General features: G+C 39.0%; 1 protein-coding gene across 1 annotated transcript; it reads right to left on the reverse strand.

The window, feature by feature from the left end:
- Positions 1-55,031: 55,031 nt before the first annotated feature.
- NUDT19 (nudix hydrolase 19) lies at positions 55,032-190,157 on the reverse strand. Its single transcript, XM_044081880.1, has 3 exons — positions 189,331-190,157; positions 138,429-138,636; positions 55,032-55,672 (listed from the first exon to the last, which is right to left on the reverse strand). Exons 1-3 carry the CDS (start codon positions 190,060-190,062, stop codon positions 55,434-55,436), a joined length of 1,179 nt encoding a protein of 392 aa, XP_043937815.1. The 5' UTR covers positions 190,063-190,157; the 3' UTR covers positions 55,032-55,433.
- Positions 190,158-288,358: the final 98,201 nt, after the last annotated feature.

Raw genomic sequence — 288,358 nt, forward strand, 5'->3', positions numbered from 1 at the left:
ACTGTAGCAGGTCCTGCCATTTTTTTCTTTCAGTCCATATCTTTAAATAAGTGAAAGCAACAAAAGACACAGTTTTAATGCTTCACATTGTAAGTGGCATGGCCATGTACTAAAGTCAACTTGAACCAACACTTTCATAACTTATTTTTTCTTAAATGGATCCAATATTTTTATATATACTGTACAGTTTATGTGCAGATTATACAAAATTCTTCCTCTCTTGCCTTAACACAGAAACAATGTGATGGTTGCTACGCACTGGACACATGCTACTGGTGAGGTAATGGACAAGGTTACCAACATATTAAACGGTACTGCTTCAAATAATGAATGTAAACTACAGCCAAAGCAAGTTGTAACAAGCATACAGCAAAAGAGTAGGAAAGTACAGTTGTGTAAAATCTTACCAGAACAGTAGATGTCTTTCTTTTCACTGTTGCAGTATGGATCACTTCTGGGATCTCCTGGCAAGGATAGTCCAGTGTTTGGCCAGTATACCAAAGCATTTATTACCTAATAGCACTGTACATCAGAAGTATGCTTGCCACGCACGTGTAGGAGCATAAAGGTGACATATGTACACTCCCAACCCAGAACTGACTTGCCCCAGTAGAACCAGAACCCCCAGTGGAAAAGAGAACCTGTACATCCAGAAAAAAGAAGGAAGAGAAAGAGAAGAAAGAAAATACCACCCATGGAAAAAGAAGAGGAAAAGGGGGGATGTGAATACTGCAACAGTGAAAAGAAGGACATCCACTATTATGGTAAGATTTTACACAACTGTACTATGTCATTCCATATCACTGTTACAGTATTAATCACCTCTAGAAGAGTACAAAAGGTACTGCGAAGGTATGGAGGTAAAAGACAAGGAAAAGCCCTCCACAATCCTGCCCTGGCTCTGGAAATGATATCCAATTTGTAATTTTTAGTGAGTGTGTGAACAGAAGACCAAGTAGCAGTTCCAAGGATAGAGCTAGTGTCCAAACCCTTGAAGAAAGCCCCCGAGGAAGCCGCTGCCCTAGTAGAATGAGCGTGAACAGAAGCAGACAATTGTTTGCCATGAAAAGTACAACAAAAGTAAATAACCTTGGGAATCCAGGAGGAGATGGTTTGCTTAGAAACTGCCAAACCCAATGTCTTGGCAAGAAAAGAAAGAAAAAGTTGATTAGATTTATGAAACGCTTTAGTTTTCTCTAAATAATATCTGAGCTGTCTATGAAAATTGAAGGTATGAAGAACCTTCTCACTAGCAGACTGCAGTGAAGGGAAAAAAGAAGGAAGCCAGATAGAATGATTAAAGCACAACTCATCAACCACCTTGGGCATAAAAGAATGATTTGTATAGAGAGACACCCTGACTCTATGAAAATTCAAAAAAGGATGAATAGCCATCAAGGCCTGGGGTTCTGATACTCATCTAGTGGAGGTTAAAGCAACCAATAAAACAGTCTTCCAGGTGCAATGTTGCAATGAAGAAAAAGCAGCAGGCTGAAAAGGAACCCGATTCAGTTTTTCAAGAACAAAATTAAGATCCTAAGGAGGAGGAATAGGCTTTTTTGGGGGTCTGATATGAAGGACACCTTTCAGAATTTGCTTTACCTCAAATCTAGAGGCCAGAGGAGGATTCAGTGGCAGACAAGTGGAAATTGCTAACAAGTGAGCTTTCACTGAAGAATATGCCAAGCCAGCATTTAGCAGTTCACACAGGCAGAAAAGGACAAAGGGTACCCCCCACTGGAAAGGGATCCTGGTAATGTTTAAGATGCCAGACAGAAAATCTCTTCCACTTGGACATATATAATTTTCGGGTATTGGGTTTCCTGGTGTCCTCTCCTGTAGGATCCTAAGCATGCCCTCAGAAAATTTATGTCAGAAAGGAATCAAAACCTTATCACCCAAAGTGTCAATTAAAGAGTGGACAAGTGAGGATGAAGGAGAGATCCTTTTTTTCCTGTGTGAGGAGGTCCATGCAGCGAGGTAAACTGCGATGATCACCCCTGGCCAGATGGAAAAAGAGGAGGAACCAGTGCTGCCTGGGCCCTTTCTTAGATGACATGTAACCCACTATAAAATGGAAGAAAAAGGAATCCCAAAGGGGTACTTATCTGAAAGCATAGGCTTGGTATAACCAGCACAGTGAAGAGCATTCAGACTGATGTTTGATAATGGCATTCAGACTGGTGCCAAGTAAGTTCTGGGTTGGGAGCATACATATTCACCTTTATGCCCTGCACAGGGAGCATACATCTGACATATGATACTCCTATGTAATAAAGGTTTTGGTATACTGGTCGGATGTTGGGCTATCCTTGGCAGGAGATTGCAGAAGTGATGAATACTGCAACAGTGATCTGGAAGTACATTAGCAGTTACACACTATTTAATGAATTCAGAAATTCTGGACCCTCAGTTTTAATAAGGGCAGTTTGCCTGCCCCTTGAAAGATTAGCATATCAAACCTGGTGAATGACCTACCAGCATTGTGACCCTCCATTTAGCAGTTCAACAACAAACGCTTAAAAATGCAGTCTGTTTAACAAGTGCTTTAAATGCCTAACTGCTGTTAAAGACATTAATAGCTCTTCTGTATTTCACAATGTGTTTCTCAACATTTGATTCAAGTATTTAACATCAAAGTACATTTTTGATGCTATACAGCATGGTAAAGCAGAGACAGACACAACTGCAAGGGCTATTATTTATGATTTTACATTTTAAACTAACTGCATTTTTTATCTTTAAATGAAGATCTAAAATGATGTATTTCAGTGCTGAGAGAAAAGTAATCGGTTTGTTGGTACTTCTTTTAAGGATCTTAGAGAACCACAGCTGTTATAAAAAATGACAATCCAACATTTCAGAACTTAAAAGCAGTATGCTGAGTCACCATTTAACTGATATTCTTCTTTAATTCAATATCTACTGAGTAGTGGCAGTGCATTAATAATTTAAAGATGTTGTATCCAAACTTGAGGCCTATATGGGCCTTTAATGAGTTTGCTTAATTAAAGACCCCAGTGCAAAACTGATATTCTTAATCCAGGAATTCAATAAGTAAATCTTTATAAATATCTCTGAGAAACATGTGATGTGTAAGGGCCAAGAAATCCATGCTTTCCTGCTCTTTGATGGAAAAAAAAACTAACAGAAGGTAACCTGGTAGTGAAATTAGTACTTTAGTTATGGACATTATTTTTAATAAATTCAATATCTAAGACAGCAGCCATAGTACTGTCATTTAGACATGTGTGCATTGTGCGTAAATCCCCCCTTAATAATTTATACTCAATAGAATAGAGACATGGATGTTAAAGTCTCTTGCTATATGACAAATATCTGAGCCATGCTAACTGCATGATAAAAATGCTCAAGATCCTGCAAATGTATGATTACAGATGCACAGAAGGAACCACAGTATTCAGTTATTGGACAAATACTATTAGTGAATAAGTTCATCAGGAAAATTTAACCCTGCTAGTAAAGCAGAGTAGGATGTTTGATAGAATTATATAAAGTAAAACTGGATTTGCCTCATAGAAGTGGCACATTTTTCAAATAATACAGCATTTAAATTGATGTATTTGTGTTGCATAGAATACTATCTAGCTGGAAGTTGTGGCTCTGCTTTTTCAGTTAATGCTTGTTAGAATTTAGTGCTCGTTAGAATTCCTGCATAGCCAGTGATAAGTGGGGGTAGTTTCACTTCATTGATATTCGGTTTCTGCCTTATAAGAGTGGTACATTTTGGATTATTTTCTGCTTAAACTATGAGCTTTGGCCAGCTAAGACCTACCTGCAATCAACTGGATGTATAAGTGAATTTAAGTAAATCTTTATCTGCACTTTTTTCAAATAATACAGCATATAAATTGATTTTTTGTGTTGCATTGAATACTATCTAGCTGGAAGTTGTGGCTCTGTTTTTTTCAGTTAGTTCCCCATCCACCCTCCCTGCTTTTGTTTTGGTGTTAATCTTGGTGGCTTTGAAACTGCCTGCCCCTCTTGTAAATTTGTATTTGGATACTCCTCCTGGGCCCATCTCATTTGCTCACTCAAAAAAAAAAAAAAAATGTTTGCACTTTATTCATCTGCTTTTATTGTATTTGTGTTTCTTCCTACTTTATTACTTTATTTTGCTTTTGCATCATCTGAAAAGTACTCAATTGTATTTATTACTGCTTGGTGTAACTATCATTCTAAGCCTTTTGGTTTAAGCAAGAGGGGAAAACATACTAGATCTGGTCATCACCAACATGGGGTCTCTATGTTCCACACCAGAGGTATACCCCTCATTGGTAAGATCAGACCATAAACAAATCTCACTGGACATCCATATTCCATCCCCACCCCTAGCCAAGGAAACCACAGTGAAGAACTTCTCAAAAGCAAACTTCACACTTCTCAAAACTGAGGTGGAATCCTTCAAAGCCCCCAGGCCAGTGGACAATACAGCCCAAAATGCAGAATCCTTTACAAAAACATTCTATGGACACCTACAGGAATGCATGGAGCATGCTATCCCAAATAAAACCAAGACTCACTCCTCCAAAGGCAGGAGACCTGTCTGGTGGACCCCGGCCATAAATAAGCTATACAACAGAAGGAGAAAGCTACTACATGACAGAGCAAAATCCCAAAAAGGGAAGGCGTCACTGATCAGTATTAGCAAGAAACTACGATCCCTCATAAATTCTTCTGAGGCCAGTTTTGAAAGAAACATTGCACAAGACACTAAAGATAATCACAAGGCCTTCTTTAGTTATGTCAGAAACCTGGGAGGCAACTCACAGATATGCTCTGAGTTAGTGCAAAATGACAAAAAATTCACTGAACCCACAGACATTGCCAACATCCTGGAAGAAAGGTTCAGTGCAAACTTCTCCCCCCCTTCCCCCCCAAAAGAGCAAATGTCTATCGCAACAGAGTGTAGCCTTCCTGAGATCACAGATGCACAGGTGAGAGCTGCCCTCTCCAAAGCTAAAAACACAGCACCAATGGGACCAGACGGTGTCCCGGGCTGCGTCTTACACGAGCTCCAATAAGAACTAAACCCTCATATAAAGTCACTGTTCAATCTCAGCCTTATTCCAGGATATGTTCCCAAGGAATGGCATACAGCAACAGTGGGATCACTCCACAAAGGTGGTGCCACAACAAACCCCGGAAACTATCGCCCTATGAGCCTGACTAGCCTGGTCTACAAAGCTATGGAATGTATCATGATGGAAATCATAAACAAAGACATTGGGAACCTCCAGACACTGAATCCTACCCAGTTCGGCTTCGTTAAGGGAAGATCTTGCCTCTTGAACCTGGTCGACTTCTTTGAAACAGTTACCAAAGCCATAGATGAAGGGAAGGTAGTCCACACAGCCTACCTGGACCTTGCAAAGGCCTTTGACACAATACCCCACTCGGGCATCATAAATAAGCTCACCAGCTTAAATATCAACCCCTATGTCACAAGATGGGTTGCAAATTGGCTCAGGGATAGAACCCACATGGTCAGAATAGCAGGTGCCATGTCAGACTCTAAACCAGTTACAAGTGGTGTCCCACAAGGCTCAGTCCTGGGACCTCTCTTGTTCAGTATATATTTTTCCGAGGTACAGGCTAACACGGGTGGACTATGGCTGACCAAGTTCGCAGATGACTGCAAACTGGGTGCTATAATCGACTCTCCGACTGACACAAGCATCCTCCAAAAGGGTCTCACAGAGATGGATAACTGGTGCCAGAGCCATGGCCTAAAGCTAAATGCCAAAAAGTGCATAGTCATCCCCTTTGGAAAAAACAAAGTGCCCACAAATTACCACATAGGTGGTAATCCATTAAGTACGGAAGAAGTAATAAGGACTTGGGGACCAAGTAGATAGCAATCTCTCCTTTGAAAATCACGTTGCCAAAGTGGTTAGAAAGACCTTCTATATAGCCTTCTATAAAGACCTTATCATGAAAGGGTTCACATCTAGATCAAGATAGGTCATTGTGCCCCTCTACTCATCACTTATCAGGCCCATAATTGAGTACAATGCCCCATTTGGGATGTACCTTACCTGACACCTTCAGCAACTGGAAAGACCCCAAAAGTATCTCACCAAGAGGATCAAGGGGCTCAAGCAGATGCCCTATGCAGTTCGGCTAAAGAAACTCCAGCTCTACTCAGTTGCGTACCGCCTACTCAGAGGCGATCTGTGTCTGAAATATAAAGCCATGTCCAACCCAGAATTAATGGACATGCTTCACCTCAAGAAATCTAAATCCCTTAGAGCTACATGCTCCAGGGACCTGAACCTCAAAACAGAAAAAAATAGGACATGCTGGAGGGACAGATTCATAACCCAGAGGCTCCCCTCACTCTGGAACAAAATCCCAATCCATGTCAGGCAGAGCCCCTCACTGACCCTTTTCAAGAGAAATCTTGACGAATGGATGGGAGATTGTAAGTTTACCCCTGGGATCTCTTCTGTGTCGCTGCTTGACAGAGGTACAGTAAACAAACCTTAAAAGGGCTACCTTCTGTGACCTACTATACAGAGGCACAGTCAACTAATCTAAAAGGGTGGCGAAAGCCAAACATACTCTGGCTAGGCTTATAAATGCCCTAGGGCAGATAGCCTAGTATCAACCTATGAACCTATAAGCATTTGGGCTTCAGGCCAGTTGTTTTACATTAAGAAGGTTTGTGGTCTGCACTGTTGTGGCAGGACAGGTAGCTTATATCCTTCTAAGTTGGGAACTGCTGATTGAAGGTTCAGTGTATGTTATTCTAAAAGTGTATTAGTTCTGGTTTAAGTACTGGGCTAAAGACCAGTCATTTTACATTAAGAAGGTTTGTGGTCTGCATTCTTGTGGGAGGAAAGGCTAGACTCTGCCCTTCTGAGCTGGGAATTTCTGGTTGGAGGCTTATAGTGCCTGCATATTTGAACTTTCTTACTGAAATTGGTGTGCCTTGTTTGCTGTCGCATAAACTAGATTCAGGCCTGCTGAATCTAGCTTTATTTGTATAACTTGAGGACTAACCAGGCCTTCTTTTTGGAGAAGGTTCCCCTGCACCCCAGCGGTAGGGGTGTACAGTTAGAACTTGTTTGATTGAAGACTACAAGAACAGGGCTCAGTTTTGAGATTTTATTACTGGTTAATTGGGTAATTTATTTAAAAGCCTTTTCCGATTGCTTGTAGTCATTTAAAGCTGTTTTAAGTGTATTTTTTTACTGTTTGTAGTCATTTAAAGCTGTTTTAAGTGTATTTTTTTACTGTTTCTGCCTTATCTTTTAAAAAAAATCCTTGTTTCCCACCTTTCTAAGCTAGTATAGTCCAGTTTTCAGGAAATTGCTAAATTCAGGGCTGTGTTACAATTTTCTGAGTTGCCCATACATTACTTGGATAGAAGGAGGTTTCTCTGTTCACCTGTGAGAGAGGGAGCTTTGAGCAGCCATCTGTCCCTGGAAGAGTGGTTCCAGCCCAGAAGTTAGTAATTTATAGGCCATTTTGGACTAATTTCTATCTCTTTCATTTCCCTGCTGTAAAAACTGCATTTGCACAGTTTTACATGTCCGGGCAGCGACGGTTAGCTAAGGCTAAATTATTCCTGGCTCCACCAAGTCTCCTCTTGTTTTTCCCTTGAAAGTAGTCTAACTCTCAACCTAAGTACTTAAAAAGCATCCTACAGTCCAGCACTTGCTCAGACCTAATAGCAAGCACTGATATACCCTGACACTTGATTGCCCAGCAGGGCAAGGCTCATTATTCACCCCTCACAAACCAAGCGACTAAGCAGCTCACTCTACTATTCAGGCATGACCAAAGGGAAATTTCAGGTATACTCTCCAGTCCAGCTGGTGAACCTGGGTATCCTGAGGCAATGTTACAACTGCCTCATGTACACAGACAACCCTCTCCTCCTACCACAAAACATTAACATATGCGAGAGATGCAATTATATAGCTAAATTGAAGGCTAAGATCTCTCCACCCAAGACTGGAACAGGCAGTCATGGGAAGGTTAACACTTGCACCACACCTCCAGCCTCACATAGACATACTAAACCAGCACTGGCAAAAAATACACATAAATACACAAAATCATACTTGGGGGCTCTAAATAAAAACCTGCAAAAGCATCACAGACCTCCAAAGCAGACACCCAAAAAACCTGCACCTCCCATCACAACCCAGACAACATAAAACACAAAATCAGTGTGCTGCACAATCAAAGCCCTTAAGGTGAAATGACATACCTAACACACTAGTAATAGGTGACTCTATAGTCAGGCACACTGACGTCCCACTCACTAGGCTGGACAAGGAGAAGGTTACTGTTAGCTGCCTGTCGGGAGCCAGAATCTGCCACATAAAACAAGCACTCGGGTCACTCCAGAACAAGTACAAATATGACTCTGTCATTGTTCATGTTGGTGTGAATGACCTGAGACGTACCTCCCTGGACTACATGAAAAGAGACATGGAAGAGCTCTCTGATCATGTAGCCCTTGCAGGTATGACCCTGACCCTGAGTAGCATCCTGCCCTCACCAAGAATGATACTGCAGTATAAAGAAAAAATATCAATTTCAACAATTGGCTAAGCTTCTGGTGTCATTCAAAGGGAATCCAGTGTCTGTCAGCCTGGGCTGACATGCTCGACAAGCCTCATTGCTTCACAAGAGACGGCTTGCATCTGTCACCCCTAGGCTTTTGAATACTGGCCAAGGCTCTTGCTGCCCCCATAGTGCCTTTTTTAGGCAAGGCTCAAAAGTCAAACCCACCTCCATAAACAGCACAAATAAAAAAATGAGGGTTATGCTACTCAACGCCAGGAGTTTAAATCTCAAAATGCACACGCTCGAAGCACTCCTCAGTATGGAGAACGTCGACATCTGTGCAGTAACTGTATCCTGGTTCAAGGCTCCACAGAGCACCCCAGCACTACCGGGCTACAATTCATACCACACATTTAGGCCACAGAACATGGACCGAAACACAAAAGGAGGGGGTGTATCCATATTCATCAAGGATACCTACACCTCCAGGTTAGTGGCACAGCATGATACCTCTGAGATCATCCATGTGCAACTAACATCAGGCAAATCTGCAATGCAAATTGTGGCCTGCTACAGATCACCCTCCATGACCCAGGACCACCACTCCGCCTTTCTGGAGACACTGGAAAACATGAAGGTCCTACTGAACACCCTGATATTGGGCAATTTTAATTACCCTACCGTTAACTGAGAAAACTACTCAAGTACAAACTCCCAGGTCCAGCGCTTCCTGGAATTTATCAACTCAAATGCTCTGTTTCAGCTGGTAAACTCCCCTACCAGAGGTGAAAACATATTAGACCTGGTTATCACCAACATGAGCGACAGGTGTTCCGCACCGGAGGTCAACCCGTCACTGGTTAGATCAGACCATAAACTAATCACTCTGGATGTCCACATCACACTACCACCCCCAACCAAGGAAACCACAGTGAAAAACTTTTCTATAGCAAACTTCACCTTACTTAAGACAGAGGTGGTAAGTTTTATAGCCTCCATGTTAAAGGATAACAATGTCCAAGATGCAGGAATCTTTACAAATGCACTCTATGAGCACTTACAAGGATGCATGGATCGTGCCATCCCTAGCAAAACCAAGACTCACTCCCCTAAGAGAAGGAAACCAGTCTGGTGGACCCCTGCCATAAACAGGCTATACAATAGAAGGAGGAAACTAGTTCAGAATAAAAGCAAATCCCAAGAAGGAAAGACATCCCTGATCAGTACCAGTAAGAAACTAAGGTCCCTCATAAAATCATCCAAGGCTAACTTTGAAAGAAAAATAGCCAAGGATTCAAAAGATAACCACAAAGCCTTCTTTAGCTATGTCAAGAATCTAAGTGGCAACTCACAGATATGCTCTGAGCTAGTGCAAAATAGCACAAAATATACTGAACCTACTGATATTGCCAACATCCTGGCAGATAGATTCAGTGCAAACTTCACCCCCTCTCACTCCCAAAAGGGTCCACAACAATACCAGAAAAGTGTAGTGTCCTGGAAATCACAGATGCACAGGTGAAAACAGCCCTTTCAAAAGCCAAAAGCACAGTGTCAATGGGGCCAGATGGTACCCAGGCTGCGTCTTGCATGAACTACAGAACGAACTAACCCCCCCCCACCTAAACACACTGTTCAACCTCAGCCTCTCCACAGGCTACATGCCCATAGAATGGCGCACAGCAACAGTTATTCCGCTCCACAAAGGAGGGGCCACAACTGACCTGGTAACTATCACCCCATAAGCCTGACTAGCCTGGTCTGCAAGGCTATGGAGCGCATCATCATGGAACTCATTAACAAAGACATTGGGAACCTCCAAACACTTGACCCGACCCAGTTCAGCTTTGTTAAGGGCAGATCATGCCTACTAAACCTGGTTGACTTCTTCGAGACAATCACCAAGGCCATAGATGAGGGGACCATGGTTCACACAGCCTACATTGACCTCGGTCCTGGGACCCCTACTGTTCGGCATATACTTCTCAGAAGTACAGGCAAACACAGGAGGGCTATAGCTAACCAAGTTCATCGATGACTGCAAACTGGGAGCCATAACTGACTCTCCGGCTGACACTGACATTCTCCAAAAGGGCCTTACTGAGACGGACACCTGGTGTCAAAGTCATGGTCTCAAGCTAAATGCCAAAAAATGCATAGTCATCCCATTTTGGAAAAATAAAAACACCCATGAATTACCACATATGTGGCAGCCCCCTTAATACAGAAGAGGTAATAAGAGATCTGGGGACCCAGGTAGATAGTAATCTCTCCTTTGACAATCATATTGCCAACGTTGTTAGGAAATCCTTCTATGTAGCCCATCTAATTACTAAAGGGTTCACATCTAGAAATAAAGAGGTTATAGTGCCCCTCTACTCATCACTCATCAGATCCATCATAGAGTACAATGCCCCATTTGGGATGTACCTCACAAGACACTTCCAACAGCTGGAAAGATCACAAAAGTACCTTACCAAGAGGATTACTGGCCTCAAACATATGTACTATGCAGCCTGACTGGAAAAACTCCGTGTGTACTCAGTGGCATATCGCTTACTCAGAGGTGATCTCTACCTGACTTGTAAAGCCATGTCCAACTCAGAATTGATGGACATACTCCACCTAAAGAAATCCAAGTCACTGCGAGCCACTCACTTTAGTGGGCTAAACCTCGCCACAACAATAAATAGAACATGCTAGAAGGATAGATTCCTGTCACAGAAACTCCCCGTGCTTTGGAACAAAATTCCTAACTACATTAGGCAGAGCCCCTCACTAGCACTCTTCAAGAGAAACCTTGACGAGTGGATGGGTAACAGAAAATACACCCCTGGGATCACTTCATTGGCTCTTCTTGACAGAGGCTCAGTTAATTAATCAATGGGGCGGAGAAAGCTGACACACTCTGGCTAGGCTTATAAATGCCCTTGGGCAGATAGCCTAGTACTTACCTATGAACCTATGTATGTGATTTGGTCTCACAGTAACAGAATGCATTGGTAAAACTGCTGCCTCTCATACTGACAGTGTGATATTTTTTTAGGAATAGCATAAAAATACAGAGTCTGCAAATGCAGGAAGAAATAACAAGAATGTGCTCACGCGACATATTGTAAAACAAAAAGTATTGTTTTTTCTTCATAGTAACAGAGGTCTGTAATCATAATAACAGTGTGATATATTTTTAAAATAGCAGTGATGCATTGGCTTAACAGAATATGCTTGTGTGGAACAAAAATATATTATACTGCTGAATGTTTTTTAACAAATTACATTAACAATAGAGGCTTGTTGAAATATCCTAAACAGTTGAATGTACACAGATATTCAAACTAAAAGGAAATGACTAACAGCAGAAAAAGGTCCAGCTATCCTATCAATGAAAGAACATTTGGCATGCTGAGAACTAGCTTTCTCTGGATGAGCATGGCTAACATAGCAGAAGAAGTTAGAGTATCCTATCAATGAAAGAACATTTTGGCTTGCTGAAGGAGTTGGTTTTCTCTGGAATGAGATAATGTTGAAGACAAAGAAGGCTTTAATAGTGGAAAAGAATGTTTTCACCAAGGACAAAGATTTGAAACTATAAAAAAACTTTTGTGATGGGCATTTTGTAGTCTGAGTCCTCTACAGAAGCGCAGTGTGTCTGACAGTATTCTATCTGTGCTATAAAGAAAATGTTATAATCTCACAGCAGTGCTTGGTCTGCTGATTTCAGTAAATCTGTCATTACTGTGAATATACAGCTGTACAGTTTGTCAGTGTGATCTGCATGCTACTGTTAATTCAAGTTTAACAATGTTCCTAATACAGCATTTCCTAGTGGTAAGTTTGATATGTCAAACCTCAAATAAGAATCCACTGGAATGCCTAAGTCCTCAGTAAGGTTTGTAGGTTGGCACATGTGATTGTCCAAAGCATACAAGTATGAATTATTTCTAACCCCAAAGTGTACAACCATTTACTTATGTTAAATTTCACATTGTTGGATAATAACCAGTTAGTCAAACTATCCAGCCATTTCTGAAGGGAATGGCAATCTGCTGATTTGGTAACTATACCAAGAATTTTAATATTGTCATAGAATTTACTAGGCTAAATTTTCCAAAAATTGGGCAATCAGACATTAAACGGCCAAAAAGCAGGGAATGCAATATAAAATCCTGTGGAATAACCATACCTATAATTCTAACAGTTGTTTCTAATTCTAACCAGACACTTTCATCTTATTAACCAATTTGTCATCCATCTAGCCACTTAAAATTCATAGTAGTCTTTCTCATAATATAAATAAAGACATCATAGGGGACTGAGTGAAAAGCACTGGTGAAGTTTAAATATATGAAGTCAATGGCAAGAACATGGTCAACAGAAATAATTTCATTAAAGTTTATTAAGTTACACAAGATCTCCATGATAGAAATCTAAGCTGACATATATCAGAACTAAAATCAAACCTATGTTGAAAAGAAATACACATGCCCCACTCAAAACATTTCCCCAAAAATACAGATAAGGCTAACTGGTCTACAGTTGTTGACAGACAACCTAGACTGGCATTTCTGAATGCAAATTATTCTTGCTCCCTTCCATATGGCATGCACATATATTTCTGCTAACGATATATATATATTTTTTAAAACAGCTTTATTGAAAACATTAATGTAATGAACAGATATTTTGAAAAAAAAAATGAATAAGTTGAATTTTTAAAGTACAGTGTTTAAAAAAAGAAAATATTAATAAAATAACTATAATAGCACAAAAATCTATACACAATGATGTTTACTATATATCAAACAACAAGATCAATTAAGTTAATTTTTGCAGAACAAAATAGAAATAAAGAATAAAAGATAAAAAAAGAAAGGTTACTGCATCAATCATTTATCCAGTTCTTTAAGTAATAATTCATGTATACTTTCCCATTTGTAATATAATTTTGTATTCCTTGTAGATTTAGATTTGATAGTTACCATTTCTAACTTAGTTATTTCCAAGAGAAGACCTTTAAACTTGTTAAATGAGGGTACTGATGAAGAATTCCAGTTTCTTGTGATTGTTTTCCTGGCAATGGACAGTATAGACCAGAGCCAAGAATATTTGTTTTTATTTATACTGTCTGGAATAGGTGTATTGGACAATACAAGTGATTTTATAAACATAAAGTTATCTGTAAAGATTGCCTGTAAAAAGGTGTTAACTTCTTCCCAAAATTTCTTTAATAGTACACAGTCATAAAATATATGATTCCAATCAGCGTTTGTTACTGAGTTACATCTCCAGCAAACAATATCTTGTTTAGTTATCTTACTCATTTTCTGAGGTGTGATGAAAGATTTATGTAAAAATCTCCATGCAAAATTTCATTTAATGGAGGAAGTGGTTTTGCTGGCTGACTGAAGGGAATTAACTTTGTCTATTTCTGAAGGAGTAAAACTATTGGTTACAGAAAATGAATTCCAATACTTATCTGAATATACATCCAGATCTTAATTGCTCTATAGGTATATGATATAATATTCTTAACTGGTAATGTATTATGAGTATATAAAATCAAGTATTGGATAAGTTTGGGTATTGAAGTCTTAGCATTTGAGGGGATTAAAATTAGCTTATCTAGAATATAGTTTCTAAACTCTTGCACATCTGACCAAAGTAAAGTGTTAAGGTTATATTCATCTATATGAGCATTAATAGATTTTAACTCATTTTTATTTAGCATTTGATGACAAAATATTAATTGTTTTTGTTTAAATAGCAACATTTTAGAATGATCCGCAGAGAGAACTATCCCTTGCGTATAGGCAATGGGAAAGATAAGGAACAACCAATTCTCAATTATTCTAAACCTAAATATATAGTTTTTAAAGGTTTTTAGAATTAAAGTTACATAAGTAGATTGAAACATTTGAATGGAATAATTGGTAAAGTATTCTCTCAAATTCCATATAAACAAATTATTTATTAAATGTGATAGATTATTATCTTTATTTTTGGTATTATGGGATAAATTTAAGATAATTTCTTTTCATTTTGCAAAATACTCTCCATCTATAAGATAAACAATTGTTTTAATAACTGATAAAATTGAATAAAGTTCTAGATTTGGTAAAGATATACCTCCATTTCCCAGCAATACATATGATAGGACAAAGCAATTCTAGGTTTTATTGGATGCCACAAAAAGTTTTTAATCAGTGTGTTAAATCTTTTAATATAAGAGCCTGTAGGGGGAATAGAAACAGACTGTATTATGTATAAGATCTTTGGAAGCAAGATCATCTTTATAATTGAAAGTTTTTCGTACACTGTAAATAGAATCTTGTTCCACTTATTTATTAGAGTCTCAGTGGTTGTTATACTTTTACTATAGTTTAGGTGTAACATGTCTTTAATATTAGTTGCTATAATTATACCTAAATATGTTATTTGTTGAGATTGAGGTATATATTTTTATATTGATCTTGTATATTATAACCTTTGGAACCAATTAGAGAATTTGTGTTTTAGATTTATTAAAGTTAAGACCAGAACTTTTTTGAAATATATCCATATTTTTAAACAATTCTTGTAAGGTAAGATTAGGACCAAGAGTGATTAATACATCATCAGCAAATATTTGAATTTTTGATGTTTCATTAAGATTTAACCTATAACCTTGTATATTATTGTTATCTCTTATTAAGTTAGTTCAAGGTTCCATAATTAATGTGAATAAAAGGAGGTAAAGGGCAACCCTGTCTGGTTCCCTTTACAATGGGTATGCTTTGAAATATATTTGTAGCTATTTTTACGTAGGCTTGACTTTTATTATATAGTTGAGTTATAAGATTAATAAAGCTCTTAGAAAAGTGTAAGTCTTTCAGTAAGATAAAAAGATAGTCCCAATTAACTGAGTCGAAGGCACAGTTACTATCTAAATAACAAATTATTCTTTAAATTTTTTACTGATTCAATTAAAGTTATTGTTCTTTTGATATTATCAAAAGAAGTTCTATTAATTATAAAACCTGTTTGATCCATGACTACCAGAGATGGTAAAATATTTTTGAGTCTATCAGCATAAATAGACATGAACATTGTGTAGTCTGTATTTAATAATGAAATGGGCCTATATAAAGCACATTTTACAGGGTTTTTATCAGACTTTAGTACAGGAGAAATAAATGTGTACTTCCAAGAGGGAGGTTTCATGTAATTATTTTGGGCTATATTAAATACTGTATGTAGCAGAGTTAATGCTTTGGCAGGCAAAACCTTGTAAATTTCAGAAATAATACCATTGTTACCAGGGGCTTTATTTTGCTTAAATTTAGTGATTTGATCTTTTACTTCTTTAAAATATATTTGTTTGTCTATTAATTTTATTTGTGTTTCTGATAGTTTGTTCTTTATATTATTATTTATAAAAATACTGAATATATGTTCTACTGTTAATTATATCATTGGGTTGGTTTAATTTAAAAATTCTCTAAATTCACTTAATATATTTGGTAGATCAGATACCATTTTTTTCTTGGAGAATAGCTTTCCTTAATATGATTAAGTTTATTTAATATTTTAGTCTTGTTAGCTAGTATATTCATAGATCTAGGATTTATAGAAAAAGTTAGAAGTTTATATTTTTTCAAATTTATCATGACTTTATGGTTTAAAATTTTCATATATTTATTGTTTAAAATATTTATTTAATTCATTCTATTTTTCTTAACCAGTTTTTTGAAGCATCACGTCTTAAAGTATCTAACTTTGTTTGTATATCTTGGAGATCTTTAGCCCACAAAATTATTTTCTTTTTATTCCAATCAATAATTTTACCATATATGTAAGCTTTTAGAGCATCCAAGATGTATATTTCAAAAGTTCCCTGTGTACTATTAAGTTCAATAAAATGTTGTACGTCTGTTGTTTAATTATGTAGGCTGGTATCCTTTTAATTTGAACATTAAATGTGGAGTTTAATATAAAATCAAATGTTATGGAATTATGGTCTGAAAGGGGACATGAAATCGCTTTTGAGTTTAATAAGAAATCGGTTATTAGAAATGAATACCCTCTCTATTCTTGAATATGAATTATGTTTGAGTAAAATCTATAGAACAGTGACTTAGCATCTGTAAAGTTATCAATATCTTTCATCATGTATGCATCTGAAAATTCATTCAATAATTTAGCTATAGCTGGAATTTTCCTCTTACCATTGGTACTAGAATCTTTTATGTCAGAAATACAATTAAAATCCCCAGCAAGAATACTACCCTTAGAAAACTGAACTATATTTTCTATATGTTGTTTCACTGTTGTAGGTCCAATGCCAGGAATCCAATACATATTATTAAAGTCAAATGTTTCTTATTAAATTCTATTACAACTGAAGATAACATCCCATTGTTGTCTTTGTAAGTGTCAATTATTTTAGGCATAGGTGTTGTATTTTTCCATAATATGGCCACCCCTCTTTTTTTGTGTGTATGTTCTGAGCTAATCCAAATTTTATAATATTTGGATTCCAATTTTGTGATATCCTCAGTTAATAAATGATTTTCTTGGAGAAATATTAATTGAGAATTATGTAATTTAAGATATTTATTCAAAGCTCTTCTCTTACTAGGATTATTTACTCCATTGATGTTTAATGATATATACACTTTAATGATGTCATAAAACATTAACGTTCTGAATATCTGTTGTTGAATAACTCTCCTTTTTTCCATATTTTATAAGTCAATACAAACTGGCTGTTAGGAATACAATTATAATTTACACATGAAACATAAAACGTTTATCCAATGAAATATGTTTTTATCAAATTCAATTTTGTAATGCTTGGTGAACATCATAATAACTATTAACAGAGACTTATAACATTTACTAATAACATAGACTCTTTGAAAAAAAAAAACCCTAGAGTTAAAAACTCATAATTTGAGTGATATCTGACACCCAAACTGACCATCAAGCTAGTAACAACACTCATCTCCTCTCCATCTAAATATATATGTTGCTACATAATTTAACAATATAAGGTAGTATATGTGAAAAAAAAACATTTATGCATTAAAATACATCCATTACTATTGTATGTACTTATTCAAGAAACAAATTCAGATTTGTCAAATATAACTGTTTCCTTTTAACTTTTTCCAGGTTGGATTCAAAATATCATAAAGATCAATCATATATTAGATAAAAAATGCAAATGTCATAACTAATTCATATACAATGAATTATTGTAATGATCAATAAGTAGACTAATTGCCTGTATCTTTATTTATTGTGCCAATAGCTAATGAAACTATTTCCATTTCCATGTATCCAAAAACATAAGCACAGAAGATATTACATTATAGTTTCCTACTGTAATATGAAATTCCACTAGAATCCTCAGTATTTTCTAGGAAGGAATGCATTCCCTTTCTTTCCTTTAAGACCTTTACTAATCTGAAGCAGTTTCTATGTTTGTCAGAATATATCAACACATTAGTTAATATGGCACAAATCTGTATCTGAGTCTATAATGAATGTGATAAACTAGATTCATGCAGGAAATACTATGTTTCAATCATTATTTATTTATCTTCTATCTGCACTAGTGTTAATTTTCATTTCTGGTTTTTATGCTTTATGGAAGAATATTAAATTCTGCTTAGGTCTCATGTAAAGATTTATATATTTTTAAATACGTTAATGATGCTGTTATATATGCTGTACATTTGTTATATCAATCAAAAGAAGCTTAACTTAAATATAAAAAGACTATAAATACAAATGCAAAAAGATAATGGTATAAACGTATCAAAAGTGCTCTATTTATAAACACTCACAAATGCTTTAAAATAACAGTTATATTATATAGGTTACTTAGCTGCAGTTCTTTCATTTGACCTGTAGATGGCATTAGAGACCATCTATTCAAGCTATTATCCAGCTCTGCAACGTCTCCACGGAAACAACACTTTTTTCTTGCTTTCAGTTGAGGCAGCCGCAGTATGATCAGATGCCAGAGATGCTCAGCAATTCAGATGCACGAGATTAAGGAGGAAAAACATTTGCAACTTTTCTCTTAGAAAACTGTTAATTATCTTATGGCAGGACCAAGAAACACAAAAACCAGACAAAATAAAAAGGCAATGGGAGGGATAAAGCTACTATAAAATACTGCAAAACCAACAAACTCTACTTCCCAAACCCAACAAACCACTAGACCACCACGGACATATCAAGCGACACCAAGCCCACCATTACAATAATGTTGTTATATATGCTATATACTTGTCATATCAATCAACAGAAGATTTATTTAAATTTAAGAAAATTATGAAAACAAGTGTATGAAATGTAAAGGCTTAATGTGTCAAAAGTGGTTTCTTTTTTTTTTCTTTTATATCAGTCTCCAGAGCTGTGGACGAGGGTAAGGTGGTCTACACAGCCTATCTGGACCTCGCCAAGGCCTTCGACACCATTCCCCACTCTGGAATCATAGATAAACTTACTAAGCTTGGCATAAATCCCTACGCCACTTGATGGGTTGCCAACTGGCTTACTGACAGCACCCAGATTGTAAAAGTAGCCAACTCCAAATCCAGCTCCAGACAAGTGACAAGTGGAGTTCCTCAGGGTTCAGTCCTGGGACTGCTCTTGTTTGGTATCTATTTCTCTGAAGTACAGGTCAACACTAAGGGACTGTGGCTAACAAAGTTCGCAGATGACTGCAAACTGGAAGCCATTACTGAATCCCCAAATGATGTGGATATTCTACAAAAGGGCCTTACAGAAACAGATGCTTGGTGCCAGAGACATGGGTTCAAGCTTAATGCCAAGAAAAGTATAGTTATCCCCTTTGGGAAAAAACACGTACCCATGAATTACCACATAGGTGGCCAGTACACTAAACACCTAAAAGGTGTTGAGAGAGTTAGGGACACAGGTGGACAGTGGTCTCACCTTCGATAACCACATCGCCACAACAGTCAGGAAATCCTTCTGTGTGCCACACCTCATCACTAATGGCTTTTCATCCAGAAAAAAAGGAGGTCATTGTCCCACTGTACTCATTCCTCATTAGACCCATTATAGACTACAACACCCCATTTGGTATGTACCTCACAAGACATCTGCAACAACTGGAAAGGCCACAGAAGTAACTTTACTAAAATAATTACAGGCCTAAAGCAGATGCCCTATGCTGACCATCTAAAAAAACTCCAGCTATACTCTGTGGCATATCGTCAACTCAGAGGCGATCTCTGCTTAACATACAATGTCATGTCAAACCCTGAACTGTTGGACATGCTCCATTTAAAAAAATCCCAATCCCTCAGAGCCACACGATCCAGGGATCTAAACCTTGTCATCACAATGAACAAAACATGTTGGAGGGATAGGTTTCTGGCCCAGAGACTCCCCATACTCTGGAATAGACTGCCCATACATGTCAGAGTGCCTCCTGTGGGGGGATAGCAGAATGGTTAAGGTGTTTACCTTGCAGACACAATGTGCAGGGTTTGATTCTCACATGGGGTAATTGGCTAGGCTTAAAATGGCCCACAAGGGCAATTAGCCTAATACTAATCTAATCTAGGAATCTATGAACCCTCTTCAAAAGGAACCTTGATGACTGGATGGGAGATAAGAAATTCACCTCAGTGATTATGTCAGTCAGGGGTCCAGCGAAGTAAATATTGTGGAAAGAAATAACCAGGGAATTGTTATGGCTAAGCTTATATAGGCCCTAGGGCCGATAGCCTAGTACCAACTTATGAACCTATAAATACTCGCAAATGTTTAAATATAGCAGTCACATTATACGGGTTACTTAGCTGCAGTTTTTCATTTGACAGGTAGATGGCATTAGAGACCGTCCATTCTAATTATTATGCAGCTTTGAGAAGCTTCTCAGCACAAGATTCAGTCTGTAAATGTCTCCATGGAAACGAGACATTTTTCTTGCTTTCAATTGTGGCAGCCACAGTGCCAGTACATACCAGGACTATTCAGCAGTTCAGATGCATGAGATTGAGGAGGGAAAACATTTACAGCTTTTCTCTAAGTAAGCTGTTGATTACATCATGGTAAGAGCAGGAAACATAAAAATGAACAAGAAAAAAGGCAAAAGGGAGGGAGAGAGGCATTATAAAACATAGAAGAACCAACAAACGCTATCTTCCAAACCCAGCAAACCACTAGACCATCACAAACATATCAATCCATACAAAATCCTCCCCTCCTCCACAGCCAACAGCAAAAAAGGGGAAAGAAAAAAAAAAAGAAAGGAAAATAAATCAAAGCCTCTCCATGGCACCACAACCAGGAAAAGACACCACAACTATCCAACAGAAGGCGCCCGCCCATCAATACACCTACATATTAACATTTCTAAAGATATACATCTAATTAATTAGTCAAAACTTATCAGGATGCAGAAAGGGACAAAACAAAATCTTTCCATATGTCTATTACCACAAATAGCAAGATATTCCAGTAGCAAAGCAAAAGAAGGGAAACACAATCATTAATGCAACATTATGGCAACAATATCAATGAAAAGTCTCTTCACAGAGAGACAGGGAAATAAAATGGCAAACAAAAACAAAGAAAATAGTTTCTACTGTAGTAAAGACTCTCATTTACTCATCTGTAAGTCTCCATATCTATCATAGTTCCCAAAATACCATAAAATTCAGTCCCCAAACATGCGGAGCACTTATTATAACAAATAACTTTATATTAAAAGATAATAAATAAATAAATAAATAGTTTTGCTTGCTATAATATTTGAGGTACTTAATAATAAACTATAAAATACCATTAAAACAACTATGCAATGTAAAACAAAATTTAAACAACAAAGACTCACCTGTTGAACCATTTCCACTTCCCCAACTTCTGGTTTAGTTGTAAGACTTGGGTAAATGAAAGCCATTGTAAAATAGCTGAGTCATTTATTTTTGAGCTTCTTTTTATGTTCAGAAATCTTCCAGGAACTGTTATCAGCATTTCTTTTAAGGCTGACATTTGCCCACTCCATATCCTCTATTTTATCAAGCTGTTTTCTTGTTTTGACAAAGGTAATGGCAGAGTCTATGTCATCAAATATTTTTGGACCATCTTGGAGAAATATTTTTAATCTGGCAGGAAACAATATGTGTGTTTTTACTTGGGGTTTTTTAAGCTCTATTAGCATTGGTAAAAAAAGCTTTATTTTGTCAGTTACCGAAGATAAGTAATCATTATCAAATTGAAAATTTGAAATTAAAATTGAAGGCATTGAACAGAAAGAAAATCAAAGATTAAAATTTAAGTTTTATTAAGATATTTACTTATGGATTTTATTAAACTATTATAAATTACCATATAATATAGTGTGATTTATTTATTTATTTTAACTATATATTTATAATTATATCAATTTTTATATAATAAGATAATATTTATTTTAAAGTATTATTCCTCACATAATCTGGCTAATGATTTATAGCACAATTATATATTTACATTTTTTAGCGAATATTTTATGGGTTGGTAAGTATTAGATTCTATTTCCACATTTTAATCTACTAGGCATGCACGAATTCAGAGAGCCTTTTGGCAGGCTTTTTTGAATTTTACAGGAAGTTATAAAAGGAAGTGACATTTTGATTTTAAATGTATTGTCTGATGAAGTTTAATATTGATTAAATGAAAGCGCTCACATTTATTATTTGTTCGTTGAATGTTAAAATTGAAGTTCGTTTTATTTGTATAATAAATTTACATCGTACCCAGTTGGTGGCTTTTCGCTTTGGTTTTATATCCAGTTTCGTTTTTTTGGAGAATGTCATCTACTAATGAGAGCAAAAGTGCCGTACATCTGGAGGATGTTCCTAATAGGACCGAAGGGTTGATTGGTAATCTAACAGCTTTAATTCTCAAACTCTCTCAGCGAGTGGATGGTTTATATGAGAGACTCAATAGTGTAAATATTGATAGCGTCAATGATGCTGTGCATATCCGAACAACTATTGAAGCCTGTAATTTTAATTTAACTCCTGCATGCCTAGGAAAGGAGAATCAATCCAATCAGGAAAACAATCTTAAGACTGGTGTAGAAAACCAGAGACAAAATATTGAACTGCAAGCACATGGTAATAACAGAATTTACCAGCCATCTCATGCTACAGGACATTTTTTCAGAAATAAAGAAAGCATGAGAAATGAAATTCCAGTTTTGAATGAATGGTTGGAATCATCGTTCGCTTTTTCTGGCAGGCTGAGTAAAGGTACTTCACTTGACTCAAAATTAAATGACTATGACTATAAACTGCTTAAATGTAAAGAATTGCAATTGGAGAATGCTTATTTAAAGGAATGTATCAAACATAATATCATTCCTAAGGGGTTGCAGTTTTGGCGCTTCCCCACAGGTTTAGTTTACAATTCTCCATTTCATGCAGAATTGTTGCAATTGTTTGATAAGAGCAGAAAAGAATTGCTTAATTTAATAATAAAATACAACCAAATGGATATCGATCGACTCATGGTAGATTTGGACAGACTTGATAAAGACATTAGGACTGATGTTTCTTATGATAATATACAATATGAGATGCTCAGGATATATAATACAATTGAGCAACATATAGCAAAATTGAAAATTGGCAAAATGAATAAATTAGAAAGAGATCTTAATCAGTATGCGAATGGTATGGCTTATCCGAAGCCACCAGGAGCACAAAGAAAAAGTAAATCATATGCCTATAACAACAAATTTAATAATAACATCAGAACTGATGAGCCTAGGGTTTTGGAGCAACATAGAGACTTTGGTCATGAAATAGACTTGACATATGAAGAAGAATTTCCGAGTTGAGAAGGTCCGAAAGACTAAAAAATAAAAACCCTTATTTTAACCAATCAGTGGCGTTTCAAGGGGCCAAACCCAAAGACAAACAGTGGAGAACTTAAATCGATGGTCGGATCCACAAGAACATAATGCTTGGCATGAATTGCACATGCCCAGCAGTAATATAATAATGAGGGACGATAACCAATATAATTGTTTATTGAGTTTAGATGAACATAATGTTTTGCATAATATTTCTGCAAGTAATATTAATGGAGGAATGTGTGAAGATTTTAAGCATATTATAGTCAATGAAGGTGGTGATTTTAAAGTCTTTAATTTTTCCAAGATAGAAGTTAATCAAGATGTAGCCAATTTACTAGCTAAAGGCTACACTTTTGTGCCATCAAAGCCTTTTGATTTTACTTCTGTAATGATAGATATAAAATTATTTTTAAGGAAAATTAATTTTACTTTGATATATCACGATAAAATTTATAATGAGTCTAGTAAATTTAAAATTAGTAGTACTTATAATCCACCTTTACATCCGAAACTTTTATTATATGAGAAAATGTGTGAATATCAATTAAAATGTTTAGATAAATTTGGGAAATAATCTGACATTTTATCAAATTTAAACCCTGAAGAACAAAATATTTTAATAAGACTAAAAAATTAAAATATTAGGATCATAAAGCCAGATAAAGGTGGAGGAGCTGTTATTATGAGTAATGAATTGTATAATAATTAAATTCAATTTTGGAAACTGACACTTATGAACAGATATCTATAAATGGATTAAATGCAGCGTATAAAAAATATACGCTCAGATATATGATTTGTTTTTAGATAGACATATAGATATAAATTTATTTAATTATCTTAATATTATAACCCCCAGAATTCCTGTATTTTTTGGAAATCCAAAAATTCATAAAAATGTAAGAGATCCACCCATGTGACCATTAGTAGATGGAAGAGATTCTATTACGTCAGCTTGTGCTAAATATGTCGATTATGATTTAAAAAATATTATAAAAATAGAAAAATATATATGTAAAGACTCATGGACATTTTTAGAATATATGAATCAGGTCAAATTTAACAAAAGTGATATATTAGTAACTATAGACGTATGTGATTTATACACAGTTATATCACAAACAATAGGACTAGAATGGGCTAATGAATTATTGGTGGAATATGGTGTTAATCAAGAATTAATTAATCTTATAATAGATCTTTTGGAAATTGTATTAAATAATATTTTTTTAATAATCAAAAGTAAAGCACCAAAACCAGGAACTGTGACACGAACAGTTTAATACAAGTAACGCTGAACATTCACAACACGTTTTCGTCCTTTAATGTATTTAAGGTGAGTTCACCAGGGTGCTGTTATCTGATGAAGTCAAGGACGAAAACGTGTTGTGAATTTTCAGCGTTACTTGTATTAAACTGTTCGTGTCACAGTTCCTGGTTTTGGTGCTTTACTTTTGATTATCAGTGAACGTTGGGGCACCTGCCTTCTTTTTGCGGTTAATAATTTTTTAATGTTTGATAAAAAATATTTTTTACAGAAGAAAGGTATTGCAATGGGTTCTCCGTGTGGAGGCACATACGCAAACCTTGTCATGGTATTCTGGTAGAAAAAATATATCTTAAAAAGTCAATATTTTTCATTTATTAAATCTTATCACTGTTTCCAAGATGATATATGTCTTATTTGGGATGGTAATTTAGAAATGTTAAATTAATTTTTAATATATATTAATCAAACTACAGAGTTTTTTTAAATTTACATGGAATATTAATGAACATAGTATCAACTACTTAGATGTACATCTTATGAAAGATTTATTGAATGAAACATACATTGCAGCAATTCACAGAAAAGAATCATATTCAAACAGCTTTCTTCACTATACTAGTTCCCATCCCGAACATTAGAAAAAATCTGTAATAAAAGGACAACTAGTGAGAGCTGCTCAAATGATTACTAATTTTCATCAATTTGAAATAGAATGTGATTTTTTGAGAAAGATGTTTATTAATAAATGTTATCCACAAGCATTGATCGATTCATTAATATCAGAAGTAACTAATAAAAGGCTAAATGGTCATTTTAAACCCATTTTATATAAACAAGAATTAGTAGAGAATGTTAGTAGTAATATATTTAATGACCATATTATAAATAGTGGACATGAGGCTGAAAAAGAAAATTTTGAAAAGGCTCTAATTATTACTTATTCCCAAGAGCATTATTTATTAAGAGAAATATTTACTAATAATTGGTCAATACTTATGGATGACCCACAATGTAAAAAACATTTGGGTGATGTTCCAAAAATAAATTATAGAAAAGGTAGAAGTTTCAAAGATATATTAAAAATGAATCTAATATAATGACGAAAAATAGAAATTTAATAAAAGGAATGAAGAAATGTGGAGCCTGCAATTGGTGTTTCAAAACTGAAGAAGGATGTACTTTTTATTTGAGGAATAAAAAACATTATTTGAAAAATAAATATAATTGTAAATCTAAAGCAGTAGTATATTTAGCAATGTGTAATTCTTGTCCTATTTTTTATATAGGGAAAACAGAGAGAATGCTATCACAAAGAATCTATGAACATGAATATTCCATAAAGAAAAATAAAACAAACAATGCCTTAGCGAAACATATTGGTGAATTTATTGATCATCAATTTCATTTTATAGTTATAGATCATGTAGAAATAGATGACAAACATCCTTGGGGGCTATTTTTAGAAGAAAAAGAATTAGAATGGCAAATTAAAGTACAGGCTGATACATGGCCTGGAATTAATGAACGTAGTTCAATAACCCCAATTTTAAAATTGAAGGCAGTGAATAGAAAGAAAATCAAAGATTAAAATGTAAGTTTGTTCGTTGAATATTAAAACTGAAGTTCATTTTATTTGTATAATAAATTTACATCATACCCAGTTGGTGGCTTTTCGCTTTGGTTTTATATCCAGTTTGTTTCATTTTTTGGAGTATAATCATTAATGCAACATTATGGCAACAATATCAATGAAAAGTCTCTCTTCACAGAGAGACAGGGAAATAAAATGGCAAACAAAAACAAAGAAAATAGTTTTTACTGTAATAAAGACTCTCATTTACTCATCTGTAAGTCTCCGTATCTATCATAGTTCCCAAAATACCATACAATTCAGTGCCCAAACATGCGAAGCACTTATTATAACAAATTACTTAATATTAGAAGATAATAAATAAATGAATAAATAAATAGTTTTGCTTGCTATAATATTTGAGGTACTTAATAATAAACTATAAAATACCATTAAAACAACTATGCACCGTAAAAAGAAATTTAAACAAAGACTCACCTGTTGAACCATTTCCACTTCCACAACTTCTGGTTTAGTTGCAAGACGTGGGTAAATGAAAGCCATTGTAAAATAGCTTAGTCACTTATTTTTGAGCTTCTTTTTATGTTCAGAAATCTTCCAGGAATCCTTATCAGCATTTCTTTTAAGGCTGGCATTTGCCCACTCCATATCCTCTATTTTATCAAGCTGTGTTCTTGCTTTGACAAAGGTAATGGCAGAGTCTGTGTCATCAAATATTTTTGGACCATCTTGGAGAAATATTTTTAATCTGGCAGGAAACAATAGGTGTGCCTTTACTTGGGCTTTTTTTAGCTCTTTTAGCATTGGTAAAAAAAGCTTTCTTTTGTCAATAACCGAAGATGAGTAATCATTATCAAATTTTCCTTATATTTAATAGGAGATTTAGCCCATGCAGTCTTTAACATTATCTCCTTGTCATTGGATGACAAAAACTTCACTATAACAGATTTAGTAGAATTGGATTTACCTTTTTCTACAGTTGCCAAGGACCAGTGTGCTCTTTCTATCCCATGTGAAAAGCTTCAGGGAGCTGTAGTACATCAGGAAGCCAAGAAGTTAAGAAGTTTTCCATATTACCTTCTTCAACATTATCAGGCAACCCAAAAAGTCTAATATTATTTCTTCTTGATCTATTCTCTAGATCATCAATTTTTGTTTGTAGAGTATTTTGTTTTAAGAGAAAGTCTATATTATGCTCATCTTCTTGAATTATAGTGTCCATATCATTTAGTGAAGTCTCTATACCATTTATCATTTAGTGAAGCCTATATACCAGTAATCTGCCTTTTTTGTTGCTTTGTTGAGAGGGTGGCCTAATGGTTAAGTTGTTTGCCTTGCAAACACAAGGTGCAGGGTTTGAGTCTCACAATGGACAACTGGCTAGGCTTAAAATGGCTCACAAGGGCAGTTAGTTTAGTACTAATCTATGAACCTATTAAGGTCTTCGTTTAACATTGCCATTTGTTGGGAACATTTTTCTTTGAAGTTATCCAGTTTTACATCCATTCTATCAATTTTTACTATCAGTTCTTCTATATTAGATAATATTAGATAATAGTGACTGAAGTTCCTTCTTAATAGTTGTTTCTTGAAGTGTAGATTTGGAGTAGCTCATTATGTAGCCTGAAGTCCACACATTGTCTCTAGTACTTTTTGACAGGAAAAAATAAAAAAGTTGCCAAAATTTTTATATACCATCCTAAATGATGATTAGTAGATTCCAAATATGTAAAACAAAAACAAAGACAAAATTAGGATAGATAAATTTAAAAAATCCTGTCATAAATGTTCTGAAAAGACAGAGCAGAGAGAAAGTGCTATTACTCAGTGCTCATCTTGGCCACACCCCAGAAAGTCTGCCAATGATCTTTGATACAAATGGCTACTGCAAAGTATCAAATTTTCAACAATGTCCTTAAAAAAATCCATTTAAACCATCAGGCCTGGCTGCTGAATTTGATTTAATATTTAACAATGCCTTTTTTTATGTCATCAGCCTATTTTGTGCGGCAAGTTACATGCAAATAATTCATAATCTATTTACAAAGAATTTTATACACACACACACACACACACACACACACACATATATATATCCACACACATTAACACAATTTTATTCACTCCACAAAGGAATGTCTTCTTGAAGTGTAGAGCAGCACCCTGATCCATGATTTGCTACCTATATGCATATTAGAAGCTAAATAAAAGCACTTCAATTTTCATTTAAAAAAGTGCCTGCAGACAGGATAATGATTACCAAATAATTTGTATCTTAGCATAAAGAAAGATTTCTTGGGGAAAACAAATATTTTTATCCAAAAGGAAGTCAACAAGTTACTCTTCTATCATAATGCACCAACATTCAGAAATGTGAATAACAACTTTTTGTCATCACTCTGTACTCCTTGGTTCACGAAAAGCCTTGAAATAAGCACATGGAATATAAAAAATACTTATGAACTGCAACGCATGGGGCTGGATTCCTAAAGTTTGCAGATTTTGGCACATGACACCGATATCAGACCTAAACCTGTGGATAATGCTGTAATATGTAAAAGTACCACAATAAGCTCAGAATAGCTCAGTGCACAAGGGAGTATTGCAGTATCAGTGGTACACTAAAACTTGCAAGTAATCCGTAAGTAATGAAAAATCCCTGACAAATCATGTTATATATTAACAAAGTTACAGAAAGATTATCACAATTCAAGCATCCTGATAGTTATACAGACAGATGTATAACAGAATCTGTCCAGTAAGGTTAAAGACAACAATGGAATATTCTGACTCCATTATGATACAAAAAAAGGAAAAATGGCAACTATCCCAATGTAAGCTGGATTGCATACATTATACATATTTTCAGAAATTTGTCCAGAAATGTTACAGACAAGTAATTCATTCACTAACAAAGTACACTTGCTTTAAAGATACATGTCGTTTGTAATATATGTCATCAGCAATCTTTGCAGTAAGCTCAGAGACAACTACAGATATCTCCGTAAGGCATATACTGATACAATATGCTTGCTTGCACTGATGGATTCCAATGGAATCTATAAAATTTGTAATAAAAAAATGAATATGGGTGAAGGGCAATCACAACAGCATCACCACAGTGAATATTTCCTAACAATGGGTTCAGGATGTGTGTGGGGAACACAAGTAACACACACTTTTAAGGAAAGTAGAAGACAGAAAAAAAAGATGTGATGTATGAATAAAGAAGAGGGACACATGAGGAATGTTGGAATATGAAAATCTGAAGGAAAGTAAGAGGAACAAGGACATTTATTTATTTATTTATTTTTTTGGTGGGAATAGGCCTCATTTTTTAAGGATAGAAGGAAAGGTAAAGATAGGGAAGAAGGAGAAGAAAGACGTCACAGCAGGTATACCCATAGAACAAATATCACAACATAAGACAGATTGGAAAAAAAAACAGTAAGGACAGCTAAGTTACAAAAATGGCACACTGCACAACATGGACAATAAAAAGTTGTCAAACTAGGTGGGGATGCATATCAGCCATGGTGAAATGCAGAAAACCATATCTACCTATGCACTATTACATTACGACATATTGCAAACTGTGTGACAGTCATACCTGGATGTGTATGACCAATGGTAACTGTGTGTTGGAGGCTAATAAATTAGGATCACATCACAAACAGGATAAAACACATATCCAAATAGTCTGTCAGTAGTGCAGGTATAAGCCAAGCAACAATACAGATGAGCAAATGCAGGACAAACAATGCTAGATAACTCCAGCAGAGGACAGAACTGAACCTATAACCAACCAACCAAGCACAATACCAAACAAAAGTACTGCAGAAAAGCAACAAAATGCTACATACATGTAATGGAATTCATACATGTTACACATATATGCCTTGTCAAAGGCAACACACACAGGTGTAAATGTAAATGTATATGTATGATTGCCAGTGGCCTAAATGGAATGTGTATGAAATAAATATAGCAGGTTGTGCACATGGATGTCAACAAAGTACATTATTCCTACAACATAAACTGGTCTAACTTGTCCACTCCCTATTAGTACTACAGTATAAGCCTGCCATAATGGATGGTCAGTTTCCCACAATTTCTCCAGCCAGCCTGATTGACATGGACATCCTGAGGCAATGTAGTAATTACCTCATATATATTAACAACCACTTTCTCGTAAAACAAACAAATACTGCATGTGAGAGATGTAATTATACTATGAATTTGGAAACAATCTTCTCATGTAGCATAAAACAGGACATCAAACAGGTTGTCAGTTCACACATTTTACCTCTCACACAAGATAAGGACTCAACACATAAATCCACATACATGGCGGCACAGTGGTGCAGCGGTTAACGTTGTCGCCTCACAGCAAGAGGTTCTCCGGTTCGATTCTCGGCTGGGGTGCCTACTGTGTGGAGTTTGCATGTTCTCCCTGTGTTCGCGTGGGTTTCCTCTGGGTACTCCGGTTTCCTCCCACATTCCAAAGACATGCATCTGGAGCATTTCTCCCCGGGCCTCCGCTGAAAACAGGCTCAGTGGAACCTAGTTGGACATTCCCGGTCAACAAATGTTAAATAAATAAATAAATAAAATAATAAACATGGAGTTACTCACTAAAAGCCTATGAGAAAGTCAGAGACCTCCCAAATGAGAACTACCTGCAAACACCACATGTACAGAAACCGCTACACATAGCAACATACATACCAGTGTTTCAGCCAATAAGCCCTAAAGGCAAAACACCTCAAAACCAAACATCTTGGTCATAGGTGATTTGATAGTGAGACACACAGAGGTCCCCCTCACCAGGCCAGACAAGAAGAAGGTCGTGATCAGCTGCCTGTCAGGTGCCAGGATCCATCATTCATGAATACACTCAAGTCACTCAACAACAAACACTGTTATGACTCTGCCATAAGTCCATGTTAGGGTGAATGACTTGAAATGTCCCTCTCTGGACTATATGAAGAGAGACATGACTAAACTCTCGGATTATCTGTCCCAAGCAAGTAGCCCTAAGAAGCATTCCAACTTCACCTAGGATGATGCCACAATATAAACAAAAAAATTATATACTTCAACAATTGGCTAAGCTTCTGGTGTTAATCCAGGAGGATCCAGTATCTACCAGCCTGGGAGGACATGATCGATAGCCCACACTTCTTTGCTAGAAGTGGTCTGCATCTGGCTCCTCTAGGCTTTTGGATACTGCCAAAGGCTCTTGCCTCCCCTATAGTGCCTTTTTTAAGCAATGTCAAAAGACAAAATTTCTGATGTAATAAAATCCACTTGTGATAAACACAAAGTTATGCTGCTTAATGCTAGGATCCTAAACAGGAAATTGCACTCCCTGGAAATGCTCCTCACCCTGAAAGATGCTGACTTCTGCGCAGTCATTGAAATATGGTTCAAGGCTAAGGAAAATACTCCAGCCATGCAAGACTACAACACTTTCTACACATTCAGATGTCAAAACGAGAACAAATGTGAAAGAACCAAAAATGGAGGAGTATCCATTTTCATTAAAGCTAAATACACCTTGAGACTGGTTAAGCAGTATGACTCTCTTGAGTTACTCCAGGTCCAACTAACTATAAGCAAAATACCCTATGGCATCATTGTTAGCTATAGGTCCCCCTACATGAGCCAAGAAAAACATAACACCTACCTGGACCTACTGGAGTCACTTACCATACAGCCAAACACATTGGCCATGGGAGATTTAAACTATCCTTCCATTGATTGGGCAACATACATGAACACAAACATGATCATCCAGAGGTTCCTGGACTTTGTCAATATAAATGCCCTGGAACAGATAGCACCCCCACAAGGTGTTCAAATATCCTAGACTTAGTACACACCAACATGGAGGGGGGTCACTGCCCCCACCCCCCCCATGTGTTGCCCTCCCTGGTAATGTCAGACCTTAAATCAGTCGCATTCGAAGTAACTATCGGACCTGACATCCCCACAGGAGCAATAAAACAAAATTTTTTTTCCAAAGCTAACTACAGCCTACTAAGCAAAAGTATAAAAAGTTTCAAAGCCCTGCAAACATAGTCAACAATGACTCCTATGCAGAGGTATACACAAACACCCTGTATAAACACCTGAACAACTGTATAGACTTGGCTGTACCTGAACAGACCAAAACCAGGTCCTCACAAAAAAAGCAAGCTACCCAGGTGGACATCAAGTATAAATAGGTTATATAACAAGAGGAAGAAACTGATGTCTAGAAGCAAGAGGGAACTGACTCAGCAGAGAAAAACATTTCCTCCACAGCTTGAACAAGCAAATCAGATATCTTGTAAAGTCCTCTAAAGCTAATTAAGATGCCAAAATAGCATCCCTAGCTAAAGATAATCATAAGATATTTTAGCTACATCAGAAATCTAAAAGGGAATGCCCAGTTATGTGCCAAACTAGTAATGGATGGTACCACTCATACTGTACCAGAGGAAATTATCAACCTGATAGTTGACATATTTGGCACCAATTTCTCCCACCTGGCCTCACCAGTTATTCCCCAAAGCATTCCTGACACGAGTCCACTACCTAGCATCTCTAGAGAACAGGTTATATCTACTGTGTCCAAGGCTAAAAAACAAGGCCTCAATAGGAACAGATAACATCCCAGGCTGCTTACCCTGGCAATATAAAACAAGACCTTGTGGAACCACTTGGCATTCTTTTTAACCATAGCCTGAGAACTGGCTATGTTCCACCAGAGAGGAGAACAGCAGCAGTAATCCCCTTGCACAAAGGGGCCATCAACTGACCCTAGAAACTATAGACCTATAGGCCTGACCAGCCTCATCTGCAAGGCCATGGAAAGAATCTTCATTGACCTCATCAACAAGGACATAGATGACCTTCAAACTTTTGACCCAACCCAGTTTGGCTTCATCAAGGGTAGATCATGCCTGTTAAACCTGGTAGACTTCTTTGAGAATGTCACCAAATACCTGAATGAAGGTAAGGCAGTGCATATCGTCTATCTTGACCTAGCCAAGGCTTTTGACACAATTCCCCACTCAGCTATCACTGAAAAACCTCTCCCAGCTGGGGATAAACCCTTATGTCACTAGATGTGTAGCCATCTGGCTCACTGACAGAACACACACTGTCAAAGTTGGGGACTCCACCTCTACGAGTAGACCAGTCACCGATGGTATACCACAAGAATCTGTACTGGGTCCATTACTGTTTGGAATCTATTTTTCTGAAATCCAGGCTAAAGTAGATGGCCTATGGCTTACCATGTTCACCAATGATTGTAAATTGGGTGCAATCATTGAGTCCCCCAACAATGTAAACATATTACAGAAGGGGCTAACACAGACTAACGACTGGTGCCAAAGCCACAGACTAAAACTAAACACAAAAAAGGACATCATTATCCCCTTTGGCAAAGACAAATTCCATGCTAATTACAGTACTGACAGCACCCCCATAAGTTCAAACTCAGTGGGGTGTGACTTAGGACACAGATTGATAGTAATCTCAACTTCAATCACCATGTTTCCACAGTGGTAAGGAAAGCCTTTTACACTGCACATCTCATAAGTAAGGGCATCATGTCTAGGTCAAAGGATGTTATAACTCCACTGTACTCAACCCTCATTAGATCAATAATAGAGTAAAATGCCCACTTTTGCATGTACCACACCAGATACCTGCAGCAGCTGGAAAGACCCCAGAGGTTTTTTACAAGGAATATCCAGGACCTCCAAACCATGTCTTATACGGATAGAATTAAGGCCCTGTCACTGTACTCTGTATCTTAAAGGCTACTGAGAGGTGACTTGTGTCTAGCTTACAGGGAAGTCTCCAACCCTGCCCTAATGGAAATGCTGCACATCCGCAAACCAAATGGGACTAGAGTCACTTGCTCCAGGGATCTTACCCGCACCTGTGACATCAACAGAACATCCCGGAGAAACAGATATATTTCACAGAGATTGCTGCTCCTTTGGATTTGGCTCCCAATTCACATTAGGCAGAGCTCCTCACTCACCATCTTCAATTGCAACCTGGATAATTGGATGGGAGACTGCAGATTTATCCAAGGGGTTGCACCCATGTCCCTCATGGACAGGGGTAGTCGGTGCTGACCTCAGACTCGCTCAGCAAATAACACCCATCTAACTAAGGTCATTTAGAGTAACTCAGGTATAATGTGTCTAGGCTTGTAAGGGCTCTAGGGCCATTAGCCTAGTAACCTAACATGCATAGGTAAGAAAGTTAAGAATTTCAAGTATATACACATATATTTTCATGCAAATTTTGAATAAACAAATGCAGATCTATGTCACCCATCCTGCTCAATACTAAGCAGAGGACACTCTTGTGAGCATCATTACAGCACATCAGCAGTAAGCCAATGAATGCTCACATGTCAAAGGTATGATTGTATGTCAGTATGGCTTCGACTATGTGCAGATGCATGTACAGTCAGTTAATGTGTTCAACTATTTGCAGAAGGTGTGAACTTATGTGAATAAGTAACTCGTGGAAATTTAAGATACAGCAAACACAGTGTAATGTACTGTTAAAGAATAAATTATCTATACCACTGTGTATAGATTAATGCTTCATTGCTGTTTGATGCAGACAGAAAAGGAAAACTGCACATACACATGATATACCTGTATACAATATCACAAGCCATCAATGTTGTCAACCCATAGCACACAACACCACATCATGACAACTGTCATCCAAAATAAAGGGGGAATGACATGTCTTTCTGTTGCACATATATGGCAATATACAATTCCAAGCCATACCACAGTCTTAGTGCTGGACTACAGACAAAATATGTTGTTTGTTATCTGCCCTCAGTAAAACACATGATCTGATGTTGCCATTTTTATTCATTCTTCAACTGTTGGTTTCAGATCTGACCCTCAGATCTGACTTGGCCACCTCTTCCAGATCATAGAATACTGAAACTCTCAAGCTCCTCCCTTTACCTATATTGCCTTGGTCACCCTACATACCTCAGATCTCATTTGCTGCCATAGCCTTCAGATGTAGGTCACGAAACTCTTGACTGAGATTTGCTATTTTGTGTTAAACTTTTTTTCCTATAATCTCTATAGTACTTCATATCGTCTATTTTTTTTTCTTTCTTTAACCTATTATATTTATATATTTTACTCTTAGAATAGCTTTAATTACCATCGTTGGTATCCTGTATCTCTTTTAGTACTTTTCAGTACTCCCTTTCTAAGGCTTACCATTGTTGGTAATATTTTCCCTTTAACTTTCTAATACTTAAAAAAAAAAGTTTGTTGCTTCCATAGTCTTTCTTCTATCTTCTTTACAATGTCTGATAAACCTGCAGGATTTAAATGTGTGGCCTGTGGCCACAAAATTCCTAATTCCGACACACATTCAAAATGCGTATATTGTTTAGGACCTTCACATCTTGACTCCAACTGCAACATTTGTAAAGGATTTAATTTCTGCGTCTTAATTGAGTGCAAAAATAAGTTAATTCGTAGGGGCTTGCTGCCCTCTAAACCTGAATCTACTTCCTCTGGGGCTCAAACCACAAAAAAGTTAGAGAAAAAGTGAGATTCTCATTCAAAAGAATCTCATAAGATATCTCCGGATCTGGCAATGGCTGTGGCTTTGGTTTCTTAGAGCCTCCTATCAAACAAGCTAAAAAGTCAAATCCATCTGTTTTGGATCCATGACCTAGATCTGACAAATCTCCCTGGATCCATTCACTTCAGTTGTTGTCGGAGCCAAGTACCTCTCAGTTTCCTTGACACCACTCAAGATCCTCATCCGCAGCATCATCTGTTCAGTCTTCCAGGAGTCCAAAATCCAAGCTACAAACCAATTTGCTCTTCCTGTCCTAACTTACAGTTTTGGAGTAAATGACTGGCCCCAAAACATGTTGGATAGATTGGATAGGAAAACAAGAAGGATGCTTCATGCTCACCGAATGATTTATAAAAATCAGTGTATACCAAGATTATATATTCCCCGTTCCGAAGGAGGGATGGGCCTCCTTGAAATTGATTATATGTATAGATCTGCAATTGTGGGGACTCCACTCATATCTGCTGACCTCACAAGACCCAAAAGTAGTGAAAGTTTTGAAACATGAGGAGACTAAATCTTAAGATGACTTCTCTGCTTAATTTAGCAGAAGCATATTGGTGGCAAGCAGGAATGGAACTCAAACCAGAAGCAGATAAAAATTAGGCAGCAAATGAATGTGCCAAAATCCAAAAGAACGAATATAAGGTGAAGGACCAGATGAGAAGACAAGAAATGTGGGAAAAGCATAAATATAGTTGCAAGTATAGAAAACTTCTGGAAAACCTTATGTTGATCAGGAATGAATGTAGGAATGGTTAAGGAGAGGTGAATTCAAACCAAGAGATGAAAGGGTAATATTGGCAGCGCAAGATTGTGGGCTACATACACATTGGTTTACAAAATCCATTGAATATGTGGGAGAAACAGGCAAATGTAGGTTTTATAAAACCAAATTGGAAACAGTTGTACACCTTGTTGCTAGTTGCGACATACTAATGTCAGAACTATATACTGAAAGGCATAATAATGTGGCAAGATTTTTGCACTGGGGATTGTGCACACATTATGGTATTGAAGTGGCTGAAAAACACTGGAAACATGAGCCACAAAGCATCATAGAAAATTATGAAGTTTATATAACATGGGATCACCCATTATCAACAATTCAAAAGATAAATGCTAGAAAACCGGATATAGTGGTCCAAGAAAAAAAGACAAGAGTAGCATTGATTATTGAAATTGCCACACCCAAGGAGTATAGTGTCTTATGTACGGACAGACACAAAGTCATAAAATATCAGGATCTGCATGCAAAAATGAGAGCAGTGTGAAAGAAAGATACCCAGACAGTTCCAAGGAGCAACGGGTCTTATAAAAAAGAATCTACAATCATATTTAGATACAGTGGATATAAAAAGTGTACATAACCCTGTTAAAATGCCAGGTTTTTGTGATATAAAAAAATAAGATCACAATAAATAATTTCAAAACTTTTCCCACCTTTAATGTGACCTATAACCTGCACAATTCAATTGAAAAACAAACAAATCTGTTAGGGGAAAATATATAAAAAATAAAAAACATACAATAAGATGGTTCTGTAAGTGTGTACATCCTTAAACTAATACTTTGTTGGAAGCACCTTTTGCTTTAATTACAGCATTCAGTCTTCTTGGGTATACACCTGCCATGAATTAAAGAGACTGATTAACCCCAAATAAAATTCAGCTGTCCTAGTAGGATTTTTCCGACATTTACTCAGTTGCCTGTTACAGCAAAAGCTATGGTTCGCAGAGAGCTTACAAAGCATCAAAGGGATCTCATTGTTGAAAGGTATCAGTCAGGAGAAGTGTACAAATAAATTTCTACAGCATTGGATATACCATGGAACACAGTGAAGACACAGTGATCAAAAAGTGGAGAAAATATGGGACAACAGTGACGTTGCAAAGAACTGGACATCTCTCCAAAATTGATGAAAAGACAAGATGAAAACTGGCCAGGGAGGCTGCCAAGAGACCTACAGCAACACTGAAGGAGCAGCAGGAATTTCTGGCAAGTACTGGTTGTGTACTACATGTGACTACAATTTCCTGTATTCTCCATATGTCTGGCCTATGGGGTACAGTTGCAAGACGGAAGCCTTTTCTTACACAGAAAAACATCAAGGCCCAGCTAAAATTTGCAAAACAATACATCAAGTCTCCCAAAAGCATGTGGGAAAATGTGTTATGGTCTGATGAGACCAAGGTTGAACCTTTTGGCCACAATTACAAAAGGTACGTTTGGCACAAAAACAACACTTTGCATCACCAAAAGAACACCATCCCCATGATGAAGCATGGTGGTGGATAGTATCATGCTTTGAGGCTGCTTTTCTTCAGCTGGAACTGGGGCTTTAGTCAAGGTGGAGGGAATTGGACAGGTTTGGAAAGCATGACTATGCTTCAGCCACCTCCGCCCTCAGGTCACTGAATTATTTGGCACATCTTACAAGATTCCAGGGGATTTGATTAAGGAACTTTCCAAATTCCTCTCTGGGACCATATCCTCTGAGGTAAAGAGTACTATTTCCACACAGTCTGGCTACCCTTCATTGTATTTCAAATTTGTCCATGAAGCTTATCTCCCACATGGCTGAAGGTACCTCACAGGTGGTGCGTTCAGGAATTTCCATCAGGAGACATGCCTGGATGCGCTTATGTGACTTTGTGGAACCCTTCAAATCTTCTTTTGTCAATGGTGCCTTTGACAGAACCTCCTTATTTGGCCCCAAAGTAAATGAAACATTCTTTAGGTGTGAGCAGGGAGGGAAAATGCTGTCTGCTGTGGCCATATGTTTTTCTACCCCTCAGAAGACCTTTTCTAGGAACCAATGAGGCAGATGGAAAATGTAGTTCAGAAAATCCCAGAGTCCCTTCCAAGAGCCATGTGGAAACAGTTCCCTCAGGGACAGAGAGAGATAAACTCAAATGGAAGATTCTGCCTCCACAGCAGAGGTGGTCCACATAACCAAGGATATATGGATACTTTGTCTGACAGATCCTGACAGCACTCCTGAAAGAGACCCAGCTGTCCATCTATGGAGGCAGTCGGGGATCATTTATTCCTGCACCAGAGAGCCTGGCTAGAAATTACAAAAGATACATGGGTGCAAAGTATAATATCCAGAGGTTATATAATACCATATTCCCATCCCCCCTAGTATCAGACAAAATGCCTGATGTTCCACCCAGTCTGAAGGAAGTAGCAGCACTAGAAATGAACAAGCTGCTAGAAATAGAGTATCATTCAAGAGGTCCCCCAGACCAGAAAGAGTCCGGAACTTACTCAAGATCCTTTTAGTGCCAAAAAAGACAGGGGACTGGAGACCTATCTTGGATCTCAGCAAACTAAATCAATCAGTTCAATATACAAAGTTCCAGGTGGCCATGGTTCAGTCCATTCTGCCCTCTCTGCACAAGGATGAATGGATGTGCATGATAGATCTTCAGGATGTATATTATCACATACAAATAAACAGACTGTCTGTGAGATATCTATGCTTCTGGCTGGGGGCCAGTCATTACCAATTCAGAACATTGTCCTTTGGTCTTACCACAGTTCCCAGGGTGTTTGATAAGTGTTTGGCAGTAGTTGCAGCTAACTTGAGACTGCATGGATTCAGAGTGTTTCCATATATGGATGACTGGCTCCAAAGCACTCTGACCAGGCATCAACTAACACAAGTTTGAGACTTCTTACTCCAGTTGTGCTCTCATCTGGGGATTTCAGTCACTTACAACAAATCTCATCTCGAACCAACTCATTTGGAATTCATTGTTGAGCTGTTCAATACCATCACTCAAACAGCTTCTCTCCCTCTGTCTTGGATTCATACAATCCATTTCCAGTTCAAAAAGATCATTCAAACCTCTTCTCTTTTAGCTCGTCTGATACTTCAAGCAATGGGATCCATGTCAGTGGCAATCACTCTTGTACCGCTGGGAAGGTACCATATGAGGATCTTTCAATGGACACTGTCAACTCAATGGTCTATTCTCCATCAACCATTATCCAGTCAAGTCAAAATAATGCAAGCTTGCAGAAATTACCTTCTGTGGTAGACCGATTCCAATCAAATATAAGAAGGCTGTTCCTTTGTTCTCCCTCATCCCAAGGCCACAATGGCCACTGATGCCTCTCAGATTAGGTGGGGGGCACTTCTTGGGAAGGATGGTGCAAGGCACATGGTTCCCTGAAGAGGCCAACATGCATATCAATGTCCTGGAGATGACAGCTGTCCTCCTAGCAATGCAGGCCTTCCAAGACACTCTTCCAACCAGGACTGTTGCAATTTGGGTGGACAATATGACGGCAGTCTGGTATATCAACAAACAAGGGGGAACTAGATCTTTATCTCTTTGTTGAGATGCTATTAGAGTATGGCAATGGGCTATCTCATGCAATTGCTTTCTGATCGTAAAGTATATCCCAGGGAAGTCCAGCATGATTGCAGATAAGTTAAGCAGGTTCATTTTAATGTCTCATGAGTGGTCCCCAATATCAAAGTGGTAGAGATGATTTTCCATAGATGGGGCCAACTATTTTGTGACCTATTTGCTTCTCCCCTCAACAACAAATGCAGCAGGTTCTTTGCCCTGATCCCCCCAATGGGGGAGTCCCCAAGGGATGCGCTTCTTTATGTTTGGTCCTTTGGTCTCCCTTACACCTACTCCCCATTATTCCTAATACCCAAATTTCTACACAAAGCATCTAGCTCAAAGAGCACAGTTGTCCTCATTGCCTCTTATTGGCCTTGTCAGATCTGGTTTCATTTCCTTTGGCTTCATCTTCTACATCCTCCCTTGATTCTGCATCCAACTCCAGACCTACTATCTCACCTGACAGACGTGACTCATCTGGACATTTTAGGCCTCAAGATGACTGGATGGTTTCTCCACCTCTGTTGGTTGCTTGACAGTCCAGGCTCTTCTCCCCTGCACATCACATTCTATTATCATCCCACAAAGTTTCTACTAGAAAGTTTACAAAATAAATGGAAAAGATATGTTTTTTGGGCACATAAAAATAATTTAGACCCTTTGCAGCACCGATTTCTAAGGTGCTCAAATTTTTTGCTAAAAGTTTTAATGAAGGGGCTAGCTCTTCAACTGTCAGAGTATAATTAGCAGCCATTTCTAACTTTCATATAGGAGTAAATCATTTGACCTTAGCTTCTTCTAAACTTTGCAAAACATTTCTGAGGAACATATTTGCTTAGACCTCCCTAAAAGGGTTATACTTCTCCTTGGGATTTAAATGGTATTCTTCAGGTCTTACTTAACTCAGCCCCACCCCTTTGAGCCATCAGCTAAGCCTGAACTAAGATTTTTAACCTGGAGGACTATTTTCTCAGTTGCTATTACTACTGCTAGAAGAATGTCTGAACTTCAGGCTATTTCTTCTAAACCTCCTTATATTATTTTTCACAATGTTACACTATCTTTACATACCAGTTCTTCCTTTATTCCTAAGGTGGTGTCAGAATCTTATATCAGTCAGGCTATCAACCTTCCAGTTTTCTTTCCAAATTTCTCAAACAAAAGAAAATATATGTTACATCTATTGGACGTTCACTGATAGTTATGTTTTTACCTTCACATAACCAAAGATTTGAGGAAATCTAAACTGTTTCATTTTCTGAATCAAAATTGGACAAACCAGTTTTTAAAGTGACTTTAGGCAAATTGTTGACGGATTGGATTACTTTTGTTTATACAAAAATGGGTTTGCCTTTACCAAAACCACCAAAAGTCCATTCCACCAGATCTATGGCAACTTCTTCAGCCTTTTTGTCTAGAACATACTTGGATGATACTTGTGCAGCTGTAACTTAGGCTAATCCTCATACCTTTATTGCTCATTACAAATTGGATCTCGTCTCTAGGAGAAGAGCTGCCTTTGGTTCAGCTGTGCTCAGGAATATCCTTCCTTAGAGTCCTCCCAGGATTTAGGTAGCTGGGGACTCTGTCCCAACAGTTGGGCAATGAATGAAAATGACATCAACAGATAAAAAAAGTTATGTACCCACCATAATATTCCATTTGTATTCTTCATTTTCATTCTTCTTCTACCCCCCCCCCCCAACAAACCCCTACCTTTGCTTTATTCCTGGAAAGACTAACGGGTACTGGAAGAACTGCTGTTCTTTTGTTTGAGTCCCAGATACTGATATTATCTACTTCTCTACTACTCTATATGTCTATGGGCAGAAAACAAGATCTGAGGTATGTAGGATTACTAGGGAATTATGGGTAAAAGGAGGAGCACAAGAGTATTCAGTGTTCTATGATCTGGAAGAAGTGGACGAGTCAGCTCTGAGGGTCGGATCTGAAATTAACAGTTCAGGAAGAATGAAAATGGACACAGAAACAGAAGTAAATGTCACATGACAGTAACACATACTCATGATAGCTACATGGTTTTCATCTTGTGCATATACAGTCCAATCAATTATATGGCAATCAGCATGTTGGCAGCATAACACCAATGGAGCACACAGACAATAATTACTGACGGGAGGAACCAGGCTGATGGGGCTGAGACTCATGAATGACTTCACTAGCTATCTCCCTGAATGAATCATACATAGCCCTTGCCATATCCTGGAATAATGTCCCCATCATGTCCCTCATCTGTGTTTGGAACACATCAGTCACAACCTTCTGGATCTCCTTCAGATAATAGTCTCTGATCCTGTCCTGGCATCATCTCCTCTGGGGTGCAGGCTTGACTGCATGGGCAGGGGACAGAGCTTCTTCGTCATCACCACCATCATCTGAAGACTCTGGCAGTGGCCTGGCATGCACTCATCATCGTCTGATAGGAGAACATCCACGGTTCCCATGCTCTGTCAAGATTAATTGCAAAACACAACAGAAATGAAAAGCATATGTCTATCATGCAGAAAATTCCCATGAAGACCATAGCAGAACTTTACATGAAAATGATGAAAATTTACACAGGGACTGACACACATCTGTTATGAGCAGAGGTACCGTATAAATGTCTGCCATTTAATGTTCTGTTCGTAAACAAGACAACATTATTCTTTTGTTAAAATTTGTATAGCCTTAGAGACACCCACCCAGATCATTAACATTGTAGAGCTGTATGAATGTTCAGATCTAGAGATTTTGTACCATCTGCATGTAATGATTCATATGAACAGTCACCAAGTGTCACTGTTAAAATAAGGAGAAAGTGATATGACAGCATTATGAAAAATAGGCAAGCCATATGACAAACATCTGAGCCAGGTATCATAATAATGGGCTTAACACACATCAATATAATGAATCCAACAGTAACAAATATTTTACTTAAACTAAAAATAAATCACTACCACGGCCAAGTGCAACAACTGGAACCAAAACTAAATAAAAAAGCACTTAAAAGCACTGATGAAACAAAACTTTTTATTGCAATATTTTTTAGCAAGTCAAGTGGATATCCTATGTCAATAAATAACTTAGTAATAAATTGAACCTCTTCTTAAACTTATTATCGTCACTAATCATTTGTGATGCTCTAATTAATTGTCCTCTCAGAATATCCTGTTTCATATAATCTGGATGATTACTTAACCAATGCAAATAATTGATGGAGAATGTATCTTTCCTTCCTCTTTTTTATTAAAAATTCTCTAATATATTCAATACCGCACAAGTGGATTTCAGTTTTGGAGGACATGCTGTTAAATAAAGAAATTGATATGAATTTATATCATTTCTTTTATACTAAGTGTCCACAAGTAGGTATCCTGTTTGGGATACCTAAAATTCATAAGAATTCAAACCACCCCCCCTTTAGGCCTATAGTGTCGGCCTCAGGTAGTATTACAGAAGGAATGTCTGTCTATTTAGACACTATTTTGAATCCGCTTGTGCAATGTTTGCCATCATACTGTCGTGACTCTTGGGACTTTTTGGATCATGTTTGCAAGTTTCAGTTAGAATGTTTAGATATTAATGAATATTTTACTATGATTACAGTTGATGCATCATTATTTAAATCCAAACCTATTGAAATAGGTATTGAATACATTAGAGAATTTTTAAGAAAATTTGGAAGCATGTCTTTTGATCAAATTCATGTTGTTTGTACATTACTTGATTTAGTTTTATGTAACATTTTTTTTATGTTTGAAGATAAATATTATAAACAAAAGAGGGGTGTAGCAATGGGGGTGAGTGTTTCCCCCGCATTTGCTAACCTTGTACTGGGATGGTGGGAACGTGAAATACTACCAACAATGCTTGAATATGAGAATGTCCTATTTTATAATAGGTTTGCTGATTACTTATGTTTTATTGTTAAGTTTTTGGAATGCTTAAATAAGACATCTGATTTTTTTAAATTTACTCTAGGCAATTCAGGACATGAAATTTGTTTTCTTGACATTCTGTTAAAGTGGGAGTCTTCAGTAAAGTGTTTTAGTAGTAATATATTTAGGAAAGATACATTCTCCAACAATTATTTGCATTGGTTAAGTAATCATCCAGATTATATGAAATTGAATATTCCGAGAGGACAATTAATTAGAGCATCACAAATAATTAGTGACGATAATAAGTTTAAAAAAGAGGTTCAATTTATTACTAAGTTATTTATTGACAGAGGATATTCACTTGACTTACTAAAAAATATTGCAATAGAAAGTTTTGTTTCGTCAGTGCTTTTAAGTGTTTTTTATTTAGTACAAATGTTTTATTTGTTCAATCACCACAGTACAACTGTATGTATTATCTAACTAAAATTATTACCAATTAGTAGCCTGCAAAATGCAGACATCCTGATGTTGCTTGCTGTTTACGAACTGCTGCAAAGAAATGTCTATGCACAAGTGTTAGTAAACCTAGGGTTTAACTATGTTTTAACAAAAACACCCAAAGTGTTATAGGCAGATGCAGTAGCATCACTGAACTGCAGGGTGTGCTGATTATGAACAGCTGCAAAGAATGTCCATCTGCACAAGAGTCAATAAACTTATGTTACAACTGTGTTTCAACAAAAACATCCAAGGTGCTGTAGGCAGATATAACAATGATGAACAGAAAAGCATGACCACACAGTCTGCAAACAGCAGTGTAAACACTGACACAGCAGATGCCCATTCAGTCTAAATAGACAGGCTATGCATAACAGATCAGTCACTGGAAAACACAACCAAACATACAAGTGTGCCAAACCATGTATTATAAGCAGCGGTCAAGGCTCTAAGACTTGTATACAAAATATCCACTTCAAAGTATATGTGACAGATATACCAGCCCATCTATTTAGGTTGTGGAGTACAATTCAAAAACTGTGTGCCGAAGCAATGGCTTAATGCTACATGACAGTTCAAAATGTTTTGATTCCCAATCACAGTTGTAATCACAGCTATATTGTGATAATTTCACTCACCTTACTGATGCATGATAATTATTCCAACGTTCTAAGCAGTGTACATCTTAATGTGAAAAATACAGGCCTGTAAAAAGGATCAGATTCATTTCATTTCATAAAACATAAAAAGTAATCTACATACCTCTCTCTCTATGCCATTCCTTAAACCTGTGCATCCGCTCGATGCACACAGCACAGTTCCTGGTCTGTTCTTCATAACCTGAAAACAAAAACTATAAATAATGTATTCCTCAAATAACAGTGATATACATTGCTCAGAACAGATTCTAGACATTTTGTTCCTGCAGAACATTAGATAATAGCATACACATTCATCAGTGTTACATACAGGTTTTGACATCTTTGAACACAGATTGGAGGACATGAGATTGAAATCTGCAACTACAATGTACATCCAAACTATAACCTTGAGAGCTACCTACCTCGTTAATCCATCTTGACTGAAAATGCATGTTATGAATGCAGTGAAAAGACTTGGTTTTATGACATCATTTGGATAGGGGATGGTCTACTAATATGGATCCTGGCTTAGGATTTCAAAGTATGAACATATGTTGGTCATGTTCAAAAACAGTTTGAAAAACTTCATTCATGTCAGCACTAAGTTCAGAATCATTAACAGTAGCAGAAATCATTCATTCCTCAAACAGTGGGACAGTGTAATGTATCACAGAGATTCTGTAAACAGAACCATACAAGTTGCTGTACATAAGGAACACAGTAATGTATGTGTGAGGACGATGATGTTCCTTGGCAAATTGCACATGATTAAGCAAATACATACATCTTCCCTGTTCTGCATTTCATCTAGAAGTCCACCCATCCCATTCACTCAAAGGATGAGGATGATAGTGTTCCTGATTTGAGTGTTGTATTTAATGAATAAACAGAACTTGATAGCACTTTAACAAATTATACAGTATTAACAAAAGCGTTGGTCAAACATATAACAGACTGTAGCAAACCTTACTGACTCTACTGTTAAAAAGCTGATGTTAATGGACCATTACAGATTACGAATATGTTCGTAGGAATTTGACACATAATCCAGTTATTCACAACCATGTACAAACTTAACAATAATATCAATAAGTGGAATATGCTTCTCTAAAGAAATGCAATGGGTGAATTAAACCAACAGCTAACAGCCAGCATGCGTTCATGTTAAACAAACAGGCACTGCTTTAGTAACCCTGCAATTAAAAAGCTGATGTTAGCAGAGCATTACGGATTATGGACATATTTGTAGGAATTTGACAACTAACTCAGTTTGTAACCATGAACAACATAAACATCAATATCAATAAGTGAGATATGTTTCTGTAAAGAAATGCTATGGGGGAGAAAGCCAAAATAACTTCAGATATAGGTTTCCCTTATGTGGATCGGAACCCCCAGTATGCCAAAATGTAGGCATGCTGGCTGGTTTCCTTACCAGCCAAGCTAACAGGCAGCAGGGGTTTCATTTTAACAAACAGGTACTGATGGTATTTATTTGAATTCCTGAGGAGACTGGATGAGTTGGGTTGGGAGGGTGACCTAATGGTTAAGGCGTTTGCCTTACAAACACAAGGTGCAGGGTTTGAGTCTCACAAGGGATAATTGGCTAGGCTTAAAATGGCTCGCAAGAGCAGTTAGCTTAGTACTAACCTATGAATACAGAAACTATAAACACTTATTGGGCATTTTATTATAAAGAAATAGCTATCAGCGCATAACTGAACATATTTATAAACAGTCAAACAGACATTCCTTTTGGCTTGAATAAATATGACTATTTACCTTCTTAGGAGGAATGAGTTGAAGAAGTTATGCATGAGTTTTTATTCTGACATAACAGTGCAGTAGATGAAACTAGTACTACAACAAAAAACTACAAAGTGTGCAGTCATCACGGCATAGGCACTATAGGCATCAGTGACGCACAAGGACAATGGCGGTGTGAAATGATGTTAGATGTAAAATATTTGTGCATCTACAATGTTCATAATTATATTATAAATATTATTTAAAAATTGAACAGCATGGGAGTTGAACCCAGCATTTTATAGAGAGAGGTTACCATGTCCAATTATCCCCATGAGCTAATTGTCACAACTACTTAATGGTTATAAAAAACATCTCTCTGATGTATGGCACGCAGATACATCTCTAAATTCCATAGTAATGCTCAGGTATATGTAAGATAGTCACACTTTCTATAGAGATCCACAAGCTGTCTGAAAACCGCAGCGACCCTCCGTTGAAGCTCCTCCACATCCCTCCAATGCATGTCATCATAGCAGTGGTGAACCTGCACTCCAGTGCTCAATTTTCAGTGCTACCTCACAATCTGGTTCCATACCTCCACAACCATGAAGTTCCTTAGCCTGCCTCTCATCGAGTGCTCGGCTCCAGCATACACAGTTAACATCTAGGTGGTCTCCTCCTTAGTTGAGTTGGGTGCACAGACATGTCTCAGCCTCCTCAAAGAAGCAATCATGATCCTCCAAAGGAAAATGCCTGAAAAATGCAAACAAAAACAGAGAAATTCTCACTGAGGTCCTACTCAGTTCACAGTTAGCAATGGTCTGATCTGTAAATGTATCAAAATCAATATTTGAAAGTGGCACTGATGTCATGTTATCAGATCATTGGCAGATAATGGGCACATGCCACACATGGTACTGTTTATTGATACCTATTGCATGTTTATGTAGTACACCTGGGTGTTACAGAGCATGTAGCCAGTTTATCCCGAGATGCACAAATGTGATTCCCAAACCTAGAATTTTAATGAACCTCAATTATGCATGGTGCAAATGCTACTTAGAGGTGGGTGTACATTAGGTGCACTTTGTTTCTGTGACTTGGAGTGAGAAGTACATTGCCAATTGGTAGCATTTCTGTTTTGGTGATTTACATCTTTCAAAGTCAGTCATTTCCAAAGGTACCTGTTTAAATGAATTTTTACTCAAAATGTGAGCTTTAACAGAACTTGTTATAAATTACTGGACATAAGTTTGACCTTTATGCATACAGGTGTTGCTATTTAATTAATTGATTTCAATCCCACATGCATTTGTGTAGACAGATTTACATTGCAAATGGGAACAATAAATAAAGGCAGATTTATGATCACCCACAATTCTTACTGGTAATGCCTTGCACTCTGGGGTGTAACTATGGAAACCTATGGATTCTGACACTATCCATATGTACTATGTTATGTTGATATTATGGATAAACCTATACCAAAAGACCAAAAGTCAAGACCCCTTCTCACCTACCATCAATTATGCAACATTGCCAAAAAACAATTCAGGCATGACAACAAGCTATACTATACAACAATGCAACAAAAACACCAAAACAATCCCCAGAAATTTTTGGGTGCCATCAAACTACTAAAGCCTGGACAGATCACAACCCCAGCTCCAACCACACTAAATCCCACAGACAGTACTGCCTCACAATTTAATTCACACTTTATCAACTGTATACTCTCCCTAGAAAAAAACAACAGCAACCCCATCTTTTCCTAATGAATTATACATAACACTCCATTCCTTTTCAGTCAAACCAATTCAAACTAATACCATCAAAAAAACATCTTTCCAAACTTAAGCCCTCCTCCCTCGAAGCTGACCATCTCCCCAATGAATTTCTAAAACTAACAGCAGATGCCATCTCCTACCCCATATCTCTCCTAATAAGCTGTTGCATTGCTGAGCAGTACATTCCCAAACTCTGGAAAGACTATTATATCATCCCTCTTCACGAAGGCTGAGTTCTCATACAGGCCAATTGCCCTCCTCCCTCCCATAGCCAAGATTCTTGAAAAATACACACACAGACAACTTTTCGACTATCTGCCAAGCAATAATCTAATACCTGCAACTCACCATGGCTTCAGACCTAAACACAGTACAACCACTACCCTTGTTAGTTTTACAAATTCAATAATCAACCAGCTTAGAAATGACAACCAGCTTGTCTCCTCTGTCTTTCTTGATACGTCTAAGGCCTTTGATACAGTAATCCACCAAAACCTACTAAATGAGCTAGCTTGCTTAAACCTAACCCAACCAGCCTTCTTCTGGTTTCTCAGCCAGTCAACTGATCACCGACAGGCAGTTAAGCAGCAAAATGAACTCTCCACCCTATTACTGGTCTCAATAGGAGTACTCCAAGGCTCAATTATTGGTCCATAGCGTTTCACCATATTCATCAACAGGCTTAGCACAGCCACACAGCATACAACCATCACTGAATATGCAGATGACTCCTCTCTCATATGTTCAGCTTCCTCCCTACCAGAACTCCTAAAAACAACCCAACAATCTTTCCAAGACATTGAAAAATATGTCTGACTCTCAACTCGTACTCTGACCAAATAAAACAAAGCTTATGTTCTTCACTAATAGCAAAGCTCCTGATAACTCTCCCCTCTTCACCATCTACTCAACCAATAAAACTAAAACTGAACCTGTCCAACACACCAAACTCCTTGGAGTTACAACTGACAACAACCTAAAATTTGACAAACACTTCACTCTATCAAAAAGGTCCACATTAAGCCAAGTATACAGAGTCAAGCCATAACTAACTGATGCCACTAGACATTCCATAGTTAGGACTCATCTACTCTCTACCCTTCTATATGCCTCACCAATACTCACTAATCTCAGAAAATCAGATTTAAACAAAATCACAAGATTCACAAGTAACTTCCCTTACACATTGCATTACTTCACAGCACTTCATAAACTAAGTTGGATTGAACTACCCAATCTCCTATCCCTCAATCAACTAAATGTCATTCATTCCATCTTCCACCATCCAGACAACTGTCCTGTACTCAAGAGCTTAGTGCAGCCCTACACAAATGGCAGGCCAGTAAGATCCTCCAACAAAGTACTATTCAAAGTAACTAAATCTATTAATTGTGTTGGTAACTCTCTATTCTCCCACCAAATATCTAAATCCTATGCCTCAGGCAATACTAAATTTTAGTATACATCCCTATTTAAACTACTGCTTAAGGAACACCTAACCAAAAAAATGGCTTTGCTCCTGTACTAATCCAGACTGATCATTCTGTCCGTCCTTGTTCTTACAACCAAAATATCACTTTGCTTACTAAATTTTAACATCCAAACTATCCCTTCTCTCACAGAATTCTAATTTCTCTCTATCTCAAGCTTACTACTGCTCTTATATTTAACAATCTCAAGCTTCATAATCTTCCTTCCTTCTTGTACTTCACCTCAATATTGCCTTGGCAATCACGGTTTAGAACAAGTAACACTAACATAGCAACAATCAGCCACATTTATGTACATATACCATATACGTATTTCATAAATATTTACCACCAGTACCACGTTATTGATCTATTATTGATCAGTCATTTCTCTATGATGGCACAAACTATTTCATGCTAGTTTACTTGTTGGCTTTATTTTTTTTCACTTTATATTACTCTCTCAATTTTTATTTTGTGTGTGTAAACTATTTACTACCTATATTTACCAATGCTATGTATTCTCGATTGTTATATAGTTCTTGTTTTGTTTGCAATGTGTTTTTGTAATGGAGCTTTTTTTCTTGGGCACATCCCCAGTCAACAAATGTAAAATAAATAAATGTTTTATCACTACTGGCTCAACGTACAAAGAATCTGTACTGTCTGTGGCCTGCCTATGGATCCTTAGGTTTGCCAATGCTTTCCGTATATTGTTCAGTTGTTAGTTTGTGTAGTATTTTAATATGAAATGCATGCAGACTCCTGTGGCATGATGCTGTTGTCTTTGGACAACCATTCAAACATATGTGTAGTGTTAGGGGTTCTAAACCCACACACGAATACTAAAGATATTACAAGTTATGGTCATTTTACAAATGATATGTATGAAGGCACTGTTACATTTTATATGTTGTGTTAGTATTTGCCAAAAACAATGTTATATAGATCTTTGCATTGTACAGGAATGCATACTGTTTCTGTTGACATATGCTGTCCATAGAATCAGCTGCATAAATGTGTTTACACAGGAATATGATCAAGTGCATATCACCGTCTTTCAGATGGCAAATTGCCCTAGAGGTGACAACTTCTCCCCACAGGAAAATGAAATTATACTTGATGCTGTCTGGCAACATGGACGGAGACTCCTTTGCCATTCTGGCAATACAGTTTAGAGACATGAAATCTGGGGTGACCTCACCAACATGATAAATGCAGTCTGAGGTCATAGCAGATTCCGCAATGCCTGCAGATGATGCTGCTCAGACGTGATCCTTTGTGCAGCCAGCAGATTAAGACAATATGAGAGATCAGTGACCCTCCCCGATGACATCACAATATTTCTGGCCTCAGTGCATACAGCAAGAGGGGAGCTATGCATACTCAGGTTGGGATTGAAGCTGTAGCCCCAGGCAGAACATGTTAGTCTTTCTTTCCATGACATGGCTGGGTCTAGAGACTACCACTGCATATTGTAGCATGCATATTCATGTATTATTTTTGATTTACAGCAGCGGATGTATGTCACACACACAGAGCCATAAAGGATGAGGATGATGAACTAAGTCTAATGACATGTATTTATACAACTGAAGTACAGACAGAGCAGTCCAAACAACATATGTAATGGTGTTTGCATTAATATTCACAGGTCCCTCTACCTCGGGACAACACCAAAGAACAGCAGATGAGTGTCTCCATACTGTTACTGTGACCACTACCTGCTATTGCCTCAGCATCATTTCATAGCACTGTTTACTGTCATATTATTTCCCTAATAATGTGCACTACAGGTACATCCAGTGGGGGCCTAAGACATTCAGGTTCAAGTTCAGACAGACCAGGCATGCTACTTCAAAAGTTTCACAGCTTGCATCAATATGTAGCACACATGTGACACATTACAGTAATATTAATATTTTTCAACACAGGACCATCTGGTGTACCGATGCAAGGCCCATCATGTGAGTATCTGCAGCCCCTGTTACTGTCTTGTACAGTATATGTGATGCTGTCAGTAATGTTTTTGCTACATACATGATTGTGCTGTCTTTCTCTTTACTTTCCCATTGCTGGTTCCACAGTACAGCCCACAACCTCTCCACAGAGGTAGTCTGTCAGTGGTATGCTATTAACTATGCTTCATACAAGTCACTGCTGTTAATTCTGTTGTTCTCCATTAATACGGTGCCCTTTCTCCCATTCCTAGGCCACTCTGCATCATCCTCAAGTGCACGAGTGGTATGTATATGTTTTAACCATGTTCACATGGTTAATGGTGGCAATGATGTGATCACTAATGCTGCTTTTTTTCCCCTACAATAGTTGAAGTTTATCTCTCTTCAACAGCACCACCTTCCCACGAGGAGTTGTCAGGTGTGTGTCTTGTTTGTATTCCTCACATATGACATGTATGTTGGCTTTGTAACCTAATTCTATACTCCATGTATGCAGATTCTGTGAAACATGCATACAACAGACATCATGTTAAGTAATTTTTATTTGTAACATTGCAGTGAGATATACATGTCATATGTCTTTGATGACATCCATTATGTGATGTAAGCACATTGTCCTGATCCGTGTCTTCTGTATCTACTTATAGCACATCAACTATCTGCATCATCCAACGGCCCAAGCAGGGATCAAGATGTGCTATTAGATATGTCTCAGCATGGTATTATGGCCCCTGGCACACAAGACCAGTCCAAGATGTTGACAATGATGTTGCTGCAGCTGTAGCCTTAGAAGTAGAGGGAAACTGTCTAGCCATTTGCAGGAAGATGGGACATTGGATGTTGAACAGGATGAGGCCATTGTACAAAAGACCACTGCTAATGGCAGTACCCTGCAACAACCGGAAACAGGGTGTCACCGTAGATGTAGGCATGCAGATGGGATGCAAGGCAAAAGTGTCAAAGGGTGTCTACCTCCTGCTGCAAGCAAATGATCGTTCCCAGCAATGTCATCGATCAGACATCCATGCATGAAGGACAGGACAGCAAACATGGTGAGATAATGGCAACATTGTCTACTCAAAATGAAAGTACTATAGCTGTGACACAATTTAGTAGAAACTCTGGCCTTTATGGTACTGTAGCAGTGCCATAGAAAAAGCAGGGTTCTGCATGCCCTGTGTTCAGCAGATTGCAACATGGGAGTGGCAGGCCACCTCTATGGAGATCCACCACTGACCGTCAATCATTGGTGTTTATGGTCCAACATGCACACAGTTCCACTGCTGGCCCATCTGCTGTGGTCCTGCCAGTCACAACAAGGCCTTCATCTCAGTTATGCTCCTTCACCTCAACATGGTGTCGTCACCCCATCAACCTCCTCTGTGGAGCAACCTTGGAGACATTTCTGTACATGGTCAGGGTGTGTATATATATATATATATATATATATATATATATATATATATATATATATATATATATATATACATATATATACACATACATACACACAGACACACACACACATATATATATTTTATTTTTTTGGGGGGGGCTATTAAACATTCTGCATTATGTCTTGTGTACTTACCCAGTAGTAGTCCCTCGAGTATTTCACCTTGCTGGAATGCAGCCCTCAATCTACTTTCCCTCCCTACGGCAGTATCATGGACACTTCCATGGTGTGTTGCCATGATGTTTGTTATGTTGCCATCTGCTGAACACACAACCTGGCAGTTGATGGATGGCCAGCTCTTTCTGTTTATGTATCAGTCTGTATCAATTTATTGCACTGAATGCATGGTGGAAGTTTGCAATTCTGTAAAACTGTTGCATTACAGTTCTCCACTCCATGGGGTATATAGGAAGTATATGTTGTCATCCACCTTGCTGCACACCAGGAATTTTGCCAGGATATGGGTTGGCAGCTGTCTGTGACACTCCCACAGCATCCCCCATGTGTCTCTGGAATATCCCAGATGCAAATACACCCAAACTGAGACACACTTAGGTTTCAAAGCGGGTAGGGTTTCCTCACAGGGTATGCACAGACATGTTGCAGACCTGCTGCACCAGATTTCTATCTAGCTGGTACCTGTCAATTATTTGCTGGTCTGACAACTGGTTTAGTTGCAGCCTTGCTTCGACTCTTCTGTCTGTTCTAGGAGGCACAGCCACAGCCTCATTTATGTCTTATATCACTGCAGCCTGTTGCAGTTCATTAACAGCTGGTTGCATCTTGTATTTTTTGCTATGAAATTTGACAAATTCCAAAGTATCACCTTTTACTCCTTAAGGTCTGTAAATCATACACTAAGGATTACAGAAACAGAGTCATCAGAGAAGTTTGTCGCATTTCAGTTCCACTGTGTGTGCATGATGTGTTTTGAAATCAGACAGGCGTGCATGGAATACATAATTATCCTATGCTGAATAGTTAAGTACTCGGACTACCTTCAATGTGTCTTCTAAAATCATGTCCACAGCATTTGCGCTCAAGTCTTCCTTTGGTGTGCTGTGCTGTCCTTAAATAGCTTCCATGAACTTTATGGAATTTGGTCCAAGTTTTTTTATTTTTTTTTTATTTAGTCAAAGCATACAATCTTCACGATTTTCACTGCAAATAACTTGCTTTCCTTAGTTCCACTCATTGTTTCAGCTACAAAAATGATTTCCAATAACAATAAAACAATTCATTTTCTGACATTCTCAGACCAAATGGAAAACCACACACACCTGACACAAAAAAATACTGAAATAAATTTTTATTTAGTGATACAATGAAACCAGGCAAAAAAAGATTAAAACAGAACTGAAAATAAATTGGTACTTCAAAACCAACTTTTCTCCTTCAGAAATGAAAAAAAAATCCAGAATTCTATAGTTCAAGAAAAGATAAATATAAGCTTAACAGTCTGAAACCGGAAGACTAACAATCCATCCCCTGTACACTTTGATCTTCATTTAATGTTTAAATTTTGAAAATTTTACATAACATCTGAATCTTCTTTACAGATCTGTAGAAATAATACTAACTTAGTAGTCATGGAACTATATGGATTATTTAAAAGGTCTAGTACTCAGCTTTACTGTATTAGCTAAAATTTGCATACAGATTTCTTTAAACTAACAGTTCTTTGTATGTATATGAATCAAAGCTTGCTACTGTGTAAAACATTATTTTCTGATGTTTCTGAATTGTTCCGTGTGATGGGATGAAAATGTTTATATTTTGGTTCGATATTCACATGGATAACAAAATTATGTAAGCCCTGCACACCAATTCTGTGAATCTTCTTAGAAATATTCAGTAGCTCCTCTGAAGTCTTTTCTGTAGTCATCTTTAACTGCTCTCCTGTGAAGTTTGGATCCTCTGAATAAAGTTCGTCTCCTGGTTTTGTAAAGAAAACCAACATGTTACTTTTAAGTTACTTTTCAAGCCTAATATGCATCAACTTTACATTTTTTTCCCTCAGTTTTGCTAGGAAAGCTATAAGAAGTACTCACATTAACACTGAATTGAAATTTGCAGATTTACTTTATAAACTGCACAGTTAAAAAATTTATTTCATTTTGTACTACTATGATATTCAGTACATTATAACTATGTATACTTTACATTCTGTTACAATACTGTTTCACTTTCTGTATAGTATGTAATCTATCCATATATAGTTTGCTTTTAGTTTGTTACACTTGCTTCAGACTGTCTGAACGTGCTCTCTGAACTTGGGTCATTTGCTGAAAGGGGTCAGTGGACCAAACCTATCTGCCCACTAAACAAACGTAAGTAAATGAATAAATTATCTCTTTTATTTGTTGTTGTCTTTCGACTTTTCCCAGTTAGGGGTCACCACAGCGGAACTCCGGTCCGCTAATGATTGGCAGTTGATTTTCACGAACGCCGAGGTGCCACCTCCACGTTCATCCTTCAACGAAGGCACGCCCATTTACGCATGTCTTTTGAAAGCCCACCCAACCGCAGGGAGGACATGCAGACTCCACACAGAAGGCACTCCCCGCACTCCAGCCGGGAATCGAACGGGAGAACCTCTTGCTGTGAGGTAACATTTTAGCAGTAGATACTAGATATACAGAGAGAGGTTTGTCAACATTTGAGTCCACTCACTCCCTACTTCTCCAGGAGAACTCTGTGGGTATCATTGCATGTAATTACATGTTAAATTTATAAGTATCTTTATTTTACAAGGCTGTAGTCTAGAGTTGGCCTAGTTTACTTCATGTGCGGATGTGAATCCTGTAATTATCCCACATTTATGTCTGCCTGAATGATGTCACCTTCCTTTTGGCTCCTGCCTTGGCCAGTAGACTATTTCCATTGTCTACAAGACAGATGTGCTCACGGCTTATGGAGTCTCTGAGAGAAGTATATCAGCACTTAAATCAAAATATCTAAAATACTAAGGTTAAAAAGTTGTGTGGTTTCTACATTTAAAAGGACATTTGATTATATTCCTATGCAAAGCCACACTAGAGGATGAAGTTCTAAGTGGCAGATTAATGAGCACACTGACAGTAAGAGGAATGCCAGGCTGGGAAAAGACCTTTTCAAGCTAAAATGCCTTCCAGAAAAGCACTCTAAAAGGGGAGTCTGCCTCAAGAAATTATATCCAACTTAATTTGCTACATAAAAATATGGATAAGGGCCGGCCTTGGAAAATGCTGTGACACCGAGCTGACCACATAGCCTACCTTCCCACACTATCTGTCTTCTCCCTTCTGGCCTACTGGACTTAAAATAATTTCAAATTCGGTATCAGAAAAATATATAATCCTTATTTCGCTAAAAGAACACCTCAACACTAAGTAGATCATGAATTAAGTTCAACTGAAATATAAAATTGGAAAGTTTTTCTGACTCAAATGACCTAAACGTTCATCTCCATACCCAATACAATGGGATGCCGAGATGTCCAGAGTGGGGAAGGGAGTGATGGTTTTGGAGGGTTGAAAAACCAAGAAGAACATGGAAAATTTCTAAACTAAGTTGTACATTCTGATCTCATAGTGCTCCTGCCTTTCTTCACTGGTTGCCAGCTACTTCCTGCAGCTGCTCTGAGCTGTTATATCCCTTGCTTAATTACTTCTCTTAACTTGATCCAGTCATAAAACCTGTTGAACTTCCTCAGAATGATTAATACCAACAGTTGAAAAATGGGTAGGAATAAATGAAAGTACAGTTGTATAAAATCTTTCAATAGCAGTAGATGTCGTCCTCTTCACTGTTGCAGTATTCTTCAACTAAGAGATTACCTGCCAAGTATAGCCCAATGTCCGGCCACAATACCAAAGCCTTCAGCACTTACAGGTGCTGTATGCCACATGTGTGCTGTCTGCGCAAGATGTAGGGCATAAAGGTGACGTACAGACGCAAATACTCAGAACTGAAAAAGCCCCACAAGGAACCGAATGTCCTCAGGAACAAGAAGGAACATGTACATCCAAAAGGAAAAATAAATAAGGAAAAGGAAGAAAGGGTCCCTCAGCCAGGAGGGAAACAGAACACAGGGTAAGAGTCAAGACAGAGGGGGGAAGTGAGTGAGTACTGCAGCTGTGAAGAAAAGGACAGCTACTGTTATGGTAAGATTATACACAACTGTACTATGTCTTTCCATATCACTGTTGCAGTATTCTTCACCTAAGTCAGAGTATAAGAGCTCAAGAGGAAGCATGGGAGGAGGAAGATATAGAAGAACCCTTCACAAATCCATGCAGAATAGCCTTGGCAAAACCTGTTTTGCCCAGCAAATAACATTTAACTTGCACTGTTTAGTGAAATCATGAACAGAGGACAAGTAGCAGTATCAAGGATAGAACTGGTATCCAGACCCTTAAAAAAGCCACCAGAAGTGGTAACTGCCCTAGCAGAATGTGCCTTTACATATGAGGAGAGACATTTATCATGCACAGAATAACTAAAGGAAATAGCCTTAGAAATCCAGGAAGAGACTGTTTGCTTAGAAACAGCCAAACCCAAAGTCCTGGGATGAAAAGAAACAAAAAGCTGCTCAAATTTGCAAATAACTTTAGTGTTGTCTAAATAATATTTGCTCTGTCTATGCAAATCCAAGGTATGAAGAACCTTCTCACTGGCAGACTGTGGAGAAGAAAAACAGGAAGGATGATGAACAGACTGAGGACAACTCACTGACCACCTTGGGCATAAAAGAAGGATTAGTATGAAAAACAGAAAAAGGAGGGATAGCCATGAGAGCCTGATGTTCAGAAACTCTTTTGGCTGACGTAAGAGCCAAAAGAATAACCGTCTTCCAAGTACAATGCTGTAAGGAAGCTGCAAAAGCAGGCTCAAAATGAGCCTGGGTCAATTTTTCAAGTACAAAATTGAGGTCTCAAGAAGGAAGAATAGGCTTTCTGGGAGGCCTGATATGAGGGACCCCTTAAGGAATTGCTCGACCTCAAACCTAGAGGCCAGAAGAGGATTCAAAAGCAAACAAGCAGAAATTGCTGTCAGGTGAGGTTTAACTGGAGAATATGCCAACCCATCATGGAGCAGATCACACAAATAAGAGAGAACCAGAGGAGACTCCACTGATAGGGGATCCTGATGGTGAGGGTGGCACCAGGCAGAAAACCTTTTCCATTTGAACATACATGATTTTCTTCTAGTGTGTGTACTGGCCTCCTACATAACCCAAAGCACATCCTCAGAAAAGAGGTGCCCAGAAGGGATTGAAATCCTATCACCCACAATGTCATCTGGAGAATGGACAGGTAAGGATGGATAATAGACCCCTTGTCTTGTGTGAGAAGAGCCACCTAGTGAGGTAACTTGTGGTGATTACCCCTGGCCAAGTCAGAAAGAAGGGGGAACCAATGTTGTCTGGGTCAAAAGGGAGTCACCACCAAGATTTTGGGAGAGTCTTGCCTGATCCTGTGCAAAACATGTGGCAACAAAGGAAGGGGAAAGTATACAAAAACATTCCCTTCCAAGGAAGAGATAGGCTGTACACTTTCCAAATCAGAGGACTTGAGAATCTGGAAGAGAATAGAGGAAGTTGTCTGTTCAAGGGGGGAGGGGGGACGGACAAAAATATCTATCCGAGGAATACCCCACCAATGGATGATGTCCAGGAACACATCTTTGTGAAGCATCTATTTTTGACCTTGTGTTCTTTCTTGACCTACTCAAAGAGTATGCCATGAGACTGTGCTCTGAGGGAATGTAAACCACCAGAGGAGTCACTTGATACTGGATAGCCAAGTCCCAAACCTGAAGAGCTAGTCTGCAAAGAAAGGATCTTGTCCCCCACAGCTTATTGACATACCACATAACTGTGGTACTGTCTGTGAAAACTCTGAGGGGCCCAGAATGAAAGAGGGAATGAAAAGCTTGCAGAGCCCTCATCTCTTATGTTGATAAGGTCTGACCTCTGATGAGGAGGCCAGAGACCCTGGACCTTTAGGGGACCACAAGAGGCACCCTACTTCCTTGCCTGAGACACATGTAAAAAGCTCTAAAGTGGGAACTGGAGCTTGAAAAGGAAGTCCTGGATTGAAACAGAGGTGATGAATCCACCACTGAAGCTTGAGCTTGAGACAAGGAAGAAAGGTTACCGGGAACTCCAGGGGTGGCAATGTTGAAGCCACAATAATTTGAGGTACCAATGAAGTTTCCTCATGTGGAGCCTGGTGAGAGGGAGCATGACAATGGTAGAAGCCATAAATTCTGGGACCCTGAGAAACTCCCTAGCCATGACAGATGACAGAGGAAGAAGGGACTGGAAAAAGGCTACTGGAGACGAAGCCTTGGGGGCAGAAAGAGATGCCAGCATGGGAATTGTCTGAATCCTGCATCTGAGGAAAACTTGATCCTGGGAAGGCATCAGAACTGATTTCTGGAGGTTTATGGTGACCCATAGTCTATTTAATAGTCAAGTGGTAAACTGCAGATCCTGTAGCAGAATACTGGGAGAAGGAGTTTGAAAAAGCAGATCATCTAGATAGGAAAAATCTGTATACATCAATGCCTGCAAAAAGCAATAACATTTGGTGAATACCCTTGGGGCAGTAGAGAGGCCAAAGGGCAAAGCAAAGAACTGAGAATGCAAGGAAGAGACAGAAAAATATAAAAATTTCCTGAAAAGAGGATGAATGGGAATGTGAAGGTATGCATCCTTGAGATCTAGAGACACCAGAAAGTTCTGGGGGAGTAAAAGAGGAAACAATGTCTGAAGGGATGACATCCAAAAAGAAGGAATCTTGAGAAAAGTGTTGAGCAGGAAAAAATCCATAATTGGTCTCCATCATAAGGGCGGTGCCTCCACAGACCCTGGAAATTACCGCCCCATTAGCTTGACAAGCCTTATCTGCAAAGCCATGGAGAGGATCATAATGGAACTCATAAATAAAGACATAGGGAACTTGCAGACTTTGGATCCAACCCAGTTTGGCTTTGTCAAAGGCAGATCCTGCCTCTTAAACTTGGTTGACTTTTTCGAGACAGTCACCAAGGCCATTGTTGAGGGAAAGGCAGTCCATACAGCCTACCTCGACCTGGCAAAGGCCTTCGACACAATACCCCACTCAGGTATCATCGAAAAACTCATCAGCTTGAATGTAAACCCATACATCACAAGATGGGTTGCAAACTGGCTAAGCGACAGAACCCACAGGGTCAGAGTTGCTGGAGCCATGTCAGACTCAAAGCCTGTCACAAGTGGTGTCCCACAGGGCTCAGTCCTGGGTCCACTCTTGTTCGGCATCTACTTTTCTGAAGTACAAGCAAACACAGGAGGGTTATGGCCGACAAAGTTTGCAGATGACTGCAAACTGGGCGCCATAGTCGAAAACACATCTGACACAGATATCCTCCAGAAGGGCCTCACAGAAGCGGATAACTGGTGCCAGAGCCATGGCCTGAAGTTAAACGCCAAAAAATGCATAGTCATACCCTTCGGGAAAAACAAGGTTACCCCTAGCTACCATATAGGTGACAATCCACTGAGCACAGAAAAAGTCATCAGGGATCTGGGGACCCAAGTTGACAGTAGTCTTTCGTTTGACACTCATGTTGCTAAAGTAGTTAGGAAAACCTTCTATAATCGCCCACCTGATCATGAAGGGATTCACATCTAGATCAAGGGAGGTCATCGTCCCCCTGTACTCATCACTCATTAGACCTATGACTGAGTACAATGCCCCGTTCGGAATGTATCTGACCAGACACCTGATGCAGCTTGAAAGGCCCCAAAAGTTCCTCACCAAAAGGATAAAGGGTCTCAAAAATATGTCTTATGCTGCCCGACTGAAAGAACTCCAGCTTTATTCAGTCTCATACCGCTTGCTCAGAGGTGACCTGTGCCTGACATATAAGGCCATGTCAAACCCAGATTTGATGAATATGCTTCACCTCAAAAATCTAGATCCCTCAGAACCACAAGGGCGGAGACTTAAACCTTGACACGGTTATAAATAGAACGTGCTGGAGGGACAGATTCATCACCCAGAGACTCCCTATGCTGTGGAACAAAATCCCGGTACATGTGAGGCAGAGCACCTCGCTGGCCTTGTTCAAGAGGAATCTTGACCAATGGATGGGAGATCGCAGATATACCCCAGGGATTACTTCAGTGTCACTGCTGACAGAGGCACAGAAAAATGATAGGCATAGTTTTTATTCAAACTAAAGGGGTGGCGAAAGCCACATAACTATGGGCTAGGCTTATAAATGCCCTTGGGCAGATAGCCTAGTATGAACCTATGAACCTATGAACCTATGTACCCTCCTTTTGGGGGACTAAATACATTCTGGAGTAAAATCCCTTCCCCACCTCAGTAGAAGGTACAGCCTGAATGGTGCCTGATCCAAAAGAGATTTAAGAACTACTGGGAAATGTGAAAGATGTTCCCACAGAGGTTGAGGAATGCCTGAAAAGGGAGGAAGGGACTTCCATACTATCAAATATCCCTTACAGATAATGGACAGAACTCAAGAATATGAGGTGACCTGAAGCCAATTTGTAAGAGGCAGGGAGAGGTGGAGAGGAAGGGAAAGCCAACCATCAAATAGAACCAGGCTTGTCCTGAAAATAAGGTTTATGGGAGGAAGATTTAGCAGGCGGAACATGCCAAGAACACTTCTTACCCTTATGAGGAGGGCAGGTTTGCCTAAGAACAAAGGCAGACTTGGAAGGATAGTTCCTTTGAAACTTTGGAATAGGAGAAATAAAAATATATTTCATCTCCTGCAAGGCTTTGCTCTTACCCTGGAGGGACTTGAATGCGTCAACAGCAGCAGTTCCAAAAAGACTTCTGTTATCCAAAGCAGCATCTAAAAGTTTGGCCTTGATGTCATCAGACAAAGTTTGAAGACCTAGCCAAGAATAACACCTCATGACTGAACCAAAGGTAGCAGCTCTAAAACAGGCATCAGCTGCATCATAACTGCATTTAATTGAGAGGTGGGCAACTTGCAAAGTGGAGCCCAACAGGCAAAGGGCAGAAGCCTTCCCCTCGGAGTCAGGGAGGTCAGAAACCACCCTAGAAACCTGGGACAGGAGGGCCAAAGCATACCTAGTTATAGGGATCTGGTAGTTAACTGCCTTAAAGGACAAAGTGGCAGCAGTGTAAACCTTCTTACCCAACCTTTCCACAGCCCTACTATCCTTATCATAAAGTAGCAACTTGTTAGAGGGCAACAACTCGGATGGCTTATTAGAAGAGACCGACACTACAGAAGGGTCAACAGAAGGGCATTTACAAAGATATTTCCACTCCTCAGGCACTTTGTAGAACCTATCAAGCTTTTTTGTGCAGGAGGCTGAGAGTCAGGGGCTACAGGAGCTGCAGAAAAGGTATCCAAAAGGGCAGCCAGAACAGGAGGAACAGCAGATGGTTTGGGAGACTCCACTGCAGGAGCTCATAGTACCTTTTTTGAATATCAGAGACCTGGGAACAATCCCACTTAAAATAGTTGAGGATACATGCAATAGTATCCCCCAAAGGACAGCTCTTCTAAAGGAGAGTCTGGACTTAAGGAATCCTCTTCCTCTGAACTATAGTTCAAGTAGGGAGGAATTTGTGAAGAATAGGCTAAGGATTCTTCCCCAGAGTCCAGATCCTCATCTGAGGAATCCAATTCTTTAGGCCTCTTTACATGAGTGGAAGACCAGAGGGAGTAGGAACAGAGACACCTTGAGGTGGCTTCACTGACATCAAAGTATTAAATAAAAACCGAGTGAAATCCTGCCATTCACACTGGGGATCATTCACAACAGGGGAAATATGATTTGTCTTCTGTTTCTTTTTCTGTGGGACATCTGCTCAAAACAACATCGGCAAGTCAGACCCCTGCTGCAACTCTATAATGGTGGTAGGAACTTCCTCCCTCTTTAAAATCTGAGAAATTCTCATAGGTCCCTCAGATATAATTAGCTAATGTGCTCTCTCAATCTCCAGTACAGAAGTCTGAAAAGCCTCTGAGGACAGGTAAAAATCTGGACCACTGCCGGTCTCTGATGGGTTAATGGCAGAGGAATCAAAAGCAAGCACTGGACTGTCATCAGGGTTTTCCCCAGCCTCTAGAGAAACATCTTGGGGAGGCTAGACGGCAGCGGGATTGGGCCTGAATTTTTTGGCCTTCTTCTTGGCAGATGGATGGCCTTTGGGCTGGGAGGATTCCTCCATAGCACCCTAAGCCAACAACGTAAGACTTTGGTTCTCAAGGTATATGGACAAAAAGGAGAGGCAACTACTTAGGGTCTTGGGTGCAAATGCCTGGCAGACAGATCACTGCATATGATCATGGGAAGCACCCACACAAAACAAGACACTGGTTGTGATGGTTTTTTATGGAGAATCTGCCTCCCACACAGTCTTTCTGGATGACATGAACGCAATAAAAAAACAAGAAAAAAAGGAAGCAAAAAAAAATACCAACAGGGGACTCACCTGAAAAAAAATGGTTGGTAACCAGCACAGCAGATGAGTGTTCAGACCAATGGACGATAATGGTTTTCAGATTGATGGCAAAGAAGTTCTGAGTGTTTGTGTCCATACACCACCTTTAGGCACTATGTCTTGCATGACATATGGTGCCTGTAAGAGTTGAAGGCTTTGGTACACTGGCCTGATGTTGGGCTACCCTTGGCAGGAGATCCCTTAGGTGAAGAATACTGCAACAGTGATATAGAAGGACATAAGCAGCTATGGTAAAGAAATAATAGGAATTATTTAGAGGGGCTGACAGATGTCAAAGTATTGTACAATAAGGATAATATCACAGAACAAAAACAGGCACAACCGCAGAGTGCTAAAGAGAAAATAATGGGGTGTTTGGATAATATGCATGCATTTAGAAAGATTGCTGTTAACTCACTCAAGTATATAGTGCTTTTTTGTATACTTCCAATTAACATTCATAGCTCCTTATGGTGTCAGGATCTTTTTTATATATGGCTTCTTTAACTGAGCGACCTACCTGTTAATAGGCAATATAAGAAAGGGCAAGGATTTATTAACAAAATGACACTAAGATTGTTAATTTCCTGCAGTGGAGAAATTAATCACTGGTTGCCACTTATTTTTCATATTTATGCTAGCACTTTCATAACTGAGAGACCTACATGCTGTTGAGGGGTATGTCATGAAATATCATGGTGAGAAACAAGAAAATTCATTGTGAATGTCCATTTATATCTCACTGTACTTAAAATATTGCTACTTGCTTGCTAGTAATTATGCAAATAAGCAAGATTTCCATATGTATGTAACATTACAAAAACCAAGTGACTTTAAGACCGCTACATATCATCAGGTGTATCCTTAGATATTGTTGAAGAAAACCGTCTGATATTTGCAATTTAAGTTGCACATCTTCCCGCGGTGGTGCAGTGGTAGCGTTGTTACCTCACAGCAAGAGGGGTTCTCCCATTCGATTCTCGGCTGGAGTGCGGGAAGTGCCTTCTGTGTGGAGTCTGCATGTCCTCCCCATGGTTGGGTGGGCATTCAAAAGACATGCGTAAATGGGCGTGCCTTCATTGAAGGTTGAACATCGAGCTGGCACCTCGGCGTTCGTGAAAATCTACTGCCAATCATTAGTGGACCGGAGTTCCGCTGTGGAGACCCCTAACCGGGAAAAGCTGAAAGACAACAAAAACATCTTGAGAGATATTCAGTATTATTTATATTACTGATTATACAATTAAGCATATACTTTCATATTTCTGAAAATGTCTAAATAAACATGCATGCAACAAATTTTTTGCTATCATGTGAAAGCTTATACCTGATTAACCAAAGTGCTCAAACAGTACATGTCCATGTTGTACATTTTCCAAGATATGACAATTTGTTTGTGAAGGTTTAGCAAAAATATAAAGTACAGTTTTGTACCTACCATAAATGTAGATGTTCGAAGATCCACACTGCTGCAGTCATAACCTGTGGGTAGTCCGCTGTCCTCGGTCGGCCCGAATACCAAAGTATTAGGCTGGCGTCGGTCATGGGCACTCAGATCTGACGTCAGTGCGTCATGGTATTAAAGCGCATGACCGACATCATATCCTCAGTCTTTTCTTGCCCCAGATGTCAGAAGGCCCTAAAAAGAAAGGCCACAGCCTAAAATAGAAAAACCTCCAAAACCCATGTACAAACAACATCTATAACCCAAACCATACAACCACTCCAAACTACAGAGGGGAAGGAGGGAGGGTAAATTGGACTGCAGCAATGTGGATCTTCGAACATCTACATTTATGGTAGGTACAAAACTGTACTATGTTCTTCATCTCACATTGCTGCAGTCATAACCTGTGGGTAGAATCCCAAAGCAAAGGTAAAGGGAGGTTGGCAAAATCATAAAGCATTGGGAGCTGCTAATATGCCCTGTAAGACTGCAGTGGCAAATCCAGCCCTAGATTTGGAATAAAGAGGGAGATGGTAATGTTTAGAAAAAGTGTGCACTGAACTCCAAGTAGCTGCTTCCAAAATATCTTTAGTAGCTACACCCCTTAAAAAAGCAGTAGAAGTGGCAGTAGCCCTAGTGGAATGAGGTCTGATTCCAGCCGGAATCTCCTTACCATGATGAGAATAACAAAAGGCAATACAATGGCCAATCCACTTAGAAATAGTTTGTTTTGAAACAGGTTTCCCCTGAGAGCCCAAAGCAAAAGAGACAAATAACTGTTGAGACTGTCTGAACCTTTTAGTCCTGCTCAAATAATAATGCAACTGCCTGTGAATATCCAAAGTGTGCAAAATTTTCTCCCCTTTATTTTGGGGATCAGCATAAAAAGTAGGCAAATGAATAGATTGGTTCAAGGCCACATTTGAGACCACTTTAGGCATAAAAGTAGGGTTAGTACGCAGAGATACCCTATCCTTATGAAAAATCAGGAAGGGTTCAACTGCCATTAGAGCCTGTAATTCAGATAGCCTTCTAGCAGACGTAATGGCCAACAAAAAAGCAGTCTTCCAAGACAAAAACTTTAACTCAGACGTAGCTGCAGGTTCAAAAGGAGGTAAAGTAAGTTTTTCCAACACAAAATTGAGATCCCAGGAAGGAGTAGGAGCTCTACGCGGGGGTCTTATGTTCTTTGCCCCTCTAAGGAATTGCTTAAACAAAGGATGAGAGAATAAAGGTGGGTCACAGCCATAGTGAGCAGAAATGGCTGCAGCATGAACTTTTACAGAAGAGGACAAACCCTTGTCTAATAATTCTGTAAGATATTGAAGAGAAACACTCAAATCAGGCCTGGAAACATCAAAGCTCTTTGCTTTGCTCCGAATAAAAAATCTCCTCCATTTATCAGCATAAACTTTCCTTGTACTAGGCCTTCTGGCCTCCAAAATAACATTCAAAACTTGTTGAGGAAGCTGCGACCCTCCAGGTTCTAGAACAGAATATGCCATGCTGTTAGATGCAGGGACTGAATCCTGACATTGAGGAAATGATTGCCCTCCTGAGACAAAAGGTGTGGAATTGAAGGCAAAGGCCAAGGAGGCTCCCATACTAAACTCCTCAGCAGAGGGTACCAGTGCTGTCGAGGCCAATCTGGAGCTATTAGAATCATGGAGGGCTTGTCTTGTCTGACCTTCAAGAGCACCTTGGGAAGGAGAGGCAGAGGAGGAAAGGCATAGACGTGAAGATTGCTCCAACTGAATGATAGAGCATCCACTTTCCAAGCTGTTGCAAAACTTTGGCAACTGGAAACTTAGTGGAGAAGTGAACAGATCTATGTCTGGAGTCCCCCATATCACTGTCAACTGTCGAAATACATGAGGATCCAACTTCCACTCGTGGGGATCCACCATCTGTCTGCTCAAAACATCTGCTAAGGAGTTCTGTGCTCCTGGCAGAAACCTTGCCTGAAGAGTGAGGTGCAAACTGAGAGCAGTCTCCCACAAAATCATAGCTTGCCTGCAAAGAGGGTACGAATGGGTTCCCCCTTGCTTGTTGATGTACCACATGACAGTTGTGTTGTCTGTTTGAATCAACACTTGTCCCGGTGAAGTAAATCCCTGAAAGCCATCAATGCAAATTGGACTGCTAACATCTCCTTCAAGTTGATATGTAAATGTTGAAGTCTGGCAGGCCACGTGTCTTGAACCCATTTTCCATTGAGGTGTGCTCCCCAAGCCTTGTCCGAGGCATCTGTCGTTAAGATCTGACTCGCCTCTGGTCGGGTCACAGAGAGTCCCTTGTTTAGGTGACATTCCTGAGCCCACCACAAAAATTCCTTTTGAATGCAAGGTATTATTTGAATGACAGTGTCCAGATCGTGGCAGTGTTGTGTCCACACATTTTTGAGATACCATTGTAGCTTCCTCATATGCAGTTTGGCATTAGGAAGCACCAGAATACAAGATGCCATGAACCCCAAGGCTTGAAGGACTGTCCTTGCAGTCAGCCTGGACCGTAGAGACAATTGTTGGAAGTAACGTGTAAGGTTCCTTTGCTTGTCCAGGGTCAAAAAAGCCATCTGGGAAGCTGTATTCAGTCTCACACCCAGAAAGCACATTTCCTGAGAGGGTACTAGACTGGACTTTGTTTCGTTCACAGAATACCCTAGGCACCTTAACACTGCCATAACATACTGTAGATGGTGAAGAAGCTTGTTTTTGTCTTGAGCAAGAATCAGGCAATTGTCCAAATAAGGATAAATTTGTATTCCTCTTAACCTTAAGAAGGCTATCACCGGAGCCAGAACCTTTGTGAACACCCTGGGCGCAGTAGATAAGCCAAAGGGCAATGCAGAGAACTGATAATGTAAAGTCCCAGCCCGAAAACGCAGGAATCTCCTGCAACTGGGCCTGATAGGGACATGAAGATAAGCCTCTTTGAGATCCAGAGTTACCATCCAGTGATCTTTGCCCAACAGAGGCAGAAGTTGTTGCAACGTCAACATTTTGAATTTTGGAATGTCCAGGTATGTGTTGAGGATAGATAAATCCAAAATTGGCCTCCAAGTGTTTCCTTTCTTTGGTACAAGAAACAGGCGAGAATAAAATCCTAGGCCCACTTCTGACAGAGGGACCTGCTGTATAGCCCCCATTTGAAGAAGTAAAGAAATCTGTTTGTGAGCCTCTACCCTTTGCTGAGGAGGAACGTCTGGCATGCCCTTGAAAGGGGGCAATGTGTGGAAATAAAACTTGTAGCCTCGGTCTATAATGTCCAACACCCATTTGTCCTGGGTGACTAAAAGCCAGTTTTGCTTGAAGAGTGCCAACTTTTCTCCCAAAGGAGCTGCCAGACAGGCGGGATTTGGCAGCTGAAGATGCAGGTCATTGGGCCTGTTTACGAAAGGACTGGCCCCTGCCCTCACCTGTAGATTGTGTAGGGGAACTCCACGTTCTAGGCCTGAAAGAACCCTGAGCTCTGCCCCTACCACGCCTAGATCTGCCCCTAGACTGTGAATCAGAAGAAGGATAAGCCCATCCCTTAGTAGGCCAATTCCTGCTAAACTTAGGGGGCTGCACCTGCAAAAAATCTTTAACAGTCTGCATAGACTTAGCCTTGTCTTCCATTTTCTTTAAGACAGACTCCACAGGAGAACCAAACAAAACTTCAGACTGTAAAGGAGCATCCAAAATTCTAGCTTTAACATGCTCTGACAAATTCTGATCCTTAAGCCAGGCGTGCCTGAGAATAACTGATCCAGTGGCAGCCACCCTGGAAGAAGCCTGTAAAGCATCGAAACCACACTGCAAAGAATGCTTACCCACCTGATCAGAGGCATGAACCAAATCCTGTAATTCCTTACACTCTATGCCCTCTGCCAAAGCATCTACCTTAGATTTTAACTGAGTAATGAGAAAATTCTGGTACTTCAACATATGAAACTGGCAATTCAAAGCCCTCATTGCTAGAGTGGAAGAGGTGTACACTTTCTTACCCCACCTATCCAAAGCTCTAGAATCTTTATCCATAGGAACTGGATTCTTTACAACAGAAGCCCTGACACCCTTGGGTCCCTGGCTAATAGTTTCTGGGTCAGCCCTTGGGCTCTTATACAGATATTTATGAGCCTCAGGTACTCTGTAATACCTATCTGGTTTAACTGGCGCAGGAGGCAAAGAGTCTGGATTAAGGGAAGCCCCGAGAAAACATCCTGAACAACATCCAAAACAGGAGGTATAGCTAAGGGCCGATGTTGTGGTAAAAACAAAAATTCCCTAAGCCTCTTTCGAATCAGAAATCCTGACCTTCCCATTTAAAATGCTCCCTCATAGAATGCAGGGTTTCTGAAAAAGAAAAATCCTCTGGAGGAGAAGCAGAAGGAGTGGAATCCTCTGCGTCTGAATCAGAATAAGGAGGAAAATCCTGAGTGTCTTCAGCTGAAGACTCTGAGTAATCTGAAGCCTGTTCCAAACTTTCCACCTCTGGCTCCACCCTAGGCCTCTTATCTGGAGGGGGCATAGAACCCCTGATTAAGGAAATTAAATCTTCTGCCATTTTAAGCATGTGTTTTTTAGGCACAGAACCTGCAGAACTAGGACTGACACCTGAGGAAGACAAACCAGGCCTGCCCTTAGAAGGTACCTTAGAGACAGAAGGAGAAGGCCTAACCACCTTAGGCAAAGAAGGGAGTACAGCAACCTGAGAGGCCCCCTCAGCCTGACCTGACTCCTGAGAGGCCACATCCTGCAAAATTAACGTCTCCCCCTGAGACTCAGCTGAAACCTCGGCTGGATCTACAGATTCCACCGTAGTTTCTAAAGAACCGGCGTCCGGAACGGACGACTCATCCTGCTTGGACCTTAACGATTTTTCCTTGCGCTTCTTAGCGGTAGCGGGCGTCGGAGGATCCGACGGCATATTGTAATTACACCACTTACCGAAGACAAGCCTAGCGCAATCTAACTTACGTTTAATGGTGCGCTTATTAAACCTAGCACAAAAGCGACACCCGACTACGTCGTGCTCAGGCCCCAAACAAGGAATACAGAGAGAGTGGTAATCCCTATGCGGTATCTGTTTCCCACAAGAAATACAATTATTCACTTTTTCTGACATCCAGAATTAACTGAGGCAAGAAAAAACAAAAATATTCCCCAACGGGGTACTTAGCCCAACTTGGTTTCGGTCTGAAACTCAGAATACGAAAATTTCAGAACGCCGAACGGCACTTGCAAACGCTGCTTCTGCTTCAGACCATGCGGCAAAAAAGACTGAGGATATGACGTCGGTCATGCGCTTTAATACCATGACGCACTGACGTCAGATCTGAGCGCCATGACCGACGCCAGCCTAATACTTTGGTATTCGGGCCGACCGAGGACAGCGGACTACCCACAGGTTATGACTGCAGCAATGTGAGATGAAGAACATCTATGGGTTTGTGTGAATGAAAAATATATTTTAGTATTTATTATTTGTAATATTATAGTATTCATGTGAAGACTACAAATGTACTGACTATTATCACCACAAAAAAAACACTTCTTACTGATAACATTGCTATATGTACAGTTTTAATAGCTTTTATTGTCAACAAAATATTCACAATTGTTTATCTTATACTTTTGAAGTTAATTTTTCATAAAATGCTCTGGAATACAAGGCTGTATGCAGGCTGCTAGAGGTGTGACATTCCACACCACATAGGTATTAATAAATTCATAATCTAGGTGTTAATAACTTAAGCAACTATTTTTGATTAGTCCAGAGCACTAAAACATAGTCAACAGAAAGTAGAAAGAGTTGTCACAAACTTAGGGAGTCTATGACAAGAAAATTAAGCAGGGATCCTACAAGTATTAGAGATATTTTTGAAATATTATTAAAATGTGTATAAACAAAGGAATGTGGAGCAAAGAAAACACAAATGGAAATATTTATGGAAGAATTCATTATGCCAATGTAAGAGGAAGATGAGGTTCAGAAACTAATAGTTAAGATAGGAATGAGATGAAATAAAAATGGTGATGTACAGTCAATATGCAGGGAAGTCTCCAGGAACAAATAGTATTTCTGTGGAAGTTAGGAGGGAAACGTGATAATGATCTAGAAGATTTTCTTTAATAGTATTTTAAAAGGATGGGGGAGCACCACATCTTGGAAGAAAGCTGTTGTGGCTGTAATACCTAAAGATGATAAAGATCCATCATACCTTGCTTCAAATAGCTCCATTTCAATTCTAAACAATAATTATAAAATATTTATACATATACTAGCTAAAAGTATGGCAAATGTGTTGCTAAAATGACTAAATATGGATCAGTGTGATTTTATGTGTGTGTGTGTGGGGGGGGGGCAAATATTTGACAACATTAATTGAACAATGATCATCCAGGGAGAAAAAGAATGTAAGAAAATATCACTGTTATTGGTGTGTCTTGATATAAAGAAAGCATTCAACAGAGTATGCTCAGATTGTATGAGAAGGCAGTGAAAGCATTAGCATTCCCCGATAAAATAATAAGGTTAATTAGGAGGATACATGAAGGATCAGAGGCAAGAATTAAAGTGGAAGCCTTCCTCTCCAATAAGTTGTGTGTGAACAGAGAAACTAGGCAGGGGTGTCCAATTTGCCATTGATTTGCTTTATATTTAGAACAACTGGCAAAGAAAATTAGGTGCTCAAAAATTCAAGGATATATTGCGTATGGTAATCAAGAAAATACAGGAAATGAGAAAGACTTTGCTAATAATGATGACGCAAGTATGGGTACATAAAATAGACAAGAAAGTCTGGAATTTATTGGAGAAAATGGCAAAGGAACCAAGGAACTGGGAGCAACTACAGACAGAAAGATAATAGAGTGGGATGAGGCCAAGAAGAACTTTGGACTGCAGGTTAGAGACTAGCTTCCTTACCAGGGATTGACATCAAAGTTTACAGATAAAGTGAAATGTACAGGGGAGTCCTGTGTGAAATACCTGCTTTGGTAGGGTTTTTAGTCCACTCTAGAAAGGCTGATGCTAAAAAAAGGATAATTAGTAGGACACATAAAATACTGCACAATGGCTGTAAGAATCAATCAGAGGAGATTAGGAAAGATTGTTTTTTTAGTCTCTCTTCTCAAATTACAAGGGCGCAATGAGATGACATATACATGCCTGGCAAATATGCAACAAAGTCCAGAAGGTTTAGTATCTTTGTAGAATGGGAAGAGGCCAAGAAGACACTGGACTGCAGACTAGAGATTCCCCTCTATCAGGGATTGATACCAGAGTATAGGCAATGAGAAAGGAGGAGAAGGGGATCTTAAGTGAACCACCTGCTCTGGTAGAGTTTTCAGTTGAACTTAAAACATAAGCTGCTGTCCAGAAAGGGGTAATTAGTAGGGCATGTAAAATATTCCACAATAATTATGGGAATCAGTCAGAGGTGGTTAGAAAAGATTGGGGAGAGAGGCTGGATAAGCAATTCACAAGGAAACAATGGGAGGGCATATGTATGGCTCCCAAGTATGCAACAAAGTCTAGAAGATTTAGGAATTTTGCTTCAAAGTAATTAAATAGGCATTTTTATACTCCAAGAAAACTTCAAGAAATTTTTACTCAGGTTGATAGCAAATGTTGGAGGTGTGATGGAGAAGAAAGCCATAACTGGGAACATATGTTTTGGGGTGTAATGAGTTGGCAGACTTTAAAAATTCCCTATGGAGTACTCTATCAGAAGATTTGGGTGAGCAATTGGGTGTAAGGAAATTATTCTTTTGAATGGGACATAGGATCTGAATTGCTTAGACATAGTAAGGCCTTGTTAAGTTTAATTCAGTTGGCAGCCAAAACGCAATTACTAGAAAATGAAAATCAAAGTCTAAACCTACTGTAGTTGAAGTATTGAATATTGTAAATGAGATTAAAGAACTAGAAATGGGATTTTTAGAAGAGGATAGGATCAGATTACATAAACAAATGGAAATTGTGGGAACAATGAATGCAGAATAATGTTTTGGTGGTGGAATGACGTTTAAGGGAAGGCAGGAGTTAAGCAATTTATGTAATGTTGGATTGAAGATAGTTAAGCAAAAGCATCTATGTGTTGTATAATGTTTGTTTTATATGAAATGGATGTTTGTCTAAGTTTTAAGTGATAAATGAATAAATGTGTTTAAAAAGGAACAGCTGATTTGAACATCTGAAAAATACAGTTCTGTCAAGGTAAAACATGAGTTGTCTGTCAACATCCAATATATAGAGTATTTTTTCTCCCTCATTTTTAGGCTCAGGAAAAAAAATGGGGAGATGGATAGTTTGGCTCAAAGTAGACTCGGATACCACTAAGCATAAAAGAAGGATTACTTCTCAAAGAAACCCTGTCCCTCTGAAAGATGAGTTAGGGTTGACTCACTGTAAGAACTTGCAACTCATAAACTTTTCTTGCAGAGGTAAGAGCAATTGGTAAAACAATTTTCCATGTCAAACACATCAAGTCTGCCAGGTTAGCTGGTTTAAATGGAGCAAGTGATAGCTTCTCTAACACAAAATTAAGATCCCAAGGAGGGCCACTGGTTTCTCGGAGGCCTCTTCTGCAAAGTCCCTTTCAAAAACATTTTTGACATGAGAGAATGCATTCAAAGAAAATGATCCATGGGTATACATGCTGAAATGGTCAATAAATGAACCTTGATAAAAAATAAGAAATATCATAGGAGAGTAACACACAAATACTGTAAAGCCAGCAAACAACTGGTTCTGAATGGGTGCTGGTTATAATGTTGGCACCAACTAAAAAACATTTTTCATTTAACAATATATGATTTTCTAGTAGCAGGCTTTTTGCCAACATTAGTATCTGCTGCATGTCCTCAGTGAACAGATGCTGAAAAGGAATAAGACCTTAACACCCAGGCACTCAACTGAAAATGATTGATGTTAGAGTGTATCAAACACCTCTGTTCTTGTGTGAGTAGATCAAGTCATTAAGGTAGCTTGTGGTAATTGCTGCTGGCCATTTCCATAAGAAAGAAGAAACACAGTTGCCTAGGCCAGATGGAAGTCACTACAATGATCTTGGGGATATGTCTGAATCTTCATAGGTACCCTGGATATTAGTGGAAAGGGTGGAAAAGCATACAGGAACATTCCTGTCCAATGAAAAGAAAAGGTCTTCCAGGCCTTCTTGCACAGAGTTCTAGAACAGAATCTTGCCAGTTGATTGTTAAAAGAGGAGTTAAAAGTGTCTGCTTGAGGAATTCGCCACAGATGGATCAAATCCTGGAAGAGTCCCTGATCTAGTTTCTATTCATGAGGGTATGACCAGGTCCTGTTCAACTTGTCTGACACACAGTCTTGCTCTGACAGAATGTAGGATGCCTGTAGAGTGAGACTGTGCTGCAAAGCTATATCCCAAGCTGACATGGCTAGTCTGTAAAGGGGTACATCCTGGTTTCCACTTTTTTGTTGATGTACCACATAACTCTGGTATTGTCTGAAACCACTTGAAAAGGTCCCAGAGGCCACAGATGATTCAAAGAGTTGAACACCTTCATCAGGGCAAGCATGTCCTAGACATTTATGTGCTTGCATCTGTCCTTGGAGTACCACACCTTATTTTATCCCTCCTGAAATTGCTCCCCAAGCAAAGCCCAAAGTGCCTCTGATAACTAACCACTTTGGAACAGGGAGGGAGAAGGGTAGACCTTGATTCAAGGACATCCTGCTGTCTCCACCAAAAGATCTCTTTTCTGATAAACCCCAGCACTGGGGTTTGAAAAGATAAAATGTGTCGATGATGGGACCAAATAGATTTAAGATACCACTGTATCTTTTTCATGTTGGGTTTTGACAGGGATATCCGTAAGAATCATAGATGCTATGAGACCCAAAATCTTGAGGCATTTCCCTTGAAGTGACAGAAGTCTGAGTGGAAAAATGATCTATTTTTTTTTCTGTGGATGAAAAGGTCTTTGAACTGAGGTATCTAGTTGACATCCCAGAAAAATAATCCTGTGAGAGTAAGTCAAGAATAACTTTTGGATGCCCTCTTGAAATCCCAGCTTGTGTAAGAGAATTCTTACCCAAGAGACAGATTCCCAACAGCTTGAAAAAGACTCTGCAAAGATAAGCAAGTCATGTAAGCTTGAAAAAAGTGGATATCCTGTAGTCTGCACTGAGCTGTAACTGGAGGTAGATACTTTGTGAACATCCTTGGTGGAGTGGATAGTCCAAAGGGTAAGAAGAGAACTGATAATGTGATCCAGAAACAAAAAACCTTAAGAAACATCTAAAGTCTGGACGAAAAGGGATGTGAAGAAGAAAAGATGGAAACTAAAGTGTCTGCGCTGGGGGAAAAGGAATGACCCCCCCCCCCCCGAAAAGGAAGAATTTCCTCTGACTGTCATCTCTAACCTTGTAGAATGATTTGCAGAACCGATTTGTCTTGCACAATCTGTTGCCAAAGAGAAACATGGAGATTCAGACTTTCTGGAAGAGAAAGGGGACCAGGGAGGGAAGAAGTCACAAGGTCTCTTGAATAGTCATTTAGACCCACTGGGCTGTCCTTGGTTTTGGGAGATTTAAGACTTCTCTTTGGAACCCCTTGCCATTTCTTCTTAAACATCTGTTTACCTGAATTTGTTGAGACAGTCTAATCTGTTTTTGTCAAAATTGGAGGAGGAGACTGAAAATTCCTTGGACAATTTGCTAAAGGAGAGCTGACAAATCTTAAGAGATTCCATGGATCAGCTTATCCTTTTCATCACACTTTTAATTACCTCTGTAGCAGGGGAGCCAAACGCTGCATTACTATCCAAGGGAGAATATAAAATATCATTTTAATATTGTGTGTGAGGTTTTGAGAATGAATGACAGCCATGCAAACCTCCTTAAAACAGTACCAGTGGCCAATATCCTGAAAGAAGTATCAACAGGGTCATACACACACTGAAAGTAATGAGTAGTCACCTGTGTAATAAAAGAAACCAAGTTATTTAAAGCAGATTTTTCTTCACAAGAAGAAACTGCAGTTAAAACATTCTTCATACTTTCAGAATCTGTCAGAACAAACTTTAACATATGAGCCTAACAATTCAAAAATGTTAAAATCAAGTTGCAGAAGTATGCACTTTTCTCCCATACCCATCAATAATTTGCCCATCTTTATCAGAAAAAGTAGGATTGGAATTAGTTACGTGCTTAGCAGCACTGGGATCAACAAAGCTATTGATTCTGGATCAGGTTTGAAATAGTGTATAAAATTTAAATGACTGAGGAACTTTACACATCCTATCTGGCTTTTTAGGGGCACATGGCTGACTATCAGGAAAACTGCGGGCAGTAACACATCCTCTAAAGCCAACAGAACAGGAGGAATTAGGTATGCCACCTTTCTCTGTGGCCAAACCTGGAACAAAGCCGCACCACTTTCATCTCTCCTAACCACGCGCCTATCTCCTCTCCTTTCCTCGCTGTGCTTACTTTACACATATTTTGTGACATCATCAGCACATCAGGGGGAGGAGAAATGTCATCCATTCCTAGTTTCCTTTCCAGTCGCAATGCTTTTTAAAATAAGAATACCATGGAATTGGAGATTTAACAAACTGTGGTAGTCTGTTTTTTAAAAAAAAATAATGCTGGACTTTGTACAGTGTTTTGTGGACTACCACACACACAGTTTGATTTCCAGATAGTCTGGAAAAAACAGATAGGTGGTAACCCTAGGAGGAATGGGTGTCGGTTCTGGAAAATCCTTCTGTAACTATTCATAGTACTTTCTGAAGGACTGAGACTGTTCAGCATTTTTCCACCGAAAACAGTGGCACATTTTAGCAACAGTCTCACAGAACAATAACCCTTACAGGGAGAATCTGACACCAAGCTCCCCTCTTAGTCTGCATCAAAAAAATGAAGGGAAAAATTTATCCACCCCTGCTTCTTCCTGTTCAAATTCATTATTTCGTACTGCTTCAGGAAAAGAGGAATCCCGCCTTCTTTTGCCAGAAACTGCTTTATAAGAAGGAGCAAGAGCTTGATTTGAACCTTGAGCCAAACACAGTAAATTACTATCCAAAAAACTGACAAGGAGAAAGTACATGCTTGGTTTTCTGATTCTATTTGACAGGAAATGTTGAGCCAGCCATATTACTAATGGCAGCAGCTGTTCACCAGGGATGGACACAGCATTCTGACACAATAGGGAAACCTTGTCTGTTACCTTTCTCAGGACCAACAAGAGTTTCTCTTCCTTGTCCACTGAGGAGACTCTGACAGCCGCAAAGGACATAGCTAACCCCTGGTCCATAGTGACCATAGGTGCTAAACCACAGGGATCTGAGGAAAAAGATGAGTAATTTGGGGAACAACAAATGGCCACTGCTGAGTCACCCACCTGCAGCTGAGGCAACTTGCTAGCCTGCTATGGTGGCGCAGTCTGTTTGCTTAATTTTTCTTTTTGTGGAAGAAGGACTGACTGTAGGACTGGTAGTCTTTTCCATGGTCAAGCTGAAAATGGTACTTTTTCCTAGGAAGACAACCAGCAAATGCTGGTAAAACTATCAGGCCACAAAAGTTATTATTCTGACAAAAAAAACAAGAAAACACAGTAAAAAGAACTTTACAACACCATGTCAGCCCCACAAAGGAAAAACAAACACAATTTCTCCACAGAAAGTAAGTTTTCAGTTAGTTTATACTACTTTTAAACTAAAAGAAAAATGAGTACTCCATTTAAAAGTGATCAACATGATGCAAATATGATAAACATTCTATGTTATCAGTGCAAACTAGCAGCTTTTCTCTGTACTCAGTCTCTTATAGACTCATCTATGGTGATCTGAGTCTAGACTTTCAAACCATAAAAGATTCATCCATCCATCTTTGACCTCCTATTCAGGAGGAATGGTACCTCAGTTACTCAGTTAAAGGGACTAAACCTTCATCTACCAATATATAATACAAACTGACATGATAGAATCATATCTCAACGTATCCCTTACCTATGGAGCAAATTTTTATTACATATCAAGCAGAGTAGCACCCTTGCCACCTTCAAGTATACCTAAATAAATGGATGAACAGCTTCATATTCTTTCCCAGTCTACCTTGTCTTGCCCCCCCTTGAGACTGGAAGGAACTTCTGAATAGAGTTTTTGGCTAGATTTGTAATGTAATGTAAACTCCCACCACGTCTCCAGTTGATAGCTGAAATGTTCCAGTACATAATACATATGCAAGGCCATGCATACCTTAGTATCCACTTGGATAGGCAAGCCACACCTCCCTGTGGCCTGCATATGAGGCAGATATATGTCCACCAGGTCATGCATGGTGTTTCTATCCTCACGGTACTGGTCCACAGAGTTAGTATCATAAAATTCATAAAATATTAAGCAGAGTCAGATAATTACATGCCTCCAGGAGTGGCAGTGGTGTGAATTTCAGTGGTTCATAGAAGCAATAACAGCTTCTTGCATATACATATGAAATAATGCTGCAACCTCTAACATATTTTTGCAGTCTTTTACCATCTAAGTGATGATCAATCTACATTTCTTACCATTACTGTTAGGGTACCATGTCAAACTCTTTAATACATTTCTGAAATCACTCCTCCATCTTGTTTTACCCCATTTGCATTAATAATGCAGCTAAATGTTATAATAATGCAGCTAAATATTATAGTGATGCTAATTACCATCTGCTTATACAGGCATTAGCATATACCATGGCTAGATCTCTTGCTCAGCAAGCACTGTTCAAGGCACTTGTGTCTTTGAATTGCATGCATCCTGTGTGTGGCAGCTTATCACTCAAGATCACTTTCTGAATCCCAGGGTTAGTACTTTAATGCATACATATAGCAGTACACAATTTAGTTTAAGGAAAAAGTGCACCGGCTACCCTTAAGTGAAGTTAAAAGCTAATGTTTACTGAAAGCATGTAAAATGTTTTCACATCTGAGGGGCAAGCAGATAAGATAAAAATGTAATCCCTTTAAGTGCAAATGCAGGCTGTAACATGCAGGATAGGTAATGCCTTTGGATGCTGGTACTGATTTGGTGCAAATGCTCCTATTTAGATGGATAAACTTCTTTTTTGGAAAGTGTATGAAGTTTTGTGTATTTGCTGTGAGTTAAAAGGAAATGTGAGGTTCTGAAAATATTTACTTTTTTATTCCTTGATTGATGTTACTGAAGCAAAATATTTGTGAAAATGTGAAAGGGTTCAACTAGAGATGAGAAGAAGCAACCGTATAAAAGATCAGCCTGCCAGACATTCGTGTTGGCATTTAATCTGCAAGTTGGAAGCATATATTCAGGAAGAAATGTCATGTATAATATGTGGAACTTTTATTTTTTTATTAGAATGGTTACTTTGTCAATATTAACATGGAAAATAAGTGGCCCTATAGATATGGGCAAAAAAGTACTGAATTACATTAAAAAGTTTAGGGTGTGACTTCCAAGTGCAATAGCTTAATTTCAGCTCTCCCAGTGTGAAAACAGAAACTCAGTAAAAACAGCCAATGAATCTGTCTTTATGGGTAAATTTCAGTAACTGGCTAGTAATTGCACTGCCTGGTTGCCAGCAAATAAAAAAGAAATTCTCAGAAACCGAAAGAAAATCAATTGCAAAAGGTGAGGAGAAAACATTGGCTGTAAAAATCCTGCAGCTGTTCAGAAAAAAGCAGTTCAAGCTCCAGCTTTGGTGCATGATATGACTTCCAGTAATCTACAGGAAAAAAAAAAAGGTCAAATATGCTCAAAATTGATTAAAATAAATGAAACACTAAAGTAATCTTCTTCTTCGGCTTTTCATGATTAGGGGTTGCCACAGCAGATCATCTGTCAGCTCATGATTGGCAGTGGAGTTTTACGGTGTCGAGTTGCCAGCCCGGCGCCCAACCTTCCACATAAGGCACACACATGCACACACAGACCTAGGGCCAATTTAGAGTATCCAATCCACCTACATCATGTCTTTGGGATGTGGGAGGAAACCGCAGCACCCAGAGAAAACCCACGCGATCACAGGGAGGACATGCAGACTCTGCACAGATGGCACCCCAGCCGAGGATCGAACCAAAGAACCTCTTGCTGTGAGTTGGCAATGCTAACCGCTGCACCACCGCAGCCGTTGGAAGCACTAAAGTAATACACCAACTCAAATAAGAAAAGGCTGGAAAAAATAAATGAAGCTTTAAACAGATATTCAAATGAACTGATAAAACTGCAAAAATCAGAAGTCGACAAGAAAAAAAGGCTGGCTGAGTATGAGACTGCTCAAGAAGAGATGTTTCAAAAAATGGTACAATTAGAGAGCAAAGCACATAAGAAAAACATGAGATTTTCTGCTGTACCAGAAAAAAGGAACAGACTGTACTGGACTGGTATTCCACAGCAGTTGTTAAATGAAAGGGCAAGCCGTGTGTATGCTCCAAACCTGGCCATGAGAAAGTAACCCAGATCTTTAATAGTAAAGATGCAACCCTACCAGCGGAAAGAACCGACTCTGATAAAACTGTAGCAGAAAGACAAAGTACTACAAGTGGAAGGCAGCAGAGTGTTTGTGGAAAGTGATTACTCACTGTACACCAGGCAGAAGTGGATTAAATGTATTCCAGCAATCAGGGAATGTCAAGAAACAGGTGTGAGATTCAAGCTGCTGTATCCAGCTATTTTCAGAATATTTCTTCCTGGAGGATCAAAATCCTTCTTTGATGCAGAATGTGCTAAAGAGCAAATGCAAAAAATTGTCCAACAAACAGAGAGAGTAGGACAATGAAATCTTTCAATATTCCAAAGGAAAATTCTTGAGAGGCAGAAAGAAACACAAGAGTTTGCTAGAAGAACCAGGAGTATATTGGAAGTGAACCAGCAACTAGATTTGGGAGATAGAGATCAAAAGGAAGAAAACTAGCAACTTGGAAACTGACGAATAAATGTGGTATTACAGAGAATTAATTATATTTGTGAAGTATGTCAGAACACGAAAACCTGGAAACATTGGACTTTTTTTACTTTGTTAAACTTGCAGGGGACTCCAACTCATATGCCCTATTTCACATCATTAATGTTTGGAAAATGATTTAGGAGAGGAGAACAGGAAGGAAAGAGTTAACTGTAAGTAAAACAAAATGTTGTTCTTAATAGTATTTTTATAACATATGGCATACACTACATGATATAAAGTAAAGCTTTTTCTCAGTTAAGTGTGCCTGTGTGTAATAGGAATACTAAAGTAAATAGGTGACCATATGTTTTCCTTCTTCTTTCTTTCTTCTTACCCAATTTAAAAAAATGTAGACAATGCAGTGTAAAAAGAGAAGAAAGGCAGGACAAAAAAAAAAAAAAAAAAAAAAAAAAACAAGATACAAGTAAAACGGATATGCCTTTTCTTATTTTGCATAGGACATCACTGGATTAACAACCCTGTCTTGATTTAATAACAATTTTAAGGGGAAGCAAATAAATAAAATAACACTGAATATAATGAATACTGAATATTGTTTCCCTCTTGCATATAAATGTTTATGGAACAATGTGTGTAGTGAAACATGACTGTGTATGTGGTTCTGATGTTTCTATGGAGACAATTTGATCATGCATCCTAGCATAGATAACTTTCATGATAGGTTAATTCAAGCCTGTGAGTGTAACTGTCAGTTTGGGACAATTGTTCCTATTAGGAGGGTTAATCTACATTATCTGAGAAAGTAATTACTTTTGTGTGTTAGTATTAAGTTAAAAGGTCTTGGGGGTGTTCTGGATGTGATTTTTTGAGGGTTTTCATTAAAACAAAAAAGCTTTGTAAGGTGTGACACAGGTTCAAATAGATATGTCAATTAACAACTGTATAAAAGGTCACCCTGCTAAACATTAGTGTATGCATGGAACACAAAAATGAAACTAGACATTTAAAAAAACTGTGATACACAACAGGTAGGAATAATAACTTCTTAACATAATGAAACTTTCCATGGTATCTTTAAATGAGAATAGTCTCACAGAAATATACAAAAAAAAAGAAAGAAAGAGTAGTGAACTAGATACAAAATGCAGAGTGCAAACAGCTATGCCACAGCAGACACATTTGGAAAGAAATCTGCATGTGAATTTGGAACAGAAATGATTTCAGGATGGCTATTCCATGGAATATCTGAGACAAAGAAAATGGGAATACATGTATTAATTGCAAGAGGAACTCCAATAGTTATAGAAGAGGGGGAAAACATAAGAGTAATAATGGGCTACTGTCATTTATATTCCACCTAAAACTGCCACAGTGGAGCTTAAGATAATTCTGGGAGAAATTATCAGCTTTCAGCAGGGAATATTACTTATAGGTGGGGACTGGAATTTTATGTGCAATAGTGATAATGCACTGGGGGGCTAGAATGGACAATATAACAACAGAGGGTAGATCGTTGAAGACATTTATGAAAGTATTTGGTATGGAAGATGCAAATTCAGTAGTAGGGGTTTGGAAAGAACTTACATATTATTCCCCAAGGTCCTAAAACTGGGCTAGGTTAAACAGAAATTACATTTCACATGAGCATGTGCATTTAATTGAAAATGCTAATATGTATCCAATAACTATTTCAGATCACACACCAATAATTACTGAAATAAAAATGAAACAATAGCACTTCTCCACCTATCTGTTAAAAAGAGAGGAATTTAAGCAATGAATATTTGAAATTATTTGGAACATATTAGAGAATGTAGAAATTTCTTCTGAAAATACAGCTAGGGAGTGTGATAAAATTAGAGTAGAGCTTAAAAATAAGGTTGAAACAAAAGAAATATGGTTAAGAAGCAACAAGAATTGTTAAGAGAGACTGACAAAGGTTAAAGTATTACAGAAAGGGGGAATCTCACAGAACAAGAAGAGGCGCAATTTTAGAGTGCTAAACAGAAAATAAGGGACTACCTCACTAATATGCATGAGTTTAGAAATATTGCTGTTAAAAGAACTGTTTATGATAATAACTCCGGAGCACAAATACTTTAAGCACAAAAACTCAGGTAACAGAAGGTAGAAAGGATTGTTGACAAGCTTAACAAGGAAATAACCAGAGATCCTGTAAAAGTATTAGAAATATTTTGTAAGTTTTATAAAAATCCATATAAAGCAATAAGGAAATCAAGAAAAAGTAAAAATGAAAATGATTATGGAAGAATTAAATATGATGAGATTACAGGCAGATGATGCTCAATTACTAACAGTTAAGATGGAAGGATATGAGATATGGTGCAGTATTATCAATCTACAGGGATGTCCCCAGGAATAGATGGTATTCCTGTGGAAGTTTTGAAGCTTGGAGGGAAGAAAGTGATAAAGATCTGGAAGGTTTTATTTAACAGTATTTTAAAAGGAGAAGAAGAACCAACATCCTGGAAGGAAGCTGTGGTGTCTCTAATAACTAATGATGGTAAAGACCCATCTGGTCCAGCTTCTTATAGGTCTAGTTTGATTCTAAACTACAAGTATACAATGTTTAGGTCTATAATGGCTAAGAGAATGGCAAAGGTGATGCCAAAATTGACAGATATGGTCAAGGTAGTTTGTGGAGGGGAGGCAAACATTTGACAACATTAACAGAACAATGATGATCCAGACGGAAGCAGAATGTAAGAAAATGCCACTGCTGTTTGTGGGCCTTAATGCAGAGAAAGCATTAGACAGAGTACGCTGGGATTTTATGAGTAGGGCAATGGAAACATCTGCATTCCCTGATAAAATTATAAGGTTAAATAGAAGGATATATGAGGGATTGGATGAGAAAACTGAAGTGTGTGTATGTGTGCGGGGGGTTCTCCCTGTTAAGTTCTATTTGAGCAGAAGAACCAGGCAGGAGTGTCCTCTTTCCCATTTGTTATTTGTGTTATATTTTGAACCATTGGCAAGGAAAATAAGGGACTCAGAAATTCAAGGATATAATTTGTATGGTTGTCAAGAAAAACTGACTTGACATGTAGATGATATTATTTTATACCTGATAAATACCAGAAAAAGACATTTCAGTGCTGTGGAACATTCTGAGACAGTTTCATGTTTTTCTGGATACAAAATTAACGAAGACAAAACAAAGGCAATAGTTATAAACTATTTACCCACACACTAATTGGTTAAGCAACACCCATATTTATGAGGACATGATTAAATGAAGTGCTTAGGAGTATGAATAAAAAAGGATTCTGTTTTGACAGCTAAGGGTATGAGGTAAGAGACTAAAAATATAATACAAAAACTGAGAAATTGGAAGCTCTGTTTTATGGATATGGACAGCAAGATACAAGCAGTGAAAATGTTTTTAGTTCCTTTAGTTTTATACACAGGTCAGGTATTGCATCAGCCAGAGGGAGACATTATGTATAGAAATTAATAAAGAGCTGAAGGATTTTATCTGGGAGGTGAAGAGAGCAAGGGGGATAAGCTGGACCTGCCAATAGCACAAGGTGGTTTAGGATTACTTTATTTGAAGCGGTATTTCAGAGTTGCTTAAGGCTCCTATGCATACCACAAGCAGAAAACTATAATTCAAAGTGGAACGGATGATTATGAAATAGGGGGAAGGTCAAAAAACAAGGTGAGACTATAATTTTTGATGCAGATGCTTACGGAGAGTAACAATGACAACAGAGAATATTATATTTATAAAGTAGCAGAAAGCATTCCAAGAGCTAAGCCAACATGGGGATGGAGAAAGGAGATTTTGCCGATAGGGATGTCTGCAAGTAGGGGTACAGATAATAGGCAAGAATGGGCTGGAATTTACTGGAAGAATGGCAAAAGAACCAAGGTATTGGGAGCAAATAATTAGAGAGGGAATAGAAATAGAATGGGAAGAGGCCAAGAATTTATTTGGACTGCATGATAGAGATTGCCTTCCCTATCGAGGCAAACAGAAAGAAATATGGGGATCCTAAGTGAAAGAACAGCACTGGTAGAGTTTTTAGTAGAAGTTAGAACAGAAGCTACTGTTAAAAAGGGATAATTAGTAGGGCATATAAAATTTTGCATGATAGCTATAGGAATCAATCAAAGGAGATTAGAAAGGATTGGGAAGAGAGACTGTATAAGCAATTTACAAAGAAACAATGGGGATACATGTATGGCTCCCAAATATGTAACAAAGTCTAGAAGATTTAGGATCTTTGCTTGGAAGTGTTTGCACAGGTATTTTTATACTACAAGAAGACTGCAGAGAATTTTTCTTCAGGTAGACTACAAACAATGGAGGTGTGATGGAGAAGAAAGAGGCAATTGGGAACATATTTTTTGGGAGTGTAATGAGTTGGCAGACTTTAAAAAATTCCCTGCAGACTACTCTAACAGAAATACTAGGTGAGCAACTTGTTTTTATTTTAGCTATGATACAGAATCATGATTGCCTAGACATAGTAAGGCCTTGAAAAGTTTAATTCTGGCAGCTGCCAAAAAAGCAATTACTAAAAAATGGAAATCAAAGTCTAAACTGTAGTAAAAGTAGTAAACATAGTAATGGAGCCAAAACAAGCAAAGTGGATCTTTAGAAATGGGTAGGAGCAAATTACAGAGAAAAAAAACTGGAATTGTCAGAACAGTGCATGCAGAACAATGTTTTGGAGGAGGAATGAGGTTTAAGGGAATACCATGAGCTTTGTAATCTTTGACTGACAATGACTGGTTAGATTATAAGTGATGTATAATGCTTGCAATTGAAAATATATCAACATGGTTTATTTTTCATTTATATAAATGTATAATTGTCTATGACATTAAGTGATAATTTAATAGTGATGTGTCTTGCTTAAAAAAAAAATAAAAAGTTTAGGGTGCAACCAGTAATATTACAGGATATGCAGCTGGATAAAACTGCCCATGTGAATATGACAAAGAAAGAATTTCAAGGTGGACATTCATCAGAATATCATGGAGAAAAAGAAGGGGAGTAAAACAGGGGCTACAGCAGTGACAGAAAAGGGAAAAAAACAGTAATGGCAGACTTGTGGTAGTAATGGGTCTTTGGGTAAGGGAGGGGTTGTGCTGGCATGTATTTATATTCAACCAAAAACTACAATTACGGAGTTTAGCAGAATTTTGGGAAAATAAGCTTTCAATTAGGAATGTTATTTATGGGTATGAACTGGAACCTGATTTGCAACAGTAAGGATGAAATGTCAGACATAGAAGGGAAAATGTAAAAGCAGAGGTAGAGTTCTGAAGATTTATAATGAGGCTATTTGGTATGGAAGATGCAAATTCAATAATAGATACTCACAGGGAATTTTCATATTCTCCAATATACAATAACAGGACTAGATGGGATGGAAATGCTATTTCATGGGGCCATCTGCATTCAACTGAATGCTTTGGGACCTGTCCAATAACTCTATCCATTCAGGCACCAATGTTGTTGTTGTTGTGTCTTTCGGCTTTTCCCGGTTAGGGGTTGCCACAGCGGAACTCCGGTCCGCTAATGACTGGCAGTTGATTTTTACGTGCCGAGTTGCCAGCCCTGACACACAACCTTCAATGAAGGTACGCCCATTCACGCACGTCTCCACACAGAAAACGCTCTAGCTGAGAGTCATTCAGGCACCAATAACTAAAAATAAAGATGCAGGGTAATGATGTAAGAATGGGACACTAGTGCTTTCTTACTTACCTATTAAAAAATAGAGGAATTTAAGGAATGGGTAGGTATTATAATCTGAAAGTTATTAGGGAAAGAGATTACTTCAAAAGGGATGGCTAGTGAGTGGGATAAAATGAACCTGGAGTTTTAAACATGCTAGAAATAAGAGAGGAAGAAATACAGAAAAGAAGTAATAGGAATTGGTTAGAGAGGCTGACAAAGGTTAAAATGCTGCAGAATAAAGGAAATCTGAAAGAACAGGAAGGGAAGTGAATGCAGATTGCTAAAAGGAAAATAAGGCATCTGGATAATATAGATTCATAGATACTTACTAGGTTACTGACCTGTGAGGATCTTTAGAAGCCTAGACATACAGTCCCACAAATTGTTTGGCCCTTACATTTTTAAGTACAAATAACCCAGAAATGAGAACAGCATTTACTTGTTGCATCTGTCTATGAGGGACAAAAGTGCTAAATCGGGGTTAATTTATGGTTACCATTCCATTTCTCCAGATTATTTTTGAATAGTGTTAAGACAAGTGTTTTGCTTTATGTGGAGAGGAAGATGATTCAAAATAAGTGATAGTCTCTGTGACACATTTTTATCCCTCCAATATGTTCTATTTATGTTGCAAAATATATTTAGAGCTCTTGAGCAAGCGCTTAATCCCACAATGTACTTGCAAAGGTACAGTAGATCTGACAGGACAAGGTCTGTTGATGTTGTGTGTGCAAGGCACGGACTGCCCCCCTCAGTATCTTGCATGACGCTAGGAAGAGGGACAAGGCTTTGAGATAATCGACATAGTACTTATGATTTAGGCGGTTGATTTTTTTAGTAAGAAAGCACTGTTGGCCTTTAAGTTGCATTCTGAAAGGGGAATTAAACTGAACAGCCAGATTTGAGTGCAGAATATAGTACAATAATCACATCCCTGGATATGGATGCCATACCCTTAGTAATAAGCACTGCAATGAAAAAGCACATTCTTACAATAGTGGGTACGTGGTGACTGAAGGACAATTTGTTGTCTATGTAGATTCTCAGGTGCCTAACTACTGGATCAGTTTTTAAGGGTGCATCTCCGATGTATAAGGAACTTCTTGCTTACCAAAGGATACTATTCCCTGGTATTTGTTTTTACTGAATGATTTTGCTACTGGTTTGGGAAAGGCCCTCTTGGAGGCTCATGGTGTCCTCTGGGGAGTTATGATGACATCAGCTTTACAGTCATATGCAAACTTGATCAGCCATAAATCCTTAACAGCAGCTTTGACCTCTGAGAAGTAAATGTCAAACAGAGTGGCACAAGGACTGAATCCTGGGGTGCATGGTTAACAGCAGGTCTTTTGGAGGAGGTAGAGTAGTCCAACCTGATGTCTTGAATTCTATCTGTGATCAAATTTGCTATCAACAAGTTACAAAGGGATTAACATTTAGCTGGTATAGCTTATCTAAGATATCTGAGTGTGGAATGGTGGTGAACAACTTTGTGTGGTCTACATATGCAGTGTGCATTGATTTGCTTCATCCACTGCTTCAGTAACCTTCTTGAAGAAGTCAACTAGGTTAAGTAGACAGAATCTGCCATTAGCAAATCTGAACTGGCTTGAGTCGAGTGTGCTATATATGCTCTTATTTATTAATTCCATAACAATATTTTCTATAACCTCTTAAATGAGGATGGTCAGATAATAGTTCTATAACTTCCCAAGTCCACTGATGCCTCATCTGTGTGCAAGGGAATGACATTTGCTAAATTCCATTTCTCTGGCATAAAGTTTATTTGTAGGCTCAATGCAAAGCCACTGTAGGGGTTATGACAGGTCATGTTTCAGGATGGACAGTAATCTGCCTAGCATGCTATCTGCATCCAAAGAAGCAGTGTTCTTGGCCTTAGATAATGACTTGAGGATTTGTTCATGGGAGACTGGTGAGATGTAGCTCTGGGTATGAGATCCAGTAACGTAGGAGGGGAGAGAAAGTGGAGAAATTAAAGCTCAATTTATCTGCTAGCCAATTGGCTATGTCCTCTGTTTCTGGGTATATATCATCATTAACTATTAACTCTGCACAGTTTAGGTCATTGTTTCTAAGGTTTTTAACAGAGTTAAATAAGGCTTTGTGGTTGTCCTTTGTCTGGGTGGCAATGTCTTCCTCATATCTGGCTTTGGATGATTGTTCGATCAGGGTCCACAGATCTCTGTTAAATTTAGCAATAGTTTTTTTTTTTTTTTTTTGCATCTTGAGTTAGATTTACCTTTATGAACAATGAGCCTTTATTTATATAGCCTGTTTATATTTATTTATTTCCCAGATGGGGTTCAGACTAACTGATCCAGAGAGTTGGTACTGATGAAATCCAGAAATCTTTAGGAATACATGTTAGAGGATGTATATGTCTCCTTGTTAATGGAGGGGTAGTTGAAGTTTTCTAGGAGAAAGCCGTTTGGCTTAATGCAGGATGAGATACAAGTTAGGCTGGAGTTATAGGATTAGTGGGACATACGCAGTGTCCTATAATTTGCCATGATGTAATAAGGGGTCTTTTTAATGGTAAGTTGGACATGGAGGAGTTCCACATTATGATCTTGTCTAAATAAATAGATATGTTTTTTTTTTATATGGATTAGTACCCTCACCTAGTGTAATCGGCTTGAACATATGGCAACCACTGAAGCAATGCACTGATGGAGGTGCTCTCAATGGTTTGAATAAGGCCTCTGCAATGATACATATATACTGATGTTTTCCAGGATAAGAAGCCCTTGTGGGGGGGGGGGGTGCAGATTTTTTTTTTTATGGCTATAGTGTTGAGCAGCAATACCTTTATGTTGTCCAGATGCTGTTTTCTTATGCTGGAAGCTTTTCAGGACTGATGTTGCCTAAAAAGGCACTATGGGGGTGGACAAGCTTTTAGCCAATATACAAAAAACTTGGGGATAAGTGCAGGCCATCCCTGGCAAAGACGTTAAGACTGTTCCTCTCCTCCTAGGCTAATATATATTGGACATATACATGACTTCAGAAAGGGTCATGTGGGTTTCCTCCTGGTGGTCTGGTTTCCTCCCACATTCCAAAGACATGCTGCAGGTGGAATGGACACTCCAAGTTGGCCCTAGGTGTGAGTGTTTGCATGTGTGTGACTTCTGTGGAAGGTTGAGCACCAGGCTGGCAACTTGGCACCATAAAACAGTACTGCTAAACATTATGTGGACCCTAATGGGAAAAGCCAAAGAGAAAACAGGAAGAAATGCTGCTGTTGAGCAACTATTTTTAATAATTGTAGAGCATACTGAGCTAATCGAACGAAGGACACTGAGCAAATTCGGATCTATAACATATAACATTAAGTATCCTGTTTTTTGCTTATTGTTTCGAGTTATTTATAGCACTCTGTCTACTGTATATTTTTCTAGCTAGTTTCACTGTGTGTGAGGTATTAACTGAAAATTGTCCACTTTTATTAAGCATCTGTTGGGTTGTTTGTTTCTGATAACTTGTTGCAGTTAAACGCTTTCTCTAGAGGCTCCTTTAGCTGTTTAAACTTTCATTTAAAGCCTCACTGCTGCTTTTCTGCTGTGAGAAACATTTCTGCAGTTTGTTTCCAAGTAGTGTGGATATTTGTAGCATTGTCCATATTCAGGTTTGTGTTTGGGCCTAGTGTTTGTGGAGCTGTGTGTCTGAGCACATGTTCAGGGACATCTTGGTTTAGCCAAAGCCATCAGGCATTTCAGTGAGAGAGAATTGTTTAAGGTCATTGGCTGACTGAGGTCACCTGTACTACAGCTTAGACTAAGCACCTCATTGGTTCTTTTGAGCTTTTTTTTTTTAAAGTCGTCTCAGGTTTCAACTTTCTGTTACCTAAGAAGTTAAGTTTGTGAGTGTTTCTGCCATTTCACACTGAGCTAATCGAAGGAAGGACACTGAGCAAACTCGGATCTATAACATATAACATTAAGTATCCTGTTTTTTTTGCTTATTTTTTCGAGTTATTTATAGCACTTTGTCTACTGTATATTTTTCTAGCTAGTTTCACTGTGTGTGAGGTATTAACTGGAAATTGTCCACTTTTATTAAACATCTGTTGGGTTGTTTGATTCTGATAACTTGTTTGCAGTTAAAAGCTTTTTCTAGAGGCTCCTTTAGCTGTTTAAAACTTTCATTTAAAGGCTCACTGCTGCTTTTCTGCTGTGAGAAATATTTCTACAGTTTGCCACCCTGCCTCCCTATTGGTATGCTGTTCTTATAGTTGGTGGCTTTGCAGTTGCCCGCCCCTACTGTAAATTTGATCTGGGACCCTCCTCCCAGTCTTAGTGTCATTACCTCATTCTACCTAATACAGGGAGAACATTTGAGAAGGCCAATAAGCTTAGTTTCTACTCCTCCTTTCTCTCTTTCCACCTAAAAAAAAAAAAAAAAAAAAATTCTAAGCTTGCTTCATGCCTTTCCTGTGGGTAGTCTAGTCTGGATACAGATTTGCTGTGTCCAGGACTATTTGTGGGCTTCTAAGCCCCCAAGCCTTTCTGTGTTTGAGGGAAGCCTTCTAGCTTAATTTTGTTTCTTAGAACTAGCCAGTTTTTTAGTTTCAGCACTCAAGTCTGTTTCTTTGAGCTCAGCACTTGTTCAGAACTTATTGTAAGCACTAAATAAGCTACAAATTACTATAGCACTCAACTTTCCTTACTGTCTAGAGGAAAACAGTTTGTAGTACTTAACAAATAAGCACCTATCGAGGCATGTCTAAGGGTCAGCTACCAGTGTTCTCTCCTGTCTACCTGATGAATCTGGGCATCTTGGGGCAATGCAGCAATTGCCTTCCTGTACACAGACAACCCTCTCCTGCTACCACCCAACATTACAACCTGTAAGAGATGCACTTATATAGCCAAATTGGAAGCAAAGATCTCTTCACCTAAGACTGGACTAGACAGTCAAGAGGAGAAGGTAAACACTTGCACCACACCACACTCAGCACATAGTCCCTCAAAAACCTACACCACCAAAACACACACAACACACACATACATTTGCGGAGGCTCTCAGTAAAAACCTGCCCAAGCAACAGGGACCTGCAAAGCAGAAAAACAAGCAACCTCCACCGCCCAAAACAACCCAAATGACACATAGCCCTCAAACTCAGTGTGCCACTCAACCACAGCCCATAAGGCATAACAACGTACCCAACACTCTAGTCATAGGTGACTCTATAGTCAAGCACACTGATGTTCCACTCACCAGGCTAAACAAGGAGAAAGTTACTGTCAGCTGCCTGTCGGATGCCAGGATCCGCCACATAACACATGCACTCAGGTCACTCCACAACAAGTACAAATATGACTCTGTCATTGTCCATGTTGGTGTGAATGACCTGAGACGTACCTCCCTGGACTACATGAAAAGGGACATGGAGGAGCTGTAAGATCTTGTAGTCCAAGCAGGTATGACCCTAGCCCTGAGTAGCATCCTGCCATCACCCAGAATGATACCACAGTACAAGGACAAAATGACTGACTTCAACAACTGGCTAAGCTTCTGGTGACATTCTAAGGGGATCCAGTATCTGTCTGCCTGGGATGACATGATCATCAAACCAGGATACCTTGACAGAGATGGCCTGCACCTGTCGCCCCTGGGATTCCGGATAATGGCTAAGGCTCTAGCCACCCCTATAGTGCCTTTTTAAGGCAAGGTTGAAATGACAAATTCACCACCGTAATAGGTACAAGCAAGAAGAACCTGAGGATATTGCTACTTAATGCTAGAAGTCTAAACCTCAAAATGCACTCACTCAAGGCACTCCTTAAAATGAAGAACATCCGACATCTGTGCAGTGACAAAGACCTGGTTCAAGGCTCCAGAGAGTACAGTACCCCTGCATTACCAGGCTATAATTCATACCACACCTTTCAGCCACCTAACCTGGACCAAAACACTAAAGGCGGATGCGTGTCCATATTCATTAAGGATATCCACACCTCCAGGCTACTTGCTCAGCATAATGCATCCGAGATTATCCAAGTGCAACTAACTCTGGGCAAGACCGCAATCCAATTTGTAGCTTGCTACAGATCCCCCACCATGCCCCAGGATTCCCACTCCTCATTTCTTCATACACTGGAAAATATTAGGGTGCAACCTAACACCCTAATAATGGATGATTTCAACTACCCCACCATTAACTGGGAAAACTACTCATGTACCAACTCTTGTGCTCAACGTTTTCTGGAATTCATAAATTGCAATGCCTTGGATCAACTTATCCACACCCCCACCAGGGGCAGCAATGTCCTAGACCTGGTCATCACCAACATGGGCAACCGGTGCTCCACACCATAGGTCAATTCCTCGTTGGTCAGATCCGACCACAAGCTAATCACCCTAGACATCCACATCCCTCCCCCACCCTCCATTAGGGAAACCACAGTAAAAAATTTCTCCAAAGCCAACTTCACGCTTCTTAATACATAAGTGGCAAACCTCACGACACCCATGCTGACGGACAATAGAGGTATGACTGCTGAATCCTACACAAATGCACTTTATAAGCACTTACACGAGTGCATGGATCATGCAATCCCTAACAGAACCAGGATGCTATCCTCCAAAAAAAGGAAGCCAATCTGGTGGTCCCCTGCCATAAACAAACTCTACAACAGAAGAAAGAAGCTGTTGCAAAAAAAAGAATAAAGTCCCATGACTGGAGAAACTCCCTGGTCAGCCTCAGTAAGAAGCTGAGATCCCTCATAAAATCCTTCAAAGCTAGTTATGAAAACAAAATTGCCACTGATTCTAAAGACAACCACAAAGCATTCTATAGCTATGTAAAGAATCTCAATGGCAACACTCAAATCTGCACCATGTTACAGCACAATGGCACTAAATATACAGAACCAACTGATAGTGCCAACATCCTGGCAGATAGGTTCAGTGCTAACTTTACCCCCCCCGCCGTCATCCCCTAAAGGGCCCATCTCTATACCAGAAGAATGCAAAGTTCCTGTAATCATGGCTGCACAGGTAAAAAAACACACTATCCAAAGCTAAGAACACAGCATCCATGGGACCTGACAACATCCCAGGCTGTGTTCTACATGAACTACAGAACGAACTGGCACCCCACCTAAGTACCATGTTCAATCATAGCCTCGCCTCAGGCTATGTGCCCACTGAATGGCGCACAGTGATGGTTATCCCACTCCACAAAGGGGGAGCCACCACAGACCCTGGAAACTACCACCCCAGTAGCCTAACGAGCCTTGTCTGCAAGGCTATGGAACGTATCATCATGGAACTTATAAACAATGACATTGGTAATCTCCAAACTCAGGACCCCACCCAGTTCGGGTTTGTAAAAGGCAGATCATGTCTCCTAAATCTGATAGACTTCTTTGAAGCAGTCACCAAAGCCGTAGATGAGGGTAAGGTGGTTCACACAGCTTATCTAGATCTCTCCAAGGCTTTCGACACCATCCCCCACTCTGGAATTATAGATAAACTCACTAAACTAGGTATAAATCCCTATGTCACAAAATGGGTTGCCAACTGGCTCACTGACAGAACCCACACTGTGAAAGTAGCAGACTCCAAATCCAACTTCAGACCAGTGACAAGTGGAGTACCACAGGGTTCAGTCCTGGGTCCTCTCCTGTTTGGTATCTACTTCTCTGAAGTACAGGCTAACACAGAGGGTCTTTGGCTAATGAAGTTCACAGATGACTGCAAACTAGGAGCTATAATCAAAACTCCAAAAGATGTGGACATCCTACAAAAGGGCCTCACTGAAACAGATGCCTGGTGTCAAAGCCATGGTCTCAAGCTCAATGCTAAAAAGTGCATTGTCATCCCTTTTGGTAAAAACTCTGGACCCATGAACTACCACATAGGCAGTAGCTTACTTAACACCGAAAGTGTGATAAGAGACCTTGGGACACAGGTGGACAGTAGTCTCTCCTTTGATAATCACATCACCACAGTAGTCAGGAAATCCTTCTACGTGGCACAACTCATCACAAAAGGTTTCTCATCTAGGAAAAAAAAGGTCAATTTTCCCCTCTACTCGTCACTCATTAGACCCATTATAGAGTACAATGCCCCTTTTGGTATGTACCTCACAAGACATCTACAACTGGAAAGGCCGGAGAAATACCTCACAAAGAGGATTACCGGCCTCAAACAGATGCCCTATGCAGACCATTTCAAAAAACTGCAGCTTTACTCTGTCGCATATCGCCTACTCAGAGGCGATCTCTGCCTAACACACAAAGCTATATCAAACCCAGAGCTTTTAGACATGCTCCACTTAAAGAAATCCCAATCCCTACGAGCTACATGCTCTAGGGACCTAAACCTTGTCACCACAATACACAGAACATGCTGGAGGGATAGATTCCTGTCCCAGAGACTTCCCATACTCTGGAACAAACTACCTATCTATATCAAACAAAGCTCCTCATTAGCACTCTTCAAGAAAAATATTGATGATTGGATGGGAGATAGGAAATTCACCCAGAGGATCACTTCTGTGGCTCTGCTCGACAGTGGCACAGGAAAATAATTTTCTTGGGTGGCGAAAGCCAGGGTACCTTTTGGCTATATAGGCCCTAGGGCCAATAGCCTAGTACCTACCTATGAATCTATAATCACTTTTAGCAGGATGAATTAGGCAAGATGAAGTAGAAAGAGTTGCAGCCAAACTTAGGGAGCCTATGATAAGTAAAATAACCAGAGATCATACAGAGGTCATTAGAGATATAATGGAAATTTTATGAAAATGTGTCTAAAGCAGAAGATGTGGAAACCAAGGAAAGACATAAATTGAATTGCGTATGGAAGACGTAATTATGCCAAGGTTAGAGGATGATGAGACTCAACAATTTATAATTTTAAAAGGAATAGATGAAATAAAATGGTAATGCACAACCAATAAACATGAAGTCTCCAAAGCAGACAGTTTTCTGTGGAAATTTAAAAAGTTAGAAGGAAAGAATGCAATACATATCTGGAAAGATTTTAAGACACATTTTAAAAGGGTCTTGGGGGCAGCATCTTGGAAGAAAGCTATGGTGGCAGTATTCCCCAAACAGGGTGAAGACCATTCAGATCTGCCTTCATAAAGGCTTATTTCAGTTTAAACTACGAGTATACAGTTTTACTACCAGAACAGCAAACGTGTTACTAAAGCTGACAGATATAGATCAGTGCGTTTTTTTTTGTGGCGGAAAAGAAAACATTTGACAACACTAATAAAACAATGACAATCCAGACAGAAGCAGAGTGTAGGAAAATTCTGATAATGCTAGTGGGTCTTGATGCAGAGAAAATATTTGATTGAGTCATTGTACTTTTATGAGTGGGGCAATGGTGGCATTTGCATTCCCTTATCAAATAACAGGGTTACTAAGGAAGATATATGAAGGGTAACATAAATGAATTAAGGTGTGAGGGTTCCTCTCTAACAAACTTTGAAGAGAGGAACCAGGAAGGGATGCCCTCACTTCCTGTTGTTATTTACTTGACAAAGAAAATAAGGGATTCACAAATTCAAGGATATAACTGTTATGGCAATCAAGAAAGATTAGCATAATTTGCTGATGATATTATTTTGTACTTGAGAAGTCCAAAAAAAGGCATTTTGGTATTGCGGAATATTTGAGAAAAGTTTTGGAGTATTTTCAGGATTTTGAATAAATATGGATAAAACAAATGTTATAACGACAAACTATGCACACGCAAGAAGTGGTTCACCAATAGCCATACTTGTTGTGTCTTTTCGGCTTTTCCCGGTTAGGGGTCGCTACAGCGGAACTCCGGTCCGCTAATGATTGGTAGTTGATTTTTACATGCCGAGTTACCAGCCCTGATGCACAACCTTCAACGAAGGTACGCCCATTCACGCATGTCTCCACGCAGAAGACGCTCTAGCTGAGAATCGACCCGAACAGCGTCTTACTGTGAGGCGACAACGCTACCGCAGCACCACCACCAAAAGCCATACTTATGGGGAAATATTAAGATGAAGTATTTAAAAACATGGATTAAAAAGGATTATTTTATGGTAACTAAGGATATACGGGAAGTAAGTAAAATATTATATAAAAACTGAGTAACTAGAAGCTTTTGATTATGGATATGGAGAGTAAGATACAAGCAACATGGTCTGTAGTTTGGAGGTATGTGTGTTGATTAGGGAAGGGGAGAAGGAGGCGTACAACAGATCCTTTGTTGGTGCTTTCTCTATCAGCTCTGTCTATGAGTTATCTGAGTTACTGGGAACTTAAACAACAACTTGGGCCCAGGAGGGAATGGGAGGATTAATTCCATGCTCAACGAACAGTGGCAAAAAGGAGAACATGAAAATATATAAAGCAGGCAAATTAAGTGAAGTAGAACAATGATGAGCATAACCAATGTCATGGAATGTAAATGGATCCAGTAATGAAGGGGAAATAATCCAAAGTACTAGAATATACTTCTAAAAATACTGCACAAATATTATAGTGCAGGAGGGCCCATATGAATGATCTAAGAACCTAAAGATCTGAAAAAAAAAAGTTGCAAGGAAAGTTATAACGCACAAGTAAATGGAGGAAGAAAACAGAGGGATGGATCTTAACACTGATACATATATTATACTAAGAGGCTATTGGTCTGAGAGGAGAAATACCTGGTCTAATTTGTACCTGCCTCCACAAGGTGAACATAAGGGACATAAGAGATATCTCAGGAGATATGACTAGTGGGGATTGAAAATTGGAATGTGGAACAAAGGATGTCTGTGTGGGACTAAAATGCCTAGTCCTGTCAAGGGATGCAAAATATATGAATAGGTTCTAAAATTTTGGGGGGCTTAAAAGATACTCTTAAGCATGTCCAAGACCAGACAAAATTTATGCATTATGCACAGACATGTGATAACTGGGCAAGGCTAGACAGAGTTTGTATTTCAAATGAACATACAAACTGGGCAATTACCCATGCTATTCATCCATTTATCTTGTCTGATCATGCATCTATTGTTTTAAAAAAAACACTCTCCAAATCAGACAGGGATTGGGAGGCATTGGAGCCTTCCAGTTAATTTACTACAGTAACAGAAATTTTAGAATTGTCTCTAGGGGGATATTATATACAAAGTTAGCTACTTTAAAGCATAAGGGAAAATTAGATGAACAGGACTGGGAAGACTTAAGACTAGTTTTCTGAACAGCATTATTAGAAAATAGAGAGAGGAATGGGAAAAAAAGAACAATAGATAGTGCCTAGAGGGACTAGATAGGGTCCAACTACCACAAGAAAAACAGGGTGAGATGGCAGAATAGGAGATGGAACTCTGGAATAAAGCAATTGAAAAAAGGACTCCAAAAAGAATATATATTGGTCCTACTAACCAGTACAGACCTATCTCTTCTTTTAAGGACATAAAGGGGAGAGATGTGTAGGCATCTGGATAAAAAAGTGGTAGTGCAAGCAATGAAAAAATCCAGGAATAAGCAAAACAGAAAATAATAAACTGATTTGACAATGGGGGGAGGGGGGGTAACCTGGTTTGATAAGGATGGCGAAATAAAGACAATGAAGATGTTTTATTCCACTAATTCTGTACACAGATCAGGCATATTTTGCAAAATCTGAAGAAAGGATGTGGGATCAAATAACTAATGATATAACCTTTTTTTTTCTGGAATGACAAAAAAGCAAGACTTCATAGGTATTTACAAGGCTAATGATCACCATGGTCTTCATAAGCCTAGCCATGCAATCCAATCCAGTTGAGTCCCTATGTATCATGGGCGCTAATGAGGAGGAGGCATGCTAGTTAGGACATTTCTAGAAGTTATGTGAGGGGTACGTTAGTTTGGCATTGTCTGCCTCTGTCTATCACAGACACAGGGGGCCAGACCTGGGGTGAATTTCCAATTTTCCATCCATTGGTCAAGGTTACACTTAAATAGGGTTAGGGATGAACTCTTCACATGGGTGGGGAGCCTGTTCTAGAGTATGGGGCTCCTCTGAGACCCATATCTGTCTCACAGCATGTTTTATTTATGAAACAAGAAAAATTTAAACACTTGGATCTAGTCGTTCTGAAGCTGTTTGTTTTGTTGATGTGCAAAAGGCCATTAGAGCTGGATCTGAGGATCCCTTGGATGCCAGGCATAGATCACCTCTCAGCAACCTGTAGGAGACAAAATACAGAGATAGAGCTTTAAGAAAAACCATACAGGACAATGTATGTATACCTTGGATTCTTCTGGTAAGGAACTTTTGTGGGCATTCTAACTGTTGCATATGTCCGGTCAGGTACCTGCTGAATGGGACATTATACTCAATGATAGGCCTGTCAAGGGTCAAATAAATTATAATAAATAATAAATTATCACTATGACTTCCTTGGATCTGGATGATATGTCCTTACTTATAAGTTGGACAACATAGAATAATTTTCTTATTACCTTGGCCACATGTTGGTCAAAGGCCAGATTAAGGGCTACATATGTTCTCATATATCCCCGACTACTGGGTCAACTGTTAAGAGTTGACTTATCTATGGACTAAACAGCCTGGGCCATCTGCAAACTTGGTCAGCCAAAGGCCCTTGACATTAGCCTTTATCTCCAAGAAGTAGATGCCAAATAGGAGCTGTCCTAGCACAGAGCCTGGTCAGTCGGGTTCCAGCGTTTAGGCCATGAGACATCTCCCCGCAAGCTACAACACCAAAACCAAAAGGCCGCAGCACCGCCAGTCTTTAGAGCGATGCGGCTGAAAGGCAGAAACACTACAGTGCTTCACACTGAATAGAAAACAAGCACATTGTGACAATCCCTAACGAAAGCTACCTGGCTGTTTCTTGACAGTGGAAACAGCTGCGGTAGGACAGTGATCACTGCTGATGTGTAACCCATGCAACACAGCTGAAAATCATACCTGTACTCTGCAGATATCAACAATAGCCCTAGATGATCACTCCACTGGTCTACCTGCACAAAATACATGGTTCCATCTGCTATAAACGTGAAGATTAACGGTGCCAAAGAATGACATCCAGCTAAGCTGCAACTGTAGCTGTGAGATGCAAGAACACATGCTCGCTACACCAATTACCAGTATCCTAGCAACATATGAAGTATAGCAGAGTGAAAATATACCAGTGCCATAGTATGTCATAACAGTAGTGAAATATGTAGACTGTCCAGAGTATTGGCACATATTTCCACCGTTTAACAGAACATTGTGTTTTGCTGGTCATGTAATGTCTGAGTTGAAAGACAAAAGTTAGAAATTAGTGGGAGACATCCGAGTTTCAGACCTCATACTAATTACAGATATTTGGCCCTTTCTCCCCCAAGTACTGCAGATAACATATGCAATGAGGTGGACAGGAATGTACAAAAATGTGGGAAAGGTAGGCATTAGATATGCTAAGGGTGGCGTGCCCTACCTACAACTTTGGGAAGTTGTAGCCCAAGATACATGTTGTGGCATGGCTGTCATAAATAACAGGAAGACTCTACCCTATGGATACACAGGTATGTGCTCCCCATCCTGCTATACAAGTTGGATAGGAAGCACATAGCAGACTAAATGTCAAGATTAATGGCTACAGTCCCCTCTTACATGCCATAGCGAGTTGTAAATGGAAGGCGACAACCATGGCCAGTACACAGCTGAACTGTCTATACGTTAGTACAGTAGCAACCCCCATGAACACTACATCAGTAAATCAGGGACAGAAATTGCATATGGCAAACAAATACTCATTATCTCAGTTCACCTACCATGGCAGACTGTAGTCTTTTGGAGCAGAATGCGTGTCACGTTGGGGGTCACCATACCCATCCTATGATATCTGCAGATAATGTAACCTCATATGTGGGACAGGGAAGCAGAAAATGGTGCTGCACAGGGAAGAATCACTAAGTAATGTCTGTATCTGGGAATGAGATTTAGCAATGTATTCTGATTGGTCAAGACAGACAGCAGGGTATTAAAGGGGAGCAGTGCACTGAATTCAGTGTCAGTAGTGTACCTATGCAACTCACACACCTACTGTTCTGGATGCCGCTGACTATGTTAGTAATGTTCCAGTTGGAAATCAGAATATTTGAGCAGTAGCAGGGGATATTGCAGCAGCAAGGTGTAGTGCACAGAGCTACAAACAGCCCATTGTGGCATACAGCACTTGTAAGACACTGTATACAGTAGTAGGCATAGCAAGCTACTACAGGACATATACTGTGCAAGGTGACAAACATCACAAAGTACAGTTTTGTACCTACCATAAATGTAGATGTCCGAACTGGATAGCATCTGCAGTCATAACAAATGGGTTGTCCTGTCGTCAGGCAGCCCTTCGGTCGGCCAGATTCCAAAGTCCGGGTCCGGCTTCGGCTGATGTCGCACTTCACCCGACGTCATCTCTGCTGGTCTTCGGGTATAAAGGCATCAGCCGACGCCATTTTCCTCAGTGTTTCTTGCCCTAGATGCCAATTGCCCTCTTGGAAAGCTAAATTTTGGATAAATGCCAATGTTTCCAAAATAGTAGAAGGCAAACACAAAAAATAAGCATGTATGTACATATATACAAACAAATACACCATAAGAGACTCCCCCCCAGCTAGCTATTAGGAGGGTAAATACCCTAGGAGTACCACAGAGGGAAGGAGGGTAATCCTGACTGCAAATGCTATCCAGTTCGGACATCTACATTTATGGTAGGTACAAAACTGTACTATGTCCTTCATGGATGCATCTGCAGTCATAACAAATGGGTAGAATACCATAGCCAAACTAAGGGAGGAGGAATAAAAATTATGGTGTAGTTAGGATCCCTTGCAGTACAGCAGTGGCAAACCCTGCTCGGGATCTAGAATATAGAGGTAGATTATAATGCTTGGCAAATGTATGCACGGAGGTCCAAGTAGCCGCCTCAATAATGTCCTTGGTTGCCACTCCTCGTAAGAAAGCTGTGGTAGTGGCTGTAGCCCTTGTAGAATGAGATCTTATGTTCTGTGGAATTGGTTTTCCATGGTAGGAGTAACAGAATCTTATGCAATTTCCTATCCATTTGGAGATTGTCTGTTTGGAAATTGCTTTTCCTTCCCTTCCTGTTGCATAGGCTACAAAAAGCTGGTCAGTTTTTCTGTTACTTTTGGTTCTGTCCAGGTAGTAGCGTAACTGTCTATGTACATCCAAGGTATGCAGCATTCTTTCACCTCTGTTTTGTGGATTGGGAAAGAAGGTAGGTAGGTGGATTGCCTGGTTTAAAGACACTCTGGATACCACCTTAGGCATAAATGTAGGATTAGTTCTCATGGACACCCTATCTTGATGAAAGATTAGGAAGGGTTGCACTGCCATTAAGGCCTGTAGTTCCGAAACCCTCCTTGCTGAAGTAATAGCCAGTAGGAAAGCAGTTTTCCATGACAGGTGTTGTAGATCTGCTGTTGCTGCTGGTTCAAACGGAGGGAGTGTTAACTTTTCTAGTACAAAGTTCAAGTCCCATGCTGGTAATGGTGGTTTCCTAGGAGGTTTTACATTCTTGACCCCTCTGAGGAACTGCCAGAGTAGAGGATGTGAAAAGACAGGAGGATCAAAGCTGTATTCTGCTGAAATAGCTGATGCATGTATCTTGATGGAGGAATAGGACAGGCCTGTATGTAGAAGCTCTGCCAAGTACTCCAGAATGTTAGCAATATCTATGTTCGACACATCTTTTCCTCTTTCAGTACTCCAAATGACGAACCTTTTCCATTTTCCTGCATAGTTCCTTCTTGTTGAAGGTCTGCGGGCTTCAAGGATAATGTCTTTAACCCTTTGGGAAAGGTCTGGGTTAGTTGCTGCTATGTGATGTTCCAGGCAGTCAGTTGCAAGGTTTTTAGGTTGGGATGTATGATGTTGAAGTTGTTCTGAGTTAACATCAGAGGCATCAGGGGTATTGACCACATTTTCTCCCGAGACATGCTCCTCAGCAATGGGTACCAGTGTTGTCTTGGCCAGTTCGAGCTATCAGAATTATCCTTGGACGTTCCTCTTTGATTTTCAGTAGTACCTTGTGCATCAAGGGAAGAGGTGGAAATGCATATGCTGTCAGGCCTTTCCAGCTGAAGGATAGAGAGTCCACCTTCCATGCAAGTGGGTGGGATGTCCTTGTGCAGAATTTTTTGAGCTGGTGATTGAGTGGGGAAGCGAATAGATCTATTTGTGGCATTCCCCATTTCTTTGTGATGGCCTTGAAGATGTCCGGGTGTAGCATCCATTCGTGAGCATCCGAGGTGGTTCTGCTTAAAATGTCTGCTAGTGTGTTGTCTTTTCCCGGTACAAATATTGCCTGTAACTGGATGTTGTAGCTGAGAGCCAGATTCCAAAGGTCCAAAGTCATTCTGCATAGGGGGTATGAATGAGTGCCTCCCTGTTTGTTGATGTACCACATGACTGTGGTGTTGTCTGTCCTTATCATCAAATGGCCTTCTTTGAGGAATGGTCTGAATTTTTGGATTGCCAGTTTTACTGCCAGCATTTCTTTTTGGTTTATGTGCAGGTGCAGCTGGTCCTGAGTCCACAGTCCTTGTACGCATTTGTCCAGCATGTGCGCCCCCCATCCTAGGTCTGAGGCGTCCGTTGTGATGGTTTGGCTTGCTCGAAAGTTGTGGAAGGGTAAGCCTGGGTTTGACTGGCATGCTTGAGCCCACCATAGGAACTCCTGTTTTAGGCATGGGATTAGTGGTATTTCTGTTTCTAAGCTGTGCCTGTGTTGAGACCATAAATTCTTTAGGTACCACTGTAACTTTCTCATATGCAGTCTGGCATGTGGGACCAAGATTATGCATGATGCCATGAAGCCCAAGGCCTGCAGAACTTTTCTTGCTGTTAGTTTGTTCTGCTTTGTTAATGCCAAGAAGTAAAGAGGAGCTCTTTTGTTTTTCTGCAGTTAGGAATGCCATTTGTTTTACTGTGTCCAATTCAGCCCAAGAAAGTTCTTGTTTGGGATGGTATCAGCCTTGACTTTTGTAAATTGACTGTGTATCCCAGGGCTTGTAGCAAGTAAATGACCCTTTGTAAATCTGTTGTCAGCTTGCTTTTGTTGTCCGCTTGTAACAGGCAGTCGTCCAGGTATGGATAAATTTGGATTCCCTGTACTCTGCAGTGAGCGATTACTGATGCCAGGCATTTTGTGAATACTCTGGGCGCAGTAGATAAGCCAAAGGGCAATGCTGAGAATTGATAATGCTCTGATCCTGCAAGAAATCTGAGGTATCTTCTGCAATTTGGTCGAATGGGGACGTGCAGGTATGCCTCCTTGAGATCTAGAGTTACCAGCCAACACTCCTTGCCCAGCATGGGAAGAAGTTACTGTAGGGTCAGCATTTTGAATTTTGGGACAATGATGTATGTGTTTAAGATGGACAGGTCGAGAATAGGTCTCCAGTTTTTCTCTTTTCTTGGCACTAGGAAGAGTCTGGAGTAGAAGCCTTTGCCCTGTTCTGTTATTGGTACTCTTTCCACAGCTCTCATCTTTGTTAATTCCGCTATCTGCTGCAGAGCTTCTATTTTTGATTTGGAGGCAGGTTTGGCATTCCTCTTTTACTGGTAAGGTGTGGAAGTGGAACCGGTAGCCTTGGTCTATGGTTTGCAAAATCCACTTGTCTTTTGTGATATAGTGCCAATTTTTCGAGAATAAGGCTAACTTTCCGCCTAATGGTGCTGCTATTTGCTCCCTGGTAGGCGGAGTCAGAGCCAAGTCACTGTGATTGTCCTGTTGCAGTGGCAGTGGTTGTGTCTGTGCCTCGGTTATTGCCTTGCCACTGTCGTCCTCTGTAGGCACCTCCTCTGGATTGATTTCTGCCCCTAGAGCGTCTATTCCTGCCCCTTTGGGATCTTGTGGAGTCAGGAAAGGACCAATTTTGGCAGGCCAGTTCCTGCTAAACCTTGGGGGCTGAACCTGTAAGAAATCTTTAACTGTTTGTACAGATTTTGCCTTTTCTTCCATTTTCTTCATTACCTGCTGGGCAGGTTCCCAAATAGACTGGCCTTATCCATAGGAGCATCTAATAGCTTTGCTTTAACATGATCCGGTAAGACCTGTTCTTTCAACCATGCATGCCTTCTTATGACTGTGCCAGTCATGGCTGATCTAAATGAAGCCTCCAGTGCATCATAGCCACATTTTAAGGAATGGTTACTAACCTGTTGGATGTTATTCACCATTTCTAATACATATTTCTTATCTAAAGATTCATCAGAGGACAGCTTTTTAATTAATTGATCAAGCATAAACTCTTGGTATTGGATCATGTGAAACTGACAGTTTAAAGCTCTAGCTGAGAGTGTAGCAGAGGTGTAGACTTTTTTCCCCCATCTCTCTAAGGACCTGGATTCTCTTTCAGAGGGAATAGGGTTTTTTGCTGTGGTCGAGGCTACTGCCTTAGGCCCCTGGGATATAGTTTCGGGGTCTGCAAGTGGGGCCTTGTATAGGTGGTGATGAGTGTCTGGCACCCTGTAAAATCTATCTGGTTTGGCAGGGGCTGGAGGTAAAGAATCAGGTGCAGTGCAGACATCATTAAATGCATCGTCCACAACAGGCAGAACAGGAGGTATAGCTAAGGGCCTATGTTGTGGTAAGTGCAGAAAAGTCCTAAGCCTTTTTCTTGAATCTGAGAAATCTTGTCCCTGCCATTGGAATTGTTCTCTCATGGCATGTAAGGTTTCCCCAAAGGAGAATTCCTCTGGTGGACAGGCAGCTGGAATGGATTCTTCAGCATCGGAATCTTCAAAATTGGAAAAAGGAGCCTCTGGCTGGTCTGTAATGTCTGAGTCATCCGCAGAATCATCAGAGGACACAGGCTCGGGGGGCTCTGCTCTAGGTCTCTTTTCTGGGGGCTGAGAGGCCCTGTCTGGGTGAGATTGGGATCCCCTAATTAAGGATATTAAATCTTCTGCCAGAGTAAGCATTTGTGAACTAGAAGTGGGCCTGTGTGAGGGGGGTTTAACAGGCACTGATTTAGCAGATTTGGCTGCTTTAGCCCTGGCAAAGGCCTTAATAGACATGGCTGCAGGAGGCCTAGCAGCACCACGTGCTGGGGTAGAGACATCCAAAGGGATGGTGTCTGATAAATCACTAGGAACCACAGTTGTAGGCAAAATTTCTGAGGCTGATTCAGGTAAGGTAGCAGGAGCCTCAGTAGTAGTCATGGATTCGGCTGAAAATTGACCAGTTTTCTCGGTTTCGGCTGAAACCGAGACACTCACGGCTTGCTTAACCGTGGTTTCGGCCGAAACCGCGGACCGCGAGTGTCGGTCTTTTTCTTTGCGTTTTTTAACAATTTGGGTAGTCGGAGGATCTGACGGCATAATGTACACAAAATCTGAGCCGAAAAACTGTTCAGCAAACTCCGACCGATGCCTAAGCGTTCGTCGGTTGAAGGAAGCACAGGCCGAACAGGCTGCTATGTCGTGGTCTGGGCCTAAACAAGGCAAACAGTAAGAGTGGAAATCTTTATGAGGTATTTGTTTCCCACAAGTTAAACAGTTATTGACTTTTTCTGACATCGGCTGAGGCAAGAAAGAGTCCCCAACGGGGTACTTAGCTTTTAGAAGTCTTCGAAGTAGTATTCGGTAGTAGTAATCTCTGAATCTGAGCGACCGGCACTTGCGAACAGCTTCTGCTTGCGCCACGGCAAGAAAGACTGAGGAAAATGGCGTCGGCTGATGCCTTTATACCCGAAGACCAGCAGAGATGACGTCGGGTGAAGTGCGACATCAGCCGAAGCCGGACCCGGACTTTGGAATCCGGCTGACCGAAGGGCTGCCTGACGACAGGACAACCCATTTGTTATGACTGCAGATGCATCCATGAAGGACATCTGCCACAGTCGACTCCTAGTGGCCTATTCCTCCTTGGCATTCCAGTGCTCTGCCGTGCTAAACTGTAGGACATGGATGTGGAGCAGCTCTCTACCAGTCTTGTTGATATGATGGATAATGACTATGAGTACAGATCAGGTCAGCTTGGCAGCAGATATTGGACAGTGCCCAACCAACATGGGAAGCCCATGCTAGTGATGGAGGGGTACTTATAGCACTTAGAGTGGGAGGTGCTATCCAAACGATACTGGGCATGCATCGAGCAGAGAATAAAGGCCTGTAGAGGCTGAGCTGTCACTGTTCACCATGACGATTGCGAAGAGCTGAAGAAATCCTTACCACACCAACATGGGCCTGATGCAACCAATGCACAGGTAACTGTACTGCACGCAGAACTATGGCAGAGAGCAGACCACAGCCATGATTTGCCTAGTCAGGTATTGCAGAGTGTCCTTGGAAAGGCAGCTAACAATGTGCTACAAGAGATACCTTGTCGTGTCACCCTCCATCGCAGCATTACCAGAATATGACAGAGGGCACAGGTGTCCACGTCAATACCTCCTGCAACTTTAGCAGATATTGATGTTAGCCAGTACCCACTCCACAGTGGTAACTTTCTCTGAAAAAGAAAGTCAGATGTGGATACCATTGTTCTGCTCATTACTGTGCAAAATCTGGCAGATATGTGCACCGATCAGACATAATACTTTGGGATGGCACATTCCCAACACGTGCAGATGTGTGCCACCAATTATACAAGTTACATGGATCCATTGGTACCCCCACTGCTAGCAGGACTGTTCCCCTGGTGTATTGTCTAATGATGTGGAAAACAGAGTCAGCATACAACAATATTTGTGATATGCTTAAGGGGATAGCTGCAGATCTTGGATGCACCTTATATCCAACTGCATCATGACTGATTTTGAGAAAACAGCAATCTGTGCCAGCAGTAAGGCATTCCCCAAGAGTATCCTGAAGGGTTGCCTGTTCCATTTTGCCCAGATCATTTGGGGCAAAACCACCACCTTGTGGCCCTGTATGGTACAGACACTGCATTTTCAATAGCAATCCACAAGCTGATTGCACTAGCATTCCTACCAGTGGACAATGTTGGGCCTGCATTTATGGAGACTGTCTCTACACTACCAGACTGTGCTAAGCCCATAGCAATATTTCTTGACCATCATTACATGCGTGGCCGACATAGGAAGTATGCCTCCCGCCCTCCTGCATTGCAATGATTGCCATCATCATACCCACTGAAATTCCGGAATGTTTGTGATGTCTCTGACATGGATTTTCCATGCACCAATAACCAGGTAGAAGCATGGCACAGTCAATTGAAGGTGTTACTTGGATGGCCTACAGTACAACTTCTGGACCTTATGTCTATTCTACAACAGGAACAAAACCTAATGAATAACCATAAGGAATCACTTATAGGTTCATAGGTTAGTACTAGGCTAACTGCCTTTGTGGGCCATTTTAAGCCTAGCCATTTAACCCCTTCTGAGAATCAAACCCTTGAACTTGTGTTTGTAAGGTAAACACCTTAACCATTATGCCAGTCTCCCACACTTCTCATAGGGATGCCAGTTACATCATGTAGAAAGGCTATTGTTGTAAGGGAGCATCACCTAAAATTCATCCTCCAACATAAGTGTGACTACAACAATCTGCAGGATTTCGTATGTGCTGTGGCACATTTTTACAAATTGTGATTGTATTTGCATATAGTATACACCACGTACTACACAAATCACTTCACATGTTCACATGGCTTTGCCCAATGTACACTTGTTTCACGATGCCACCTTTATGACCCCCTGACATTTGATTGCACTAGCCTATACTGCAGAAGGTTGTACCTTTCTACTCCTGGGGGACATGTGGGCTCTCTCACCGAGGGTTTCCTTCTACCACCTATGGGGAGGTCGCAGGAGGATCTTCTTTACCCACAAGGAATTGTCCACAGCCATATGTCACTGCAGCTAAAATGCCATCGAGCCATATGTCCACATCCAGCTGTCTCACAGGGGGGTGTCCCGCCACCTTGGCGCCTAAATCCTGGTCGGTCTCTTAGTGGAGGTGGTCTTATCAATCCTGACTTCTTGGGTCCTGAATGTGAATGAGCTGGCAATCCAGTGAGTTTTGAAGGGGTTTATGCCCAGCTCCAAGTTCTCTCATCTCTCACTACTCTCCCACTAGCTACCTGAGGAGCTCAGCCCAAGGTTTATTACATATCTATAAACCCAAGTCTAAATCTGGGTTTAACATATACAGCTACAAACCATCTACAGCCTTGAACAAACTCCCACTTGAGGGCAGATCTCTTATACATGGGAAAGAATTTAAAATGGCCATAAATTGTACAGTACTTTAAAAGACACTGGATCTACCACTGTTCCCAACCTCCCTGAATACATCTACCATACAAACTCCTGTCCTTCTCTTCTCTCTTACTTGTCCCTCTCAAAATCCTTCTCTAGTCTTGTTAACTTACCCCCTAAACTAAATGACTTGCCCCTTTCTTTTATCAATCTATGCTCTTCACTTTCTTCATCATCCCTTCAATATACTGCTATATTTTAGCCCACGAACATCCTATAAGTTGTCTAACTTATCTCAAGACTTGTTATACATTTATATCACAAATTTGTAACATAGAACTGCTGTCTGATTGACTTATGTCTTTCTAACATGATGTACTACTCCATGTAATCTTAAACTGCATTGGAATTGCAAATTGTTTAGATCACCTAGAGCTGCTGGCTAATGGAATTGTAAATTGTTTATATCACCTGGAGCTGCTGGCTATTAGACTATATCCTTACATTATTATGTACTACTGCATGCAATTAAACTGCATTGGAATTGTTAATTGTTTGTACCACATGGAGCTTTTCTCCCCGGGCCTCTGCTGAAAAAGGGCTTTTAGCTCATTCAGACACTCCCAGTCAACAAATGTAAAATAAAATAAATAAATAAATTCTGTAAATTTGTCAACTATGCTCTAGTAGAGTATTGTAATGCCAGGTAGTTAGTATGCACAGTTTTCCCCAGACAGGTCCAGGTAGTCAGTATGCGCAGTTTTCCCCTTACATATTGCCTTGGTGACCTTCTCAAAGAAGTCCATCAGGTTTAGTAGGCATGACCTTTCTCTGACAAAGCCAAACTGGGTTGGGTCCAGTGTATGAAGGTTGCTCAAGTCTTTGTTGATCATTTCTATTGACAATTCATTGCACAGCTTTGCATATTAGGCTAGTCAGACTGAAAGGTCTGTAGTTTCTGTGGTCAGTTGATGGTCCACCCTTGTGAAGTTGGATAACCATCTTGGTCATCCATTCTTGTGGTACAATGCTAGTTTTCAGCTACAGTTGAAAAATGACTCAAGTGGTCCTGATAGACCATGTTTCAAACTATTTAGGAGGCATCCCAAGATACTATCTGGGCCCACTAAAGCTGTGCTTTTGGCCTTGGTGAGCATCGCCAGGACCTGCTCCCTGCTAATATCTGGGGGGGGGGGGGGTTGTGCTAGTGGGTATTTCAAGGGGGGAGGGTAGGGGAGTGAGGAGTGAAGTTTGAGCTGAATCTGTCAGCCAACAAATTCACTGTGAAGCTCTGCTCAGTGAAGATGGCACCACTGACCACCAGTTTAACACACTGCTGCCTTTGAGGTCTAGAATACAGCTGTAGAAAACCTTGTGGTTGTCTTTAGCCTGAGAGACTATCTCAGCCTTGCAATTGGCCTTGCTGGACTTAAACAGTCCTTTTAGTTTAATTAGAGAGCTCCTATCACTATGGGAGTTGCTATTCCTGATTTTAGCCATGACTTTTTTCCTTTTGTTATATACCCTATTAAGGTTAGGATTCCATCAGTGCAGCTTTGTTTTGGGCTTATTTTTATTTTTATTACATTGCTATAAACTCGGGGCAGGGAGCAATGAATTTTGATAAACTATCACTTAATACTATGCAGTTTGCTTTGGAATATTTCATTACATGGTTTGCTGGAGTTACCAATTTGATTTTTATTTCAAAGAAGACAGCTTTGTGGTCCAGCCTCACCAGAACGGATGTAACGTGTGTGTGTGTGTGTGTGTGTCGGGGGGGGGGTGCAGTGCTCTCCCATATTGATGGGAACCAGGTCCAGTTTGCTTGAACCTCTGGTGGTTGTGCACAATACCTGGTCAAGGGTAACTGTGTTCATGAAGTCCAGGAATTGTTGTGCCTGAGTACGAGGCAGTGTACGTTTCCCACTCTATAGGGAGTTAAAGTCTTCCATGAATAGGGTATATGATTTAATGGTGAGTTTCTCCAGTAGGTCTAAGTATGAACTACATCTAGAGACAAAAAGGGTGGTATGGGATTTTGTTTATGGCGATTTGTATGTGGATAAATTCCAGGGCATTGCCTTATTTAAGCAAAGTAGAGTTATGCTTGCTACTAATATAGACTGAGACTCCTCTTTTTGTCCCTGTCTGTACAGCTGATGGTCTATGTGCGTGGAAGGTACTGAAGCCTTGCACTGCCAGAGTACTTTATGTGGATTTAAACCATGTCACAGTAATGGGGGTGTATGTCATTATACTGAACTAACAAAATCCCGAATTGCATTACATCAGACATGGAACATCGAATGCAAAAAAACCTGAAAGCTCAGCATTCTGAAACCAGAAACCCCAGACGTACATAGTTGGCCTTCACAAAGCTACATATCCTGAGGTCAGTGAGAAATGTGCAATAATATGAATAATGCTCCCTACGGATAACTGTGAGGCTTCCACGGCTATGGTGCGATCTCAGAGTTGGTATATATAAGTAGGGGGGTGGGCACAGCCCCCCACATTGGGGGTATGGGGGGGGCCAAAGCCCCCCACATAAGGAATAGTTTGTAGTGTTTGTGTGTTTTGTGTTGTGTACTGGAAGAATGGTTGTGTGCTGCTTTACTGGATGGTGTTGTAATGACTGAAGAGGTGTAGTTTTGTTGCTACGGTGAAGTATCAGGTTGCGCGGGTGAGTAGATGGCGAAGTGTTGCTGTTCGTAAACTCTGTTTTCGGAATTATGGGCTTTCAGAGGTTTTTGCTTTCGATGCTCCATGTTTGATGCTTTGCAATTCGAGATTTTTGTCGTTCGATGTTCTGATATAAACCCCAGTAATAGAAGAGATATCTATATTCTCCAGAATGAGGACAACTTTTAGGGTGTGGAAATTCTTGTTTAGGCCCCCAACATTCAGCAGTAATGTCTTTAGGTTTCTTTGAGTTTTATTTGCTATGTCGATAAGTTTGTCAATTTCTCATTGCCTAAAATAGTCTTAAAGAAGATGAATAAAGTTTTAGCCAATATTTGGAAACTTATTGGAGACAGGTGCAGACCATCCTTTGCAAAGCAACGTGGTCGGTTAACCATGTCATCCCATGCTGACAAATATCGAATCCCCCTGGAAAGACAGCAGAAAGTAAGCCAGTTATTGAAGTCAATCATTTTTTTGTTTGTACTGTGGCATCATCCTTGATGAAGGTAAAAAGCTGCTCAATGCAAGGCATATAGCAACCTGAGATGCATATTCAGACAGATCAACAATGTCTGTCTTCATACAAATAAGCCAACACAGAAATGGAGAAAGGTGATTCTGCAGATACGGATGACTGCAATGAGAAGTACAGAGAACAGGCAAGATGGGTCTGGAATTTATTGTAGAAAACTGGCAAAGGAATCAAGGTACTGGCACCAAATTATCAGAGAAGGAAAGGTAACAGAAATGGAAGAGGCCAAGAATACATTTGGACTGCAGTCTAGACTGCCTTCCCCATTAAGAATTAATATCAGAGTATAGGGAAGGAGAAAGGAATATGGGCATCCTAAATGAAAGGCTAGCACTGGTACAGTTTTTAGTTGAATCTAGAACAGAAGCTGCCGTTAAAGAAATAAATTAATAGGGTATATAACGTTAAGAGAAAAAGTTTTAAAACATACTGTTATTTGTCTCTTTCTCCCATCTAGCAAAATGAATATGCTATTTGCTGAAGTGTTGGTAAGAAAAGGTCATTGAACCATGTTTATTAAAGATGGGCTTTACCTATGATAGATGTAGTTTGCTTATGAACTTGAATAACATCTGTTTTCTATACTTCTGAATAAGAGTTAATTTACTGAAGCAAGCTGTGTGTCCTGGAAAATTCCAGCTACCACTGTTGAACTAAGTATTCTGTACCTTTTTGAACATTCTGTACTAACTGTGGTTTTGAGGTAAACATTCTACACTAGCTGTGGTTTTGAGGTAAAACATTCTTTTCGGAGGTAATTTGTAATCCTAGATGTTTTTCATAGCCAACTGTCAACTGACAGAAATGTAACAAAAGCTATTTTGGCTAGTGACAGGAAAGTATAAACGTTGATGTCAGTAAACAAGCTGATCAGATTGAGATCATCTTGGCCAACATGCTGCTGTAATCTGGTTAGCTCCAAATAAAGAAGTTTTTCATCACCTGAGGCAGATGTGACTTGCTTGAATTTTTCTTCTGACATATAAACTGTTAAAAAAGAAATAAATTAGTAGGGCATATAAAATATTGCATGGTATTTATAGGAATCAATCACAGAAGATTAGTAAAGATGAGGAAGAGAGACTGGATAAGCAATTCATAAAGAAACAATGGGGGAATATATGTATGGCTCCCAAACATGCAACAAAGTGTAGAAGATTTAGGATTTTTGCTTGGAAGTGTTTGCACTGGTATTTTTATACCACAAGGAGACTCCAGATAATTTTTCCTCAGGTAGAATGCAAATGCTGGAATTGTGACAGGGAAGAAAGCGGTAATTGGGAACATATTTTTTGTGAATGTTATAAGTTGGCAGACTTAAATATTCCATGAAGACTACTCTGTCAAAAATACTGGGTGAGAAAATTGATGTAATCAAGGAAATCATTTTTGACCTGTGAAACAGGATCTGAATTGCATAGACATAAGGCCTTGCTGAGTTTATATCTGGTGCCTGCCAAAAAGCAATTACTAGAAAATAGAAATCTAAGTGTAAACCAACAGTATTAGAAGTACTGAATATACTAACAGAGATAAAAGAACTGGAAGTGGGATCCTTAGCAAAGGGTAGGAGCAGATTACATAAGAAAAAACAGAACTGTGGGAACAAAACTTGCAGAATAAGTTTTGGAGGAGGAATGAGGTTTAGGGGATGGCAGGAATTGAATGAGCTAGGTAATGTTCAATTGACAATGACTGTATAGAAGATTATAAGTGATGAATAATGTTTGCATCGAAAATATGTCAATATGGTTTGCTTTTATTTATATAAATATATGATTGCCTATGTCATAAGTGATAATTGAATCAATAAAAGATGTGTTTCGTTAAAAATTTGCTAGTGGAACAAGGAGGACTTGGACTACCTAATTAAAAAAAACTTTACAGCAACACAAACAAGAAAACTATATTTTCTTCAATATGTGCAATATACTCCAAAATGGAAGAGAATGGTACAAGAACAATGAAAGGAAATGGAGAGGGAGGAATGATCTAGGGTTTTGAAGCTAAACACAGACAAGGGTCTAAGCGAGACAAGAGGAAGTGTAACTGCAAGCTTTGATATGGAATACAAGGGGGCAAGGGGCTCCAGAGAACCTATGACTAATAGGGTTGAATCTAGACAGGGACACTGTGGCAGAAGATCAGTCATCTGCAAAGAAGTGGAAATCCCTGAGGAAAGAACCAAGATACTAGCAAACAAATAGTTATATGAGATACAATAATAGCAAGAGCAAGTAAAATGTAAATTCTGTCTTTCCGACAGATACTTGCCAGCATACAGGAGACACAGAACATAAGACCAATGTAAATGAAAACAACTGGAGATACCAGTATGGATAAACTTTCTCATACAGCCTAGCTCATAAGTGGCAACAAAAATGAGATTTATGTCCAGAATGCACAAGTGCCTGACAGTCAATTACAAAAGGACTGAAAACAGTTTAAGACAGGGGTGGAATAACAATTTAGTATGGGAGAAACACAAAGGAAATATAGAAGACAACTCTTCAAGCACAAAGGCAGGTCACAAAGGCAAGAAAGTTTAGAATTTTTATTTGTGCAAATACTTCTATATACTGTACAAACAGTACGCATAATGTTTCCTTATATAAGTGGGAATGCTGGAGATGTAATTACAGGAATTTGGCAGCATATCTTTTAGGTATATAACATTAGCAATTTGAAAAAAATCTCCAAATGACTAACAACAACTGTGATGATGTGAGGTATTGCCATTTGCCATCTGTGCCAGGGTGAATACAGCAGTACAAATGTTACATATGCCGGCAAAGTTAGTTCGAGTTTTTTAAAGAGTTTTGTGTCATTTGATGATTGCACTGATAGGTTCATAGGTAGGTAACTAGGCTATCTGCCCTAGGGCATTTATAAGTCTAGCCAGAATGTGTTTGCTTTAGCCTCCCTTTTAGACTAGATTCCTCAGCCTCTGTCCAGCAGGGCCATAGAAGTGATCCCAGGATCAAATTTACGATTTCCCATCCACTCATCAAGATTTCTCTTGAAGAGGGTCTGTGAGGGGCTGTGCCTAACATGGACTGGGATCCTATTCCAGAGTGCGGGAAGCCTTTGGGATATGAATCTATCCCTCCAGCATGTCCTATTTATTGTTGTGCTTAGGTTTAAATCCCTGGAGCATGTAGCTCTAATGGATCTGGTTTTCTTGAGGTGGAGCATGTCCAAAAATTCCGGCTCAGACATGGCCTTGTACGTCAGGCAGAGATTGCCTCCGAGTAGGCGGTAAGCAACTGAGTAGAGCTGGAGTTTCTTTAGTCGAGCTGCATAGGGCATCTGTTTGAGGCCCACGATCCTCTTGGTGAGGTATTTTTGAGGTCTCTACAGCTGTTGCAGGTGTCGGGTAAGGTACATCCCAAATGGGGCATTGTACTCAATTATGGGCCTGATGAGCGATGAGTAGAGGGGCACAATGACCTTTCTTGATCTAGATGTGAACCCTTTCGTGATTAGGTGGGCTATATAGAAGGTTTTTCTAACCACTTTGGCAATGTGATTGTCAAAGGAGAGGTTACTATCTACTTGGGTCCCCAGATCCCCAATTACTTCTTCCGTAATTAGTGGATTACCTTCTATTTGGTAGTTTGTGGGCACTTTGTTTTTCCCAAAGGAGATGACTATGCATTTTTTTGCATTTAGCTTGAGGCCATGGTTCTGACACCAGGTATCCGTCTCCGTAAGGCCCTTCTGGAGAATGCTTGTGTCAGCTGGAGAGTCGATTATGGCTCCCAGTTTGCAATCATTTGTGAACTTGGTCAGCCACAGTCCTCCCGTGTTTGCCTATACCAAACAAGAGGGGTCCCAGGACTGATCCCTGTGGGATACCACTTGTAACTGGTTTAGAGTCGGACATGGCACCCGCGACTCTGACCATGTGAGTTCTATCCCTGAGCCAGTTTGCAACCCATCTTGTGACATATTGGTTGATATTTAAGCTGGTAAGCGTATTTATGATGCCAGAGTGGGGTATTGTGTCGAAGGCCTTTGCGAGGTCTAGGTAGGCTGTGTTACCTTTCCCTCATATAAAGCTTTGGTAACGGTTTTGAAGAAGTCAACTAGGTTTAAGAGGCAAGATCTGCCCTTAAAGCTGAATTGGGTGGGGTCCAGTGTTTGGAGGTTCCCCATGTCTTTGTTTATGAGATCCATGATGATGCAGTCCATAGCCTTGCAGACCAGGCTAGTCAGGCTTACAGGGCGATAGTTCCAGGGATCTGTTGTGGCGCCACCTTTATGGAGCGGGATCACTGTTGCTGCACGCCATTCTTTGGGTACATAACCTGTGGTAAGGCTGAGTTGGAACAGTGAATTTATGTGAGGGCTTAGTTCATTTTTCGAGCTTATGTAAGACGCAGCCCAGGATACCATCCGGTCCTATTGATGCTATGTTTTTTTACTTTGGAAAGGGCTGCTTTCACCTGTGTGTCTGTGATGTCTGGGGGACTACATTCTTCTGGGATAGACACAGGCCCTTTTGGGGGGAAGGGGGGGTAAAGTTTGCACTGAACCTGTCCACCAGGATGTTGGCAATGTCAGTGGGTTCAGTGTATTTTGTGCCATTTTGCACCAGCTCAGAGCAGATCTGAGAGCTGCCACCCAGATTCTTGACGTAGCTAAAGAACGCCTTGTGATTATCTTTAGAGTCTTTGGCGATTTTTCTTTCAAAGCTGGCCTTTGATGATTTTATGAGGGATCGAAGTTTCTTGCTAGTACTGATCAAGGATGCCTTCCCTTTTTGGGATTTTGCCTTTTCATGTAATAGTTTCCTCCTTCTGTTGTATAGCTTATTTATGGCCGGGGTCCACCAGACTGGTCTCCTGCTTTTGGAGGAGCGAGTCTTGGTTTTACTTGGGATGGCACGATCCATGCATTCCTGTAGGTGCTCATATAGTGCATTTGTAAAGGATTCTGCAGTTTGGGTAGCATTTTCCATTAGCCCGGGGGCTTTGAAACTTTCCACCTCAGTCTTGAGAAGTGTGAAGTTTGCTTTTGAGAAATTTTTCACAGTGGTTTCCTTGGCTAGGGGTGGGGTTGGGATGTGAATGTCCATTGTGATAAGTTTATGGTCTGATCTTACCAACGAGGGATTTACCTCTGGTGTGGAACATTGAGCCCCTATGTTGGTGATGACCAAGTCCAATATGTTGTCCCCTCTTGTTGGAGTGGTGATCAGTTGTTCCATGGCATTTGAGTTTATAAACTCCAGGAACCATTGCGTAAAAGAGTTGGGACTTGAGTAGTTTTCCCAGTCAATGTTTGGGTAGTTAAAATCTCCCAATATCATGGTGTTTGGTGAGACCTTCATATTCTACAGTGTTCTCAAGAATGCAGAGTGGGGGTCCTGAGACAAGGTGGGAGATCTGTAGCAGGCTATGAATTGAAAAGCAGTTTTACCTACTGTTAGTTGCACATGGATGGTGTCCGCTGCCTCGTGCAGTGCCACTAACCTGGAGGTGTGGTTATCCCTGATGAAAATGGATACTCCCCCGCCTTTAGTATTCCAGTCTGAGTTCTGAGGCCGAAAAGAATGGTACGAGTTGAATCCTGGTAGTGCTGGGGTACTCTCTGGTGTCTTGAACCAGGTTTCTGTTACTGCACAGATATCAATTTTCTCCATACTGAGGAGTGCCTCGAGTGCATGCATCTTGAGGTTTAGACTTCTGGCATTGAGTAGCGTTACCCTTAGTTTTTTTGTTTCTGGTATTGTCTATGGAGGTGGGTTTGTCTTTTGAGCCTTGCCTAAAAAAGGCACTATGGGGGTGACAAGAGCCTTAGCCAGTATTCGAAAGCCTAAGGGTGACAGGTGCAAGCCGTCTCTGGCGAAGCAACGTGGCTTGTCGAGCATGTCACCCCAGGCTGACACTGGATCCCCTTTGAATGACACCAATAGCTTAGCCAATTGTTAAAATTGATCATTTTGTCTTTATACTGTGGCATCATTCTTGGTGAGGGCAATATGCTACTCAGGGTCAGGGTCATACCAGCCTGGGCTACATGATCGGAGAGCTCCTCTATGTCTCTTTTCATGTAGTCCAGGGAGGTACATCTCAGGTCATTCACACCAACATGGACAATGACAGAGTCATATCTGTACCTGCTGTGGAATGACCTGAGTGCCTGTGTTATGTGGCGGATCCTGGCTCCCGACAGGCAGCTTACAATGACCTTCTCCTTGTTCAGTCTGGTGAGTGGGACGTCAGTATGCCCGATAACAGAGCCTCCAATTACTAGTGTATTAGGTGTGTTATTTAGCCTTAGGGGCTGCGACTGTGTGGCACAGTGACTTAGTGAAGTATGTGATACGTGAAAGTTGTTGTGGGGTAGCGGTTGCTTGGATGGCTGCTTTGGAGGTCTCTGTTGCTTTGGCAGATTTTTATTTAGACCCTCTTGAGTATGTTTTTGTGAGTTTATGTGTCTTGTTTGCTGGTAGGTTTGGTCTATGTGAGACTGGTTGTGTGGTGCGAGTGGTTTCCTTTTCCTCCTGACTGACTGTGCCAGCCTCCAGTTTGGCTGTATAGTTGCATCTCTCACAAATATTTTAGTTTGTTGGAAGAAGGAGAGGGTTGTCTGTCTATATAAGACAACTGTAACATTGCCTCAAGACTCCCAGATTCACCAGCTGGACTGGACAGTATACCTGAAACTGTACTTTGGACATGACTGGATAGTTTAAAGAACTGGTTTATTGATTATCCGGAATGGAAGAATAGGGAAACTTGTACTTCTGGATACTATAAGGGGGTGTTTTGCTAAAGTTTGTTAGTGCTTACTGAGAAATTTGAGCAAGTGCTGGGCTGTAGAATGAAGGTTGAGTGCTTATACTTTGAGAGTTTGACTAGTTCTAAGAGAAAAATTAAAGAGTAGACATTGTGGAGCCGGGAATTGTTAAAAGCTGCTTAAATGGTGCTGCGTGACATTGCTCAATGCGCAAAACCACGCAAATGTGGGTTTTAAGGCATGGAACTTGAAAGAGATAGGAATTAGCCCAAAACGGCCAATAAGCTACTAGTTGCTGGGCTGAGACCACTCCCCCAAGTACAGATAGGCTGCTCAAAGCTCCCCACTCTCACTGGTGAACAGAGAAGCTTCCTCCTATCCAAGTAAGGATACGGGCAACACAGGAACTACACCACAGCCCAGAATTCAGCAAAACATGATATCTGGACTATTCTAGTTCAGAAATGGTGGGAAACAAGGATATTTTTTTTTTTTTTTTTTTTTTAGCAGAACTGTAACTCAACAGAAAATGCTGTAAATGCTTTAAACAGGCTAGCGCACTTGAACGTGTAGCCTACAATAGTTAAACAACACAAAAATGACTTTTAGAAGTGCAAAAACAGTAAAATGCAAAAACAAAGCTTTTTCAGTTCTTAGAGTAGCTAAAAACTCGCTTTTCAGCGAGAATATGCAGTCTCAAGTAGAAAGGCAGAGAAAAAATACTTAATCAGTTTAAAGTCTCTCTTTTCATCTCTCTGCTGCTTGTAACCCTCTGCAGGACCACAAGGAGCTGTGCTGAGGCTGAAACAAGTGCAAAACAGTGCAAATGCGGGTTTTAAGGCAGGGAACTTGAAAGAGATAGGAATTAGCCCAAAACGGCCAATAGCTACTAGTTGCTGGGCTGAGACCACTCCTCCGGGGACAAATAGGCTGCTGAAAGTTCCCCACTCTCACTGTGAACAGAGAAGCTTCCTCCTATCCAAGTAAGGATATGGGCAACACAGGAACTATACCACAGCCCGGAATTCAGCAAAACCTGATATCTGGACTACTCTAGTTCAGAAAAGGCGGGGAAACAAGGATTTTTTGTTGTTTTTTTTTTCTTTTTTTTAGCAGAACAACAGTAACTCAACAAAAAATGCTGTAAATGCTTTAAACAGGCTAGCACACTTGAGCATGTAGCCTACAACAGTTAAACAACACAAAAATGACTTTTAGAAGTGCAAAAACAGTAAAATGCAAGAACAAAGCTTTTTCAGTTCTTAGAGTAGCTAGAAACTCACTTTTCATTGAGAATATGCAGTCACAAGTAGAAAGGCAGAGAAAATCAGTTTAAAGTCTCTCTTTTAGTCTCTCTGCTGCTTGTAACCCTCTGCAGGACCACGAGGAGCTGTGCTGAGGCTGAAACAGATGCTGATTTGTACAGATGCTTGTGTTAAAATCTATCAACTATTTGTTATAATTGACTGGATGTATGTATGTTTAAACTGAATTTTGGAAGGCAAGAGTTGAAGTTTTTGAAATTGTTCTATAGCTTTCAGATACTGCAACAGATCTTAGCAAAACTCTTGAGTGTGTATTGTACCAGAGTCGGATAATCAAATGTGATGTCGTTCTATAACCAGCACTGAGAGAATGGAATTCTCATAGCAGTTTGTTTTGTTTTCTTTGGAACCTGATATAAAGATCTATGTCAGTTATCACAGTTCGGTTGAGTTCGGTTCAGTTCAGTCGGTCAGAGGCTCATCACCTTGCCTTGAGGAAGTAAGCATCTCGGCATCTCATTTTGCCTTGTTGTATTAATTAAGTTAACTAGGGAACAGTTATTCTTTAGACAGTCAGGAAATACAGTGAGATTAGTTAAGTATTGTTTTTCTGCATCTGTGTGAATCAATTCACCTGCTATTTTTATATTGCCTGTGACTGAAACTCTGGTGTTAATTTACCTAGGTATTTAGTATTCTCCATGTTTTCTATTTTATTATTTATTATTGGATATTTTTATACTTTTCATTGTGGCTGGTCTTTTAGAGAATACTTTTAATATCTTGAAAGTGATTATGCTTATTTTACGGATAACTTGGCCACTCCAAAAAGGCTTGCTACTTTGGTTACACTCTACCACTAATTTTACTTAGTACATTGGATACCCTTGTAATAGCCTTAGAGTGGTTGACTGGTAGCAGAGTGGTTACCTTATAGTCTGGGCAGTGTGTAGTAAATCTCTGCTAGCCTTTCCCAGGAGAGTGTGTGAGTGTGAGTGTGTGTGAGTGTGTGTGAGTGTGTGTGAGTGTGTGTGAGTGTGTGTGAGTGTGTGTGAGTGTGTGTGAGTGTGTGTGAGTGTGTGTGAGTGTGTGTGAGTGTGTGTGAGTGTGTGTGAGTGTGTGTGAGTGTGTGTGAGTGTGTGTGAGTGTGTGTGAGTGTGTGTGAGTGTGTGTGAGTGTGTGTGAGTGTGTGCCCACGCAAGAAAGTCAAATACTGAGATGTGGGTGTACCAGCTACTTGGAACTGGGACACAGTACTCCAAAGTGAGTCTTGTTTGGGATCTGGAGAGACACGGAGTCCAGTCCCAGGTCAAGAGTGTGTTCCCTGTGTGCTCTTGGGGGAAACTGTTCTTGATGCAGAGAATTATATCTTAAAATACTGTGTAAATCCATTCCTGATTTTAGTGGCTGTCTCTCACCAGTGTCAGTGGTAAGGATTGAGGCTCCTTGATTACTGGCCTGGAGTACAGAGACCATCACATGCTCATGGTAGATCAGTGGGATAGGAAATGAACTGAAGCTGTGTGTACTCTCAAAAGCCACAAGGTAAACATACAGAGTTTCATTTTCACAACAGTTTTTATTTATTTTTGTTAGTTTAGTTTAGTCAGGGAAAGTTGGCAAAGAACCAGTTGGCTAAAGTGTTTGAAGCCAAAGGACTGGTGCATGCTAACTGGACTAAAGAGGAAATTATTTCAGCTGTAATCACAGCTGCAGTGTGGACTACTGGCCTGGAGGACAACCAGTCTGGTGATGGAGATATGCAGTCTTCATAAACAGGACAGTTCAACTGTTCCTCAGAGGACTTAAAAATCCATCTGGAGTTAAAGAGACATAAATTGGAGGCCAAATGTTTGGAGGCTGGAGAAAAGGAGAAGCAGCATCAGTATGAACTAGAGATCAAAGAGAGAGAGAGAGAGAGAGAGTATGCTGATTTGGGGATAAAGAAAAAGAGAAGCAGCGAAAACACGAGAGGGAGCTGTTAACTGTTCTTCAGGGTCATGGAGAAGGGAATAACTGGACCTCAGAAGCAACAAACATCAGTCCATTTCTTCCACAATTTGCAGAAGGGGGTGACTGACAGTTTTATTCATATAGTTGAAAGAGTATATAAACAGGATAATGCTGACCAAGAGCTCCTTACTCCATGGAAAAGCTCTAAGTGCTGTTTCTAAATTGTCTGATACTGACTGCTTAAACTATGATAGACTGAAACCATGTTTATTGAATTGCTATAAGTTAACATCTGAAGCTTACAGAAAAACAAATTGTGAGCACTGACGCAAGGCAGATGAACCTGTATTTCCACATCAACTAATAAAAATGGCAACAAGCCACAAATGCAAATAGAAGCCATCAAAAAGAACTCCAGGAACCACGCCAGAAGTAAAACACTATTCCAACTGTTTTATTAAGCGCTTTTCGTCCCACACAGAGAATTTACAGACCATAAATTCAAGTTCAGAGCAATAGATTGTGTACTATCGGATAGGTGAGGGAGCCAAGATTCACTCCTTTTGGAGAGATTGGAATCCTTTGGCAACTTCGTAAAAGTGTTTGTCATTACCAAGGTTTAAATGAAGTTTATTCCATATTTTGTATTTTAAAATGAAAAAGCTTGATGAGATAAGAAGCACATCCATTATGCATTATTTTATGTATTTTTTTATTTTCTATTTTCATGGACTGATATAAACTAGTAAGTAGGCATGCATTCAGTAGTACATAGTCAGTGGATGTTTTGGGTTTAATAGAATGCTATAGGAAAACATGTGGAATTTTCCTTGGGAATTATGGGGTTAAATTCAGTGGAAATGAAAAGTTTTTTATTGGTTGTTGTGAGCGCATGATTTATCATTGTTCTTAATATAAATGTTGTTTATTTCGTTCTGACTTCATCTGAAGTCCCACAATTGTGTGGGATGAAAAGCACTTAATAAAACGGTTGGAATACTTTTTTACTTTTGGCATGGTTCCTGGAGTTCTTTTTGGCGGCTTCTGTTTGTATTTGTGGCTTGAACCTGTATTTGATTATATTGCTGAGTTAAGCACTTCTTTTCATAGATGGGTGAGTGGGCGTCAGGTCACCACTTTTGAAAGAATGAGAGACCTTTTGGTGCGGGAACAAGCCTTTAGAACTTTCCCTAAGGATATGAGAATCTGGTTGGCAGACCAGGAATGTAACCTGCAGATGAGCTGGGGAGAAAAGGGGATCTCTACTTAGCAAGTAGGGCATCACTGGATACCCAGTGCTGCACATGGATATAAGGAAACCCATTGTGGGCAGCCTAAATCACCCACAACAGAGTGTACCAGTAACAGGGGAAGCCACTAGTTTAGGTGAATGGCCAGGATCAGGGGTTACATGTTTTAAATGTAACCAAAGGGGCCATGGGGTATACAAACGTCCACTGTGGCAAGGTGTGGAACAAAAGGTGAGGGAGCCAGCAGGTGGGAATAACAGCGTGCCAGTAATAAGTTGTCGAGACAAAAGGGGTACCAAACTAGCACCGGAGTCTGTATCTTATCTTGGTGGATGGAAGACAGGCCACTGCTAAGACAGACAGCCTCTGACATAACTAATGCTAACCACACAAAGGCAAAAACGAAACCAATAATCTAAGAAAAAACAGGTAGAAGGCAGGCAAGCAGGCAAAACACGAACATGAACACTTCCTTAGGGCAACCAAATCCTTTATTGTTAAAACAACAAGATAAGTGCTTTTGTCTCAATTTTAGACAATCAAAGAGACTTCATCAGATAAAGCTAGAAAAAATAAAACTAGATTTAAAAACCAGAACCAAGACCCAGATGACATCATTTCCTATTAACGGGATTAACCATTTTTAAAGTGACAGTATTAAAATCAAATAGTGTGCCGAGATCAAAACAATACCTTACCAGTTATAAAAACATCAAACACTATGGCATAAAACAAGAACTTCATCTCATATAATATCATCGCTACCTTATAAAATATATAGAATACATACACTACAAATTATGAATGCACATAAAATGTATGAGCAAGTAATTGAATAAATATATATGTGGTTAAATGGAAATGGGCAAAACTAAGCTAAGTAGATAAATATATATAGTAAATATATATATATATAAATATATATATATATATATATATATATATATATATATTTATATTAAGTCAGGGTAATGTAATCACATACTACAAATACATATTAATATCCTAAAATGTATATGAAAATATATAAATATATAAAAATACAATAAATATGAAATAAATATGAATAACATTGTAAAAATAGGAATATATATATATATATATATATATATATATATATATATATATATATATATATATATATATATATATATAAAACATGAATGGAAATACATCATAAATATTCAAATATTAGTGTCTATATATATTCCTATATGCACCTAATGACCATCTCCTACCACCTTCAGACTAATGGTCTTGCAGACAAGTTAAACTCTGCATTAAAGACGATGCTACGGGTATTTGCAGACCAGTTTAAGAGAGACTGGGACAAATACTTGCCCCATCTACTGTTTGCATGCACTCAGGTACCCTAAAAATCCACAGTTTTTTCACTCTGAGTTGCTGTATGGGCATAGGGTGAGGGGGCCTTTAGATTTGATTTGTGATGAGTGGGAGGGTAAGTATGAATCCTACAAGGAGTTTGTTGTGCCATATGTCCTAAACCACAGGACAAGGCTTAGGGGGGCTCATGGGTTTAGCCCAGGAAAACCTGGCAGGAGTCCAACAGCAGAAAAATGTCTGGTATGACAGGAATGTTCAAGCCTGAGAGTATACTGTGGGACAGCAGGTTATGGTGTTCATTCCTGTCAGACGCAAGTGGTAAGGAAGGTCAGTAATGTTAATTACATGGTAAACCTACTAGGCAGGAGGCAGGGGTACAAACTGTACCATGTTAACATGATGAAGCCTTACAGGAGGCCCTGGTGCTGAGTATTTGCATTGGATAGCAGAAGGAGTTTGAGGGGGATCTGGTGACTGATCTCCTCAGTGAAGTTTGGACTGACACCTCTGTGGAAGGGGTAGCAATATCCTGTGGCTATCTCCTACCAAGGATCAAGAAATTTGAGCAGTGGTGCAGAAGTTTGGGGGCATGTTCACTGGGAAACCTATTTGCTCCCTCCTGGTGCAGCACCATCTGGATATAGGACCCCAAAGGCCTATCAAGCAGGCCCCTTACAGGGTGCCTGAGCAAGTCAGACAGACACTGAGGGAGGAGATACAAGAAATGTTGGATATGGGGGTAATCTAGAAGTCCAGCAGTCCCTGGGCCACCCCAATGGTGCTGGTACCAATGAAATATGGTAGCATTAGATTCTGCGTAGACTACAGGAAACTAAACAGTCACACAGAGCCAGATGCTTACCCCATGCCTAGGGCTGATGAAGCCTTAAAGCATCTGGGTGGGGCTAAGTATCTGACCAAAGACTAATGACAGGTGCCCTCAACTCTCATTGCTAGAGTAAGTTCAGCCTTTGTGACTCCTTTTGGATTATATAAGTTCACAAAGATGCCCTTTGGGGTGAAAATGCCCCAGCAACCTTCCAGAGGCTAGTAGATTGTATGCTAGCAAGAACAGGAGATTATGCCCTTGCTTATCTGGATGTTATTGCTATCTACATCCATTCCTGGGAAGATCACCTTCAGGATATCAGGGAGGTCCTGGGTAGAATGAAAGCGGCAGGGTTGACCATTAAACCCATTAAGTGTCAGGTGGGTATGGCAGAGGTCTCTTACCTGGGACAGAATGGGGAGTGGCAAGATTAGGCCAGAACCTGCTGAAGTGGAAGCTATTCAGGCACGGCCTGCCCAGTTATGAAAAATCAGGTGAGGGCATTCTTGAGGACAGTGGGGTACTATAGAAAGTTTGTTCCTAATTATAGTGCAATAGCTGCTCCCCTCACAGACCTGACAAAGAAAAACAGGTCACATAAGGTACTGTGGACCCCAGTCTGCAAGCAGACACTTCAAAAGCTTAAAGGGGCTTTGGGAGGACCCCTGTGTTAGCCAGTCCAGATTACAGCAAAGAATTTGTTGTACAGGTGGATGCTTCAAACCATGAGGTGGGGGCTGTACTCAGCCAGGTTTATTCAGAGGAAGAAGAGCACCCAGTTTTATATCTCAGCCGTAGACTCCAACCCAGGGAGGAATGTTATGCAGATGTAGAAAAAGAATATCTAGCCAATAGTATGAACACTGCAGAAATTTCAGCCTTATTTGTATTGAATGAAATTCAGTGTGGTTACAGACCACAATCCCTTAACATGGCTACATAGTGTCAGCCACAAAAATGCCAAGTTATTAAGGTGGAGTCTAGGGTTGTAGGCATATGGCATGACAGTACAGCACCATAGTGGGATTAGCAATGCCAATGCAGATGGATTCTCAAGACAGGGTATGGGTTAAAGTGTTCCCAGACAGGTCCATTTCTCTCAAACAATGTTTTTCCAGGGTCACTTGAAAAAGCTAGCTTAAGTCTTCAAAGGGGTGGGCAGAGAGAGGGATGTGATGATGTGAGGTACTGCCATCTGTGCCACGGAGAATACGGCAGTACAAGTGTAACATATGCAAGCATAGTTAGCAGCTGGAGTTTCATAAAGAATTTTGTGTCCTTTGACTATCATACTGACTTGTACAGATGCTTGTGTTAAAATGTATTAACAGTGTTGTTATAACTGACTGAACATATATGTTTAAATAGAGAATTCTGGAAGGGAAGAGTAGAATCTTTTGAAATTGCTCTACAGCTTTCAGATGCTGCAACAGATCTTAGCAAAGCATTGTGTGTGTATTGTACCAGAGTCAGGTGATCAAATGTGATATCATTCTATAACCAGCACTGAGAGGATGGAACTCTCACAGCAGTTTGTCTTGTTTTGTTTTGTTTGGAATGTAATAAAAAGATTTACGTCAGTTATCACAGTTCTGTTGAGTTCGGCTCAGTTCAGTCAGAGACCCATCCCCTTGCTATCTTGCCTTGCTGTATTAATTAAGTTTAACTATCTTTAGATAGTCAGGAAATACAGTGAGATTAGTTAAGTATTGTTTTTCTGCATCTGTGTGAATCTATCCCACTGTGTTATTTTTATATCTCCTGTGGATGAAACTTTGGTGTTCATTTTACTTCAATATTTAGTATTCTCTTATTTTCTATTTTATTTTTTATTAAATATTTTTATACTTTTCATTGTGGCTGGTCTTTTAGGGAATACGTTTAACATCTTGAGAGTGTTTATGCTTATTTTAGTGATGTCTTGGCCACTCCAAAAAGCCTTGCTGCTTTGGTTACACTCTACCATTTACATTAGTATTGATTTTACTCAGTATAATTGGATACCCTTGTAAAATTATTAGGGCGGTTGACTGGTGGCAGCATGGTTATTTTATAGTCTGGGCAGAAGGGCACAGCTAGTAAATCTGTGCCAGCCTTTCCCAGGTGTGTGTGTGTGTGTGTGTGTGTGTGTGTGTGTGTGTGTGTGTGTGTGTGTGTGTGTGTGTGTGCGCAAGTCAGATACCCAGGTGTGGGAGTGTCAACTACTTGGAACTGGGACACAGTGCTCCAAAGTGGGTCTTGTTTGGGATCTGGAGAGACAAAGTCCAGTCCCAGGTCAGGAGTGTGTTTCTTGTGTGCTCTTGGAGGAAATTGTGCTTGATGGAGAGAGCTGCATCTTAAAATATTGTGTAAATCCAGTCCTGTTTTTAGTGGCCATCTCTCCCCAGTGTCAGTAGTGAGGAATGAGGCTCCTTGATTACTGGCCTGGAGTAGAGAGGCCTTCACAATGATAATAATGGAAAGAGAGATTGTATTTACCAGAGAACCAATGCTGTTAAGTTGGTATCCAGATCTGAAAGCCCCACATGATGCAAAAGCCCTCGTACTGCTTCTCAACGTGGTGGCTGAGAAAGCTACCACAGACAGATGGAAATGTCCAAAGACGTCTGTATAGAAGGATGTCAGTCAGTGATTTAATGGAGGAAATTAGGAAAAGGGCACGTTTGGTGTTAAAAAGGTATGGAAAACACGTTAAGAGGAAATGGCAACTATGACAAAAATTTTAGATGTCAAAGTGACATAAGCTTGTAAGATATTTGAGGAGAGCCTGTTCATATTGGAATTTGTAATACTAGAGAGAGGAGAAAGGGTGCACACCATAAAATAAAATAAAGTAAAAAAAATGAAAATAGGACAGTATGTTAGGAACTTGTAAATAGTTACCTAACAGGTTAAAGCTTACTTTTGGTATCTATTTAATTATAAGTGGTTTGGGTAAAGTTAAAAAGATCTATGATCATCAAGGATAGTATAAAAGATACGGCAATGTACATTCATTTTAAAATTATTGTTATATAACTGTGCGACAATAACTGTAATAATTACGTAGCTTTGTACACATGGAATGAGATTTTTTAGTAGTACTTTTTTTTATACAAGTCTATTTTACAGGTGCTTGGACTGATTGTTGTTTTAGTTGTTTATAATAAATGTTGTGATAGTTAAAAATAATATCTACAATATCAGAAAATGCATCACAACTAAAAATATTTAGGAGCATGGCAGCATGTTGATAGCAGTTTAGTTTACTTGAGTGCCATTTCAGTGAAAATGTTTCACCGAAAACATTTCAGCAATAGTGGAGAACTATGAATTATTTTCTTCACTACTGTGCAACCTCATCGTAGGTATATTTAAGTTCAGGGGCATCCACACTACACAGGTGAGTACAGGGGGATTGCCCCCAGCAAAAAAAAAAAAAAAAAAAAAAAGATTTATTCCAAGTTTTGCCTAAAGTGTTTTTGGCAAACCATTTTTGGAGTTTTCCCATTAGGGGAAATTGTGTTGATACGCTGATGATTCCAAGCTTTCAACATACAAACTGCTTTCAAACAAAAATGGTAACTAACCATATTGCAAAAGACATAGTATAGTTAGCTGCTACTTAACTATTACTATTTTTTTCTTTTAAACACCTTCATTAAATTGTCACTTAATACATAGGCAAAAAAAAACATTAATACAAAATTAAACAAATCTTATTAACATTTTGTTTCCATTTATGTACCTTATACATGTGTTATTTCTTTATAACTATCATAAGTCTAAGATTATATAAACTGCTCATTTCCTGCCTTCCCTTGAATATGATTCATCCTCCTGAACATTATTCTGTGTGTATTATTTCCATGATGTCCATTTATATTTATGCAATTTGCTCCTTCCCTTTTCTAAACATTCCTCTTCAATTATTTTATCTCTTTTGGAATATTCGAAACTTCAAACACAGTTGGTTTAGACCGTCTTTCATTTTGTAGTAATTGCATTTTGGTAGCCAACATAACAAGGCATTATTAAGTCTAGACTATTCAGATCTTCTGATCACCCGAATTGTTCAAGTACTCTGTAGGGAATTTTTGAAATCTACCAACTCATACTCCTAAAGCATATGCTCCCAGTCACCTCTTTCTTCCTTATTATGCCTCCAGCATTTGTTATCTACCCGAGGAAACATTTCTTTGATGTCTTCTTGGTGTATAAAAATACCAATAGAAACACTTTCAAGCAAAAATTCTAAACCTTCTGGACTTTACTGCACACTTCAGAGCCCTACATTTGTCTTCCCATTATTTGTAAACTGCTTTTCTAATCTCTCTTCCCAAACTTTTCTAACCACGGATTGATTCTTATAGTAATCATGCAGTATTGTGTGTTCTACTAATTATCCTTTTTTTAACAGCAGCTCCTGCCCTAGATTTACCTAAACTCTACCTGAGCAGATTTTTAACGTAGGATTTCCCTATACCTTTCTCTTTGCCTATACTTCAATATTAATCCCTAGTACAGAAGGCAGTCTTGAGCCTGCAGTCCAAATGTCTTCTTGTGGTCTCATCCCACTCCATTTCCTTTCCAATTTTTAGTTGTTTGTTCCCAATTCCTTGGTTCCTTTGTCAGTTTTCTCCAGTGAATTCCATCCCCCCTGCCTATTTTATCTACCCGTACTTGCAGTAATCCCCACTGGCAAAATCTCCTTTCCTAATTCTTGTGTTGGCTTAGTTCTTAGAATAATTTCTGCTACTTCATGAATATAATACTCTGTATGGTTGCTATAATTCTCCTTAAGAATATGCATTCAAAACCCCGCTCTCTCAGTATTTCTTGAACACCCTCCTTGCTTCATCATCACCCTATTCCACTTTGGAATTGTAATCTTCTGCTTCTGTTACGTATATGAACCTAAACTGTGTAGCTCTAAAATATCCCTTCAAATCAGGTAATCCTAAATCAACTAATTCTACTGGAAAGGTCAACTTAACCCACTTGACTTTTGCTCTCTTCTCCTCCCAGATAAACTTCATCTTAATGTCCATAATACTCCATCTTTGTCCACAAAACTCCTTCACCTTAATGTCTACAACAGTTCTTCTGGTTGATAAAAATATGCCTTGATATATATAAAATTAAGGGACTAAAACAATTTCACTATGTGTATCTTGCTATCCATATCTATGAACAGGAGCTTCCAGGTTCTCAGTTTTTGCATTATTTTTCTGCTTAGTTTCTTTCCACATATCCTTAGCTGTCATAATAGAAGCATTTTTAATTCATTCTCCTAAATACTTGATCTCATCGTGCCCATATAAATATGGATACTGCTAAACCAATTTAGCGGGGGCACATAATTTATGGTTATAGCCTTTGTTTTGCCTTCATTCATTTTGTATCTCTAAGGCAGTGGAAGCATTGTAATAGAAGCTTCAACTTACTTTAACTTTACCTACCTTTCTTTTTACTTCTCCTTCTCCCTTAAACACTTTTCCCCCTTCTACCTCTAACCTTTTCCTATCATATCTCACTTTCTATTTCCTCTTATGGTATCATTAAACTGTATTATCTTACTGTTCTTTCATACAAATATTTGCTATAACATCTCCCTATTGTTTTTTTACATTATTAATCAACCAACATTTTCCTTTTATCTCTATTAGATGATGTAGTTTCATTATTATGCCTTATCCATGACTGATGTTACTATGTATGTATTGTTTGGAGCTTTTCTCTCCGGGCATCTGCTGAAAATGGATTCCTCAGACCCCAGTCAGACTTTCCCGGTAAACAAATGTCAAATAAATAACATCTCAATAAAACTTGAAATGGTCTCAGAATGTTCCATAACACCGAGATATCCTTTTCTGGATTTATCTAGTCCACAAATCATCTGCAAATAAAGCCAACTTTTCTTGATTATCATACCAGTCATATCCTCAACTTTCTGAATCCCTTATTTTCTTTGCCAATGACTCTAAATACAAAGCAAATAACAAATGGGAAAGGACATCTCTGCCTTTTTCATATGTTCAAAAACAACTTATCAGAGAGATACCTCCCACTTTAATTCTTGCCTCTAGTCCTTCATATACCTTCCTAATTAACCTCATTGTATCATGGAATGCAAATGTTCCTTATTCATAAAATCCTAGCTTACTTTGTTGAATACTTTCTCTGCATCAAGGCCAACTAGCAAAATAGCATTTTCTTACATTCTACTTCCCTCTGGAACATCATGATTTGGTTAATGCAGTCAAATGTTGGACTTCCAAGATGGCTACATACTGATCAACAGCTTACTTTCAACTCTCCCAATGTGAAAAAAGAACTGAGCAAAAGAAGCCATTGATAATTCTCAGCTTGAGTAAAATGTAGTTACTAGATAATAAGTACACTGCCTGAATCCTAGCAAATCAGAAATTTTGAGAACCTGAAAGAAAGTAATCCAGAAAAAGTGAAGAGGAAACACTGTAGCTGTTCAGCAAAAAGCAGTTCAAGCTTCAGCTTTGGCACAAGACATAGCTTCCAGTAATTTAGAGGAAAAAATAAATCAAATGTACCCAGAGGGGATTAAATAATAAAAAACAATGAGGGAAAGACTGGAAAAATAGAAGAAGCTTTGACTAGTTATTCTGCAAAAATCAGAGGTTGAGATGAAGAAAAGATTGGCTGAGTACGAGACCTCTCAAGAAGAGCCGTTTATAAAAATGGTAAAGTTAGAAGACAGCACATACAAAAAAACTGAGATATCTGTTGTACCAGTGAAACTGGAAGGTACAGAATATATTCATTTTATGGAAGCATAAGTAAGCAACTAGATTGGTATTCCACAGCCAAAAAGATTTGTTAACTGAAAGGGCACACTGAGTGTATGCTCCAAACTTGGCCATGAGAAAGAAACCAAGAATTGTATTAACAAAGGTACAATCACAATAGCAGAAAGAGTTGATCCTGACAAAACTGTGGCAAAAGGAAAAATATTACTAAGAGTGTTTGTGAAGAAAAATATTATTCATTGTAAATAAGGCAGAAGAGAAGCAAATTTATCCCAGCTATCAGGAAATGTTGAAAGGAAGGTGTGACATTCAATCTGCTGTATCCGCCTGTCTTTAGAATATTTTTCCTGAAGGATCAAAGATATTTTGATGCAGAAGAGGCTAAGGAGTAAATAAAAAATAGTTTATATCCAAGAAAAAGTGAGCCAGCAAACAGAAGAAGAATCTGCTTCTCATTCTCATAACAGTAAAGCACATAGAGAGACAGTGTCAGTGGAACATTCCCCAGTGTTCAAAAGGAAAAAGCTCAACAGACAGGAAAAAGGCATAGGTGTTGACTAGAGGTATCAGGGTACCTTAGACTTGAACCAGAGTCTGGTGATGGGAAATTGAGATAAACAGGAAGAAGGCCAGCAAATAAAATTAGTAAATAAATGGTAGATTATAAAGAGTCAATCAATTTTGTGAAATATGGCTTTGCAAGAAAAAGTGGCTGAGAAAGATTAGACTCTTGTTGACTTTGTTAAACTTGTCAGTGGACTGTAAAGCATATACTCCACCTTTATGTCATTAATGTTTAGAACAATACTAAAAGAGAAAGAAAGTAACTGTAAGCAAAACAACATTTGTTCTTATTAGTATTTATACAAAACATTTCATAATATAATCCACATGCTATATATAGTAAAGCAGTTTTATGTAGTCAGGGGTATTTTAAAAGTAGGGGAGAAGTCTCTTCAGTAATTGTTGTATGTATTAAAGATATTAATGCAAACAAGTACTTTTCTTAGCTGTAAAAAATACAGGCATTACAGTATAACAAAGAAGAAACGCTGTGCAAAAGCAAGTTAAATATTAATATGCTCTATACACAGTAGCAGGAACCAGGAATGCCTAGGTGAGGTGAAACCTCTGTGGCCCATTCAGTCCTGCCTATAAATCATCAATCAGTTCATCTGATCCATGGCAAGAGTTAGGTTGTCCAGCAGGGTAATCTACCCTCTTCCCAGCAAAGTGCCCCTTCCTCTGCAGCAGCTCTTCTGCCCTCTGAGAAGCATGCCTTCACACACTGAAGTTTATTCTTATAGTGCAACTTGCACATGCAGTAGATATGCACTAGGCTCAAATTCTACGAGGTAAAGACATAATGCTTCTGGTAGGTTATTACCCATGTGACAAGCCAAAGCCACCACCCCCTCCCCCCCGGATGGGTCAGTTGGCAATGGCTGCTCACTTCCATCCTTCCCCGCAATCTATCTATTCAATCTCTAAATCTTTAAGTGTATGTTCCAAAGAATGTAATGACAGTCATACACACAGCTGTAGGAATGATGGCTAGTGTCTTGGGCAATGTTCCTATTTGGTGCACCCCCCCCCCCCAATACTGTGGGAAAAGAACAGCTATAGAAGCCATACATACATACCGAGTCCTCAGATGCACAGCAACAAAAAATAACTGAAATAGCTATTGGGTGCATATCAAGACCTTCAATTAAATGTACCTGATAACCTTTACCAAATTCATGGGTTCAGTTCTAAGTGTGTCTTCTGTAGAATAGCTATTTGCACTCTACATTTTTTAGTATAGTTTACTACTCCTTTTTTTTTTGTATTTTTCTGTGAGACCATTGAAACTTAAAGACATTGCAGAAAGCATAATTTTTTAAACATCTTTTCTTTCCAGCTTCTCTGGTAAAGCAGAAAATCTCAGGTTTTCCTTATATGCTCTGTCCTCTAATTCTATTATTTTTTTAAACATCTCTTCGTGTGCAGTCTCATATTCAGTTAGCCTTTTATTCATTTTGACATCTGTGTTTTGCAATTTTATCAGCTCATCTGCGATGGTGGTGCTGCGGTAGTGTTGTCGCCTCACAGTAAGACGCTATCCGGTTCGATTCTCAGGTAGAGCGTCTTCTGTGTGGAGACATGCGTAAATGGGCGTCCCTTTGTTGAAGGTTGTGCGTCAGGGCTGGCAACTCGGCATGGAAAAATCAGCTGCCAATCATTAGCGGACCGGTGTTCCGCTGTGGCGACCCCTAACCGGGAAAAGGCCGAAAGACACAACAAAATCAGCTCATCTGAATATTTTTTTTAAAGCTCATTCCATTTTTTTTCAAGCCTTTTGTTGTTTTAATTGATATATTCCATCACTGTTTCATTTATTTTTATCATGTCCATGTGCAACTGTTTCTACTTTCCTCCAGGTTACTGAAAGTCATGTCTGGAGCTTGTACTGCTTTTTGCTGAACAGCTGATGTACTTTTCCCAGTCAATTATTTTCGTCACCTTTTGTGGTTTACCTTTAAAACCGCGATTTGCAGAAGGGCGAGTGCTCATATGAGTGACTCAAAACCACGAAACTAACAATGTCGACAAACCTATATGTTTGAAAAACAGCAAATCGAACAGCAGATTCGCTGTTTTTCGAAAATGAAAGTCGAAGAAAAAAAAACTAAGTGTAAAGGAGGGGGGCAAGCCTCCCACACCCTCCCCTACTTTATTATACTAACTCTGAGATCGCACTACAGTGGGGAAAGGAACCATTTCCCGATAACCACCATAGTGCACTCTGCCCCTGAATGCTGAATGTGCAATGAGCGAATCTCGCTGTGCATTCGCTCATTGCACTTTCGAACCTTTTTCCATTCGGCGTTTGCAAACCTTGCAAACTGCCTTTCAGATATGTGCTGTTCGCCCTTCTGCAAATCGTGGTTTTAAAGGTAAACCACCTTTTGTAGCTCATTTACCTTCAGCTCCTCTCTAATTCTTTTTTCCTGGCATCCAGGCAGTGCCCTTACTAGCTAGTTATTGAAATTTACCCAGAGGTTAAGGTCCACTGGCTTTCTTTGCTAAGTTTCTGTTTTCACACAGAGAGAGCTAGAATTAAGCTGTTACTCAATGTGCAGCCATCTTAGAAGTCCAATAGGATTGATCTTAAGGAGCAAGACTCTCTACTCCCGCTTTATTACAAAAATGAATGTTAAACTAAGTAATTCACTTACTTTAAGGAAACAAGAGCTGAGCTGAGGAAGTAGGAAAAATGTCTACTTATATGCAGCTGAGGGGACTGGCTGCCTCTTAAATGACAATCACAGCAGGTCAGGTAGTGAAGGACCACAGCTGTGACTGCATATACATCTTGGGGTGGGGGTGGGGGGGGGTCAGAAAAATATTTCTACAGTAAAAACAGGTATTTAATTCAAGTATGTTTAGAAAGAAAGGAATAAACATAGTCCATGGCAGTTTAGCTTGATTAAATACAAGAGGGACATAAACTCAGAATACATCAGTCTGCCCATGGAAACAAATACTTTATTGTAATAGCAGTTAAACACAGAGGTGGCCACTGTTAGAGCTCATACAGTTCATTTGGCTGAAAACTCTGAATCTATATATTGATTCACAAGCACATCTCCTACTTACTTTTAGTAGGTAGCATCAGAAAGCTTTACACACAGTCTCTAGAACAATTCCCTTTAGTACTCTGCAAATCAGTCGAATTTCACACATCTTCATTGTCTCAGAACTGTTTGCAAATAAAGTTATTTCTTCTGTTGAGAAGCAGCATCTTTCCCTAAGGAATCATCAACTCTCCAAGAACACAGCTCTTCTTTCTACTTTTGGGTCAGGGCAAGTAATTCAATGCCCATTTCAGGTCTGTTCAAACTACACTTTCTCTCTTCTTTTAAATGTCAATAAGGTAGACAGTATCTCAGTTCCTAGTTTTCACTGAATCGCACACAAAAGTCTACCATCTTCCAAGTTACAGTAGGAAAACACGTCTCATTGTTTCCAGGATTCACTAAGACAGACAAGTGGTCTACTAGTTTCAGAGTTTCATTAGGGGATGACAGCTTTATGGTTGATGGGTTATACTAAGGCAGACATGCAGACTCCTCAGACAGGGTCTTCTTTCCCCTGTTAACTTTAAATCTAAAAACTCTAAGCAAATAAAGCAGGAAACTTCTACCTGTGTAAGTCTCATTCAATTAACATTCCAGAGTGCCCTTCCATTTTTCACAAACTTAAAGGACTGTGCATGTCATAACCGCACCCTCTTTTTCTTACTAGCTAGCTAATATTTCAAACTTGAATGTTTGAGGCACAACACTTAAATCATTTAGCTCAACCCAAATTCAACTTGTCTATTATGATTAGGAATTAAATAACTGAATGGGGTACAGAGGGACATAAAAATAATGATTTTATAAAAAGAATACATAAATTGAAAGAACATAAATTATACAAAATTTTTGCATCTAGGAAATTTGGAATGGGACATACTGTTAATGCAAAATAGGAAGGAGATGAAACCTTGGTTGTGGAGAAAGGGACATTATATGTAACAGAATATTAAATTTAAGACGTGTTAATTGCTTTTAATTATTAGCCATTTTATTTATGTATTTATTTACTCTTATCTATATATTTAATTATTTAATTTGTTTAATCATTTAAAGTTTCACAGGATTTTACATTACAGGAAATATATGAAGTTGTTGTTGCATCTTTCGGCTTTTCCCGGTTAGGGTTCGCCACAGCGGAACTCCGGTACGCTAATGATTGGCAGCTGATTTTTACGTTCCGAGTTGCCAGCCCTGACGCAGAACCTTCAACGAAGGTACGCCCATTTACGTATGTCTCCACACAGAAGATGCTCTAGCTGAGAGTCTAACTGCACAGCGTCTTACTGTGAGGCGACAACGCTACCACAGCACCACCACCGTGGATACCTGTATGCTAAATCTGTTGCAAAGTGCTCTATAACCTTTAATATCCACTTGAGTTACCACCGACTTGGGTGGATGGGACTTTGGTTTAATATCTCACCTGAAGGATAGCACCTCAGGAGTGCAGCAAACCCCTTATACTAGAAATGCAGTGTTTGCTTGGAAAATGAATCCAGGACCTAGTTTAAGAACAGAACCCAGTCTTCCGATCTTCAAGCATCAAAGGCAAGTGTTGAATCAGTGGCATTGTTCTAAGGACTTTGATGCGCTTAGATCTCCATATTCTGCAATACTCCTTCCCTGTAATGTTTTCTTTTTGGCAAGACATTTCTTTCTTATTCACAGTATCTACTTCAGATTTTTTTCTACAACACTAGTAACTGGAAATAAATTCTTCCCAGACGGACCCTTTCTGCTCAGGTGTGTGTAACACAAGCTGTAAGATAAATCTAATTTCTAAGCACATGTTAAAAAATATATATTTAGAATTCAAAGCTTAGTTCTAAACAGACATTCAAATAACAAAAATGAGGAAAATACAAACTGAGATCACAATTCTTAGTAATACTAACTTCATGCATATCAGTACAGTGATCAGATGTTTCTAACTTATGATATTATAGATACCTGGTAAAATGTGGAAAAACCCATCAGAAGTTTTAATTATATGTGCCATCCAACGCTCACAACCTTCTAGGCTACGCTGTTGGCAAAAGTGATGCAGGTTACTGAGTGATGAAAAATGGCATAATCTGCTCATCTCATAAAACTGAGGTGGTGCTATCCAAATTTCCTTATTTCTGAAGGATGTCAGGGCATCCACTGGACTTGACCACTAGAAGAAAAATACAAACAGAAAAAGGCATTAGGTTTGTACAGTGGAATACATCATTTTATGTAAAGCACTTATAAAAAAAAAAACAGCTGCTGGGCTTCACAGTTTGGGAAAACTGAACAAGCATTTCAAACCCAAAAGAAGAACTAATGGATCTCATCAAAGAGTATGCTAAACATAAAAATGAACAAGCATTCCAAACCCAAAAGCAGAGCAAATGCATCTCAAGGGGTGTGCTAAACATAAAAACGAACACGCATTCAAAACCTCCAAACAGAACTTATGAATCTCAGAGAGTATGCTAAACATACTTTTTCAAATATGTTGCTATATACAGTGGATATAAAAAGTTTACACACCGCTGTTAAAATGCCAGGTTTTTGTGATAAAAAAAAAAAGAGACCACAATAAATAATTTCAAAACTTTTCCCACCTTTAATGTGACCTATAACATGTACACTTCAACTGAAAAACAAACAAATATGTTAGGGGAAAAAATATAAAAAAATAAAAAACGTACAATAAGTTGGTTGCATACGTGTGCACACCCTTAAACTAATACTTTGTTGAAGCACCTTTTCATTTAATTACAGCATTCAATCTTCTTGGGTAGGAGTCTATCAGCATGGCACATCTTGATTAGGCAATATTTGCCCACTCATGTGCAAAAGCACTTCAAATCCATCAGATTGCAAGGACATCTCTTGTACACAGCCCTCTTTAGGTCACCCCCACATATTTTCTATTGGATTTGGGTCTGGGCTCTGGCTGAGCCATCCCAAAACTTTAATTTTCTTCTGGTGAAGCCATTCTTTTATTGATTTGGATGTATGCTTGGGGTCATTGTCATGCTGAAAGGTGAAATTCCTCTTCATCTTCAGCTTTCTAGCAGACACCTGAAGGTTTTGGGCCAAAAGTGACTGGTATTTGGAACTGTTCATACTTCCCTCCACCTTGACTAAAACCCCAGTTCCAGCTGAAGAAAAGCAACCCCAAAGCATGATACTGCCACCACCAAGCTTCACAGTGGGGAAGATGTTCTGTTGGTGATAGTAAGTGTTGTTTTTGTGCCAAAAGTACCTTTTGGAATTGTGGCCAAAAAGTTCAACCTTGATCTTATCAGACCATAACACATTTTCCCACATGCTTTTGGGAGACCCGATGTATTGTTTTGCAAATTTTAGCCTGACCTGGATGTTTTTCTGTGGTGGGAGGTTGGCGTAATGGTTAAGGTGCTTACCTTAGAAGCACAAGGTGCAGAGTTTGATTCCCACATGGGGTAACTGGCTAGGCTTAAAATGGTCCCAGAGGACAGTTAGCCTAGTACTAATCTATGAATCTATGTGTAAGAAAAGGATTCCATCTTGCAACCCTAGCCCATAGCCCAGACATACGGAGAATATGGGAGATTGTTGTCACATGTAGTACACAACCAGTACTTGTCAGTAATTCCTGCAGCTCCTTCAGTGTTGCTGTAGGTCTTTTGGTAGCCTCCCTAACCAGTTTTAATCTTGTATTTTCATTAATTTTGGAGGGACGTTCAGTTATTTGCAATGTAAGTGTTGTCCCATATTTTCTCCACTTTTTAATGACCGTCTTCACTGTGTTCCATGGTATATCCAATGCTGTGGAAATTTTTTTGTACCCTTCTCATGACTGATACCTTTCAACAATGAAATCCCTTTGATGCTTTGCAAGCTCTCTGTGAACCATGGCTTTTGCTGTAGCAGGCAACTGAGTAAATGTCAGGAAAATCCTACTAGGACAGCTGAATTTTATTTGGGGTTAATCAGAGTCTCTTTAATTGATGGCAGGTGTGTACCCCCGAAGACTGAATGCTGTAATTAAATGAAAAGGTGCTTCAACAAAGTATTAGTTTACATGTGTGCACACGTATGCAACCAGCTTATTGTACGTTTTTTATTTTTTATATTTTCTCCTAACAGATTTGTTTGTTTTTCAATTGAATTGTACAGGTTATAGGTCACATTAAAGGTGGGAAAAGTTTTGAAATTATTTATTGTGGTCTCTTTTTTTATACCACAAAAACTTGGCATTTTAACAGGAGTGTGTAAACTTTTTATATCCACTGTATGAAACACTGAACATATAACTGTTTATCTTCAGATGCCTTCCATGTGAAGAGGTGGTGAAGTAACCATAAACAGTACAGTACACCTCCGCAGAAAAAAGTACATTATATTATATATATATATATTTTTTTTTACACACATGGACGCACACAAGCACATTAAATATACAACTAAACAACTAAGATTCAAATTAATTCATAAGCAATATACAGTGACAGGAAGAAGTCCAACTACAGTAATAAGCAATTTGGACCACTGTTCATACTTACATGAAGCACTACAAATTGGATTCCTTTTCCACGTCCAAAAACTGGCTTTGCTAGCACTATTCTCCAAGGGATCCTGGATTTTTAATTTCTGCCTCCGCCCTTTTTATATCTATGCTATGGTAATCGTAATTTCTTCCTCCTCCCTTTTTATATCTACACTATGGTAATCTACCCAACTAGTTTAGTGCAACAGTGATCTCATGTTGCAATTAGTGCAGTTGTGCATACAAACTTAACATTAGCAGTAGATGTTCAAATAGATGACTGTTGGAGTAGTTTAACTCCTCCCTCCAGCACCTTTTCTTTAGCTGTTTTGTTCTATTGCCAGAATGGGGCTGTATATACCTTTGTGTAAACAGTTACTCTTGTTTTACATTTCCTGGCATTTTTTTCATAGCTATTGCTTCCCTTCCCGGGACAATAAAGCTCTGAAGTGTTCAGGCACTCTAACCACCTTTTATGTGGAGCTCTGCTTGAATTCCTGGTAGTTACAGTATGTGGAAGGCACCCTTAAATTTTGAAAAGCTTACAGGTGTTGGTTATATGCAAGCCACCTGCACCACGCACCTGATGTTTTATTCCAATTCTAGGGCAATGCAATGCAATGTTAAATAAAGATGATTATTTTGTGCAGTGGAAAACAATACAATCTTTTTTATCCAACAATCCTGAACCTTGAAATTTAATGCTGCATATACTGTGGATGGAGTTTTTTTGCCATTTCAGATTGCTTTGCTGGAATAGATTTGTGTACTACTTTCAAGATTTAGTAAATTCAGGATTCTAATATTCTGGATTTAACTACACAGGATTTTTACTTGGGTCATGCAGCCGATCCTTCCTTGTATAGCGGGACTCTTTCTGATGTGACAGGTGCAAATATTTAATAAGTCTATATTAAAATTGGTACTCACCAGTACGTTTCATTTACTGGTAAACCTGTGTACTGCACAACATACTTAACTAGTTAATATAAAAGAGCCACATGATGTGCTCACTGTAATCCTGGATCTTCAAGTCAATGCTCTGGCAGCACAACACACCTTTGGAACTTGCCTTACACTGAGCTTGACTAAGTTCTCCTCAGGTCAGTTAACTTTTGTGATAATAAAGTCTAAGCACAAAGGAAAACGTGATTTTCTGTTGCCCTACAGCCTCAAAACAGGCTTTACATTGGATGAATGGAGAACAGAAACAGCCATTCCCTTGCACAATAGTGGAACTTCAATGGACTCAATAGACTCATAAGCCTAACCTGTCTCATCTGAAAGGCTATGGAAAGGATCACTATAGAATTAATAAATAATGATACAGGTAATCTACAGACTCTCAACCCAGCTCATCTGGATTCCCCAAGGGCAGGTACTGTCTTCTTGCTGCTGACTTCTTCAAAAAAGTTAATGAAGCAATGAACAAAGGCAACAGAGCGCAATGCATATCAAGAACTTGCAGAGGCATTCAATACTACACCACTTTTGGGTATCATAGATAAACTCTCCCACTCCGATTCTAACCTGCTGGATAGCAAACTGACTCATAGGATCATAGGAAGTTACTAGGCTATTGGCCCTAAGACCCTTAGAAACCTAGCCAAGAATTTAGCCCATGTTCCAACAAGTCAGCACCTGATGCCCCTGTCTAGCAAGGACAAAGGTGGAATCCCAGGGGTGTATTTTCTGTTCCCCATTCAGTTATCTAGGTTGAGCTTAAAAAGTGTTAATGAGATTCTCTGCTTGACATGGAGCGGGAGTCTATTCCACAGAAGGGGAGTCTATGGGACACAAATCTGTCCCACCAACCACTCGTATTGATGTCACAGATGAGGTTGAGGTCAGGCGTGAAAGTTACTTGAGTGGAGCTTGACTTGCGGACATGCAGCAGTCCTCTCAAAGTGAGGTCTGAGATTGCTTTGTATGCCAGACCGAGGTCACCTGTGAGCAGTCTGTAAGAGAATGAATAGAGGGACAAGGCCTTTGGCCTATCTGTGTAGGGTAGATATTTGAGGCTCTAGAGTCTCCTGGTGAGGAACCTCTGTGGTCTCTCTAGCTGCTGCATGTGCTTTGTGAAGTACATGCCAAAAGGGGTATTGTACTCAATAATGGGTTTTATAAGGGAAGAATACAGGGATGTTATGACCACCTTGTCCCTGGATGAGATACCCTTACTAAAGAGGTGGGCCATGTAAAAAGCTTTCCATACAATGGAGGCAATATGGTGGTCAAAATCCAGTTTGCTATCAACCTGGGTGCCCAAGTCCCTCACAACTGATTGCAAGCTTAGGACCTTGTTATTAATGTGATAATTTGTGGGGATGTCACTCTCCCCAAACAGAACCTGGAAAGTTAGGGAGAGCTGCTCTACTACCTCCAAAATGAACTGTCAATACTGGTGTACCCCAGGGCCTCTCCTCTTTGGCATTTACTTCTAGGAGGTCAAAGCTAATATTACGGGTTTGAGGCTGACCAAGTTTGTAGATCGCTGCAAACTTGGTGCCATCACAAACTTTCAAGGAAGACACCATGATTTTTCAAGAGCTCTCGTCCCAAATGAAAAGCAGGCATGAAAACCATGGACTAAAACTACACACCAGAAAGTGTATAATCATATCCTTCAGCAAGCATGACTCCCTCTGTAACTATCACATTGACAACATACCCTGAAAATTGATCACAAAGTTTAGCGATGTGGGAACCCATTTTGATATTGGATTGTCCTTTGATCAACACATACCTACTGTTCTAAGGAAGTCGTTTTTCACAGCACCGCTTATATCTAAAGTTACTGCTTCCAGATCTAAAGATGTAATTGTTCTACTTTACTCTGCACTCATTAAGCCAATCATTGACTGTAATGTTCCTTTTGGTATGTACCTGTCCAAACACTTCTTACAGCTGGAATGACCACAGTGCCTTCTCACAAAAAAATTAAGGATCTAAAAATTCTCCTGACCATCTCAAAGCCTTGCCCATCTTCTCAGTATCATGCAGGCGACCTCTGCCTCTCCTACAGAGCTTCAAAAGATCCTGTTCTGTCAGACCTATTACGTATTTGCAAGTTCAATGGTATCTTAAACACCCACTCAAGGGATCTTAATCTGTTTTGTAAAAATTGAACATGTTGGAGGGATAGGTTTGTTTCACAGAGAATACTGCTTCAATGGAACAGTCTTCCACTCCACATAAAGTAAAGTCCTTCTCTTACACTATTCAAATGTAATTTAGATGAATGGATGGGTAACTGCAAATTCAATCCCAGTTTTGCATCCCTATCCCTCATGGATAGGGAAAGATGTAACTGTCTCAACATATCTTTGTTTGACCCAACTCTGGATTATTCATATGCAACACACAACAGCTAAAAACTACTATGGGAATGCAAGTCTAGGATTTTTAAGATCTTCACAGATCACTAGCCTAATAGGTATCTATGAAAAGTAAACTCAATTTATCACCTAGCAGTCCAGCCTTACACAGAGCTAACAGAAAATATCTCCCATATAGATTTGCATCCTTTTCATCACTTATTTTGTACTCTGGAGATATTCCACCCCAACCTAGGTCAAATCCAGGCCTGTGCAATAACAATACTGTTTTTACTACTAAGTACATCTGGTCAAACATCAGAGGCATTAAAGTGTTAATGAAAGAATTAACAATAAAAAAACATACATTTTCTGCAAAGCTGGAATGCACCTTACCTTCCTGAAATTATGACTGTTAGAAAATTCAGTCCAAACTAAGAAACAGTTCTACATTAGCTCAGTGCTGCAGAGAGAGATGAAGCTGTGACTGTGACCCAATGTACTCCAGATGATACTAATAGATGCAGCTACATGACTTGTTTATTTTTTACAAATGTGTGGTTACATTCACGAAAGAAAAAGCCAAAACCCACTAGCTATGTATGTTTTTATTTCAGCTTTTTTATTGACCTCATCAGTACAGCATAAGACATAAAAGTAAAAAAGCCATGGACAATCAGAAGTCATGTAGCTGAAACACTGGATGTCCTGTCATTTACATATATCCTATGAGCCTCAATTTCAGGAGGTTTAAGGTGTCACACAATAAAATCTCTGGCTTGGCTGTTTTTTTCTTGCAATTTTTTACTGAATGGTTTATCTGTGTGACCTTTTTACTCTTTGGTGTGTGTGTGTGTGTGTGTGTGTGTGTGTGTGTGTGTGTGTGTGTGTCTATACACACATATATAGACAGCTGGGTGTACTGGTAGAAAGATTTTTGTGGGTGTAAGAAAAGAGAATGCAGAAATGAGTGAACGCTCAATTGAGTGAATCACATATGACTGAATTTAGTTTTATATTGTGTAGGTAGGTTAGGGTGTGCAAGAAAATTAATGTTTAAATGTAAAAGTGGTGGTGTGATGATGTGCAACACTGTGTTATTGCAGTTGTGAATATACGAGTGTTTGCGGGTTAGGGTTAGATTAAGGGGAAAGATTCACTGTTACAAATATTATGAGTGCTCTGTGTTATGTGTCCTTTTGTCCCATTAGAGAAAGTGTTTTTAGTAACATAATGTGTAGAGTTAGGGCCAGGGGTAGGATTAGGGTTAGTACACTAGATAGATGGTGCACTTCTGCCTGTTGTACAGTGAATAATCATATTCTACAGTCTGCTGTTTCCAATTATTCATACTTTTTCCTTCCGTCACAGTCCTGATAGGATCAAGTCTTTCTGCTGGTATGATTGCATCTTTACTAAAATAGGTCTTGGGTGCTTTCTAAAGGCCAGGTTTGAAGCACAAACTCAGTGTGCCCTTTCAATTAACAAATCCTGCTGTGGAAACCAATATAGTTGCTTATTTGTGATTTCAAAAAAATGAATAGTCTATTCCTCCCAGTTTATCTGGTACAGCAGAAAATTTCAAGTTTTTTTCTGTGTGCTTTGTCTTCAAACTCTACAATTTTTTGAAACAGCTCTTTTGAGAAACATCATACGCAGCCAGCTTTTTCTTTATTTCACAAAGCTCCCACTGTATTTCACTGTAGAAGTAACAGACTGTAGCTTTTCATTACACCACAAGGTGGAGCTTTTTTTCAGGAATATAAAAGACAATATCGAAAGTGAGAGAGGAGACTGAGGGAAGACTGAAAGTAGTAGCTGAAGGGAAAAAGGGCCTTGCAGCATGACTGGATTTTCTTTCCTAGTGCTTTGGGAAAGGGAAGTGAAGTAGCAGGTTGTGTCTGTCTTTTGCTGAAATCCTGGATGATGGTATTTTGTGGAATCAGGAGAGAAGTCTGAAACCAGTAGTTCCAAGGCTGCCTATGATTCAGCAAGAAAAGTAGTTCCTTTGGGCCAAGTACAGAGAAGCCATAGATGATTACCAGAGTTCTGGCAGGTGATTTTTCTACTTTTCTCATCAGAGGAACCATGGTGCCTGGTCACTAGGATATTCTTGATGGAGTGGTGAGAGGCTCTAGCCATCATTTTATATTTTTATAAGATTGTTGATCTCCCCCAAAGTGTTCTGTGGATTACTAATAACTGGGATCCCTATGAGCTCCAACTTGGACCCCATCATGCCGGCAGCAAGACTGTAAGTAGTCACTGGCCAGGGAACAGGGTATAATAGAGTGTTTCATAGTTGGTCTGTTTAGAATTGATCAAGGGGGTTGAGGGTGTTAGTACTGCTCAATGACCTTGCATTTTCTAATATTTGTATTGTTGCATTATAAATCTTCATTGTTCAATGACATTGCATTTTGCTTGTCTTAGTACTGCCGCCTTCAAGAATTTTGCTGCTCTAGAGGTTCAGACCTTTAGACATCTCATTAATAAAATATATCTAATGTCTATAACAGTTAAAGAATCTATTCCAACACTGATTGATTACTTGATATTAAATTTACAACATAAAGTTTCTGATAAAGGTAAGCTTTCATACACACATAAAATTATCAGACAAGAAACTTTTTACAGTGTAGATACATACTGGAATTATTTCACTTCCATTAATGGGGACCCACCAAATCAACAAGATAAACAATATATATTGGAATCTGCCTATAGAACTACGTCTTCCATTGTCTGGAGACTTTATACATGGAAATTTCTACATAGATCCTTTTATACACCTTTGATGATGAATAAAATAAATAATAAAGATAATCTATGTAAAAGATGTAATGTAGAAATTAATGCGGACTGGGCTCATATGTTTTATGACTGTATAAAATTGAAAGAATACTGGAAGTCAATTACTGAATTTTTGCAGGCTCTTTTTACAGATAATTTCATTATTTCTAAATCTCTTATATTATTCAACACACCTGTACCTCAAAGTGTTAAAAAGGTTAAGCTTCCCTTGTTATGGTCTATTCTAGCAGTGGCTAGGAAAATAATAGCCAGAAATTGGATTTCAGATACACCTCCTTCGTTCAATGAATTTAAAAATGTTATGAATATAGTGTGTCATATGGAAATAAACACAATAAGGTCAAGAACAACTAGAAAAACATCTTATTATATTGTATGGGATAATTTACAAAACCTGTTAAAAAAAATCTTAATTTCAATAGCATGGTATTTTAGTTTAATCAATTGATCTGATTGTAGTGGATGTCTTTGTAAATACTTTGGTTGTTTTGTTGAATGTTATAATCATATCTATTTTTAATTACTTGTATAAAATTGTTATGATATTTCTCTTGTATGTTAAAACAATAAACCTGTTTTGAAAAAAAAAAAAAAGAATTTTGCTGCTCAATGACATTGCATTTTCTCATATCTGTATTGTTGTATTATAACTCTTTTTATTGCTTAATGACAGTGCATTTTCCTGTGTTTGTATTGCTGCATTATAAAGGTCACTGCTATTGCCTTCTCTGTGCATGTTTGAATGTCAAGATCTTTTTTGGTTGAGTTCTGGGGAAGAGGGTGAATGTATGTTTTCATTGCATGCATATCTCACATTGCTTTATTGCCAACTGGTGCACTGTTGAAATAAGTTGTTTGTGGTTGTGCTATTGCCTTTTAAACTAGATGTGTCACCTAGAATAAAATCTGTCAATCTTGCCACCTTGGTGTGTTGGGGCTATAGGGGTGTCACCAGAATCAGGTTGGAAGGAACCCATATCTACTTCAGCTACACCTGCGGATGACCTACATTTGGGGGCTAGTCTGGGACTGCCTGTAATGCCTTGGACTCCACCCTATTCCCCTGTATGTGTGGAAAGCAAATCGAGCAGAAACATGAACCCAGAAGTAGCCGCTAAGTGGTGCAAACAGCACAATGCTCAGGTCAGAGCACTGCTTAGTTCTGGTGTTGCCAGGGGTCACATGGACTGATATGCAAATACATCAAGTCACAGGATCCTTACACCAGTTGTAGGGCATGGATTTTTATTAGACAGCACTATGGCCCTACCAAGCAGATCACATTGGCCTTATTAGAATGGAAAAGTCCTTTAGTGTATGAGGACATGCCTTCAAGTATACAAATTTCAGGTGAGAGTGCAGTCCGTGTGGTAATCCCTGAGAAGTGCACTACCTCAGCAACAGAGAAAATACCTGTGGAAGCTATCCAAGTAGGTCAGAATCTTACACCAGAAGCTGCAGCTTCACTGCCCATAAATACTATAGGGCCTAAAGTTTTGAATACTTTGGGAAGTATTGTAGAAAAATGCTTAAAGCCTACACAGCCATTCACTGGATTTGGCTACAGCAAATTGTGTTTCTTTTCTGGCAAACAACCCACACCTCAGGGAGAGGAAGACTTTGAATCCTGGATGGATCATGCTTCACAAGCCCTAGAGGAGTGGGGATTTCCCAGAATCTCAGAAGCAGCAGCAGGTGAAAATCTAAAGGGATTAGCTGCAGATACCATATGCAACCTAAAGATGGGTAAGCAAGACTGCACGGTCAAGGACTATTTAGGAGTAATGGAGGATGCGTTTGGAAGGACCGAGAGGGCTGCTGACCTACTGTATCAGTTTGAACATACATACCAAGAAGTTGGCGAGAAACTATCTGATTACATTAAGCGATTAGATAAAATGCTCCACCAGATCATTCTAAAGATGGGGGTGGATCTGAAAGTAGCTGACCAAGTACAGATCGGACAAATTTTACAGGGAGCTCAAGCTATGGACCCCATTGTGTGGAAAATGAGGATGAGAAATAGGGAAGAGAGTCTAACTTATTCTCAGTTGGTTAAAGAGGTGAGGGTTGGGAAGCCCTGTTGGAAGCCAAATATCAGCAACTAAAATAGTGAGTGAACACCAGCAGGAGCCTAAAGCCATGCTCGCTACTCAAACAGGAGTTGTGACCCAGAGTGTCTGCAATGTAGAGGTATCACAGTTGCAGATGCAGGTTTCTGTCTTCCCTGTCTGACACCATAGCTCCAGTCACCAAGACAGTTGCAGAATTGCAGAAAACTCTGGTAACTTTAGCTGAAGGGAGGAATACATCAGCTAGAACCTCCACGAAAGGACTTGGAAAAAACGAATCAGCCCATGTTCAGAGTTCCTACTGGATTTTGTTTTTGCTGTGCTGATGCAGGGCATATAAAGCAACCATGTCCTAATGCAGAGAACTTGGAAAAAGTGACCAAACTATTATTGGCTAGTGCAATGCAGGGAAACTTCAAAGGGCCTCAGTGAAGGAGCCAGCTGAGTACCCAGTTACAAAGAGCTCCATAAAATCTAACATCAAGAGACAGCATCCTGGATCTCCTTTCCACACAAACCCTTGTAATAGAGGAGAGAAACAGGTCTATATATATATATATATATATATATATATATATATATATATATATATATATATATAAGTTTTAAAACCTTTTACTGCACTGTAGTGCGATCTCAGAGTTGGTATATTTAAGTAGCGGGGGTGTGGGGGGGGGTGAAGGGGGCTTGTCCCCCTGCATAGAGCGTTTTTTTTTTGTTTTGGGTTTTTAATGGGGTTTTTTTGACATTCAAAGTTTTATAACTTCAAACTTTCAAGTTTGACCTTAAGTGCTTTGAAGTTGTCAGACTTCGACAATATGATACAGACCCGAGAAAAACTATCTACTATGCACACTTCTAGCTCAACTGAATTGGAAAGCCATCGCAGCCAAAATCTCAGCATCTGAGACCGCAAAGCATTACTAGGCAAGAGTCTTATCCGTTAAAACGGCGAGGTCAAGCAGAGGTACCTCCACCACATGCTGACTGTCGTACAGCTGAACAGCACTGGAAACAGAAACTACCCGATGGCCTACTGGGACTGTCCCCCTGTTGTGTCAGTAAAAACAGAAGGAGTGTATAGTAAAGCACTGTTGGATACTGGTGCACAAATCACCATTCTGTACAGAGACTTCTACCAAAAATACTTAAAGAATTTGCCACTTGAAAAGTTAGATGATTTGGAGATCTGGGGGCTAAGTGACACGAAGTTCCCTTATGACGGTTATGTCTCACTCAAGTTAGAATTTTCCACTTCAGTTGTTGGGTCAACAGAAGTTCTTGAAACACACTCGCTGTTGTGTGCCCCAGGCCAAAAGGAAAGGATTCAGCATCTATTTTAGTGGGGACAAATACTGACCTCATCAGAAAAATGCTAATGCCTCAGTTGACCCAGGAACACCCAACACTACATCTTCTCCTGAGACCAGTTTTCTGTGCCCTTCAAAGGGAGAAGGATAGTAAGAAAGATGAAATTGGTCATGTGTGGACCCTGTCTGTGAAAGAGAATATAATTCATCCTGGTCGGGTCACCTGTTTGACAGCCAAAGTGAGGATGTGTGGACAAACAGTTTTCTCTCATCTCATGATGGATACAGATACAGGAAGTGACATGCCACTGGGGCTGGAACTAGTCCTAGACGTTTGGCCTGTGGACAAGTTAAAGCATCCTTATGACACTTTGCCTGTGGGGTTAAAGAATAAAGGAAGTACTCCCATTGTCCTGCGTTCACAAATGTGTTTGGGAAATGTTTATGCTGCCACTCCCTTACCTGTTTCTGTGTTGACAAGGAATGAGAGCAGGGCCAATGTGTTGAAGCTGGAAGATACTGATATAGGAGGTGGTCTCTTGCCCCCGAGTGACTAACCAGAGTTAAAGAGCTACTAATGAAAAAGAAAAATTGTTTTTCTACTAGTGAACTAGATGTGGGCTGTGCAAAAAGTGCAGAACACCGAATAAGAGAAAGAGAACCGGCCTTTCAGGGAACGTTCCAGAAGAGTAGCTCCAGGAGACCTGGAAGACTTAAGGAAACATTTGCAAGAACTAAAAGCCACAGGGATAATTCGAGAGTCAAGAAGTCCATATGCCTCTCCCATTGTCATTGTCAGGAAAAAGAATGGGTCAATTTACATGTGTGTTGACTATCGTACTCTGAATCAGCGAACCATTCCAGACCAGTACACAACTTCCCAGATTGAAGATGCTCTAAATTGCCTGGTGGGCAGTAAGTGGTTCAGTGTGTTAGACTTAAGGAGTGGATACTATCAAATCCCTATGCACCCAGAAGATATAGAGAAGACTGCCTTCATCACCCCTTTGGGGTTTTTTGAGTTTGCCTCAAGGTTTATCAAATGCACTGGCAACTTTCCAGAGAATCATGGAAAGAACAGTTGGAGACATGCATCTCCTGGAAGTCTTAGTCTACCTGGATGACATCATTGTTTTTGGAAGGACCCTAGAGAAGCACGAAGAAAGACTGATGAAGGTACTGGACAGGATTGAGAAGGAAGGCCTGAAGTTGTCACTGGACAAATGCAAGTTCTTCCAACCTTCAGTGTCCTATGTGGGATATGTAGTGTCTGCAAATAGAATATCCACAGATCCCAGCAAAGTTGAAGTGGTGACATCTTGGTCCAGACCGAAAACTCACACAGAGCTGCGATCTTTTCTGGGGTTCTGCAGTTACTATAGAAGGTATGTGGAAGGATTTTCAAAGATAGCAAGACCCCTCAACCATTTGATCTGAAATGATGAGAAAGCAGATGAAACAGATGAAAATATCCTTGTGAAAAACCTAAGGGACCGAGAGGTTCTAAAAAACTTATCGAGAGTCGTTGGACTCCTGAGTGCAAAGAATCATTTGAACAGCTTAAGTATTGCCTCACACATACCCCTGTGCTGGCATATGCTGACTCAACAAAGCCATACACTTTACATGTGGATGCTAGCAGGGATGGCTTAGGAGGAGTCCTTTACTAGGAGTATGACAAGAAGCTGAGACATGTGGCTTTTATCAGTCAGAGTTTATTCCCCAAAGAAAGAAACTACCCTGCACACAAGTTGGAATTCCTTGCCTTAAAGTGGGTGGTAGTGGACAAGATGCATGACTATCACGATGGGGCTGAATTTGAAGTGCAGACTGACAACAGTCCTCTGACATACATCCAGCCCACTGCAAAGCTAGATGCTACTGGCCACAGATGGATGGCAGCTCTATGCAACTATAATTTCAGTTTGAAATATCACCCAGGACACAAAAATGGAGATGCTGATGGTCTGTCCAGAAGACATCAGGGAGATTTACACCCAGACGATGAATGGGTGGAAATTCCAGCGCCAGGGGTGAGAGCTGTGTGTCAGGTTGCAACCTGCTATCAACACACTGAATGTTGGGCCCAGAAGTTGGGTCTTTCTGCAGCAAGCATACCCCAAGCTTACTGTAATCTGGTCACTTTACAGGCTTCATCGCTACCAGCTTTGAGTAACAGTGACCTCAGGAGAGATCAAAGAGAAGACCCCTTAGGTCAGGTGGTGGTAGCTGCTTTAGAGAAGAAACAAGTTAATATGCTTCGCATGGATATTCATCCCCTGGCAAGACTTTGGCCAAAGAATGGGACAGACTCCAGATACAGAATGGACTAGTCTATAGGAGATCTCCAAGTGCACTCAGCAGTGAAAAATGGCAATTGTTGCTTCCTCAGAAGTATAGAGAAGTAGTACTCCGGTCATTGCATAATGAACATGGTCATCTTAGTTATGACAGAACTATGGGCCTGGTACAAGACAGGTTCTACTGGCCATGCATGAAGCAAGATGTTGAGGATTATTGTCATACATGTCTTTGTTGCATTCAGAGACTCTGCCGACCAGAGCTGCCTCATTGAGTAAAATGGAAAGTAGTGGACCCATGGAACTGGTCTGTATAGATTTTCTGTGCATTGAAATGGATGAAGGCGGGATCAGTAATGTGCTGGTGGTGACCGACCACTATATCAGATATGCTCAAGCATTTCCCACTCGCGATCAGAAAGCTATTACAGAGGCAAAACTACTAGTTGAGAAGCTCTTTGTACACTATGGCCTGCCAAAAAGGGTACACTCTGATCAAGGACATCATTTTGAGAGCAAGCTTGTCCATGAACTACTCACTCTGTTGGGAGTCCAAAAAAGCCGCACCACTCCTTATCATCCTCAAGGGGATCCTCAGCCTGAGCATTTCAAAAGAACTTTACTAGACATGTTGAGGACACTATCTGCTTAGAAGAAGAGTCAATGCAGTAGACTTGCAGCCACAGTGGTGCATGCTTACAACAGTACTAAAAATGATGCTACAGGATTCTTGCCTTACTTCCTAATGTTTGGAAGAGAAGCCCATCTTCCTGTTGACGTCACCTTTGGAGTCACAGCTGATGATACACCAGTGCGATCTCATGGCAGTTATGTGGAGAGACTCAAGAAGAACCTCAGACCGGCTTATGAGCTTGCTGAAAAATCAACAGGACAAAGACATCAGCGAAACAAGGCTCACTATGACAAAAAAGTAAAGATGCATGATTTGCAGCCAGGGGACAGAGTTCTTTAGAGAAATTTGGGACTACAAGGAAAGCATAAACTATCTGACCGCTGGGGATCTGAGATTTACATAATTTGTTCTCAGCTACCTAATGTCCCTGCTCTAATCCTGACTAAATGTTGATTCCCTTCTTAACCCTCTTTCTCGCCCTATTCTGTTGTGCCTCCTCCTTTCTCCCCTAATCTTCCTTCCACCCTACATACTTCTCTCATATATCTCTCCTCCTTATTGGCTATGACTCTTTTCCAGTAAACTTGTATCTCTTTTAACTCTACTCTCTCTCTCTATTGTTGTTTCTCTTTCCTCCTTGGTCTTCCACGTTCTCTACTTGCTGTTAAAATAAGCAATAATGTTCAATATGAGGTTATTTAGATTGTCCAGAAAGTTAAACTCCTTTCCTTTTTAGTAACAATGTACATTTCTCTTTCCTTGGTCTTACATTTTTTTTCTTGTTTTAAACTATGTAATAATATTCATTATGATGTCATTTAGATTGTCTAGAAATTTTTAAGTCCTATTCTTGTTTGGGTAACAATATTCATTGTCTAAGTCCTACCAGCCTGTAATCTGTTAATTGAGCTCATGATATATCTCTTATCTCTATATGTGGAGCTTTTCTCCCCGGGCCTCTACTGAAAATGGAAATATATCCAGCTAGACTAGCCCGGTTAACAAATGTAAAATAAATAAATAAAATAGCCCTGTCTACCAAGTTTGCCCTGAAGGGAAAGATGGACCCATTAAAACCTGGCACCACAACAACTTAATGCCGTTGGCAAAATCAGTGAGACTCATGAATCCGGAACCCAAAATGGCTCAGTGGAAGCCTAACTCAAGGCAATCCAGAAGGCTAAGGCAGAGAGGAACTACCCTCTCCAATGTTCAAGAGCCTATGCTTCCTCCTGCTGAAGGAGAGGAGGACAGTGGTGATGATGACTGGGGTTTTGGTGGGCTTTTTTATGAGGATGTGAAGACCCCATGGTCTGTAATCTCAATGTAAACGCACCGGAATTCATTCCTTGTCATTTTGAGCAACCCAAACCTAACAATAGACTAAGTAATATTTCTGTGCCTCTTACAGAACCGGATACTGATGGAGGCCCTGCTACGCAAACCAGAAAATAGTGCTGAGGACAGTCATACCGTTATGGAAAACGAAAGTGAAGTTATACAAGAGGATATCTTGGAAGTAGACAATATGCCAACTGAAGAACTGGACATTGAATGTGATGTGAGTGACAAACCTTCCAAGCAAAATTCCTTAGCTGCCTCTTCTGAACCAAAACTGCAGAGACTGATTTGGCCCCCACAGAGACTTACATATGATAGTGTGGGACATAGTACACAGGAACCTGTGACCACAGCTCATCGGAGAGTCTGCTCCCATAATCCCTATCTATGCCTCCTACTCCAGTGGTGACACCCCTTCCCAAGTTGCGCATAAGGCTGATTACCCTTGGTGGAATGTACCTTTTGAATGCAAAAATATTGTTCACTTGATGGTGCATTAGTGCGTGTAAATTTTTGCTGCTAATGTACCTTTGACTCTGGGGGACCCAAGATTTTCAAGTGGGGGAGAATGTAGCTCCCACTGTATAAGTAAGAGACTGTAGTTTTTCATTACACCACAAGGGGTTTTCAGGAATTTAAAAGACAATTTCGAAAGTGAAATAGCAGACTGAGAGATTAGCTGAAGGAGGGAAGACTGAAAGAGGTAGCTGAAGGGAAAAAGGGACTTGCAGCATGACTGGATTTTCTTTCCTAGTGCTTTGGGACAGGGAAGTGAAGCAGCAGGTGGTGTCGGTCTTTTGCTGAAATTCTGGATGATGGTATTTTGTGGAATCAGGAGAGAAATCTGAAACCAGTGAGAGGCACTGTCCGTCATTTACTATTTTTATAAGATTGTGGATTTCCCCCCCAAATGCTTGTGGATTACATATAACTGGGATCCATGTGAGCTCCAACTTGGGCCCCATCACGCCAGCAGCAAGACTGTAAGTCACTGGCCAGTGAACAGGGTGTAATAGAGTGTTTCATAGTTGGTCTGTTTAGAATTGATCAAGGGGATTCAGGGTGTTAGTACTGCTCAATGACATTATATTTTCTCATATTTGTATTGTTGCATTATAAATCTTCATTGTTCAATGACAGTGCATTTTGCTCGTGTTAGTACTGCTGCCTTCAAGAATTTTGCTGCTCAATGGCATTGCATTTTCTCATATCTGTATTGTTGTATTATGACTCTCATTGTTTAATGACATTGCATTTTTCCCATGTTTGTATTGCTGCATTATAAAGCTTTACTGCTCATTGATATTGCCTTCTTTGTGCCTGTTTGAATGTCAAGACCTTTTTCTGTTGAGTTCTGGGGAAGAGGGTAAATGTATGTTTTCATTGCATGCATATCTCACCTTGCCTTATTGCTAACTGGTGCACTGTTGAAATAATTTGTTTGTGGTTGTGCTATAGCATTTTAAAATAGATGTGTCACCTAGAATAAAATCTGTCAATCTTGCCACCTTGGTGTGTTGGGCCTATAGGGGTGTCACCAGTGTCAGGTAGGAAGGAACCCATATCTACTTCAGCTACACCTATGGGTGAGCTACATCACCCTGTGATTTTTGCAATTTTATCAGTTCATCTGAATAGCTAGTTAAAGCTTCTTTAATTTTTTTCCAGCATTTTATTGTTTGAGTTGACGTATTCCTTCAATGTTTTATTCTTTTAATCACTTCTGAGTACATCCTATTTATTTTTTCCTCTAAATTACTGGAAGCCATCTCTTGAAACAAAGCTGAAGCTTGAATTGCTTTTTGCTGAACAGCTGCTGGATCTTTCCCAGCTAGTGTTTTCTCTTCACAGTTTCTGGTTGATTTTCTTTCAGGTTCTCCAAATGTCTTCTTTGCCAACATCCAGGCAGTGTACTTACTAGCCTATAACTGACTTACCCAAGTAACAGTTTCTTGGCACTCCTTTTTCTCAATTTCTGTTTTCATACTGAAAGACTTGAAATTAAACTGTTCATTAGTGTGCGGGATAAGACTTCCAAGAAGACTGATCACCCCCTTCTCCATTCTTACACCCTAACTCTGGCAATCATTCCCTTATCACCTAAAAGTTTTCTCTTTTCCCACTTTCATGGTGCAACTCAAAGACACTCCCTTCCAAAATCTTACTGCAAATACTTTTCCACTGGACACATCATCTACCAGCCCCCCCCCCCCCCCCCCATCTACATCACTTCTGCTTTGAACATCTGGGTCTCACCTACTGCTTCCATCCCACATCTAGTATTAAAATTGATCCACATTTGTTTTTCTATTATGTTAATAATATTTACTAGTTGTTTCGATCATCTGTTGGATTCTCTCCCTTCTGTGATTACTACATGTTTGTGATTTTTTTTTTTTTTGTGAATTTCTTCAACGAGGCTATCCCTGAAAATGGTCTGTTGTGATTAGTGTACTACCCCTGTGAACAAAATAAATAAAACAAGATGTTAGGGTAGAAGGCAGAGTAGTTTGCTTGCTCTTACAAAATTTAATATCTTATTTTTCCTTGAATATTTGAAAAAAAAAAATGCTGTTTGGTATTTGGGTGGCAGGCTTGTGAACCATACAGGTGTAGTGGTTAATTGGGTGTATACTGGAACATCAAAATGGCATAATATCGAATCACATTACATTGAAATGCTTACACTGAAACGTAAAACATCAATCACCAATATGTGGAGTGAATGTTAAAAACAAATTGCTACATGCAGGGGGCAAGACCCCCTGCACCCCCCCAGACCCCCTGCCACTTAAATATTCCACTTCGGAGATCGCACTTCAGTGCGGAAATGGAAGAATTCCGTTTCCTACACTGAAGAGCGATCTCGGATTTGGTATATTTAAGTAGCAGGGAGTGCAGGGGGGCTTGCCCCCCTGCCTACACCCTTATTGTGTTATGTCCCTGTTGGAAGCGGTCATTGACAGCCTTTTGATGTTTTGCTGGTTCGATGTAACAGGTTCAATGTAATGGGATTCTATATTTTGCCGTTTGGATGTTCCAATATAAACCCGGTTAACTAATGTATAGGTTCATAGGTTGGTACTAGGCTATTGGCCCTAGGGCCTATACAAGCCTAGCCATAACAATTCCCTGGCTATTTCTTCCCAGAATATTTACTTCCCTGGTCCCCTGTCTAGCAGGGTGACTGACGTGATCCCTGGGGTGAATTTCATATCTCCCATCCAATCGTCAAGGTTCCTTTTGAAGAGGGCCAAAGAGGCAGTCAGCTTGACATGTATGGGCAGTCTATTCCAGAGTATGGGAAGTCTCTGGGTCAGGAATCTATCCGTCCAGCATGTTTTGTTCATTGTTATGACCAGGTTTAGGTCCCTGGAGCGTGTGGCTCTGAGGGATTGTGATTTCTTACATGGCCTTGTATGTTAAGTAGAGATGGCCTCTGAGTAGGCAATATGTGACAGAGTATAGCTGGAGTTTTTTTAGACGGTCACCATAGGGCATCTGTTTTAGGCCTGTGATTCTTTTAGTGAGGTTATTTCTGTGGCCTTTCCAGTTGTTGCAGATGTCTTGTGAGGTACATACCAAACGGGGGATTGTACTCTATAATGGATCTAATGAGGGATGAGTACAGTGGGACAATGACCTCCTTTTTTCCGGATGAAAAGACCTTAATGATGAGGTGTGCCACATAGAAGTGTTTCCTGACTGTTGTGGCTATGTGGTTATCGAAGGTGAGACAACTGTCCACCTGTGTCCCCAAGTCTCCTATCACACTTTTGGTGTTTAGTGTACTGCCACTTATGCGGTAATTCATGGATACATGGTTTTTCCCAAAGGGGATAACTACACATTTCTTGGCATTGAGCTTGAGCCCATGGCTCTGGCACCAAGCATCTGTTTCTGTAAGGCCCTTTTGTAGAATATCCACATCATTTGGGAATTCAATAATGGCTCCCAGTTTGCAATCATCTGCAAACTTTGTTAGCCAGAGTCCCTTAGTGCTGGCCTGTACTTCAGAGAAGTAGATGCCAAAGAAGAGCGGTCCCAGGACTGAACCCTGAGGTACTCCGTTTGTCACTTGTCTGGAGCTGGATTTTGAGTCAGCTACTTTTACAGTGTGGGTTCTGTCAGTAAGCCAGTTGGCAACCCATTAAGTGATGTAGGGATTAATGCCCAGCTTAGTAAGTTTATCTATGATTCCAGAGTGGGAGATGGTGTCGAAGGCCTTGGTGAGGTCCAGATAGGCTGTGTGGACCTCCTTACCCTTGTCCACTGCTCTGGAGACTGATTCGAAGAAGTCAATCAGGTTGAGGAGACAGGATTGTCCCTTTACGAACCAAACTGGGTGGGGTTTAGTGTTTGATGGTTGCCAGTGTCTTTGTTTATAAGTTCCATGACTTTGTCAGGCTCGTCAGACTGATGGGACAATAGTTCCCGAGATCAAAGGTGGATCCCCTCTTGTGGAGTGGGATTACTGTAGCTGTGCACCACTCATTGGGCACAAAGCCTGAGGTGAGGCTATGATTAAACATGACACTTAGGTGAGGTGCCAGTTCATTTTGTAGTTCATGTAGTACACAGCCCTGGATGTCATCTAGTCCCATGGATGCTGTATTCTTTGCTTTGGAGCATGCATTTTTTTACCTGTGTGACCATGATTACTGGAATCTGGCAATCTTTTGGTACTAAAATGGGCCCTTTAGGGGGTGAGGGGGGGTGAAGTTGGCACTGAATCAATCTGCCAGTATATTGGCAATATGCTTAGATCAGTATATTTAATGTAATTCTGTTGTAGCTCAGAGCAGATCTGAGCATTGCCATTTAGATTCTTGACATAACTATAGAATACCTTGTGGTTGTCCTTGGAATCTTTGGCAATTTTATTTTCGTAACTCTCTTTGGAGGACTTTATGAGGGATCTCACCTTCTTACTGAGGCTGGTAAGGGAGTTTTTTACATCCTGGGATTTTCCTCTTTTCTGCAGCAGTTTCTTCCTTTTGTTGTACAGTTTGTTTATGGCAGGGGACCACTAGATTGGGCTCCTTTTTTTGGAGGAGACAGTCTTGGTTCTATTTGGAATGGCATGATTCATGCATGAGTGGACATGCTCGTACAATGCGTTAGTGTAGGATTCAGCAGTTGAACTTTCAGTTCCCGTCTGCATAGGTGTCATGAAGTTTGTCACTTCTGACTTGAGTAGCATGAAGTTGGCTTTGGACAAGTTTTTTATGGAGGTTTCCCTACTGGGGGGTGGGGGTGCGATGTGGATGTCAAGGGTGATTAGCTTATGGTCAGACCTGACCAACAAGGGGGTGACCACTGGTGTGCAGCATCAATCTCCCATGTTGGTAATGACCAGGTCTAGGATATTTGAGCCCCTGGTGGGACTATGGATTAGTTAATTCAGGGCATTGAAATTTATGAATTCCAAGAACCGTTGGGCAAAGGTATTGGTACCAGAGTAGTTGCCCCAATTAATGGCAGGGTAGTTGAAATCACCCAGTATTAGGGTGTTTGGTTGTATCTTAATATTTTCCAATATGTCTAGAAAGGTGTAGTGAGAATCTTGGGGCATGGTGGGGGATCTGTAACAAGCTACAATTTTGATTGCAGTCTTACCTAGTGTTAAGTTGCACCTGTAGAATTTCGGATGCATTGTGTTGGGCAACTAGCCTGGAGGTGTGAATATCCTTGGTGAATATGGACACTCCTCCACCTTTGGTGCTTCGGTCCTGGTTTGGTGGCCGAAAAGTGTGATAAGAGTTGTAGCCTGGTATTGCAGGGGTGCTCTCTGGAGCCTTGAATTAGGTCTCAGTTACTGCACAGACATCGATGTTCTCCATTTTTAGGAGTGCCTCAAGAGAGTGCATTTCAAAGTTTAGACTTCTATTATTGAGTAGCATTGCCTTCAGATTTTGCATGCTTATATCTGTTAGGGTGGTGGTTTTGTCCTTTGAGCCTCGCCTAAAAAGGCACTATAGGGGTGGCAAGAGCCTTAGCCAGTAAATCCCAGGGGCGACAGGTGCAGACCATCTCTGGCAAAGAATCATGGTTTGTCGATCATATCGTTCCAGGCAGACAGATACTGGATCCCCTTTGAATTACACCAGAAACTTAGCTAATTATTGAAGTCAATCATTTTGTCCTCATACTGTGGTATCTTATTTGTATAACTGCTTTAAATGCATAATAATTAAAGAACTGAGAACGTCTGTTATTAGGTAAATGGCTTTCATGAAAGGGAATGTTAAATGAGTTTTAAAGTACTTGTATTGTATGCATTTAAATGTTTTGCGGTTCTGTTCCACTGACAAAGCTGCAGTAACATTACATATTTTGGTACTGGCACAATGATTTTTCCCTAATTCAAGGTGAAGTGAAGCACTATCTAGCAGACTGGTGCAGCAAGATCAAAAAGTATGAGCAAAGGATTATACAAAGAACTCTGCATCTATTAAAAGGGATGAGGTAATTTCTTGAGACTTTTAAGTTAAGAAAGTTAGACCTTCATGTGAAGAAATTGTGGCCTTTGACTTCTGATTTGCATCTTATGAATTACATACTCTTATCCAGGATAAGATGTAATATACATACGCACTGCATTATTTTGTTAATGGAGCTAGAGCTCAAATCCTAACTCCTCCCATGTAAATGTGGTGTAATAAATTCTCCTCTGTAAAGCCTGAAAAAGGTCTCAGTCTGACTTTAGTAAGGTATGGTTAAATTAATTTATTCCTGAAGATGGATAATATAGCACAGAATTCTGTCCAGAGAATGCTGGAATAACTCAGGTTTGCGCAAATGGTTTTAACTATATCTAGATTCTAGCTGCTTTCTTGGTTTAATCCTAACAAGTCAAGCCCTTTGTAGGAAAAGAAAAACTGTATTACCCACAGGGTGGCTCACCAAAAGGTTCCCATCCCCAAGTCACTGTTAACATATTACAAAAATCGGTAAAGATTTTCTGACGGGGTGGATGAAGAGATGATAAAGAGGACTGTAGGCATATATAAAAAAGAAAGAGGTGGGCCACTTCAAAAAAAAAAAAACCTTACAGCCATATTTTATGACTTTGCAGCATCCATTTCCAAAGGAAGCATTTTAAATACACAGTGACAAATTATAAAGTTTACGCAAATGCCTCTAGGTAAATTACAATTCTTGTATGAACATTTAATCACAAAAACACTGGGGCTAGCAAAAGGATACACAGAGTAGGTATATTGATATGTATGCCATTTTGGAGTGAGAAAATACCAATACACAGCAACAAAAACTGTGTTAAGCAGAGGGAATTGGAGATGATAACTTACAGAGTACTACCATGCCTCTTAATCTTCCATTTCCAAAATGTGGAACACTGGCTACACTTTAGTTAGGAAGACTACAGCTTGGTTAAATGTGTGAAGTGTTCTTGATGAGTTAATATGATTCAGCATCATATAAGCTTAACTATGACTGGAAAACAAACCATATCCCTGCACAAACAAAATGTGGAATGCCTGGAAAGTCTCCAAAACTGCTGAAAACTACCAATCCAAACATTACCTATTAAAAATATCAAGTGCCAAAGTTACCTCTGGAAAAAAAAATAATACTACTTTACCAATGTTGGTCTAAAGGGAACAGTAAAAATTTTTTTTTTTTTTTTGCTTTTCTGCTGTTCCATCTCCAATCACTCTGTTTTTGTGGCTAGAGAAGTGTGTGACAATGGTCCTTTTGAATACAAAAGAAAAAGGAATGCCTTCTGAAGTTTGTTGGATCTCTGGACTTGCTGTCTACTCTTGAGACTAACAAGACAGATGAAAGACCAGGAACTGAATTTCTTTTGATAACAGCTGGGTGGATTCAGGATTCAACTGGCACTGTTGACGGCTGCCATGATGAACAGAAAATAATTGGTCTAGCTATTTTCTCCAGCAACAGGATAATTAAGTTATGGACACTGGGATATGGAGAAAAACACTGTATACAATTATTTATGCTATGAAGAGAAAGTGATACATTCTTTCTTGACTTGCCTGTGTGATCAAACATCTGTGAATACCAATTATTAAGTTGTAACTGTTAGGGACTACAGTTCTATAGCAAGATCTAAGCAGAGACATTCAGTATCTAGAGATTATTTTTTTCTGTATGCATCCTATTTAACTGCCTTTAATGTATAAGCGTGTGCTAACCTACATACATTTTACTCCGTATTTGCCCAACTTTCTTTACAAATTAAGGAAAGTTCATTTGTTAACCATTAAGATCTTGGGGATGATATTTATTTATAAGAATACATGCTGACATGGGAGGTAGGTTGGCATAATTGTTAAGGTGTTTACTTGTAGGCACAAAGTGCAGGGTTTGATTTTCGCATGATAATTGGCTAGGCTTAAAATGGCCCACAAGGACAGTTAGCCTAGCACTAATCTATGAACTTTCTAATCTATGAACTTTCTACCATTGCTACTGTAATATAACCTATTACTATGCAAATTCCATTATGTTTCTTACCTCAAGAAATGTATCATTATCTTTTGATCAAGCATTATATAATGTTTTATTATATCCCTGTAGCTTATATGTGAGTTCAAATATACATTTATAATCTTATATTTAATCAACTGTATAACCCCCACTTTTTCATCCCAGGCTGCTTCTGAAAAAAGGTTTCCAACCCAGTTAGACTTTCTTGGTAAACAAATGCCAATACATAACTAATTCAAATGTGGAAGAAAGCTGGCTGAACAAAGATGTTTAAGACATAAAATGACGAATTGTTCCTCACAATGAGGTACAGTTCAGAGATATTAGTTGAGAATGGTGCATTAATATTTGCATATTTACAAGAAAAAGTTCTTCAGCCTTTTATAGAGAAAGACCACCGACTGCATTTCTGAATATTGCTTAAGAAATATTCAATTTATATTTGGTGATTGTACTAGAGAATACAAAGGAATGAACATAATTCATAACATTTGTGTCTTTTGTTCGAAGATTAGGATAAGACTCTGTTAAGTTCAGATACTATAAAATAATGGATATTGCAAAAGACTACAATACATGTAGAGCAAGATCTTCATCTGGAAAATATAAAAGTAACTAGTTGTCCACAAACGTTGTGCTTACCAGCATGTAAAGAAAAGTTTGTAATAGGTGCTGTCTACCTTCTTTCATGGTAAATTCAACCTTAACAATGCTCTGTTAAGATGCACTATCTACACACTCAACTCACTTTGTATGCTTTGCAGTATGTACTAGCAATACAATAGTACTAGTTATGTATTTATTTTGTGCTCTTCATTGAGCCTAGGTGGTGGCTTGAAGTTCCTATGACTAGCTCAACTAATGGTTAAATTAATAAAAGCAGGCAGTACCTTAAGAAATCCATAAAAGCTTACTACTCAGAAATGTCATGCTGTCCTTATTTTTTTCTACCTACTGGTACCATATCTCTGGAAATTATTTGGATACTGCTTTTGATAAAGATGATTCATATTCATTAAACTTATCAATAGAACTGAAGAAGGGATGAGAGCAATAGCCAGAAGTGTGCCAAAAAAGCATTACGCGGTGAGTCATGACAATGCAGACGTATACATTTTTTGTAGGTCTTGATGGTGTCACCACACCAAACACATTGATGGGACCCAACACAGTGACCTAGGAGAGAGAGATACATATTTAAATTACACAATGATGCAATGTTGTAGCTGCAAGAATTAAATAAATTACATAAATCAATAAGTAAGCAAGCAATGTACATGAACAACTTTATTAAGTGGCAAGCAGAAAGATGTGCCAGGGAAATCATATTATGCCTGGTTCAGATTTACTAAGCTGTGCTTTTTTGTGACCCATTAAAAAATAACATAAAAGGACATGCTGAGGAAGCAATGGTTTGACATTTATAGTGAATGGTGGGGATGTAAGCTGCAGATCCCAACTGTGCTGAGCACAGGCCTAGGAAGGAAAAAAATGCCAGAATTGCAGATTTCAACAAGTATACTCCACCTAAGGTGAGGTCGTTCACCACAGAAGTATGTATATTTAAACTTTAAAACAAAAAGTTTCTCAGGGCACTGCCCATTTTCATAGACTATCTAGGAAGACACATTCATAACACAAGTCTAGTTAACAAGAAAGGTTTACATGGTGCCATGGGTAAAATTCGTTTTCTAAGAGGTTTAAGGACAAGCAGCTATTTAAAAAAAGGCAGAATAATAGGTAGAGCAAAATTTTAAGTTTCAAAATGGAATGGTTTGGATGAGCTTGATTTTGGAGTAGAAAAAAATAAGTTATAAATAAGATCCAAAACAGAGGAGTAGGTAAAAATGAATAAAAAGATTAAGGTAATCAAAAGAATAGTCAAAAATGAGAGTTCACAAGTATCTACTAAGTAATCAGTCATAGGATCATAGAAGGTTACTAAGCTAATGGCCTGGGGGGCCCTTACAAGCCTAACCAAGAGTTTATCCCCAAAACAGAAACCTCAGTCAGCACCTGTTGCCCCTGTCAGTGAGGGGCAAGATGGAACTGGTGGGACAAATTTGTGGTTTCCCATCCACTCATCCAGGTTGTGCTTGAAGAGGGTCAGCTAGGTACTCTGTTTGACATGTATGGGAAGTCTATTCCAGAGGCGGGGCAGCCTCTGTGAGGCAAACCTGTCTCTCCAGCAGGTTCTGTTGTTGTCACATATTAGACTTAGGCCTATCAAGCAGGTAATGCACGAGGAGTTAGACTTATGGATATGGAGTATCTCTAGTAGACCAGGGTCTGACATTGCCTTGCAAGCAAGACAGAGAACACCTCTGAATAATCTGTACGATACTGAGTAGAGTGACAGTGATCTGAGCCTGTCTGCATAGGACAGGTGTTGGAGGCCATGGATTCTCTTTGTGAGGTATTGCTGTGGCCTTTCCAGTTGGTGCAGATGTTTGGAGAGGTACATACCAAATGGGGAGTTATACTCAATTATTGGCCTAATGAGGGAGGAGTACAGAGACGTAATAACATCCTTTTTTCTGGATGCAATCCCTTTACTTATGAGATGAGCCACGCAAAAGGCTTTTCTGACCACTACCACCACATGATGGGTCGAATGTGAGATCGTTGTCAACCTGAGTACCCAGGTCTCTCAACACAGGTTGTGTGCTTAGGTGGTTGCCATTGATGTGGTAAGCAGTAGGGGCCATGTTTTTGCCAAATGGCATGATAATACATTTTTTTGCATTTAACTTAAGGCCATAACTTTGGCACCAGTCATTTGCTGCTGTAAGACCCTCTTGCTGTATGTTAACATAATCTGGGGAGTCAATGACAGCACCCAACTTACAGTTATCCACAAACTTGGTCAGCCACAGGCCCCTTATTTTTGCCTGGACCTCTGAGAAATAGATGCCAAACAGTAGGGGGGCCCAGGACAGATCCCTGGGGAACACCACTAGTGACAGGTCTGCTGTTGAAGGTGGTGGTACCTATTTTGACCTTGTGGGTCCTACTGGTGAGCCAGTTGGCCACCCACCTGACGAGATAGGGATTTATGCCAAGCTGTGTTCGTTTTTCGATGATTCCCGAGTGGGATTGTGTGAAAGGCCTTGGTCAAGTCAAGGTAAGCTGCATGCATTGACTTTCCCTCATCCAGTGCCTTGGTGACAGTTTCAAAGAAGTCAACTAGGTTCAATAGGCAAGATCTGCCCCTGATGAATCCAAATTGGGTGGGGTCAAGTGCTTGGAGATTGCCTATGTCCTTGTATATGAGATCCATAATAATATGCTCCATGGCTTTACAGATCAGATTTGTCAAGCTAATGGGGCCACAAGTTCCTGGGTCAGTAGTGGCACCACCTTTGTGCAAGGGGATGATAATAGCAGTTCTCCATTCTGCTGGAATAAAGCTTGTAATTAGGCTGCAGTTGAATAGGGTGCTCAATGGCGAAGCTAGTTCTTGCTGGAGATGGTGCAGAATACAGCCAGGAATAGCATCAGATCCCATGGATGCTGTGTCTTTACCTTGGATAGGGCCTTTAACACTTGAGCTACAGAGATGTGAGGTGCGGGACAAGTATCGGGGATGTCGAATGGGTCTTGGGGGGGACAGGGGGTGAAGTTTGTGCTGAACCTATCAGCTAGCAGGTTGGTTAAGTCAACAGGATCAGTGTAAGTAGTACCGTTAAGTACTAGTTTGGAACACACCTAGGCTTTGTCATGGAGGTTCCTGACATAACTGAAGAAGGCTTTGTGGTTTCCCTTTGTTTTGGAGGCTAGTTTCAATTCATAATTTGCTTTGGAGATTTTCGCTAGTGATCTAATTTGCTTGTTGAGCTTGACGATAGAGTTTTTCCAGTTTAGAATGTGTTCCTTTTTACCCTTGGACAACAGTTTCTTCCTTTTGTTGTAAAGCCTGTTGACAGACAAGGTCCACCAGACAGGTTTGTGTTTCCTTGAGGAGCAGGTTTTAGTTCTATTGGGTATGGCTGAGTCCATGCAGTTGTACAGGTGCTTGTATACTGCACTGGCGTACTGTTCAGCACAGTTGTCTGCATCGTCTGAAAGGGACGGTGGTGTGAAGCTACTGATACCCTCCCTTAGGAGGTTGTAGTCAACTTTTGAGAACTTTTTTAGCCTGGTTATGGCTAGGTGGTTGGGTGGGATAGAAACTTTGAATGATACAGACCGATGATCTGATCTCACCAGGGAAAAACATACTATGGAAGTGTTGCAGCGGGCACCCATGTTGGTGAGAACCAAATTCAGAATGTTATCTCTCCTTGTGGGGGATGAGACAAACTGGTCTAGTGGATTAGAACTGATGAAGTTAAGGAATCTTTGGTTAAGTGCATTACTGTAGGAAAAGTTCACCCAGTCTATGGCGGGGTAGTTAAAGTCACCAAAGATCAGGGTGTTAGGGGATATCTTGATGGAGTCAAGTAGGTCCAGGTAGGATTAGTGGGTGTCCTGAGTCATGGAGGGGGGTCTTTAACTGACTATAACTTGGATGGGTGTTTGCCAACTGTCAGTTGCACCTGGATTAATTCTAGTGCGTCATGCTGGCAAACCAGTCTGGAGGTGTGCCTGTCCTTAATGAAGACAGAGACACCACCACCCTTAGTCTTTCCAACCTCATTTTGGGGTTGGAAAGTGTGGAATGGGGTATAGCCTAGTAAGGCAAGGGTGCTCTCCGCAGCCCTGAACCAAGTTTCCGCGAACGCAGACACTGGCATCTTCCAGAGTGAGGAGAGCCTCCAGTGAGTGCATTTTCAGGTGGTTCCTAGCATTAAGCGGCATGACCTTCAATTTGCTTTTTGGCAGATCTTTTATGTTGGAAGATTTGTCTTCGGGAGAATGCCTAAACAAAAAAGGCACAATGGGGGAGGCAAGAGCCTTGGCCAGGATCCGGAACCCCAGCGGTGACCTGGAGGCCATCTCTGGCAAAGCATCAAGGCCTGTCAACCAAGTCATCCCAGGCAGACAGATACTGGATCCCCTTGGAAAGGCACCAGAAACTAAGCCAATTGTTGAAGTCAATTATTTTTTGTTGGTATTGTGGTATTATTCTTGGTGAAGGTAGGATGCTGCTTAGGGCTAGTGTCATACCTGCCTGGGACACATACTCTGACAACTCAGTCATGTCACTCTTAATACAGTCCAGGGAGGTATGTCTCAAGTTATTCACACCAACATGGACAAGGACAGTCATACTTGTACCTGTTGTGGAGAGACTTAAGTGCGTGCATGATGTGGCAGATTCTGGTACCTAACAGACAACTGCCTGTGACCTTCTCCTTGTCAAGCCTGGTGAGGGGGACATCAGGGGGAATTGTCCAGACATAGTGTTCTGAATACTTGTTGGACTTACGGAGTGTGGGTTTTGATAAGGGTTTGTCTATAACAGTGTAGACCACAAAAACCCTAAATGTAAAATAACTGGCCTAAAGCACAAGTGCTAAAACCAAATCTAAGATAAATAGAATAGTAGATAAATTTAATCAGGCTACAAATAAGCAGTAATAAATGAGTAATAAGAGCACTTGAACACTTAAGAGCACACAGAACAGCAAAATAAGGTAATAAAGTAGGCAGAACACAGTTAAAGTAAGAGCAGCTGAATAAAGTATATATATTTTTTCTTTTTTTTTTGTTAAGTGGAGAGAGAGAAAAAACAGAACAAGAGTTGTCCTTCCCAACTGCTATCTCTGTACACAGTAGATAGAGCTAATGAGATGGGACGGACAGGAGTGTCTGAAATCAAAGAAGCAAGGGAGTAGTCCTTCTCAAATGATCTCAGTGTACTCAGTCGAGTGAGCAAATGAGATGGGTCTGGGAGGAGTGTCCAAACACAAATTTACAGCAGGGACAGCAATTCCAAGCCACCAAGTTTAAGACTATAACAACACTAAGGAACGAAGGTGAGGAAAAAACTGCAGAGAAAGAGACCACAATATTCAAATAATATTCAATGAAACAAATAAATAAATGCAGTACAGTTTTGTTAACTATCATTGAAACAATGAAAGTGCAAAATAGTATACTTAAATCAGCTTGTATGCCCAGATGACTGTAGATCAGTCACAGCCAGCTAAACAGCTCTGATATTGAGCATGAATGTACAGAAATGTAACTATACCAGTACTATAAGACAAAGGATCGACCCCCAGGCTATCAGATAAACACAAACTTACCAGAGACTACTACATGCTTAGCTAGAAATAAAACCGTAAGCAACAAAAATGAAATTCAAAACCCTGTACTTTGCATCTCTAAGGAAACCACTATAACCATTATGCTCCCAGTTTCCATCTCCCAACATGAGTAATGCTGAAACTTGCACACATCTAAGACTGACACCTACATGTGATAAGCCATGACCATGGCTAAAGCAGGTAATAGTGCAATATTAACCAGCATTACCGGGAATGCAACAGCTCACTCTGAAGTATATACTGCATAAAGTTGTAATTGAAGACAAGTGTCAGGAAAATGCATACTTGGGAATGCCCTGCTATCAAGTGGTTGGGGGACACTGCATGGAATAATGGATAAATACAGTAATACCACAGTGGCAGTTTGAGTAATACAGGATGTCCTAAAAGTGTAAAATAACATAAATAAATCTAAATAGCTACAGTTTGGATTCATGGGCTTATACACAAAGTATATGGGGCTTTGGTGGGTAGGCTATTTGCAGTTAAAGTGGTTTGCAAAAGACTGCTTAAGAAAAAAGAATAAAGGCACAAGCAAGCCTCTATCATGGAATTCTTTCCAGTGGTGGTGGCAGTATGAGAGAAGTAATTTCAAAACAGGTAAATTTTTCCTATAGCAGGTCATACAGAGGGTAAATCAGCAGGGGGGTACTGGGTGTCTGATGATGATGTTTGTACTAACCTACACTGTATAACATTAGCTTAACATCACAGAATGTTTAAGGCAAGGTCAATGCTACTGTTAGTTCATTCACTCATTTCAGTGGAACGGGTTCAAGAGACTAGCAACAAGCTCAGAAAGCAGAACATACGACAGCCAAGAAGACTTGTATGCATTTTAATGGCACATTGATTTAGGATACTACAGAAGCAGTTTTAAACCCAAGAATGAGGGCAGGTTACAAAGCATGCCTCTGTAGAGTCATCAGGACAAAGGCAAGCAAAGGGTGTACCTCTAGTAACCAGAGATTTATTTATTTAACCAGAGATTTATTTATTTAACACTTGTTAACCGGGTAGGTGAACTGGTCCAGGCAAGACAATACAACAAAATATACAACAGAATGTAGAACTATTTACTCAGAAACTTACATAGTAGTAGATATAGCACATTAGTGAATTTTCATTTAGGAACAGATCATTTTGAATTTTTATGTAGGTACAGTTCATTACTGACAGAGCCAATTAGCTTACAGTTCAATTCCAAAGAAGCATTTCAATTAATACGATAAGAGAATGAATTAATATTGAGACAGTACATAAAATAAATAGTTGCTCCTTGCATTACAGCTGCTTTCTAGCCTGCATCTCTAAACACTCACAGTCATCCTGTTTTTGAGATAGTTTTTGTTTTGTTTTGTTATAGTATGACACTAATAAGTTTGTTTATTTCTTTTGGGAGCTTGCTCCAAATGGGAAGTGCATTTTCAGAGAAGGCTTTTTAATACTGGAGGTTCAGGAGAAGAATTTATGAGCACCTATATAGTATCAAGAAAAGTGATGAAAACAATGCATTATTTAGGCACATTAACATTAACCTAGATCATTTTTTTCATTTTGGTATTTTGGAGGTGGTAGATAGGGACATCAGAGGGGGTGATTGGACTAAAACTGAACAGGGCCGAAATGAGATGGCAAATACGTCTGAACGGCACCGTAGCCCCTGGTATTAATGGCCACATTTGTATTAAACCCGAATTAAAATACAGGGCAACCAAGTTATAATATCTAGAGATTTTATACATATACAAACATCACTTTGTCAAACCACAGTTCAATTATGTATTTTAAACTTATTTTTTAATAATTAGATATTAATATTTACTATTTACATGTATATTTATTTCTTACATTTTCTAAAAAGGTGTATGGCTTTAAGATTTAATTAGTGGGTTAAATGGGGGAGTCATTTCTTATATAAACTTTTTATAGATGTTTTACACAGTTCTGAAGAAGTCTTGGGTGACGAAAGCACTTGACTGTGTTTTTTTACTTGTGTGTGGAATAAAACCTTTGCTACCTTGGAATTACTGAGTTCGGTTTCTGGCTACTGGTCAAGTGGTGTTTTTGGATTTTAATGTGATATTAGCAGATGAGTTCAACAAAACTCAGCAATCTATATTCGATCATAGGAAAGAGTACATCAATAGCTATGGAACATCTGGCTTCTGGAATGAGAAGACTGGATACTGAACAGACTACTTTAAGCTGTCCTAGTATTTTGTTAAGTTGGGCCTCTACAAGAAAAGTAAATGAGAGAGAGAATAATATAACACCAATTCTGAATATATATTTAAGAGCGAGTTGTAGACAAAATGTTAAAGAGAGATCAGTGATGGGGTACATTTAATCATTTGAGCTGTGCCAAACACCATGACAGTAGCCTTGCTAGTATTTACGTGTTTGTTGTAGCTAACCATTTCCAAAGTACTTCAAAATCAAACTGCAACTTTGCAGCAATTTCATGAGTTGATTTCCCATGAATAGTGAACACTACATAATCTGCAAACCTTATACAGTCAAGTGTTGGGAGGTCTGAGAGGGACCTTTAGAAAAAGGAAGGAGCAAATTACGTAAAAATAAATGGAATTTGTGGGAACAGTATATACATGATAATGTTCAGAAGGAGGAGTGAGATTTCTGTAATGAACTTAAAGACAGTTGTTATAAAGAAAGAAAAAATGTTATGTATAATGGTATAAATGGAAGAAAAATGTTAATATGGTTTATCTTTTCTATCTTTTTTAATTTTCCAAGTATTTTAGGTTTCTAATACCATGACGGGAATAGACCCGATTCCTAAGTCAAAGTATGATTAACGTTCATGAAATTAGTATTGTTTCAATCTTTGATGTTAGCAAGAAGTCATCTTCGCAGCACCCGCAATGTGCCTAGTAATGACTCCTTCTGCAATTCATACAGCGTTACATGTATCAGTAATGTATTTAAGTACAATTGTAAATTCCCTTTTTAAGGCCCATTGCCCCTACTATTATAGCAACTGTCTGGGTATCCTTCTACCACACCGCCCTCACTTCTACCTGCAAATCCTAGTATTTTATGATTTTGTCTCTCTCTATGCAAGACACTATTAATCATTGGGTGTAGCAAATTCAGTGATCAATGGTACTTTTGTCTTCTTTTCAGGGACTGCTATATCTGGTTTTTCGCATCTATTTTTTGAACTGTTGATAATGGGTGATCCCGTGTAATATAAACTTCATCATTTTCTATAATGCTTTCTGGCTCATATTTCTTTTTCTGGCAATGTTTCTTGGCTACTTCAGTATTACTATGTTTGCACAATCCCCAATGCAACAGTCTTGCCACATTATTATGCCTTTCAGTATACACTCCTTCTGCCATTAGTATAGCACAACCAGCAACAAGATATACGACTCTTTCTAATTCTGTTTTACAAAAACAAGACAGAAACTGAACTAGTAAACACAGCAAAACTACTAGGTATAACTATTGGCAATCGGCACACATTTGAACAACACAATCTTAACACAATAACAAAAACCCACTTTAAACTAGGGAAACTTTACCATCATAAACTTTATCTTGACACAAACACCAAACTAAAACTGACCAACACTCTACTCGTTCCTTCTCTTCTTTATGGAAGTTCTATATTCATCAACCTCCACTCAACCCTTTTTAATAAGCTTCAAGCATGTTATAATACAATAACTAAATGTGTCTCTGGCCTGTCAAACTGCACACAACACTGTCAAGCTATTTCTCAACTTAATTGGCTTGAATTCCACTACTACCTACACTACAGACAACTTACTATTATAACCAAGTAACTGCCCTGCACTCCATTCTATTCTTCAACCATATACTCGTACACGCTTGCTTAGATCTACTAATAAACATCTCTTAAATGTATCCAAACCTAATAAAAAAGCTGGTGAGTGTCTATACTCCTACAGCATTGCCAGGCTAGAGAATGCCATTCCCTCAAACATCACTCAGCCTGACTCACTAAAAGCCTTTAAATCCGCTCTAAAAAGAATTCTATAAATAACCCCACCTGTTCTTGTGCAACAAATTTCAACCCACCATAACCCCCTTTTACATAACAATTCTACTACTATTTCAAATACAATTCTAATCAAACAGCTAAGAAATAAATCTGCTTTATGCCTCTTCCTGATTGCACTTCCGCCTTTATGCTGTTTATATAAAATGCCTACACTATGACTATTACCATAATTAATGACCTTTTATTATATTACAAATGTCTGTATTATTGTGATTGTCAAATGTCATTATTTTTATCGTAAACTTCATGTACTTCTGTATTGTACTTGTATGTGTTGCTTCATGAGTTGTATGCATTTTCACATTGTACCCTCCCTACTTTTGTGCTAGAATGATATTTTATGTGCAGAGACCTAGCTCCATTGTGGTGTGTTTTTTCTTTTAGTTTTAACTACAAGAATTGCATATCTTGTATACTGTGTTTGCCAATGTTTGCATAACATACCTACTGTGTTTACATACCCTTTTCTACTGTGTTTGCCAAGTGCTCTTGCCTAGTTTTTTGCATAGTTCTGCATTTATCCAATGTAACAGCCTGTTGTATATGTTCTCCTATAAATATCTGACCTCTGTGTTTAAACTACTGTTTTTCCCATACTTGTTTCTAACCTCTAAAACCTCGTTACCCTTTACTCTGTTTTTCCCATACTTGTCTCCAACCTCTAAACCTTCTTACCCTTTTACTCTGTTTCCCTCAAAGCTATTGTTTAAACAGGCTCTCTTGCTCATGTGCCTGAAATCATTTATGGTATTACAGGAATAATTATTCACAACATATCCAAATAATTAACTCTATTCTCATCCTGTACTCATAGTCCAAAAGTAATCCTGCTTTTTCTTCCTTTACAGCCTGCTCTGTTGCATCCTCAACCCCTTGAGTGATTTCTTACTGCTCTAAAGGCCACCCTGCCCCTGAAGTTGCATCAACAAGACCTGTGCTCCACTCGTATTGTGTTGTGAACCTCTCGAGGATTTGTGAGTGTATGTTACCAAATTGTGTTGCATGTATTTACTGAAAATACCTAATATCTGGTCTCACTAGGGCTCCGCCATGTGTCCACCAGCAGCCTACGGCCATCTCTAAGTTCCCCCTTTCCCCGGCTCTCTCGCTGCCTCTCCCTCCTTGCAATCTAATTTTTGGCCACCAGGTGGCAGTGTTACTCCTTTACCTGATGATCTATTCTGTACAAAGGTTCTATATCTCCTAGTCACCCTCGCAGTGTCCCAGCTCCATATTATACTCTTATCCCTACTAGCTATACCCTGTTTAGCCCAGTGCCAAAGTCATACCCACTAGTACTGTAGGTACTCTTTATTAGCTGTAAATTCAATAGCCTCCCCTTGCCCAGCTCCTAGTCCAAGTACTCTCTGGTTAATTTAATTTCACTCATTAGTTTGAAAAGTCCCTGGAGAGATGTTCTCTCATTCCCTGCTTCTGCTACACCACTCTCTAGCCCATAACCTACCTTCCTCCACTCTGCCTGATTGTTTTTTTTACATGCTTCCTCAGACTCCTCTTGGCTCTACCTGCTCCGTCCATCCTGCGGGCTCACTCCGCTCCCCTACCCTGCCCCCAATTCCCACGTGCACCCAGTACCTCTACCTTTATAGCTATTAAACCACACCCACCACCCTCACCTACTTAACTCATCACTTAACACCCACTAATTAATCACTCCTACCACACCTACCCTTCACTCCTGCTTAATCTTACTACTTCACATAAACACAGTTCTTAAACAACTACACTAATATCTCCCTAATTTAAATACACTCCAGCAGTGTTACTCTTTATAACCATCATGAGCACTATACCAGTAACCTTTACAATTCTATTACTAATACTAATTTGCCTTTCTTACACACACTACCTTACCAGACCACTTTATACTAATCACGCACCCTCATCCCACTCTACCATCTCTTCACCCTTACAACTTGCTCACTACTCCTCATTCTTCATATCCGCTAACCGCTACTCCCACAACAACTCCTTGCTCTTCAACTACAAACTCCTATCTGACCCCAGAACCACTATTCAAATACATACCACTCCCATCTCAACACACTCCTCTAACTTTAAACCCAATATCAAGCAACTTAAACACCTCTTTTACCTCATACACCACATTATCTCCATACTTACCTCTGGAGACATATACCCAAATCCTGGCCCTTCTACCACTCCCACCCCATCACCTCTACCCCACTCAATTGGAAGGTCCCTCCACTTCAACACACTCAATGCCCAAAGCATATGTAATAAAATCCCATAACTTCATGCCTGGCTCCATCACAACAAATCCAATTTTCCTTCCATCACTGAAACATGGCTCAAGCCACACATTAAAGACTCAGAACTTACTCCACCTAACTATAGTATTATCAGATATGACAGAACTACTAAGAAAGGGGGAGGTGCAAGTCTTATCTTCCCCTCAACCCTCTCAGTCACCCCTTACTCTAAACCTGTCCTGAAATTTGGAAAAGCTGAGTTATTTTAGCCCTTCTTCAAGTAAACAAACAAAAATCCATCTACATAGCCAGTCTATACATCCTTCCAGGAGATAATGTCCCTGCCCTAGAAGACATTCTCTGCTGGCTCTCATCTAATATCACAAATGAAACTATAATCATTGGGGATGTTAACATTAATTGGGATAATATACAATCCCCAACCAACTCCCTCAATATCAATCTTTATAACTTCACACAACTTAACTCCCCAACCAGACCCTCTAAAGACCTCATCTCTGGTAGCACCTTAGACTGGATACTAGTTTCCCATCCACACTACTTCTCCAGGAGTGGCACCCTTCCAGATCCACTTGGAGACCATCTTCCCACTTTTGCCCTTCGCCTTCCCTCCTTCCTTCAACTATCCCACTCCTACATCACTCACCTCATAAAACACTTTAACCACAATGCTTTCTCTGACACTCTAAAAAGAGCTAATTGGAACCCATTAATGACTTTACCCCTGGATAACACAGTTACTTATTTCAACACAACCTTCTTAAGCTTGCTTGACTCCTTTGCTCCCTTAAAAACTAAACGCGTAAAAAGTAAATCCGTCCCTTGGCTAACCAGAAACACCCTAATTACTATGCGAAACCACGATAAAGCCTGGAACGACTATCATAAAACAAAAACTTACATTTCCCTTAATGAATAAAAAAACACTTCGCAACAAAGCAAAAAAAACTCATTAACACTCACCATAAAGCTTATTTCTCCACTCTCCAAACCGAACACAACAATAACCCCAAGAAATTCTGGGATGGCACCTCTTCCCTTCTAAGCCCAGGTAAAAAAGAAAACCCTTGCCCTGACCCAAATGCCTCAGACTAAGCTCTAACTACCCAGTTTAACTCGTTCTTTATTGACTCCATCTCTAAATTAACATAATCCTTTACCATAAAACTACCAGCCCCCCAGCAACCTCCTCAGAACCCCTTCTCTCTTAACTCCAATACCCCCCAACCTCCTCACTTCACCTCAAACCCTATTCCCATCTCTACTATAAGAAAACTTCTTCAAAAATTAAAACCATACTCTAATGCTCCTGATGAAATACTCTCCTTCTTCCTAAAGACTATTGCAGAAGCCATAGCCTACCCTATCAGCATCCTAATAAATCTATTTCTGAATGCCATGTTCCGCAGATCTGGAAAAAGGCCTATATTATTCCACTCCACAAGGGTGGCAATAATAATGACATCTCCAACTTCCGTCCCATTGCTATCCTATCCCCCATCTCTAAAATTCTCGAAAAATGTTTCAACCTACAACTCCTACCCTATCTCATCAATAATAACCTCCTAACTTACACTCAGCATGGATTCCGTCCTGGCCATAGTACCACCAGAGCTCTCCTCTCCTTCCTTCAAACTGTAAACAAGGCCCGTGACTCTGGTCTCATTGTTTCCACCCTCCTCCTAGATCTCTCTAATAAAGCATTCAACACCATTTCTCATAACCTTCTTCTAACTTACCTCTCTAAACTAAACTTATCCCACTCCTCTATTATCTGGTTCACCAGCTACTTATCAAATAGGCAACAAGCAGTTAAGTGGAAAAAAGCAATTTCCCCTTTCCAATTCACACCCACTGGTGTACCCCAAGGCTCAATTCTAGGACCCCTTCTATTTAACATCTTCATCAATGACTTCCACCAGGCCATCCCTCACTCTAAACTTATTCAATATGCAGACGATTCGACAATAATCTGCTCTTCTTCCTGCACTTCTACAGTAATGAAACTTACCCAAGAAGCATTCTCTGCTACAGAGCTATGGATGCTCCAGAACCATTTAGCACTAAATGCTAATAAGACTAAACTAATGTTATTTTCCCCCTCTAAAAGCATTACCCTAGATAAACACTCTTTCCTTACTACCAGCAAAAATGACACTTCTCTTGAAATGGTCTCCACTGCCCAACTCTTAGGCATTCTAATTGATGACCAACTAAAGTTTGATAACCATTTGCAGGCAAATATCAAAAAAACACATAAAAAACTAGGCATGCTTTATCGTCATTACCAATTTATCTCTCCACTTACCAAGCTCACTCTTGCTAACACTTACCTAATCCCATCCCTACTGTATGGAGCCTCTATTCTTACCAATCTGCAATCCTCCCTCAAATCTAAACTCTCCTCCTGTTACTATAAGATCGCAAAATTCATAACTGGCCACAGATCCAACACCAATCACTGTACCTCCCTACACCAACTGAAATGGCTTGAACTCCCCAATTATCTTATCTATACACAACTCATCCAAGCACATAAACTTATATTTAGCCCTTCTCTCTGCCCCTCCCTCATCTCAACTTTTAAAATGCATCTTCCTAGCAGATGCCTACGATCCAACCAACAAAATCTAATAGAACTGCATAAACTCACCCGCCCACCTGGCAAACATCTTCTTTCCTTTTGCCACGCACACCACTGGAACTCCTTCCCACCTCTCATCTGTACCACTAACAGTCTGTCTTTAAATCTCTTCTCCACTCTCACCTAACATCACTGTGGGAATGCTCTTGCTCTCATCCTACATAATTTCTCTATCTATAATTCCTTCCTATTTCATACACTTCTGCTGGCACCTTCTTAGCAACTGTCACTCTTTATTCCTCCTTAATACATTTATATGGGCTCCTACACACTACCTTTATTAGCTGGAACTAACTTGATTATTGTTAAAACTGTGGCACTATCTACTCTGACATTTGATTATTGTTAAACTGTGATACTTTATCTACTCTGACATTTTATTTTCTAAATTCTCTTTAACCTCTGTATCTTGCAGATTTACAGTTATGTCTTTTCTTAGTAGCTCTGTGTAACTTAGAATTATACTTTTGTATTTTGTAATACTGTTATTTTTAACTAGTTGTATCTTTGGAGCATTTCTCCCCAGGACTCCATTGAAAATGGGCTCCTGATGGCCCAATGGACCACCTTGGTAAACAAACTGCAAATAAATAAAATGAAAAGTTTATGTGGAGCTTTTCTCCCCAGGCCTCCAATAAAAATGGGTTATTATGACCCAGTGGACTTTCCCGGTCAACAAATGTCAGTAAATAAATAAAGAAACCTACATTTGCCTGTTTCCATGTTCAGTGGACTTTGTAAACCAACATCTTGGGCCACCAATATTAACCTTTCATCTTTTGGTTTAAATTCACTTTTCCTTAACCATTTCTGAGTCCAATTCTCTGATCAACATGAGGTTGTTCCAAAACTTTTCTATACTTACAACTATATGCATTTTCCACATTCTTGCCTTCTCATCTAATCCTTCACTTTATATTCTTTCTTTTGTTTTTTTGGCACATTCAGTTGCTGCTTGATTTTTATCTATTATTCGTTTGATTTTCATTCCTGCTTGACACTGATATGATCTGCTAGACTAAGCAGGGAAGTCATCTCAGTCTTATTCTCATGTTTTAAAACTTTAACTATGTTTTGGTCTTGTGTGGCCAGCAGATATATATGCAGTCCTATAATTGCAGATCTATACATGTAATCAATTACCTCCTTCAGAACAGGTAGTATATAGTCTTGGTATACACAGATTTTTATAAATTATTTGATAAGCATGAAGCATCCTTCTTGTTTTCTTGTTCAACCAATCCAACACCTTTTTGAGTCCGTCAGTAAATCCAAAACTGTAAGTCAGGACAGGAACAGCAAGTTGGTTTATAGCTTCAACTTTGTTCCCAGAGGTCAACGGCATTTTCAGTATTAATTTTAGTCTTCTAAAATATTCCTAAGTTTTATTTGCATTTGCTCATGTTTTATTGTTGATCCTTCATGAATTCCCAGATATTTATACACTCCCTCTTGCTCAAGTTTTCTTATATCACATTCCTGTCCCAGGCTGATGTTTTCTTGGTGTTGCAGCTTTCCTGTTTTCATTTATTTATCAAGACCAAATGGCATTCTTATTATCTGAAAAAAATTTTGACCACTTGCAGTTGAGCTTTCAGTTCCTCCTCTGATGAACTAAACAGATTTAAATTGTCCACAAAAAAGATGAAAAGTCTTTACACTTTGTTGTTCTCTGGGAGCCAAATTATAGCCATTACCTAATTTATTAAGTAGACAGCTTAATGGGTTAAGGGCAAGATAAAAAGGCAGCATGGAATATCCCCCATTTGAATTTGTATCCCTAGAATAACAATTTGTTCTTTACTGTGGCTTATCAGCAAAATGGTTTGCCACTGTTTCATGGTTTCTGTAATGTAACTGATCAGTGTAGGATGTATCTTTTACATTTTTAAGCACTCTTTTATCCATAAATGTTGGACACTGTCAAATGCTGTTTTTGTAATCTAGACATGCCATACTTCGATTCTTCCCCTTTTTACAGTTCTACATTATGATTTTATTTAACAGCAAATTTCTGTGTATAGTTTATATATCATCGGAAGGCAGGTTATTGGTCTATAGGTTTTAGGATAGCTTGCAGGTTTGTTCTCAAGTAGGAGTATTGTTTTTCCTGATGTTAACCAGGTTGGTGTCTGTTCTGGGTGTGCATATAAATAGTTATTACTCATAGCTAAATCTTCATGTAAAGATATTAATACTTCTAGCCAGAAGTTAGGCACTGCATCTGGGCCTGGGGTTTTCCATTTAGGAGCTTTTCTTAACTTTGATTTAATCTCTCTGGGCATTACTTCATCCAGTTTCATATCCTGTGCATTTAAATGTCTTATTCTTTCTTTTACTTCTGCCCAATCAACATCTTTCATATGTTCCATAGGATCTTCATTGATATTTCTCCAAATGTATCTATTTCTTTTTTGGTGGTGTTTCAGTTTCTTTTGTCTTGTTTCCCAATCCCCTATAAAACTTTTTTGGGTCATTAACTGCTTATTTTTCTACATTTCCTTTGTATTTATCTGCATATCTTCTAATTTTTTTTACCTGTGCTAACATTTTTAGTGTATTATTTGTGAAAGTGCATGACAGATTCATTGCTTTTATCATATCTATCTTTCGGAGTATTTTTGTAGACTTAATACCTCTTCTATACTCTTCTAACAGTAGCACTTCCTGTCTTAATTGCTTTATAGTTTTCTCTATTCGATACTTACATGATGGCATTTGACTTCTCCCCTCCCTTTCCCTTACTGAACTGTGTTTTTGTGGTAAGATTTTATCTGTTATTAATTTAGATGCACGGTGATATATCCTATTTACTTCTGTTATATTGCATGAATTTCTATGAAGAGTCCTAATTACTATGTTCAGTTGTTTCATCAAACTTCTAACTTTTTGGGTTTCATTGACTTTTTGTAGTCTATTTCTTTCATTGATCTTACTATGTCTGTTCATCTCTATTAAATCAAGCAACTCTTCTCTTAGATCATTTTCTTATAAGCTGAGGGCACATTCTTTGCTCTTTATTTCCTATGAGCATTCTATAGAAAGTTCCAGAGCATCTTCTTGTGCCGTATTTTTTTCAGTTTCATCCCGAGTCATCCTCTGCTCTTTCATATGGGAACCCACTGACCTATTAAACCACAACACTGACTGCATCAAGAGTTGCCACAGTTTTCTGTTCCTTCCCTTGCTATGCAACTCCAAATGAACTTTTGCACTGGTTTTCTGTGGAAGGCTCCAAGTTATCTTCATATGACAACTGAGCAGATGTTTCCCACTCCATTGGTTTCTCCTTAATTTGTGGATCCATTGCTCTGTCCTGCTGTGGTGTTATCAAAGTTAGATTTTCTACACTAAATCCTTCACTTTACAGGTAAATCCATAACCTTTCAGTTTCTGTTTCTTTAACTTTTCCATTATAATCCACTTTTCCTCTGTTTTCTTATTTTTTTTTTTGTATTGCAAAATTTTCCATATCCAGATGCCTTTGCATGTATTTCTCTTCAAATATCTTTGGTGCTGCTCTTTTTTGTACTTATTAGTTTTGCTTTCTCCTTTGCATATATATTGCACCACATTAAATCTCATTTTCTTTCCTATGTCCATATTTCTTCTTCAGCTGTCTCCCGCTCCACCTTTTTCTCCTTACCTAGAGGACTAATTTTCCCTCCGTGCTGTCATATAACTTATGTTAGACTTTCTACACTAGATACTTCTTTTTGCAGGAATCCCATAAATGCAGCTCCTATTTTTTAACTTCTGCTTTACTAACCTTCTGTTCTATGTTCCCTCTTTGTGATCTTATTTTTTTTTTAATTATGAAATTTTCCATAGCTGGATGCCTTTGCCTGTATTTTTTTAAATATATTTGGGCTGCTTTTTTGTACTGATTAATTTGGCTTTATCCATTGCATAAATATTGCACCATATCAGATCTCTCTCTTTCTTTCCCATGTCCATATTTCCTTTTTTTTTACCTTTCAAAAATCTCTAGATTTTCTTCTTTATATTTTCAAACTTCCTCAAGTGCTTTTTTTTTTTTTTAACAAACAGCCCAATGTTTCTTGGTTTATATAATGTTTTTCATAAATCTGCTGTATTCATGAACACAATTTTTTTATTTGACGTTTCTGACAGTCTTTCTCGTGCAAGCATTTTTTCTTTCCTCCAATTTATCTCTCAGTCTTTTTGTGTATATTCTGTATGGAAATTCTGGGCTTCTTGCATAATAGTAACAATACATAATGTATTTCTTATCCTCAGTAGTCTTTTGTCTATTGTAGTAGTCTATTGTCTTTATGGCTCATTTTGGCCTATCAGTTTTTGTGATTTTTGTGGACTACTACTTCCTTCTACAACAGGGAGGGGGTATCCTCCCCCTGAGCCTGGCTTAGCCCCATTGCAGGAATGTTTTAGTGTCTTGAAGATTCTACACAATCATTTTTCCAGTCCTGGCACCAGTGTACCTACCAGGATTAGGCACTTTTTTATCTTGGGTCTTGTGCACCCAGCTATTTTTTTTTTTTTTTTTAACCAGCTTCTGCTGTGATATATACTATATAAAATACAATCTATATATCAGTGTTGTCCTGGTGAGATTTTGTGAAAACAGGGTCCATCATGTGAAGGCACTCACCAAGACTAGAGGAAATTTTCAATTCAAGCAATACTACTCTCCGTTGCTTGCTGATTTCATTTCTCCAATCAGACCTCTCTCTCCATTTCTATCAGTATACATGTACCTATGTCTAAAGTGATATTTTAGTAAAGGTGCTTAAAAGAAAAAGTGTTGGGAGGTTCAAAGGGAAATCATTAATAAATAATGAGAAAAGAAGTGGCCCAAGAACAGACCCTTCTGGGACTCGGGAGAAACATTTTCTGTTTAGTGAGGAATTGTAAGTTCCATACATGTTGTAGTACTGCTTGGATAGGTAGTTATGAAGCCCTTGTACAACCCCTGGAGAGAAGCTGCAGTCTGTAAGCTTATTTAATAACTGTTTGTGATTGACAGTTTTAAAGACCCTTTCAAAATATTATTATTATAAATTTATTCAGTGAGCATATATAGTTCAGTTAAGGTACTGTAATTGGGATGGAAACCATGTTGTTTCACATTCAGTATATCATATTTTGCAAGATATTCTAGTATCTGTTCATACATGATTTTTTCAAGAATTCTTGCCTTTGCTAATTTTGGAAAGAGGGAGGAAGTCTGAAGGGTCTGCTGCTCCCTGTGTTTTAAGGAGAGGTATATCTAGTGCATGTTTAAAACTTAAGGTATCAGATTTTGTTGCAAGGGATAAGTTAAACATAAATATGAGGTTTAATAAGAACAGGACAGTCTACTCTGAGAATTTCCAGGTAGAGAGAGTGGAAGAAGGGAATGTAGTTGTAATGGATCTTTTCTAACAGCTCTTGCACTCTTTTCTTGGTAAGGTTTTTGAATCAGAATTGGGGTGTGTGTATTATATTAGTTTTTGAAGAGGTGCAGATGGAGTTACAGATGGAGTATGAGTGAAGTGTGAACCCCCATGACTTGGGGGAACTGAATAGGTTTTCTAGCGATATTGTTAATCACAACTAAGGAGAATTTGGACCTGGATGACTGTGTGGGAAAGATCCTTTTGTTACAGATGGATTTGATACTGTGCTAAACTTGCTTGGGCCAACCAAGTTGCTTTAGCTGTTGTTATCACAGGACTCCAGCTCTGGCTGATTGGATATATATTCTACCTTATTATCCAAGATAAAAAAAATTGATCTGCTGAAGGCTACTATAGGGATTAGCTTTACATTTATTCCAGGCTAAGCCTCCGAGGTTTATAAAATTGTTCATCTCTTTGCTGAAACAGAGGGTGGACTTTCCTTGACATCTTATTTTTTTCTACAGGGGATATAGCCTATCTTGGATAAATACAACCAGATTATAGAATGTAGATAGGGCAGTGGTTGGATCAGTGCACTGGTAAAGTGTGCTCTAATCAAATGTGGCCAAGTTCATTCATTAAGATTTCATGAGGTAGCACTGAGACACTTCTTGTGGTGACGCTTTGTGAAGGGAGTTTTGAAGCTCTAAATACCTAGGTAGACAGAAAGGATTGTCATCATCCACACAAATAGGCAGCATATTCAAGGTATGTAGTTTGTCATGAATATTGGTTATGGGGACATCTAGTAAGGGTCTAACTTTGATACAAGTGTTTAGTGCTTTTGTTCCCTAGTTATGTTACATTTAGGGAGGAAGCTAGTCTGAATAACTGACCTTTAGAATCCCCTTTGCAGTTAATGTTAAAGTCTCCCATCATGATCAATTTCCTGTTTGGTGAGGTGCGTTATTGATAAAAGACTGTACTAAGGTGAGGAATGAAGATAGGAGAATACAAATGGTAGTAATGAAAACTCTTGTTAAAAACATTCCTAAATATTCTGATTAGAACACAGTTGGGGTTGCTACATGAATTGGAATTATTCTTTGCAATAAACCTGGGTGGTGGGAAGCAGACATTTTTATCACCAGCATGACCCCTCCACCTTGTCTAAAGGCCAGTCTGCAGTCACTGAAAATAGTGCAATCTTTTTATACTGCATTAGGTATACTAGAGTTGGTCTTCAGCCTGGTTCTGTGATCCCAATTATAATTTAAATTGTGGAAAAGGGTCCAAGCTTGTAAGCTGGTCTGTTTGTTATTGAGATTACTGACATTCATGTAGTTAATGGAAATCTCTCAAAGACATCTATGCAATATTCTATTCTGTGAACGAGGGCCTAGACTAAGCTCATCACCACCAGCTTGAGTAAGACAAATGCTGATACAGTTATCATGCTTTATTATGAATCTAAAACAGGAAGAGATTTTACACGGTGTTTGCAGGGACCTGCATAGCTGTAATCAGCTGCTGTCAGAAGGCCTTGGGATAAAGGATCACTTCTCAAACACTTGCAAGAAGGAAAATGCTGTGCGGAAGGGCCAGGATGGAGTTCAGGGGTGAGGATGAGTGTTTAAGCATGGACCCTTACAGTAGCATAGACAGAGAAGTGTAGCTAGTGTGGGACAAAGGGGACAGCCATTCCATGCACAAGATGTCAGGGGGGGGTCAATGTCAGCTGATTGCGTTTTCAGAAACTAGAAATTGATATCAGTGAGACAATATGATCAAATTTCCAAAAACTCAAACATTAAAAAAAAAAAAATTTTTATGTTTTTGCAGGGGGGCAAGCCCCCCCTGTAAATTATATATACCAACTCTGAGATTGCATTATATCGAGGATATCAGTAAAGTTCACGATTCTCACTGTACAGCGATCTCCATTCAAAAACTTAGAGTATTTGGAAACTCAATCATATATTCTCGCTGAAATGAATTTCAAGTTTCTGAAAACTCGATCGACTGATAGGGATCCGTCAGGGACACAATCATGAGGTAGTTCACTATCAGCATTCAGAAATAACTGCTGATAGAGCATTAGTGGTCATGGCTGAAGCATTTCAGTGTGGTATTTAATCTGTAGCAATACACTTATTACATTTGTAGCAGATGACATAGTGTAGTTTAAAGAACTTTTTTTTTCCTTTTCATTTCTAAGCTGAGGATCACAGAAAGGGATCTGGTTTGCTGCCTTGCTTTTGAAGTCTGGTGTGCTATTTGGGATAAAACTTTTTTTTGCTCTTCAACTTGTAGAGCTGAGGGGTATGAGAAAGTGGAATGGCACCAGCTGTGCACTTAGAAGGCTTTGGGGAGAGTATGCTGTTTTTTAGAGTATAAAAGTTAATTATTCAGGGTAGGATGTTTACTGGCTTTTGTAAGACATAAACATTAAGATTTCCTCAACTCATAATTGCTGAAGCAAACTATCTGGTCCTTAATGTTATTTACATTAATTATACAATAATATATCTACTGATATCTCTGCTTGGAAGTATAATGTTTACTTGTACTCCTGTTTTTTTACAGCTTTGCTGTATATTTCTGTTTTTTTTGGTACATATGATTGGATAATCGTGCCTTTTCTGTTTGTTTGCTTGTTGCCTCCAGCCCTGGATTAAAGTCTGAAAATGGTCTTTAGACCATTTAATCTACACAGTAACAACATTAAAATAAAGAAAAAAGTATGAAACTGGAGATGCAATGCAGTAAATGTGCAGAGGCACAACTGTTGTTGGAATAAGTGTCATCAGGAGGAAAACATATAACATTGCAGTACATATTAAAAAATGTTAAGACAGATAATTGTGAGGAGGAGGAAGTTTGTGGCAAAAATGATTGTCCCAGCAGGGAAGAAATGGGACATAAAAGGACTAGAGCTTCATGGAAACTCAACTCTCTCAGGATGCTCAAGTCTGTTGACATGCAGATGGTTCTCCTCTATCTGCTTATCAAGTTTGGGATTTGGGCATTCTTGTTGAAGAAGTAGAAAAGAAGTATGAAATTCAGTGATAATGGAGAATACTGGACCAAGCTAAGTCCAGAACAGGGAGAGACTTGGTTGTACAAGGTCCACTGCTCTCCATTATCACATTCATTTGAAGTTAAATATGTCAGCAAAAGTTACTTTGTAGTTTTGTTGCTTCCTTCTTGCTTTTAATGAGGTCTAACATAAGGAGATGATGTGTAGAAAGTCACAACTATTTTATAGGCATACCCTATAACTTGATCTGGCCAAAGCCTTTGACACAATTCCCAATTTAGGCATAGTAGAAGAGCTAAATAAACTGGGAAGAGACCACTCACCCACTGGATTGCCAGTTGGCTCATAATTGTCCCAGAGTTACATATAACACTAAAATTAGTTTGTGTTTCCCTCCCCAGATTCTGACTAGAAATTGGTGATAATGGAGAACACTGGAGCAGATCATGTAGCTCCTACTGTCTTCAGAATGTTAAAGTGCAGCTGTCAACCTATGCTACTACCCTAACTTTTTCAGGATTTTTAACTTTTTTAACCTGGTGAGTAGTTTAAAGGGAGAGACTTTACAAATAATTCTTATGTGCTTACTGTCAGCCAATAAACAGAAGAAGGGAATTATGTTGACAAATTTTCATAAGGGGCAGCCAACAAAAGAAACACTGGGTTTAATAATAAAACTACAACAGGGTGGATGGGAGGAAAAACACTTACACTTTTAGCTGTGAGCTGACTGGCATGAAACCATCTTAATGCAAAGACTAGTCCTGAACTAGCCTGAGATACACTCAGTACATAAGAATAAAACTAGAGTTTAATACCAACAGTTAGAGCACTTATTTAACAAAATGCAGTATAACTATGTACTGGAATTACTAATATAGACTTAAAGACCTTAGCTAAAGCAGACACAGGCAGTTAAAATGAATAATCAGATCATGAAATGAAACCACTTATATTTTTTTCAATATGTAATGGAGTTATTATAATGCCTAATGCCACACCCTTAACAATACTGTTCAATCTCAACCTCTATACAGATTGTGAACCAAGTGAATGGACAACAGCTACAGTCATTCCCCTGCATAATGGAAACCCTTCCACAGACCCAGGGAAATGTAGACACAAGTCTGATCAGCCTTATATGCAAAGCCATGGAAAAACCCCTCATGAAACTAATCAATCAGGGCACAGGCCTCCAAACAATGGAATCCCAATTTGAATTCATCAATGCAGGTAATTCGTACTCAGCCTGGTGTTTTTTTTTTTTTTTGTTTTTTTTTTTTAAAGGTCACCAAAGCAATGAGTGAAGGCAAAATGGTACACACTGCATACCTCAACCTGGTCAAAGCTTATGACACAATTCCCCACTCAGGCATACAAGAAAAGCTAACTAAGCTGGGAATTAACCTCTCTGTTACCCACTAGATTGCCAGCTGGCTCACAAATAGGACTCAGTAAATCAAAATGGAGTAAGTTACCTCCACAGAGACCAGTCATCAGTGGAGTCCCTCAGCCCAGGGTTATAAGACGGGACCACTCCTGTTTGGCATTTACTTTTCTGAAGCAAGTGTCAATACCAAAGGGCTCTAGCTGACTATGTTTGCAGATGACTGCAAGCTAGGAGCAGTCACTGAATCCCCAAATAAACTAACCATCCTGCAGGAAAGTTTATGTCAAATAAATAACTGGTACCAAAATCGTGGACTGAAACTAAATCCTAAAAAAACGCATTACTGTTTGTCATCTATCCTACGGAACTATTACATTAACAATATTCTCCTAAAAGTTGACCCATTGGTGCGATATTTGGGAACTTACGTGGACAGTGACCTAACTTTTGACTAACATATGTTTATTGCTATAAGAAAGTCCTTCTACACTGCACAGCTTATAAGCAAAGGGATTTTGTCTAGATCAGGGGATGTCATTGTCCCCTCTTCACTCAGCAGTCATTAAGGCAGTCACCGAATATAATGCCCCCTTTGACATGCATCAGTCCAGACACAAGCAACAGCTTTAACGCCCACAGAATAGGGTTGCCACCTTTTCAAATGGCCAAAGTGGGACATTTTTGGTACAAACATCAGATTTTACAGGCCGACACATACCCACACTCAGTACAAAGGTTAGAACTTAACTTTTTTGCCTAAATAAAAGCTCATTCTTGTAGTATGTTAGGTGCTTATTCTGTTTCTTACAACATTTAGGTATTTTAGATACAGAATAACTGTTTTATGCAACTATTACATAAAATATAAGAAATAATTTTGTCCTAAAATCTCAGGACATTTGCCATTTTTATAATTTTTTGTCAGGACACAACTGCCCAAAGAGGGACTGTCCCTCGCAAAGTGGGACAGGTGGTAACCCTACCACAGAAGTACCGTACTAAAGAATACAGGGCCTAAACAACATGCCCAACATGGACCAACTCGGTATCCCACAGACTGCTAAGAGTCGGTCCATGTTGGACATGTTGTTTAAGGTGCTTAAGATACACACAATCTTGTTTACCTTAAAGTGAGAGATTTCTTTATCGTCATGAAATGTGTACGGCAGTTCTTCAACACAGCAAGTGAAAAAAGCCGTGTCATATCTTCGAGAATTAGGTGATGTAGAAGGCGTTAGCCAGTTACTCCATTCATACAGTGCCCAAATGTTTGGCATGCAGTTTAGCTCTTTACACATACGTGCAAAGTTCGTAGGATCATTCTGAACCCGCTGCCTCCATACTGCAAGCTCACTAGGATCGTAAGCAATAAGCTTAGCAATTCCTCCATCATATGCTTTGTTATTACTGCTAGGTACAGCAATTAGTATCCCAGCTTCTTCAAAAGTTTCCCTGATAGCACAGATACGGAATGCAACTTCGCCAGGTACAGCAGAACCAAACTTTTTCCTATCCGTCGCAAAAATAGGAGGTCTACTGCTCAGAGGTTGCATGACAACACCTAACCCAAAGTTAGGCAGTTCAGAAAATGACCGAAACACATCAAGCCAGTCAGTGGAAAAGTCACAGCTTTCAAATAAGCCACCTGGAAACACATAAGCATTTGGCATGAACCCACTCTGCTGGCTGCGCTGGAGTAAAAGCGTTTTATAATCAAATACTTCGCTATGCGAGCATGACTCTATCAAATGTATCGTCTGCTGCTTTTTCAAAAGGCTGTTCGTGTGTTTGTTTTTAACTCCTGCAAGGAGAATCAAAGTTGCAGCTTCCTTCCAATATCTCAACGTAGTATTCATTTTGACAGCTCTCAGGTACACCTTTTAAATGAGACCTGGGCCTGTTTTCCGCCGGCTGTGATCTCACACTTTGATCATCAGGGTTTCCACCTTGTGGTGAGCTAGAGTAACAACGGTTTGTTTTACACAGCACATTTCACTTTGATCATCAGGGTTTCCACCTTGTGGTGAGCTAGAGTAACAACGGTTTGTTTTACACAGCACATCACACTTTGATCATCAGGGTTTCCACCTTGTGGTGAGCTAGAGTAACAACGGTTTGTTTTACACAGCACATCACACTTTGATAATCAGGGTTTCCACCTTGTGGTGAGCTAAAGTAACAACGGTTTGTTTTACACAGCACAGACGCAGAGTGGTCTGAAAGTTAACTGTCCAGATCTCATAGTGTCTAGTTCTTTAATTCAGTTCCTGGATGTAGTGCCTTGGTTCCATTTACAGCAAGTTTTATGTCCAAAGATAACTATCGTAAATATTTATTAGTGTGTGATCTGTTCTAACTAGACTCCTTCACAGCTGTAAACCGTTTGGGTTTTCAGGGACATCTCTCTCTCTACAAAGTCTTTCAGGACTTAGGTCAAAATTTTAGGTCACACGAATGAAAATCTGTTACTCTGTTTCACTGAATGTCTGCGTTATAACACTTGTATACAAAGCAGTTTTTGGCTTTGCTTAAATCAACTGTACAAACTCCATTCAGCTTTTTTGGAAAATTCCCAGCTATACTGAGAACTGAAGGCTGTAGTCAGCAAATAATGCCACTCATCCACTCATTATGATTATTGATTTCTTCATCTTCAGAAAATGCATGCTAGTGCAAACCTGCTTATTTGACATTTTTTTCCTAAATGAATAATGCAACTGTATAAAAAATGTATTCATGCTCAACTGATGTCATACCTAACACACAATAACCTCTTAACTCCCACCCAACACACCACTGTCCTTCTGTCTTTCCTTGAATCCATCAACCATGCCCGTGACTCTGGAAGACTCGTATCTACCCTGTTCCTAGACCTATCCAAAGCTTTTGACACTGTCTCCCACCCTATACTCCTATCTCAACTCACCTCTCTCAGCCTATCTCCCTCTACCATATCCTGGTTCTCTAGCTATCTCTCCTAAAGACAGCATACTGTAAAATGGAAATCTTCAACCTCCTCCTTCTTTCACACCCCCACTGGCATTCCCAGTGTTCTGTTCTAGACCCCCTACTCTTCAACATATTCATCAATAACATTCATCACACCATCCCCAATACCTCAGTAATCCAGTATGCAGATGATTCTACAGTCATCTACATTGCTGACTCCCCCTCCGACATACTACTAAAAACCCAGTCAGCTTTTACTAAAACTGAAACTTGGATGCACAACATCCACCTCGCCCTAAATGCAAATAAAACTAAACTAATGATCTTTACTCCCTCCAGAATATCCTCCATTTAAAATTCTTCCTTCACTATACTAAGCCAGAATAACACACCCATTGAAATTGTATCCCACACTAAGGTGTTAGGTGTCATCATTGATGAGCATCTAAAATTCTACATCAATATTCAAACAACTATCACAAAAAACACCAAAAATTAGGACTCCTGTACAGACACAATCGCTACCTCACTCCCTCCACCAGAAAAACCTTAGCCTCCTCCTACCTTCTTCCCTCTCTCATATACGGTGTTCCCCTGCTCACCAACCTCCAACTTGGCTTACAATCCAAACTGGAATCCTGCTACAATAAAATCAGCAAATTTGCCACCAACCCCAAAAATTCTTCCCATCATTGCCTCTCCCTCCAATTTCTACAATGGCTAGAGCTACCTAACTACCTAAACCTTCTCAAACTCACCACAGCCCATAAACTCATCTTCAGGTTATCCAGCTGCCCCACTTTCACCACCACCTTAACCTCTATATTCCAAACTGCTCACTCCAATCAGAAAATCAAAACCTCCTACAAATCCACAAACCTTTCCGGCCCCCTGGCCAGCTTCTGCTATTGTACTCCTTAGCCAGACTATGGAACTCACTCTGCCCACCTCCCTGTAATACTCCAAACCACACCAACTTCAAATCCCTCCTTACTCCTACCTATCCTCTAAATGGATATCCCCCTGCACTTCCCCTACATGACCCCCTCCTCAAATATATTTTCTCAGCATTTACAGTCTTTCCCTATGAATACCTACATACAATCTCCTCAATTCTGATTATTGCTACCATCTTACCATTCTCCCAACTTACAAAACTCTACATTTACTGCTGGACATTTTTCTTTTTTCTCATGATATCTGAGATTTATATTTATATTTTACGAAATGTTGAAATTCTTATGTCTGAAAATGTATTCCATATTGAATACTCTGAATGCTAGAATTATTTCCTTACATGAATAATTTTTTTTATTTTTTATTTTACATTTGTTGACCGGGCTAGTCCAACTGGATACATATCCATTTTCAGCAGAGGCCCGGGGATATAAGCTCTGTGCAGAAAAAAAAAATAGCAAAATAAAACATTTTTACAAACAATGTTGTTACAGGTTAATACATAAATTATCACAGAGGTCTAAGTACCCCCCATTTAAAAAATTTGAGTACAATGTTAAAAATAGGACTAATATTATACTATAGACTGGGAAGAAATAGGTCTGGGATAACAGGAAAATAAAACCTTTATATTTACAGAGAGCATTAGAAGTTAGGCTGGAAAAATCAAAGAGGACAGAAATACATAACAGTGCCGAAGGCAGGTAGTGGACAAAATTACAGAGAGGACAGAAATACTTTGCAGTGCATTAGGCAGGTACAATTGCTTATTGTCACTGCAGCCACTCTGTAACCAAAAGCATCTCTTCATATGTACTTAATTATTAGGTTCATAGGGTCACAGATTCATAGGTAGGTACCAGGCTATCTGCCCGAGGGCATTTATAAGCCTAGCCAGAGTATGTCGGCTTTCGCCGCCCCATTGATTAATTAACTGATCCTCTGTCAAGCAGAGCCAATGAAGTGATCCCAGGGGTGTATTTTCTGTTACCCATCCACTCATCAAGGTTTCTCTTGAAGAGTGTTAGTGAGGGTTTCTACCTGATGTAACTTGGAATTTTGTTCCAAAGTATGGGGAGTCTCTGTGACAGGAATCTATCCCTCCAGCATGTTCTATTTATTGCTGTGGCGAGGTTTAGCTCACTAGAGCATGAGGCTCGCAGTGACTTGGATTTCTTTAGGTGGAGCATGCCCATCAATTCTGAGTTGGACATGGCTTTGTAAGTCAGGCAGAGATCACCCTTGAGTAAGCGATATGCCACTGAGTACAGCCAGAGTTATTTCAGTCGGGCTGCATAGGACATATGTTTGAGACCAGTAATCCTCTTGGTGAAGTACTTTTGTGGTCTTTCCAGCTGTTGGAAATGTCTTGTGAGGTACATCCCAAATGGGGCATTGTACTCTATGATGGGTCTAATGAGTGACGAGTAGAGGGGCACTATAACCTCTTTATTTCTAATGGGAACCCTTTAGTAATTAGATGGGCCACATAGAATGATTTCCTAACTACTTTGGCAATATGATTGTCAAAGAAGAGATTACTATCTACCTGGGTCCCCAGATCTTTTATTACCTCTTCTATATTAAGGGGGCTGCCACCTATGTGGTAATTCATTGGTGTTTTGTTTTTCCCAAATGGGATGACTATGCATTTTTTGGCATTTAGCTTGAGGCCATGACTTTGACACCATGTGTCCGTCTCAATAAGGCCCTTTTTGGAGGATGTCCGTGTCAGCTGGAGAGTCAATTATGGCTCCCAGTTTGCAGTCATCGGTGAACTTGGTTAGCCATAGTCCTCCTGTGTTTGCCTGTACTTCTGAGAAGTATATGACAAACAGTAGGGGTCCCAGGATCGAGCCTTGTGGGACATCACTTGTGACTGGGTTAGAGTCGGACCTGGAGCCCGCTATTCTTACCGTGTGAGTTCTGTCTGTAAGCCAGTTGGCAACCCATCTCATGCCGTAGGGGTTTATGTTCAGGCTGGTGAGTTTTCCTGTAATACCTGAGTTACTTGAGTTAAGGGCAATGATGACAAATTATGTAAAATTATGAATGTTGTAGAACAAATGAATGAAATTATATTAAAGGATTTGATGTTTATGAACTGGGAAAAATTATACCACAAGCAATTTGAGGCAGCTCAGTTTAGGACTAAGAAAGCATTTGAAAGAAAATGTAAAAAAGTACTTAGGGACATGGAGCAATACAAATTGGGGAAAGTATACAACTGGGGGAAGTACCATCAGAATACTCAAAATCAATTTGCATATGAGACACCACAAGGTGATACATCTCCCGAGAGTAGAAATTTTCAACAGGCTCACAGGACAGGGAGATACACCAAATGGACAAAACAAAATGTGGAAGAGAAAAGACACTTGTCCCCCGAAAAATTGGTAAATGAACCTCGTTTACCCTTCACCAACAATAATCAGGAGCAGGATATGAACGATTCACAAATATTACAGGAAGGGGTAATAAGTAGGTACAAACATTTCAAAATATTTAATTACACTCATATTTATTTGAACAAGGCTCATTTCAGCCTGTTAGCAAAGGGTATGAAATTTATACCAGTCACACGCTTTAGAGTAGTGGATTGTATTAGTGAAGTTAAAAAATATGTTAGGAAGCTTAATTTGGCTTTAATGTTCAAAAACAAAAATGAGTACAAACAAGACAGTAACAATTTGTTAAAGAGGAAGAGCTGTTATATACCTGTTATGAACAAGGATGGTCAAAGGTATGAAAGAATAGTTACACAAGAGATTTATCAGTCTAGCAACAAGTTTGCAAGGAAAAGAGTGAAGCACAATGTAACAAAAGAAGAATTAGAAGTATTAGAAGATTTAAGAGAAAATAACAACCTAAGAGTTATGAAGCCCGACAAGGGCGGTGGCGTTGTGATTTATGATGCTATAGAATACAACGCAAAAATGCACAAAATTTTGCATGTTTCAGGTAACTATGAAGTCATTTCTACAAATGAGATCAACATTGCATATAAAAGAATAGACCTATACATTGAAGAATTTCTATTGGACAATAGGATTACTGAGGAATTATATAACTTTTTTAAGGTAGAGCATCCGGTTATGTCTACATTAGTAGGTATACCAAAGGTACATAAAAATGTCAACAATCCTCCATTCAGACCAATAATATCAGGAAGTAAGTCCAAGACCTTTCCTTTGGGAGTGGCTATAGATTCTTTGCTAAAACATATATATGAGAAAGTGGAACATATGGTCAAGGATTCCTGGGAATTTTTAATGAAATATCCAACCCACCTAGGTAATAAAGAATTACTATTTGCTTCTATAGATGTAATTGATCTGTTTATGGGTATCCCTAAGAATCAGGGGGTGGAAGCATTTACCAACAGTATTTATAAACACAGTGATTTGGAATGGGACAGAATTAGGTTGATTACTGAACTCATGTCCATAGTTTTGGATAACAACTTCATTTACTATGAAGGTGAGATGTTTAAGCAAACTAAAGGAGTAGCTATGGGGGAAGCGTGTGCCCCCATTTATGCAAATATGGTAATGTTGGATTGGGAGAAGAAAGTAATATTTAACAGTGAGTTTTTTGACAACATTAAATATTACTCACGTTTCTTAGATGACATATACATCATTTGGGAGGGTGACCAGATCACCTTCAATAACTTTTTGGAATACCTTAATAGAAGCAATGATTATTTGAAGTTTACATCTATGAGCAACACAACAGGGGTGGCATACCTGGATACTTTGGCAACAAGGGAAGCTAGCAACTTTAAGTCAAATATACATAGGAAAGAAACTTTTTCCAATTCATATATTGATTACGATAGTAATCACCCAAAGAAGTCTAAGAGAAACATTTATAAGGGACAATGTATAAGGGCTGTGAGAATGACCTCTAGTTACCCAGATATGTTAGAAGAAGTGCAATAAATAACTTCATTATTTAGTGAAAGGGGATACAATAAGGATATGATGAACAAAGAGAATTCATATGTAATAAACCAATGGGGGAAGAAATATTTGCTACTGTTAGGAATGAAGTATAACACAGCATTAGATAGTGATATTTTTAAGAAAAATAGTACAAACAAAAAATCGTTCAGCAGGGCTTGCATTATAGAATATGGCCCGTATAGTAATCAGATAAAAGAAATTATGATTAAGAATTGGCATACATTGTTGACTGATGATGAAAAGTTAGAAATTTTAGGTTCTAGACCGACTTTTGTTTACAAGATGGGTCAGAATTTGAAAATGATGTTAAAGAGAGGTTAGAAATGAAGAAAAACAGGAAACCCTACACACACAACAAAATGCGGTACATGCCATCAATGTACTGTGATTAATGAAGAGACAGAGACTACCTTAAAGAATTACAACAGGACAAAAATATAGTTTAAACGAGGAAATTGCAACACTAAAATGTTGGTATATTTGGCTAAATGTATGGTCTGTCCATTCTATATAGGCAAAACAGAGCGAAATTTCAGAAAGAGAATCTATTCGCACCTATATAGCATTAGGACGAAAGACCAAAAAAATGCTTTGGCCAAACATATAATTAGCAAAGGCGAAAACCATCATTTTAAATTTGCTATTTTAGAAACAGTAGTTTTCGATAGACATATATTTTTAACATTTCACATTTCATATTTTTCTATATACATTTTTTATTTGTATATATTGTGTTATTATGTTGTTTTTAAAAATTTTTTTATAAATAGAAGATATGTTGTTTTGAGCAGCATACAGCTTTAAGGATTTGAAATGGATTTTGGCGCCAAACAGCTGTATTTAAACTTGTTGGATTCACAATTTGAATGTTCTGAGGAAGCTCACGGTATAGTGAGTGAAAGCGCTAAACAATATATGGAATAAAGTTGTTTTTATCTTTGTCATTATCTTGCCTTTGGTATATGTTGAACACGCACATATTCGTGAGGTGATTGGCGATTTGTAGCATTCTGGTATTTGCTGTTTGCAAAGTATAGTTATTTCGAATGCAACTTTCTTGTTTCTGTAGTCAATACCTGAGTGGGGAATGGTGTCAAAAGCCTTGGTGAGGTCAAGGTAGGCTGTGTGAACCACCTTTCCCTCATCTATGGCCTTGGTGACTGTCTCGAAGAAGTCCACCAGGTTTAGTAGACATGATCTGCCCTTAACAAAGCTGAACTGGGTCAGGTCAAGTGTTTGGAGGTTCCCAATGTCTTTGCTAATGAGTTCCATGATGACGTGCTCCATAGCCTTGCAGATCAGGCTAGTCAGGCTTATGGGGCGATAGTTACCAGGGTCAGTTGTGGTCCCTCCTTTGTGGAGAGGATTAACCGTTGCTGTGCACAATTCTATGGGCACGTAGCCTGGTGAGAGGCTGAGGTTGAACAGCATGTTTAGGTGGGGGGTTAGTTCATTCTGTAGTTCGTGCAAGACGCAGCCTGGGACACCATCTGGTCCCATTGATGCTGTGTTTTTGGCTTTTGAAAGGGCTGTTTTCACCTGTGCGTCTGTGATTTTTGGGATACTACACTTTTCCGGTATTGTTGTGGGCCCTTTTGGAGGTGAGAGGGGGGTGAAGTTTGCACTGAATCTATCTGCCAGGATGTTGGAAATATCAGTAGGTTCAGTATATTTTGTGCTATTTTGCACTAGTTCAATGCATATCTATGAGCTGCCACTTAGATTCTTAACATAGCTAAAGAAGGCTTTGTGGTTATCTTTTGAATCCTTGGCTATTTTTCTTTCGAAGTTAGCCTTGGATGATTTCATGAGGGACCTCAGTTTCTTACTGATACTGATCAGGAATGTCTTTCCTTCTTGGGATTTGCTTTTTTTCTGAACTAGTTTCCTCCTTCTATTGTATATCCTGTTTATTTGAGGGGGCCACCAAACATGTTTCCTTCTCTTAGAGGAGTGAGTCTTGGTTTTGCTAGGGATGGCATGATCCAAGCATCCTTGTAGGTGCTCATAGAGTGCATTTGTAAAGGTTTCTGCATCTGGGACAGCGTTATCCTTTAGCATGGGGGTTGTGAAACTTACCACCTCTGTCTTAAGTAAGGTGAAGTTTGCTTTGGAAAAGTTTTTTACTGTGGTTTCCCTAGTTGGGGGTGGTGGTGGGGTGTGGACATCCAGAGTGATTAGTATATGGTCTGATCTAACCAGTGAGGGGTTGACCTCCGGTGTGGAACACCTGTCGCCCATGTTGGTGATGACCAGGTCCAATATGTTTTCACCTCTGGTAGGCGAGTTTACTAGCTGATTCAGGGAGTTTGAGTTGATGAATTACAGGAAGCGCTGGGCCTGGGAATTTGTACTCGAGTAGTTTTCCCAGTGAATGGTAGGGTAATTGAAATCACCCAATATCAGGGTGTTTGGTAGGACCTTCATGATTTTCAGTGTCTCCAGAAAGGTGGAGTGGTGGTCATGGGTCATGGAGGGTGATCTGTAGCAGGCCACAATTTGCATTGCAGATTTGCCCGATGTTAGTTGCACATGGATGATCTCAGAGGTATCATGCTGCGCCACTAACCTGGAGGTGTAGGTATCCTTGATGAATATGGATACACCCCCTCCTTTTGTGTTTCGGTCCATGTTCTGTGGCCGAAACGTGTGGTATGAGTTGTAGCCCAGTAGTGCTGGATTGCTCTCTGGAGCCTTGAACCAGGTTTCAGTTACTGCACAGATGTCGATGTTCTCCATACTAAGGAGTGTTTCGAGCACATGCATTTTGAGATTTAAACTCCTGGCATTGAGTAGCATAACCCTCAGTTTTTTGTTAATTGTGCTATTTACCGAGGTGGGTTTGACTTTAGAGCCTTGCCTAAAAAAGGCACTATGAGGGCAGCAAGAGCCTTGGCCAGTATTCGAAAGCCTAGGGGTGACAGATGCAAGCCATCTCTTGTGAAGCAATGCGGCTTGTTGAGCATGCCGTCCCAGGCTGAAAGACACTGGATCCCCTTTGAATGACACCAATAGCTTAGTCAATTGTTGAAGTTGATCATTTTTTCTTTATACTGAGGTATCATTCTTGGTGAGGGCAGGATGCTACTCAGGGTCAGGGTCATACCAGCCTGGGCTACATGATCAGAGAGCTCTTCCATGTCTCTTTTCATGTAGCCCAGGGAGGTATGTCTCAAGTCATTCATACCAACATGAACAATGACAGAGTCATATTTGTACTTGTTCTGGAGTGACCTGAGTGCTTGTGTTATGTGGCGGATTCTGACTCCCGACAGGCAGCTAACAGTAACCTTCTGCTTGTCCAGCCTAGTGAGTGGGACGTCAGTGTGCCTGACTATAGAGTTGCCTATTACTAGTGTGTTAGGTATGTTATTTTGCCTTAAGGGCTGTGATTGTGCTGCACACTGAATTTGTGTTTTATGTGTTGTCTGGTTTGTGATGGGAAGTGCAGGTTGTTTGGGTGTCTGCTTTGGAGGTCTCTGATGCTTTTGCAGGTTTTTATTTAGAGCCTCTGAATATAATTTTGTGTATTTATGTGTATTTTTTGCCAGTGCTGTTTTAGCAGGTCTGTGTGCGGCTGGAGTTGTGATGCAAGTGTTAACCTTCTCCTCTTGACTGTCCATTCTAGTCTTGGGTGGAGACAGCTTAGCTTCCAGTTTGGCTGCATAATTGCATCTCTCACATATGTTAGTGTTTTGTGGTAGGAGGAGAGGGTTGTCTATGTACATGAGGCAGTTGTAACATTGCCTCAGGATACCCAGATTCACCAGCTGGACTGGAGAGTGCACCTGAAGTTGCCCTTTGGTCATGCCTGAATAGTAGGGTGAGCTGCTTAGTCGCTTGGCTGGTGAGGGGTGAATAAAGAGCCTTGCCCTTCTGGGTAATCAGTATCAGGGTATATTAGTGCTTGCTATTAGGTCTGAGCAAGTGCCAGGCTGTAAGATGCTTTTTGAGTGCTTAGGTTGAGAGTTAAACTAGTTCAGCATGAAGTATATCCTCTACCTGATATGCATGATTAATGTCTTTCTGCACCCTTGCTATTTTCAAAATGCAGAAATCCTTATTTCTGTAAATCTTACCATAGTCTGATTACATAAAGATTGTCCACTATCACTACAGCTACTCTGTATAGAAATGTTATCTCTTCATATTTGTTAATTGTATTCTCAGCATGTGTTATATGCTCTGCTTGATATGCATGTTTGTTAATGGAGCTTTTTTCCCTGGGCCTCTACTGAAAACGGGCTCTTCTTGGCCCAGTGGACTTCCCCAGTCATCAAACTGAAATAAATAAAATAAATATAAATGCTTTGTCCGACCTATGGCCTTTAAGCAGCATCATCATCATTATTTTTGCTGTTTCACTGTTTCTTGAAGCGAAAGCTGAAATACGTTGGACATCAATGCTGACCTGATTATGTTCTTCAGCTAATGGTCGTAATTAGTGTCATCTGAGTAGAAGGCATGAGTGGAGCAACTTAGAGAGGACTAGACCATTGTAAATAAATAAATAAACAATACATTAATTGCAATAGAAGTTCATTCTTCGCATGTGTTATGTAAATTATTGCTGGAGGAGGAACTACAAGGATGATGACATGTCGCAGTCATAGCTCTCAACCAATCAGGGACAAATCTAGATATAAATGGGGCACTTTTAAAATATTAATACTTTTAACTTGAGACATTGGCAGACTAAATGATTGTGAATTAATACACATAAGTAAAAACAAGTCTATTATTGTAATTATTGTTATTATTTATTAAGTGTAATTCACCACCTTTTCTCCAAAATGCCACCCGCCAGTTTTAGGAGGGATTAAGAGAGACAGAGCTAAAATTTGAGTCAAAATCAAGGACAGCCATGAAATTCCAGGACAGATGAGAGGTATGGTAGTAGTAAGATGCAATTTTTTTTTCTGTTTGCTTTTCCCTTTGTGCCTGATTACCATCAGGTCACTGCCTATTGGGCTCAAGCCTATTCATTTCATAGAGTTGAGGAGTTATCCCTCGGATCCCCCCAGGGAGATAATGTAGAAGACTGGATGGAAATAGTGTCTTTGTATGATGGTTGCAGTGTTACAGTAGAAGAGCAGTAATATACATGTGAGCTGCTGGCATAACATTTTAAATCACAATCACTGGTGAAAAAATATAATCAAACTAGTTGTTCTTCATCTCCATCTCTGCTTTGCTGTCTTGCTTTAACTCATGGGGTTGTCAGCCTTTTTCATGCATGTACATCAAGCTCCTGGTGGCCATAACCTGGTTATGGAAGATACATGCTTAACAGGGGGTTACTGTCATGACCAATCTTTATACACTCAGTTTAATTTCTCTAAGTCTTTTCTGTTTCTAATACCATGTTGGGAATGAACCCCATTCCTAAAAAAAAGTATGATTCATAAGTAAGTTCATGAAATTAATATTGTTTCAGTCATTGATATTAGCCAAAAGTGCTCTTTGCAGTGTCCAGAACTGTATTGGTAGCATATCTAAATATGACTGTAAATTCTTTTTGTATGAAACCCATTGCTCCTACTACTACTGGAACTGTCTGAGTATCCTTCTTCCTCATTGCCCTCATTTCTGCCCGCAAATCTTGGTATTTTATGACTTTGTGTCTCTCTGTATGTAGGACACTGTAATCACTCACTGGTTGTAACAATTTCAGTGATCAATACTACTTTTGTCTTCTTTTCATGGACTAATATATCTGGTTTTCTCGCATCTATTTTTTGACCTGTTGGTAATGGTTGATTCCATGTGATATAAACTTTATTTTCTATAATGATTTGTGGCTCATGTTTCCAGTGCTTCTCTACTTCAATATTATAATGTTTACACAATCCCCAATGCAACAGTCTTGCCACATTATTATGCCTTTAAGTATACACGTCATCTGGCATTAGTGCATCACACCCAGCAACAAGGTGTGTAACTGTTTCCAGCTCTGTTTTACAAAACCTGTATTTATCTGTTTCTCTAACATGATCAATGGACTTTGTAAACCAGTGTGCACGTAGTCCACTGTCCTGGGCCATCAATATTAACCTTTCATCTTTTGGTTTAAATTACTTCCCCTTAACCATTCCTGCATTAGATCCTGATTGACATGCGATTGTTCCAGGAGTTCCTGTACTTGCAACTATATTTATGCATTTTCCATATTTCTTGCCTTCTCATCTGATCCTTCACTTTATATTCTTTGTTTTGGTTTTTGGAACATTCAGTTGCTTCTTGATTTTTATCTACTTCTAGTTTGATTTCCATTCCCACTTGACACCAATATGATTATTCTAAACTAAGCAGGGAAGTCATCTTAGACTTGTTCTCATGTTTAAAACTTTCATTATGCTTGAATCTTGTGAGGTCAGCAGATATGTATGCAGTCCTATGATTGCAGATCTATGCATGTAATCAATTTCAAGGAGACCCATACCCCCTTCAGAATGGTGAATATATAATATTGGTATACACTGATTTTTGTAAATCATTTGATAAGCACAAACCATTTTTCCTGTTTTTCTGTCCAACTGATCCAGTACCTTTTTGGGCAGTCATTCACTTCAAAACTGAAAGAACAGGAAGGGCAAATTGGTTTATAGTTTGGAGTTTGTTCCTAAATGTCAGGGCTGACTTCAGCATTGATTTTTGTCTTCTAAAATATTCCTTACTAAATTTTATTCATATCTGTTCATGTTTTATTGTTGATCCTTCAATTCCTAAATATTTATACACCCCCTCTTACTCAAGTTCTTTTACATCACATTCCTGTCCCAGACTGATATTTTCTTGGTGCTGCAGCTTTCCTGCTTTAAAAGTTGCTTTTGTACATTTATCAAGACCAAATGACATTCATTTATCATCTGAGAAAGTTTTGACCACTTGCAGATGTGCTTTCATTTCCTCATGTGATGAACTATACAGTTTTAAATCATCTGCAAAAACAAAATAATAAGTCTTTACACTTGTTATTTTCTGGGAGCCAAATTGTAGCCATGATCTAATCTGTTAAGTAGACAGCTTAATGGGTTAAGGGCAATACAGAAGAGCAGCTGTGACAAAGAGTCATCTTGGAATATTCCCCTTTGAATTTTTATCCATGAGATAATAATTTGTCCTTTATCATGGCTTAGCTGTAAAGTGGATTGCCACTGTTTCATGGTCACTGAAATGTAATCGATCAATGTAGGGTATATCTTATACATTTATAAGCACTTTTTATCCATGAATGTAGGATGCTATCAAATGCTTTTTTGTAATCTCTCCATGCCATACTTCGATTATTCCCTTTTTTACAGTTCTCCGTTATGACTTTATTTAACAGTGAATGATCCTTTGTTCCATGTGATTGTTACCCTTTTGTTCTATTGCCATGATTGAGTTTTCTTCGAAATGACTATGAAATCTGTTGGCATCAATTCCAGTGTATACATCATCAGAAGGCAAGTTACTGGTCTATAGTTTTTAGGATATCTTGCAGGTTCACTCTTAAGAGGAGTATAATTGTTCCTATTGTTAATGAGGATGGTGTCTGTTTGGCATGCACACATAAATAGTTGGCTAAATCGTCATGTAAAGATGATAATAATTTTAGCCGGACGTTAGATACTACATCTGGGCCTGGGGTTTTCCATTTAGGAGGTTTCTTTAATTTAATTTAAATTTCTTTGGCTGTTACTTCATCCCATTTTAGATCCTGTACATTTGAACTTCTTATTCTTTCTTTTACTTCTTCTATCCATTCATCCTCTGTTATGTTCCACAGGATCTTCCAAAATGTGTCTACTTCTCATTTTTTTATCATGGTGTTTCTATTCCTTTTGCCTTATTTCCCAGTTCTCTATAAAACTTTTTGGGTCATCAATAAATTGCTTATTTTGTACTTTTCCGTTACATTATCTGTATATCTTCCAAGTTTTTCTGCCTTTGCTGATATCTTTAGTTCATTATTTGCAACAGTGCGAAAAATATCCTGGTTTGTTCTAACACTGCATGCTGCTTTTATCATGTTTATCTTTCTGAGTATTTTTGTTGACCTGTTCCCTCTTCTGTAGTCTTCTAACAGCAACACTTCTTGTCTTAATTGTTTTATAGTTTTGTCTATTGGATACTTCCATGATGGCATTTGATTTCTCCTCTTCCTTTCCCTTCCTGCCCTGTGTTATTGTGATAACACTTTATCTGTTATTAATTTAGCTGCACAGTAATATACCCTATTTACTGCATGAATTTCTATGGACAGTCTTGATTACTGTGTTCATTTGTTTTATCAAACGTCTAACACTTTAGGTCTTATTGACTTACTATACTCTTATTTCTTTCATTGATCTTAATATGTCTGTCCATCTGTATTAAATCAAGCAACTCTTCCCTACGATCATTTTCTTCTAAACTAAGGTCACTTTCTTTGTTCTCTGTTTCCTGGTAGGACTCTACAGAAAGTTCCAGAACATCTTCCTGTGCCATATTCTCTTCAGCTTTATCCTGTGTCATCCATTGCTCTTTCATATAGGAACTCACTGGCCTATCACACTACAACACTGACTGTGTCTGTCTGTGTCACACTTTACTGTTCCTTCCTTGCTGTGCAACTCGAACTGAACTTTTGTACTGCTTTCCTACTGAAGGCTCCAAAGTATCTTCATATGGCAGTTGAACAGATGCTTTCTGCTCCACATGTTTCTCCTTAATTTGGGGATTCATTATTTTATCATGTTGTGATGTTATTAGAGTTATATTTTCTACCCTAAATTCTCCACTTTGCAGGAGATTCATAACTTCAGTTTCTATTTCTTTAACGTCTCCATTACTAATCTTCTTTTCTAGTTTCCCCCTTTAGTTTCTTATTTTTTGTATTGTGACATTTTCCATGATGTCTTTGCCTGTATTTCTCTTCAAATATCTTTGGTGCTGCTTTTTTGTATTGATTAGTTTTGCTTTACCTCAGTGTGTGTGTGTGTGTGTGTGTGTGTGTGTGTTTTATATATATATATATAAAACACACACACACATATATATATCTATATATATATATATATATATATATATATATATATATATATAAAGCACACACACACACACACACACACACACACACACACGCTTGTGAAATAATTACACCCATCTCCCCCAAACAAAAAGTTCAGCTCTATATATATATATATATATATATATATATATATATATATATATATATATACATGCTTGTGAAATGATTACACCCATCTCCCCCCCCCAAACAAATATTTCAGCTTGTTTTTGTCCTTTGTGATATACATGAAAGTAAAGAAGGCATACTTTATACCTGCCCTTCCATTACATTTCCAGAAACATGAATCATTTTGTGGTTGCTGAGTTAGTCAGGGGCACAGATGGAGAAAAAGAAACAGCTTCACATTTGTAACACTAATACTATTGTTTCTGTTTAACTACTTTGGTCACAGGGGAGAGCTCTTGTACCAAGTAACATATTCATGTGCGTTGATGACTATGATGCATATTTATTTATCAATGAAAATTATTACAGGACTTTCAAGATGGAAGTATGCATTCACTTGTGTCACACATAGTAAAATAAAGCCTATTCTTCTGAGATAAATTTCAACAAACTGATATGCATTCACATTGCAAGTTTTTTTGCGACCAGAGCATGGAGCTTATTTATTCTATAATTTTTTTTCTTTAAAGTAACTTAGTAACTATTTGATTTCTGTATCAAGGGCAAAACATGGGGAACCCAGAAGCAAATGATATGAGGATTACCCCAAAAATCAGCAGTGGTTTAGAATAAATCCAAGCAGACAACACCTGAAAATGTCTTAAAAGGCAGAAAGTTAAAAGAGTGCCTTCTTGGAAATGTGAAGTCATCTAATGCTGATAGTATAGTTTGGCCAGTACCAGATTTCCCTTTCCTTAATGTAATTTCCCTTTTAGTAATTAATTCATAAACTGTTTGTATATTTTCCCTTTCTCAGCTTCCATTATTTGTTCACATCCCTTGGCATCACAATTGGTGTTAATAATGATGATAATGGAGAACACTGTACTGAGAGTAACTTTCATTTGTATTTATGCAAAAACCAACGTGAGCGATCAGTGGAACAACTGCTAACACACCAAACAAAATCCACTAAGACGCTGAAAAACCTCTGTGTCTTGGAAAAAACCACACAACTGCTCCAATCGGACCAACAGCAAAATAATACGTTTGCAAAACGTTGGAATAACTTGAATAATAAAAATAAATCCAAAATAGTTGTAGATAAAAACTTTTAATAAGTCCAAAAACTCCAAAATAGGTTGGTTAAGTGCTTTCACTTGTACTATAACAAGCTTCATCAGAACACTGAAACTGTAACCAGAAAGTTATTTAAAAGTTATTTAAAGTCAGAGATTTGTAATGCATGGCTAGATTTAAAAAGACTCCACTGGTTGTTAGCCAAGTGCACACCTATGAACTTAAGATATAGGTAGCTGCTTATCTTTACAATTAGCTTCATCATGATCAACCCCCTTTTCTCCATTTTCTACATGGGGTTGGGATGTCGTGTTAACTGTCACCATCTCTTTAGATTCAATGCCACACTCCTGCCATCTTTGACACTCATGCCTGACTGTTGCAGATCCTCTCACACAATCCATCCACTTCTTTGCTGGGCACCCTCGTTTCCTCTTACCTTCTTCCTAGCTGTCCCAAATCTTTATAATTAGCTTAACTGTGCTTAAATCACCAGTTAGAAAGTTTACATTTACTACAAATAAATTAAGTTACCACAGTGGTTTCCTAACTCTATAAATCGCTCTCACACTGACAGATTAGTTGCAAAAGACAATCATTGTCTAGTGGAATATGCACATGAAACCTCTGACCAGTCAGTATTTAGTTAGCACTTTAATTGCTGGCCTATTGTAATTTGGTTAGACCACCGTATTTTGCTACCAGTTCATTTGTTCTTCTTTTTTACGGTGTGTCTATTTAGTATTGGGGCTGTTTCCTGTACTGTGTTGTGTAATTTGAGTTGCCTGAGAATGGGTTGAAACCACACCATGTGCACTGCTCCTATCTCTACCTCTCTCTCCACCCACCCACATCCTTTCTCTTTTCATGTAAATGGACACACTAGCGAAAGGTAGAATGTCTTTTTTTGTGTTTTTCTTGGTTGCCTCAGACAAGACCACATCACTTCACTGATGCTTTTCTTTAAAAAAGTAATTCCAAAGTGACTTTTTCAGAACTGAATAATTCTGTTTGTGCTGCTAAACAAAATACTGGAGTTTGTACAATGCTTCCTGGACTACCTGACCTTCATTCTAATTTCTGGATAGTCCAGAAAACAAAAGGATAGGTAGCATCCTTATCCTTATTTAGAGATAACAGCTAGTATTTGTCTGATCATAAATGCTAAAATAAACATTATCATCCCCCATCAATACAATAAGGAACCAGTGAAGAAGGTGAAATGCAAGTCAATGTAAGTGAAAGAGGTTGAAGCTTTGCAGGCAATAGCAGGTTTGACACCTTTGTGTGCTAATGGATTGACAGTCTTTGTTGCTAATGGATTGCAACTGTGAATGGTTAGTGGCAGGGAGAAGGAATACAGAATTCAGGCTCTCTGCCTGCAGTGAGTGTGTCAGCAAGGATATACTTACAAAGGGCAGAATTAATTGTAACAAGGTTTCAAATGGAAGTGAGCAGCACACATTTCAGTTTCTGTTCACAAATATCCAAATTCCTCTGCCTTTGTTGAACAGTGTATATTATTGTCATTTAACTGTTTTTCCCTACCCCCCCCCCCAGTTCTTGTCTGTAGTTTAAATTTGGTGGCTTTTGCAGTGCCCGTCCCACTGTAGATTTGATCTAAGACACTCCCCCAGGCCCATCTCTTTACCGCATTCTACCTAATTAACCCTTTCTGCACTTGCTTTTAGTCCTTTTTAATTTAATTACATTTTTTCAAACTGTGTGTGGACTAATATTGCTACATATTCAAGTGTGCCAGCTTGCACTGCATGAGAATTGTATTTCCTACTGCTTTTGCTACTTTTCTGAAAAAAAAAAAAAAATTCATCTGCTTTTACTGTACTTTTGTTTCTTCCTACTTTATTTTGCTTTTGTGTCATCTTAAAAGTACTCAATTGTATTTATTACTGCTTGGTGTAACTTATTCTAAGCCTTTTAGTTTCAACACTTGGGCTTCAGACCAGTTGTTTTACATTGAGAGGGTTTGTGGTCTGCACTGTAGTGGCAAAACAGGTAGCTTACATCCTTCTAAGTTGGGAACTACTGATTGAGGGCTCAGTGTCTGTTATTCTAAAAGTGTATTAATTCTGGTTTAAGCACTTGGGCTTTCAGGCCAATTATTTTACATTAAGAGGGTTCGTGGTCTGCACTCTTGTGGGAGGAGAGGCTGGACTCTGCCCTTCTGAGCTGGGAATTTCTGCTTAAAGGCTTATAGTGCATGCATATCTGAACTGCTTCTTACTGAAATTGGTACACCTTGTTTGCTGTAGCATAGACTAGATCCAGGCCTGCTGAATCTAGCTTTGTTTGTATAACTTGAGCACTAATCCAGGCATTCTTTAAAGTATTCAATTGTATTTATTACTGCTTGGTAGTAACTTGATTAAAGAGTAGCTATCATTCTAAGTCTTTTGAATTAAGCACTTGGGCTTCAGACCAGTTGTTTTACATTAGGAAGGTTTGTGGCATGCACTGTGGTGGCAGGACAGGTAGCTTTCATCCTTCTAAGTTGGGAACTACTGATTGAGAGCTCAGTGTCTGTTATTCCTAAAGTGTATTAGTTCTGGTTTATGCACTTGGGCTTCAGGCCAGTTATTTTACATTAAGAAGGTTCGTGGTCTGCACTCTTGTGGGGGGAGAGGCTGGACTCTGCCCTTCTGAGCTGGGAATTTCTGGTTAAAGGTTTATAGTCCCTGCATATTTGAACTGTTTCTTACTGAAATTGGTACACCTTGTTTGCTGTAGCATAGACTAGATCCAGGCCTGCTGAATCTAGCTTTGTTTGTATGCTTGTTGTTTGTTAGCTTGTTATTTCCCTGGAATGCTAATTCCGATCCCTAGTGATATCTGCATTGCTTACTGTACTTATTTCCTTGTTTCACTTGAAAGAAAGTTACTGTTTGTCGTTTTTGCATTTAAGTTACCTGTAACACATTGCACTTAAGTTACCTGGCACTTGCTCACTAAAGCAATTATATAAGTCAGCACTAAAAATTAAAAGCACTACACCCTCACTCCCCATTGGCCCTTGTTTTCAACTATAAAGGAATTCCCAATATTATTCTAGCATGTCCAAAGGTCAGTTGTCAATCTTCTCTCCTGTCCAGCTGGTGAACCTGGGAATCTTGAGGCAATGTTACAACTGCCTCATGTACACAGACAAGCCTCTCCTCCTCCCAACAAATTCCAACACATGTGAGAGATGCAACCATATAGCCAAACTGGAGGCTAAGCTCTCTCAACTCAGTACTGGCATAACCAGTCAGGAGGAGAAGGAAACCACACTCACTACAATTCCAGTCTCACATAGACCTACCACGACAGCAAACCAAACACATAATCACACAAAACATACTTGGAGGCTCTAAATAAAGATCTGCCTAAGCAGCAGAGACCTCCAAAGCAGACACCCAAGCAACCGCTATCCCAAAACAAAACACGTGCAACACATATCTTACAAAGCCAGTGTGCCGAACAGTCACAGCCCTTAAGGCTAAACAACACACCTGATACACTTGTAATAGGTGACTCTATCGTCAGGCACACTGACATCCCACTCACCAGGCTGAACAAGGAGAAGATCACGGTGAGCAGCCTGTCGGGCGCTGGAATGCGCCACATAATGCAAGCACTCAGATCACTCCAAGGCAAGTACAAATATGACTCAGTCATTGTCCATGCTGGTGTGAATGACCTGAGACGTACCTCCCTGGACTACATGAAAAGAGACATAGGGGAGTTCTCTGAGCATGTAGCCCAGGCCGGTATGACCCTGACCTTGAGTAGCATCTTACCCTCACCAAGAATGATGCCACAATATGAAGACAAGATGATCAATTTCAACAATTGGCTTAAGTACTGGTGTCATTCAAAGTGGAACCAATGCCTGTCAACCTGGGATGATATGCTCGACAAGCCACGATGCTTCGCTAGGGACGGCTTGCACCTGTCTCCCCTGGGCTTTCGGATATTGGCAAAGGCTCTTGCTACCCCCATAGTGCCTTTTTTAGGCAAGGCTTAAAAGACAAACCCACCTCCATAGGTATCACAAGGGATAAGAAACTAAGAGTAATGCTACTCAACGCCAGAAATCTAAACCTCAAGATGCATGCACTTGAAACTCTCCTTAGCATGGAGAACATTGATATCTGTGCAGTAACAGAAACCTGGTTCAAGGCTCCTGAGAGCACCCCAGCACTACCAGGTTATACCTCATACCATGCTTTTCAGCCCCAAAACTTGGACCGAACCACAAAAGGAGGGGGAGTATCGATATTCATCAAAGATACCCACACCTCCAGGTTGGTGGCAAAGCACGAAGCATCAGAGACTATCCATGTGCAACTAACAGTGGGTAAAACTGCCTTCCAGTTTATAGCCTGCTACAGACCACCCTCCCAAACCCAGGAACCCCACTCGGCCTTCCTAAGAACACTGGAAAATATGAAAGTCTCTCCAAACACCATTATATTGGGCGACTTCAACTACCCAAACATAGACTGGGAGCATTACTCTAGCTCCAACACCTTAGCCCAAAGGTTCCTAGAATTCATAAACTCAAATGCTATGGAACAACTTGTTACCACTCCCACAAGAGGGGAAAACATACGGGACCTGATCATCACCAACATGGGGACTCTATGCTCCAGACCAGAAGTGTATCCCTCACTGGTAAGATCAGACCATAAACTGATCTCACTGGATATTCACATCCCAACCCCACCCCCTGCCCAGAAAACCACAGGGAAAACTTCTCTAAAGGAAATTTCACACTCCTCAAAACCGAGGTGGAATCCTTCAAAGCACCCGGGCCTGTGGAAAATACGGCCCAGACCGCAGAATCCTTTATAAATGCATTCTATGAACACCTTCAGGAATGCATGGATCATGCAATCCCAAATAAAACCAAGACCCAATCCTCCAAAGGCAGACGTCCTGTCTGGTGGACCCCAGCCATAAACAAACTATACAATAGAAGGAGGAAACTACTACATGATAGAGCAAAATCCCAAAAAGGGAAGGCATCTCTGATCAGTATTAGCAAAAAACTAAGGGCACTCATAAAATCGTCTAAGGCCAGCTTCGAGAGAAAAATTGCACAGGACACTAAGGATAATCACAAGGCTTTCTTTAGTTATGCTAGGAACCTGGGTGGGAATTCCCAGATATGCTCAGAATTAGTCCAAAATGACATAAAATACACCGAACCCACAGACATTGCCAACATCCTAGCTGACAGGTTCAGCGCAAACTTCTCCTCCCCTCCCCACCAAAAGGGCAAATATCTATCCCAGCAGAGTGCTGCCCCCCTGACATCTCAGATGCTCAGGTAAGAGCCGCCCTCTCCAAAGCAAAAAACACAGCATCAATGGGACCAGACGGTGTCCCGGGCTGCGTCCTACATGAACTCCAAGAAGAGCTAAACCCAAACATAAAACTACTGTTCAATCTCAGCCTTACTACAGGATATGTACCCAAAGAGTGGCGTACAGCAACAGTGGTCCCTCTCCACAAAGGTGGTGCCTCAACAGACCCTGGAAACTATCGCCCCATAAGCCTGACTAGCTTGGTCTGCAAAGCTATGGAAAGGATCATCATGGACCTCATAAATAAAGATATTGGGGACCTACAGACACTGGATCCTACCCAGTTCGGCTTTGTTAAGGGCAGATCCTGCCTCTTAAACCTGGTCGACTTCTTTGAAACAGTCACCAAGGCCATTGATGAAGGGAAGGTGGTCCACACAGCCTACCTGGACCTCGCAAAAGCCTTCGATACAGTTCCCTACTTGGGTATTATAGATAAGCTCACCAGCTTAAATATAAACCCCTATGTCACTAGATGGGTTGCAAACTGGCTCAAGGACAGAACCCACATGGTTAGAATTGCTGGATCCATGTCAGACTCCAAACCAGTTACAAGTGGCATTCCACAAGGCTCAGTCCTGGGACCTCTCTTGTCCGGTATATATTTCTCAGAGGTACAGGCCAACACAGAAGGACTGTGGCTGACCAAGTTCACAGATGACTGCAAACTGGACGCCATAATCGACTCTCCAGCCGACACAAGCATCCTCCAAAAGGGCCTCATAGAAACAGACAACTGGTGCCAGAGCCATGGCCTCAAGCTAAATGCCAAAAAGTGTATAGTCATCCCCTTTGGCAAAAACAAAGTGCCCACAAATTACCACATAGGTGGTAATCCATTAAGTACAGAAGAAGTAATTAGGGACCTGGGGACCCAAGTTGATAGCAGTCTCTCATTTGACAACCACGTGGCCAAAGTGGTTAGAAAAACATTTTATATAGCCCACCTAATCATGAAGGGATTCACATCTAGATTAGGGGAGGTCATCATGCCTCTTTACTCATCCCTCATCAGGCCCATAATCGAGTACAATGCCCCTTTTGTGATGTACCTTACCAAACACCTGCAGCAACTGGAAAGACCCCAGAAGTACCTCACCAAGAGGATCAAAGGGCTCAAACAGATGCCATATGCTGCCCGGTTAAAGAAACTCCAGCTCTACTCAGTGGCATACCACCTGCTCATAGGCGACCTGTGCCTGACGTATAAAGCCATGTCCAACCCGGAATTAAGGGACATGCTGCACCTCAAAAAATACAAATCCCATCGAGCTACACGCTCAAGAGACTTGAACCTCAGCACTGAAATAAATAGGACATGCTGGAGGGACAGATTCATAACCCAGAGGCTCCCTTCACTCTGGAATAAAATCCCAGTCCAGGTTAGGCAGAGTCCCTCATTGACTCTCTTCAAGAGGAATCTTGATGAGTGGATGGGAGATCGTAGGTTTACCCCGGGTATCACTTCTGTGTCACTGTTAGACAGAGGCACAATATACTAACCTCGAAAAAGGGCATAGCAAAATTAATTTAAAATGGGTGGCGAAAGCCAAACATACTCTGGCTAGGCTTATAAATGCCCTAGGGCAGATAGCCTAGTATGAACCTATGAACCTATAATATTCTCATACAATTTAAGGACAATGACACAAAATGCATTACAGACTGCATATCTGAGATTACTGCTCAAATAAGAGAAGAATAAGCATAATACAAAGAGAAGACAGAGCTGCATTGGTGCAAACAATACTCATAAATGTTTGTGTGATCGGTCATTGCACTAAATATGTAATTAACACATGTACAAACAACTAACAGTGTACAAATGTTATATGTCTTGTTAATAATGTCGATGAAATGGGGCTTGCTTGTATGCACAATAATTTGTATTCCTGCTGCAAAGATGTTTCTGTGGCAAAAAGGGATAAGACACCCTTACTGTGTTTTGTAGGTTCATTGGTGTGACAGTTCAAATCCAGACTTGTGTAAAAATCTGTAATGTGTGGTACAATTTATTTTATACTGTTTTTTTTAAATAGTAATATTTGTGCAGCTCACAATTTAGCGCAACAGAGTGAAACGGATAAATACATTCAATTTAATGTTAGGTTACTAGGGGTTGGGAGGGTGGCCTAATGGTTAAGGTGTTTGCCTTACAAACACAATGTGCATAGTTCAAGTCTCACAAGGGATAATTGGCTAGGCTTAAAATAGCTCACAAGGGCAGTTAGCCTAGTACTAATCTATGAACCTATGAACCTATAAAGACTGCATAAATTAGAGACGTGAATCAAGTGTGTGTAGCACATCTGGTAAACATGATGAACCATGAGTATATAATATCTGTAGATTATGGTTCAAGTCCCACATTTGTCTTTTAAGGATGAAACCTAATAAACTCTACTTAGAAGGATAACAACATTGCTTACCTTCATGCAAACATGGTCTAATGGCCTACACAAGAAGCAGACAGAACACCTGCAGACAGGAAGCTGACAGTTGTAAATTTGAAAAAGGATACATTGTTGCACTTTTTGCTTACCATCATGAAAACCCCCTAAGTGGTGTTGTGCAATGGTCAGCAATCTTCCACAACACTTACAGGTCTAGAACACCTGCAGACAGCAAGCAGACAGTAGGCAATTTCAAAACAGATGCATTGTATCCTGTACGGTTTGCCATTGTGCAAATAAACTAAGCAGGAGTGTGGGGCTGTCAGTACACATGTTTAATAATGCGTATGAAAATATACAGCTGTTCCTTAGCTGTTCCTGTGGCAGTAGGTGTAAGTGTAGGGCCACAGTACAGGTGAGTGTGGGTTCTAATCAAGCACACTCCCAGTTTTATTAATACTTGTCCCCTCAATTTAAAAAAAAACAAGTAAAAAAAATGTAAATATAATTATAAATAATAATTATGTATAGCAGTGGAGCTTGTATGAATTATATGTGTGACAGAGGTTATACTGAATATTATGTTTCTGTAATTATAATTGTCTTCTCTGGCCTTGGATGGCCTGCAGACCTCAATGATACTTATAAATACATGAATGTATAAACCAGGACCTTGTCAGGTCACACACATACATGGTTAACCCTTCACTCTGTCATGTGTATTTATGTATACTTAATGAGAATGTTCAAAAAACACTTTCTCTGTAACAAGAATGAAAAATCATCTATTTGGAAGAATATGTCTAATGCATAGGCTCGAATCCCACATTGTACAAATTCATTTTATCAATGTGTAAAGCTACCCCAAAAATGGGTCAGGTCATATAATTTATACCTCCAATACATGTCTGCAAAGTTAAATCAAGTAACAGGTACAGCAGCACCCAAACCAAAAACTAATACCAATTGTCACATTACCCTGCTTAGTTCATAAACTGCTTTCTTCTCTGTTTTTCACTGTTGCTCTCCATTTAACATCTCAAAAACTCAGTTGGCATTTTTGTTTGGGTTTGCGCACTAGTAGTAAATGTGATAACACTCACTTGCAGGAAAACACTGTTAACTTTGCTGTTTTCCCTGATTGGACATGTATGCAGTTAGAAGGAAAGGTGCCAAATTTAGGGCTCAAATGTGGGGGAGTCAAGGAGTCCAGAATCTACAGCTAAGGACTCTGGCAGGGGGGCTATACAGGCCCCCATTACAAGTCTGAGGCATGGAATAGTCTAGCTAAGGCTGCAAGGCTGTCCCCAGTGCGACTGGCATTCCACACACTGAAGAACAGCACAGGCACCATTTTAATGACCTCAAAAGGCTCAAGCAGAATACACTCAACCAGTAGCTGGATGAATTTAGGACTGCTGACATCCCACATTTGTGTAAGTATACAGATAAAGAGATTTTACATTAGACAGAAAGCTGCATATAGGCAAGACTTATATTAATAATGCTCTTTTCTTGTTCTCTTCCTTTTATTTGACAGCAAAGCAGGAGATAATAGTGAATAGAGAGGCTCATGCTGACCATTTAGAAAGACTGAGGGAAGTGAGAGGTATGTAGGCAGCACAACATAAATAATATTTTATGTAATGTAGTTCTCTTTTATACAGTTATAGCAGATTAAGCATGCATGTCCTAACTGTAAAATCAAGCATGCATGCTTCAGTTTGTATCACAAGGCAACTGTAGGAATCAGTTCTAATACCGTAGTCAGACATTGTGGGTTCAAATACCACAAGTAACAAACATGTAGTCAAATCATTTAAAATATTACATAATTTCAACAGAAGTGGCATAAATGCCCTGCTGTTAACTTAATCTGTATAATTCAACCAAGCATGTAAGCAGCGGTGGTGCAGCGGTAGCATTGTCACTTCACAGCAAGAGGTTCTCCCGTTCAATTCTCGGCTGGAGCACCTCCTGTGTGGAGTCTGCATGTCCTCCCCATGGTCGAGTGGCATTCGAAAGACATGCATAGGGCGTGCCTTCGTTGAAGGTTGGGCATCGAGCTGGCACCTTGGCACCGTAAAACTCTACTGCCAATCATTAGCGGACCGGAGTTTCACTGTGGCGACCCCTACCCGGGAAAAGCCGAAAGAAGAACAACAACATATAGGATCACTTAATTTGACCTGTTAGTAACAGCCTGCATTTAATTGCTAGAACCTGTGTTCTGAGAAAATGCCTTCCAGACTATCTGCAAATATACAGAGCTGAGTATATATTTTTTGGTTATACAGTTTGTTAATTGTTGCTTAGATCTCTGTTGAAACTGTTGTCTCACTGTTCTGAGAGACTGATCTGCAAATATACAGAGCTTAGTATACTTTTTTGGTTTTAGAGTTTGTACTGTTAGTTGTTGCTTAGATCTCTGTTGAAACTGTTTTGTTCCACCCACCCTCCCTATTTTTGGTTTCCAGTTTAAATTTGGTGGCTTTTGCAGTTGCCCGCCCCACTGTAGATTTGATCTGGGACACTCCCCCAGTCCCATCTCTTTACCACATTTTACCTAATAAACTCTTTCTGCACTTGCTTTTAGTCCTTTTTAATTTAATTGCATTTTTAAACTGTGTTTGGTCTAATATTGCTACATACACAAGTGTGCTAGCTTGCACTGCATGTGAATTGTTTTTACTACTGTTTTTGATACTTTTCTGTTAAAAAAACTGTAAGCCTGTTTCCTACCTTTCCTTTAACTAGTGTTCCAGATACAGATTTGCTGTATCCAGGACTGTATGTAAGCTTCTGAGCCCCCCAAGCCTTTCTGTGTTGGAGGGAAGCCTTCTAGCTTATCAGTGGGAGTGGTAAGCGGTAGTTAACCTGTCTACCACATAAGGAGTGGTTCTGGCCCAGAAATTGTAGTTATTGGCCATTTGGGCAATCTCTTCCATCTCTCTCAACTTTATGATTTGAAAGCTTGCATTTGCACTTGTTTCTGTCCTGTAACTCATCTAGTGCAGATACAGATTCTTAGTTTTAGCACCTAAATTTGTTTATTCATGCTTAGCACTTGTTCAGAACTTGTAAGCACTAGATAAGCTACTAATTACTATAACACTCAATCTTCCTTATTACCTAGAGAAAAACAGTTTTTGTACTTTTCTCACTTGCTTAGAGAAAAAAAGCTCTTGTACTCACTTTCCTCTCTTATCTAGAGGAAAATAGTTTTTTATTCGGGCATGTCCAAGGGTCAGCTCCCAGTGTTCTCTCCTGTCTATCCGATGAATCTGGGCATCTTGAGGCAATTTAGAAATTGCCTCATGTACACAGACAACCCTCTCCTCCTACCACCCAACACTACAACCTGTGAGAGATGCACTTATCTAGCCTCACTGGAGGTAAAGCTCTCGCCAACCAAGACTGAACTTGACAGTCATGAGGAGAAGGTAAACATTTGCACCACACCACACTCATCACATAGTGTCACTAAATCTACACCACCAAAATCCACACATAGTAACACAAAAACATTAGCAGAGGCTCTCAATAATAATCTTTCCAAGCAACAGAGACCTCCAAAGCAGAAATGCAAGCAACCTCCATCCCCCAACACAACCCAAATGACACATAGCCCACAGACTCAGTGTGCCACTCAACCACCGCCAATAAGGCAAAACAACATACCCAACACACTAGTCATAGGTGACTCTATAGTCAGGCACACTGATGTCCCATTCACCAGGCTAAACAAGGAGAAAGTTACTGTCAGCTGCCTGTCAGGTGCCAGGATCCGCCACATAACCCATGCACTCAGGTCACTCCACAACAAGTACAAATATGACTCTGTCATTGCCCATGTTAGTGTGAATGACCTAAGACGTACCTCCCTGAACTACATGAAAAGAGACATGGAAGAGCTCTCAGATCTTGTAGCCCAGGCAAGTATGACCCTAGCCCTGAGTAGCATTCTGCCATCGCCCTGAATGATACCGCAGTACAAGGACAAAATGATTGACTTCAACAATTGGCTAAGCTCCTGGTGTCATTCTAAGGGGATCCAGTATCTGTCTGCTTGGGGTGACATGGTCAACAGACCACGATGCTTTGCCACAGATGGCCTGCACCTGTCACCCCTGGGATTCTGGATACTGGCTAAGGCTCTTGCTGCCCCTATAGTGCCTTTTTTAGGCAAGGTTCAAATAACAAATTCACCACCATAACAGGAACAGGCAAGCAAAAACTGAGGGTAATGCTACTCAATGCTAGAAGTCTAAATCTCAAAATGCACTCACTTGAGGCACTCCTTAAAATGGAGAACAGCGATATCTGTGCAGTGACTGAGACCTGGTTCAAGGCTCCAGAGAGCACCCCTGCACTACCAGGCTATAACTCATACCACACTTTTTGGCCATGTAACCTGGACCGAAACACCAAAGGCGGAAGTGTGTCCATATTCATTAAGGATATCCACACCTCCAGGCTAGTTGCTCAGTGTAATGCATCCAAGGTTATCCAAGTGCAACTAACTCTGGGCAAAACTGCAATCCAAATTGTAGCTTGCTACAGATCCCCCCACCATGCACCAGGATTCCCACTCTTCTTTTCTTGATGTAATGGAAAATATTAGGGTTCAACCAAACACCCTAATAATGGGCGACTTCAACTACCCCACCATTAACTGTAAAAACTACTCGTGTACCAACTCCTTAGCTCAACACTTTCTGGAATTCATAAACTCCAATGCCCTGGATCAACTTATCCACACCCCCACCAGGGGCAACAATATCCTAGACCTAGTCATTACCAACATGAGTGACTGGTGTTCCACACCCGAAGTCAACTCCTCGTTGGTCCGATGTGACCATAAGCTAATCACCCTTGATATCCACATCCTGCCCCCACCCCCCATTAAGGAAACCACAGTAAAGAATTTCTCCAAAGCCAACTTCATGCTTATTAAGACAGAAGTGGTGAACTTCATGACACCCATGAAGATGGGCAATACAGTTACAACTGCTGAATCTTACACAAATGCACTCTATAAGCACTTACACAAGTGCATGGATCGTGCTATCCCAAACAGAACCAAGACGCTATCCTCCAAAAAAAGGAAGCCAATCTGGTGGTCCCCTGCCATAAACAAACTGTACAACAGAAGGAAGAAACTGTTGCAAAAGAGAGTAAAATCCCATGAGTGGAGGAGCTCCCTGGTCAGCCTCAGTAATAAGCTGAGATCCCTTATAAGATCCTCCAAAGCTAGCTACAAAAACAAAATCACCACTAATTCTAAGGACAACCACAAAGCATTCTATAGCTATGTCAAGAATCTTGATGGCAACACCCAGATCTGCTCTGAGTTACAGCACAAAGGCAGGAAAATTAAAGAACCAACTGATATTGCCAACATCCCGGCAGATAGGTTCAGTGCTAACTTTACCCTCCTCTCACCCCCTAAAGGGCCCATATCTATACAGGAAGAATGCAGAGGCCCTGTAACCATAACTATGCAGGTAAAAGGTGCACTCTCTAAAGCCAAAAACACAGCATCCATGGGACTGGACAACATCCCAGGCTGCGTTTTACATGAACTTCAGAATGAACTGGCTCCCCACTTAAGCACCATGTTCAATAATAGCCTCACATCAGGCTTTGTGCCCACTGAATGGCGCACAGCAACAGTTATCCCACTCCACAAAGGGGAAGCCATCACTGATCCCGGGAACTATCGACCTATTAGCCTAATGAGTCTAGTCTGCAAGGCCATGGAACGTATCATCATGGAACTCATAAACAAAGACATTGGTAACCTCCAAACTCTGGATCCCACCCAGTTTGGGTTTGTGAAAGGCAGATCATACCTCCTGAACTTAATTGACTTCTTTGAGGCAGTCACCAAAGCCATAGATGAGGGTAAGGTGGTTCACACTGCCTATCTTGACCTCACCAAGGCTTTCAACACTGTCCCCCATTCTGGAATTATAGCTAAACTCACTAAACTATGTATAAATCCCTAAGTCACAAGATGGGTTGCCAACTGGCTCATTGACAGAACCCACACTGTAAAAGTTGCAGACTCCAAATCTGGCCTCAAAACAGTGACAAGTGGAGTACCACAGGGTTCCGTCCTGGGACCTCTCCTGTTTGGTATCTACTTCTCTGAAGTACAGGCGAACACAGAAGGCCTCTGGCTAACAAAGTTCACAGATGACTGCAAACTAGGAGCCATAGTCAAGTCCCCAAATGATGTGGACATCCTACAGAAGGGCCTCGCTGAGACAGATGCCTGGTGTCAGAGCCATGGCCTCAAGCTTAATGCCAAAAGGTGCAGTGTCATCCCCTTTGGTAAAAACTCTGTACCCGTGAACTACCATATAGGCAGAAATCTACTTAACATCAAATGCATGATAAGAGACCTTGGGACCCAAGTGGACAGTAGTCACTCCTTTGATAGTCACATCACCACAGTAGTCAGGAAATCCTTCTACATGGCAGACCTCATCATAGAAAGGTTTTCATCCAGGAAAAAAGAGGTCATTGTTCCCCTCTACTCGACACTCATTAGACCCATTATAGAGTACAACGCCCCTTTTGGAATGTACCTCACAAGACATCTGCGGCAGCTGGAAAGGCCACAGCAGTACCTCACAAAGAGGATTACTGGCCTCAAATAAATGCCATATACTGACCGCCTCAAAAAACTCCAGCTTTACTCTGTAGCATATCATCTACTCTGAGGTGATCTCTGCCTAACATATAAAGCTATGTCAAACCCAGAGCTGTTGGACATGCTACACCTAAAGAAATCCCAATCCCTCCGAGCTACATGCTCTAGGGACCTAAACCTTGTCACCACAATAAACAGGACATGCTGGAGGGATAGATTCCTGTCCCAGAGACTTCCCATACTCTGGAACAGGCTACCCATCTATGTCAAGCAAAGTTCTTCATTAGCACTCTTCCAGAAAAATCTTGATGAGTGGATGGGAAATAGGAACTACACCCCGTGGATCACTTCTGTTTCTCTGCTCGACAGTGGCACAGGAAAATAACTTTCTTGGGTGGCATAAGCCAGGGAACCTTGTTGGCTAGGCTTACGTAGGCCTTTGGGCCGATAGCCTAGTACCTACCTATGAACTTATGAATCTATGAAATATATGCACATTGTAAGGATTACTTTGAGCAATCATCCGTTATAGTTTGTAATTGTTAAGAAGTGTTCTTAAATGTAAAAGTATAAATAAATTCATTGTATTGTAATATTTCAGTGTATGTCGCATGTGATATTACTAATTATCATTTTTTTCTCTTACCTCAATACTTATCTCTTTAATATTTTTATATCTGTGGTCACGTTTCATGTCATCCATTTCTGGCAACTCACAAAATGCTTAACAACACAGGAAGGTAGGCCAACCACTGTGGCTCAGCCTGCTCCCACTCCACTGGCTCTTGCACTGACACCTAGCACATTTGGGACCCAACCTGGCAGTATTGCCTCTGCCGCCCCTGCATTACCTGGGCCCTCCACTTCAGGTAGCATTACCCTGCCTGCTGGTGCTGTGGTACCTCCCGGGAGTAGTGGCAGAGGTGGGATTTTGTCATCTGTCAGGAGTTGCCAGGCTTGGTGCATAGAGTTGTGCACAGCACCAGTGGTGCATGCCTATGCCAGATGGAGAGGGTGCTATGTTCCATAGAAAAAGACATCAGCCAGCAGAGTAAGGGAACAGTGATGACTGTTCTGTGACTGAGGACTAGATTCTCACTGTCCCCATTTTTGATGGGCATGGGCATCCAATGTCCTCTCCCTATCCCCAGTCAGGTATTCCCCAATCTGTTGTGTCCCTCACTATTCCCATGTCTTGTCTTGCTTGTTCTGTTTGTCTGCATCCACTTCCTCACCTACCCTGCTTACTCGACCCATAAATACCTATGTCCCTTATCCAACATTTCTCTCTTACTGAAGTAAAAAAATTAAAAAAATGCGCACCTGTCCCACAAAAAATATTGTCCCATACATAGCTCTCCACTTCATACATGTGTCTTCTTGACATACTTGATTCAGTCCAATTAGCTACACAACATAATTACATTGATGTCACCCCTCTTTGTTGAGGCGACAGTCAAAATTCAGCTAATATTCTGCACATATTTTCATTTTACACTGTTGAAGAAGTGGATATCTATGGTTCTTTCCTACCTCCCTCCTGCACATTCCTATATTGCTTTCCCTTTGTTCTTCCCCTTGCTTGTCCCCCATTTCACCACTTTTTTATCTACTCCATTTTAACACCTTTAATTTGGTCAAAAAATATAATCACACACCACACACATAAGTGAAAACAACTCAGTGAAGCCATTCACTTTTTGTCATCTGTGTTTGCTCAGAGTTTAGCATCCAGCACCAATGCTGAGTGGCAGAGAATGGCTCTTTAGTGGTGCTATTACCTCCTCACAATGATGCTTAAATATGATGCGCTAAGGTAACATGCTGTAAAAATAGAATAAATAATTATTTCATTGCATTCTGATGCATATTTAAAAGTATTAGATGCATCTGGATTCAAACCCTGTATCATCTGGTCTCAAAAGAAGCATCTCAATGTACTTACACATGCTGACATAGCGTTAGCTAAGCAGCAGGTGTGTTTCTTTCAGTCAGTTCTTTCCACAGTGCTGACTGCTGCACATCTCCACTTAACATGCTTGCGCAGAGGTAAGTAAAGCAATATAACTCTCGTAACTTTATCAATGAAGCAGAGGCTCACATTTGCTCATTGGTGAACTATGTGCAAGCAGGGAAAGCAGTATAAATGTATATCCTGAATACGCAAACACTTTGCCATTGATTGCACAAACAAGCTGCTCAGCAGTGCACCATGGAAGGTGCTGATTAGCTTATATTACTTATGTATACTGCATACTTTAGTCTTCATCCCACTAAAGTCCATTTAAGAACACAATCAAAGGGATGGCACTGTTTAATGACTACACACATATTTACATGTAGTCATGTGTTACCTGCATCCATGCACTTCAAACATGGTCTATCAGTACTTGTTCCCAAATATATCAAATTCACTACAGAAATAAAATAAAAAATATCTTGTTACATACCATGTACATCTTTATACTGACAATACATATTTAGATTGTCTAATACTTGTAGTAATGTGGACAGCTGTTTGCATATAGTTTGTAAAGCTGTCTCTTAAAATATACCTGCACATTGGAAACACAACAGCAAATACTACATTTTGCACACTGATAAATCTGGTAACATACAGAACTTTAATATCTTGACAGTCATACATGGCTACCCATCCATTTTCTACAGGCCTCCCGACATTTAATGATGATGTCATCCACTATAAATTGTCCTGTCCTACAGCAATGTAAAAGTCAGACTTGTGCCATGGCACTTGTGTTAAATACTCAGTTCTCTAGTTAATGTACTTAGATAGTGGTTCTAATATCACTGTGGTCAATCGGTGTAGGTATGTGTGTATGTATGTGTCTAGTCAGAACAGCATAACTGTGTACTCTACAGTCATTAATACAGTCCCATGGAGTACAAATATTTTGACACTGGTACATGACTACACATCCATTTAATTCAAGCCTCCCAACATCTTCTCTCAAACATCCATTGATGATGTCATCCACCATAAATTTCCATGCAGCAGTGTAATAGTCGAACTTGTGCCATGATCTTTCTTTAAATACTCAGTTCTCTAGTTGGTGCACATAGGTAGGGCTTCTAATCTCAATGTGGTCAACATTTGTGTGTGTCTAGTCTAAAGAGCATAACTGTGTATCCTACAGTCATCAATACAGTCCCATGGAGTACAAATCTTTTGACAGTTGTACATAATAACACATCCATTTCATTCAAATCTCCCAACATCTTCTCTCAAACATCCAGTGATGATGTTATCCACCATCAATTGTCCTGCAGCACTGTAAAACTTAAACTTGTGCTGTGGCTCTTGCATTAAATACTCAGTTCTGTAGTTTGTGTACTTAGGTAGGGGTTCTAATCTCATGGATGATTAACTGGTGTGTGTGTGTGTGTGTGTGTGTGTGTGTGTGTGTGTGTGTGTGTGTGTGTGTGTGTGTGTCTAGTCTAAAGAACATAACTGTGTATCCTACAGTTATCAATACAGTCCCATGGAGTACAAATATTTTGACAGCTGTACATGACTACACATTAATTTCATTCAGAATTCCCAACATCTTCTCTCAAACATCCAATGATGACAGCATCAGCAATAAATTATCCTGCAGCAGTGTAAATGCCAGACTTGTGCTGTGGCACTTGCGTTAAGTACTGTTCTCTATAAATAGGCAGGTAGGGGTTCTAATCTCACTCTGGTCAATTGGTGTGTGTGTGTGTGTGTGTGTGTGTGTGTGTGTGTGTGTGTGTGTGTGTGTGTGTGTGTGTGTGTGTTCACTTGGTTGACATTTGAGAGACCATTTTACACCAGCATGTGGGACACTGCTATTACCACCCTCTTCTCACGAAACACCGCTAATGTCATCAGTTATAAAGTGTTGTTTGACACTATAAAAGCCAGCCTTCTGCTGTGGTGTTTGCGTTAAGTACTGTGTTTTTAAATAGTTAGGTAAGGGTTCTGTTCTCATTGCAGTTAGCTGTGTGTGCATGCAACAACCACTATGGTGACAATTTTAGAATGATAAGTGAGTACACAGCTATGTCAACCACTCCTCCAAACATATTGTTGTAGCATACAATGATTATGTCATCCTGTATAACGTGCACTCTGACATTATTCAAGACAAACCTGTACTGTGGCAGTAACATTAACTACTATGTTTGCAAGCTACTTTACCTACACATATAGGTGTTCTAATAAGACAGCAGGCAACTTATTTGTCTATACATACAACTATCACTTTTGAGACAATTTAACACAGGGATGTGACTCCACATCTATGTCCCACTCTCCTCACATGTACTACTCAGCATACAATAATGCTATCATACTCCATAAAGTGCAATGTGACAGTGTTACAGTCAGACATATGTGGTGTTGCTACTGTGACATTGCATGGCATTCATATTCTATACCTACACAGGTATAATGTTCATATTGGGCCCAGTCTACCGCTATGTGTATGTGGTTGGTGGTACATAATGGTCATTCTATGATCTTTGGAATTGCTTTTCATTCCACTACCACTTGGGGAACCTTTCACTTAGCCACATGCATCCACCATCCTCATTTTTCCTCTGGCCACATGGCATCCTTCCTGCAGAGGAGTGGAAGATGTCCTCATGTCAAATATGCAAACACACATCATGAAGAAGAGTCCTTCCATGAGCCTCTGCAAGCCATCTCCAGATGACTGCATGTGTGATTGCTAATTCTGTCATGGTGTGGTGCACATGTCCCATATGGACAGTGGCAGGCTGTAATACAATCTAACAAATATTGACATATGCATAACAGTCTTATTATCTTCCATAATATAAACATAGGATTTTTTTTACATGGTATAATAGTGGCTAGGATTTCATGTGATGTTGGCCATTAGCCTAATAATGTTCTATGACCCTATGAACAGTTGACGTTTCAATGTTGCTGTCACTGACATTTGCTATATTGAGCTGTGAATATACAGTATGGCTACAGGAGAGTATTACAATCTGTGATGTGAGCTATTGTACTGATGTTCATTGCTGCCATTTCATTACATGCTCCTTCAATAATAGCTGTAGTAATATGCCTTTTGAGAATTGTTGACATGGTATGCTACACTTTTATGTACATTTTTGCCCTATTAGAACATGTGTTGTTGTAGTGGAGCAGATCAGTCTTATACACAGTTCACATTACACCATCACAGTGACAGTTGCAGTATTGCACAGGTGTGCATGTGTCTACATACCAATGTGACAGACATCAATATAAATTCATGTTTATTACTTGGTCGCATAAGTCTTGACTCATACACATGTTGTTATGCTGTGATATACACAACCAGTGTAACGCATGTTTTGATTCAATTGCAACTTTGTGGAATTTGTTGTATATTCAGTTGTGTTGCTATACCCAAGGGTTGTTGAGGTGGTCAGCAGCACCATTGTGTGACTATTACCATTTGTGTCAGGAAATGTCCTGCATGAGCCACAAACCACTAATCTCTAATGTGTCTTAATATGGCATCAGGCTGCTCAGACACAGCTTGTCCATGAAACACATATAGGCATAAGTTGTGCAATTGATGTAAGTATGTGATACTGGTACAGTTGTACAACTGAGTGCATAGTACCAGTGTGTGGAATGTGATGAATGATTAAGGTTGTATTTATAAGTCTTTTCACAAACATTTATTCCAATAAATGTGAAATGTTCATGGGAATACACAACTAAGCACAGAGCTGTATGTGGCTGCCACCAGACATAGCCAACTGGAGGAACTAGACAATCAGCTAGTTGAAAGTTTATGTCCTACATCACCCCCTGTTGACACTGGCCATCAGCCAGAGTATACATGCAAACATTGATCAGTTTTTATTCTAAATAGGGCAGCTCATCTGTGCACCCTCTATGGATAATAACATAGAATCAATGAGCCCTGGCAACATCACAGGTTGCTTATAGCAGGAATCAAGACATGGACCTACCAGACACATTTGGATCCATACTTCAACACAGTCTCTAGACAACCTATATTCCCATAGAAGGGTGTATATCAACATGCATCATTCTGACTGGGTGAACCATCACCTGATGCATGCATGTGTAGACCCATCCTGACTCTCCTCATCTGTGAGGTAGACCAACAAGTCATCATGGTCCTTTTTTAAAAGGACACAGGTAATATCCTGACTGTGTACCAAACACATGTGTGATTTGTTCAGGCTACATCATGTCTGTTACATCTGTTCAATGTCCTCACGAAAGTCAACAAATGCATGCATGATGACAACACTATCATCCTGCATAGCTTGACCTGGCCAAGGCATTTGACACAAATCCACACCTTGATATTACTGAGAACCTGTCACAGGTGGTCATAAAATCCTACATCATCAATTGGGTAGACCACTAGATCACATACATGACAGATAAATATGTTGAACCTTGTGAAATGACCTGTATCTAGAGTCCAGTGATTAGTCTGTAAGTGAGGGCACTGTGCTGGGCCCTTTCCTGTTTATTACTGAAGTCTCAAACAGCCATACTGACTTACACATCCTGTGTCCAACCAGCTTTGTGGAGGACTGTAGATTGTGGACAGTCATTACATCCAGGTATGGCATTGGTATAATACAGACAGCATTAGCACACACAAAAGATTGCTGCCGCAGCCATGTAGACAAGGTAGATGAACAAAAAGCATGGGGGGATTAGTTGAGTTTTAAAAGCAAATACACAAGATAATTATAATGTAGACAGAACACCCCCATGAGCTGACCAAGTGATATGTGACCTCTGTACTCAGGTAGCTGGTATACGTAACATCCGCCAGCATGGGGCCACAGTAGAGACTACTCCCTTGTATGTAACACAACTCCTGAGTATGTGTGGGAAATCCACATCAAAGGGCATTATATTTCCATAGTTCTCAATCCTCATCACACCAATACTAACAACTCTGGCAGATGTTAAATTTTGAGGAAGGTGTGCTGGATTCCCCCTGTCATATTTGTGCATGTTTAATACTAGTGCCATCAGTGATAGAAGAAATAAACTTGTCCTGATGGGCCTTCTTCCCACTTCAGCTCCTTCTTTCTCTGCATCATCAGTATGGGCTTAAACCCCTCCAAAAAACTGAGATCTTCTACAGTGTCCAGGGATCATAGGAAATGCTCTCCTACTTTGTCTCTGAAACTCACTCCAATATCAGAGCCACCAGTCTACCTTCCTAAGCATTTGGATCTGACTTCCTCAGATTTGACTCCTTCTAATTCTAAGTCACCTTGATCCTGGAGCCCTCGGTTCTCTCTGGATCTCTCCACGATTCCTATCACCATTTTTACAGGAAACTTCTAGGAAGTTGTCTCGTCCTCCTTTCACTCCTTCATCTATCAGGTCCTCCCAAATTCTCTTAGAAGCTGATGTGGATAGGATGATGAGGACATTTCTCAAGGCTCAGATCCAGATGGGGATTCTAATGGCTCCATCTCCCATTAGATTCATGAACCTTCAACCTGTTTCCCATCCTATCATCTTTCCTTCTCTGATCTGACCAGCATTTTCAGAGCCATTGCATCTGAGAGCCCTAAGAATCGAGATGTCAGATCCAAAGATTGTCTCATCTTTGACCCTGACCTTGTCCCTGACTTGTTCAGGGCCAACCTCCCCTCGAGCAGGATGAGTAACAGAGCCTAAGCATTAGTGTCAGATCCAGGGGATGTCACCAACTCTGAGAGGTTTGAGCCATCATTTCTCCTCAGAGATTTGGTGCTGCACAGCTCGGGTCTGACTTCTCCCTCAGAACAGTGATCTGGGCAGTGTCAGGCCTTGACGGCACCAGGAGTTTTGGCTCCAGTGAGGCTGGCCTCGGCTTCTCCTGGTCTATTAGCCTTTGAAGTGGTGGAGAAGGTATTTTCTCATCCAACAACACTCTCAACTCTTATTTTTTTCAGATCCTAGCCCCATCTCCCCTTCAGATCCAGCTTCTGAGCCTTATCTGCCTATTCCACAGGGACCAGCTGGCCCATGTGGGCTCCCAGGCAGTTCCAGTCCAGGAACTTTCTGTCTCTTCTAATACATCTCCAGATCATCCCCTAGAAGAAGCTGTGTAAAAGGAGACAATTAGATTGCCCCCAGGAATCTCTTACTGAAGACACTGATTTTGATGAAGGGGAAGGGCTCCCTGGGTCACCACCAGAAGATATCTCCTTCAGAGAGATCCTTCACCAAAAAGGTGGTTGGTGCTCTGAACCCCCTTCCCACTAGGAGTCAGTATTTCTAGAAGCCTTCAGATCCAGCCCTTCTATGTCTTGGGTTACCCCCCCCCCGGTGGATGACCTAATAGAGCTTGTCTCCTGCCAGGCTTGGAAGGAAACCAGATACGGTAGAACCAATCCCCCATTGCTCAGACAAGATTCTAGCTCCACCCAAGGACAGACCCTATTGGATTAAGGGAATTCCCATAGATGCCATGGTTGCTGTGACAGCCACATTAAAGGAGCTGGCTAAACAGAGCTGTTCCGCCCACCCCCCAATAGAGAGTCTAAGGCATTGAACAGATTTGAAAAGTTGTCTATGCATCAGCGACCTTTACCTTTTGGTTGCTTACTTATTTGGCACACTTTATTAGATTACAGAGGGACTTGATTAAGGAACTCTCTAAGTCTACCCCTGGGTCCATGTCAGCAGAGGAACAAATTTTTTTCCTTACAACTGGCCACCCTCCAGTCCATCTCAAATGCATCCATGAGGTTAATCTCTCATGCAGCTAAAGGTTCCTCACAGGCGGTGGGTTTGGGCATAGCCATCAGGAAACATGCTTGGATACGTTTGTGTGATTTTGCAGAAGCCTTCAAGTCTTTTTTCATCAATGCTGCCTTTGATGGATTTTCCTTGTTTAGGCCCACTGTTAAAGACACACTTTCTTGTAGTGAAGAAGATGGAAAGACCTTATCTGCTGTGTGAAATTGTTTTTGTACCCTGCAAAGATCCTTTTGCAGGAATCAATGTGGTGGGAAGCAGATGTGTTTCTGAAAATCCCAAGGTCCTTTTTGTGAGTCACAAGGGGAAATTTCTCCCAGAGGTAGAGGACAAAATAATAACGGAAGATGCCACCCTCACAGCAGAGGAGGCCAACTAAACCAAGGGTTCTGAGATTCCTTTTCAGATAGACCCTTTCAGTGCTCCTGAAGGGTTTCCCGAGTGTTCTTCTCTGGAGGCAGGTAGGGGTGCATGTCTTTGCACCCAGATGCCTGGACAGCCATCACAAAAGATTCATGGGTGCAAAGGATCATACCCAGAGATTATTTAATTCCCTTTTTACAAATTTCACTAGTCCAACAAAAACGTCTGACTCTGTGATGTACCACCCAATGAACAGGAGTCAGCAGCCCTAGAAATTCAAAACCTGCTGGACAAAAGAGTCATCTGTGAGGTCTCACCAGACCAAAGAGAATCTGAAGTTTACTCAAGATTCTTTTTAGTGCCAAAGAAAACAGATGACCAGAGAGCAATTCTGGATCTCAGTCATCTGAATTAATTTCTAAAGAACTCCAAGTTCCAGATGGTAACAGATCAGTCCATTCTCTCTCTTCTGTGGAAGAATGACTGGATGTGCTCCATAGACCTCCAGGATGAGTACTATCCCATCAAAATGAACAGATGTTCTCAGAAGTATTTGCACTTTCAGCTGGGGGCCAGTCATTACCAATTCAGAGCCCTGCCCTTTGGTCTCACCACAGCCCTAGGGTGTTCACCAAGTGTATGGCAGTGTTAGCAGCTCATCTCAGACTGTGCAGATTCAGAGTATTTCCTTATTTGGATGACTGGCTTCTTACCACTCCAACCAGGCATCTACTTGATGAAACCAGGGATTACTTACTCCATCTGTGTCAGTCCCTGGGTATCACAGTCAATCTCCCCACCTCTCATATTCAGCCATTTCAAGTCTTGGACTTCATAGTAGCTCACCCGGACACTGTCAATCAGTTGGCCTTTCTACTACAAAACAGAATTCATACTTTGAGGCTACACATCAGTCAGATCTGATTACATCCTTCTCCACCAGAAAAAGTGGTACTTCAGGCCTTAGGTTCTATGGCTGCAGTGATTACTCTACTATCCACTGCCCACCTTCACATGAGAATTCTCCAGTGGACTTTGGCAGTGCAATGATCAATTCTTCGACAAACATTGAGTCATCCTATACAGCTTTCTCAGGTTTGCAAGGACTCCCTACTTTGTTGGATACAATCTAATGATGTTTCTTGGGGAAAGTCCCTTTATCTTTCCTCTCCCAAAGGCCATACTGACCATGGATGCCTACTGGTTGGGGTGGGGACATTTCTTGATTGGGACTGTTTAAGGCACATGGTACCAAGAAGAGACCAATTTGCATATAAATGTCTTAGAGATGAGACCAGTCCTTTTAGCATTGCAGGCCTTTCAGAACTCTTTTCCTTTAGGGGCAATTGCTATCTAGACAAACAACATGTCAGTAGTATGCTACATCAACAAACTGGGGGAAACCAAGTCATACTCCCTTTGCTAAGACATAATGAGAGTTTGGCAGTGGGCAATCTCTTCCAACCACTTTCTAGTAGCAATGCACATACCAGAGAAATGCAATGTCCTAGCAGACAAGCTCAACAGAACTATTCTGATGCCTCATGAGTGGTATCAGTCATACAGTGGTGGAAAGGATCTTCCAAAGATGGGGTCAACCTTGCTGCAATCTCTTCACCTTGCCCTCAACAACAAGTGCAGCAGGTTGTTTGCCCTAATTCCCCCTCAGGAGGAGTTACTGAGAGATGTTCTAGTCCATGTTTGCCCCTCTGGCCTTCTGTACACTAACCCTACCCTACCTCTAATCCCCAAATGTTTTCAGAAAGCACTCTGGTTGAAGAGCAGGTTTATCCTCACTGTCACTTTCTGGCCTCAACAAGTTTGGTTTCCCTACCTGTGGCCTCATTTTCTATGTCCTCATTGGCCACTGGACCCCAGTCTATATCTGGTATCCTATCCCTCAGGGATGACTAACCCCAACAATCCAGGCCTCAAATTGACTGCATGGTTTCTCCAATTCAGATGATGACTAGACAGTCCAGACTTTCTTCTCCAGTCTGCCAAATTTTAATATCCTCCCAAAAACCTGTGACCAGGAAGATATACAGACATATATATAAAATATTCTCTTCTGGGCACAACAGAGATAATTAGACCCCTTTACTGCTCCCATCCTGGCTGTTTTGGATTTTCTAGCCTCAGGTTTTCAAGGAGCTAGTTTTTCCACCATCAAGGTTCAGCTAGCAGCCATTTCTAATTATTACAATGGAGATTATGGTTCCCCTCTAGCTTCATCCAGACTATGTAACACATTCCTTAAATGCACCTTTCTGCTTAGGCCTCCAATTAATGATCCTACTCCACTTTGGGATCTCACAGTTGTGTTACAAAGCTCGATTCAACCCCCCTTTCAGGCTTCAGCTAAACCTCACCTCAAATTTCTTTCTTTCTTGGAAAACTATCTTCCTTGTGGCTATTACTTCTGCCAGGCAATTTTCTGAACTCCAAGCAGTATCTTTAAAACCACCTTATTTGATTTTCTATAAAGATAGTGTTACTGTATGGACTAATCCACCCTTTCTACCAAATATAGCTTCTGAAGCAAACATCCATCAAGTCATTATTTGCCAGTCTTCTTTCCAAATTTTTCCAATAAAGGAGAATACATGCTTCACCTTTTGGCTGTACATAGGTGGCTTGATTTTTATCTGCATAGAACAAAGGATTTTCAGAAAAATGACCAACTCTTTGTCTCCTTTGCACATCATAAATTGGGAAAACCAGAATCTAAAGTCACCTTAGCTAAACGGATTTCAGATTGCATTTCTTATGTTTACTCTTTGAAAGAAAGCTCACTCTACTTGGTTTATGGTCACATCTGCTGCTTTCTGGGCAAGAGCTTCCATTGATGATATTTGTGCTGGAGCCACTTGGTCCAATGCTCATACTTTTATTACTCATTGCAAGTTGGACATCATCTCCAGAAACAGGGCTGCTTTTGGTTCTGTGGTACTCCAGAATATCCTTCCAAGAGGGCCACCCAGGGTTATTGTAGATGGAGACTATGTCCCATTTGTTGAGGAATGAATGAAAATGACAACATCAAATGTAAAGGTTATGTTCTCACCATAACTATACATCTGTGTTGTCCATTTTCATTCTTCCTCAACTCCCCCACCCCCTCTCCCTTTCTTTGGGAGTGACCTGATCATTTTTTTTCTTGGAACCACTGCTTCTGTTTGAGCCTCTATGCTGTACTTTTTCTTTTTATAAACTATATTCTTAATTTATTGTAACAGCAAATGCAATCTGTGGTAATACAGTATTAGGGGGCATTATGGGTAAGCGGAGGAGCTTGAGAGTCAGATCCAGAGTTTGGAAGAAAAGTGACCACGTCGGATCCTATGTTGGATCAGATACCCATTCATTGAGGAAGAATGAAAATGGACAACACAGATGCATAGTTATGGTGAGTTCATAACTTTTATTTATGTCAAAGACATGGGATTAATGCTGGCATTATGGTGATATTGTCTATGATTGTGCATGCTTTTGCATACTGTTATCCATGAGCCTGTTGCAAAGTGTCCCACTTGGTTGAGAACTATGCTGGCATAACATTCTTATTCATGCAACTCATTTTGCACAGCTTCACAACATGCACCTACCCCCATAGTATATACTTTCCTTGATATACTTATATCACAAAGAATATTCTCTGTTGATGTGTCACCTTGTGTGACAGTCAGATAGGTTCATTGGTTCATAGGTTCATAGATTGGTACTAGGCTATCGGCCCTAGGGCCTATAGAAGTCTAGCCATAACAATTCCCTGGCTATTTCTTCCTACACTATTTACTTCTCTGAACCCCTGTCTAGTAGGGTGACTGACGTAATCCCCGGGGTGAATTTCCTATCTCCCATCCATAATATACAATAACTGTGCAGGCCATACTGTATCATGTCAATATGTGATTAGTGCTCATGCTACAGCTGTCTTCATTTACATGCCCTCATCTGCTGTACATTATCATGTTTCACCTGTCCTCTTTCCCTGTGTTCATTCCTACAATTCATCTGTGTGTCCCTTTTCAATACACACACACTTCCCCTGACTATCTAGTTATAATGCAATCTACGTACCCTTACTCATCATTTACGCAAACACTTCCCCTGACTATCTAGTTATAATGCAGTCTACGTACCCTTACTCATCATTTACACAAACACTTCCCCTGACTATCTATTTATAATGCAGTCTATGTACCCTTACTCATCATTTACACAAACACTTCCCCTGACTACCTAGTTATAACGCAGTCTACATACCCTTACTCATCATTTACACAAACACTTCCCCTGTCTATCTAGTTATAATGCAGTCTACATACCCTTACCCTTACTCATCATTTACACAAACACTTCCCCTGACTATCTAGTTATAATGCAGTCTACATACCCTTACTCATCATTTACACACACACACTTCCCCTCACTATCTAGTTATAATGCAGTCTACGTACCCTTACTCATCATTTACACAAACACTTCCCTGACTATCTAGTTATAATGCAGTCTATGTACCCTTACTCATCATTTACACACACACTTCCCCTGACTATCTAGTTATAATGCAGTCTACGTACCATTACTCATCATTTGCACAAACACTTCCCTGACTATCTAGTTATAATGCAGTCTATGTACCCTTACTTATCATTTACACACACACTTCCCTGACTATCTAGTTATAATGCAGTCTATGTACCCTTACTCATCATTTACACAAACACTTCCCCTGACTATCTAGTTATAATGCAGTCTATGTACCCTTACTCATCATTTACACACACACTTCCCCTATCTAGTTATAATGCAGTCTACATACCCTTACTCATCATTTACACAAACACTTCCCCTGACTATCTAGTTATAATGCAGTCTATGTACCCTTACTCATCATTTACACAAACACTTCCCCTGACTATCTATTTATAATGCAGTCTATGTACCCTTACTCATCATTGACACAAACACTTCCCCTGACTACCTAGTTATAACGCAGTCTACATACCCTTACTCATCATTTACACAAACACTTCCCCTGTCTATCTAGTTATAATGCAGTCTACGTACCCTCATCATTCACACAAACACTTCCCCTGACTATCTAGTTATAATGCAGTCTATGTACCCGTACTCATCATTTGCACATACACTTCCCCTCACTATCTAGTTATAAAGCAGTCTACGTACCCTTACTCATCATTTACACACACACTTCCCCTGACTATCTAGTTATAATGCAGTGTACGTACCCTTACTCATCATTTACACAAACACTTCCCCTGACTATCTAGTTATAATGCAGTCTACGTACCCTTACTCATCATTTACACAAACACTTCCCCTGACTATCTAGTTATAATGCAGTCTATGTACCCTTTCTCATCATTTACACAAACACTTCCCCTGACTATCTAGTTATAATGCAGTCTACGTACCCTTACTCATCATTTACACACACACTTCCCCTGACTATCTAGTTATAATGCAGTCTACATACCCTTACTCATCATTTACACACACACTTCCCCTGACTATCTAGTTATAATGCAGTCTACGTACGCTTACTCATCATTTACACAAACACTTCCCCTGACTATCGTTATAATGCAGTCTACGCTTACTCATCATTTACACACACACTTCCCCTGACTATCTAGTTATAATGCAGTCTACATACCCTTACTCATCATTTACACACACACTTCCCCTGACTATCTAGTTATAATGCAGTCTACGTACCCTTACTCATCATTTACACAAACACTTCCCCTGACTATCTAGTTATAATGCAGTCTACGTACCCTTACTCATCATTTACACAAACACTTCCCCTGACTATCTAGTTATAATGCAGTCTACGTACCCTTACTCATCATTTACACACACACTTCCCTGACTATCTAGTTATAATTCAGTCTACGTACCCATACTCATCATTTACACAAACACTTCCCCTGACTATCTAGTTATAATGCAGTCTAAGTACCCTTACTCATCATTTACACACACTTCCCCTGACTATCTATTTATAATGTAGTCTATGTACCCTTACTCATCATTTACACAAACACTTCCCCTGACTAGTTATAATGCAGTCTATGTACCCTTACTCATCATTTACACAAACACTTCCCCTGACTATCTAGTTATAATGCAGTCTACGTACCCTTACTCATCATTTACACACACACTTCCCCTGACTATCAAGTTATAATGCAGTCTACATACCCTTACTCATCATTTACATAAACACTTCCCTTGACTATCCAGTTATAATGCAGTCTACGTACCCTTACTCATCATTTACGCAAACACTTCCCCTGACTATCTAGTTATAATGCAGTCTACGTACCCTTACTCATCATTTATGCAAACACTTCCCCTAACTATCTAGTTATAATGCAGTCTATGTACCCTTACTCATCATTTACGCAAACACTTCCCCTGACTATCTAGTTATAATGCAGTCTACGTACCCTTACTCATCATTTACACAAACACTTCCCCTGACTATCTATTTATAATGCAGTCTACGTACCCTTACTCATCATTTACACAAACACTCCCCCCGACTATCTAGTTATAATGCAGTCTACGTACCCTTACTCATCATTTACACAAACACTTCCCCTGACTATCTAGTTATAATGCAGTCTACGTACCCTTACTCATCATTTACACAAACACTTCCCCTATCTATCTAGTTATAATGCAGTCTACGTACCCTTACTCATCATTTACGCAAACATTTCCCCTGACTATCCAGTTATAATGCAGTCTACGTACCCTTACTCATCATTTACGCAAACACTTCCCCTGACTATCTAGTTATAATGCAGTCTACGTACCCTTACTCATCATTTACACAAACACTTCCCCTGACTGTCTAGTTATAATGCAGTCTACGTACCCTTACTCATCATTTACACAAACACTCCCCCTGACTATCTAGTTATAATGCAGTCTATGTACCCTTACTCATCATTTACACAAACACTTCCCCTGACTATCTTTTTATAATGCAGTCTATGTACCCTTACTCATCATTTACACAAACACTTCCCCTGACTATCTAGTTATAATGCAGTCTACGTACCCTTACTCATCATTTACACAAACACTTCCCCTGACTATCTAGTTATAATGCAGTCTACGTTCCCTTACTCATCATTTACACAAAACCTTTATTCAGAATGCCTGAAACAGGTTTCCACAGTACTCTGCATGGTATACAGTTTCATATAATGTGTTGGAAATATGTATATTGCTGTATTAATAACCCTGGTAGTCATTGTGGCTTTATGCAGAATCCTGCAGACCTAGTTTGCCTTTAGGTAAACAAGTGCACATGTCTGCAAGTGTTCATGTTGCTTTAAATGGTTTCCCAGCTAATATCACTGTTGCTGGCCAGGAAACCATGCTTGTTTACATTTAAATGTGGTGCACAGCATGCATATATAATTAGCACTGCTGCTCACCTCTCAAACACGTAAACTCCCTACACAGAGCTTATTGAATACCCAGGATTCTCTTCATGAGTACTTTCCCTCTAGCAGGTTACTTACTTGAACCATGATGAATCAATGACTGACATTTACCAACATATACTTCAAAAAAGCAAAGCAGAGCTTTTATAGGGCTATTAAAAACATATTCAGATGTAAGTATCTGTAACATAGAAAGCTGCCACTTTCGATATTTTACCCATCTTTTTGGAATATATAAATATTGTCCATACTCAGTTACTGAGAAGTAAACCTCACATATCTATCATAACAGTTTGTGTAACACATCCTTACTACCAATAAAATGATGTAATTTTACTGTTACAATATCCAGATCAGCATATGCACCATAAAGTTACATATGGAATAGACTTCTTTTAACTATGGGAGGATTTGCTTAAAAATTCACTTTTTGACCTGGTTGTGTGGTATAGAGTGACAAAGACCTAACTATGAACCAGGTGACCTGGGCATGACTAGCAGCTTAGCCACTGGAAGAGTTCAGCAGAGCGAGGGTGTGAGTGAGTAGCCTGGCTCACCCAATGTGGATGAGAGGAAATGGTCCCTCTGTTTGACCAAACTCTCCAGTGCAAGCGGAGACTTAGTTAGAAGGAAATAACATTTTTGGTATGTTTAAATAAGGCTCCTCATTATAAATAATAAATATAGATTCCTTAATGTCATCTCTCAGCTAAACAAAGAAAAAAAAATCAGAATGGTTAAGTTCAAATATTAAAATCATTTTAATATCCATATGGTGCATACTGTGCATAACAAGGAAATCATTTTACACATTTATAAGAAATAATTCTAAAGAACAGGCAGAGTACTATTAAGGTGGACAGAGCATACACTACTGACTATAAAAAAACACAACTTCTCAGACTTTAAATAGGACTTCTCTGGCTAGTAAACTTATGGACTTTAGTTCCTCTCCACTAATTACAATAAACACCATGTCCCACAGCCTAGATAAAGTCTGCACTAACACTGTCACTGGCCCTGATGGACTGATTAGTTAATTCTAAGCAGTAGTCTATTTATTTTTATTTATTGCTTTACATTTATTATTATGCAAACAAGAAAGTTATCCTACCATATCTTACCTATTTATTTCAAAAATATCTTTCTGCTGATTGTGTGCCCAAAATATGGTGAGAGGTAACTATGATTCTAAATCATAAGGGGATATGACACTAGACATATGGATAACTATAGACCCATCAGTTTAATGTGTAGAATTGCTAAATGTTTTGGAAAAACATCCTGATACATTGGACATCTACTTTGTTGTTGACTTTTGATATCTGTCAACATGTATTCTCCTACTGGTGCTCATAAACCATCAAGCTAATAAAATTCTATATTAATATGATTGTTTTTAATTATCATGTATGGCAAAGGCAATCATACATTTATATAAAGGAAAACAAACCATATTGACATAATTTTACTTGCAAACATTATACATCACAAACCATGTTGTCATAATTGTAGTTGCAAACATTATACATCACTTATAATCTATCCAGTCATTGTCAGTCAAACGTTACATAAGTCATTCAAATCCTGCCTTCTTTTAAACCTCATTCCTCCTCTTCAAGTATTGTTCTCACAATTCCCATTTTTTCTATGTAATTTGCTCCTATCCTTCTCTAAAGATCCCAATTCTAGTTGTTTTTATCTATGTTACTATATTCACTACTTCTAGTAAAGGTGGTTTAAATTTTGATTTCCATTTTCTAGTAATTGCTTTTTTGGCAGCCACCATAATTAGACTCAGCAAGGCCTTACTATGTCTAGACAATTCTGTCTCTATATCATAGCTCAAAAAATAATTTCCTTAGTTAAACCAAATTGCTCACCCAGTATCTCTGACAGAGCATTCTGTCGGGAATCTTTAAAATCTGCCAACTCATTACACTCCCAGAAAATATGTTCCCATTTTTCTTTTTCTTCCCCATCACACCTCCAACATTTGCTGTCTACCTGGAAGCAAGGCCTTACTGTGTCTAGGCAATTCTGACTCTATCATAGCTCAAAAAATCATTTCCTTAGGTACACCAAATTGCTCACCTAGTATCTCTGACAGAGCATTCTGTTGGAAATCTTTAAAATCTGCCAACTCATTACACTCCCAGAAAATATGTTCCCAGTTTCCTTTTTCTTCTCCATCACACCTCCAACATTTGCTGTCTACCTGAGGAAAACTTCTTTGGAGTCTGCTTGGGGTATAAAAATACCTGTGTAAACACTTCCAAGCAAAGAGCCTAAATCTTCTTTGTTGCATGTTTGGGAGACATACATATATCCCCCAATTGTTTCTTTGTGAATTGCTTATCCAATCTCTCTTCCCAATCCTTTCTAACCTTTTCTGACTGATTCTTATAGTTATCATGCAATATTTTACATGTTCTACTAATTATTCCTTTTTAACAACAGCTTATGTTCTAGATTCTACTAAAATCTCTTCCAGTGCTGGTCTTTCACTTAGGATCCTCCTGTTTCTTTCTCTTTGCCTATACTCTGATATCATTCCTTGACAGGGAAGGCAATCTCTGTCTTGCAGTCCAAATAAATTCTTGGCCTCTTCCCATTCTATTACTTTTCCTTCTCTAATTTTTTGCTCCCAATACCTTGGTTCATTTAGCAGTTTTCTCCAATAAATTCTGCCCCCCTCTTGCCTATTGTCTGTATCCATAGTTGCAGTCATCCCTATCGTCAGAATCTCCTTTCTCCATTCCCATGTTGGCTTAGTTCTTAGAATGCTTTCTGCTGCTTTATAAATATAATATTCTGCATGGTTATTGTTATTCTCTTTAAGGATCTGCATCCAAAATCCTAGTCTCACCTTGTTTCTTTAGCTTCCCTCCTGTTTCATCATTATCCCTTTCCACTTTGAATTATAGGTTTCTACTACTTGTGCTGTGTATAGAACTGTGTAACCTGAAAATGCCTCTTCAAAACTGCCTTGTTCAATTGGAAAAATCAGCTTATCCCACTTCACTCTTATCTTCCGCTCCCAGGTAAAATCCTTCAGCTCTTTATGAATTGCTATCCACAACTTCTCCTCTGTTTGATAAAAATATGCCTGACCTGTGTATAGAACTAAAGGGACTAAAAATGTTTTAACTGCTTGTAGCTTGCTATCCATAACCATGTAACAGAGCTTCTAATTTCTCAGTTTTTGTGTTATATTTTGTTTAGTCTCTTCCCAGATATCCTTAGCTGCCACACCAGAATCCTTTTTAATTCATACTCATAAGTATTTCATTTTATCATGTCTCCATAAATATGGATATTGCTGAACCAGTTTTTGTGTGGGTATATAATTTACAGCTGTTGCCTTTGTTTAGCTTCATTAGTTTTGTATCCCAAAAAGATTTGAAACTGCTTCAAAATGTTCCACAAGACTGAAATGTCCATTTCTGGTTTTATCAGGTATAAAATAATATCATCTGAAAAAAGAGCCAACTTTTCTTGACTACCATACCAATTATATCCTTGAATTTCTGACTCCCTTATTTTCTTTGTAAATGGTTCTAAATATAATACAAATAGCAGAGGGGAAAGATGACACCTCTGACTGGTTCCTCTGCTCAAATAGAAATTATCAGAGAGGAAGCCACCCACTTTAATTTCCCCCTCCGATCCCTCATATATCCTTCTAATCAACCTTATGTAATTTTATCAGGGAATGCAAATGCTTCCATTGCCTTGCTCATAAACTCCCAGCTTACTCTGTCAAATGCTTTCTGTGCATCAACACCCACCAACAACAGTGGTATTTTCTTGCATGCAGCTTCTCTCTAGATCATTAGTGTTCTGTTAATGTTGTCAAATGTTTGCCTCCCCTCTACAAAACCACTTTCATCCATGTCCATCAATTTTAGCATCACATTTACCATACGTTTAGCCATTATAGACAAACACTTTATAATCATGGTTTAGGATTGAAATGAGCCTTTATGAAGCTGGATCTGATGGGTCTTTACCCTCTTTAGGTATTACAACCACGGCTGCTTTCACTGAGAAAGTTGATGCTTCTCCTCCTCTTAAAATAGGATCTTTTGTTATCTTCTTTGTTATAGGCTCCCTAGTCTTGGCGACAACCCTTTTGCCTGTTGCCTGAGTCGTTACACTACAAGTTTTTGTGCTCTGGCATTATTATCAAAAACAATTTTGTAACAGCAATCTTTCTAAACTCATGCATATTATCAATGTAATCCTTTATTTTCTGCTTAGCACTCTGCAATTGCTCCTCTTCTTGCTCTGTGAGATTCTCCCTATTCTTCAATACTTTAACATTTGTCAGTCCCTCTAAATAATTCTTGTTGCTTCTTAACCATATCTCTCTTTCTTTTATTTCCACCCTATTTTTAAACTCCACTTTAATTTTATCTCACTCCCTAGCTGCATTTTCAGAAGAAATGTATGTCTTCTCTAATAACTCCTGAATAATTTCCACTACCCATTCCTTAAATTCCTCTCTTTTAACAGATAGGTGGGGAAGTACCACTGTCTCATCTTTATTTCATTACCCTGTGTTTTTATTTTAGTTATTATTGCTGTATGGTCTGAAATAGTTATTGGATGCGTATCAAAACTTTCAATTAAATGCACGTATTCTTGTGAAATTTAAGTTCTGTCTAGCCTAACCCAGTTTTTATATTTTGGGGAATAATTTGTAAATTCACTCTGAACTACTACTACTGAATTCACATCTTCTATGCCAAATATGTTCATAAATTTCTCCAGAAATCTACCCTCCTTTGTTATATTGTTCCCTTCTGGACAGCTAGACACATCGTCCGTGTTGCAAATCAAATTCCATTCCCCACCTTTAAGTAATATTCCATGCTGAAAACTGATTATTTTCCCTGAGTTTTCTTACGCTCCATTATGGCAGTTTTATTTGGAATATAAATACATGGTGGTGTAATCCTCCTCACTTGCCAGTAGCCCCTTCGTACTGCATATTTACCATTATAATATTTTTTATCCTCTTCTATCAGTATTGGAGCTCCTCTTACAATTAGTATTAGTACTTCTGTTTTCCTTTGACGCAGGTATTCCTCTGAATAACTGTTCTGAAAACCTTTCTTTATCAAATTCACACATTCAGTTCTTTCAAAATGTATCTCCTGTAGCATAGTTATTTGCACTCTACATTTTTAAAATAGTTCACTACTCTTTCCTTTTTGTACATGTCTGTGAGACCATTAACATTTAATGATAATATTGAAAGGCTAATTATGTTGAAAAGTTATTATTCCCACCTTTTATTTGTAACATTGTTTGTTATGTATCTAGTTCCAGCTTTTGCAATACATGCCCACACTAATGTTTGGCAATTTGACCTTTTATATAGTTGTTTCTTGTCATATCCATTTGAACCTATGCCACATTTGTTTTATTGAAAGCCCTCAAAAAAAAAAAAATATATATATATATATATATATATATATATATACATACACGCACACGCACATCTTCAAATATTGAAGTTTTATCTGTCTAATAGGAACAATTGTCCCAAATTCTACACGTACAGACTTTTAACCTAAAAAGAAGGTTATCCAGGCTAAGAAGTATGGTACAGTCTGTTCTTCTAATAAGTGCTGTCTGGATTTATTTTATATTTATTGCTCTCCCAGAAAGAAAACTCTTAAATGCTTTAAGAAATCATTAGCTCTTAGTCATTGAAAGAAAGCAATCAAAAGAAAGAAGTATTCTGTTATTATTCTTTATCAGATTGTCTCCATGGATACATGAGAGCCAAATACAGGCTTGCTTCTACAGGTATTTCTTTATTTATTTATTTGCTGCAGGAGATCTTCATTATATTCAGTGTTCTTGTTTTATTTATTTGCTTTCTCTTAAACATTGTTACTAGATAAAGCCATGGGCCTTAATCCAGTCATTCCCCTATGCAAGAAGGAGATAAAGCACATTATTTTTTCTTGTATCATACTCTTTTGAAAATACTTTTTTCCTTCTTCTTTTTTTTATATTGTAGTGCCTACATTTCTTAAAACTGAACAAGGAAAAAAAGAAAGAAGGAAAAAAAAAACAGGGGCACTTGTTTACTTTAGTATCTCCCCACTACACTTGAAAATAATTGCATGTAGATATCATGCACTATACAATATTACAGTCAAGAACAAAAGTTTATTTTACTTATAGTTAAGTCTTTCCTTCCTCTTCCTCTCTCCTAAGTGTTCCTCCAAATATTAATGATGTGAAGTAGGGCATATGCTTTAGAGTCCCCTACAAGTTTAACAAAGTCAGTTCAATGTTTCTAAATTTTATTGTTCTGTCATGTTTCACAAATATAATTAATGCTTTACAATTTCACATTTATTTGTCACTTTCCAAGCTGCTGTTTTTTCACTGTTTATCTCCATCTCACAAATCCAGTTCTGATTCCTTTCCAAAGTAAACTTGGTTCTTCTGGTCAACTCTTGTGCTTTTTTTCTGTCTCTCTCAAACATTTTCTGTGGAAACACTGGAAAATGTTTCACTGGCACAGTCTCTCTGTGGTCTTTATTACCTGAACAACAAAAATAATCCCTTTCTGTTTCACAGCTTACTTCTTGTTGGACAAACTTTTATATTTCTTGCTTAGCATGTTCTGTATTAAAATGATTTTGTCTCAGGAAAGAATATTCTGAAGATAGCTGGCTACATCATCTTGAATCTCACACCTGCTTTTTGACATTGCCTCGTTAATTTAATACATTTACTCCTTTTCTGCCTGGTATACAGTGAATAATCATTTTCCACAAACACTCTACTGTCTCTCACTTTTAGTACTTTGTCCTTCTGCCACAGTTTTGTCACAATCAACTCATTCTGCTTGTAGGATTGCATCTTTACTATTAAAGGTCTAGGTTGTTTTCTCATGGCCAGGTTTGGAGCATACACATGATATGCCCTTTCAATTAACAATGCATGCTGTGTGTGAAATACCAGTTCAGTTGCTTATCTGTCCTTTCATAAAATTAATACAGTCTGTTCCTTCCAGTTTCTCTGGTACAGCAGAAAACATCAGTTTTTTTTGCATGCTCTGTCTTATAATTCTATTACTTTTTGAAAACCTCTTCTTGTGCAGTCTCATATTCAGCCAGCCTTTTTTTTCATTTTGACCTCTGATTTTTACAGTTTTATCAACTCTTCTGACTATATGTTTAAAGCTTCTTCCATTTTATCCAGCCTTTTGTTATTTGAGTTGATATACTCCATCAGTGTTTCATTTATTTTATCATTTCTGAATACATTTGACTTATTTTTTCCTCTAGGCTACTAGAAGTCATGTCTTGCACCAGAGCTGGAGCTTGCACTGCTTTTAGCTGAGCAGCTGCAGAATTCTTCCCAGTCAGTGTTTTTTTCCTCACCTTTTGTGGTTGATTTTCTTTCAGGTTCTCTGAATTTCTGTTTTGCTGGCATCCAGGCATTGCACTTACTAGCCGGTTACTGAAATGTATCCAACAATACATTCACTGGCTCTCTCTTCTGAGTTTCTGTTTTCATACTGTGAGAGATAATTTAGTGTTACCTCTGGGATGTGAATCAAAAGACATTAGATCCTTGATTCATTTGGGGAAAGAAAAATTTTGTGAAGTAACATTTAAGACTGAAGACTTAATGGAAATAATTTTGTTTAATTGTGAAAAAAGAACTGTTACCTGTAGAATGAAATTATATTTCCAGGCAATGGACTTGATAAAAGTGTTTGTTCAATTTCATATTGAAGAAATTGAGTTAAAAGATGTTAAAAATTATTTTTCATTATTATTCAGTTTCTGATATTGTGGTGGTGGTGCTGCGGTAGCGTTGTCACCGCACAGCAAGACGTTGTGCCGTTCGATTCTCAGCTAGAGCGTCTTCTGTGTGGAGACATGTGTGAATAGGCGTACCTTCGTTGAAGGTTGTGCGTCAGGGCTGGCAAACTCAGCACGTAAAAAATCTACTGCCAATCATTAGCGGACCAGAGTTCTGCTGTGGCGACCCCTAACCAGGAAAAGCCAAAAGACACAAACAAACATTCAGTTTCTGATATTGTGGAAGTTAAAGATGAGAGGGGTATTTGGAATGAAGGGTGGGAAGTGAATGTTATTTTAAAATGTAAAAAGAGATATAAAGCAGTTACTGAGTATTATATATGTAGGTAGTAACAGAGGAACAATTAGGTATATGGAACAGCTGAAAACTTGTTTTTTTTTTGTGGGAATTTCAATCATCTGATAAATGTGTGTAAAAAAGTAAGATGTAATCAATGCGGGGGAAGATCACATGATGAATAAATATGAAAAGGAATGTAGAATATGTAAAAGTGATGGGTATTTTAAATTGACTGTAAAAAAGAAAAGCAATATAATGCTGATCAGAATGGGGAGGAAAGTATTGTAATGTCTGAAAGTAATGATGAAGTAAGGGGGAAAGGGGAAAAAGGTGTTAAGATAAAGAATGAAGTACTGAAAGATAACTTTGACAAAATGTTATATTTCAGTAGGATGAAGATAATTGTACTGAAAATGTTGAAAATGAAAAAAAATGAGAGTGATAAGTCAGGTGTTTGTTTAGGAAAGTGTAATGGATGCAAGGAAAATAAATTTGATAGGTGTTAGGGTAAAGGTGAGGAAAAGAAGATTTAAAAATTCATCACTAAATATTAAAAAGAAAGGTAAGGAGTAGTTTTAATGTGTTTAAATTAATGAAAATAGTGAAAACTCTGATTATGAGGATCAAGGAATAGTTGTACATAAACTCAGAAAAATATTCAGTTGGGGAAAGAATAAAAATAAGAAAATGAAAATTTAAGATATTTTCAGTAAACTTAAAAAAGGAAAAGTAATAATTTTAGAGTTCTTTCAATAAATGTGAATAGTATTATTAATATTGTAAGAAATTTAGTATACAGGGCAATAACTTCCAGGTAAAAGATGGATTAGACTGACAGGATACCAAAAAGAGACCATTTCAAAATAAAAATATTAGTAGTGTGATGGAATAATCAAAGTCAGAGACTGAAAGTGAAAACTTTAGAAACAGACATTACATACATGTATATCAAGCATAATAATATGAACAAAAATACATCAAAAAAGAAATTAACATAAAAAATATAAAGATTAACAAACTTACATATTTGGGGTGAATCAGTCAACACAGTGATTGAAACAGTCTATAATCAGATAAAGCCAAGACCTAGATTAAAGTCTGTGATCACAAAGGCATATGCTTTCATTTCTAAAGGACCACTTCCAGTAGTGGGAAACCACCTAAAGAACATTAATACAGACAAAAGTATATCCTAGATAAAATATCATGTTCTCATGGCAAAGGTACCCCAACTCAAAACACTACATTTTATTCATATTCTAAACACAGTGTAAGAGTCATATCCAAAACAAAAAGTAAGAGGCCATATAGTTTACCTGCAGAATATGAGATTTATTGAAAGGAATCAGCATCTTAAAGGGCTACCAGGTAGTGGTCTATAACAATAACAGTTTAACATATGAGGAAAATTGATGAAAAAGAACTTAGAAAGCAAGGAAGTATGACAAAATGTCTAATGATATCCAGTGCAAGACAACCAGTTCTGATTTTGTATAGGCATCCACCAGCTCCATTGGCAAATAGGTATAAAGTGTTGCTTTATGACTACTGATCTGGCTTTGACTAGTAACCCAGACACTAGAGGAGTTAGTGCAGAGGATATGGGAAAGAAGTGGCAATTGTTAGCTCACTCGCCTTAGGGGAGGAGCCATGACTGGTTCACTGAGACCATAATAACCAAGTTTGGACTAGCATTGTGCAGTCTGCTGCATACCAAGGGGTATGCATTTGAGGAATCATGCATGCACCCTGTGAGGCAAGCATTAGCAGAAGTCAAGCCATGGCAAGAAGAAGGAGTTAGGTGCATAACCACAAAAGTTCTACCTTCCACAGTGAATGATGGCTCTACTCTTGGAACTTGAATTTCACCTCCTAGGAGAAGGAATGAATCAGTCTGTAGGATGGCTAAGACATTAGGCAAGTTAATAAAGCCATCCAAAAGTAGATATGTATAACACCAACAACTGATGACATCATAACAGAACTAAACGAATCAAAGGTATTTACAAAGTGAGATTTAAGGTCAGGGTACCATCGTATAGCCTCAACTCCTATCTGGAAACTGATGTGTACACTCATGTCACCATGAGGGTCTGCCACACCTTCTTCCTGTTACATGCATGCTCATGGGTATGTGGTCATGAAAACCTGCACGACTGGCTTAGCAGAGTCAAGCACACAATTCTGATCCATAATATTGCTTGCCATGCACCTTCTGTCCAATAGGTGCCAGAAATGTAGCAGGCCAGGGGGAGTGGCTAAGATGGCAAGCAGTTAGCAGCACATGAATTTTGCTTTGCTTCTCCTATACATTTTGACAGGGTTAAATTGTCATTTTCATCAAAATCATTCAAATAAACTGGAATATCATGTTGTAAACTTCTTGGGACATTTTAGTGGAAAAAACAATTTACATTTCAAATATTTCCTGTCAAAACTTCAAGATAAAGATTACCAAAGGAAGATGAACCACTCTAGAGTAGTTTTACAAGAAAATTCAATGAAGAAAGAGTTATAGTCTATTCTTTGTAGTATACAAGATGTATTCTTAAAACTAGATACACTGGACTTCAAAGTCGACAAAATAAAAGAAGATTGTACAAAGCAGACTGAATTAATTCAGGAAGTAGTGAAACAACAGAAATTCCAGGTATCTGCTATGGAGGATTACATCACTGACATAGACAGCAGACTTACAGAAGGAGAACATAACATTGATTTTATTCTTCAACAAAACAACAAGTTCTTGAAAAAAAAATTAATGACCTGGAGATTAGGTTGAGGGGGAACAACATCCATATTTATGGAGTCCCTGAGCAACTAGAAGGAGATAACATGGTACATTTCTTAGCCACTTGGAATCCAAAAACATCAAACCTTCCTGAAGCCCTGTCATTTGGCATAGAGAAGGCTCATAAATTTTTTACTGTAATGACACCAAGCAAAACACTTTCAAATCCAAGATCTGTATAATCACATTTACTTCTAGTCAAGACAAGGATCTAGTTTTGAAAACAGTCTGGTCTGCCTCACCCATAAAAATTGGTGATTATTTCATTACATTTGACAATGACTACTCCTCTGGTGGTTTTGAAAGGAAAAGCTTGTATTCCTCTGTTAAAATCACTGAAGAAAGCCGGAATACAAACTCACCTAATATACCCTGCAAAACTAAGAGTATTCTTACCAGAGAGGAAAAAACATATGAGTCCTTAGAAGATGCAGTTTTCTTCATCCAGAACAATAATTTACTTAATTTGACTGATGATGTAGATGTGAGTGTATCTTTAAAAGGACAGGCTACAAGGAATGATTGGACAGTTAAAAAGAACAAAAAAAGCCCAGAGACAAATAAAACTATCTGCTAGTTATTTATATTTTGTCTTACGTTTCTGAAACATCTTTTAAATGAAAACACCTAGGTAATACTTTTCTATTTTCCTTACATTAACTTCAGTTTACAAGTATTAGTTTCCCTGTTATTGTAACACTGCAATGTTTCCACTAGAGGGAGTAAAGTATATAACAATAAGCTTATTGTAACCAAACTATTATGGATCTGAAGGGTAATACCTACCATACTCGACCAGTTTTCATTTTTTTTTTATTTTTTACCCCTTTTCCTTTCTTTTCTGCCCTCTCACTTTTTCCTTTTCAACAATAATTTAGTTACTGAGTACATTTAATAGAATGAGTCTGGTTTGGGAGCTAGTTTGACTGTTGGGAAATGTGTGTGTATAGAAGAGAATGTTAAAACTCTTCACTGTTTTAGTTTTTAAAAATTAACACCAGTATTTACATATAGTGTTATTGACAGTGGGGAATATATTTAAAATGTATGCACTAATGTGTTTTAATCCCCTTTTCTTTCTAGTGATGTTATTAAGTTTGTATAACTTTGCCTTGCTTATTTGATGTTAAAAAGAAAAACATTTTTCAGTTTAAATGTGGCTTGCAGAATATGTATATGGACCTTCTGTGTTTAAAGATTTTATTTTCAGTCTGTTTTCCTACTGAATTACTTCAGAAGAGCTTAGAGAATGTTTTCAGCTTGCCTCAAGCTTCTCTGTGTCTCTGCTTCCTTTCTGAACAGTTCCTGAGTCAGAGAGGAATTGCAACGTGACCTCTAACTCCTCAGAAGCAGGAAGCTTACAGAATACAGAAAGGGATTGCTAAAATGGTATTTTCCAGTATTAAAGACAAACTGTAAGTAGTGCAATTTAATATAATAGTAATTCATTAGACTTCTGAATGGCTTATTTTAGCTATATACACTTGGAACATCTGTTAAATTATTTCAAGGGGGACAAGTGAAATGATGCACAAAAGGTACATATTTGACTTGGGACACAGACTTGTTCCCATTAAACCTCAAACACAATACACAAATGTACACTTAAAAGTTGAGTGGAAATTTATGTTAAATGTTTTCAGTATTACTCTGTAGCTGGCACAGTGCTTTTTAAATGTAATTCTGAAGTTTTTAGTGAGTATTATTCCTAGCTGAAGCATTTGTTATACTATATAACGCTGTAGCACCACTTTATTAGTTAGAAAACTCAGATATGTGTCATATAGGGAATAGTGGAATAACATAAGTTGAAAAACACATACAATTTCTTTACGATAACTTATATTTATGCTTAAAATATAGACATTAGCAGTCTGCTTTATAATTCAACCTCATTAGATAAGGAATGTTGTTGTTGTTGTGTCTTTCGGCTTTTCCTTGTTAGGGGTCGCCACAGCGGAACTCCGGTCCGCTAATGATTGGCAGTAGATTTTTACGTGCTGAGTTGCCAGCCCTGACGCACAACCTTCAACGAAGGTATGCCCATTCACGCATGTCTCCACGCAGAAGACGCTCTAGCTGAGAATCGAACTGGACAGTGTCTTACTGTGAGGCGACAACGCTACCGCAGCACCACCACCGCAGAGCTCATTAGATAATGAATATAGATGTAAATAGCCAAAATATATGCAGGCTGTTTTCACAAGCTTCTAGTCTGTGTGAGAGATTAGATGAGAATTTTTAATCAGTTAAGAGGTTTTTGAAGTGAAAGTATTAGAAATGTAAGTAATTTACATAGGCAAAATTTTAATATAGGTACTAGTTCATAACCTTTTTATAAAGTGTAATAAGTATAGGTAATCTGTTTGTTATCCAATGCTGTACATATTGAACATGAGTATTATTCTGGTTAAATTACAGGCATATGTACCTTAAAAAGATATTATTTACTCATAACACATAGTTTCTTAATTCATATAACTATTTCAAGTATTAAGAATGGTTGGAGCGTATCTTCAATGTGATAGTTAAAATATAAATAAATGTTCTATATAATTAATGCTAATTGTTATAACTGAATAGTTATTTAAAGTTCTTCTGTTTGATAGGTCTTATTATATGTAAACCTTATTGTATAGTTTTTTTGGTTTGTTTTCTAGTAATTTAACATCTTCTTAAAAAGTGTAAAATATTTATTTAGAAATTTTCAGTTTATGTACATAGAAGTAATAGTAACAATGTGACTGGTTGTGTTATGGTGTTGTTAGTAAGTCATTTGCATGAACTTTTTATCAAGCTTGGAATGTTTTATTCCATGTTGGAGGTTAAAAATGTTTTTAATTCTGAAATTTTCATATCATCCTTATTGTGTCTGTCCATAACAAGTTGTTCTTTTATTAGTATAATGCTTAATGCACTAAATTATTTCATATAATTTTCTATACCTATTTTTCCAATACATGCCAGCATATAAATGTCTTTCATTAAATATAAATGGATTTAATAGCCCTTTAAAGAGGGGTAGTTTAAATAAACATTTAACTCTACAAAAAGCAGACATTGTTTATCTACAGGAACTCATTTATTAACTAGCAATTTAAATAAATTGTTGTTAACAGATTATTCAGTTTTAATTGGCTCTCAGTTTGGTTCAAAAAGAAGAGGTATTCTTATTCTCTGGAAAACAAAGTCAGGTCTACCTAAAATAGTGGATTCCTTTTCTGACAAGAATGATATGCTGGGATTGGTGGCAATAGAAATTGATAAAAATACTACACCCTTCTACATACCTATCCCTAGGATTGGTTCTAAAATAGTTAAGAAATACTGATATTATAACACTATACTATATAGCTGGTGATTTTAACTACATCCTATCAGACAAAGGCATTACAAATGTTATCTTCAGTAGTGAAACATTTATATCATTATATTAATACACTGTATATGGCAGATATATCAGATTAAAACTAGATGCTTCTTTAAAATATATTCTCTATTCTTTTAATTTGGGACTCAAACCAATATAGATAAAATATTGGTATCCAATGCATTATACTCCAGGATAGAGGAGGTACTAATAGTTTTGTGTTCCTCATCTGACCACAGCGCTATTACATTTAGATTAACATTAAGTCCAAACAATTTAATTTCTTGCCAAAGACTCCCAGCATGTTTGTGTCTTTCGTCTTTTCCCAGTTAGGGGTCGCCACAGCGGAACTCCGGTCCGCTAATGATTGGCAGTTGATTTTTACGTACCGGCTTGAAAGGCCTGATGCACAACCTTCAACAAAGGTACGCCCATTCACGCATGTCTCCACGCAGAAGATGGTCTAGCTGAGAATCGAACTGGACAGCATCTTACTGTGAGGTGACAACGCTACCGCAGCACCACCACGTGGGTCAAAGACTCCCAGCATATATAATTAAAATAAAAGGCTTTACTGAATGGTTATTAAAACAGATACATCAATTTATGGACTTTAACAATAATGGTAAGGTCAATAATGTCATACTATAAGACATGTGAAAAAGCTTACTTATATGGTAAAGTAAAGAACTGGTATATTTGTAAAACAAAGGAATGGGATAAAGAGTTAAATGTTCTCTAAGCTGAAACTAAACTAATGTCTTTCAGATTTTCCTGGTTAGGGGTCACCACAGCAGAACTCTGGTCCGCTAATGATTAGCAGTGGATTTTTGCAGTGCTGAGTTGCCAGCCCGACGCCCAACCTTCAAAGAAGGCACACCCATTTATGCACAAAAGCATTAAAGCATGTCTTTAAATGTCACTCAACCGTGGGGAGGACATGCAGACTCCACACAGAAGGCGCTCCAGCCGAGAATCGAACTGGAGAACCTCTTGCTGTGAGGCAGCAACGCTAACCGCTGCACCACTGTGGCCATGTTCTCCAAGCTGAAACTGATAAACTAAAATTAAACCTTAAACCCAGCAATAAAGCTGCAAGTGCACAGTTGAAAAATCTAAATCAGAAATACCTAGAAATCTTACATAATAAGGTTTCCATTAATCTAGAAAAAAATTAAATTACAGTTGAATTCAATAAATCCCAATAGCCTTCATAGAATAGCTATTAGATTGAAAAATATGAATAAAATAAATCATATCAAGGAAATTGTTTATAAAGAAGGGAATAAGACTATCAAAGCTATGCACCACAAAGATATATTAAAATGTTTTAGCAAATATTATGAAGAAATTAATAAAACAAAGTCAAACCTGAGCAACAGCAACTTATTGGATAGTTTTTTTTTTTAAAAGAAAACATACATAATAAACTATCAAAAGAACAGAAAAGCGAGACCGATAAGCCATTTTCCTTTAAGGAATTAAAAGACCAAATTAAAAATCTTAAAATTAATAAAGCACCAGGTATGGATGGGATAATTCCTAATCTATATAAATCTGATAATAATCTGATAATATTCTAATAATTTTATTAAAGGACCACTACGGGCAAATGATGAAGAAAACATACATTTTTTATCTTGCCATGATTTACTGCACCTCCCAAAGCTGCCTGTAGCAAAATAAGTACTCATTCCTAATTTTATTTTGTTTTTACTCTTGTCTGCCTCATGGGGGCAGACATTGTGATACCTTTGGAAAGCTAAATCTGTCCTATAATGCATAGATTGTGAGAACAAATAGCCCTACCATTTATGGAAAGCCTGAAAAAACTGCCAAGTTTGAGAGTCTGTCATTGACTGGTATGCACTCAGTTTTACAAATGTTGTTCCTGCTGATGTACTACACATTCTCTGAAAGAAACTTGCAAAAGTGTCGACAAATTACTGACATAAAAAAGACTTCACAAAGAGCAGTTTAGCAAGTTTTAATTCCTGGCCAAGTTACTCCTCCCATCTCCCCTCCTTCAGTGGGCTACAGTCTCACATTTCCAGCTTGGCTAGATTCAATTATTTAGTCAGCTTTGCATGACAATAGACATAAAAAAAAAATCACAGCCTTGTGTGCCACTAAAACTGTTCCCTTGTATGTCTCTTCAATTCTGAATAGCATTTCCCAGGAATAAAAAAAAAAAAAAAAAACAAACAAAGCACACACATCAGTCCAGAGTTTGGGCCAATCTATCCATTTCTTAATGTGCACAGTAAAATATTCAGTTTGTAATGCATTCTGGCTGCTGACATAGTTATTCTCTTATAGTGTAACCTGAACTTATGGTATTTAATGCCAAGTTTTACAACAGTTCTCAGTTTCTTCTTTGACTTTCCAAGCCTCTGATGTGACCTAGTACTTTTTCTTACTATTGCTTTATGCAGTTTGTCTTAGTTGTATACTTGTAGCATGTTTCTCATCCTCTCAGCAACAGGCTCCTGGAGAAAACTTCCAAAGCAGATACTTGTATTGAAAGAGTACCACAAGCTGTAGCAGTGATACCATACTCCAAAACAATGCACTCAAACATAGTACTGACAAACACAGGGGAATGTATATGTCTGAATCAAGCGGTGATGAAATTGCTAGGGACTTCACTGAGCAAATGATGAAGAAAACATATATTTTTTTTATCTTGCCATGATTTACTACACCTCCCAAAGCTGCCTGCAGCAAAATAAGTACTCATTCCTAATTTTATTTTGTTTTTACTCTTCTGTCCTCATGGGGGCAGACATCGGGATTACTTTGGAAAGCTAAATCTGTCCCATAATGCACAGACTGAGAACAAATAGCCCTACCATTTGTTGTCAGACTAGACTTCCATTCACTTAGAATGGAACACCTGAAAAAAACTGCTAAGTTTGTGAGTCTGCAGCTCATGTGTCATTGACAGGTATGCGCTGAGTTTTACAAATGTTGTTCCTACTGATGTACTACACATTCTCTGAAAGAAACTTGCAAAACTGTCAACAAATTACTGAGATAAAAAAGATGTTTCACAAGGAGCAGTTTTGCAAGTTTCAGTTGCTGGCCAGGTTACTCCTCCCATCTCCCCTCCTTCAGTGGGCTACAGTCTCACATTTCCAGCTTTACTAGATTCAACTAGTTAGCTTTGCATAACAATAGACATTTAAAAAAAAATCACAGCCTGGTGTGCCACTAAATCTGTTCCCTCTATGTCTCTTCACTTCTGAATAGCATTTCCCAGGAATAAAAAAAAAAAAAGCAAACGCATCAGTCCAGAGTTTAGGCCAGTCTATCCATTTAAAATGTGCACAGTAAAACATTCAACTTATAATGCATTTTGGCTGCTGACATGGTTATCTTTACATATATAGTATAACCTGAACTTATGGTATTTAATGATAAATTTTACAACAGTTCTCTGTTTCTTAACAATGACCTCCCAAGCCTCTGATGTCACTAGTACTTTTTCTTACTATTGCTTTATCCAGTTTGTCTTGGTTGTATACCTGTAGCATGTCTCTCATCCTCTCAGCAACAGACTCCTGGAGAAAACTTCCAAAGCAGTAACTTGTATTGAAAGAGTAGCAGCAGCTGTAGCAGTGATACCACACTCCAAAACAATGCACTCAAGCACAGTATTGACAAACACATGGGAATGTATATGTCTGAATCAAGCAGTGATGAAATTGCTAGGGACGTCACTAAGCACAATTTTACTCAATCTCTCCATTTCATAATCCATAACATTCGCACCACACTTACAAAGGCAGACCTCCACCTTCCGCAAACAGCTACCCACACCCATACAACATACCAGCCAAATTTAAGGCTTTTCCCACCTCTCTGCAAAACACTGCTGTAATGGCTTTGGCAAACAAATGAAAATGATTGATGGGTGTTGGTTCAAGACTCCCATCCATATCTCTCAACAGTACAGATTTTTGCAGAAAGTCCAGATTTTTTGTCTGGTTTTCATAAAATTGCAGTTTTCTGTCAAATCACTGGCAAATCATTGAACACTGAAGTCAGAAAGTTGACAGACATTTGATTTCCAGACTTCAAATCCTTAAGAAAATTCACTCTAATGCAAAATATCTTTATCAACTTTCTAAGTTTGTAAGCGCAATATTTATAAATTGTCCCATTTTGGGCCTTTGTCCCCTATTATTTATGGCCTTGTCTAGATTTCTTGTTCTATAATGTTGAGAGTTATGCTGCCATCCCTTCCTACTGGAGCCAGTCCACTGCACTTGCTTAAGTGTCCCCCTCAGCAGGGCAGCAAGCAGGTATCAGTGCAGATTTGCTTTATAGTTCTTTTACACCACACACACACACACACACACACACACACACACACACACACAGTAAATCTTGTTGTCCATGTTATTTCTTCTTTTCCTTGGTTTCGTTTCTCTTACTTGTAACGTTGCTTTTACTCATTTTTTCTCCTGCCTCCCATATCTATCCTAATTATTACTTCTAACAAATACTTTTTCTCACTCTTTCTTCTCTTCCCCTCCTCCTCTTTATCCACTATTTGAACTTTTCCACTCTGACATTTGCTTTATGGCTAAATAATGAACTGTCACCCTTATAATGTTAGCACATTTCAATGCTACATAATATTGTATTTAGTCTAAATAATAGGTAGGTACTAGGCTATTGGCCTAAGGGCCTAAGTAAGCTTAGCCAACAAGTTTCCCTGGCTTATGCCACCCAAGAAAGTTATTTTCCTGTGTCACTGTTGAGCAGAGCCAGAGAAGTGATTCCCAGGGTATATTTTCCTATCTCCCATCCACTCAAAGAGTTTTCTTGAAAAGTGCTAATGAGGAACTTTGCTTGACATAGATGGGTAGCTTGTTTCAGAGTATGGGAAGTCTCTGGGACAGGAATCTATCACTCCAGCATGTCCTGTTTATTGTGGTGACAAGGTTTAGGTCCCTAGAGCATGTAGATCAGAGGTATTGGGATTTCTTTAGGTGTAGCATGTCCAACAGCTCTGGGTTTGACATAGCTTTATATGTGAGGCAGAAATCACCTCGGAGTAGGTGATATGCTACGGAGTAAAGCTGGAATTTTTTTAGATGGTCAGTGTAGGGCATCTGTTTGAGGCCAGTAATCCTCTTTGTGAGGTACTTCTGCGGCCTTTCCACCTGCTGCAAATGTCTTGTGAGGTACATTCCAAAAGGGGCGTTGTACTCTATAATGGGTCTAATGAGTGTCAAGTAAAGGGGAACAATGACCTCTTTTTTTCCTGGATGAGAACCCTTTTGTGATGAGGTGTGCCACATAGAAGGACTTCCTGACTACTGTAGCGATGTGATTATCAAAGGAGAGACTACTGTCCACCTGGGTCCCAAGGTCTCATCACATATTCGGTGTTAAGTAGACTACCACCTATGTGGTAGCTCGGTTCCACTTCATATCATCGAAATTTCATTTCATCGAAATTCAAATCATCGAGACCAAATCATCAAAAACTCATTTCGTCGAAAACTCATATCATCGAATCTCAAATCATTGAAAACTATAAAGCACTAGAAATAACATCCCAGACACTGTTTACTACGTTTATGCAGGGGGGCAAACCCCCCTGCACCCCCCACACCCCCATAATTAAATATACCAACTCCAACCTCGCACTACAGTGGGGTTTTCCCCCACTGTAGTGCAACCTTGGAGTTGGTATATTTAATTACGGGGGGTGTGGGGGGCTCCCACATGGGGTGCAGGGGGCTTGCCCCCCTGCATAAACGTAGTAAAAACTTTGTGGAATGTTATTTCTAGTTGCTTTATAGTTTTCAATGATTTCAGATTCGATGATATGAGTTTTTGTAAGTGCAATATTTATAAATTGCCCCAAGGCAGCAAGCAGGTATCGGTGCAGATTTGCTTTATAGTTCTTTTACACCACACACACACACACACACACACACACACACACACACACACACACACACACACACACACACACACAAAATGATACATGGTTAATGTGGACAAATCTGTTTGTTCAATGTCACCAAATTTTCTCCAAACCCAGTTTTATGACACCTGCTACCAATCTACTTGCCAGTCTGCAGCTGTAAATCTTGTTGTCCATGTTATTTCTTCTTTTCCTTGGTTTCGTTTCTCTTACTTGTAATGTTGCTTTTACTCATTTTTTCTCCTGTCTCCCATATCTACCCTAATTATTACTTCTAAAATAATATTTCTCACTCTTTCTTCTCTTCCCCTCCCCCTCTTTATCCACTATTTGAACTTTTCCACTCTGACATTTGCTTTATGAGTAAATAATGAACTGTCACCCTTATAATGTCAGCACATTTCAATGCTACATAATATTGTATTTAGTCTAATAATATCTGAATAAGTGAGTGGGATTTTCATGACAGCATCAAGGAAACATTTTCCTTCATTGTGTTTTTTTTAAGTTTTGGATTTTTCTTGGTATATTGATTGATTTTCTTAGTATATTTTATTTTAGTTTTTATTTATTTTCCATTTGTTTACCAGGTAAGTCCGACTGGACACAAGGTGACCGTTTTCAGTGGAGGCACGGGGACAAAAGCTCCAGATATATGGTAAACAATTATAAAAAATAATAAAAATAAATTATACAAACATAACTATTTTGTACAAAGAGCATAGAACACATAAGGAGTAAAATAACACTACTATAATGGAAAACCTGCTAAACTGGATCTCAAACTCCATGCCACAAGAAACTGTACTGTTAGGTGACTTTAATATTGACTGGCTGAACTGCTCTAGCACACTCCAACTACCCAAATTAACCTCCATAGATTCACCCAGATTATATCCACCCCAACCAGAACAGCAAAACCTCAAAACGCGAATCCATCTTAGACTGGAATCTATTATCTGACCCCACTTTAGCATGGCACTCTGGCTGTCTACCTGACAGTCTAAGTGATCATCAGCCAAACTACTTAATTCGGAAGAGACCCCATTACATAAGCCAAACCAACCTCAGAGTAATACATAACAAAAAGACCGTTAAAACAACTGACTTCATCAATTCACTACAAAGCTGTAATTGGACACCCCTAATACTACTATCTCTAGATGATGCCCTACAGTACTTTAACTCTACTTCCTGAAAATCCTAAACTGTCCTGCCCCCTCCAGAACTATAAGACTGAAAGCTAACTATGCTCCATGGCTAACTAAGGATACTAAGACTACAATGAAAGAGAGGGATCAAGTCTGGAGTCAATATCAGAAGCATTTAAATTGATTTATTTGTGTTGCATTGAATACTATCTAGCTGGAAGTTGTGGCTCTGTTTTTTCAGTTAATGTTTGTTAGAATTCTTGAATAGCCAGTGATAAGTGGGGGTATCTGCACTTTTTTTCAAATAATACAACATTTAAATTGATTTATTTGTGTTGCTTTGAATGCTATCTAGCTGGAAGTTGTGGCTCCATTTTTTTCAGTTAATGCTTGTTAGAATTCTTAAATAGCCAGTGATAAGTGGGGGTATCTGCACTTTTTTTCAAATAATACATCATTTAAATTGATTTATTTGTGTTGCATTGAATGCTATCTAGCTGGAAGTTGTGGCTCCATTTTGTTCAGTTAATGCTTGTTAGAATTCTTGAATAGACAGAGATAAGTGGGGGCATCTGCACTTTTTTCAAATAATACAGCATTTAAATTGATTTATTTGTATTGCATTGAATGCTATCTAGCTGGAAGTTGTGGCTCTGTTTTTTCAGTTAGATTCCCACCCACCCCCCCTGCTTTTGTTTTGATGTTAATCTCGGTGGCTTTGAAACTGCCCGCCCCTCTTGTAAATTTGCACTTGGATACTCCTCCTGGGCCCATTTCATTTGCTCACTCAAAAAATAATTGCACTTTTTTCATCTGCTTTGACTGTATTTGTGTTTCTTCCTACTTTATTTTGCTTTTGCGCATCTTAAAAGTAGCCAATTGTATTTATTACTACTTGGTGTAACTATCATTCTAAGCCTTTTGGTTTAAGCACTTCGGCTTCAGACCAGTTGTTTTACATTAAGTAGATTTGTGGTCTGCACTGTTGTAGCAGGACAGGTAGCTTACATCCTTCTAAGTTGGGAACTGCTGATTGAAGTCTCAGTGTCTGTTATTCTAAAAGTGTACTAGTTCTGGTTTAAGCGCTTGGGCTTCAGGCAAGTTATTTTACATTAAGAAGGTTCATGGTCTGCACTCTTGTGGGAGGAGAGGCTGGGCTCTGCCCTCCTGAGCTGGGAATTTCTGGTTAAAGGCTTATAGTGCCTGCATATTTGAACTGTTTCTTACTGAAATTGGTGTGCCTTGTTTGCTGTAGCATAGACTAGATCCAGGCCTGCTGAATATAGCTTTGTTTGCATAACCTGAGCACTAATCCAGGCCTTCTTAAAAGTATTCAATTGTATTTATTACTGCTTGGTAGTAACCTGATTAATGTGTATCTATCATTCTAAACCTTTTTGTTTAAGCACTTGGGCTTCAGACCAGTTGTTTTACATTAAGAAGGTTTGTGGTCTGCACTGTTGTGTCAGGACAGGTAGCTTACATCCTTCTAAGTTGGGAACTGCTGATTGAAGGCTCAGTGTCTGTTATTCTAAAAGTGTATTAGTTCTGGTTTAAGCACTTGGGCTTCAGGCCATTTATTTTACATTAAGAAGGTTCGTGGTCTGCACTCTTGTGGGAGGAGAGGCTGGACTCTGCCCTTCTGAGCTGGGAATTTCTGGTTAAAGGCTTATAGTGCCTGCATATTTGAACTGTTTCTTACTGAAATTGGTGTGCCTTGTTTGCTGTAGCATAGACTAGATCCAGGCCTGCTGAATCTAGCTTTGTTTGCATAACTTGAGCACTAATCCAGGCCTTCTTAAAAGTATTCAATTGTATTTATTACTGCTTGGTAGTAACCTGATTAAAGTGTAGCTATCATTCTAAGCCTTTTGGTTTAAGCATTTGGGCTTCAGACCAGTTGTTTTACATTAAGAAGATTTGTGGTCTGCACTGTTGTAGCAGGACAGGTAGCTTACATCCTTCTAAGTTGGGAACTGCTGATTGAAGGCTCAGTGTATGTTATTCTAAAAGTGTATTAGTTCTGGTTTAAGCACTTGGGCTTCAGGCCATTTATTTTACATTAAGAAGGTTCGTGGTCTGCAATCTTGTGGGAGGAGAGGCTGGACTCTGCCCTTCTGAGCTGGGAATTTCTGGTTAAAGGCTTATAGTGCCTGCATATTTGAACTGTTTCTTACTGAAATTGGTGCACCTTGTTTGCTGTAGCATAGACTAGATCCAGGCCTGCTGAATCTAGCTTTGTTTGTATAACTTGAGCACTAATCCAGGCCTTCTTTTTTGGAGAAGGCTCCCCTGCACCCCAGTGGCAGGAGTGTGCAGTTAGAACTCTTCTGATTGAAGACTACAGGAACAGGGCTCAGTTTTGAGATTTTTTTACTGGTTAATTGGGTAATTTGTTTAAAAGCCTTTTCTGATTGCTTGTAGTCATCTAAATCTGTTTTAAGTGTATTGTTTTTACTGTTTGTAGTCATTTAAAGCTGTTTTAAGTGTATTATTTACTGTTTTTGCCTTATCTTTAAAAAAAATGTTTTCCTTGTTTCCCACCTTTCTAAGCTAGCATAGTCCAGTTTTCAGGCTAGTGCTGAATTCAGGGCTGTGTTACAATTTTCTGAGTTGCCCATACCTTACTTGGATAGAGGGAGGTTTCTCTGTTTATCTGTGAGAGAGGGAGCTTTGAGCAGCCATCTTTCCCTGGAGGAGTGGTTCCAGCCCAGACGTTAGTAGTTTATAGGTCATTTTGGGCTAATTTCTATCTCTTTCATTTCCCTGCTGTAAAAACCCCATTTGCACGGTTTTACACATCTGGACAGCACCAGTTAGCTAGGGCTAAATTTATCCCGGCTCCACCAAGTCTCCTCTTCAGTTTTTCCCTTGAAAGTAGTCTAACTCTCAACCTAAAAACTTAAAAAGCATCCTACAGACCAGCACTTGCTCAGACCTAATAGCAAGCACTAATATACCCCAACACTTGATTGCCCAGCAGGGCAAGGCTCATTATTCACCCCTCTCCAACCAAGAGACTAAGCAGCTCACCCTACTATTCAGGCATGACCAAAGGGCAATTTCAGGTATACTCTCCAGTCGAGCTGGTGAACCTAGGTATCCTGAGGCAATGTTACAACTGCCTCATGTACACAGACAATCCCCTCCTCCTACCACAAAACATTAACATATGCGAGAGATGCAATTATATAGCTAAATTGGAGGCTAAGCTCTCTCCACCCAAGACTGGAACAGGCAGTCATGAGGAGAAGGTTAATACTTGCACCACACCTCCAGACTCACATAGACATACTAAACCAGCACTGGCAAAAAATACACATAAATACACAAAATCATACTCTGTGGCTCTAAATGAAAACCTGCAAAAGTATCACAGACCTCCAAAGCAGACACCCAAAAAACCTGCACCTCCCGTCACAAACCAGACAACACATAAAACACAAAATCAGTGTGCTGCACAATCACAGCCCTTAAGGAGAAATAACACACCTAACACAATAGTAATAGGCGACTCTATAGTCAGGCACACTGATGTCCCACTCACTAGGCTGGACAAGGAGAAGGTTACTGTTAGCTGCCTGTCAGGAGCCATAATCCACCACATAACACAAGCACTCAGGTCACTCCAGAACAAGTACAAATATGACTCTGTCATTGTTCATGTTGGTGTGAATGACCTGAGACATACCTCCCTGGACTACATGAAAAGAGACATGGAAGAGATCTCTGATCATGTAGCCCAGGTGGGTATGACCCTGACCCTGAGTAGCATCCTGCCCTAACCAAGAATGATACAGCAGTATAAAGAAAAAAAGATCAGTTTTAACAATTGGCTAAGCTTCTGGTGTCATTCAAAGGGGATCCAGTGTCTGTCAGCCTGGGATGACATGCTCGACAGGCCTCATTGCTTTACAAGAGATGATTTGTACCTGTCACCCCCTAGGCTTTCGAATACTGGCCAAGGCCCTTGCTGCCCCCATAGTGCCTTTTTTAGGCAAGGCTCAAAAGTCAAATCCACCTCCGTAAACAGCACAAATAAAAAAATGAGGGTTATGCTACTCAATGCCAGGAGTTTAAATCTCAAAATGCATGCGCTCGAAGCACTCCTCAGTATGGAGAATGTCGACATCTGTGCAGCAACTGAAACCTGGTTCAAGGCTCCACAGAACACCCCAGCACTACCGAGCTACAACTCATACCACACATTTCAGCCACAGAACATGGACTGAAACACAAAAGGAGGGGGTGTATCAATATTCATCAAGGATACCTACACCTCCAGGTTAGTGGCGCAGCATGATACCTCCGAGATCATCCATGTGCAACTAACATCAGGTAAATCTGCAATGCAAATTGTGGCCTGCTACAGATCACCCTCCATGACCCAGGACCACCACTACGCCTTTGTAGAGACACTGGAAAACATGAAGGTCCTACTGAACACCCTGATATTGGGTGATTTCAATTACCCTACCGTTAACTGGGAAAACTACTCAAGTACAAACTCCCAGGTCCAACGCTTCCTGGAATTTATCAACTCAAATGCACTGGATCAGCTGGTAAACTCCCCTACCAGAGGTGAAAACATACTGGACCTGGTTATCACCAACATGGGCAACAGGTGTTCCACACCAGAGGTCAGCCCATCACTGGTAAGATCAGACCATAAACTAATCACTCTGGATGTCCACACCACACCACCACCTCCAACCAAGGAAACCACAGGGAAAAACTTTTCTATAGCAAACTTCACCTTACTTAAGACAGAGGTGGTAAGTTTTGCAGCCCCCACGCTATAGGATAACAGTGTCCAAGATGCAGGAACCTTTACAAATGCACTCTATGAGCATCTACAAGGATGCATGGATCATGCCATCCCTATAAAAACAAAGACTCACTCCCCTAAGAGAAGGAAACCAGTCTGGTAGACCCCTGCCATAAACAGAATATACAACAGAAGGAGGAAACTAGTTCAGAAAAAAAGCAAATCCCAAGAAGGAAAGACATCCCTGATCAGTATCAGTAAGAAACTAAAGTCCCTCATAAAATCCCCCAAGGCTAACTTCGAAAGAAAAATAGCCAGTGATTCGAAAGATAACCACAAAGCCTTCTTTAGCTATGTCAAGAATCTAAGTGGCAGCTCGCAGATATGCTCTGAGCTAGTGCAAAATAGCACAAAATATACTGAACCCACTGATATTGCCAACATTCTGGCAGATAGATTCAGTGCAAACTTCACCCCCCTCTCACCCCCAAAAGGGCCCACAATAATACCGGAAAAGCATGGTGTCCCGGAAATCACAGATGCAAGATGAAAACAGTCCTTTCAAAAGCCAAAAGCACAGTGTCAATGGGGCCAGATGGTGTCCCAGACTGTGTCTTGCATGAACTACAGAACGAACTAACCCCCCACCTAAACAAACTGTTCAACCTCAGCCTCTCCACAGGCTACATGCCCATAGAATGGAGCACAGCAGTGGTTATTCTGCTCCACAAAGGAGGGGCCACAACTGACCCTGGTAACTATCGCCCCATAAGCCTGACTAGCCTGATCTGCAAGGCTATGGAGTGCATCATCATGGAACTCATTAACAAAGACATTGGAAACTTCCAAACACTTGACCTGACCCAGTTTGGCTTTGTTAAGGGCAGATCATGCCTACTAAATCTGGTTGACTTCTTCGAGACAATCACCAAGTTCCATAGATGAGGGGAAGGTAGTTCACACAGCCTACCTTGACCTTGCCAAGGCTTTTGACACCATTCCCCACTCAGGAATTATAGAAAAACTCACCAGCCTAAACACAAACCCCTATGTCATGAGATGGGTTGCCAACTGGCTTACAGACAGAACTCACACGGTAAGAATAGCGGGCTCCAGGTCCGACTCTAAACCAGTCACAAGTGGTGTCCCACAAGGCTCAGTACTGGGACCCCTACTGTTTGGCATATACTTCTCAGAAGCACAGGCAAACACAGGAGGACTATGGCTAACCAAGTTCACCAATGACTGCAAACTGGGAGCCATAATTGACTATCCGGCTGACACGGACATTCTCCAAAAGGGCCTTACTGACACAGACACCTGGTGTCAAAGTCATGGTCTCAAGCTAAATGCCAAAAAATGCATAGTCATCCCTTTTGGTAAAAACAAAACACCCATGAATTACCACATAGGTGGCAGCCTCCTTAATACAGAAGAGGTAATAAGAGATCTGGGGACCCAGGTAGATAGTAATCTCTCCTTTGACAATCATATTGCCAAAGTAGTTAGGAAATCCTTCTATGTAGCCCATCTAATTACTAAAGGGTTTGCATCTAGACATAAAGAGGTTATAGTGCCCTTCTACTCATCACTCATCAGACCTATCATAGAGTACAATGCCCCATTTGCGATGTACCTCACAAGACACTTCCAACAGCTGGAAAGACCACAAAAGTACCTCACTAAGAGGATTACTGGTCTCAAACATATGTCCTATGCAGCCCGATTGGAAAAAACTCCAGCTGTACTTAGTGGCATATCGCTTACTCAGAGGTGATCTCTGCCTGACTTACAAAGCCATGTCCAACTCAGAATTGATGGACATGCTCCACCTAAAGAAATCCAAGTCACTGCAAGCCACTCGCTCTAGTGAGCTAAACCTTGCCACAACAATAAATAGAACATGCTGGAGGGATAGATTCCTGTCACAGAGACTCCCCATGCTTTGGAACAAAATTCCTAACTACATTAGGCAGAGCCCCTCACTAACACTCTTCAAGAGAAACCTTGACGAGTGGATGGTTAACAGAAAATACACACCTGGGATCACTTCATTGGCTCTGCTTGACAGAGGCTCAGTTAATTAATCAATGGGGTGGCAAAAGCTGTCACACTCTGGCTAGGCTTATAAATGCCCTCAGGCAGATAGCAGAGTACCTACCTATGAACAAAACCAGTGATCTGAAGCAAACCTTTCATGAACTTCAAAACAAAGCCAAAAAGCAAATCAAACTAGACAAAAGTAACTACGACAAAAACATGCAGGAAAAATATGCCAACAACCCTAAGAAATTTTGGGCTACAATAAATGGCATAATCCACCCAGGTAAAGCCACCACCCCAACCCCAGTACTACCAAACAACCATGACAACATTCCCACACAATTTAACAAGTTCTTTACCGAAACAGTCGAAACCCTTACCAATGCCCTCAATACCACTAGCAGCCCCATACCAGGTGCTAGCAAAACCCACCCTACTACTCAGAACAATACCACCAACCTTTCCCTACACCCTGTACCCACTAAAATTATTTCAAAGCTCCTTAAGAAACTCAAACCAACCATACTAGCTGCTGACACCCTACCAGCCGAATTCCTTCAGATAGCAGCAGCAGCAGCATAGCCTATCCTGTGTCCATCCTCATAAACAGGTCACTTGCAGAATTCAAAGCCCCCACCCTGTGGAAAACATCACACATTATTCCACTGCACAAAGGGGGCAATTCCTTAGAACTCACCAACTACCACCCAATCGCAATACTCTCACCTCTAGCCAAGATATTAGAGAGAGTTGTACATACCCAGCTACTTTGGTACCTCTTACAAAACAACTTAATCTCCAAAACCCATCATGGCTTTAGACCATCCCACAGCACCACCACAGCATTACTATCATTTGCAGATATAGTTAACCACAATAAACCAAATAAAGATATTGGGGACCTACAGACACTGGATCCTCCCAGTTCGGCTTTGTTAAGGGCAGATCCTGCCTCTTAAACCTGGTTGACTTCTTTGAAACAGTCACCAAGGCCATTGACGAAGGGAAGGTGGTCCACACAGCCTATCTGGACCTCGCAAAAGCCTTCGATACAATACCCCACTCGGGCATTATAGATAAGCTCACCAGCTTAAATATAAACCCCTATGTCACTAGATGGGTTGCAAACTGGCTCAAGGACAGAACCCACATGGTTAGAATTGCTGGAGCCATGTCAGACTCCAAACCAGTTACAAGTGGTGTCCCACAAGGCTCAGTCCTGGGACCTCTCTTGTTTGGTATATATTTCTCTGAGGTACAGGCCAACACGGAAGGACTGTGGCTGACCAAGCTCGCAGATGACTGCAAACTGGGCGCCATAATCGACTCTCCAGCCGACACAAGCATCCTCCAAAAGGGCCTCATAGAAACAGACAACTGGTGCCAGAGCCATGGCCTCAAGCTAAATGCCAAAAGTGTATAGTCATCCCTTTGGCAAAACAAAGTGCCCACAAATTACCACATAGGTGGTAATCCATTAAGTACAGAAGAAGTAATTAGGGACCTGGGGACCCAAGTTGATAGCAGTCTCTCATTTGACAACCACGTGGCCAAAGTGGTTAGAAAAACATTTTATATAGCCCACCTAATCATGAAGGGATTCACATCTAGATTAAGGGAGGTCATCGTGCCTCTTTACTCATCTCTCATCAGGCCCATAATCGAGTACAATGCCCCTTTTGGGATGTACCTTACCAAACACCTGCAGCAACTGGAAAGACCCCAAAAGTACCTCACCAAGAGGATCAAAGGGCTCAAACAGATGCCATATGCTGCCCGGTTAAAGAAACTCCAGCTCTACTCAGTGGCATACCGCCTGCTCAGAGGTGACCTGTGCCTGACGTATAAGGCCATGTCCAACCCGGAATTAAGGGACATGCTGCACCTCAAAAAATCCAAATCCCATCGAGCTACACGCTCGAGAAACTTGAACCTCAGCACTGAAATAAATAGGACATGCTGGAGGGACAGATTCATAACCCAGAGGCTCCCTTCACTCTGGAATAAAATCACAGTCCAGGTTAGGCAGAGTCCCTCATTGATTCTCTTCAAGAGGAGTCTTGATGAGTGGATGGGAGATCGTAGGTTTACCCCGGGTATCACTTCTGTGTCACTGTTAGACAGAGGCACAGTATACTAACCTCGAAAAAGGGCATAGCAAAATTAATTTAAAATGGGTGGCGAAAGCCAAACATACTCTGGCTAGGCTTATAAATGCCCTAGGGCAGATAGCCTAGTATGAACCTATGAACCTATGAACCTATGAACAATAGAAACAAGGGACTATTTGTATCTTCCATTTTCTTAGACTTATCTAAAGCCTTTGACATGGTAGACCATAACATTCTTCTTCAAACTTTATCGACCCTAAGCCTCAGCCCCTCCACTATATCATGGTTTGCTAGCTACGTATCTGGTCGACAGTAGGCAGTCCTATGACATGACCAGCTGTCCCCCCTGCTACCAGTATCCATAGGTGTCCCTCAAGGATCCATCCTTGGCCCACTATTGTTCTCACTATTCACCAACCAAATCAATTCCTCCTCACTCACAGCATCAGTAGTACAATATGCAGATGACACCACACTTATAAGTGCCACTCCCATCTTAAATGAACTGCAAACCCTCACCCAACACACTTTTACTCTAGCCAAAACATGGTTCTCAAACATCAAACTTATCCTTAACCCCCAAAAAAACTAAACTAATTATTTTTGGCCCAGGTCATGCTCCCCCCTCAACAACAGTTTCACCATCCACTCCAAAGATAACATTCAAATCACTCCAACTGCACACACTTAACTCGTAGGAGTAGAAATAGACAATAACCTCAAATATGACATCCTTATAGCACAAACCATTAAGAAACTTAAAAAAAAACTAGTACTTCTCTATAGGAACAAACACTTTATAACTAAACAAGCCAAAGCTAGTATTGCAAGAACTCATCTGTTATCCATCCTTCTCTATGCCTCTCCCATCCTTACTAATCTCTGCCAGAGTGATCTGAACAAAATGGAATCTTGTTATAACAAAATAGCCAAGTTCGCTACTGAAACCTGATACAAATCCCACCACTGTCTCGCCCTTAACCAACTCAATTGGCTCAAGCTACCTCAACTTCTTCTGTTTAATCAACTCACAATAGCACATAATCTTTTCTACCTTCCAGAAAAAACCTGCACTTCAAAATTACCCCCCTCATCCCTTACCAGAGCCTTACAATCTAGTTCTCAGAGCCTAATAAGCATTATCAGACACAAAAATGATTCTGGCAAATCTGTCTTTGCCTGCACTATTGCCAAAATCTGGAACTCACTACCTATCCAAATAACCTCCACTACCTCAACTATTCAATTTAAGAAACTCCTGAGAACCCACTTCTCAAACAATTGGCTTTGTTCATGCTACTTCCCAGGTTAATTTGCACCAATACCATGTTCAAGGATTCTACTAAAGTTTCCCTAATTACTTTCACTGTAAAGCTTAATAATCATTGGTTATTTCTGTAACAAAGTATTGAGAGTACTCATAATTTAGAAAGAAGAAAAAAATTTTCTTGTGTGTTTATATTTTATATTCTATATAAACCCTACTACTAGAATGCTGTATGCTGACTTTACTAAAGGAATTGTTAATCTATACATAACTTATGTTTCTGTGGAACCTATATCGCTGTATGATATTTTTGTGTAATTTCTTTATGACATGCTATTGGAGCTTTTCTCCCCGGGCCTCCGCTGAAAATGGATATGTGTCCAGTCGGACTTTCCTGGTCAGCAAATGTAAAATAAAAATCTGAGTTTTACAACTGATGCAGAATACAGTGGTTAGAATATAGAGAAACAATTAAACAAGATAATATACAACAAATATACAATTGTTTGAACATAAATTCAAAAAGAAGTTTCCATAGACAAACAGGGTCATAAACTAGAAATCATAACTATATTGATATGATTTATATTGCATTTATCTTGTTTTAATGATGGTATATGTGTACTATTGTACATGTCATATGTGCACAAATATTTGTATTAATCTATGTATTTACAGTATATTGACAAAGTACTGGATCACATCAGAGGCTTGGGAGGTCATTGTTAAGAAACTGAGAACTGTTGCAAAGCTTGGCCTTAAATACCATAAGTTCAGGTTATACTATAATAGAATACCTATGTAAAGATAACCATGTCAGCAGCCAGAATGCATTACAAACTGAATATTTTACTGTGCACATTAAGAAATGGACAGATTGGCCCAAACTATGGACTGATGTGTGTCTTTTGTTTTTTTTTTTTTTTTTTATTCCTGGGAAATGCTATTCAGAAGTGAAGAGACATACAAGGGAACAGTTTTAGTGGCACACAAGGCTGTGATTTTTTTTATGTCTATTGTCATGCAAAGCTGACTAAATAGCTGAATCTACCCAAGCTGGAAATGTGAGACTGTAGCTCATTGAAGGAGGGGAGATGGGAGGAGTAACTTGGCTGGGAATTGAAACTTGCAAAACTGCTCCTTGTGAAAAGTCTTTTCATCTCAGTAATTTGTTGACACTTTTGCAAGTTTCTTTTCAGAGAATGTGTAGTACATCAATAGAAACAACATTTGTAAAACTCAGCACATACTAGTCAATGACACATGAGCTGCAGACTCTCCAACTTGGCAGTTTTTTCATGTGTTCCATTCTAAGTGAATGGAAGTCTGGTCTGACAACAAATGGTAGGGCTATTTGTTCTCACAGTCAATGCATTATGAGACAGATTTTGCTTTCCAAAGGAATCACAATGTCCGCCCCCATGAGGGCAGACAAGAGTAAAAAAAATAATAAAATTACGAATGAGTACTTATTTTGCTGCAGGCATATTTAGGAGGTGCAGTAAATCATGGCAAGATAAAAAATATATGTTTTTTCATTGTTTGCCCGTAGTAGTCCTTTAAATGCTTTTGAAGAAGTTATATTCTAATATTCCCTCATCATGGAAATATTCTCTTATTACAACCATTTTAAAATCAGATAAGGACCCTGCTCTATGTTCTTCTTATCGACCTATATCACTTTTAAATGTAGACTACGATGTTTTCATGTCTATATTAGTAAAAAGATTAAATCAAATGCTCATTGATCTAGTAAATGAAGATCAGATTGGGTTTATAGTTAATAGGAGAATTCAAGATAAGACTCTTCTCTTTGATTGATATGGGGAACAAAAATAAAAAAAAAAGAGTTATCCATTATAAGCTTCGGTATGGATAAAGCTTCTGACTCCGTGAATTGGTCATACTTGTTCAGAGTACTAAATGAATATAAATGTTCCACTGATTTCATAAAGTTAATTAAAAAACTTTATGATAGCTGAGTTTTTTTGTCAAAATAGGATCCTTTATAGCTAGTCCCTTTGATATCTTAAAAGGTACCAAACAAGGATGCTCTTTATCTCCTTTGCAATTTGTACATATTACAGAGCCATTTCCTAACTATGTAAGATCTAGCATAAACATTAGAGGTTTTAAAATGAATGAAATTTTTTCTTCTAAAATTCAGCTTTTTGCTGATCTGCTCACTAGTGGTAATACTGAACTCTCATTGGATCATATAGTTAGCTCTATGGACTATTTTAATAAGATTTCAGGTCTGAAATTTAAAATGAAACAAAAACCTTGCTTATTAAGGATAATAAAAAGATAAAAGGATAACCACTAAGTTAAACTCTTACAAAACATTTGGCTGGGACAATTTACAGTTAAAATACTTAGGAATTACTATTGAGACTAATAATAAAAAATCAATTTTAGTTAGCCACCAAAACCTAATTGATACAATATCCAAATTAACAGATAATTGGAATAAATTATTTTTCACATTTGAGAATAGAGTTACATTGATCAAAATGATAATCTTACCAAAAATCATATTCTTTAGTCAGTCACTGATTCTTCCCCTTCTAAATAAGTTAACAAAAATAAACTCTATTTTACTAAAGTTCTTATGTTATCCCAAAAAAGCAAGAATCTCCATAGACTGGCACATCAAAAGCTGGGAAGAGGGAGGCATTGGTTTTCCCAGTATGATCTTATATTCTAAAGCTGTAATTATTAAAGTAATAATCCAGTGGCTTGACTCTTCTTATGTTTCCTGTTGGAAATCAATACATGAAAATATACTAATAGACAGTAACAAATCTATAACATAAACTTATACAAATTTGGACATCAATACTTTTTTGAGATTTTAAAAGACTATATATTAAATGAAAAACATATGTTTACTCTCTAACCTTTCATAAAACAAGTTATATTAATATTCAAGAAATATATGAATTCAAATGATCTAATCAAACATCTACTAATAATGTTATTTCCTATAGCTTTCACAAGTGGATGTTTACTATCCTTTAATACAAGAAATATGTTTGACTTAAAGAATAGTAATTTAATTTATTGGCATCTATTTCTCAATGGGAATAAAATACACTCAGCTGATTATCTGATTGCTAGATACAATCTGGAAAACAGCAGTTGGTTAGATATACAAAAATGTAAGGAATATATTCAGTACAAAATTAAAATAGCATTAGACATACAAACTAAAACTAATCCAAAAATCGTAGACTTCTTTTCTAATATAAATAATAATCCATCTAAAGGCAAGTCATACTTGTCAATTATATATAAGATTATCAGAATTGAATTTGATCCCCCTGAATTGTCATATTGGAATTACCCGACAAATATAAATAAAGAAGAATTTTCTGAGAAAAGTAAAAAAACTATCCATAAAATCCTCAGGAAAATCAAAATCCTCTCTATACTGGAAGATTTATACATGGAAATTTTTACACAGAGTTTTTCTAACACCCCACAAAATTGCTGTTATATATAAATCAGAAAAAAATAAAATGCTGGAGATGTAATGAAGTCCTTGATGCAGATTGGGTTCATATGATTATAGAATGCAACACAGTGTCATCTGTTTGGACTGATTTTAGAGGCTTTGCCAAGCATCATGGTCAGATAATTCTACTATTATGAATTCTTTAATTGTGTTTAATGCCCCAATCCCAGACATTATTCAAATATTGTGAATACCTCTTCTTTAAAAACTGGAAATGCAAAACTACTCTTTCTTTTACTACTGAATTTATCTGTCTAGCCAAATCTGTTTGTAAAAATGAATTATCGACTGTAAAAATGAGGACTATAAATGTAACTCATCAATACATAGCCTGGCAGAAATGTAATGATCTATTAGAAAAGTACTAATGGTTTTGTGTATGTAATTCTTGTTATGGACTTTTGTATATAGTGTTTTGTTATTGTTGCTGTTGTTTCAATTTGTTGACTTATTGTTGGAGTATGTAAAATCAAATAAAAACTTAAAAAAAGAAATGCAGCAGACCAGACAGTCTCCCTCCACCCAAGACTGATGAACAAGTGTTGGGCATATTCACTCTCATTCTCTCTTGCAGTCTCCTCCAGAAACCAGACTATTCCTCAGTCTTGGATCATCTGGGTCACAGTCAGGGATTTGTCCTTCTGTGCCATGGAACTGGTTCCAAATATCAAAAACTACAGTGATGACATGTAATCTATTGAAGACCAAAGTAGGAACATGATTCCACTTTAAAAAGAAAACTTAAAAGACTACAATAGAGTGTACTAGTTCCTTAAACATGTCAAAATGTCAGTTTGACAAGTCTGCCCTGGAAGATTATGGGTTATCCTTTTCAAGTTTGAGGCATGTCTCCCACTCCTAATAAGGTAAAACATTACGGGACATAACACTTGAAAGTAACATAAACAAAGTCAGTACATTACCGGGTTGTGACAAGCAGGTTCACATTTTCACCAGGTTGTTGCAGCATCATAAGTGGTATATTCAGAGACTGGGGAGCAGAGCCGTCTAACTGGGTGGTGGGATACAGCAGCCTGGAAAACAGTATGTATAATGTTTATTTTATTCCCTACCACCCCCAGTCAGTACAAGTGGTATAAGTTGTGGTCAAGAGGTTGAGCTGTGGTAAGCCTGACTTCAGTACTATGCAGTAGGCACAGTAAGATCACTCATGTTAATGCTATTAAATCTGTAATAAAATACAACTCCCATATAGCTGGTTTGATCTGTATAAATGATGTATTGTTGTGGTCACTAAAATTTAGTTCAATATACTGATATCTCTGAAATTCTTCCACCTGATTATTCTGTGTTCAAGTTAGCTAGTACTCCTTCATTTAATGTATAATTCACAAGCTAATTTATGTTTCCTGCAAGAAACACATATCCCTAGAGATGACTGGTACAAAGAAAAAAATAAAAAATGGATCAAAAACATAATAGCTTCTGGTGATACTTCTAACTCAAGGGGGGTGGCTATCATAATTAAACAAAAATTTCATGGGATTATTCTGGAAGAAAAATATGATAATGAGGGCAGATGGTGCTACTTTACATCTACCATACATAATCTAGATAAGCCACTTTTGGTGCTAAATATATATGGTCCCTGTAGTCATCAACATGTTTTTATTCTACAGATATATAATATCCTATCTTCCTACAAAGATCACTATATCATAGTAGGTGGAGACTGGAAAGCTGTAATTAACCCAGATATTGATTGCACTAATTGTTCGTCTTCTTATAATCAACAAGCATCCCTTGCTCTCGAAGACCTAATATTGGACCATAATCTCATAGACCCTCTACAACTTACTAAATACTCAAATAAAAAAAGATATATATACATATTACTCAAAATGCTATCATTCATGGTCAAGTTTAGAAACAAAGCAAAAAAAAACAAAACAAAACAAAAACAAAGAGAATGTGAGGCAGAAGTAGGTGGTGCATAATCAAAATAAAAAAGAAAAAGAACTGGAGAACTGGATAGTTGTGAAGTTTGGGACAACCTAATGGCTTATAGAAGTAGAAAGAGAGACTTTAAAAGGACATTTGAAATGGTTATGCAAATAAGTACTGGACATTGCAAAAGTGTATGACAGAAGTGGTTTATGGACTGGTGGCTGGGAATATAATGTTGTGGTAAGTATAGAAAAGGACAAAATTATACATATTCCAAGTATGATAAATGTTGAAGGAAATAAGGGTCTTGTAAAAAAACTTGGGACAACCAAAAAAAGTTTTTTTTTGTGGAAAAGAAGGACATTTGATAAATAACTTTGACACAAGGAAATGTTATATCTGTGGAGAACTGGGTCAAGTTGCAAGAAAATGTGAAATTAAATGTTATAAATGTAACAAAAATTAGATAAAGAAGGAGAGAAAAGAAGTAATGGAGGAAAGTTGTGAAATAAGTGATGAGGAATATATCAACTGGGAAGTAACAAAAATAAAATTATGTTGGCAAAGGGTAAAAGATAGGAAAAGAAAATTTAAAGGGATAAGCTCAAAAGAAAAAAAGGAAAGGAAATGAATGAAAAATAAAATAAAGATATAATTTCTAGAAGTTAAGGAACAGGTAAAGTAACAACTTTAGAGTAATTTATCTGAATGTGAATAGTGTTCAGAATATATTTAGTAGGATAGGAGTTTGGGAATGGTGTAATACTTGTGATGTAGATGCAATTGTTTTAGAAGATACAAGATTCTTATCAAGTGAAGAAAGATTACAAACAGAAACATTATGGGGGTAAGATAATTTGGAATTCGTGAAATGATAGGTGTTCTAGAATAGGAATATTTTGGAGAAATACAGTAAAGTATTAGATATTACTTTAGTAAGAATGGAATGATTAACTATTGTGGATTTAAATTGAAAGAACAAATATAGAGAATGACAGTATTATCTGCTTATGTTACTTGTAAAGAAAGAGAAAGTTTATTTCACCAGATTTTAGATTATGTGGTGATAAATATGAATATTATAGTAACAGGAGATTTTAATTGTGATTTAACAGTAAAAAATGTAAAAAGAAAGGAAATGGTGTAAGAAAAATGTTAGAAGTTATGAGATATGATATAATTGTAATGGACAATGGATAAAAATTCATTTATTACAGAAGGGTTATTTACAGAACCAAAATAGATTATTTCATAACATCACAATGATTAAATATAAGATTATAAGAAGTTACTAGGCTAATGGCCCTAGGGGCCTTACAAGCCTAGCCAAGTTCTGCACTTATTTCCATGATCAGCACCAATTGCCCTTGTTCAAGAGGGATGCAGATGGAACCCCCAGGGTGACTTTACAGTTACACAGCCAATCATCCAAACTGTGTTTGAAGAGTGCTAATGAGGTGCTCTGTTTGACATGAAGTGGGAGTCTGTTCCAAAGATGTGATAACCTCTGGGAGACAAATCTGTCCCTCCAGCAGATTCTATTAATGTCACATACCAGGTTAAGATCTTTAGAGCAAGTAACTCATGTACTATTTGACTTGCAACATTTCCAATAAAGCAAGGTCAAAGGTTGCCTTATATGCAAGGCATAGACCACCTCTGAGTAGTCTGTTTGAAACAGAATAAAGTGACAGTGATTTCAGATGATCCACATAGCACAAATGGTGAAGACCTTGAATTTTCCTTGTGAGGAACCTTTGTGGTTTCTCCAATTGCTGAAGGTGCTTGGAAAGATACATACCAAAAGGGAGGGGTGTTGTACTCAATTATTGGTCTGATAAGGGGAACAGTACAGAGAGGTTATAACTTCTTTTCTTCTGGCAGCAATGCCCTTACTTATGAGATGAGCAATATATAATGCCCTTCTTACCACTGTGGAGACATGGTGATCAAAGGTAAGGTTGCTGTCAGCCTGTGTGGCCAGGTCTCTAACCACCAAGTGCATACTTAGGGCATTGTTACTGATGTGGTAGTAAGCAGGAACATTGCAGTTACTGAAAGGAATATTTTTTTGCATTGAGTTTAAGGCCATGACTTTGGCACCAATTATTTGTTTGTGTAAGACCTTTTTGTAGGATGTTGACATTGTTTGGAGATTCTATGACCTCTCCTAGTTTGCTGTCATCAGAAAACTTTGCCAGCCACATACCTTTAGTTTTTGCTTGTACTTCAGAGAAATAAATTCCAAAACGTAGAGGTCCCAGGAATGGTCCCTGTGGAACACCACTGGTTACAGGTCTGCGGTTGGAGGTGTATTCCCCTGTTTTGACTGTATGAGTTCTATCAGTGAGCCAGTTAGTGAACCATCTAATGATATAAAGGTTGATACTTAGCTGGGTGAGTTTGTTGGTGATTCCTGAGTTGAGGGATAGTGTCAAAAGCCTTGGCTAAGTCTAGGTAGGCTGTATGCACAGATTTCCCCTCAACCGGGGCCTTAGTGACTGTCTCAAAGAAGTCCACTAGGTTTAACAGGCATGATCTCCCTTTGTCAAATCCAAACTGAGTAAGGTCTAGTGTTTGGAGATTAGATAAGAGAAGGAGAAACAATTGAAACAGTTTTTTTTTCAGATTAAGTAGCAATATGAACACAGATAAAGGAAAAAAAAGGAATATATAAAAATAGGCAAAGGAATAAAATGGATAAATAAAAAACATGGGATGAAGAAGGAAAGAGATTAATAATGTAGTTATGGAAGGATCATGTTACAATGAGAATATTCTATAAAAATTGATCTGATTGGTGGGTATGTTTTAAGATTAAATATAAAGAATGTTATTTAAAATGGCTGTATGATGTAAGAAAAGTGGATACAGAAAAGTATAAGAGAGCACATAAAGATGCATTGGAATACTTAGAAAATAATGATTGAGAGTATTTTGATAAAGAAAAATAATTATATAGAAAAAATCAAAAGAAAATTAAAGAGTTATTTAAACAAAGACAATTTTACAAGGGAAAATAGAAGAAGTATTGGCATATTTAAGTAGAATAATAAAAGAAGATACTAGTGTAATGAGAGAAATGAAAAATGCAAAAGGGGAAACAGAAAGAACACAGGAAAAAATTATGAAATTATGAATATAGTAGGAGAATATGTACAATACATGTTTAAAGAAAAAAGAAGAATTTGAAGATAATATGGGAAGTAAAAAAAGTTTTCAAAACTAGACAAAGAATTTCAAAAGGAGATGTTTTTCTACATGAGCTATATAAAGTATTAGGGCAAATGAATATATAACTGGCTGCAGTACTAGATGGAATATGATATGAAATTTACAAAATTTAATGAAATGCAAAAAGAATATTTCTAAAAGATTTTACATGAATGGTTAAATGAAAATGTAATTTACAAATAATTATATAGTGGAATACTTAAATTTATTTGGAAAAAACAGGAAAAATACAATGAAAAACTGAAGACTAATAGTGTTGAACAACAATGATTCTAAGATTTTTATGAAAATAATACAGAAGAGATTTTAAATGAGGATGAAAAGTGTTACTGAGGACAGTATATACAGCACAAAAGGGAAGGGATGTCAAGAATTATTAATGATAGTAAGAGAGATTGTAGATGATATTATAAATAGAAGAGAAGAAGCTAACCTTATGATAGGGATATTAATAAAGCATTTGATACAATAAGATATGACATTTTCTGCATGAGCTATATAAAGTATTGGGGCAAGTGAATACATAAGTGTCTGTAGTACCAGATGGAATAGGATATGAAATATACAAAATTTAATGAAACGCACAAATAATATTTCTAAAAGATGATAGTAAGAGATATTGTGGATGATATTATAAACAGAAGAGAAGAAGCTAAACTTATGATAGAATATTAATAAAGCATTTGATACAATAAGATATGACATTTTATGGGAAATATTAAAATAATACAATATAAATGAAAAAAACAGAAAATTGTTTATTTCTGCTTATAGAAATAATAAAGTAAAAATTTCAGTAAATGGTTGGCTAAGTAAAGAGCTACATATGAAGACAGAAGTAAATCAGGGATGTCCAATCAACTGTATACACTGTGCTTTAATTATGAATGTGATTGTATATGAAGTAGATTATAAAATGCAGGAAGTAGGGTACATAACCCCTGAAGTGGTAAGAATTCCAGTATTATTAACTTATGCAAAAAGTGAGATATGGAGAAAAGAAGTAAAATTTTATTTAAATGAATGTTTAGAAGACAGTTTAGAAGATAACTTTAAACAAAAAGAAACGTAAAGAATTACGAGATGGGGTTAAGACAGGGAGAGTACATTTTACAATGAATGAAATCTTTGTCTTAGGTATAAAATTTGGTAACAAGAATGTAAGTAGGATTCAATGGGAAAAATAATAGAAGAATTAAAAGAAATTTGTTTTTATTTTACTGGAAAACATAGATTATCATTTAGGAAAAAGGTTAATTTGATAAGTTCAGTTTTAAAGGAAAAAATATCATATTTAGCAAGTGTATTTATGATGCTAATGGTATTTGAAAAAAGAATTATTGCAAATATGTTTTTCATTTATATGGAGTTCTAAACTGAATTCAGTAAAAAGAAGAATTTTGTATGTAAATAAAGAAGGAGGAGGTTTAGGGTTAATTAACCCAGTAGTATATGTTGCTTCACTAAATTTATATAAAGTGTTAAAGTGGATAACTGAAAAAGATGAAAGATTAGTTGTAAAAATATTTAAATATAAATATTACAAATTTTGGCGTATGGTATAAATGAAGAAATGAAATAAGAAAAAAATATCAATGTGGAAAATAAAAAATGAAATAGGAAGAAGAGAAACATATGGTATAAGAATATAATGATACAATGTTATTTTATCAAACCATGGAAAAGCTAGCAGAAGGCAGAGACTGGTAATAGATAAATTACCAGTGAAAAGAAACATACCGTATAAAAAAGAATAGTGAAAGTATATGTCTTTATTGTGGTGAAAAATAAACCACTGATCCTGTGTTTTTGAAATGGATAAGGGTAGTGAAATTATGAGAAAAGTTATGTAAGGAAAATTTCTTCAAAGATATAAAAAAGTTGATAAGATAAGATAAACACAGACATTATTAAATATCAATATTATAAGAATATATGTAAACAATATGTCAAAAAATAGATAAAAAATATTTAATGTTATATAAATCATATGGAACAAAAGAATAAATAAAATTATGTTCAATGGAAACTGGGTTTTGGCAGTAATACTGAGTAAAATCAGATGGTGATTATGAAAAATGGAGTGAGGGCCCAATTAGGATAAAAAATTAACATGCCAAAAAAAAAAAAAAAAAAAAGAAATGAAGATATGTAATCCTGCAAATATGTAAATATTTTGTAAAATATGTAAAAAATTTGTAAATAATGTCTTCTTTGTATAAATAAAGGACGCCTATGTGTTTCATTTTAAGAAGGAATGTCTTTGTTGCTTTACTTCCTGCTTCTGTTCCTGGTGCCAAGGTAGCTAAGAGAAGTTGAGCAGAAGTGGAGGGAGACGAGAGTTGTTCTGTTGGTGATAGCAGTGTAGTTCTGTCAGCTGGACAGAAAACTGCTGAAAAGTGAATGGATAGTACAAACAGTCAAAGTCTATCTGGGTTTAAACTTAGAATTTTAAAGCAATTGTTGTAACTAAATTGTTTCTGGGGGTTTGCCTAATGAAAAAATGGTTGGTTTATTGAACAAATGTAATCCTGGAGAAGAGTTTGAGATATTGTGGTCAGTTATGATGGAAAAGTTTTTTTGGGAATGGACAGTGTGTTTGGCAAAAAGGAAATGAGTCGTGAGCTGGATGGACATAAGTTTCAGGTGGGATGCAGTCTGTAAAATCATATGCTGATGCAGTTGAAAGAACAAATGGTACTTAACAGTACTTTATTAAAAAGAAAAAAAATGTTTGGATAAGAAAGAAGAAATAATAAATATTTTGTGGGGGTTAATTTAGTGTTGCCTTTCAGTTTTTAAGCAAAAGACAGCAAATCATTGACTCATCGAGGAAAGAGGCATTTTGACTTAATATTTAAGACTGAAGACTTAATGAAAAGAATGTTATTTAATTGTGAAAAAAGAAGGACTTTTACCCATAGAATGAATTTATATTTTCCGGGCAAGGGACTCAATTAAAAAAAAGTGTTTGTTAAATTATGTACTCAGTTTTTGATATTTTGAAAGTTAGAGATGAGAGGGATATTTGGAATGGGGATGTGAAGTGAATCTTATTTAAAATATGAAAAAGATATGAGAAAGCATTTACCAAATGTTATATATGTAGATAATAGAGGAACAATTAGGTATATGGGACAGCTGAAACCTTGTGTTTGTGGGGATTTTAATCATCTGATAAATTAGTGTACAAAAATAAGATGTAATCAAAGTGGGGAAAGGTCACATGATGAATAGGTATAAATAGGAATGCACTGAATGGCATTTTTGGTTAAGACTGTAAAAACAATACACAATATAATGCTGTACAGGATGATGAAGAAAGTAATGTAATGTCTTAAAGTAATGAAGAAGTAAGGGAAATGATGTTAATGAAAAAGAGGATGAAGTATTAAAGGATGACTTTGGTAAAAATGTTATATTTCAGGAAGATGAAGGTAACTGAGCTGACAATGTTTAAAATGAAGAAAAAATTGAAAGTAATATGTCAAATGTTTGTGAAAGGATGTTAGGAAAATAAATTTGATAGGTGCTAGGATAAGGGCGAGGAAAAGAAGACTTTAAAATACATCACCAAAGATTAAAAAGAAAGTTAAGGAGTGGTTTTAGATGTGTTTCAGTTAATGAAAATAGTGAAATATTTGATTCTGAGGATCAAGGAATAGACATATATAAACCCAGAAAATATTCACTTGGGGAAAGAATGAAAAATAAGAAATAAAAATTTAAACTACTTCCCTTAAACTTAAAGAAGGAAAAGTAATAATTTTGGAGTGTTTTCTGTAGATGTGAATAGTTTGATTAATATTACAAGAAGAATATGGATATTGGAATGGTGTTTAAAATGTTATATATATATTATTCTTATAGAGGATGTAAGATTCCTGGCATGTGAAGAAAGATTACAAACAGAAAAAATTGCTGAGTAGAGTAGAAAAATAATATGGAATTCAAAAAAATGAATGTAATGAAGTGGCTGTATTGTGTAAAAAAACCCCAATAAAAATATTAGATGTAATATTGGTAAGGATGGGAAGGTTAACTACTGTTGATGTGAGGTGGAGTGAATATATTTATAAAATTATAGAATTACATGCATATACAGATGGCAATGAAAGACAGAATCTGTTTAACCAAATATTAGAGTATGTGGTGGTTGACATGAAAATTATTATTCCAGGGAACTTTAATTGTGATTTAAGGGCAAAATGCAAAAAGGAACGGAAAGATTCTAAAAGAATATAAGTGATAAAAATGTGGTAAGTTAGCTATGTGGAATAAAAGTTAATGGACTTATAAAATAGGGGCAATTGAATCTGAAATTGATTATTTTGCACTATAGGAATGTTTGGGGATAGCAGATGGTGGCACAGCAGAGACAGATTTTTCAGATAATTTAGCAATAGGGATGGAGGTGATTGAAGAAACGGAGTATATTAATGAAGAAAGGGAATAAAAAGAATAAATGAGAAATTATGGGATATAAAAATGTAAATAATATTTGTTTATGGTGTATTAATTAAAGGACCCCTACTTTTTTTGATAGGTGCCGTTGGATCTTTTACATCCACCTGAGCTGCCACCAACTCAAGTAGATAGGGCCTTAGTTTAGCATCTTCTTCAAAGGACAGCACATTCAGGAGTTCAGCATCTTCCACCCTATGCTGCACTACAATTTCAGCAATCAATCTGTCTAGTGTGGGAATAGAACCCACAGCCTTCTGCAACAAAGGCAAGTATGCTACTTGTTGCATCATTGACACTGTAATTCTTTACACTTCCCAGTTTTGATTAAAGAAAAAAAAGCATAAGATATATTTGTTTTGTTTCTCCAGAAATATGAAGTTTTCAATCTCACTAATTTCATTCTTTGTCTCAAAAAAGTAAAGTGGTTACCACTTCACTATCTTAACATGGACTATGTTATTGATAATTTCAGCCACATATTCCTATTTTTCAAAAGCTGCTTTAAAGCCAGGTGCACTGGAGAGTATCTTTACTTAAGGCTAGTATTACATGGCAAGATTATGGAATCTCTAACACCAAAACTTAACATTTTGTAATTTAGATTTTATATCAGAACATCTGGAAGTGTATATTGACATATTTGGGCTGAAAAGAATTGGCTTTGCCATTTACTCTTCAGTATGCTCAACAGTTTCAGAGATGTGACTCATGACTCTGTTGACTGTACTACCAAAACTTCTAGCCTGTATTAGCCCTATGGAGTACTTAGTTTTTTTTTTTATAAAGACCTTTATTGAATTATCACTTGTGTCACAGGCAATTTTACATTTATATGAAAGTAATGAAACTGTATTAACAAATGAACATGAACAAACATTATACTTCACATATATTGCTATATATCATATAATCTAAGTAAAATTACATAAATTATTCAATTCCAGCCCCTTTATAACAAGAAACAGCTTTATTAAAATCATCACTTACAACATAAGCAATCATACATTTATATAAATGAAAATGAACCACACCAACACAATCCTAGTTGCAAGCATTTTACATCACAAACCATAATGACACACTCCCAGTTGCAAACATTATACATCACTTATAATCTAAACAATCATTTTCAGTCAAACATTACATAGCTCATTTAAGTCTTGCCTTCTTTTAAACCTCATTCCTCCCCTGTATGTATTGTTCCCACAATGCCCATATGTTTCTATGCAGTTTGCTCCTACTCTTTTTTAAAATCTCAATTCCAGTTATTTTATCTCTGTTACTATATTCACTACTTTTACTATAGCTGGTTTAAATTTTGATTTTCATTTTATAGAAATAGCTTTTTTGGCAGACACCATAATTAGAGACAGCAAGACCTTACCATGTCTAGGCAATTCCAATTCTGTATCATAGCTCAGAAAAATAATTTCTCTCATCACACCAATCTGTCCATCCAATATCTCTGACAGTGTATCCCACAGGGAATCCTTAAAGTCTGTCAACCCACTGTACACCCAGAAAATATATTCCCAAGTACTTCTTTCTTCCCCATCACACCTTCAACATTTTATGTCTACCTGAGGAAAAAAATGATCTGGTGTCTACTTGGGGTATAAAAATAGCTATGTAAAATTTCCAAGCAAAAATCCTAAATCTACTAGATTTTGTTGCATATCTGGAGACATACATTTATCCTCCCATTGTTTCTTTCTGAATTGCTTATCCAATCTCTCTTACCAATCCTTTCTAACCTCTTCTGATTGATTCTTATAGTTATCATGCAATACTGTATATGCTCTACTAATTATTCCTTTTTTAATGTCAGCTTCTGTTCTAGATTCTATTAAAAACTCTACCAAATGCTGGTCTTTTGTTTAGGACTCCCCTATTTCTTCCTCTTTGTCTATATTCTGGTATCAATCCTTGATAGAAAATGCAATCTCTAACCTGCAGACCAAATAAATTCTTGGCCTCTTCCCATTCTATTACATTTCTCTCTCTAGTTATTTGCTCCCAAATCCTTGGGTTCTTTGCCAGTTTCCTTCAATAATTCCAGCCCCCTCTTGCCTATGGTCTATATCCCTAATTGCAGTCATCCCTATCGACAGAGTCTCCTTTCTCCATTCCTGTGCTGGCTTAGTTCTTAAAATACTTTATGCTACTTTCTGCTTCCCTCTGGATCATCAGGGTTCTGTTAATGTTGTCAAATGTTTGCCTCCCCTCCACAAAATCACACTGATACATATCTATCAATTTTGGCATTACCTTTGCCATTCATGTAGCCATTATGGACAAAAACACTTTATAATCATGGTTTAGGATTGAAATGGGGCTGTATAAAGCTGGATATGATTGGACTTTACCCTCTGTAGGTATCACAGCCACCACCACTTTCTTCTGCTTCTCCTCCTCTTAAAATATTGTTAAACAACACCTTCCAGACCTTTCACCTACCAACATTTGGAAATATGGAATTATTACTGGCAAATCTACCTATCAACAGTAGAAAACAATTATGTGTTGCTGTACTTTATATTCTCTCAAGTCAAAATATACCTATTCTGGAAGATCCACTATCCTGGACAACCCTTAACATACCAAACAAACTCATCATTCTTGGTTATACCAATATAAATTGTCAAAATCTCATCTCTAACTCTCCATCAAATAGTATAAACTTGCCTAAGTTTAGTCAGCTCATCACATACACCACATGTATGGTAAATAAACAAACTGAGTCAACCTTAGACTGGATACTCGTCTCACACCCTCACAAATATGCCAAGGCCGGAACCCTTCCAATATCTTTAGTGACCATCTACCTGCCTATACCCATAGAACCCAAACACAAATAGACAAATTTAATTCTCTAAGAACATCTAGGAATCTCACCCATTTCAATTAATAGCTATTTCTAAATACTCTAAAAACCCACAACTGGTACCCAACCAAGATGCTCCCACTAGACGATGCAGTTAACTACTTCAACAAAGTCTTTCTTAATAACCTTAACAGTCTCTCCCCATATGTACCAAAAAAACAAAGCTTAACCATGCCCCTTGGCTAACAAAACATACTAAATGGCTACTTACTTCTGCAGATAAAGCCTGGAAAGAGTGGCATAGAAATAGAACCCCACAAAATGAACTCGGGTATAAACAACTTCACAACAATGCCAAAAAGCATGTCATCAATGATAAAAACTGCTAGTCTTGTCCTTGTCCTTTGACTAAGCTTTTTTCTGTGAAAGTGGGTGGTTGCTCATATAATGAAGGTAAGAATTATAAAAAGTACTCTTGCGAAATATATTAGATTTCAAACCTGTAGGTGTACGGGAAATTGCCGTGTCCAACTAATTTATACTTCTAGTGTTGTACCTAGGGATAGATTCATCACCCAAAGACTCCCTATGCTGTGGAATAAAATCCCGATATATGTGAGGCAGAGCACCTCACTGGCCTTGTTCAAGAGAAATCTTGACCAATGGATGGGAGATCGCAGATATACCCCAGGGATTACCTCAGTGTCACTGCTCGACAGAGGCACAGCAAAATAATGGGTATAGTTCCCCATACTAAAGGGGTGGCGTAAGCCACAAAACTATGGGCTAGGCTTGTAAATGCCCTCGGGCAGATAGCCTAGTATGAACCTATGAACCTATGTAATTATAAGTAAATTCCAAAAATGAGGTAGTTTTCTTCAGGTGTTTAACAAAGCTAGTGATATCTTCCACTTTTCCCTTCCACAAAATAAAGATGTCATCCAAAAACCTGCACTATAACTGGATGTTGTTCCAAAATTCTTTGTGGAATACATATCCTAATTCCCAGCCTACTAGTACTATATTTGCATATATAGGGGTGCAGGCAGCCCCCATGGCAGCTCCTCTTGATTTTTGGAAGTATTGGCCCTCAAAAAATAAAAAAATTATTTTTGAAGATAAATGCCATCATTTCACACACCAATTACTTTATCATGGTTCAAGGTGGAACATGTAAAGAGTGTCTCTTCAAATAATTCTAGTCCGTCTTGCTTAGGAATACAAGAAAAAAGATATTTCACATTAATAGTTAAAAATACCAAATCAGCTGCCCATAAATTTTGTTTAAGCTGTCCTAGAAAATCCCAGGAATCCTTAACTAGATGTGCTGCTCTCTCCACTACATACTTAGTCATTTTATCTACAAATAGTGCCAAATTGTGTGTTTTAAAGCCACTGGCAGCAACAATGTGTCTAAAATGTGGATCAGTGATACTTTTGAGTATTTTTGGGATGATAAATATAACTGGCACCTTAGGAAAGAAATTAGTAAGAAAATTAAGGTGGTCATTAGTAATACTTTTGTCCAAGACATATTCTTCTAAATAGCTGTCAATACATTGATATGCAATATATATTAGGTTCTTAGAAACCTGTGCGTAATTCTCTTCATTAAATAAAATATTCTGCATAATGTTGGAATAATCCTCTGTATTGAATATTATTATATCACCTCCCTTGTCAGGGTCATGAATGATACACAGTCCCTAGTCCCCCCTCAGTTGATTCATGAGAGTTCTCTCATCAGGACTTAAGATGGCATAAAACTTCCTGTGCTGAGCTCATAATTCATACATGTCTTCCTTCACTGCCTTCTCAAAAACATTTATGACGGGACGGAGTGGTGGATTGAACATACTACTCTTCTTCAGAATATTTTAGTGTGCACATGCCTCATTTGTAGGCTCCACTTGATTTTGGAAAAAAAAGGAGATGGAAATTTAGCTTTCTAGTATACATCTGAACATCTAACAAACAGTCAGCAACATCTGGTATTTTTGAGGTAACAAATTTAAATCCTTTAGAAAAAAAGTGAAAAAAATCTTTAGTGACAGCCCTGTCTATGTAATTATAAATCGTAAAGCCTTGAAAAATATGCACAATATGTTTAGTTCCAACAGTTAATATCTGTTCCTGCCCCTCCCCCGGTTGGGATATCCCTTTTGAATTTGCACTGCAGGACTGACTGTATGTGTATTTCCTCTCCTGATTTCTATTTGCTATCTTTTCTGAGTGTCATAGGTGCTGAAATTCCTGTGAACCACCTTCATCCATTTCATTATACACTTCAGCATAATCATTGCACATGTCATCAGCCATATCCCTGTCATTACCAGCAAAATTACTGTGTACATCAGAGACATGCACAAATTTTCCACAGTTAACCTACTAGTAGGGTAAGAAGATTTAGTTTGATAATGTTTAACATCCCTCTTTAACTTTCTTTTTTTCTTTAAAAACGGGATACTCATCTCACACCCTCACAAATATGCCAAGTCCTGTACCCTTCCAATATCTTTAGTGACCATCTACCTGCCTATATCCATAGAACCCAAACACAAATAGGCAAATTTCATTCTCTAAGAACATCTAGGAATCTCACCCATTCCAATTAACAGATATTTCTAGATACTCTAAAAACCTACAACTGGTACCCAACCAAGATACTCCCACTAGACGATGCAGTTAACTACTTCAACAAAGTCTTTCTTGATACTCTTGACAGTCTCTCCCCCATACATATCAAAAGAACAAAGCTTAACCATGCCCCTTGGCTAACAAAACATGCTAAACGGCTACTAATTTCTACAGATAAAGCCTGGAAAGAGTGGCATAGAAATAGAACCCCACAAAATGAACTCAGGTATAAGCAACTTCACAACAATGCCAAAAAGCATGTCATCAATGATAAAAAAATATTTCTCAACTAAACTTTCTACCCAACAAAACAACCCCAAAATGTTGTGGAACTCAGTTTCCTCTCTTCTTAATCCTGGAACCCAGCATAACCCAACACCATCTCCTGAAAAAGACCCACAAGAAATTCCCAAGCTTTCAACTCTCATTTTATTGATACTATCCAAAAACTTGTTAATGACTTCACTCTATAAAGTAATAACAGTACAAATTGTAATGAAAACAATAGATTTTCCAACCTTCATTCAAATTTTGACATCCCCTCTGCAAATTACAACTCAAACAATATCCCATCCACTCCTACTTTTACCATACAACCAGTACTCACCTCTAGTGCGTAAACTGCTTTCAAAACTAAAGCCATGCTCCCCCTTTTCTGACGGCCTCCCAGATGAATACTTAAAACTTGTAGCTGATTCTATAGCTTTCCCTGTCAGCTGTCTCATTAACAAATTTATCTCTGAATCATATATCCCACAACTCTGGAAAAACTCCATTATAACTCCTCTACATAAAGGTGGTAACACCACTGACCT

Source organism: Protopterus annectens, chromosome 8.part1, assembly GCF_019279795.1.
Source record: "Protopterus annectens isolate FY-2018-M chromosome 8.part1, PAN1.0, whole genome shotgun sequence".
NCBI lineage: Eukaryota > Metazoa > Chordata > Ceratodontiformes > Protopteridae > Protopterus > Protopterus annectens.

Bases quoted from the DNA above. Each gene is read 5' to 3' on its own strand.
- NUDT19 (XM_044081880.1), bottom strand. From the start codon at position 190,062: ATGAATACTACGTTGAGATATTGGAAGGAAGCTGCAACTTTGATTCTC. The intron at 138,637-189,330 runs GTAAACAAGATT...TTTTTCTTCTAG, and splicing joins AAGAAATCTCTCACTTTAAG to TGGTCAAGTCCAGTGGATGC. The intron at 55,673-138,428 runs GTATCTATAATA...TTACAAAACCAG, and splicing joins GTTTTTCCACATTTTACCAG to GAGACGAACTTTATTCAGAG.